Raw genomic sequence first — 213448 nt, forward strand, 5'->3', positions numbered from 1 at the left:
CCTGAGGATTATTCACAGCTAGTGTCTGGCAGTCATCATCTCCCTTGACAGAGGGCTCATCACTGCTGCCATGTTACTTTGGTTTGGATTATAGAGAAAGGAATGGCTTTTGGCAGATACACAGCTGCAATGAGCTTTCACTGGCAGCTGGAGCCTCTTTATTGCACCTCCCTTCTTGCTCCCTGAGCTGGTGAGGTTGCTGGTGAGGACATGGATCAGATGCCATGGCCCTCACCTCTTCCTTTCACAGTGCTCAGAGATGTGTGTGGTGTTTCTGTGCTGCTCTGACTCTGCAGGGGCTTTCTGAGAAACTTGGGCTTCTCCTGCACACCTTCTCTGGGAACTGAGATGTCCAAGTGTTTGCACATCCCTGTATTATAAGTATACATCGTGTTTGAATACTGTTGTCAAAAAAATCTTGAAATTAAAAGGGAGGGAAAGTAAAAAGTAAGTGCTGCTGAGCTGGAAATACAGTTATGCAGCTTTCCACTTTTTCATTTCCTGGCTGGTCAGGAAGTGTAGCTGTGGTCATCTCTCTCATCAGAACCCCACCATGGAGATCTGTATTGATGTGAGGGAGTGTTGGAAAGCTGTTGGCCAGATCTACCTTCATGGGACAAGGCTGAGAGAAGGGGAAGAGGTGGAACAAGGAGAGATTCTGCCTCGCTGTACATTGTGGGGCAACAGAACAACTCAGGGTGCCAATACTAGCCTAGCTACAAAATCTAGGCTTGCAGAAAAACTAGTTGGCTCAGTTCTGTGGGGTTTTGTTCACTTGTTGGTTAGTGGGGTTTTTTGGTGGCTTTTTTTCTTTGTATGTGTGTAATTATGTTCCCTTTGATATGTTCACAGCGTATGAAAAAGTAATCAGGAAAACTAAACAGAACATCTCAGTCTGTTTTGCTCCTAAGCAGTTTTTGCTGTGCCTTCTGCATGCAGTTTGATTCCCATCTCCCTCCTCTGTTGCTATAAGAACAGCTGAGAGCAAATCAGAACAAGAAATCCAGCTTGAAGCCGAAAGTATAATACACAAAATGCTGCCAAGGGCCAGATTTGGAATGCACTGAAGTAATAGCTATCACATGCTGTGAAATGAAACACACATCATGTTTTCAGGTGAGAAAAGGTCACTCTGAAGTCATTGGCGGACATGACCTAGTTGTGGAGGCTGGGGTGGATGCGCCTCCATGGCTGGGGGATGGCACAGCTGTTCCTGTGGTGTTCAGCTCACAGGACAGAGATCCCAGCGACCGCTCTGTCTTTTCCTGGGCTGCGGTTTCTCTTCTCACTCCCACAGAGCTCACAGCAGTGTGACAGGCATCTAGGGCAGGAGCCAGAGCAAGAGGAAAGTGTCTGATGCAGGAATCTTGGCTGCCATGAGAGAAGCTAGCCAAAGGAATTAACAGTTTCTGCTCCTTGTTGCAGCTGCCACTGTGTGACAATAGATAAGCAAGTCTGTGTTCCGTCCCTGTGGCATCTTCTCAGGACACTGGAGATCCATCCTGGTAACACACTTTTCCTTTGAATTTGGGACATGATTTTTACAGCTGAAGTACATGCTGCCCTGGCCCAGTCAACCCCAAATTCCATGGGAAAGCTTCCCTCACCTCTCCATGGTTTATGACACAGCAGAGCAGCAGCTTGGGGAAGGCTGGATGCCAGTCTTGTCCGGACTAGTCAGGTGCTCAGGGCCATCCCACCTTAAATCCTTCTGCCTACAAATTGGTCTCTGACCCACTCCTGTATGATGGGAAATACAGCCCAGCTCTTCAGGGCTTGGAAAAAAAAAAACAACAAAAAAACAAACCCTGCTGTCCTGCAGGCTTTCTGTATGCACAGGAAACCATGCCAAGCCCATCTCACAACTGGATTGAGGGGAGGGGTCTCAGAGATAAATAAGAAACACAAGCCATGAAACTTCACACTAAATCTCAGATTCATCAAAGGCAGAGGCTTTTCCAGTGAATTTTTTTCCAGGCCTTAGAGCTCAGTTCTGCTCCAGTTTGGCGGGGCTGGCTATGTCCTAACCTGCCTCTTGTTTACTGCATTTTCTGCTCTCGTTTTCCTCTGTGGCTGGCAGTTCACCTCAAATGTTTGGTGGGGAGAGGGGAGCAGCAGTGTCTCCCCTTCTCTCTGTAAAAGTGTAGCCAAGGGCTCTGATGGCTCTACCAAACCAGATACTACAAAGCTGGACTTCAGTGTTCTAGGCTCCTGAATAAACACCAGCAGCTCCCTATTGAACTGAAAAGCCAGTCACAATATAGTTAGTAATAAGTGCATTTTAATGTCCCAGTTCTGTGTGGTGTTCATGCAGGTGGAGCCATTGCCAGTGACCTTGCAGAAGTCACCACTGCTGCCCCAACTGCCCCAGCTCATGCCAGAGTTCACGTCTCTCTCAAAACTCAGCTGTAAATTGCATGGAGGCTGCAGCAACAGGAGCTGCTCAGCGGGGCCAACCACAGCCTGAAGATAAATGGGAGCTTTCATGGAAGTCATGGATTAATATAAAAATCACCCTCTTGGACATGAGACAGCATTCCTTTGTCCTGCCTCCTCAAAACTAGGTAAGCATCTACCTTTCATTTTAATGGTCTCGATTTTGGAATTGTTTATGCCCCCTTTAAGCAGATTTTGCCACCGTGGTGTGTCTATGATTGTGTATGAACATGTTTGTAACCAGGCTTAACACGGCAGCTGCTCCTCACTGTGGTCACTGCATTCTTAATGGGCACTGCTGGCAGCTGCCAGAATGGAAGGGAAATGTTGCTCTCATTGTTTTGTTATTGAGATAACTTGCACTGAAAGGCAGCCTGGAACGAGCTGTGGAAAATACACAGCCTAATAGCATCGAAGCTGCGAATGATCTTAACCAGTTTCTTCGGTCCAAATCAGAGAACTGCGCCCATCGCACGGGTCCTGGTGACTTGGAGACATCTGAGGCCATCCTGCCCCACGAGCTCCGTGCCCAGGCTGTCCCCGGTGCCCTGAGAGGCTGTGCCTGGAGCATCCCCGGTGCCCTGAGGGGCAGAGCCCGGCTCCATGCCCGGGCTGTCGCCGGTGCCCTGAGGGCGCTCTGCCCTGCCCAGCTCTGTGCCTGGACTGTCCCCGGTGCCCTGAGGGGCTCTGCCCTGCCCGGCTCCGTGCCCGGGCTTTTCCCGGTGCCCTGAGGGGCTCTGCCCTGCCCGGCTCCGTGCCCGGGCTGTCCCCGGTGCCCTGAGGGGGCTCTGCCCGACCCGGCGGGGCGGAGCGCGTTGCGGGAGCGGCGCATGCGCAGGAGCCGGGCCCGGGGCGGCGGAGCGGCGGCGCAGAGCCGGCCCATCCCCGCGCCTCCGCCCGGCCCGGCCGGCCGGGGCGGCTCCGACTGCGCTGGCCGGCGCTGCCGCCGACGCGCGGGAGGCGAGGTGAGGCGAACCGAGGTAAGGAAAGGGCGCCGGGACGTGCGGGGGTCGCGGCCGTCCGTGCTGTTGGCGGAGCCCGATCGAAACCGCCCCCGCGAAAGCGCCGCGAGAGCGGGAGGGCCGGGCCCAGCCGAGCGCCGGCAGCCGCGGGTGCCGCGGGGCAGCGTTGTCCTCGCCTTGCTCTCGCCAGGCTCTGCCCCTTTCCTAGCCAAGGGCGGCCGGGTCGGGCCGGTCCCGGGGCTGGGCACCTTGCTTGTGTCCGTCCCGCCGCCTCCCTGTCCCCTCGGGTGTCCCGGACTCGGTGCGGTGCGATCCCGCGGTGCGATCCCGCGGTGCGGTCCCGGCCCTGGCAGCGCCCGCCGTGGGCAGGAGTCCGGCCCCTGCTCCACGAGGAGTCCTCAGTGCGGGCATCTGAAACGTGGGCTCCTGAAACGCAGGAATGCGGCGTGTGTCTGGCTGCGTCCTCTTCTGAAGTGTTTCCTTGTAAATATTGCGTCAAAAGTTTGTTTTAGATCACGCAGGTGTGGTTTGGTAGATGCAGAAAAGCAGACGGTGTGTTATCCTCTGTGAGCTCTTCTCCCCATCTTTTCAGGCTGCTCTCTTCTCATTTGTTTTATTTGCTGATTTCCCGAAGTGTTAACTCTTCGTGGTATTTAATGAATGATTCCTATTAAATAAGGAAGGTCTTTATGTGCCTTTGCCAGCCCAGCTGAGTTGATGAGGAGCGAGCAGAGCAGAATTTCCACCAGGTATTTCCATGACGGCAGATGCCCCCGGGGATGAGCAGGACAGTGCTGGCCGGAGCCCTTTCTCTCTCCCTTTCTCAGAGGATAGCTTGGGGTTACAGGTGAGGAACTGGTTGGGTGAGTGGAGTTGTGGTACCTGAAGAGGTGTGTGCTTGCTGGGTGAGGGCTGGAGGGCTCATGGGGCAGTGCTTGGAGAGGCAAGGGTTCCACAGCCGTGACTCTGCTGCTCCACAGCAGCTCTGTGTTCAATTCAGCCGTGTCTGCACCGGTTCCATGAGTAATTCTGTGTTTTGTTGTGGTAAAAGTATGCCAGTATAGCCATGCAACCAAGCCCTTGGCTTTCCTCGGGCTAGATCTATATTAAGGTTCATTAGCTTCAGATCTGTTTAGCTCCAAAAATACCAGTTTATTCCTTGGGGCTTGACTATTTAATTGGATCAGCAAGAGGAAGTGGAATGAGGCTGTGCTGGCCAGGGGTCTGTTGGCTGCCCTTGCTGCTGGCGCAGCTGGATGCAGTGGCTTGGGGGGGTTCTTGTGAGTGAGCTGTGGTGGATCACTCTGTCACTCCCAGTGTCTCTCACTGCTCCTCTAGGAAGGTAGTTCTGGTGTCTGTCTGTGTGAAGCTCTGCTCCAGTGTCCCCTCCTCCTCCCAGCCTTGCTGAGGCATTTGGTGAGTGGGCAGCTGGACAGGTGCTCTGCTGTGTGGCTGACAGGACCAGGAGGGGTGGCTCCTCTTGCTCTTGCTGTAGAAGAGGACTGGCTCTTCTACTTAACCATTGGGGCATTTTTGAGGTGTTTTTAAAGTTAGTTCAAGCACTGGCTACTGAGAGACTGAATGATCAGTAGGGTGACTGAATTTTTTTCAGAAGGGAACCTGTTGCCTTGAAAAGAAAAGAACAGCCCTGTTACTATAGCAGTTAAAGAGCTGCTGTTATTTATTAGAATAACGTGGGGTAATTCATCTCCCATCAGTAGGGGATTGATGGAGTACTGTATCAAGTAGATATGGACTCAGGTCTTAACATCTCACTAAATCACAGCTACAGATTGTTTCTAGGATCACTAAGAGCCTCTGTATCAGGAGGAGAAAGGAGATAAACAGCAAAATCGTGCTCTTACCTTGCAGACATGGTGACTTCAAACATCGGTGGAGCAGCTCCCAGAAAACTGTTCTGTGGTCAAATGTATTGCAGGCTCTGTGGTTGTGTAGCTCCTGCCTGTGGCTGTAATAAATATTTGGCATACCATACAGATCTCAAGAGTAAGAGGTTTAAGAGTAAGGCAGTAAGAGGCTTTACCTATCTCTAATGTGCAATTGGAGATTTCTCAAGATGTGTATCAAAAAACCCTCTAACATTCCTCAGTGAGGAGTTGCTGTGGAGACAATGCTGGGCAGGGTCAAGCATGCCAGTTACCTTTTTTATGTTTGAGTCGCCATCCAGTCAGTAATGCCTGTCAGGAGAGGGGTTGGAAGTGTGGCTGAATATTCAGTACCTTGTGTTACACTGAGTCCCTGTGTAGCAAAACACAGAGCTGTTTTAGTATGAATTGGATGGATATGAGGCTCTAGTTTTTTAATACTTCAGAACACTGTAAATAAATTCCTCCTGGCGCATTAAAAGCTACATCAGTGCACTTAATGCAATGCAGTTATCCTGTGTCTTTTCATGGAGCAGCTTCAAAGGAGATCACGGACGCTTCTTGCCATTTATGGTGCTTGTGATGCAGAGAAGGACTACAGTGGACATTACTGGTACTGATACTCTACCACCTGCGGCCAGCCAGTGCTGAGGTGCTCTGGTTCACCTTACCATGAGTTTTCAGGAGTCCTGAGCACTTGAAGGTGGAGCAGGACAAGGAGGAAGAGCTGTCAGGGACATGGAATTTTCTTTGTCCCAGCTGCTGTGAGCCATGACATGGTTTGTTTGTGGAAGGGCAGCTGCTGCTGCTGCTCTGCATTCTTGGCTGTAGAGTCTGAAGTGTGTGCATTGGTCTGATCCTGCTTTTGGTCTGAGCCCTGTGTGATCCTTACCTGGCAGGTGCTGTAACCCAGCCTGTGTTAATTTGGCTTCAGGGACCTTTTTGTAGGTATACCAAGGCAAAGACATACAGAAGTTTCTCTGCCTCCTTGTTCTAGAAGGCTGCTGCAGAAATGGAAGGTGGTGAAGGACCTGTAGGCACACCACAGCTGTCCATGGCTGCCTCCACACTGGGCATTCTGCCCCAAAAAGCATCCCCTGATGATGTGACTGGTGAGACAGAGGCAGAGGTTTGTGGGGTGCAGCAGCACAGGTCCTTTTGTCATTTGGGTGTTGTGCTGCTGGGAGAAGTGTGGGTAAAGTGCACTCTGTGCTTTGTGCCCAAGAGTCTCTGCATGGAAGTGTTTGTAGCTGCCTCTTTCAGCTGCCTAAAGTTTTCAGGCAAAACAAAAAGCATGATAGTGTAGCTTAGCATTCCCAGGTTCTCTCAGGCTTGTGAAGTCCATTCTTTATGAGGATCATTCTTTAGTTAAAGGAGGGTTCTCCTCTGCTGACTGTGTGTTTTATCCTTTATTGACTTCAGGGGGATTGCTTCTGAATTTGTGCTGTTGTGAATGCTGAATGAACCCCAAGAGCTTGGCTTTATCCATGTAACTTTTACTTGCCTTATGTAGATTTTATAAGACTCCATACATAGAACACATTGTTTACTTTTTAAAGTAAAATTGAAAAATTTGCTGGGTGTCTAAAGCCATGTTTCTGCCTTGAGATGAGCAGAGAGAAGCTACACATAACAGAACAGAAATTGTGGAGCTGCAGTCTTGTTCTGTCATTAGGTTCATTCTGTTTTTTTGGAAATTTTGATCTAAACAATTAGCTCAGTTGAAAATTGTTGTGTGTTAATGCTGTACTGTTTCCTTTGGAGCTGGTGAGGATTCTGCCATCAGCATAAATATGGGAGAGGAGTGTGAAGATCTCACCATGATAGAGTGAAAATAACAAAAGGAAATTCCTGGAGTCCTACCAGTCCTCTGGCAGGAATAACAGTATTTTGTGGTATGTAATTGTCATTATACTGTTTGGAATCAGTGCAGCCATTTGTGTTGGGTGTTGTGTGAGAGTACAGGTAATGATGCTGCACCAGGGAGGGTTCTGGTCTGTGAACACTGTGTATAATGTGAGGGTAGGGTGAGAAAATGACATTTTTCCTCCTGATCTTGGAACAGGGTTTTCAAGACAGCCTTGTAAATGAATGTTCTTGGAAGATGTCTTATCTATAACTTGTCTTTGAAGAGTAAAAGCCCTGCTTTGCACATAAGCAGGTGTTGAGTCTTGAAGAGTCTGAAAGCACTGGATCGTTTTGTATGCTATTCAGAAACAAAAGGACAAATCTTTTGCTGCAAATTGCTGTTGCTCCTTTGCAACTGGCAGAGCACTGCAGACTGACTCTGGTGAGAGATGTTAAGTCACTTCCCCAAGCTCAGGTATGCATACTTAGATGCACACACAACTCTTTTCTGAGGGACTTTTCTCAAAAAAACTCCCCCAAAATTATTCTTTTTCCTCACTCCACCAGCTCCAGAATGTGAATGTCATCTGGCCAGATGCCCAGAACTAAATACAGTGCTCTAAACAAGGTCTCACAAGTGGTTTGCACAGGAAAAGAAAGAGACCACAATAGCCAGATACTTTTTTGACTTTTAAATTATTCTTTTGCCCTTTTTTTTAAATCAAAAATGATGGTTTTGGCTTCTATTTTGTATTTGCTAAATAGAAATCTGTGCTTTCCAGGAATTAACTCCAGAGCTCCTCAGTGCTGACTTTGTTGAAACATTCATGTTTGCAACATGAAAATAACCCAAAACCTTACTGGTTTTGCTTTCATGCTTGGTGTGTGTTGCATATGCTGACATTCCCTTCTTAACTTGACTGTGGATGTGTAGCGTTGTCTTCCTCTAAATCTAAATCTTTTGTTTAGTATTTTCTCCTAAAGGATGATGATTTTTGAGCACATACCAAAAATCATGGCATTTGAGTCTTTAGATGCATTTGAGAGTGAATGTGGCAAGGTGCTGCTGTGAACTCCAGCTTTGTGAGCCTTGTTTTAATTTTAACTCAGGAATTTAAAAAGGCCTGGGGATGCCTGCTGCCAGTTTTGGATCTGGCTTATGTGGGAATCTGCTCACTGTCTTTTGGAAAGAAGTTAAGTTTTTTAACTGATTTTTTTTTTAAATGCAGCCACAAACCAAAACCATAACCTTCAGAAAGATAAACATGCATCCTCGTGCCAGCTGGGGCCTTGGCAGGCTTTATGCTGCATAACTCGCTGAGACTGTAATTTTTTTTCAAAAAGCAGTTAGATATTGGCAGCTATGAAATGTCAGCCCCCAGTAAATGTTGTAATAAGCTATTTTAGCTACAGCTGGAGATTTAAAAAAAGAATGATTTACTCACAGCATTCTTGGTAGTTAATGCAAGAATAAAAATCAGACTTTGGACACACTGAATAGCTTAGGAGAAGGAAGTAAGGTTCTTGTGGTGTGTTTGCTAAGGGCCACAACTGTCTGGATGCATGACTAGGAACCTTTAGGGTGCTCTAGGTTATTTAACCTGTGCCACAGCATATCCCTAATTTTTTGCTTTGGTTTTACTAGATTTATGTAGATACAGCTGTTAAAATGATGGTTGTTTTGGAAGTTCATGAGAATTCAGTTTTGGGAGGTGGAAGTAGCAAATCTGCTAGGGACTTGAACTTGATTGACAAATAGTAGGTGCAGTAAAACTCATCCTGAAGTGTTTCTCTGAATGTGTGTTAGAGCTGGGAATTTCTGGTGAAGTCTTTGTAAGCTGCTTTTAAGTAACTGGAACTTTAGGAAATTATATTTGAGGAGTTAGGTAGACAGGCTCAGTTCTAACTTGTGTTGGTGCTTTTCATTTATGTGGTATATCCTCTACAAACTGTAGTGCTTGGAATTTTTAGCAGAGGGAAAAATGAGTTCACCATCAAGCCAGCAGCTGTCTTTCCTTTGGATAGTTCAAAGTTTCTGTTTAGTGGTTCCATAAAAATTCTTGGTTCATGTTTGTTACACTGATGGATGCATAGCTCCTCCACTTTGGCAGGAAGCCCTACACAGATATTTTCAGCATCTGTTTTGCAGTATGTCTCTTTAAATGTTCACCTTTATTGCAATTTTTTCCCTAGAATATAATAATGATCTGCCAAGGTAAATATTTGGTTTGTTATAGTGCAGGTTCATTTTTTGATGTTTATATGGAAAATATTTTTTCATCCTTTGGTATTTCATGAATGCTTGGGCATATGTTAGCTATCACTTATGGTGATACACTATGATGGCTGTGGTGTGTTTCCATGTGGTTTACAACAGCTCTGGAAGCCAGAGAAATGTTTTAGCTGGATCCTGTGGGATTTGATCCTTGCTGGAGTGGTGTGCTCTCTTGGCAAAGACACTGGGCACCTTCCTGGGCTGCTGGTGGCCTTCTGTGTGCCATGTCTCAGAGAACCATGGCTTCCACCACTCCACAGTGAGCCAGAGGAGGCAGCTGCTTTTTTACCCCTTTTTAGTATGGCACCCTGAGAGCTAAATTCAACCTTTTCATTAAGGTTTACTCAGGGCAAGGAGTGCCTAGTAGTGTGGCAGTTCCACTGATGCTCTGTGTGTTGCTTTTCATTGTTTTATATGTTCTAAGAACATACAGAGTTGTTTTTCAGTAGTTACTGTCAATATTCTGATGTGACTAGAAGAATGTTAGCTCATATAATCTCAATAATGTTCCTCCTGCATCACAGGAGTACAGAATGTAAAACTAAGAAAGTCTTGGGGTTAGCTGGATAGTGTGTTTAACTGAGGATTGCTGGATTGAGACCATAACTTGGAAGCAGTGAATTGAAGAAAGTAGTCTCAATATCAAGGTTGTTTCATTCCACCTTTTCCTTCACAAAGGCCTGTGTTCATCAGTTTGGTTAAAACTGCTGCTAGGAGGCAATGCACCAGTCATGATGAGAAGACTCTTGGGGGTTTTGTTTCTGGGCCTTCCAGTTCTCACATGCAGGTTGGTGTTGTCTCCTTGCACAGTTCTGTCCATGGGGATATTTCCTTTGCTGCATGGGATCAGATTGCAATGATACTTACAGGCACTTGCCCTGTATCAAATCAGGGCATGTCCTTGGGCCCTGCAGAATGGCAAGACAGCCATTATTTTGCTAGTGGAAACCTTCCTTTGGAACATTTTGCTGAAACTTGGTGCATTAGAAGGAAAAGAAATTTAAGGAGGGTAGATTGTAGGTTCAGCTCATTTGCCAGTAAGCTTTCAGCTCATTTGCCAGCAAAGTGTTTACACACTATATATCTAATTTTAGCTATGATGGTCCATCCATTTTTCTCTGTTCATGCTTTTCCTGGTTGATGCATTTTCTTAAAGTAGCACTAATTCAGGCCAACAGACCATGTTTAACTCTGAAAACTAGGGAGAGGTCTAGACAAAGATAAAACATCAGAATTTGTCACTCACAAGTTGGATACATGGTCTCTGACATTTTTATCTCTGACATCATGGTCTCTGACATCTATGTCTCTGACATAGTACACACTTTTTTAGTCTGAGGTTACAAACTCTGAAGAAGAGTAGCTCATCTAAAGTTTTGGCAAAGTTGATTGTGTATGACTCCTGCAGGGTGACTCTTCCAGCATTTTATGGAATCTTTCCCTTCTATTCATCCACTGTCTGGTGGCCAGCACAGACACCTGGTTGTCAGTGGAAAGGGTTTTGTCTCAAGCTGGCCAGCTTTTAACTGAAGGCAACATGGTTGTTTGCTTGGCCATTTAAACCAATTTCCAGTGTTTTCCCTGCCTTTTAAATAGTCATTCACCACAGCAAGGCTTAGGTGTTCCTCTTACAGATCCATTTCAGCAAAGCACCTGCCCCATTGAGTCTCTGAGCTTGTGGTGTGTAAGTGTAGGCTAACTCCAAACTGCACATAGGATGGTCATCACTTAAAGGTCAGATCTTCCAGGGCGGCCTGTAAATGTCTGGGGCAGTTGGCAAAATGATAATTTCTTAGGGACAGTTTCTTACATTACAGCCTTGGTGGTTGGAGAATGGTAAATGGAACTGTTACTTTTCCAGGCCTCAGTGTGATAGTGTAATTTGTGTGTAGGTGTGAAATGTGTTTGTGCAATGTTTCTGTGGGATTCACTGTGTGCTTTAGGACATTGGAGAGAGATGCTTTTGTGTGGCAAGGTGCCAAGAGACATGACAGTTGTTTGAAGGTGCTGCTGGGCTTGGAATCTATTTCTGATCAAGAGATTGTCAAGCAGAAACTGCCAGAAGTTCATTGAACATGCAAGTTTCAAACAAGTAGCTCCTGCTGCAGAATTCTGCAGTGCTGCTAGCACGGGGCAGCCAGTGTTTGCTGTGCACAGAAACAGTGGTGGGAAGCTTAGGCTGAGGCATCATTGGCAGGATGGACAGAGCAGAGGGGGAAGCTGCTGCCAGCTCCTTGCTGGGCATTGTTCGTGTTCACCCTCTCCTGTAGGCAGGAACAGAACTTTGCAAGCAGGAAGAGATGCAGCAGTCCTGGCCACTTGAGGTCATGGTCCACAAACTTGTTTTCTCCTTGATTTGCCCTTTGGTGCTGTGGTTTTGGAACAAAGGCAGACTGACTGGGAATAAAAAGATTAATTTTAGGGCTGGATTGAGTTCTCCTAGCTCAGTCACAGCAGGTCAAGTGACTCAAGAGATTTGTGACTCCCCAGGGACATGGGTTCGCGTTTGTGCAGGGAATATGTCATAGCTGAGGTATAGAGGACAGAAATGGACTTGTTGGTGTTTATTTTTAGAGTGGTTGATAGACCTGGAAGTTGTTGAATTTATACAAAGAAGCTCCATAAAAATAACTGGCACCAGATGTAGAAGCAATAAACAAATGGCGTGTTAAGTCTTGAAACTGTGCTATGTAACCCAAGAAGTATTTTCACCTATTGGCAGCTTCCTCTTTATTATCTGCAGAAAGAGAGTGATGGAATTTACTAGCTGTTAAACAATTTAATTCTTCATTTTTAAAAGGGCTCATTAAATGTGTATCTCACTACACTTAGCCTGAGCTGGTTGCCAATGTTTGTTGCTGGCAGTCATGGGAATCTTTTGGTACCAGTGTGTCAGCAAGAATTAAACCCTAGGAAGCAGCCTGTCACCTGACTGCTGCCTTACTTTCTGGGTTTGATTGCATTTGGTTCAGATCTGAAATGAAAAAAGTGACACCAACAGACTGTCTGATCTCTGTGCATAACATAACCCCCCTGTACAGTGAATATGGGAATCACCAGTGTGTTTGGAATGCTCTGCTTTTGGCAGTACTTGGACCCAGTTTCACCATTTCAGCAAATGAGGTTTATTGCCTTCTAAAAAGCCTATTTCAAAACACAGTGTCCCAGGAGAGAAAAAACAAATTGTTTACACAAGCAAGCTAAGAGAGAAGAGCTAAACACCCACGCTTCTTTCTTCAGGAGTTCCCCTGCTAAGAGTTTCTATGAACTCATTAATCCAGTGGGGAAGGAGAAACTTTTTAGTTCTAATCAAATGGGTCTTGATGTGACTGCTGATGCTGCTGAGGAAGGAAAGTTTGGGTTTGATTGCTGAGGAAGGAAAGTTTGGTTTTGATGATATCCACCATTCAAAAAGAAGGGGAATCAAAAAGAGGAGGGAAAAGTGCTCATCCCAAAACCTAGGGAGGACTTTAATTCCTGCTAGTCTGGAAGGGGACAGCCTGGGGGAGGCTTTAGGCTGCTCTCCTCATTGTTAGAGCCAGCTGGTGCTGTGGCATCAATTCCTCCCTCTCTGTCTGTGGGCTATATGTGTCCTGGCCTTTCAAGGGACTGGAGGAAAGAAGCAGATGGGGAATTACTAGGGTATGATGATCTTGGTCCACCTTTTAAAAACAAAAGTGATGGAAGAAGGGGAAGGGATGAGAAGGCTCCTCAGACCTGCACAAATGAAGGTGTTGTGGGACGTGCACGGTGTCCACCTTATAGTGGGAGGTGTCCCTGCCCATGGCTTGGGGGTGGAACTCTAGATGTCCTTTAGGACCCCTCCCAACCTAGACTGTTCTGTGATTCTATCAATATGAAATCCTGCCTGTCTGGCATCCTTATGCAAGTGGCTTGGAAGAAACAGGTAGAAAAGGAGAAGAGCTTTAGTAGGAAGTAGAAATCAGTGCAAACTGAGAAGCAGGAGGATTGGATTGGTGGATGGAGACCTTACAGGTTCAGGGAAGGAAGCTGGCAGAGCCATGAGGCTTCATCCCCAGGGGTTCAGCTGAAGAGTGAAGGCAAGCTGGGTGTAGGGGCTGTGGCAGGAGAGTCTGGGGCTGCTCAGGACCAGCAGAATGAGAGGATGCTGCTGGAGATGGGAAAGGGGAAGAGGGTTGGGAAAGCAGCAGTAACCTTTGCACTGCTGATGAATTTACAAATCAGCTGTTGACAGAAGGTGATGGGGTTATCAGGGGGAAGAGTTGCAGGGAGAAGTCTGAGGGAACAATTGTGCTTGGGAGGAGGATCAAGAGGAGCCCCACGAGGACAGGAAGGGTGACCTGTGCCTACGTGACTTGGGAGTTACACAGGTTGGGAGCAGAGCCAGGAAGTTTGGTTCAGGCTGACATTGCCATCCCATGGTGCACGCAAAGAAAACAGGAAGAGGAGTGGAATTAACTTGAGACAGATATTTCAACAGCCATCAGTTTCGAATTTCCTGGGTTTCATTGCTGTGTGTCATAACCTTGTTTTTACTATTTAAGATTTTTTTTTCCATAAAGAAATAGGATGGAAGGAGAAACATTTAAGACTATTTATCAGAGTCGTATGTTATGATTGACTTTTTTCTTTGGTGAACATACATTTGGAAATGTAGTTGTAAATTCTAAAAATATTTGAATATTTGGAACTCCCTTGTCCCTCATAAAGAAAACATCTCCAAGGTGAGTCCCTCCACCTCTCCAGTCCTGCAAATAAACAGAAGTTCAATAGTTGTATGAAAAAAAAAAAGAAAACTTAGTATTTCAGAGCATAGTTGGTCAAAGTTGTGCATGTATTTTATAGATCAGTCACTCTTTATAACCAGTCTTATAGACCTGGTTGTTATGATGAATATAGAAGTGTCTGAAATGATTTTGAGAATTTCAAATGACCTCCTGATTTTTCCAGATAGCACAATGCATGGTATTGCTTCTACCTGACATATCTGCAGACTTGGTTCTGAAGAACTGGTATATTTCCCTATTCATACCCCCCCTCTGACCCAACTAGATCCTCTAATAGGCAAGAAATAGACTGTGCAAATAGAATTTTTCTCTCCAGGATTTGATTTGTGGGTTTGTTTTAGTTTTTAACCTCCTAGTAACACAAAATAAGTGCAGGCATTTTGTGCAGGCATTCCATCTCCTCTGGTGTGTGTATGCACAGCTGACAGGAGAGTGACAACGTGTGCTTTGGGTGTATCCTGCTTGCTGTGTTGGCACACCCGTGCAGCAGTGAGCTGGCACACATTCATGGCTCAGTCTGCTTTTTCCAGTCTCTTATAGGAACAAATGACACATTCTGAGTTAGTGGTGGCTTTCCCTCTGTGTAGCACAGGTTAGCAGTGCTGGGCTGTGGTGCTGCAGAAGGTGTCAAGTCACCAGTGGGGCTAACCCAGTTCCCAAGCCTGTATCCATGCAAATTTTCTACAGTGAGCTCATTGCCAGTGGATCTGAGCTAGGTTAGGACAGTGCAAACTCTGCTGTAGGCAGAAGTGTTGTTAGATGGACCATCCTTGTGGGGAGAGCAGATGACCTTGGTTTAACTAATGCAAGATTTTCTTGGAGTCTCTTCCGTGCATAAACCAAAACAAACAGGTCAAGACATAAGCACTGTTCTTTTGAAGTTTTTCTAGTGAAAATATTTTCTTTTGTTCATTGAGAAATAAATCTGCTCCTTGGTACTCAGGCTCATGGTTTGCTGTGTTTGTGCCCCCTCGAGGGTGTGGAACCACATTAAAAGTGTGCTACAAAAAGTGCTTCTTAAATCTGCAGCATTCTTCAAAAATTAGTAGTGAGTGCTTAGTGAAAAAAGAAGCAAACTGTCCATCATGTCTGATGTCCAGCTGTTTAAAATAAACAGTGCAACCACAAAAACTCACATGTGATCTTCCTCATGCAGTCTGCTGGATTGCATTGACCTCTTGGTCGGAAAGCACTAGTGCAAATATAACTAACGACAAGCAAACAAAATTGTTATTGAACAGAAAGCAAATCCACCCCTGCAGCTGGAGTGCCCTCAGGTTAGTCACTTGATGTTGTTCAGGATGTGGGATGCTTTGCATGCCTAAACAGGCAGCTTGAAAATGGATCCTTGCAAGAATTTCACTGCCTTCACACCAGCTAACCTACAACACTTAGTATACTTCCTTTAGGAGGCAAAAAATCAGGATCCATCACTGCAATTTTTCCTCATTTTTTAAACTTGGATAAATATTTGCATATCTCTTACTAGGTGAGCTGCCCCAGGGTATTTTTAAACATTTTCCCAGTGGTAGATCAATAATAGTTGTGGTTTGTTTAGATTGTCCATGTAAAAAAACATACATCCAAATTTTTATCCTTCCTATTGATATGTAGTTCCAACAGTACATTAATTTGTTTGTTCCAAGTTCAGTTGTTTTTTTCCCACAGTTTTTTGTGCTTGGGGGTGTGTCGTTTGCTAATAAATACAAAGGTTAAAGTCTGAGTTATTAATTATTTAAGCTGATATTATGCTTTTTGACTTAAAGCTTCCTTTTGGCTTATGCAAATTTAGCAATTCCCTTGTGATGAAATGTAAAAATGGATTTTGGAGCAGTGGAAGTCTCCCCCCCGTGTGAAACGGAGTAAGAATAATTTATGCTTTTCCTCTGATATTTTGGTATTGCAAAAGAAGCAAACAAAGCAAACCAAAACCCCACCAAAAATAATACCCACCCTCCCCAGCACACACTTCCCCATTCCTTCCCCTTCCCACTCTGTGACATCTTTGCAAAAACCAGAGGTCAGAAGGGGCTTGCAGAATTCAGCTGGTCCAGCCCTCCCTGCAGGCTGATCAGGGGATGGGACCTTGTCCCACTCCTCTGGTCCCACCTTTCTTTCCTGTGCACGTGTCCTGGTGGCACTGAGGGGTTCCTGTAAGTCACCCCTGTTTCCAGTGTCTGGAATTGTCACTTCTGCGTGGTTCACTCAATGAGAAAACCCTCTGACGTAGGGCAGTGCTGTTCTCAGTTTTCATGGGGAACAAAAACTAATTACACATCAAAGTTCTCACCAAATGTGAGGCACGTTTCTTAAATCACAAGAGTGCATAAACTCTGGTACTTCTGGACTGTGCATAGACCAGAGAGGGCACATATGCTTCCTGGAATCCCAAAACATCTTTCTGTTTTAAATATAGTGCTACACTGTTTAGGTTTGTCTCCTTGGTGCTTGTGAACTTAGTGTTTGGTATAAAACCTGAGTTTCTGTGGTCCACAAAATTTACTATTTCATGTAATGTGCTGAAAGTGTGAATAAAGAAGAAAAGGTGAAATTATTCCTAACTAATGCTAAGGGCTAAACTGAGGAGTGTCCCAGATGATTACATCTTAACAGTTTTGATTAAGGAATTCAAAAATGAGCCTTTACCATGGACTCAGCTGAAATAAAGCAGTCTGTATTTAACTTAGTGTACTCAGCTCAGAGGAAGAGCAGCCTGTGTACTGGAAATGAGCAGTTTCTGTCACTGGGAGCTATCCAAAAAACAAGGTGCCAAGTGTGGTGCATTTCTGATCATCTGATTCCTTAGTTAATAGCTAAACCATTAGATTAGTGGTTTTGAATGTGTCACACAAAGATGAGCATAAGGTCAACACCAGAATAAAGAGAGGGGTGTTGGTTCCCTGGTTAATCATTGCCCTGTGCTGAACTGAGGTGCACAGCACAGGCTTTTAAATGGAGCTTGGAATTACAGCCTAAGGGGCTCCTGATCTTACAGATTCTTCTTGCACACCGTGTAATGCCCTGTGCTAACTCATTCCAGTAATTATGGCCATCCATGGAAATATTTCTGTTGATTCTATGAAATGCAGGATGTAGTTTCTTTGGCATTGGCTGCCTCCTGAGCAGCAGTTTACTTTGCAAAACATTTCATAGGGAATAATGAAACCATTGCTTGCTATTATAAGGAGTTATTTTCTTACAAAGAGATACCTGTTAAGCATATTGGTGATGCAACAAACACAACTAGAAAATGCTATTGCATTAGAATTAAAAGAAGATATATTTGTCATTGTTTGTGGTATACAAACTACTTCACATTTTTTTTAGTAATAAAGAGCCTAAAAGATATTTAGGGCTTTAAAAATCACAGGTTTTGCAGTTCCTTTCAGATCACTTTTCTGTCTTGCAATCCATGTCTCATATTTACTTTTTAGGTCAAACAACTTCTAGATCTGTCTGCCATTGTTTCCCATTTGTGCATTGCTTTGGGTGAACAAATGCAATCCTTCTCAGTGAATTATGTGAAGAAGAGTTTAACAAAAGAATTTGTGTTCCCCTAGCCCTGAATAGAGAATTGCTCTTACTGGAAATCAGCTGAAGCTTTTCTGGAAGCGTTGAGCAAAATGAGCACAAGCTTTGATGTACATGAGACTGTGCCACAAGGAAGAAATGTTTTAAGGTGGGACAAGGGGGAGTGACTTCAAAGTGACATGTCCATCTAGATGTAGGTGCTGAACCCCGTGTCCCTTTGCATTAAAGTGTCACTAGGAATTCTGGAGTTCCTCTAGACTGTGGAACAATTCAAGCAATTACTTTTTCTTGCTTCTCCCAGGAAGTGCAGCTCTACGTTAAACTTTTTAAAGATGTTTGAAAACACTTGTGAATGTTATTCTTTTTATTATTCAGTGGTTTTGGCAGGAATGGTAAGTGGAAATTACAGAAATACTGCAAGAAACATTAGTTTTTGTGAGGTATGTAGGCCAGGGAATTTGGGAAGAATAAAAACCTTCTGAAAGGTTATCCAAATCAAAGTCAATCTCTTCCTATATTTATTTCCCTGACATTTCCAGAGGCAAAACAAGACATGAATGTATCAACAAACAATCATTCTCTTATGAGAGGCTTGGTAGTATCCTCCATGACTGAATGCTGTGCCAGAGGAAATGACTTGGGGTTTTATTCCCTTTCAGTAATGTGGAAACTATGCCATGGGAGCAAGCAGGAAGAGGTTGTTTAGTGGAGGAGAGGAAGAAGAAACTTGGGAAGGGGTGCAGAGGGACAGTGCTAGCAGCAAACAGAGCTCTCCTGGTGGGGTGCTGTGCTTTTGCAACATGCCCTGCTCCTACAAAGCTCTTGTAGGAGGCTTTTTTTGACGATTGGCTTTTCTGAGGCAGTCAGTGTTTGCATAACTGTGTGCTTCTGCTGGAAAGAGTGATGCCATGTCTGCTCATGTTGATGGGAGCAGAGCCAGGATGAATCTTGTGCCCTTCAGATGGGATTTTCAGATGCTTTCATTTCTGAATTTATGGCTTTGTAGATAAAAGAGGTGGGTAGACAGCTGGGAGTGAGACAGTGGATCTGCCCAAAATCTGATGGGACTTAAAGCCTCTCCTGAGAGTGCTGTACTAAAACAAGTTCAAAGTAATAACTCCTCTTTATCCTTTAGTCTCATAAAAGGCTGCCAGCACATAGGATCTGGAACCAAGGGGAAAAAATAAGCCTGCTGGCAAAAGATTGGTTGAGGCAGGAGTGATGACAGGCTGAAAGCAGATGTAGAAAGACCAGTGGATAAATCTGGCAGTGATGTTCCCACTTTATGCCATGACTGATGCATAGACTGGATCACAGCCCCTGGAATTCGGTCTGTCCAGGTGGGTTTCTTGTCACAGCCCCTGGAGATCAGTCTGTGCTGGTGACAGCTTCTTAAACACTGGCTGGTACTTCATGGTGATGTGGAGTGTCCTTGGAGAGCTGGCTGTGATTTAGCATCATTGTTATGCTAAGCCAGATGAGCAGCACTGATACAATTTACCTGTGACGCCCCTCACTGCCTTTGGAAAGTTGCAAATTTCTGTTTCCTTTGCAGTTTATGAAGACAGCATTGTTTCCTGAAAAGGATTGCTAAGAGTTGCTCATGGCCCTTCTGCCTACATGTAGGGAATGTCTTTGTAAAATCATCTTTACACCCAGGGCAGAAATACTGACTGAAGTACTCACTGACCTCATACTGGTGGCTTTCTTGGAGGAGCAGCTCACACAAACACATTATTATGTTTAGGTAACAAAAAACAGTATAAAGAGTGCTTGAAGGAAAAGGAGAGTGAGGGAATTTTTGTTATTTGCAAGGTTTTAAAACTCTTTAAATAAAATGGCAAAATACAAACATTTTGTAAAACTCTTTGTGTATAAAGAGTGACTTTCCATTTTTGCTGTATGTCTTACTTGTTTTCTACAAGTAATGTGCCCTTGCATTACTTGAATTAAAAAAAAAAAAAAAAAAAAAAAAAGACTGTAAACCCTTTCTGCAGCTGGAAGAATGATGGAAATTAGGATTTCTTTTTACATAATTCCCTCACATTTTGCTTGTGGATACAGCTGTGTTAACACAATGCAACATTTGAGTTGAGAGATCTGCCAGATCCTGGCACCAGCGATAGTTTGCAGACTGAAGGTCTTATTTGATAGATTTTCAAAGTGATACTGTGCTCAGTTGTATCTGTGTTCCTGGAAGGAGGCTTGCAGTCAGCTTCTCAGAGGAAATACTTTCAAAAGGAAAAGTTTAATTTTGCCAAGATTCAGATAAGGTCAGAGTAATTGGACAAACCAGGGCTTTGTAGGTTAGAGATGAACACAGCCTGCTCCCTGGGACTGGCAAATGCACTGGGAGAACAGGGAAATGAACTGCATGAAGATGATTACATTTGCTGAAAATCTGAAGTACTGTGTATATCTCTTGGCACTCTTGTCAAGTGTAGAGTTGCATTTGAGCAGGGTGGTTTGTTTTTACTTTTTTTTATTATGTAAAATGTATTTATCCTTCCCATTTCTGGTTTCTACTTTAACCCACCAGAAAATGGGTTCACCAAATTAATTTTAGTTATTTTAATACTGTGTATTTATAAATTGCTGTAAAAATTGATTGTAATATGATGCTAGTAGGTTTTACAAGTACATCTGTAGTAGCTTATCTCTGTCTTCCATGCTTTACTGTTATGGGGCAGTAGGGATTGTATTCCAGCTGTATCCCATGCTGGCCAAGGGAATGCTCTGACAGGTAGCAGCCAGCATTAGTTCTGACATCAGTGACCTTTGCCAGCTTGTACTTCAGGTCTGGAGTGATATTTTCTCCTGTATTTTCTTGGCTGCAGAACAGTAAAACCATTTCTTCATTTGCCTGAGGTAGTTTCTGTGAGTCTGTGCTCAATGATTGCACAGCCTTTACAGGCAGAGAATGAAAGAGGGCAGACTGAGTTTCTTTAGTGGGGTAAATCACATTTAAAATGCAGGAAAAATAAAAAGGTGATAATTCTGTGGGTCAGCCAGCAAAAGGAAAGCTGCAGAGCTCTTCCTTCAGTGGTGGCATACATGGAGTTTCTTGTTGCTATCTTTTTGTCTTGTTAGGTTGGCCAAAACATCAAAAATCCTAGTTAGGAACTAAGGAACAGAAAGCTAGTGCAGTTTGACAGCCTTGATTCCTTAGGAAAGAGAAGAGTTGGGATTGTGGGAGGATTGTGGGCAGGGAGTTTGTACAGATTGCTGTGGCTGAGCTTGGGGGAGGCAGAGACAGACTGTTTTGTCTTTGGGCTAAAGAAAATGAGATGTTTTGCTTTGTAAAAGCAGGATTGGAATGAGAGGATTAAAGGGAAGGATCCTGAAAAGTCCAATGAGGTGATCTTGTCACAGACATCTTTTTATGAAAAATCCTTTTTTTCGGATTTTTCCTCCTGAGAAGCTGAGAGGCCTCAGGAACAAAATGTAAACATTGATTATCTGCTGCTGTGGAATGCAACAGGTAAATCTTTGATTGGCCCATCTTGGATGTTTCTAATTAATGGCAAATCACGAGCCACAAACCTTTGTTATCATTCTTTCTTTTTCTATTCTTAGCTAGCCTTCTGATGAAATCTTTTCTTCTATTCTTTTAGTATAGTTTTAATGTAATATATATCATAAAATAATAAATCAAGCCTTCTGAAACATAAAGTCAAATCCTCATCTTGTCCCTCATCCTAAGACCCCTGTGAACACGGTCACAGTGGTCTAATATAGTTAAGTATAAGAGCATACCAAAAAATCCAAATAAAATTGCAGTAGAGGGAGTAAAGCAGGAGCTGTTTTGATGAAGAGTCAGAAATCAGATTGCATACAAGCAAGTGGAAGGTGCTCTGGCATTCCTGTGTGAGTGAAAACCAGCAGGAGAAGGGAATGGAAGACAGATAAAAAGCACCTGTTTTTTGAAATATACAGTTTGCATGAGCATCATGCAGTAGCATTGGACTTGAGGGAGGTTTTCCAAGCAGACAGGTCATGCCTTGTCCCTGCCCTGTCCTGTTGGTCACACACAGGAGCTGCAGGAAGGCAGTGCTGTGGGTAGGGAGTGTCTGGGAGAGCTGGGACAAAGCCCTGGGACACAGAGGAGGCTTTTCCCTCCAGATGGCCAGGCAAAAGGAATGAATTACACAGTGAGCTGGCCCTGCAGCCTGGTGACATTTCCAGGTGGGTTTCTGGGCAGGCAGCACCTGGGCAGTGTCTGGGTGAATCTGTCTGAGTGAATCTGTCTCGGTGCCTGGAGCACAGGAGGAGGAGAAGAGGCTTCTCTGCAGTAGGTGCAGGAGATGACAAGCTTTGCTGACTTGCTCCACCCAGCTTCTCAGTCAGAGGATGGAGATTTTTTGTTTCTGACAGCCTCATGCCGTCCAAATTCAACGAGGACAGCTTCAGAGCAGTGGTTTCCCAGCCTGCCTTGGATCTGAGTGAGATCAGATGTGCACAGCTATGGAGAGAAATGGAGCCTCCTGACAGCAGGTTTTTTTTTCTGCAGTTTTTTCTGCATGATATGGAAATAACTCTCAGCTCCAAGGTAGGAGCCTGCCCCCAGGTTTTGGGGTGTTGCAACCAGCCTGGCTGTCCATTTTACCAGCAAGCCCTAATATCTTGTGTTATTGAAAAAGAAGTATCTGCACCAAAAGAACCCTTCCCAACAAACACAAAGAAGCCCAGCAGTGTTTCCCATTGTGCTGATTTTAGTCAGGAATACTAAAACCCACTCAGACATTAAATATTATTTAGGTTACCCTAAGTTAGTTTTAAATTACTTATAACCATGAAAAGTGGTGGGGATTGAGGCTGTGTGGAGCTGAGAAGAGCCCAGCTGAGGCTTAGAGTTAAGGTCCTACAGATAGCAGTAATGTTGCATAAATAGTGACAGTAATAGAAGTTTAGAGCTCCAGAACCTCTTACAAGTGAAATAAGCAGTGGTTTTGTTTGAGGCTTTCTTCTGACTGGAGTCATACCACTCTTTGAAGTACACAAACTGTGTGTGTGTTTTCCTTCCTCCGTACATTTGAGTGGAGAATGTAAAAATACCAGCATGGTCTTGTTTTGGTAATAGGATTGCATGCAGACATCCTTGTGGTTAAATTGAAAAAAAAAAAAAATTAAAACCCATGAGATTTATTGTGAAGGAGTTGTTGTTTGCAAATTGAGTGACTAATGACTGAGAATGGAGATGTACAGACAACAGCAGGATCTTGCTCATAACCCTCTAATGTAACTCCTTAACACTCTCAGGTGAAAATTTTCTTTCCCGAATTGATCTAAATAAGATTTTTTAAAAATATATAATTTCTTATGCTCCCCAGAGGGGACCAGCTGTTCTGTCCCCTTGTGTATGTGGCAAATGAGGAGACAGAGCTCAACTCATTTAATAGCACCTGTAAAACCACCCACTGAACATCATCTCTTATGGAATTAGTGCAGTCAAGTTATTTAAGCACACTTCTAGGTAAAGAAACACAGTTCACAATTCTTTAGAGCTTCACCAGGAGTGTATCCTTTAAATAAACTGATTTATTAAGAAAGTTGGAATTTTTTATTTTTAAATTTTTTTCTCAGCACTATTTTTTTATCTTCTCTTGCTCATTCCCCAGTGTTTGGTTTTCACAACAGTGCAGAATTCAAGATTTTACTTTCAGCATTCAAAGTCTGCAAACCCTGCCTGGAAAACTGGCATGTTGCTGAGCTTCCTGCCATGGCTGCTTTTGGAAAAATGTAACCAATTCTAGTGCTTTTGTGGTAGGACCTCTGGAAACAAGATGAACTATTTAAAGCCTCTTGCTACATATTAAAACTAAAATGTTTCTTTGCTCCTGCTTGTACCTCTCTGTTTCCTCAAGTACTTTTGTTTGACAGTGCTTTTCGTTTAACCCTTCTGCCTTGGTCTTCCTCACTCCTGTCAATTCTTTCTCATAAGGCATTAGAGGGAAGCAGAAGCATGCATGTATTTGGTGTGGGGTGTGTGTCAAATTTGGGGTTTTACCAGTCAGCATTCTCTGTCCCAGCTGCTTTGTTCTGCTCCATCTCCCTCTGCAGCCACACCACTAAACTTGGTGTTCACTGCTGCTGAAGCCTTTTATTTTTAATTTCTGCTTGTATCAAATCAAAAACTGTGTCTCTGTCTCTGCTCTGTAATGTTTTGCACTTGTATTATTTGCCCCTTTTGGTAGCTGAAACCTCCAACAAAACTCCCTGATATGTGGTTGGAAAATGTGTGTGCAAGGAGAAGAGTTGGGCTGTTTAAATACGGTCTCAGCTTACCTGTAAAAATCCTAAGATGACTTTTTAGCCATGGAAATGAATCCTGCTTGGTTCAGAAACTGGTTACAAATTACTGGTGTGAATTGGTTGTGGCTTTAGAGGAACTCTGCTACTCTACTTCAGATGGAGATCCCCCTCTTGATTTTCCTCACTGTATTGTCCTGGGTGTTGAACTGTTCCTTCAGTTTACCTGACAGCAGAAAATGCTGTTTCTTCCTAAATTCATCTTCAGTTCCTGACTTGAATATGACTCAGTTGCATTTTAGAAATCTGAAGCAGCATTTTTGAGGGGTGTTTGGGCTTTTTGTTGTTGTTGTTTGCTGGTTTTTACTTTAATGGTAGACTGTTTTCTCCCTTGTGGGTGATTTTAAACTGCTTTTTTTCTCTCCTGATAAGTCCTGCTAATACTGTAATATTTGAGACTGGATTGTAATGACATCTAACATTTTGTTCTGTTTGTACTGCAGACTGAGGTCAAGTAAACAAAGAAAGCAATCATTATGCTTTAGCATTCTTTTTTAATGAGCACATTAAAATCTAGTCACAGCTACAGGATCAGCTGTGAAAAGAAGGGAGAGATACAGAGCTCTGAGTAACACTGTATTTTTGAAGCAGTTTATGGAAAAATAATGGACTGAAGGGATATGGAAGGACTCTGGTAGGAAATAAATGGCATGATGTTGTTGACAGGAAGGGTTTGGCAGAAGGCTTGTTGTGACTGTTTCTGTGGCTTAGAATTGCAGAGGAATTTCCTACAGACTGGACTAACCATGACAAAAATGTGTCTGCTTTTAGGAGATCAAGGCATACAGTGGAGTCTTCTCAGGGAAGATGTCGTCTTTGACCATGAGAAGCCGTTGTGTGGACAAAAGAGGAAGTTTCTTTAAGGTAAATGGGATACTTAAACAGAACATAAAATACTTGGGTTATGTGAAATGAGCACAGCAGAATGTGCAGTGCTCTCTGTGATACATAGTGAGCCTTTTCTGTAAAAAGAGAAGTACTTATTGAGCATTTCTTTTTACAGGCAGATTTGTGGCTAAGATCACCCCCAAGTTATTTCACATGTATATTTTTTCTGTACATCGAGTAGAATATTTGGTGTAAAATAGGTCATGGTTTTTTTTGCTGCTAATGCTGAGAACATAAGCTTTATTATGCACAGGCATAAAATTATTGGAGCCTTCATAAACTAGATTTGTGTCACTTAAAGCTGTGGTACAGATTCATGATTTCCATTACTGGATTGAAAATTGGTTTCATTTCCTTGTCTATTTTGAGAACAACTGGCATCCCAAAAAGCCAGGCTGCAGTAGGAGTTACCAGTGCAGTTTTCAAAGTATGATGTGCCAGGGTCACAGTGGCTGCCTTGCTGGGCAGGGTTTTGCTTTAGGGAGCCATCAAAATTTACAAAATTTACATCCCTTAGACTATTCATCACTTACTGTAGCTTCTTCCAGTGAAAGATACTGATGCTGCCATCTTGGGGTGTTGCTGTTTCCATTCCTTCTCTTCCTCTGGGGCAGAAGTTTCCCTTGGGGAAATCTTTAGGAAATGAACAATCGTGTTTTCCTTTTGCCTTGCCCAGCAGTTACCAGGGTCGTCCAGTGACAGGAACCACCTCTGCAGCACACTTCAGCTACTTTAATAACTCAGGAGTACAAACATCAGCCTTGTTGATAGCCAAATAGGGAGAACAGCCCTATTTTCTAATATTGTGTCAGTTCCTAAAAATATCTCTAGGTTGTCTCTTGCATGTATGCTGAAGGACTCCTGGTGTCAGATGGGACTGTAGGCAAGTACCCAGTTTTTTTCTGCATCAATTTCTGCAGAACTTTGGGATCTCCTTGTGTAATTCTTATGTAGAAAATGGATGCTGGAACAGCTGTTTTGTTCATGATGATGATGGGGTTGCAGTTACTCTAAATGATTAGAAATGCAGTCTCTAGTCTGCCTGGGCAATTTCAAGGAACATTGTCAGTTGGAAAACTGGTCCTGCATTTTCTTAAAGACATCTGGCAGGGAATAAGATGCCTCCAAGCTCCTTTTCCAGCCCTTGGAAGTTGCACTGTTGGACCATGGTTCTGAGCACAGAGTGTGGGATTGGAAGCTGCACCCAGCCTGTGTGCAGTGCACCTGGTAGCTTGTGTGTGTACAGTGAAATTATCTTTTATTTCTTCCCTCTGCCATGTGACCAGAATTGTGACAACAGCTACATTTGTTTGCTACAGCTGAGCTGGTGAGCAAGCAAAATACTTGGCACATCAGATTTTTTGAGTTTGCATTATTTTAATTTGCTTTGTCTGACTGTGTTTAGGAGACCTAGTAATCATGATATGGCCTTTTATCCCTGCTGATCTGTTCTTCAGGATGCTCTCCCACAGGGGCAGACTGTCCCCTGTCCTTGCACATGGCTCTCACATTGTGCTTGTTAAGAAACCTTTACCATGTTGGTGTGCAGATTCTCAGGGCACTTAAATCTTCTTGAGGGAGTATCTTACCATTCTCAGCAACATTTGCCAGAAAAATTGCTGACAAATACCAGTGGGGAAATTCCAACTTTATCTTTTCTTTTCTGGTTCTTAAGTAGTTCTCATTGCTACAGCTTCTAACCATGTCTTAGTTTTTTTTCACAGCCATTGTTTTCACTGTTTTATCCCCATTTTAGACAGAGCAGAAGTCTGTAGTTTTAGAGGCTAAATCCTGTGGACTCTACACCTTGTGATTGGTGAATGCTCAGAGCCAGCAAGTAATAAGAATGAGGCAATGATGGGGTTTGTCTTGGACAATTCTGGGACTGAATAACTTGCCAGTGGTTACAGAGAGAGTCTGTGGGAAGGCAAGGGGCTGAGTATATGTCTCTGACAAATGTCCTCTTTACTGAATTATCCTCCTGCTCATCAAAATGTTCCAGTGTTTACTGAACTGGCATCAGAGGTTTTACACCAGCAAAGCTTTTCTGTTTTACACCAGCAAAGCTTTTCTGTTCTAAAACCAAGCATCAGGTAAAACTTTGTTTCTGATGAATAAGATACTGAGCAAGGTCAGCAGCCCTGAGAATTCACAGCTCACCAGAATCTGCAGACGTGTATCAAAATATTGGATTGCATTCAGAGCCTTGCACAAGTTGAGCAGCAGCGTTCTCAGACGGGCTCATCTCTGGCACTCGGCCACCTCCTCACACAGGGCTCTCTGTGAGGGTTGCTGCGTTCTGCTTATCAAAACAGGAAGGAAAAGATGGGATGCCAAGGAGGATGCAGGTCTCCAGAAAGAATGAAAAATGAGATGCTGGCAGGAAGGGGGAGTGGTAAGTGCTGAGGCTCATTTGTCTAGTCTGATTATAATCTTGCTGTCTTCAACCCATGTCCCCTTGCCCGATTAGAAGCACCCATCTTATCTTTTCCTCTTGAGTTCTTGTAAATCTCAATGCTTGGAAACATTCTGCACTGGTCATCTTGGCTCTTTTAGTGTCTTCTCAGAATGATGGCAATTTTGTTAATTCTCTGTACGAGCTTATTTACATTTCAGCACAAAGAGCAGGAATTCAGTTGTCACACAGTTTTTTTTCTAAAAATGTCTGGGAGCAGACATTAAATCAAAGCCACCTGTCTTTGGGAACAAGAAACTCTTCTAGTCCAGTGAGTAATAAGAGCTGTAGTTATGCTGGGTTTCTGGGAGAGGCACTGTCAATATCTGGTCCTGGGCATGTGCTTTCTTTCCCTGATGCATGGCAGTGATGTGAGTGTCAGTAGAGCAGCTTCACAAATGTGACTGGAACCCTTGAGAATGACTTGCTTCTGGTGAACACACATTTTTGCTGCTTGTAAAACATCCTGGATGGTGCAAAGCAAAAAATGGTGCAAAGCAAAAAATGGTGCAAAGCAAAAAATGTTGTGTTATGGTAAGAGAATGCTGAGGCGCCATGTTTGTGGACTGTGTGTAGGAGTTTCAGTGTCACCCTTGCCAGCTCCCAAAAGCTGAGCTCAGTCTTGCTGAGCTCTGAATCAATTGACAATAAGCAGAGTGTGGTGCTTTATGAAAGGAAATGCTGTGGTTTAAGATGTTTGCATTTCATAATTTCGTTCATGGATGTTAGGAATGTAAACAGTTAGTACATGGGTGTTTGGCAATCTGATGTTTAGGATAGATTTGGTTAGGCAGTACTGTACTGGGCTGCTGTGTGAATTCATGTTGCCTGAGTCATAATTATTATTTGGGTTTACAGTGGTTATACTGTAGTGTCTTTTGAATTTACAGAACAGTGCTTTATCAGAAATAAATTCCAAAGGAAAAATCATTGCACACAAAAATAGCTGTTTTATAATGTTATAGAAGATCTCATTTTAATTTTGTTTTTTATGAAATACTGATTAATTAACCACCTGAGAAGATGTCATATTTCCAAGTGCATTTTTCAGGTAAACCTCTTCTTTCTATAGTATAACAGGGTAATATCTATTTCACAAACCTAAACAGTCCACAACAGATTTCTTCTGATTACTATTTAAGTCATTGGTCTCATGTATGCTGTTTTACACTAGCAGGGGCCTCTGACAAATGTATACATCCACTTCTCTTGCATTTTCCTTTGGAAGTTGCCTCTTACTGTGTTGATTTCAAGTCTGTTGAAACAAAGGGATGAGTTTTCCCATTATTTCCAGCCAAAGAAGTATCATACTTGTTGCAAATAGAGCAGTCTCTTTGAAGAATTCTGATATTCTTAGCCTTGCAGTAAAAAGTCAGAGCCTTCTGCTGCTGCTTGTTTGCTTAGGGCTGGAGCTAATAATAGTACATAGGCAGGATCCTTCCTGTGTTTTGTAGAAACAGGTTATTATTAACAGCTCACCTTGTGTGATGCTGGTCACCTGTGCATCACGTGTGCTGTGTAATCACCAGAAGCTTCATTGGCCCTAAATACTGGGAAATGCTGTCATAAAATCTTGACTGCACCTTACATTTTTTGTAGAAAAATGCTGTTGTAACAGGATGGGTCAGATAATTGCAAGGATACACAAATGATGTGACTCCATAAGATTTTCATGAATCAAGGGAAGAGCAACTTTCTTGTCATTAAGGAAAATTAGTTGAAATTGCAGAAATATTTTTTGTTTATTCTAGAAAAAAATGAGGAGTTTCTTCCTAGAGGTCAGTGTTTTAGTTCAAGTGGAGTACAGGGTGGTAGGTGATTGGTCTTGGTTGGGCTGTGGTGTGTTCCATCCTGGAGAACTTCACAGGTCAGTCTGGGGTTTGATGCCACACTTTGACCTGGTTTCCTTGCCTGGAGTGTATTGACTTTTCAGAAACTCATTTGTCATGGAGGCTGTGTAGCACACCCAAGAAATATAGCCTAAAGAATAGAATGTGAGCATAAGGCTGCTTGAAATGTGCCATTTTGTGCAAGTCCTCTTTAGAAAGAGAAACAAAATTGCTAAAGATGGTAGAATTCCTCTCAGGAATAATTTCTGCAGAGTTCTCTTCAAGGCAGGCATACAAATTCAAAAGCATTAAGATTACTTGGCTGTTAGCACAGTTTGGATGAGAGTTCTTTGCTGAAATTTTGTTTTCTGGGAGGGAGATGGGTTTTGTCACAGCTCAGGTCAAAGCCTGCTAACAGAGTTAACTCAGTTGTATTTGGTTTCCTCTGGGTTATTGGTTTGCCTTTAATGTTGATTAGTTTCTCATTCTTCATTCTCTTATCTATCTCTTCCCAGACCAGGAGTCTTGGACCATGCCAGGGGTGATGTTTGGAGTTGACATTAATTAATGGTTGTTATCTTTTGTGTGTCTTCTTTTTTGTGTGCTGCTCCCAGTCTGACAAGATGTTAAGCTCATCAGACCTTGTGGTGGAACAGTCCTTTGAAGAGAAACTTCAATTCCTTTCTCCCTGACTAAAGTTACATTAAAAAATGCTAAACTTCATATAATTTCCAACACTTTGAACTCTGACTTGGACAGAAGAAAACCCTTAGGGTGTGGGTAATGTTAATTCATTCTTACATAAGGTTCAGTTATTTGAGTTGACCAGTTGTAAACAGAGACTAAAACTTCTTTTGAATTGATTGGAATAATGGTGCTCAGCAAAGGAGAGTGTGAAATCCTGAGGTGGAGGAAAAATTCCAGTGTAACAATTTAGGAAAATGATGCCTGCAATTCTTTGAAAATGCTGCTGTACTGAGTTGCCTGCCCTGAGTGGGACTCAGGCTCACACCTTCAGGGCAGCTGTGAAGACTGTTCTGACTTGGACCCAAAGCTGTTTCTGCTTCATATTCCAGGGTTTTTGTTTGTTCTGATGTGCAGGGGTGATGGTAGAGATTGCTACATCGCTGCACACCTTTTATTGGATTCCCTGCTGGCAGGAGAGAGGGAAATCTGCTAGGCTTTATAGGCTCTCATGGTATGGCATGACAAACAAAATTGATGCATTGGCTACAAAGAAGTGTTCAAGAGAGCAGGCTTTGCAAATTTCATGGTTGGTTTCTGCTCAACAAAGTGTTTCCCTAAAGTCTGGCTAGCAAATTCTGCATTTCTCAGAATACAACCTCAGTGCTAATCTTGCCTACCTTAAAATGAGTTTTTGCCCTCATACCCAGAATTAGGTTGGTGTTCTACCTGAGCTGAAGGGTTGCAAGGCAATTTCTTTTTTAATTGAATTGTTGTGTTCAAGTGGAGTCCAAAACCTAATGTGAAAAGCAGCCACCCACTCCCTTCTTGCTTCATTGCTTTTCATCCTCCACAATATTGTAATTCCGGATTAGTGTCCCTTCTGAAATAAAACTCTTGCATGTGGAATTCTTCTATTTTATTGTTTTTTTAGAAAAGGTAAATGGTACAAACAGCTAAATAATTTAGTTCTTGTAAGATGCTGTATAATGCACAACTGTAAATTCAGTTGTGTAGGCTGCAAATTCAATTCATTTAAATTAAAAGTCTAACCAAACTGGAAGGTTTTGTTCTGGCACAGAACAGGAATTACTCTTTCTCTCTGAGAACCTTTAAACGTGGCCCCAACCCTTACTGGTTCCTTTGCAAGGGGAAGTCCAAATAGGATACGATTTTACAAAAAAAGAAAAAGTTTGTAATCTCTGGTGACTAAACTTGCCCTGGCTTCTTTTCCACGCCTCTTCCACTCACTTGATGTCATACTATTTTTGTCCCTTTCTAGCTCATTGACACAATTGCCTCAGAAATCGGAGAACTGAAACAGGAGATGGTACAGACAGATCCCCCAGTGGAAGATGAATCTACTGATTGGCAAAGGTGATTAAAATGTTTATTTTCATGGTTCTGTTCTACCACAACAGGAATGTTTTCACTGTGCTTTCTTCTTGGGTGGCTTATGTCCTAGCACTTTTCTCCCTGGCAGCATAGGAGGTGTAGATAATTTTGCTCTTGATCCAAGGAATTTGCCTTTGTGCAGGAGATTCAGTTGTTTGGTGTACTTGCACTAATACCTTCTAATTGCAACTGAGCTTCACTTCCTTGTTAAAAACCTTGGATACTGATGAATGTGTAAAGCAGGAAACTACTGCTATTATTACCATTGCCTGTGGCACAGCTTTGCTTCATGCTGTAAAGACAAAATGTGCATTGCTTCAAGTGGCTTTTTGAAGATTCAAGATACAATAACATGAATTATTTATGCCCTCAGGTTAGGAAGTAAAATATTGACTGCTATGAGCTGATGCATGTGTGGGTTATGTGTTTAAGTTAATTTATATATGAGTAACTTGCACATAAAAAAATTAAATTTAAGTGGGCAGAATGGGACCCCAGCATTTTGGCTTTTCTTGAACAGTTACACCTGCTAAACATCTGGAGAATTAACAAGAGAACATTTTTGTACTTACCTGAAATATTTGCTGCAAGGGAAAGCAACCAGTGGTAGGTGTTGTGTTTTATCTGACTGCATGGTCCAGGCCAGCCCTGGAGCTCTGGTGGGCTTTGTTCTTCTAGCAGTGAGTTAATGAAGTGGAAAATTGTTTTTAGAATTACATCCAAGATTTTTAGCTCTTTTTCTTCCTGTGAATTCTGTTGAAATCTGCTAGAACTTACAACAAAGCATGTGTAGATTATTTTCAAAAACATTAAGCAGCAGCTTTGTTGGCCAAGTAGTAAAGAATGTCAGACAGTTGAACTAATTAAAGTTCTTGGCTATGGCCCTGGTTGAACATTACTCAAGTTTCAGAGCTTTTGAGAGTTCTTTTAGAGGGACAGAAAGGATACTTTCTTCATTTTTGTCAATTCAGCTAATTAACTTCAGAGATCATCAGCTACTTTTCAGTTAAGAAAAGGCTTCTTGTATCTTTGAATACATCATATGCATGAAAGGCTAAGGTCTACTGATTCTAAAATCTTGGTGGAAGCACTTAGCTGGAAACAGTCAACTCAACCTCCCCATTTTACAGATCATGAGTTTTCTTTTTATTGATTTTTTTAATGGATTTTTAATCTTAATTCGTTAATCTTGACTGCAAAACATATTTTGGTTTAAGATAAAGTAAACCTAATGTAAAAAAAGAATAATGCAATTTCCATGAAAAATAATAATAGCCATCAAAAAAAATATTTTCAAGATGATAATGTGAAATATGAAGGCTGAATAAATGAGCTAAAGTCAAACCTACTGTGATTTAAAAATTCTGAACTGCCTGCTTCTATGTGAGGAAGAAGTTGTGTCAAAGTTGGTAAGTTAAGTAACTTAGTTGTGCACTGACACCTTTTTTTAAATATAGTGCTACAGAGCAAGATTTTAGTAATTTCAACAAGAGTTTTCCAGAGTTGTTGTTTAAACATCTGTCTGATGTTAGACATCTCACAAGGCTGTATTTACTGTCATAACTTTATTTCTTTGGGGTTAATTTAAAACCTGGCAGTTAATGGAGTTTTCTTATTGCTTTCTGCTGTTCAGCAGTTGGTGTCTAGAAATGACCTTTGGATTTGGATCTAGGGATATTTGAGCTCAGTGGAATGTCCATTTTCCTCACTCTTTTTCCAACTTAGCAGGTACCACAGCCACCCAGAGCAGTTCTGGAAAGGCATTGCAGAGCTCTCAGCTGAATTCAGAAAGATAAGGACATGAAATTATGTGTCTGCAGCCTTAGTAGTGTGGTTTGGGCTTTTTTGTGGTTATGTGGTGACTTTCAGATTTATACTGCTCATCTTAAATGCTCCTTTATTTTGGGCTCATTTCTCCTTTTCATACAGTATGATTCCATACATACAAGATTGTGACAAGACTAGGACTCCATTTCATACAAGAATGATTCAAGGGCTCACTTTGGCTTCTAAATATGTAAAAGCCAGGCAAAAAAACAGGCTTGCAAAAAAGCATTTTAAGAGGGACTGTTTCAGTATCCCACTGTTTTGATGCCTCACATTTTTCCTCTGTTGAGACATTTGTCTCAGTAATTCAAATGAGCAGAGTTGTCAGAAAAGGGAATCAGTGGTACAGGTTTCTGTCCTGCCATTCCAGTGACCTTTGAAGGAGTAACAAGAGAGCTCCTGCGTGCAGTGGCAGCCCAGGAGCATGTGGGATGGGCCTGGTGCCACCTGGATGATCTTTTAGATCTTTTAGGTGACCCCAGGCCCTCTGCACATCTCTGTGAATGTCCATGAGGGGCCAGATTTTCCTGCTGTCCTGGAGGGAAGGCTGTAAAGCTCCAGAGCACTTCCCAGGGCACTGTGGAATAGTTCAGGGATGCTTTGCTGCTGGTGGCAGCTGCAGCAGCTCGTTCCCTTCCTGTTCTGTTCCTGTGGAAGGAGCAGGGCAGAGCTTTGCTCCCTGCCTTGTGTCCTGCCTGCAGAGCCCTCACACTGCTCTTTTCCACTTCAGCAGAGCCATCTTCTGTCCAGCACAGAGAATAATTTCTGCTATTGCTGACAGGCTGGCAAGTATCCAGAAACCTCCTTCCCAGCTGCCTTGTCTTGTCCTTTTGGCTGCAATGGGATGCAGGAGGAAGTTAGGGGTGGCTCTCTGCCCCTCCAGCTGATGCTCAGTATCACTGTAGAGACTGGGCTGGGTGATAAAGAGCTGTTGGATTTACAGAAATCCAGGAAAATAGTCAAACTGTGAGGTGGTTAACTGTTGTGGGACTGGAGCAAGGTTCACATCATGACCAAGGGATCATCCTGGTTAAAAGCTTGAGCCTGATCCTTGTAGTTTTTACTGTGGGCTGAGTCTAATCAGGATGCAGCACTGCATTGTTTATCTTGGCAGTGACCTCTCTGTACTTCCCACGTGTTTATGGGTTTTGTCAAATCTAAGGAAACTTGCATGAGTCATGTGTTTTCTTTAGTTCTTTGTGAGCAGTGTTTAAGCCTACCTTTCCCACTGAGGAGGAACTGTGTAGCAGCCCTGAATTAAAGCACACCATTCATTAAGGCTGATTTGTGTTTTGATTTTGAGTTTGCTGTGACCTGATCAGATTGTCTTTTATCAGGAATCTTTTTTTTCTTTTTCAAACTCCCAAACAAACAACACAAACCAACCAACCAAGCATCCTCCAACCCGAAAGTAAAACCAGGAGAGGAATTTAGTTGTTGCATAATATACATAATTTGTGAGCATATTTTCCTAGCATTTAGGTTACAGGAACTTCTTATTCTTGTTCAGTACATGAGTTAATCTGTTGCTCATAAATTCAAATGGTTATTCTTTCCATGCAATTGTTTCCAGAGTAGTTCCACACACATCCCAGTCCCAAATAATTTTAGTCTAACTATTTAACACGTAACGAGTTTTGAGAACTCCCATGTGTCAGGGTTTGACTGTATGTCTAATGCCCAGATCATTCATTAAAATTATTTTAAGAACAAAAAAGTAAACTGGAAATATGATGCTCAGTAGTGCTAGACCACTGCAAATAGACTGTCAAAACAGAGCAGTGGGGTTTTTTTACTGCATTTGCCCTCAGGCCTTGGGAAGTGACTTCTTGTAGATTAAATGTCATTTGCCAGATGTGTTTTATCCAAGGTGTGCTTTTCCCAGAGTTTACCAGGTTAGATGTTTCTCTCTGCCTCCTTCTTTATCATTTGGGAAAAGAAAAGAATTTTTAAAAAGTGTTTCATATTCCTGTTTACCTCACCACAGATTGCAATAACATTCTAGTGCTGGTTTATCCGAGTTGCATTGGTGCTGTTTGAACCGTTAGTGTTTAGGAGTGGCAGAAATCTGCTCTCCGAAGGCTAATTTATTATTTTATGATAATATATGATATTAAAGAATACTAAACTATAATATATTAAAGAATACAGAAAGGATACTTACAGAATGCTAAAAGATAATAATGAAAACTCGTGACTCTTTCCAGAGTCTCAACACAGCTTGGCCTTGATTGGCCAAAGAGTGAAAACAACTCACACCAGAAATCAATGAAACAATCTCCAAACACATTCCAAAGGAGCACAACACAGGAGAAGCAAATGACATAATTATTGTTTTCCTTTTTTCTCTGAGGCTTCTAAGCTTCCCAGGAGAAAGATCCTGGGCGAAGGGATTTTTCAGAAAACATGAATGCCACAGCTCCCCTTCAAGTTTATGGTGGTCTAGGGGGTGTGGGACAGCACAAAGCCAGTCATAGCAAAGAGGAACATTGTGACCCTAAGACCTCTAAGTGCAAACTCTTGACAGCTTTGGGTTGTTTTGTGGTATCAAGCAATGCTAGCATTCTAGCTCATCCCAGTCACACACCTCTTGAATGTGAGGTAGCTGTCTTTAGCAGGAAAAACACTTTCCCTCTTGGATATATTCCCCCTTGCAGCATATTTGGTTTTCACCTCCTGACCAAGGGGAGTGGAAATGATTTGTATCTGTCTAAGCTTGCAGCCAGCACTGGTGTATAACCTGTACTTTGCCACAGCTCCCTGTGGTTTGTAATGCAGCTCACTGGCACTGAGGGTGAGTGGGGAATTTCTGAGCAGTAGTTACTGGAGCTACAGCTCAGGAAAACACTTTTGTGGTTCATTATTTGATTGCTTGGAGATTCCTTCATTGCAACACTAGGCTCTGCTGGGACTGGTTGAAAAGGGAAGCCAGTATTCCTACTGAGGCAGTTTCAGACCCACTCATGACTGATGTAAAAAGCACTTCCCTCCTGCACCCAGTGTGTTTCTGTGTGTTTTGTATCCCTTCAAGGCATACTGGCTGTTAGTAAAAGCTTCTGATGTTTGTGGGCAGGGGAGGAAATCATCTGCATTTGAGATGCCTTGGAAATCTGAAAAGTATCACATCATAAATAAGCAAACAGAAAGAGGAAAAAATAAATAGGCAAACACTGCTAGTGGTAATTGATCCAGGTAATGAAATGTCGGATGATTTTGCCTGCTCTTATCAGATCATACAGTGAAAGTTCTCTTCCCCATTTACTTTCCTTGCTTGCCCTCTGCAGAGATTCTGCAAGTTGCTGAACAAAGCTAGAAGAAAGCAGTTTGGTAGTTTAGGTTTTTTTCTGTTGTTTGGTTGGTGGGTTTTAATTTGGTTCAGCTTATTTTCTTTGGTGTGATGTTTTTTGCAGAGGGGGCAGAGAAGCTTTTTGTTTGTTTTGAAAAGTATTCAGTGCTCCTGGGCATGTGAACTCTGTCCCTGCTTGCTGAGGGAACAGGAGCTGGCATAATGAGGGTGGTAAATGCTGTTAGTGATGCTTAGAGCCTGTCCAAAGCAGGGAATTCAGGAGAGCTGCACAGTGTGCAGTGGGGAGGTGGAGCTGTGTTGTCCTCTCCTGCTGCAGAAAAGGTCTGCAAGGGGAACACATCCTCTGCAGGGTGCTTCTTGTCTGTTCCTGCATTTTATCAACAGGAAGCTGTTACCAGAATAACTGCTTCATAGTGATTTCTAGCATGGGGAGAACCGCAGGATGTACTTCTAGCTCAAAAATGAGGAATTTGAGCCAGCAACACGTGCACTTGTACTGGGTGTTCTGTGCTATATGGGTGGTGGTGAAGCTCTGCATAACAAAAGGAGTTCTCCAAGTATTCTGTTTATTTGGATTTTTAATAACAAGAATCTGCAGCCTCCAAGAACTCTACTTCATTACTGAATGTAGCAGTAAGTTTAGATGCCCTGCTCCAAATAAATTTCAACCTTACATTATCTTGCCACATTCACACTTAGCTCAGCCTTTATTTTTATTTACGTAGCAGTCAATCCACAGCCAAAGGAATTTGGAACATAACTATACAATTCCTTACTTGTTTCTGATCCTGGAAAGAGTAGTATTAAAATGTGAGGTAAGAACCTTTCATGGCAAAAATGAAAAAAAGTAAATATTTACAGAACTTAGCAGGAGTGTGATAAGAAGTGACTGCCACTTATGACATATTTTTTATGCTGTGCCTTAGGGAGGATTATTTGGGGGTTTAACTTTTTTTCTTGTTTCTTTCTCATCTCTTTCTCACCTTCTCCCACTGTGACGTCTTAGCAGAGGGGAGCAAAGATGAATATGCAGCTGTGAAGGCAACAGAGCAGTAGTCTGGGCATAAGGTGAAGTGATGCTGGTTTGTGGACTTGTGTTGTGACAATAATCCCTCCAAACAGACAAAGTTCTTGTGTCTGCAGTGGTCACCAATAGGTAGTGGGCTGCTCCATTGTCAGAGTATTGAACAGATTTTTCTGGCAGGCATCAGATAGCAAGATTTCTGTGGGTTGCAGCATTAGCAAACAATCTTCCAATAAAAGTGTTTGAATTGCATAAATATCATTGAAGAGAAGTTTTTCCATATATTAGCACAGCAAAGAAGGCAAGTGAAATGTTCTCTCAATCACATCTGCACATACAAGTGTACCTGAAGTGATGGCTGAATTTCTCCAACCTCACAGAAGAATGCTAAGGGTTATCTTCAAGCTGGCTTTGAACTGAGAACCTTTAAATAGAATTTTTGTGTATGATAAATAAAAGAATTCTTACTAGGAGAAGTACCAGCCCAGAGTGTCAGCAGCACATGAGCTTTGTGGTAATTCTGTTCACTGACCCAAGTGATTGTTCATAAGAGGTTAACATGTCTAATTCTTTTTTCTAAATTTTCCACAGTCTAATCAAGGATATGGATAATATCTCTCCTGAAAAAAATGATGTCAAAAGCTGCCCCCGGGACTCTGGATACGACAGCCTATCCAACAAGCTGAGCATATTGGACAAGCTCCTCCATACCCACTCTGTGTGGCTGCAGCTTGGTCTGAACGATGCTGAAGCCTTGGAAATTTTGCAGACACAGCCTCCTGGGGTAAGAAGAATCTCAATTTCTTTAAGGACATGCTTTTCCCAAATGTTATGCTGCCATTTTATGTGACGGTGTTCACAGGGGCTCTTAGGATGAGGGAAGAGACAAAGATCTGACTCCATGTTTCAGAAGGCTTGATTTATTATTTTATGATATATATTACATTAAAACTATAGGCTAGCTAAGAATAGAAAAAGAAAGAATGATAACAAAGGTTTGTGGCTCAGCTCTCTGTCTGAGCCAGCTGACTGTGATTTGCCATTAATTACAAACATCTAAGATGGACTAATCACAGATGCACCTGTTGCATTCCACAGCAGCAGATAATCATTGTTTACATTTTGTTCCTGAGGCCTCTCAGCTTCTCAGGAGGAAAAATCCTAAGGAAGGGATTTTTCATAAAAGATGTCTGTGACAATTTTATACCCAGGTGTTGGACCCAATACAGTAATGACCAAGTAAAATTACAGCATGTTTTATAGCAGACATCATGGGATTGTTGTGGTTCTTTTTTGTGTATGATCTGTATTTATTCTGCCATCTGTGATGAAGCTAATACCATGTCCTTCTGCCTTCCCCACAACAGATATTTCTGGTTAGGAAGTCTGCAAGGCTGCAGAGGAAAGTCATCTCTCTGCGTGTGTCCAGTGACTGTGGGTCCTGCCTGAAAGAATTTGCCATAAAGGAAAGTACATACAGTAAGTTGTGAGTTAAACACTTTTCAGCTGTTCCTCAGGTACTTTTTCCCCATAGGATGCAGGAGCAATTGCAATGCTGAAACCCACAGTAGGGGATACCCAAAGTCATGCGAATAATGTCATGGGCTGCTCTCTGAGGTGGGCTCTGGGAGTGGGTCAAACTGCTTCAACTGGAATGTTTCCACTGTGTACCTTGATGAATCCAGTATTCATTTATTTTTATGGGTAGTTATATTCTTAGAAACTTCTAGTCTTTTGTAGAAACATGGTCTGTAATCCTGTCTGCTTTCAATGAAATGTTCTTGAATGCAGCTTTGTCATGAGCTCTCTGAACTGAGGTGTGGGATGGGTTGTTGGGTTTGTTTTTGTTGTTGGGGTTTTTTTTGGTTGTTTGATATTTATGTGTGTGATAGCTAAATGGATTTTAACCTGTTAGAACTGTTTCTGTTGCAATAGATCAATGATTTCTCTCTTTAATTCAAACTATATCTGTTCTTTCTTTTTTTAGTAGAAATGAGCAAATGTTAACACTCCAAATTGTTTTGAACCAATAATGCCCTCATATCTTTAGAAGGGAAAGTGTGAAAAATAAGTTTGAGATTTAGGAATGAAAAAAAGGAAGCTGCAGCTGGTGAGTGTATGTGGTGCTGAAACTGCAAGCGGAGCAAATATTTCATTTTAACAAGAACGAGAAAACTGAAGAAAATTAGCAAAAGTTGCAGTTAATCATTCCTGAAACAGAGAGTCTGTAGTTAACTTCTATTTCTATTTGTAACCTGACATAATTTTAGTTGAGGTTTTCCTTTTTTTATCTCTCCCCCCGCTGCACCCAGGAACAAAAAGTTAATTCTATGTGGTTTTAGTTCCAGTTACAAGTAAGGCAAGGCAAAGAGAAAGTTGTCAGTAATAGCTGATGTAAGTGTGGTCTAAGGCTGTGTTTATAGGCTTGAAATTACCATCTAGAAAAGAATTATGTACTGTCTTTTATGAACAAAATTCTTCCACAAGGGGGAGATATTTACTGACGGTTTTAGGCATTTGTCACAGCTGAGGTTTTGCACCAGAGGTAAAAGATCTGGATGGTTTCAGTCTAGGAGCTTCTTCTGCTTGATTTGTGAGCTTAGAGAGAGGCTGAGGTAATATCATTATTACTGAGAACAAGTATTTGTAACAATAAGAAACAATGGTATCAAGTGGGGAAAAATGAAAGGCACTGTTCCAGTCTTCCTCTTCCCTTTTGCAAGGCAGTGGCATGCAACAGCTGTCAGAGTTTTTAAGCATTTTCAGGTTAAAAGTGAATGAAAATTTATCTCCCTTTATGTTCTACCCTCCTAGGGTGAAGACAAGTGATAGAATAGAATTCAAGAGGTGGAAATAAGGCATTTAAAATTAGGTATATTAGTACACTGGGCGAACAAAGCATCAGTTATTGATTTGTTGTCTGTTAGCAAAACATTGTGGAGGCCTCATCACACTTAATCTGTTTTACAGGAATTAGACTATATCCTTGGAATACAAAAGCAGACCAGCCACCAAGATTATCAGTATATTCTTGAAAATGCCTTCAGCAGGAATATGTACTTCTCCACAGAGTTGTTTTCTCTTAATCAAATAGTAGCTAGTTTGATGGTTAAAACTTATTAACTTCATGCTATAATCTAAGATATATTTTATTAAATTGTTTTGAGAAACAATGTATTAATGTGTGATTGTTTCTTGTAACTTTCTTTGCAGCATTTTCCTTGGAAGGGTCTGCAATAAGTTTTGCTGATTTGTTCAGACTCATTGCTTTCTACTGTATTAGCAGGTAAGATGGTGCTGTGTTCCAAGCCACATCTGCTAGAAAGAAAATAATTTAAAAAAAAAGTTTTGAGAAGTTGTTTCAGCTGTTGATGCTATTTATGTTGCCAATCTGTGAATATTCCTGGATAGCCTTAGAAGGTAGTGGTAGAAATCAGAGATGAGTCTTGGAAGCAAGTGTCTCTGTCTTACTTCATATTGATTATTGGGAGGTTGATGTGATTTTACTCACCCAGCTGTGAGGTGCTGCCAAGCTGAACTTTACTTTAGCTGATATCTTGTGATGCTTTCTTAAGTGCTCTGTAGCTCATTTAAAAGCAATCATAAACTGGCTTGCAAAGTCCATTTCTTGGAATTGCTGGTGAGAAGAATTTTTGGGGCATAATGGAAAAATGCCAGATATATAGAATATGGAGAACTGGGAGATGTCAGTTTAAATGGTGAATGACAAAAACAGCCTTGTCAGCTTTGCAGTTTATGGTTACCAAACTTGTTTTCCAGGTATGCAGAAAAAAAGTAGCTGGTGTTTTTATCCTTTATTTTCAATTTGACTTCAGTTTAGTGTGAAAATTTCCAGACTGATGCTGGAGCCTTTTACATACACAGACAAGACACAATCGAACTGCCCCAGTGCACATTTTCTGAAGGAAAGAGGCAGCTGTGATAGTCTCTGTCCTTTTACTGCATCAAGGCTGGCAGTTCATGCTGACCATGTGATGATTTCTGGTGTGGGATGCTCTTGGGTGCTGTGCTTGCTGGTTTTGTTTGTGGAGGAGAAGCATCTTAGACCTCTTTCCTACAGCCTTTGTTTAGCTGAGCTGTATGTGCATGTAATAAAAGCAGCATTGATACCACATGGGTAATTGGTCAGAACTCAGAAGAGAAATGAGCTGAAAATGTGTTTAAATGTAGTTTAATTATGAGATATTTTTATCTTGTCATCCTTTCAGTCCTGCCCACTTGAGAGGCTCTGGTAAATCCTCTAAGTACGTACAGGATCATTCAGCAAACAGAGATTTCATGCATTAGTCTATCCATTTTCTTTCACTGAAGGTTCAATATTGCTTTGTATAGACTAAAGGAGGCAGATAGGTAGCTATTGTGAGAAAGAGACAGTACCATTTGGTACATCACAGAAAATCCAGGAGGATTTTCTAAAACCAGATGGAATTTCTTGCAGGAGGTAGCCAAGCAGTTTTTATGAGGGTTTACCTATTTTTGAATTGCAGCCATGTTGATGATCTGGACTCTGGATTTTCTGTGGTACCATGTAAAGTGCCTTTCAAATACTTTTTATCTAGTGTATCACTCTTGTGGCATATGCTTGGCTTGAGTGTGAGTGGAATTCTGAGATCCTGTTTTTTCAAGAAGCTAACCTGCAACATAGAGAGTATTTATGTGATAAAGACCCACTATCTATCTGTGCTATAGCAGATGGTTGGCTTGTTCACAACCTTAAAACCAAAATTCATGTTGTGTAGGATTCTCATTTAGTCTTAATTCTATGGGTACTTCTACTACAGATGTTGCTGTTTAGCAGCATTTAGTTAGAATAAAATTCTTATTCTGAAAACTGGAATAACAGTCAACAGTTTACTCAGAAAGTGAGAAGCTTTTTTGAAGTGTTAAGGGCATGTAACAAGTTTGCATCTCACTGATCTGCTTGTAGAAGATCAGGTGTAAAAGCTTCTGTTGGAAAGGCAGAAAATTCTGGATGGCTCTGTGGAAATGATCCTAGGGAAAGTCCTGGGTACTTGGCTGTCATTTGCCCTTCACACCCCTCTGCAATGTAAAGGAGCTTTGGGGTTGGTAATGTAATGTTTAACTGTGCTGTGTGTTTAAGAATCTTGCTACCTGACACAGCTCAAAAATAAGATAATCAGAAATCAGACACTGCCAGTGTTTAAAAAAAAGCTTTTCAAACTATGGATGATGCTGAAAACCATAATTTTTCTCTTTGGAAACAGGGATGTCCTTCCATTCACACTGAAGTTGCCTCATGCAATTTCTGCAGCAAAGACAGAAGCTGAACTTGAAGAGATTGCTCAGCTTGGACTGAGTAAGTAATTCCCTACACAGATGTCTTTCCCTGTAGCACACCTGTAACATTGAAGAAATAATCTGTATCGGTAAATAGTTCATATTGGTTAGTGATGATACAAATTTTGTTTAGAAAAGCAGTTTCTCTTATTTGGGAAGGCCAGACCTTCTTCTGGCCAAGGAGTGGTGCTCTTCCTTCCTTCTGTGCCTTCTGTGATATTTTGGTTAGTGCTGTTTCTTTCTTCCTTCTTCTCTTCCCTCTCTGGGCAGTCCTTGGGCAAAGCAAGGTACATTCCCCACACAGAGATTGATGTGGCTTCTGCTCCAAGACCCAACATTGTCTGCATGCTCACAAAGCACTGGCTGTGTGAGGCTATGTAAAGCACTGGCTTTATAATTTATTGTGAGGAGAGTGTAGGAACTGAGGTCCCCTGTTGATAAAACTTCTGTTCATATTGACATGAAAAGTTAAAATGGTGAATTTGGAGATCAGAGCCTCAGTGAAGTGGCATATTTAGAAAATGAGGAGTGTATATATGATGGTGTAGAATGTGTCCATGGGCAGAGGTTTGGTGAAATTTTTAAAATACCGGAAGACAATGCAAGAGTGTCCTTGCATCACTTGGTTGCTTCAGCCAAACACAGGCTCATTGTAAAGCATACCTTGAGCTCAGGGGAGATGGATGCAAAGGTAAAGCATACCTTGAGCTCAGAGGAGATGGATGCAAAGGTAAAGCATACCTTGAGCTCAGGGGAGATGGATGCAGAGCCATTGTAAAGCATACCTTGAGCTCAGAGGAGATGGATGCAAAGGTAAAGCATACCTAGAGCTCAGAGGAGATGGATGCAGAGCCATTGTAAAGCACACCTTGAGCTCAGAGGAGATGGATGCAAAGCCTCCTGGGATTTGAAACTTGGGCACCACCCAGATGAATCATTAAGCAGCTCTGCCTTGAGCAAAGTGCTGAGTGGCTTCATTTCCTTCTCCAGGAAGGGAAGGTTGACTCTCAGCAACCTTTTTTGCAGTAGATTTTTAAATAATCTTTGATTTTGAAAAGGATCCTCTCTAAATCAGTGAGCTGAGGATCTCTTGAAGTGTCTGGTGGGACTTTGCAGTACAGCCATACACAGGGATGTATTGCAGTGCTTTGCATTTTGGTTTGCTGCAGTAGCAATGCAATTAAAGGGTTTGTTTTAGACAGGAGAGAAATTACTTCTGCACTGCTCATCTGTAAGTTTAGGTAATCAGGCGAAACTTTGGGTTATCATGGGAATGGAAGCAAATATGGTACTATTGAGGGTCAATGTTTAGATGGGAAAAAGAAAGTAAAAGGTCTGACTGGGATACAGTGTAATGAAAACAGTCTCCCAGTGACACATGGAAGCCTTAAAGTAGCATGAGGTGAGTCTCTGCAGAGGGGATGATAATGGTAATGTTGATCAAGCTCTCCAGGCTAACCACACTTTGTCACCAGTACCCCAGAGCTCTGTGGCCTGCTTGCTGCAGAATTAGTCTTGCTCTTGAGCAGTCTCTGCATTTTTTCTGTAGCTACTAGATTTGAAAGCTGATGGATCGGTGTCTGTGTGGTTGCTGTATTTGGGATCAATTACCTGATACACACCAGATCACAGTTTCCATGAGTTAAAACCAGGCTAGAAAGTGGAGATTTTGATGGAGAGCACACCAGAAAAGTCAACCTTTTGATGCTGTGGACTCAAGAGAGGCCTAAATACTCCCAACAGCCCTTCCTGTTAAGTGTGAGTTTTCTTTGAGGAGCACCTAAGCACAAAACCCCGTGATGTGTGAACACAGGGCTGTATCCCCTGTCAGAGCTCTCTTGTGCAGTAGGTTCAGAGGGAGAGCTGCACAACACAAGTCAATAGCCCAGCAAACCACATCAGGAGGAACCTCTGGTAAAGATTTCAAGGCTGTTGCCAACCTGCAAGGTTTCATGTGCTGGACATATGATTCTCTCTCAGTCTCCCTCGTGTTTCACCTGCAGCAGTGCTTACATCACGTGTGTTTGCAGCAGCCACATGCCAGGCACAGGCACTGAGAGATCCACAGGCAGGATGTGAAGTCATGAAGCTGAGAACACCAGCAACATGGCATAACTATGCAGAGAAGCATGCCTGTGCCTGTAGACATTCTCTGGCTGTGGCCTGTCACCAGGGGCTGTTTTCTGTCCTCTGCCCCACAGGCAGGACATGGCTCTTGGGCATGGACCTGTTCTGGATGCTTGGCATTTGTGCCCTTGGGCTCAGATATTATTGCTCTGTTGCTTCCAGTGAGCCATCTTGACACGCTATGGGAAAAGGACAGTGTCAAGATTGGCAAATTTTAGCTAAATCTCCCTCCTCTGGTACTCTGCCCATATTTCAGCATGATTTCTGCCTTCCAGGGCACATCTGGTTTCAATCTTCATACCTTCAGGCACCGGTGCTCGTTAGCAGTGCCTTGGTTGCACAAACATGCTGACACTTGTCTGGGATAAGTGCAGAGGCTGCAGCTGCAATTTGCTGGTGTAGCATAGGTTTTCCATGCCACTGCTGTGGAACTGCACGTGGGTCTCTTTATGTGTCACTGCAGTCTGTTTTCTCAGGCAAACTGACCCCACAGCAAAGGCAGGGCAGCAGGCCAGGACCTTTATTAGACACTGGAATGCTTGGTCTGCCTTGCTGAAGGTGATGTGTGCATCCACCACAGCAAAATGGGAGCTGCCTTGTCACGTGTAGTTTCTGTGTTCACTGTGAAAAGAAACTGAAGCAAGGTACTTGTAGAGTTTCTGGAAGTGGCCTTTATCTGGTGTAAATCACCTTAATTATTGTCTTTAATGAAGTGAGCTTATTAATACTAGCTGAGAATCTTGCTTTATTTCTCCTGAGTGAGATGCTGGTGAGAAGTTTGTGTTCATTTCAGTCTCAAGCCAGTAAAAAGTATTCTGTTACAGTCTCCATTCCTTTCTTTGATTCTCAGTTTAATTTTAAGCTTAGTGGGCTGTTTGGGAGCTATGCATTGGTCATGGTATTTATAAATGAGTAAGAGCAGCCCCAGTAATGTAGCATACAGTTATGTCTGGTGGTACTTTAAGAAGTTCACTTGAATATTTTTCCCCTTTTAATTAATAAAATCTTGCCTAAATTTCTCGATATTTTAAACTGGTGTTGTTGAGTTGAATGTTCTGAAATCCATCTGCATGGTGTTTAGCATTCTTACGTTAATGCAATGATGATTTTCAGACTTTTGGAGCTCCCTGGCTAACAGCAAACCCCCGGATCCTTCACCTCCCTGTAGGCCTGTGCCTTTGGACAGTGCTCGCAAAGACTCGCGCCAGCTCTGCCTTATAAATGGAGTGCATTCTATACGAACCAGAACGCCCTCGGAGCTGGAGTGCAGCCAGACCAACGGAGCGCTGTGTTTCATTAATCCCCTCTTCTTAAAAGTGCACAGCCAGGATGTCAGTGGAAGTCTGAAAAGGCAGAGCCCCAGAACTCCAGACGTGAATGGCACAGCGAGGGCTCGCTCCCCCCCGCCCCGGCCGCCACCTCCTGCTATTAATAGCACCCTGACGAGCCCGCAGATTTCCAGGACTATAAAGCAGGCGAGCATGCCAGAAACACTCAGCCACAAGAAGGAGAGGGGCTCGGATTTGCTGCAGAACAAGCCCACCCCGATTCCGCCTCCTCGGCTGAAGAAGCAGGCGCTGTGCTCCGAGGCAGACGGGGCCTCCAGGAGCGCGGCCGCGCTCCGGCCCCGCGCCTCCGCGTGCCTGCCCGAGGCGGCCCCGGCTGCTCCTCCGCGTGAATCCCCGCCAGCCCTGCCCCAGCCGGCTCCAGCGGCTCCCAAAAAGACTCCGGCTGCCATCTCTGAGTCACACATCCCGTGGAATGGAGGCCGGCAGAGACTGAGCGACATGAGCATTTCCACCTCCTCGTCCGACTCGCTGGACTTCGATCGGAGCATGCCGCTTTTCGGCTATGAGGGGGACACCAACAGCAGCCTGGAGGACTTTGAGGGGGAGAGTGACCAGGAGAGCATGGCACCCCCTCTAAAGCCCAAGAAGAAAAGAAGCAGTTCGTTCGTTCTCCCCAAGATTGTGAAATCTCAGCTACGGAAAGTCAGTGGAGTTTTCAGTTCCTTCATGACCCCCGAGAAGAGGATGATTAAGAAAATTGCAGAGTTGTCCCGGGACAAACGTACCTATTTTGGATGCTTAGTGCAGGACTATGTCAGCTTTCTGCAAGAAAACAAGGAGTGCCATGTTTCCAGCACTGACATGCTGCAAACAATTCGTCAGTTCATGACCCAAGTCAAGAACTACTTGTCCCAAAGCTCTGAACTCGATCCCCCAATCGAATCACTGATTCCTGAAGACCAAATAGGTAAGAAACACTGTCCTGTGTTTTGGGGGGAAGGTGAAAATGTGGAATCTGTGTTTATAATAAGTGATAGTCTTTGTCCAGTTCAGAAAGGTGGGGCTAACTTGGCTAGTAGAGCTTGAACCACGGAGTATTTGAGTCTTAAAACAACCTTTCCCTCCATTCCCCACCCCAAATCACTCTGTCGGCTTGGAATGATTGCACTATGAAGTTGTTCATAAGAAGTTATCCTTAAAATAGGTACAATGTGGACTTTTTTATCTGTGATTATTACTTTTTTTACCTGCTTTACTGTTGACAATAGAGAACCCTTTATTTGCTGGCACACGTGTTTTTCTCTGAATTGGATTGACAGTTCTCAATGTTTGGTCTAAAACTGCCAAATCTGACCATATGGACTGTAGCTGTAGAACTAAAATTTATTCAAAACCAATGACATTTTATGACAACTTAGTTTTGAAATAAATCTGATTCCTCCAGACATTCTTAGTCACTTTTAACAAAGCTGTACTATCCCTGCACTTGAAACTAAATAAAAAGATATGTAAGAGTTTCAGAAAATAAACATGTGAAGGAGACAGAAGGGGCTGTTGTTTTCTGTAGTTTTCTGTACTTCTCTGTTAGATGTGTTTGTGAGTGGTTATGGATGAGCTATATGTTTTAAAAGGAGAGAGAGATTTGTGTATCCAAAAAAGTGAAATGGTTGTTGCTGCATAAATCTCGCTGCCTCTCTTGCAGAGTCTGAGCAGTATTTGTAAAAGAGCCTGTAAGCCACATTTAAGAGGTAAACACGCCTCAGGGCAGAATACTTTCCTTGTGAGCTCACTTCAGTCCTAATTTGTTTGTTTTTCTCCCTACCCCAGTGTCCCAACAGTTGGCTCAGTGCAAAATTGGCAGACACTTCCTTCCCTGGGACTTGAGGGTAATTTTATATTGACATTCTGTCTGTCCTTGACCAAGATGAAGTATTCTCATGTAACCTCAGCTTCATTTACACAAAGTCAAGCAAAAGTCACAAGGGCTGCTAAGGCAAATAGAGAAATGTGAAAAGTACCCCCAGTATTCAGACTCAAAGACATGTAATATTCTCACTGTAATAATATAGACTGTTAGGTGGGTGTTTCATGGAAGAAAAAGCACCAAATTAAGCAGGGGATGGAGGTGCATTTTTGCCTGCATTTCTGTAGAGTGCTGGATGTTTGACAAAGCAATACAGATGGAGTTTGGTTGTAATTTTGTGAAAGCCTAGTTTGTTATGTAGTTTTCAATTCACAAGGGTGTGGTTTAATGGGACTGTGGGTCTCCCAAGACTGGAAAAAATGTTGTCTGCTATTAACTGTTTCAGACTTCGGAGCAGCATAAGGTGTCAGGTATAACAACTAAAACTGCCCTGGTTTTCTTCAGCGACAGAAAGTCTGGTTTTGATCATGTGACTAAACACAATTAATTTATAAAGTGGGCTGGTTTAAACAAAAAAAGAACTTGCTTTTGAATCATCTACTGCCTTTGGCTTGAGCCAGCAAACAACTGCAGTGGATCAGGAGCATCAGATGTTGCTGATCTAAGGAGATAACTATGTGACAGCAAAATTCAGTCATCCCTATGGAGAGCTTTTTATGAAGTAGAGTCCTGCCTGTTGTCCACAGTTTTCCTTGACTATTTCAGTATGTAATTGCAGCCCAAATTGTAACTTTGTGAGTGGTTGTTAATCCTCTCTCATCTGTTCTCACTTCCATGGTGCAGTTTTTTCCTCCAGCGTGTCAGCCTGGTGCTGGATGTTTGCTTCTGGGATAATGCTCCTCCTTTCTGACTCATTCAGCCCTTGCTTTAATCCTCTTTTGTCTCCTGAACTTCAGTTGGTGCTGCAACAGCTCCCACAGGTTTGGTGAAACCCTCAGTGTTTGGAACTTCATTCAGTGTCTCCATAATGATCTTTTTGATCACGTGGCTTTTCTTCTAGAACTGCATCATGGACTCTAGCAAGCAAAAGACTTCTGCAGCAGATCTTTTAAGCTTCCCAGATAGGGAAAATTGTTAAGCTTCTGCAAAATCACTGGGAGAATATCCTTCAGGGTTTTTAGTCCTGACAGGTGCCTCCCAACCTTAGCACTGTAGGCTGTTAGCCCTCTCTGAAGCAATGGGACTCCCAGTGTTGGCACAGAATCAAGAGTAAGGCACATGGTTCTTTATTGTTTAAGAATTAATGTAATTAATTTTTTTAAAAGGCATCCACACCTCAATTTGTATCCACAGAATAAAGACTGGTCTGAGGAGACCCTGACAGTCCAGAGCTGCTTGATCAGCAAATGTTTGAGAGTTTTTGTCTTTTCATCTTTTCCTGGCTTTGAACAGAATGGAGTCAAGTTGAATGCTGTCACTTTGCCAAGTGGGATCTAACATCTGACATCTAAACAACTTCAGTCTCAGTGCCCAAATCTGGCCCTGAACCAAGAAATTACTGGTTTAAACCACTTGTCAGTAAGGTACTAACTGATCACGTGGGAATGTCCCTAAACACATCCTTCTATTACTTGTTTTGGTATTTCTAATATGGAAGGGATATTTAAATGCTGAGTGTTAAAGAAGCTTGGGGAGAATGTGCTGGTCTCTTACTGGCAGTCCATGCCTTATTTAAGGTCCTTGGGTCTGTACAGAGGAGTTTCAGGCAGACTGAGCTGGGCATACAAATTAACTGGAGCCCAGGACAGGCTCCCATGGTACCCCTTCTCCAATGTCTGTCTTGTTTGACACTCAGCCATGGATACTTGGGCTCTCAGTGCAGTGTTCTGTGCACCTGTTAGTGCATGCTGCTTATGGTTATTACAGCAAGACAGTATTTCCCTGGTTTGTTTATATGGAAGGTGCACAGAATTAAACCTAAATTAGGTCTTAAAAAGGTTAAGCAGCAGCCCACCCCAGATCCCCTCTTCTTTACTAATCCAGTTACCTCCTAAAGGAGCTGGAATGGTATGTCACTATTTCTGCTTGAGAAACTCATGCCAGCTGTTTTTTTCACTGTGTTACTTTTTTAGGTGCTTGTACATTTGTCCTGGTGTCCTGTCCTTCGTTGTTGCATCTTTTCATGTTGTGCTCAGTCTCACAAACACGTCCCTCAGTGCCCCTCCTTTCACCACAGCAGTGAAAGGACAGGGCAAGCAGGAAGCAGTGGCGAAAGCACTGAGCAGAGGCAGGGACCAGGTTCTGTTTCTGACCATCCCTTGGATTTCCTTTGTGACTTTTCCCCTGCTTCTTTTCTTTCCTGCTACTTCAGGAGAAGACATGTGCTTACCACACAGCTACAACATGAGTTTTAAGTAACTCAGAGCTCCTTAAAGCAGAGCACACCTAGCACAGATAACAGTGTGATTTTTTGTGTGTTTTTTCTGTAGTTCAGATGAGGGGAGGATTACCTTTCATCCCTAGTTGCTGGGTCTCTGCCACCACTGCCTGTAGATCAGCCACTTCTGTTTTCAGGGTTGTGTGATTATCAAAGAATATAATGTGAGTTGTGTGAGGTCTTGCTGTCAAGTCCTGGTCCTGTGGAGGAGATTACCATGTCTGCACCCACCAAGAAATGGATGCTTGGCCATCTCTCTGTGGTATTCCAAAGGAACTTTGTGCTTTCAGCTCCCAGGCAGTGTGACCTGTGCAGGACTGTGCCTTTTTGTGGTGGCTCTCAGGCTCACTCAGTCTGCTGCTGACTCTGATTGCCCTGGTCAGTGGTTTGGCCATGGTGAACAGGGCTTGAGTGTAAATTGGGGGACTGGAATGTGACAGTCATGTCAGCAATAGTTGGTAGGTAGGAGGAAAACAGAAAAGGTGAGAGCGTGCCTAGAGTTTGAGGAAGTGAGGGCTGTAAGGAGGCTGTGTAAGGACACTGGCAATGACTAATCTGTTGTCTTGTCTAGATGCAGACTTTGTGTGGTTGGCAGCAAAACAAAAATAGCATGTCAGCACAGGATACAGATGTGTTTCCACAAGTTACAACGAAACTAGCTGGCTGGCCTTTACAATTCATTTATCAAAGCACTTCCAGTTCCCATTTTGAGGCTACAGGCTAATTATAAGCATTTCAGGAACGATACACAGTGTTCAGCTGATATTATATTCAGTTAAAAACAAATTATCTGTTTTGGTTTTGGAGTTGTAAGCATCCTGGGAGGATATTTGAAAACATGCATCTGAAATAAACAAGTTTTTTTGCTGATTTGGATCTTAAAAATATACAGAGATGTTAAGGTAAAAAATAAGTCCTCAATTCACAACTTAGAAAATTATTTGCTTGGGAAACCTTCATATACTTTTTTGTGGCCATTAGAAGTTAAAGAATGAAAATTGTTGCTGGCTGAAAATTGGTTTGTGGGATCTAACCCCAAAACACCTTTCTGTGAAAGCAGCCAGAAGCAACAGTGCTGGAGAAAAGGAATGGATGGTGCTGGGTGGTCTGGCCCCAAAAATGCTCAGAGGTGCCATGACACTGAATATTGTTCTAATATTCAAATCACAAGAAGTGCTGTCCTACCAGACTTTAATAATAATATAATTTTTTTGCCAGCTTTGTATTTGTTAGGATACATATGGGTATTATTGTTGACCATTAAAAAAACAGCCCTTCTCAATCTTGTTGCTGTTAGCCTCACCAGCTTGTTTGATTTTGCCACTTTTTCATTTGAGGGCAGAACTCAGTGGTTCTCACATGTGTGCCAAGAATTTATAAAGGAGAAGAAAAGGTTGGGTGTTGTTTTGAGGGGTTTTTGTGTGTGGTTTGAAGGATTTTTGTTTGTTATGGCTTTTTCTTTGTTTTGTTGTGCCTGTGTGGAGCTTTGAGCACAGCCGTGAGTTACATGATCCCTTCCTCTGTGCTGCTTCAGAATTATTTCAAGTTTCCATGGAAGCTGTGGAAATGTGATGGAGTAAATTTCAAAGCAATTTCCAGGCACTGGAAATTGGATTACAGATTTTGGATCTTGTGACAAAATAGCAAATGTGAAAGAAACCTCCTTGCCATCTTGCACAGCTGTAAAAATCTGCATGGTTCATCTGTGGAAGTGGCACTGCCTTTGGAAGGGTTGAGGGCAGAAACCCTGAGCATCCAAGGAGCACAGCCAAGGACTGCAGCTCTGGGGAGGAATTTTGTCTCCCAGCAGCATCCAGTTCCTGTGGGATCTGGGCAAGCCCTGCTTCTGCCTCCTGTTCCTGTACAGCATCAGTCACATCCAGAAACACACTGAGTTTCCAGGGGCTCCTGTGAACAGATGTTGTGATGACCCCTCTTTACTGAGATGAAGGATGGTTTGTGCTCAATATTCACCACTCTTCCAGTGGAAGAGTTCAGCTTTCATGGGGACAGAGCTCTCTCACTTTGCATGATGTTTAGCAGCACCAAGTGCTTTAATAAACAATCCCAGGTGCTTGGAATGCACAGTGCAGAGGTGTTCCTCTTACAAGCAAAGCAGTTGTTTTTCCTATTTGAAAAAATCAGGTTGTAGAAATAAAGTAAGCTGAGTTGCCAAAAAAATAGTCATCAGTGAAGATAGCAAGGAATTATTAGTATACTCTAGAATAGAAATTTAGCTAGCCAATGTACCTGTGGGTGAGACTCATGGGTTTTTCTTGGTGGAAAATTGTTTCTGCAATTGTTTGTGCCCCGTGAGCCCTGAGGATTGTTTTGATGGCAGGGAGAGGCAGTTTCTGTCTCTGTGCAGAAGAATGATGCTTCTGTTTACCTGGCTGGTTTGGTGCTGATTGTGTGGCTCTACCAAGTACAATAGGTAAGGATCAGTCATTTGAAGTGTTGCCACTTGCTAAGGTTGCTAATTGATGGCTCTGGTCTGGTGGGAAGCTGGATCCAGCCCTGGCTGCTGTGTGAGAAGCCACCAAGAACCTGTCTCAGACTGATCATGCTTTTTCTAGTGCTTTTACTGACAAACGCAGAAAAAATGCTACATATGAAGTCAGGGCACCATAGGATGAGAAATGTGTGTGTGAAGGGTGTTTATATGGGAAAGAGAGGGATGGAGACCCAAAAGGAAAAAGGGCTGGACAGAAGAATATGATAAATGAAAGAAAAAAGCAAGAAAGCAGAATAATGCTTGTTGGAGGGCGTGTGTGTGTCTGTGTAAATACCAAGCCTTAGAAATAGTACGTGATTAAAAAAGCAACAAAACAAAAGGGAGGGAGAGTAGGGAGAAAAGAAAGAGACTGTAGTCTAAAAAAACCCACAGAAGTACAGGCAAAGAACCTGGGATGGGCATGAGGTTTAATGAAGCTGTAATGAGTCACTGTTACTCACAAGAATGTCCACTGCTAATTTGTGACCTGGCAGTGACAGAGCCTCTCCTCTGTGTGCTCTCTGTCCTTGTGCTCCTCTGGTCCATCTGCCTGCTCCAGGCTCTGGAACTGCCCCACTCTGATGGCACAGGAACATTCCCCACCATGGCACAAATAACTTAAGAACTAATGTCAGCTGTCTTGCCATAAGGATGCTGAGAAAGGAAATTAGCTTTTAAAGTAGAAGTGTTGAGCAAAGAGCTTTCTCTGTTGGCACAGTCCATACTATGAAAATGGAGAATGAGGGTTACAGAAAAACTGGAGTAGAACAAGAATTAAAAATAAGTCCTGAAGTTAGTAGTTACTGTGCTATGTGCATACAATTGCCAAAGAACTTCAAACTTGATGACAAAGCTGTATATAAGCTTGTGTGATGAAATCTGAAGCTGGAAAAATACAGCTTGGTTTTCATTTATAGTTTAAAGCCTGTATTCTGCCCAGCTTCATAAAGATCCTGACAAAGTTGTGCCAAGTTTTAGGAAATCTTTGTTGAGTTATAGTTTCCAATGGAAACTATGCAAAAAGAACAGGCTTTAATGCCAAAAGAGACAAAAATTATGATTTTGACTGTGTTTCACATTAAGTTTGTGAGTTAAAGTCTAAACGTAAAGTAAAATAAAACTTGCAGACTTCCAAGCCACAGAAGAAAAACTTTAATAGACCCACAGCTTGTTTTTGTTTTTAACTATCTGTATTCTGTCTGTGTGGGTGTGGGTTTTTTTATTTACCACATTGCCAGAAATGACAATTCAATACAGATTCTGCTCTGCCTCCTGTTTTCATGTTAACAAACATCTGGAAACTCAGCTTGTGTAATAAATGGGCCTTAGAAAGTAAGTTTTGCTCAACAGGGTCTCTTCAGGGAATGGTTGTGTTAATGCTGGCTCTGCTTTAGAGGGGGAAGTCAGCTGGATTTGTGTTTTCCTGTTGCAGATGTTGTGCTGGAGAAGGCCATGCATAAGTGCATTCTGAAGCCTCTGAAGGGTCACATTGAAGCGATGTTGAAAGAGTTTCATACCACAGATGGTTCCTGGAAACAACTGAAGGAAAACCTGCAGCTGGTGAGGCAGAGGAATCCTCAGGAACTGGGTGTGTTTGTCCCAACACCAGACTTTGTGGACGTTGAAAAGATTAAAGTCAAGTTCATGACTATGCAGAAGATGTATTCACCTGAGAAGAAAGTCATGCTGCTGCTGAGAGTTTGCAAATTGATTTACACTGTTATGGAGAATAACTCAGGTATGGTGCTTCTGGTGGCTCAGGTTCACTGATATCTCATACCTGATGTTGTCTTTCAGAGGAATCAGCCCAGCTCATTCTGCAGACAGCTCTGCTGCTGAAGCTCTTGCAGCTTCTCCTTGCCCTTTTGAGAGGAATTCTTGCTCTTTGCTTCTGACCTGCTGTCTCTGGACTATCTGTCTGCAGATCTTAAAAACTCAGTCTGAAGCAGAGTTGTTGTCATGGGTGGAGTGTGAGCTTCAGGCAAAGCTGATTAGAGAAGCCCTCCCATGGTGCAGGAGGGACCCTCATGATTTCTGAACTCCTCAGAGAGGAGCCTGGGTGCAGCTGGATTCAGTCCTAGCCCAGACTTTGTCAATGGTTTAAAATCCAAGGAATTACAGAGGTGGGATTGAACCTTTGTACAACTTGGTCCTAACAAGATTAAGGATGACAAACCACATATAGTCATATAAAAATGAATTCTTTATTATGATAAATTATTAGAACAAAAATATCTTCATCTAAATTATCTACTACACAGTGTAGAAATAAAAACTACACTGTTTTGATATAGTGCATTATACTATACTAGATTATACTAGAGTAGTATAATCTAGTATAGTATAATGCACTATATCAAAACAATTAGAATAAAGAAATTATATTAAAGCTACCAAAAAGACCCAAAACAATTACTGAGTAGAGATTGATGTTTCTTAACCAGGGGGGTCAAATCTCTTTTGTTCCTCCAGGAGTGGCTGTCAGGGGTGTTCCCACCCAAGGGAGGACTGTCCACACACACTCCCAGAAGGGAAATATTAGAAGATCCTGCTGTTTGAAAGCAGGACTGGACTTTCAGAGTACAAACTGATTGACTGTCAGCCAGATATCTCCATGGCAGCTGTGTCAGCCTCTGTGTTTTTAGATGAGGATACCTTACTCTATCTGCCACATCACTGTCAGGCTGTTTAACTTTGGGGTTGATGAGTCAGACTGGGTTTAGCATAATTCAACACCAAAAGCAGCAGGACACCACTTCTTAGTTCACCACTGATAACTTTGCAAAACAGGGCTTTGTTTTACCTCATTCCAGGCAGAGAGCCCTACAGATCCTACACATCCTACAGATGTGAAACAACTGAAAAAGAGCAGCTTTCCTTAAGTGTAGGCTTTTGAAGTTGTCTGGCAGAAAGGCTGTCCTGTGAGCCTTGAATTTAACATTGATTCTAAATGAGTATTTTTCTGCAAATTGTAATAGAGGTAACACTGTATATTTAGCTATTGTAATTCAATAGCATGTCTGCAATATGACAACTACAATGTTTTATCTTAATGGTTGGAGAAAAGCAGCCTCTAATCCAGTATTTTTGGCTTGCTGTGCCACTGACTGTTCTCATTTGGACACTTTCTGTCATGCTTTTGGAACAGAAATGACATCTATTTCTGCGCTGTAGTAAGAACCCAAAAGCACCTTTGAAACCTAAATACTGTAATGGCACTACAGTCCAGTCAAGACCTGCTGAGCAGTCAGTGCTCCAAGATGCTGTGCTGGATGGCATGAATTTATGGGTGCAACTGTGACATTCTCTCTTGCACACTGCTATGACAGGTCATGAGCTAAGGTGTAGCAAAGCAGTTTTCTTTCTAAGGAAGCACTGCATGTGCAGCTGGGTCTGGTGCAGATCAAGACACTTACTTTCTTTGGAGATTGGAGATTAATGATGAAAGCTCATGGCTGTTAAAGCCCCCCAGATGCTTTTACAAGATTTAGGACTGAGCTCCTGCCCAGTTTATTACTGCATTTCAAAATTCTGCATTTTAAAAGTGGATATAGGGATCTTGGCCTGAAGTTCTGTGAACTCATCTCTCCATACTGTGATGTGATTGCATTGAGTAAAGTATTTCCAACATGCACAAGGAAAATCCTGAGAGGCTGCTGCTGGTCAAGTGCTGCACTGGGAGACTTGGGCTGAGGTGTGGCAAGTGCTCATTGGGCTGTCTTATTTTGTCATGTGAAGTTTGTTAAACATGGCATTGAGCCAGCAGCTGTTTGGGTGTCTGTCCTTCCAGCCAGGTAAGTGTGCTAGCTGGAGCATGTGCCTCAGCTGGTGTCACTTGAGTTTCACCAGAGCTGTGAGCTGGCTCCTGCTCTGGGCAGTTCTGAATGACCCTCACATCCATTCTGCAGTGAGCACCATTCTGCCTGACCAAGAGATTTGGCCACATTGGGATTTTGAACAGAAAGTAAGAATGCAGGGAAAGTGCCAGGAGCACAGACAGGCTTAGGTACAGCACAGTCTGTGGATTACTGTCATTCCAGGCCCTTCAGTCACTACCCATCTTTCCTGTAGGCTCCCTTCAGGTGCAGCACCTGATGTTGGTAGAACACCTCTCTGGTGTTTTTGACAATTGTCTGTCAAGGAAATGAGTTGAGTTTTCTTGTCAAATCTATAGGCTTTTATATTCAGGCTTTTCTGCTGTGGGATTCATGCTCAGACTGGTGTTTGTGTCTGGATGCTTCCAGAAAGTGGATGCAATCCCTGGATGTATAAAGAAAATGCCTATTCATCACCTCTTAGGCAATGGTAGCAGGGCAGGTGAAGGTCAGGCCAGACTGGCATGGCAGCCTGTTCAGCACTTCACCAGCTGAGCTGCTGCCAGGGTGAGCCCAGTCTCTAAATCTCCCTTGCATGCCTCAAGGTGTGCATCATGAGCTTTGTGCTTGTTTGAAGGACAGGATTGAGCTTGTCTCCTGTTCAGTGAGTGCCAGGTGATGTTCTCTTTGCTGCACATTGGTGACTTTAGGAGGTTCTGGAGTAGAGAAGGCACAAAAGAGTGTTTTCCTTTCAGACATGGGAACTGGTAAAAAAATGTGGTTTGTCTCTCACTGCCTGTGTTCCCTTCCACCCAGGGAGGCTGTATGGAGCTGATGACTTCTTGCCTGTGTTGACATATGTGCTAGCCCAGTGTGATATGCTGGAGCTGGATACTGAAATCGAGTACATGATGGAGCTGTTGGATCCGTCCTTGCTGCATGGAGAAGGTAATAATTTATTTTTATAGAACTGCCTGAAAGACTAGTTGAGTTCTGTTTGAGCAGGAATCCTATTAAGGGGAGACCTAATGACAGTGTAACAAGAGAATGTCATCATCATTTCCATTGCTGGGCAGCTTGCAGAGTACAAGCTGGAGTGGCTGGAAAATCTGCTGCTGTGTGATGCTTTGTGAGCAAATACATTGTTTCCAATCAGTTTTGACTCAGCAGGCAAACACGTGTGCAGGTGCCCAAAGGCCTGAGCCTTTTGTGCCTGAAAATTTCCTGAGGGGATTTATGGGGCAGCAGCACTCAGCAAATTGTGAGGCACGTAATAAGACTTGGGTTATGTGCTTTGTGATGACCTCTGGGGGACTTCCTTGCACCTTTGCAGAAGTGCTTTTGAGGATATTGCCCCTTTTTAATGAACTTTGCTTATTCCCAGCATTTGCTTCTCACAAAGTGTTTTTATGAGCTCTAGCAGTATGTTTCTGAGGCATTTCTTGAATGAGGGCTAAAGTCTGCTGGAGGCAAGGAAATCTGGCTCTGCTGTTCCCATGGCAGTATTTTTAATAAAGAAGTTTTCTGCAAGGCCCTGGTAGGCCCCAGAATCTAAAAGGTTTATGAGGAGGTTTGAAGGCTTTTCCAGCTAATCTTAACTGCATATTTGGGTATATATGTGTGTTTTCTGTTCCTGCTGTATCCTGGCTTTCTGAAATTGCTTTTCATGTACCCTCTTGCATGCTGTTATGCCTGGGAGAATCATGCCATAATTCCCCCAATTTGGCACTAGTCTATTTCTTGCTTGGTGTACAGAACATCCTTGAGTGCAGTGCTAGGAGTCTTAGCATGGAAAATACTTGAGATGTGAAACTGGAGATCATTAACATGCTTGAAAAGCAGACAGGTTTACTGGACTATTAAGTGTTGTTGTTTTGAATGCAGCAAAGGAAGTCTAGCTGTTGGTTGGGCCTGTCATTGGCACTAGCTCAGCTCTGCTGTGCAGAGAAAATTGTGTAGGGCTTTGGGGTTGTGCATTTCTACTGAAATGTACTGTCCAGCTTGTCTAATGGGTCTTGCATGAATTTTATGTGTTCATCTTGCTACAAAGCTAAAGGCTGAGAGGGAATGCTGTCAGTAATACAGAAAATACTACTGAGGGCATCCCATGCATCTCTGAATGCCTCTGAATAGACTGAGCACTCCCACCCAAATAGTTGACTTTAGAAAGAAAAGACAGCTTGTCTTTTGTTTCTCCTGGTTGCTGCAGACTGTTGCCTCCTGTTGAGACTCTTTTACTTTGTGATCCACAGCTTCTTTTGTGCATTGGCAACTCTCTTGTGGCTTTAATTTGTTCTCTACTCATGTAATAAATGGGGAGTGTGCAGGACTGTACACACCATCTCCTGAATTAGCTGGACATTCTGGGGAAGGCTAGGAAGTTGTTGTTTTAAAAATAAAGGCAACTCTTTGGGATGGTTCCAGAGTACAAGTCTCACACTCAGTTGTTGCTTTATTGCCACTGAGAGTGGTTGCTTTGAAGTTGATGAACAGGGTTAGATTGTTTTTTACTTTGTTTCAACAGCCATGTTTATTTCATCCCCCTCTGAAGCCTGGGAAGAAACCAAAACACTGTTAGAAAATTGTTTAGAATAAAGCTGGTGTTCCAAGGTTGGAGGAGTAAATATTCAGGCGTAAAGGAGTTACAAGAGTTGTTGGTTTTCCTGGCTTTTACAGAGATGGGGCAACTGAGAGGAGTTTTAAAAGATTTTTTTCTCTTATCAGTCATGTAAGGAAATGGTTTTTCAGCAGGAGTGGACCCAAGGTTCCACTGTGCAATATGGAGCACATGCAACCCCTGCATGTCTCTGAGCAGCTGAGAACACACCCTCCCGTGCTGTGCAGGCCAGGGAGGGTTTTCCTTTTGTGTGTAAACATTGTGGCAACTTTCATGTCTACGTGTGTGAGTGGGTGCCTCTCTGTGTGTATGAATATATACCTCAAAGAAATATATATATCTCAAAGAAAACTGCCTGCACTTGTGACTGTGACCACTCTGAGAAGTTCTTCCCTTGCTGTCCTTCACAGGGGGCTATTACTTGACCAGTGCTTATGGAGCACTTTCACTGATCAAGAACTTCCAGGAGGAACAAGCTGCCCAGCTGCTCAGCTCAGAGGCCAGGGACACGCTCCGGCAGTGGCACAAGAGGAGGACAACAAACAGGACAATACCTTCAGTTGATGATTTTCAGGTAGAGCTTCGGGCTGAAATAGAAAATGGGATGATTGTGTTGCTGGAAATACCCATTTGAGAGGTATCATTTGTAGCAAATTTCCTTGGTGCCACAAGTGGAGTGAAACAGTGCTGAGATTACAGATGGCAAATTTGCCTCTTTGAAGTCTTGGCACTCACTTTTTATCAAATTGTTTCATTATGATGGTCTGAAGAAAACACTAAATAATAGAGTTTTCTTACCTTCCTTTTTAAGTCATGTGAAGCAAGGACAAACTGCATTGTATCTTAGATTCAGCTTTTTTGCACACTTTATTGTTCAGATCAAATCCAGATTTCCAGGGGTATAAATCAGCCCAGCTGCCCAGCAGCCAGTGGTGGCTAAAGCAGGTAGCAGAGAGGAGAGATGGGAGAAATGTTCCCCAGCAGTTTTGAAGTTTAAGCAGGCAGCAGAGTTCTGTGCTATGGATGTCCTCACATTTTTTCTTTTTTGTCTTTTTTTTTTTTTTTTTGTCCCCTGTATTTTGTACTGCTCTTCCAGAGCAGGGCAGTACCTTCACCTGGAGAATAACAAAGCAGTGGTTATCACTCCATCCTCTGAGCCCAGGCCTGCATCTCTTCCATCTGCTTTGGACTGACTGTTAAGGTGCAGCAGTTTGTGAGCTGAAGGAGGGGAGGGAGTTGGAATTGGGAAGAGAGGATTTGCTCCTGGGAGTTCAGCTGTCTGCAGTTTGGAAGAGGAGAAGCCATTACAAGCAATTCCAGTGCCCAGAGCCTGTCCATCTCCCTGGGATCCACGTTCTGTTCTCCTCACCTGTACTTAGGTGTCAGATTCCAGCAGCTGGAGTCTTTGTTCTTTCTGCCAAAACTCTGCACTTTCCATAGGACCATCCAGCACCTTTATTTCTGCTTGGTGAGGAAATGACAGAAGATTCTTTCTGCAGGATTTTGTAGGAAGTTCCATCTTCTCTTTCTCTGCAGATGAACTTGGTGCAGGCTCAGTGTTCACTTGGATGCAGGAAGATGCAGGGGCAGGGAGGAGCTGGCTCTGAGTGTGTCCAGTGCTTCTCCTGCTGTTGTCTCTTTCAAAAGAGAGCCTGGAATTAGTGGATCCCACCACCCTCAGGATGTGCTTGGCACAAATGCAAGTGTTTTGCTGTCTGCTCAGAATGGCAATTTTCTCTCTTCTCTCTCTGAGTCTTGCAGTCCTGAAATGGAGCACCTGGCCAACAACCAGCATGGAACATATCTGCAGCTCCAGTCATCCTCCTCCTGGGGAATCAGGGTGTGGTCATGGCATTTCTGTGCTGCAGTCTCACAGCCTTGCTGGCTCTTGGGCTCTGGAGGCTGTTTTTCCACCTTCCCTAAATGGAAAGAAAAGCAAAAATCCCAGTGCTTCGATGTTGATGAAATACAGCTTTCTGGGCATCTCTGAGAAAAACTTCAGCCTTTCCTTTTCTTTCCAGCAATCCTGTCCATCTAAAAACTCGTGCTTTTCAAAGCATGTGTGGTAGCTTAATTAAAAATTAAATCTGGTGTGTTTTGCCATATTTAGGGCTGGGTTTTTTCTACAAGTTCTTCAGGTAAAAAAAATGACATAGTTCTGTTCAGTCAGGTTCAGTCCCAATTTTTAAAATCTATTGCAGAGCTTTAGTGTTTAGTCTTTGTGGCATCAAAAAATACTTGATTAGACAAGAGTGCTCTTTGGAACTTAAGTCATTGGAAGATTCTTTTCAGTTTTACCTTTCAACAGCTTATTTCTGTGAGAAGTAAACCTCTACCAATGGGATTTTGCACACATAATTTATTCAGCATACAAACCATGGGCGCCAGCCCAGTCAATAAACAACTCTTTCTCCCTTTAATTTTTTCCACCTCCTTCAATTTTACTGCATTTTAGTCTTTAATTCCAGCTATTTTTTTTTCTTTTAAAACTGTCTCTGGTTTAGAGATAATTATAGGAGAAAACACTCTGGAATTAACATTTTCTCTAAAGAAAATGGGTTTCAGCACTCCCTTGCCGTCAATAGGAAAGGAATTTCTTGGATGAAAATGACAAAACCCATTTATTTCACAAACAAAGTGCCCACAGGGCAGGCAGGGAGAAAATTAATAACTGTCAGGTATTGAAGCTCCTCGCTGGGGGTGGATTTAGAGCTCCTTCTTTAGCTGGCCTGGCCTTCCCCAAGGTCCAGAGTGGGGATGCAGCATCCAGCTCTCACCAGTGGTCTGGTTATCAGACCAAAGCTGAGCCAAGCAGTTCCAGAGGAAGCCACAGAAGTCACTGGAGGATTGCTGTTGCAGTCCCAGGGAAACCTCTTGCCTCAGCTAATAAAACCAAGGTAGCCCAAAGCAGAAATGTGACTCCCTCCACACCACAAAGCCAAGCACATGGGGAACGAGTGCCTGAACACCCGTGCCAGAGCTCCCCCAGCTCACAGCCCTCCCCTGGCCCCAGCCTGAAGCTCCAGGACTCATTTCTGGGCATAAAGCAGACCATGGGGGAATACAGTATTACCATAAAATCACCCCAAGACGCAAACAAACAGGAAGCAGATGAAACTGCATTTCCCTGTGGGTCCTATTTAGAATGTATCTGTGGGCATGTGTCAGTTTCTACAGGAGGACATCCAGCTTTTGCCTCAAGATCAGGTGCATATACTTGAATGGTGCAGAGTAAATTTTCTTTCTGAATCCCTGTAAAGCTGTTCTGTGAAGCAGGGTTAGGCCAGGCTTGGACACCAGGCTGCAGCTCCCGGGATGGCCATAAGGAATCACCAGAGTGTGTTTCACAGCTGGAGCAGGGAGAGGCTTGCTTTTTGTTGCTGACTTTTCATTTTTCAGAGGCCAAGGACTTTTTTGACTTCTTGATGTCTGCTTTCTCGTTCACAGAACTACCTTCGTGTTGCATTCCAGGAGGTTACCAGCGGCTGTACAGGAAAGACTTTGCTAGTAAGGCCTTACATCACTACCGAAGATGTCTGTCAGCTTTGTGCTGAGAAGTTTAAAGTGGCAAATCCAGAAGAATACAGGCTGTTTCTTTTTATTGATGACACCTGGCAACAACTGACAGAGGATACCTACCCTCAGAAAATCAAGGCAGAGTTGCACAGCCGTCCTCTGCCCCAGGTTTTTCACTTTGTCTACAAGCGCCTTAACAGCGACCCATATGGGGCCATTCTTCAGAACAGCCACGACTCGGCTGCTTAGAACCAGCAACCTGCCATTTTTATATCTGTTCCTTGGTAATTGTTACAAACATCTTTGTTGGCTGCCTTCCTTAGGAGCTAAAACATGCCTTAAACCTAAAGTGCCTGGTGAAACACGTGCTGACAGTTGTGATGTCGCTTACAGGACCCAGGGGCACTGTGCACGTGGCCAGCTATGCAGAATATTCCACCAGCATGTCTTGAGGAGACAGCCCATGAGCCTGCATTTCCTGTACCATGGGCTCTTTTGCAGCATATTCTACTGTGGCCTTTCACAGGTCTTGGCTGTAGTGTGCAAAATATGATTTTCTTCCACTCCTTGTTTCCCCAGCTGTCACTTGCATTTGAATCCGAGTGCGTCCGTGGGCTGGGGTGAGCTCAGTTCTGCCAGCAGGAGTTTGACAAGACTGTCCGATGCAGGGCATCAGTTCACTCAGCATTACCTGGATGGTTGCATCCTTGTCTAATTTTTTTGATTACAGAAAATTTTCATGTTTATATATATATATATATATATATATATATAAAATAGATATTTTATAGCAGTTGCAGGTAAACTGTCAGGGTTGGTTTTTGAAATATTTTTTTAACTAAAATATTCTATAATTATGCATGTGATTTTTAACATTTAATACACAAGAATAAATCTCTTGCTGGTTTTAGAGTCTTGCATTGATAGTCTGTGTGGTTTCTCTTCTTCACCTGTTCCAGGAGAATTCTTAGGAAACCTCTGTACCCTTGAGGCAGTTTTGCTGTCTGTTCTCAGTTGTCTTCTGAAAATCAGACCATTTTATTCATTGTGCTGTGCAAAACATGTCTGAGCCTCTCATCACATTCATTCTGAGCACACTGTGTGTTTGACCCTCTGTCCTTCTCCATGCCTCACTCATGTTCCTCTTTTATTCTGTGTGGTGCTTTCCATGCCATTCTTTCCACTGGATACTTGTGAGCCATTCCCTGTCCCTGTTCTTTTTTAATCCCTCTCTGTAATGCTGCCCATCCCAGTCTGGTATTCTTTGGATGGTTGTTTTTTTATTTTGAGGGTTTTTTGTTGGGGTGTTCTTGATTTGGGTTTTGTTTCTTTGGGTTTTTGTTTTTTTGTTTTTTTTTTTTTTTTTTGTTTGGTTTTTTTTTGTTGTTTTTTTTTTCTTTTTTTGGTTTTTGTTTTTTGTTTTTATGCCTTACTTGTATTCCTTTTTTATTCTTGGTGGCTCTGTGGTGCTCCCATGTGCCATTATTTCTCTACTGGATCCTCGTATTCTGTTCCCTGTCCCTGTTCTTTTTTAATCCCTTTCTGTTATGCTGCTCATCCCAGGTTTTGTTGTTATTTTGGTTATTTTTTTCAATTTCATTCTGCACCTCATTCTTACTTTTCTTCCTGTGTTGTCTCTGCTTCCCCTCCCTCTTTCTGCTTCTCTCCTGTGACTGCAGGGCTGGGAGGAACTTCTGGGGATTCCCCCCATTCTTGTTGCAGCAGAATCCCTTTGGGGGAGATGTACTCATGGAAAGGCCTTGAATAAAGCACCACACTGCTGTCCAGGGCAGTTTGACTCATTCTGTGTCTTCTTTGAGGGTGAGGAAGGAAGGTTGAGGGGGAGGAGGTGGAGACTCTGATGTCATTTGGGGCACCCCAATGTCCCTAGGAGGGAGAGCCAGGCTGCAGCCGTGATATTTTCTGAAAAATCCTTTCCTTAGGATTTTTTTCTCCTGAGAAGCTGAGAGGCCTCAGGAACAAAATGTAAACAATGGTTATCTGCTGCTGTGGAATGCAACAGGTGCATCTGTAATTGGTCTCATGTGGTTGTTTCTAATTAATGGCCAATCACAGTCAGCTGGCTCAGACTCTCTTGTCAGAGACACAAGCCTTTGTTATCATTCCTTCTTTTTCTATTCTTAGTTAGCCTTCTGATGAAATCCTTTCTTCTATTCTTTTAGTATAGTTTTAATGTAATATATATCATAAAATAATAAATCAAGCCTTCTGAAACATGGAGTCAGATCCTCATCTCTTCCCTCATCCTCAGACCCCTGTGAACACCGTCACACCAGGCTGTGATGGAGGAGCAGGTGAATGGGGAATGAGGGGGATCGTACTGGCCAGAAAATTCACAGGGAGGGCTGGGTGTAGAATACCAAAACCTGTCAAGTTTTTTGTTCTTATAGGCATTGGCAAAAAATTGGAATTTATCTCTAAAACCATTTGGAAAGAATGGTTTGGAAAGAATCTATCCATTCTATTGTATACAGGAATGTAGGAGAAACTGACTAGAGATAGGTAGTAATTTTGAAACCAATGTTATAACGTTTTTACCTAGGAATGAACCAATCAAGTGCCCTGTGAAAAACACCAATCACTTGCTTTTAAAAATTTAAAAGTCTTATAGTAATAAAATGGTTATAAAAATAGTAATACAATTAGAGTATAAATGTTATAATAATAACTTGGACAATTTGAATTAGGACAATATAAGACAATAGAGACAAAGTTACGGATGTCCGGGTACCTTTTCTGGGCAGCACGAGCCCGAAATAGGACCCACGTTAACAGAGGATTAACCCTTAAAAGCAACAGCCTGTTGCATATTCATACACCTCATACATGATGCATAAATTCCATTCAAACACAGGATTCTGGTCAGTGTCAACTTCTTCCTCTGAATCCTAACAGCGCCTTTGAGGCGGGAAGAAGTTCATTTCTTCTGATAATGGAGCAATAAATTCTTTTTCTCTGAAAGATTTAGGTGTCCTATGGCTGCTATCTCAATGTGAGTCCTTTCTTTAAAAAACTATCCTACTTAGCATAGTTTCTATTTTAACATTTTTTATAACCTAAAACACAGTACTTAAGAGAGTTAATACAGCATTACTTTCTAACACAACACATATAATATTCATTTTAATATTTGCGAAAAGCCAATCATAAAATACATGCATTTTTCTCACCCTTAAACCGCAGGAACAGCTGCGGGGGCTGAAGGGAATGGAAAAGGAAACTTCGGCCTCCGTTCCCTGCCTGCCGCAAGGGCGCCCGGCGCGGCCCGGGGGCGGTGCTGCCGCCTTGTGGGCAGAGCGCGGCACTGCGGGCAGAGGGGAGCGGTGAGGCGGAGTCAGGAGTACAAAGGGGCGCGGCCGGGCTTGAGCGGCCGCCCTGCGAGGCGGTGGCCGGGAACAGTGACAGCGGCGGGGCCCGCGGAGGCGCGGTGGGGACAGAGCTGCCATTTAAAGATGGCGAAGCGCCCGCGTACCAGGACCCTGCATGAGCCGGGTCGGGCTCCAGCCACACTCAAAATGGCGGTCCCGGCAAGACCTCCCCCGGCAAAAGCGTCGCCGCCGCTCCCTGCCGCGGCTTGCGGGGCTCCGGTGGCGCTGACCCCGCCAAACATTTTGTCCTGTTGGGAAAGGCGGCGGAAAATCGCGCTGAGAGCCCGGCATCGGTGTCGAGGCCGGGTTGAGACAAACGACCCGAACTGGACAAACGCCTGTGTGAGGAGTGCGGGATGCTTAAGGCAACACAACAAAGATGGCGGCTCGGCCGGGAGTGACTTCTGCCAGTACCAAAGGGGAAATCCTGCAGAAATGGCTGCTGACTCCTGGCATCCTGGGCTTGCCAGGCAGGTTTTGTGCTTGATTGCAAGGCAGTTTTCCTGCCTCTGCAGGGGGTGAAAACTGGAAAGGGGAGAGGAAAAAAAGTCACTTTTACGCCACACCCAGTTGGTGTGAGCATGCGCAATCGGCGTAGCCCTGCTCAGTCGGTGTGAGTATGCGCAGTCGCCGTAGCCGTGCGCAATCGGCGTATCTCTGCGCATTCGGTGTGAGATACGTGAAATTAGTAAAAAACCGGAAAAACCCTTAAAGAAACGTAAATAAATTTTAAAAATAAAGTAAATAAATGAAAAAAAAATTTAAAGAAAACCAAAACAGCAGCAGGGACATGTGAGCCACCCAACAACCTCAGTTGTCCCTCCCTCCCCAGGGCCTGAGGGAAGGAGCAGCAAGGAGCCCACACAGCAGGAGTGGGGCAGGGAGAGCAGCACAGCCAAAGCTCGCAGTGCCGATGGGGGCAGCTGAGCCAATTGTCACTTTTTTGGACACCTTATTGTTACTTTGGACACCAATTGTTACTTTTTTGGACACCTTATCTGCCTACTCTGCCCAGGACATGGCCCAGCAACAGGCAAGCTGGCATCAACCCTGCTTGCTCTGGAGCTGAACCCATCTGAGTCATTCCCTGAGCTGCCCCAGGAGGAGCTCCAAAGCCAAACCTTACCTGTGCTGTCATCTCATTGCAGGGGTTCCACACTGCTGTCTCCTCTTCAAAAGAGTTTCAAACCTTCCTGGTGCTTCTTGTGGGCAGCTCCTCCAAGCACTGACTCTTTCTTCTCTTCACTAAGCAGCCACCCCACTCTTTTAGAAGAAGAGAAGCCCTCTTCTTCTCACTGGTCACAGCTGGGGCCTGGTAAAGTCAGGCCTGTTCCTAATCTTTGATAATTGGCCCAGCTGCAACTCCTTAGGTGTGAGAATACTTTCTACACTATCTTTATTTTCTTATATTCTATCCCCCTACATATCTAGAGGCAGGGTTTAAGGGTTTTTTCCTTCCTGAAAATTCTGAGATTTTTCCTGTGGGTGGTTACTGAACCTTGGCCATGCCCAACCCACCGTGCCCATGGACAGAGGAGCTGGCAGCATACAGCTCCCCTCAGCCCATGGGGATCTTCAGAAACACCTTTGTGCTGAGTGTGCCCAGGGGCTGAGCCCTGCCTGGGGCTCACCCAGGGACCTCTCTCTGCAGAGACTTCCAGCCCTGCAGCAGATCAACACTCGCACACAGCTTGGCATGTCTGTGAACTGCCTGAGGTGCCCTTGATCCTCCCCTGCACATCATTGACAAAGATGGGAATCACAGCTGAGCCCTGGGGAACACCACTTGTGCCCAGGTGCCAGCTGGATTTAATTCCACTGAATTCCACAACTCCCTGGGCCCAGCCATCCTGACAGGTTTTACCCAGAGAAGAGTACGTTCAGTTCTTCAGTCTTTTCCTCAACCTTTGTTCTGTGTCTGCCCCCATGTCCAGGAGAAGACAGAGGTTCTCCTTAGCCCTCCATTTGTTGCTGATGTATTTACAGAAATATTTTTACTCTCTTTGCAATTTTCCAGGAAGAAATTCTTTACTGTGAGGCTGGTGAGGCACTGGGAACAGGTTACCCAGGTGAGCCAGATCTGAGTGAGTTTGCAAAGGAGCAAAGCTTTGCCACTTGGGCACACTCCTCTTGGTTTCTTTGCTCAGGCCTTCGCTGAGCACAGAACTCATCTAGGTAGAAAACTTTTGACTAGACAGGATCTTTTGGATCCATTGTACCCCAAACATGTCAATGTGTGGCGCCATTGTAATGACAAACTAAAAACAGCAGCACAAATGACACAAAGAAAACATGGCAAAAGTGGATGAGGAGCAGCCCAGTGAGGAAAGGATGTGGTGAGACACCGGCACATTGAGTGAGCTGCACTTCCAAAATCTTTAGGCTAGCAAGTCCTGCTCTCACATTCTCCTTTTGGTTTATTTAAATTAAATTTATTTATTTAAGTTTATAAAATCATCAAAATAAAATATATACAATTAAAAATATGTTCTCAACCTCTAAAGATACAATCAAAACACACATATTCAAAATTACATCTAAATATCAGAACATACAGAACATATAGAATATCTGTTGACTATGAAACCTAACACATAAATCTTATTTTTTAAATACTCTTTGGACAGGTGGCAGCTTCTTCCTGAGATCAGAGGAAAGAGAGCTCTTGGGGATGGGAGGCAAGTACTTGGGGTAAGGTAAGGGTAAGGGAACATAGGAGGTGTCCAGGGAAAACTTCTTGGAAAAAGGGTAGCCAGTCAGGCCTGCAAAGTGAAGACACAAAATGGATCAGAGCCTGCAATGCAAACCTAAAGCATCTGAAGTTCCGTATTTCATGGGACAGATTCCTTGGAAACTTGTAAACAGCTGCACAGGAGGGAAACATGCTCCTGCTCCTTGCAGGGGGCACACGCAGGGCACAAATGATCCCTGGCAATGGGCACAGCCTCTCTGGGCTGCCACAAGAGCCTTCCTCCCACCCCAGCTCCCCCTCACCTCTGTGTGAGGCTGAGCCATGCTCAGCCTGCCCCTCCCTGCCAAGAGCTGGATGGTTTGCCTTGGGGATAGGGGGGATTACAGGCAGTCCCAGCGACCATTTCTTCATAACCCCAGCACTGGGACACACAGGCATCAAGGAAACCTGGAAAGAGCACAGCACTCTGCTCAGCTCAAGCATCCAGCCTCGCCCCATTTGATGCCTCAGGAAATTCAGCCTTGCTCTTAGCTGGGGCTTGGGCAGGAAAAGAAGAGTCAGACTGATGAAGCAGCTTGGCCTAGGATACGGAATAGAAAGAGAAATGGTGAGGGATAGACCGAGATACACTTGGCCAGGTTGGACAACTTGAGGTGCTCTGACTCCTTGTTGGTGCTTTCTCAGGCATGAGACAGAGGAGGAACCACCACAGAGCCCAGAAACCATTCAAAGACCTCTCCTGTTATTGTTACCTGCTGGGGACTGCACTACACACCCATTCTGCACTACAGACCCATTGCAAAGACAGCCTGAAGCACAGTGTCCAGCTGAGCTCTTCCTTGGCCCAGCTGCTCCCCTGGGCTCACAGCACAGGAAAAGGGCTCAGAACTTCCTACAGAACATAAACTGAAAATCTACCACACAGGATTTTGCTTTCTTTCCTGACCTTACATCCTTTTCCTGCTGAAATCAGCTCCTTATTCCGACAGCTGTCATCAGAGACAGTGAGATTTTCCCTACATTCCTTCTTCTTCTTCTTCTTCTTCTTCTTGCACATCTTACTGGGCTCAGAAGAAAGAGAACTCTTCTTCTTCTTGCACATCTTACTGGGCTCAGAAGAAAGAGAACTCTTCTGGATGGGAGGCAAGAGCTTGGCCCGTAAGGGCACATAGGGAATGTCCAGGAAAAATTTTTTGGGATCACCACGCTCAGTCAGGTCTGCAGAGTGAAGACACAAAATATAACAGAGGCCACAATGCAAACCTAAAGCATCTGAAGCTCCTTATTTCATGGGACAGATTCCTTGGAAACTTGTAAACAGCTGCACAGGAGGGAAACATGCTCCTGCTCCTTGCAGGGGGCACACACAGGGCACAAATGATCCCTGGCAATGGGCACAGCCTCTCTGGGCTGCCACAAGAGCCTTCCTCCCACCCCAGCTCCCCCTCACCTCTGTGTGAGGCTGAGCCGTGCTCAGCCTTCACCTTGTACTCACTGCCAAGGGCTGGACTGCCTGCCTTGCCTATAGGGGGGATCAAAGGTGGCAGCAGTGACCTCTTCTTCACAACCCCAACACTGGGACATGTGGGCGTCAGGAGAACCTGGAAACAGCAGAACAGAGTGCTCAGATAAAGGATCCAGCTTGCCCCCTTTGGTGCCTCAGGAAGTTTAGCCATGCTCTTAACTGGGACCTGACAGGAAAAGTCAAACTGATGCAGCAGCTTGGCTCAGGATGGGGAATGGAAAGGGAACTTGTGACAGTGTTCACAGGGGTTTTTGGATGAGGGAAGAGACAGAGATCTGGCTCCATGTTTCAGAAGGCTGATTTATTATTTTATGATATATATTACATTAAAACTATACTAAAAGAATAGAAGAAAAGGTTTCATCAGAAGGCTAGCTAAGCTAAGAATAGAAAGGAATGATAACAAAGGTTTGTGGCTCAGACAGAGAGCCTGGGCCAGCTGGGCTGTGATTGGCCATTAATTATAAACAACTCTATGACACCAATCACAGATGCCCCTGTTGCATTCCACAGCAGCAGATAATCAATGTTTACATTTCGTTCCTGAGGCCTCTAGCTTCTCAGGAGGAAAAATCCGAAAGAAAGGATTTTTCATAAAAGATCTCTGTGACAGGAACTGGTGAGGGAGAGACCACATCCCACATTTCTCAGCTCACTCATGGTGCTCACTAATCTGCAAGTGTGGCTGCATTCCCAGCTGGCATTGGCATCAAGGTGTTCTGGGGTGCCACAGCCTCCCCTGGCCTTTAGGATGGCATGGAGTGGGTTTAGATCCCTGTTCTCTCCCTGCCCCTGAGGTGCCTCACAGCCAATGCTGATCTCCATCTCTGAAGCCCCCACAAAGCCATCCTGCAGGATGTCCCTGGGCTCACAGCACAGGAAAAGGTCTCAGAGCTCTTCCTACTGCACATAAACTGAAAATTTACCACACTGGACTTAGCTTGCTCTCCTTACCTTGTGTCCTTTTCTCTCTGAACTCTGCTCCTGGGTTTTCCTACTGTCCTCATAATAACTGGTGACATTTTTGCCAATCTCCAGCTCTCTGCTCAATATCTTGCTTGGCTTGGTTGAAAGGGAGCTCTTCCGGATGGGAGGCAATGTCTTGGAGGGACTGGCCAGGAAAAACCTCTTGGCAAGAGGGGAGCCAGTCAGGCCTGCAAAGTGGAGACACAAAATGGATCAGAGCCTGCAATGCAAACCTAAAGCATCTGAAGCCCTGTATTTCATGGGACAGATTCCTTGGAAACTTTTAAACATCTGCACAGGGAAACATCTCCTGCTCCTTGCAGGGGGCACATGCAGGGCTCAGCTGTTCCCTGGCAATGGGCACAGCCTCTCTGGGCTGGCACAAGACCCTTCCTCCCAACAGAGAATGGCCCAGATCCAACCTCACCTCTGTGTGAGGCTCAGCCACACTCACAAGGCAAGAATTGAGTTAGGGGAACTCCCACCTTTTCATCAACACATCCAATGGCTGAGACACTGAAGGGTTTTTTAAATTTTTGAGACAATTTCTTTGGTTTTATTTTTCCTGGAACTAGGCTGTGTTTAATTCCTCTGAGCTGTATTGAGTTTGCAAGTCTGAAGGGAAAGATGGAAGGCTCCAATGGTAAGAGAGGAAAAAAGATCCCTTCTTGAGGCTGGCTTTGTGTGAATCTGCAGGAAATACCCACACAGCTGTGACTGCTAGCTCTGAAAACCACAGAGACCTCTCAGGCACCAGGCAGGCCTTATTGGTGTTTCTATAGCACCCTAATACCATCCTCAATGTTGGACCCCATCAGCAAGCAGAGGAAGAACAGGAAATTTATCTGTAGTGAGACTCAGCATTGAAGGCAGAGAAAGCAACGGGGTTTGCATCTCATGACCATGTCCAGTTTGGGGTCAGCTGTGGCCACAGTGCCTGTCCTGGCTGACAGAAGGAGTCATTGGCCACTGTCACAAAGGAGAAAGCAGCAAAAACTAATGAGACAGTGTTGTAATGCCATGGGTGTCCTTGCAGGATCATATGTAGCTGCCAGGCACCTGCTCTGACACAGAGCCACCACTGACCAACATGAACCAGTTTTCCCTGAAGTCTGGGGGGAATTTTTTCCATTTGGCTCCAGCATTTCCGCTTCTTTCTATGTTCACCTTTTCCTTCCATGGCCTTTCCTTCTCTGGTGAAATCCATGTTTGAACCCATGCTCCTGCCAGGCAGAAGTGTCAGGGTGTGGATCTGGGCTGGCTCTCAGGGTTGGCAGCGCTGGGAGCTTGGTCCCAGCCTCAGAACAAGGCCGGGTGACTCCAATCGCCGGCGCTCGGCACACAGAGGCAGAGCCAGACGCGGCTGCTGCCACTGGGGCCGTGTCAGGTACACCCTGCACCAGCCCAGCATTGGGCTGCCCCTTTGTGACACGCTCACCATGCTCCTCTCCTTTCCATGGCTGCAAAACCCCACCCCAGCTCCATCCCCTTCCATTCCCTTCCCAAGGGCAGCCAGCCCTAAGCCCAGCCAGGCCAGGCCTGAGGCTTTCACTCTGTCTGGGATGTAGATCCTTTCCAAATCTACTTTACAACTCCTATATTTCTGTTATTCCCACTCAGTTCTGGGTTGCAGCTTGTTGTGTGGGATTTTGTTTCATTCTCTTCACATCAAACAAAGAGCTGGGACACAAACAATGGCACCAGGAGTGGAAGTAAAAGCAGCTTTGCACTCCCCAGCAGATGACCCCAGAATTCAGTTGGCCAAGAGCTGTAGGAAACAAATTCACCATCCAAATGTTCCTCTTTTGCTGTATCTTATTGTTCCAGGGGTTTATTTCCTGCTTTCTTTATTGCAGAGACACCCAAACTCAACATAAGCATGATCAGTGTTCAGAGGGCCGATATGATCAGTGTATCTGTAAGGTGTAAATTTGCCATGGAAAGTTCTCCTTTGTTCTGCAAGGGGTTTGTTCCTGCTTTCTTTCCTGCAGACACACCCAAACTCAACATTACAACACCTGCCTCAAAACAATTCTCATTTTGACTGTCCCTGAGAATTTAAAACTATACTCAGAGCATTTCCCTGTCCCCAGGGACAGGCTCCAAGGCTGGGCTCTCACCTGCACAGAATGAAGAAGAGCTGCTGCACTTGCCAGTGGCTCTGGGCGATCAGAATCTCATGATCAGGGCTTGGAATGCAGCTTTTGTACACACTCTGCCTCTCTGAGCCCAGCAGCACTCCTGGGCATCAACTACCAGCTCCTCATGCTATGGAAATGGCACCACTCAGCCTGCCAGTGTGGGAGGGCTGGAGGGTGTTGGGTGCTCATTTGCTGTGAAAAATAGTTTCGTTGTTGTCATTATCATCATTGGAGCATTTCTTTCATCCTTTCATCCCTGGGCAGCAGGGGAGGCATGGCAGGGGGACCTTTTCTCTGTGCTCTGCTTGAGTTCAGGCAAAAGGCCCAGCAGCTGTAAATGAAGTTTGCAGCACTGATCCCTTAGGAACATCCACATTCCTGAACATCCACCTTCCAGCTCACCCCAGAACCTTGGGGCCTCTATTCCATGACCCCATCTAACTGTGCTGTGAGGCTGTCATTCCTGGGAATGCAGAAGACCAAGGCAGTGAAAAGTAAAATCACATCCCCAAAATTCAATCAGTATAAAAAGAAATATGAGTCTTCTGCATGGCAGGCACAGGATGAACACTAAAAAGCACTGGGTTCTACTCTCCCAGCCTCATCATACCGAAAATTCAAAGTAAGCTGTCAGCTCAGACATGAGGAGTCAAGGCAGATACACAAAAGCTACAGAGAAACAGAAGCAAGAGTAAGAATGATCTGCAACAGCAGATTTTATTGCCACTGTTTGTAGGCTGGTAATTTTTGCACAGCCATGATAGTTTCCACTGCAAAAGGTGGTTATGTCCCCAAATCCTTCTATCCCAGACAAAACAGGGCTGGGGTCACTGCCATGACAAACATGCTTCACCTCTAGAGTGAGCCACAAGGCAATTCCCTGTCCAGAACTGTCTGTTTTCAAGGTGGAAAAGGATCATCTGTTCCTGAGTAATTGAAAAACAGAAACCTGTTGCTGAAATCAATTTCTGTGGCCTTAATTGGTCACAGAGGCAGCCCTTGAACATAATTGTGTTAGACCAGAAAACAGTCTCCACTTTTACCAGTAAATTATCAGTAAATAGATCAGAGCAGCTGTAGCATTTAGAGACAAAGTGAGGAGACGGACACCTGCTTTTCTGTGTCCTTCTGTGACTTGCCAGAGGGCCACAAGCGGCACTGGAACCTTTCCAAAAGCAGCTGCTGGAGATGGAAGGCTGATGGTGTTCATCCCCTCATTGCACCTATTGTTTTATCCAGGGGGCAGGCAGAGGGTGAAACTCAGTCTTTCTCACTCCTTAAGGGACAGGACACCCTGCAGAGAATGTGTTTTGTGTCACTGACAAATGATCCAAGGCACCTGGGAAGAAATCCCTTCTCACCTGCTTGTCTCTGGAACAGCAATACACTTTGTACACAATGCTGTCTCTCACATTGCCCACACACACCCTGCTCTCACTCCTTCTGTTGTGCAAGGTGTGCACAAAGCAAGGAACAGAACTATCCATATCAACTAATGGTAATTAAATATTCCCACTCCTTATTCTCTGTTTGCTTCACACAGGAGAACGTGTAAAGCAGCAGGATCTCAGGATTTATAGCAGACATGCAGCTTATTGACATCCAAACGTTCTTCAACTTTGCTCTTTTTTGCAGTGGCACTTTTCTGACATTAACTCATTTCCTCTGAGCTACTGCTTAGGGAAAAGGAGCAAAGCAAAACAGCAATTTGGATCACAATTCATTCTGATCTCAAACTCCTTTTGCCTTCCTTTGAAAGTTCAGAGAACTGAAAAGTCCCAGACCCTTGACAGGACAGGTCTGACAGCTACAATGGAAAGTCAGCCCATCACACCTATTTCCTTTACTGAAAATATGAAATCAGAGATCAATGAAGACACTGGTTTTGGTAAAGGACAAGAAATGTGTTTAAAGCATGATTACAAGTAAACAAAATCCAATTAAAGGCTTAACATTAGACTGTACAAAACTTACTTCTAGACAGATGGAGCTTTCCCTTTATAGAATTGGAAAAATCATGGTCTGTGTCTCCACCTGGGGGCAAAAGCACCATGACCAGGTCTTGGCAAAGTGAGTGGGGGAAAAAAAGCATACTGGCTCTTTGCAAGAAATGGCAACAGGTAAAATTGACTGGATCTCTTTTAATGAGGATACAAAGGCAGTCTGACAAACAAAATGTACATCACTCATGAACACACAAAGGTTTAGAAAAATTCAACAACTCTGCTTTTCTAAATGAAGCAATTGCCCCCAAGTTTGTCCCGTGATCCCCCTGATATCTGACCATGATTGGGGAAGATCAGCTTGTCTTAAGAGCCTTGCAGGCCTGGGGTACTTCAGAAACCTCCTCCTTCCTGGCATTTCAGGCACTGAGGAAACCAGCACCAGTTCTGTGGGCCAGTCCCTCCCTGAGCCACAAGCTGCTGCCCATGAAGTGGAAAGCACTGTCACCACACACCAGGGCTGCTGCTGATGGAAATGCAAACTCAGCTCAGGCTTGCAGGGAAGAGGCAACTGCTGCAGCTGGCAGACACAGTGGGTAGAAAGAAAAAATGGGGACTGCTGTGGATGGAAACTTTAAACTCTGGAAGGAAAATGTAACATTTTGATTTCAATTTAAAGCTTTCTATGAGTAGCCTACTCAGTAAGGCACAGCATCCTGCTTTCCATAAGAAGTGCCCTTTCCAAGCCCTGCCTGGCTGTGTTTTTAGCAGACTCGGGGTGCCACAGCATGGGCTGGGCACAGCTGTCAGCTCCAAGAGCCAGGGCTGGGACACTGCAGGAGCTGCAGTTTCACCCAGAGACCGAGGCTGCCCAGCACCAGCTGTGTGTGTCCCCTGCAGGACACCATGAGGGCAGCACAGCAGCACCTCCTGCTCTCTTGGAGCACCCCAAGTGTTCTGAGCACCCCAAGCACGTCAGCTCAGCTGTGGAAATGAGCTTTGTATGGAAAGGACCTCAAGGACCATCTAGTTAAACCCCTTCATCTACTTAAACCCCCCTGCCATGGGCAGGGACAAATTCCACTAGACCAGGCTGCTCACAGCCCCATCCAAGCTGGCCTGCAACTTTTTCAGGGATGTGGCAGCCACAGCTTTCCATCTGCAGCACAGCTGTGCCAGCTGTGAATTCCTTGTGCTTCTGCAGCTTCCTGACCAGCCTGGACCCTCCCTGGCAGCCATGGTCCCTAAGCCCTTGCAAGCTGAGACAAAAGGGATGCAGGGGAGGGAGTGCACCCATCTCTCATTTTCCCTGAGCAGAGGAATTGGATGACAAATGTCCCAAGGCACCAAAGCACATTGCTCATTGCTCCTCACACAGACAGTGCTTGTGAAAGTTCAGATGGATTAAACCATGGGTCTGTGACCACTGAGACAACACACAGGGAAATTTCAGGTCAACAAGACAAGGAAATTCTATGTCCATAATATAAGAAATGCTTTCTTGATTAAAGGAAAAGTGTATAATCTTGTTCAAAAGTAATTTTTCTTCCTCCACATTGCTATTTCAGACTGTGTGGAGACAACTTGTTTAAACAAGTGAGAGCACTTTTTCTGTCAAAAACATTAACTCTTGTCTGCTTCCCACTTGAAAATTACTTAAGGAAGCAGGTTGGGTCTTTTCTTTTTTCCATTGCAATAGCAATAAAGTACTGTCTATCTCCTAAAATATTAACATCCTGTCAAACCTTCAAACCTTCTGATCTTCAACTTCCCAGCAAGTCCACAGGGTGTCTACTTACCTTATGTAAATGCATGTCAGTCAGAAGGATGGGATATTTAACCAAGCATGGTATTCCTTACTGTATTATTCAGTCCCTAGAGACATTTAAAATAATTTTTTTAAAAAAAAGCCAATGCAGCTGGTGGAACTCTGGGATCTAAGGCACCACACCTGTCTTTGAGAACATATCATACCTGCTTCCCCTTGTGGTACCAGAATCTTTGCTGGCCAAAAAACTCCCCACACCTTTCCCAGTCCTACAGATCGCCTTCCCATTTCCCTCCTGCCTTCCCTGCCTCCAGTTGGGTGCACAAATTGTCCCTCTGGTACACAATTCCCCTGGAAAAAGCAGTGTTGCTCCAATTAAATTCAGGAATAAATAACCCTACTAGCAAATTCCTCTGTACAGCCCAAATGTAAGGAACACTTCAACTGGAATGTGGTCATGATAAAATGAATCCAGAGATAAAACACTGACTACATTAATTGCAATCTTGAAAGCACAGGAATGACAAAGGCTGTTTTTCCCTGCTGTTCTGAGGTTGCTGGTCTGGAATGCTGCTTCACTTTCCAGAAGGCAAGAGGCACTTGTTTTAGAGGACTGTGCAGTTTGTGGCACTTAACTCTTTGGTAAATCAGCATGGCAGCAGTGCACTGAGGATATGGAGGAAATCCAGTCATTGGAGGGGATTTGTGGCTCCTTTTTGCAGCTGCAAGTGCTGGTGCTGGGTTACCAAGGTGGGACGTGAAGGGTCACAGGCTCACCATCTCTGGGAAGTCCCAGGACACATGGTGGCAGCAACAAATCCATATGAGGAAAGGAGATATTAGAATAATGAGTAAAGTCAAGGAAGAATTATCAGTGGCCATGGCCTTCTCGTGTCCCTAGTAAATAATGCACATGAAACACCTTCTGGAATAGCCAGAATTGCTGGAAAGGCACCAGAGTTGCAGTGAAATACAGCTGCTTACACTCAGATATCCAAGCTGAAGGGAAAACATTGAAGAAGTGTTTTCCAGGGCTTCTTTTAAAACAGCAAGAAGCATGGTGTAAAAAACATTTCTCTGTACAGTAACATTAAAAAGAGGAACATTAAAAAGAGCATCTGCATCTTGCTTTAGCTCGTGTTAAATTTCAGCACAGCTCATGGAAACCACCAACAGCTGCTCCACACAGCCCTGAGCACAAGGAAAAGGAGTTCACTGATGGTGGAAAACTGCAAGCTGCTCCTAGCCCTGTGCCACCCCAAAAAATGTTGTGGATTGGAAAATCTTGTTCCCCTAGAAGGAAACAGTTTTTTAAAAAACCACCAAGAGAGAGCTGTGCTGTTTTCCTGGTTATTTGAGACCTTCCGCATTTCCGAAGGAGAGAAATTCCAGAGCCGCCTGTTACGAGGAATTCTTCTCCTTGTACTTCTGGTATGCATCCAGTATCTCCTTGACAACACTTGGATCATCAAGAGTGGTGACATCTCCCATGTTGCTTGATTGCTCAGTCACTACTTTCCTCAGCAGCCTTCTCATGATCTTCCCAGATCGGGTTTTAGGGAGGCGCTTCACCACCTGCAAAGGAGGGAAGGATGCACCTTTAATGGAACTGGGGTCCTGCTGGAAACCACAAGGAAATCTGGCTGGACTATCCTAAGCCTGGCACATCCTATTTCATGGCCACAGCTCCTTTGAGGATCCTGGGAAATGGATCATTGTGAAAAATGCATGTATTTTATTATTGGCTTTTCGCAGATATTAAAATTAATATTATATGTGTTGTGTTAGAAAGTAATGCTGTATTAACTCTCTTAAGTAGTGTGTTAAATATAGTTTTAGGTTATAAAAATTGTTAAAATAGAAACGATTCTATGTAGGATACTTTTCTAAAAGAAAGGACTGGCAGTGAGATAGCAGCCACAGGACACCTAAATCTTTCAGAGAAAAAGAATTTATTGCCCTCTTAGCAGAAGAAACGAACTTCTTCCTGCCTTGAAGGCACTGTCAGGATTGAAAGGAAGAAGCTGACACTGACCAGACAGAATCCTGTGTTTGAATGGAATTTATGCATCATGTATGAGGTGTATGAATATGCAACAGGCTGTTGCTTTTAAGGGTTAATCCTCTGTTAACATGGGTCCTTTTTCGGGCTCGTGCTGCCCAGAAAGAGGTATCCGGAATGTTCCTAACTCTTTGTATTTATTGTCCCATATTGTCCTAATTCAATTTATCCAAATTATTATTACTCTAATTGTATTACTATTTTTATAACCATTTTATTACTATTAAACTTTTAAAATTTTAAAAACAAGTGATTGGCGTTTTTCACAATCGTGGAGCACACAAGATTGTGTCCAAGGAAAGGAGTCTCACTAGCCATACATTTTATTCTTCTTTTAAGTGGATTTTGTTCCCCATTTCCATGTCCAGACTGAGTACTGCAGGATGCACAGCTCCTTTAGGAATCAGGTCCTGAATATGCTGTTAACTATTAAAATCTAATTGCACGTGAAAACTTAGGCACAAATGGTGACACAAATCTCAACACATTACCAGAACAGACAGAAAAAAATAAATATATATATATATATTCAGCTTTACAGAGCAGGAATATAAAGCAACACAATTCTGCACATCAGCTGCAGGGTCTCCTGCTCCAGGGATATCTCCTGTCTGCTGATGTTTCTCTCTGCCTGGTTTCTGTCAGCCTACACAACTTCCTTCACATCAAGAACAATCTTAAATGCCTTGGCTATGCCTCCTGGAAGGACTTAGCAGCAAATTCAAAGCTTTAGCATCAATGTGAGCCTGATGAAGAGTTCTCAGACAGTGAGCAGAGACACCAACAGACCTCACATTTTGCTGCACAATCAGACCAAGCAGGCTACAAAATTCTGTAGCATTTACTGACATGCAAGGAAAGAGTTAGGGGACTTCTCTGTAGGACTACCCCAAACCACAGGGAAATGGAGGCATTCCCTTGCACACCTGCAAGCTCTGGAAGCTTCTCCCGTCCACTGAGGATATCTTGGGGTGTTCCAAGTTGAAGGAGCCACTCTTGGCTGCTCCTGTTGTGTTCTGTTGCCTGTGCCTTGGTGTCCACCTTGCATGTGGCTAACCATCACTGCAAGCCAGCTGGGCAGTGCCACTGCCTCTCAGTGCCCCTCTCACATGCAGACAGACCCCTGCACCTGCCCTCCTCCTCCCTGGATCCCTCCTGCCAGTGCTGTTTTCCTGCCTCTTTATCCTGCAGGCAGGACACTGAGGGCTGTGTGATGTGACCATTCCCTGCTGCTGGCACCAGTTTCAGTCTCCCACTTACCAGGATGTGGTCAGGCACTGCATACTTTGCTATCTTGGAAGCCACTATGGCTTTGAGCTCTTCTTTGATGTGGTCTACACGAGCTGTCTGCTCCTTTAGCACGATGAAAGCAAAGGCACCTGGAAGACAAATGAGCAGAAACCACAAACATCACATTAGATACTGTCTGGAAAGGCCAAGGATGCTCATTTGAATGCCAAAGAAGGTTCAAATCATTCCTGTGCAAAATCTAGGGACTGACAAGAAAACTATTGATCTTTTTTACAAAGGCAAGCCAGACTGCAGCCCTCAAATGATGGCCCAGCCTTTTCCTGGCATCTGTGACTGATGTCAGTGACAATGACAAGTCAACATAAATGACCAAAGCGTTATTGGGATCAGAGGTTGCCCAATGTAAATCAGCCATTCCCATTCTGTTCAGAGCACACTTCTAAGCACAATCCTATTAAAGAAGCTCTACCATATACACGAACACTAAGTATGAAAACAGTTTAGGGAGTAACACCCAGGTTAGGAACATGTAGCTATTTTCCTGGCTGTCTTTGTCTCTTGGGGCAGCAGTGCCAGTCAGCCTAAGGAAAACTGCCCTCCCATTCCCTCAGCAACTGCTAACAAGCAGGGTTAGAATTTAAGGGAAGTGCATGCAGATGTCATGTCAGGACACTGCTTTTCACATACCTTCTCCTTTGATCTTGTGTGGATACCCAACCACAGCTGTCTCAGGGACCTCAGGGTGATCAGCCTTCACGAAAAGTCAAGCAAAAATACACAAATCAGAGCTGCTGAAAGCCCTGCAGGAAAGCTGGATGCCAATGTCCTGCTGCAGGGTCAGCTGGTGGCCATGGCCACAGCCACGTCTCAGGGAGTAACTCTGCACTGGCCCTGCTTTTATAAACAAAAAATAACCACCCACTGCTGAGCCCACTGCACACCAAGCTGAATTTGCAACAGCTGGAAAGCCTCTTTCTCTTTCTTTGTGCATGGCTGTGGTCCCAGATGGCAACTGGCCACTGCCAAACCACAAGCAAAACCAGCCTTGCAGTGCTCAGTGCTGCAGAGAGCTGTGGCCAGCAGAGGTAAAAAGGGAAGCTGCCAACATCACAGCCCACACTGGACTTGTGTTTATAAGTGCCCAAAGCACACCAGAGAGTGGAAAGAATCAGATTTCTTCATTCCCTAACCCAAAATGCATTTTTGTTACTATGCTACACATCAGTGATTGCTTCTGTTGCACTGCAGAGTTTAATTCAACATTCTTCTGCAAAGACCAGAAGAAACCATGCATTTGCATCCCACACCCAAGAATGGATTATGTTATCTTAAATTACCTTAAAATATGAAAGTAAACATCATAGAGCAATCTAGGGACACAAATATATTTTCTTTTACACATGCATACACATACATAGATTGTGAGAGGAGCTGGAGCCTGTAGCTATGGTCAGAAACTTGCACAGACAAAAGAATTACTGTTATAAAGGATAAAGTAGGATCCTGTATTCCATGCAAACACAGCTCAGGTTCATCAGATGCTACATTTATAGTGCCATTTGCAAGCAAGGCACATAATATAGAAATAAATATACAGGTCAAGCTTTAAATATAAACCCTCTGAGGACTCTTTGTTTTCAATTTCCAGAGATAATATTATTTTCTCTCAAAAGGGCAGGCTAGTTTTGCAGCTGACATAAATCAGTGTTGCTTTGTGTTTAACATTGCCTAATTCTAAGGCATACCCAGCCAGTTCAGATAAGCAGGAACCACAGGTTTAGGGAGGAGAGGTCAGGTATTGTCACAGACATATTTTATTAAAAATCCTTTTGTTGGGATCTTTTCTCTTGAGAAGCTGAGAGGCCTCAGAAATTAAATGTAAACAATAATTATCTGCTGCTGTGGAATGCAACAGGTGCACCTGTGATTGGTCTCATGTGGTTGTTTTTAATTAATGGCCAATCACAGTCCAGCTGTCTCAGACTGTGTGGTCAGTCACAAGATTTTATTATCATTCCTTCCTTTCCTTTGCTAGCTTTCTGATGAAATATCTTCTTCTATTCTTTTAGCATAGTCTTAATATATAATTTTCTTTTAATATATATCATAAAATAATTAATCAGCCTTCTGAAACATGGAGTCAAGATTCTCATGTCTTCCCTCATCCTGGGACCCCTGCGAACACCAAATATATTTTCTTTCACACATGCAAGATATTAGCAGAGGGGAAGGAAGAAATAGGAGAGACATTTTTGAAGTGTCCACCATATAACTGCATCACTGAGAGGTAACACAGCTCTGAGAGCTCAGTTACAGGCACTGCCCACAGCGTGGCTCCCCTCACTTGCTCATTTGCTGTCTCCTCAGTAAGGGAGCTGCTTCCTCTTGCACCTTTGCTGTTCATTGTGCATCAAGCCGTGCCTATGCAGGGGCAGGGGTTTGAAAGCTGCTTTGAAAGGGTCACCCCACCCCACAGAATATGCCCTGCCAAGGGACCCCCACCTGCTTGGAACTTCTTACCATTGCATCTTCAATTTCTGCCGTGCCCAGCCTGTGCCCACTGATGTTAATGACATCGTCCATGCGCCCTGTGATCTGGTAGTAGCCTTGGTGGCTCCTGTAAGCACCATCCCCTGTGAAGTAGTAACCTGCAGAAAGACACAGGGCAGGTCAGCAAGTGTGCCAGTGTGCTGGAATCCAGGACATCCCCCTGGCTCCAGCCCCTGCCAGGGGGCTCAGAGACCTTGGCACAGAGCCCAAGACACCCCTGTGCCTTCGAGGGAAAAATGACCAACCTTATATGAGGAATTACAGGCCACGGAAGTTTAAGTAGAATGATAGTTTGTTACATGGCAAAAAGTAGAATTTTGGGGTTTTTAGAATGGGGCCTCCCAAAATGGAGGAATCTGGGGGTGCCCTGTCCTTTTTTTCTCCTTCTTCCTAGCCTCCATCTTCTGGGTGATGGTAGCACCTGAATAGCACCAAGATGGTGAAGCTCAGGTGTGGTGATGTTCAGAGGGGTCCCAGGATGAGGGGAGAGATGAGAGTCTTGACTCCATGTTTCAGAAGGCTGATTTATTATTGTATTGTATATATTATATATATTAAAACTATACTAAAAGAATAGAAGAAAGGATTTCGTCAGAAGGCTGGCAAGCAAAGGAGTGGAATGATAACAAAAGCTCATGACTCTCAGAGAGTCTGAGCCAGCTGGGCTGTGATTTGCCATTAATTAGAAACAACCAACATGGACTAATCAAAGATGCACCTGTTGCATTCCACAGCAGCAGATAATCATTGTTTACATTTAATTTCTGAGGCTTCTCAGCTTCTCAGGAGAAAAGATCCCAACAAAAGGACTTTTCATAAAATATGTCTGTGGCACTCAGGTCTCTGCCAAGATGGACAAATCACTGAGGCATCAGCAGCAACCAGGGGCTGATGTTCCTGATGTAAAACCAAGCCCAGCCACACAACCCACCATGCTCAGCTGGATTTACAGAACCAAGAGGGCTCTCTGATCTCTCTAAGAGATCATGCCAACATCTGCACAGCAGCTGTGTGCTCACACCTCTTGGTGCACACAGTGCTAAGGCAAAACCACTTCAGATGCCATTTGCCATCACGCCACAGGCAACTGGTCAAGTTCAGAAGTGCTGCTGGCAGCAGCCATGGAAAAGTCCAGCTGTTCAGCTGAAAGGGAGCAGCTCTATTACATTTGGTACATGGGAACACTGCCAGGTTTTTTTTAATCACTTACAGCAGGATGGATGAAAAGCCATTTTCCCTCCCGGCTAACAAAGATCCAGATCCCAGATAACAGTCACTCTCTAGCAGGTGAATGTGGGAGAAACATTGCTAATCAGATCAGCTAAAAACTCCAAACCAGCCCATGATAAGCATGGAGGGCCTAAACCATTTGATGGAAACTGGAAAAGGCCCAAGGTTTCCTGGAAACTCCAGTGTCACTGAGGAACATCCTGTGACACAGATTGTGTTGGCTCTTCACCAAGCCCATGTTGGATCTGGATTGTTCCAGTGGCACATCTGAGAAGCAGCAGGCAGCTACTGCTGTGAAATCCAAAGGTGGTTCTTGCCAGGACCCATTATTGCCCTGTTCATGGACTTTCAGTCATGTTTTCTGCCCTTCCAGATTAATTAAACTACCAACTAAACACCAACAAGACATAAATGCAAATGCAGAGAGTAATAAGAGACTATGGGGGTCATTCAATTTCTTGTACCAGTTTCCCATTCTTATTATCCAGCCCATTTTGTATTTTGTACAATTTTCAGGATTGCCTGTCTAATTTTTGCCACCCTGTAGCTTTCAAATCCCTTTGAATTTCTTCTCCTGAGTGAAGACAGTTGTCTTGTCCAATGTCCTACAAAAAATATTTCCCTGCCACTTCTAGTTATTTACCAGACAACTTGACCATATTTTAAAAAGGAAGGTTGCATCACAGGGTTAAGATTCAGTGATGCATGAGGTATTTTCCATCCAATATGCCTTTTTCCAAGTGAGATACAAAGCTCCAGAGAAAAGATACTTGGACTTTAAAGCTTGGGCATTAAAGTTTTCTAGAAAATACATCCATTTTGACAGCTATAAAGGTCAACACTACCTAAAACCATCAGGGCCTACTTGCAATCTGTGACACACACCCCAAGCCACCATGGCACAGAAATATTCAGTATTCATGCTGAATATTCAATATTCAATAATTTCATGCTGAAAATATTCAGGGGGCTTATTAGTGCAGTGAAACTGCCTTCCCTTGGCCCTTTCCTTACCTGGGTAGGCTTTGAAATAGGCATCAATGAAGCGCTGGTGATCTCCATGGATTGTTCTGGCCATGCCAGGCCATGGCTGGGCAATGCAGAGGGCACCAGACACATCATTGCCCTCTATCACCTCTCCCTGCAGGTTCAAGCACAGAAAGGATGACACAGGTGAGCAAAAGAGGAATAATAAAGAGCTTCTGTGTGTCATTGATCCAGCTAGAGTCACCCTGTTGCTCACTGCAGACTGCCAGGGGAGGGTCACAATAAATGAGAAAATAAATGCAAACTACTCTTGTAGACACCTGCAATGCCCTGTTGAGAAATCTGTATGGACAACTGAGATATGCTCTCTCTCTCTCTATCTACATATAAATATAAATATTTATAAATAGTTATTAAATATGTAAATATAAATACACATAAAATATATAACTATAAAATTATGCTATTATGTAAATATATAAAGATAAAATGTATGCATATGTAAATATAAAATTATATAAATATAGAAATGCAGAAATATAGAAATGTATAAATATATAAGGATATAGATATATAAAGTTATATAAATACATAAATATAAATTGATTATCTATTCCCCCACTTTTAAGGAGAAACAAGCCTCCTTCTGGATCCTGCTCCTTTGCCATCCAAAAGGTGATTAAAGCATAAAACACACACCAGCTCCTCACTTGGGGCACCCAGCACAGCTCCAACTCACATTCTCATCCATGAGCACAGGCACAATCCCAAAGAAAGGTCTCATAGCCATGGCTGGAACGATCTCAGCTTCCTCCTCTGAGGGACGTGGGGCAATGCAGATGCCACCAGTTTCTGGGAAAAAAATTAAAAACAAAATATATGTAGTCCATCCACTGCTGGGGGAAAGCAAATTCCAGCTCTTCTTAGGTCAAGAAGAAAACAGTGAAGGCACCTTGCAAGAAAGAGCCACTGGGAATGATTTCTGCAGGACCCAGAAGCACAGGCCTGGCATGGGCAGCACTCAGCAGCCCCAACTCCTACCCAGAAGTGATTTTACAGGGAAAGCATCAGCATTGTCAGGGGATTTATCTCCCTCTAGTGTTTCCACAGCTGTCTAAGGTTAGCAGGAAAAACACTTCAGGAGTGTGAATTACTGTTATTACAGAGCATGAGATTAACCCACCCCTTACAGGCAGGTTGAGCTTATTTTCTAGTCAAAATTGAACCGTTTAATCATCCTTTTTCATTCCTGCTGGGATGAGCATTAAATCAGACTCCAGCCTTAATGAGGTCTTTTCTATTCTAAATCTAATTCTGAAACACAAGAGAGAAACAAAAACAAAGGAGAGTAAGGATTTTAAAAATACAGCTCTATAAATAAAGGTGAGTTCTGCCACATGGAGAGTGCATTCCTCTACCAGCTTTGCTGAGCTTGTGAAAATTGAAACCAGGGGTTGGAATGGCTGATTTTGACCCTGAATTGGCCAGCTCTCAAGAAGGGTCTCTGATGTCCTTAAGCTTTAGATCTGCAGCAAATGTTTTCACATGTGGCTCACACATAGAAATATTCTCATTTCATTGATGGGCATGCATTTACTTCACGTTTTCTGTAACTTTTGAAGAGAGGAGCTTGGATTGTTCCAGGAGGAAGCACCTGCTGACCTCTGTTTGCACCAGAACAGGGTCCCTGAGTGAGCTGAGGCCTGCTCTTGCTCAGCCACTCCTCATCCTCCATGCAGCACTGAGAGCTGTGCTCCAGCATGGTGTTTGCCACATCCCAGCCACACACCAGCCAGCAAAGCCTCACTCCTGAGGGAGCTGCATGGTAGCAAGGCTGCCTTAAAAATTTTTTGCATGGTGAAGACCTGTTATAAATTGGTTTAGAAGTACCAGTTTTAGCCACTGACAGATGACATCAAGCCAAACTCCTAGGCTCTACCCTGCCCTTATGAAGCCTTTCTGTTCAGAGGCAGAGCTGGCAGGGAAAAGCTGTGTTTCCACACTGTCAGCAGGGTACAAACCCACCCAGGCTTTGGGCAAGGACAGCAGAGTGTGAGCTGGGGATGGGTGCTTGGAACCGGGCTCCCCTCTCACATGGAGAGATCCTGGCTGGCAGCAGAGCAGAGCTCTCTGCCACCACAGACAGATTGGAGTCACTGCTCTGGGGAAATCTGCTCCAGAAGCACCAGCCCAGTCTAAATCATTGTGAGACAATGCCAACAACAAAAGCTTCCATGGGGTATCCAGAGATGTCTTTCAAAACCAGCTTCTCTTCTGTCGGGACCCAGGAATTCCTCTGGGTGACTCAAGACCCTGGCAAGGGGCTCAGAGACCTTGGCACGGAGTGAAAAACACCTGTGCCTTCAATTTTAGCCCATGGAAACAATTAGCAACTTTGTGTGAAGAGTTAGAAGCCACAAGCGTTTGAGTAGAATGATAGTTAATTTGTCACAGGATGAAAAAGTAGAATTTTGGTGTTTTAGAATGGGGGTTCAAGAAGCAAGATGGAGGAATCTGGGCATGTCCTGTCCTTCTTCTTCTTCTTCTTGCCCTCCATCTTCTGCTGTGATGGTGGCACTTCTGGATTGGTTTAGAGTAGAGAAACTGTCTAACATAGGTGATAGGTATTGGAAAATTATTGTAAATAAAGTGCACTTAGTTCTTTGTATAAAAAGCTAACACCTCCTCAAGGGCAGTCAGTGTGTCACAACCCAACCTGCTGGACAGACCTCAGTGGGTCAGAGAAAGAATGGAATAGATAAGAAAAAATAAACAACCTTGAAAAGCAAAACCAACAAAACCAACAATTTTGACTTCTTTTTTGGTCACGGGGCTGGGGAAGAAAAGACTTTCTAAAACCTCAGGAGTCACCTCAACCACAGAAACCTGAGACTCCTCATGGCTGCTTTTTTTTGGTGAAATCCGTGGCAAAAGTGGAAATACCTAGTGACTCTTCTGCATCATGAAGAACTACACCTAAAACTCAAACACAGCTTTGGTCCTACTCCTGTAAATCACAACCTGGTATCTGAACAGCAAGATCCATAGGAATTTTTCATCTGCACTCACCCCACTATTAAAATTGCTTCTCATGATTGCTCTCTCACTCATTTGCCTCATCCAAAGGCTTTAAAGTGGATTCTTCAATCACCATTTTCTGATGCCTGCCAGGCTTTATTAGTTGGCAACAGGTTGGTGCTTTGGAGAGCAGTGTCCCGTGGAGGACACAGCGGCACAATTAACCAGCAATTCTGGAGCTGCATGGGAAAGGTGACACTGCAGGACCACAGCCAGCATCCATCATATTGCTCCTTCCCACGCTCCTTTTATGTTCAAATGGCATATATAATCTTTCCAGGATTAAATTGGCTTCCTCTTCATTAAAGCATCAACTGTAGAAAAAGCTTGATTCCACTTTCTAATAAAATCAATGTCATAAATATTTATCATTAGTTATGCTTCCAGGAGCTGTTTACCTACAAAACTGTGCCTGGCTCAAGGCAAGACCAAGTACTCTGCACTAACAGACTGTCCAGTGGGTGTTTTTTAACCCCTCACCTGACAAAATCCCAGAAGAAATACAGTTTAATACAAGATATAACGCTGTACTTTGGAGGAAATAGATAACACAGCATGAACACTGCATGCACCAGTTAAACAAACCAAAAAGTGTTAGGGCAAAACTGGATTCTTCTCAATTCCATCAGTGTGCAGTAACCAACTGCTTCTCCATGGTGTTTTCTTTCAGAGCAGTGAGGAAGAAAGCAAATGATGAGAAAAGACCCAGCCAGTCATCTTCCCTTCTGCTCAGCATGTAGGAACCCAAAAGATTTAAGAAATCAGTAGGTGAGGTAGATAGCAGTTAACATTGCTGCTCTGAATTCTGAGGTGGTTTTATTTCAAATCTGAAAATTAAAAAAAAAAAAAAAAAAAGAGCCTGCAAGTCTGGTCTGGATTAAATGGAACTTGGTTGTGTGCCAGAAGAAAATTTATCACACTGAGATAGAGAGCCTGCTAGCAGGAATAAGGACAAAATCAGGAGCAGCTTGACTGGAAAGGGAATGAATATGCTGCTCAATGGTAGTTCAAGACTATTTCTCAGCAGAGGCAGAATGCCAGCAGCTGTGCTCCTGTCTCCATGGCAAACTGGATCTCATGACTTGAGAAGGACATGTTGCAAGACACCTCTAGCAACTCCTGAGTGCTGGTGCCCAGAAAAGAGAGGACTGGGTGCTGAGAAGGAGCCAGGAAGGAGCTGCAGGATTTCTTCAAGCAGAGGGCCCCACAGGCAGTGCAGCCCCACTCTGGGTACAGCACATGGCCAGGGGGGCCAGGAGGGAGCTGGACTGGAGACAGCACCCACTGTGTCCAGCAGCTTGCTCACAGCAAAAAATCCTCAGCTGCTGCACTCAGCTGGGCCAAGCCTGCTGCCAATACACAGGTGCATCCTTTCTGAGGCATCAGAGCCCCAGGGCCAATGCAGCTACAGAACATTAATTCAATCATGGGACAAGGTGCTCTTCAGCAGCCCTGCTGGGGGATGGCACTGTCCTCCTGGTGGGCAGCCAGCAAGTCTCCACTCACTCCTTTCCAATCTGCACCAGCAGTTGCACCAGATCCCTTTGACCACACAACTGTTTTCCATCCTGCCCTGATCATTCCCAGAAAGGAGAAGAAAGCACACCTAAGTATAGATTGTGGCCATGTGGTGCTTTCAGTGTTTTTGCATGATAACACCATAACAAGGTTAGTACAGCTAATAAACTGAACATGAGTTTTGCAATTCAAGTTAACTATTGCCAGCTTTGCCCAGAAATTCAATTTCTGCCTCATCATTCTAGCAGCAATTGGCATTTTCCAACACTCAAAATATCAAAGAACATTTAGAGGAAAACAAAAAACCCAACACTGCTATTGCTTTTGTAAAACACATTCTGCACATAAATTGCTGTTACTCCCCAGTGACTCTCCAAAGCTTACCCAAATGCCAGGAGGGATTTTTTGACAGACTTGTTGGATCAAACTGAAATGTGTTGATCCCTCTCTCCCCACCAGCAGCCTGTCACTGGTCAGGGTGCCCTGTGCTGCCTCTTACCTGTCTGCCACCACGTGTCCACGAGGGTACAGCGCCCTTCTCCCACCACCTGGTAGAACCACTGCCAAGCTTCCTTGTTGATGGGCTCTCCCACTACACCAAAACAAGAAAGAAAACAGCCTGAGACCCAGGAGACTGCAGGCAGTTCATTCTCCCTCTCGGTGCACCACAAGCTGAACACAAGATCTCCAAGCAGAACGCTCGCCACACTTTTCCTGGGATGCACCAAGGACTGCGATGCACTCCTGTAAATGAGGATTGACTTTTTCCAGAAGGACCAAAAGGCAAGAAATTAACATCACTGAAAGTAACTAATCAATGCAGGTCATGTAATAAGAACCTTCAGAATAGAAAATAATGCAGAAAAATGCTGGTTGGGTCACCTATGCCAGTAAAATTCAAAGTGATGCTCTTTAACATTAGATAAATATTTTTAGTCAAGAATGTGATCCTGCAAAATAATCCAGGAAACAGGCAATCATACAAAAGTTCAGTGGACCCAAAATGTGATTTTGCTGCTTCTTCTGCTGAGAAAATATTTGAAAAGCCAGACACAGAGCCAGCTTTATCATCTTTTTTCTAACCACATTCCACATGATCAGCTGAGCTCCTCTGGCATCTTCATTTCACCAGCTAGAGCCCTTTGTGTTTTTCAGATGAAGATTTCATGTCCCTTACCTGAACCCAAAACCCTCAGGGAAGATCTGTCATATTTCTTCACCCACTCTTCTCCATAATTCAGCAGCAGGCGTATCGCCGTAGGTGCGCCGTAGAACTGATTAATCTTCAACCTTTGCACCACTTCCCAGTAACGACCTGCAAATCACAAAGTGCCTTTTTCCCTTTCCAGCACTGATATACTGCTGCAAACACTCAGCTGAAAGGTTAACAGCCTTGGAGCTGTTGCTACTGTGAGTACACAGCAAAAGCAATGACAGCTTCTTTTCCCTACCCTGGATTCACAGATGTTCCTGACTGTTGTACACACATGATCCAAAGCAATGGAGCTTACCTCTCCTGAGCAGGAAGGTCACTCTGGACAGGTCTCTAAACCTCTTTTACCACATCCAGCCAAACCTTTTCCCACCACTTCCTCACCTGGGTCAGGGTACACGGGAGTGCTTTCAAACAGGACAGAGGTGGCTCCATTGCAGAGTGGTCCATACACAACATAGCTGTGTCCTGTGATCCAGCCAATGTCGGCCACACAGCCAAAAACATCGCCTTGCTGGTAGTCAAACACATACTGCAAAGATAAATGTAAGGCCAGCTGATTGCCTGGTGCAGATGCTGGGCTGGGCATCCAGCTGGGAGCAGGAGAGTGCACGGGGCAAGTGGAGCCGTGGCCACACAAAGAGCAGCCTGAGGTGAGGAAGGGAATCAGAGGGACCAGCACCAGGGCTCCCAGGCTCCTGGCACGTTTGCAAACACACAGGAAGCACAGCTGTACCAGCAGCTGCTCAACAGAGCTCCAACCAAAGCTCAGAGCCTTGGATACCTAAGGATGCCTGCTCCAGGTGCTCCACACAGTACAGCTGATTCTGAGTCGCAGGGAAACTGCAGACCACAGAGTCTCAGATCCTTCACCAATATCAACAGATTTCCATCTGGAGAGATCTGGATCACCTACCTGGAGATAGGTGCCCATAAGACATTTACTGAGAAATATTCTTAACTGCTCAGCTTCTCTATATGACTGCATCACTTTCCAGATGCTACCCTCTCCTTGCTCATCAAACTCAAGATAAAGATCTTGGGGAACTCATTATCTTCTCTTGGATATGGCAAATGCTTCCCACTGTAAATCTAACTCCTCTACCATATGGTGAAGAGGTCCTGACTCATAAGGAGTCAGGTTTATGGATCAGAACTAAAAAAAACCCACGAGTGTGTGACAAGAGTGTCACATGTGAGTGCAAAGACCACAGAGATCACATAGGTCAGCTGATCTCTCTATCTAGAAAAGACAATTCTCACCTCACTTTTCCATGTGCCTTTCCCTCTCATGCACTCTGCAGGTGGAGAAAATGCAACAGTGTGCAGATCTACCTTCTGGACTAAGGAAGAGATGCTTTGGTGTTTATGCTGTCACTTAGGAAAGCTGATATAAAAAAAATGTCCTTCATGACACTTGAACATTCAAATCTTCTTAAAATTCAGCCATGTCAGCCTAAAGAAGGAAAACCTTCACATGAATTGTGTGTGATTACAAACAGGTGATACCACTAAAACCAGATGGGAATCTTTTACCACAGTCCTCTCCTCATCTCACTGTTACCTTTTAATATGCAGACCTCAGACCAGAAGCTTCAAGAAGCAGTGCCTTGACTCTCTCCATTTTCATGAGAAAGGAGGTTAAAACATTTTCCCTAGATCACCCAGAAAAGCAGAACAGAAGTGCAACCACAAGAGGAGAAATACAACTTTTGTTCTTCATACAACAAGTACTATGTGAAGAGGCTGGTTTAAGAGTCCAGATCCTCTCTGAAATAAAAAAGTGCAGCTTCCCAATGCAAAATGCTATAATAATATCCACATTACCACTGCCAGTAAGATTCTTTCCAGAATCTCCTCAGCTGCAAATTTTGGCCAGCCAACATTGGCACGTTTTAAATGCAAGAGCAGCACTGCCATTTCCTTGCTTTCATAATTCTTTGTTCAGGTTTGCATAGTATCATATTGCTCAGAACAAATCCTGAAGATTAATTACACAGCTCAGATGCTTTCCAGCTTGTTTACAACCAATAAACCAACAGGGCAGCAAGCAGAGAATGCAGCACTCCTCCCTTGTCAGCACTGATAAAAGGCAAGTGAACCTTTCTCAGAGGGGGCAGCTGAGTTACCTTGTGTGTGAGAGCCGCATAGAGCAGGTACCCAGCCTGGGTGTGAACAATTCCTTTGGGTTTCCCAGTGCTGCCTGAGGTGTACAGCATGAAGAGCACATCTTCACTGTCCATGCTCTCTGGAGGGCAGACGGAATCTGCCTTGCTCATCTCCTGAGAAAGAAAACGTGGTTATGACAGAAAGACTGGTTGTATGGAGCCAAGCATCACTCCCTCTGTAAGCAAGGCCACAGCATCCAGGGACAAGAGCCACCCCTGCTGCTGCCTCTCACAAATGTCCATGGATATATCACAGCTCAAATGGGCTCACCTGGTGGAAAGGTTCCTAGCACAGCATCTAATATTTCCACCAGTACCTCTGCTGGGCAGAGAAGTCAAGGAGAACTGGCCAGATAAAATAACATTTCTGGGGAAAAAATGGTAAGTCATAGCTGCTTACATTTCAAGCCTTTGCAAGCTGCTGGTAGAAATCCAAAATGTGACTGCAAACACTTGACAGCAGCAGCAAGGCTGGCTGGGCATTGTCAGTACTTTCCTTTTCCTGTAAAATCTGTAAAGTGCTGCAGTTAAACTGTGTGTTCACCTTCCTTCCCTGGCCCCAGCAGTGGATGACTGTCCTGTCTATCCTCAAATTCTAATTTTTCTTCCCAGCAGAAGAGCGCTTTACTCTCCTGCCTCTGTCACTCTCTTTACATTCCCCTGTTTGGCCAGCTGGGTGAGATGCTCTCCTCACCCCCACAGGAGGGAAGGATGCAAAGCCCTGCTGGGCCAGAGCCTCTCTTGAGCTCTGTCCTGTCCTGATGAATAATTCCTGCCAGAATTATTAGGTGGCCCTTCGGAGGAATTTCTTGGAGCTGCCTTTTTTTGAGAATACACTGTAAACACACTGTACTTACAAGTGAACATTACCATCAGCAGGTCCAGTTGTTTAAAATTGTCTGACAAACAAAGCTTAATAAAATAGGAAGAGTTCACAAAATGTAATTCTTAGCCTCTGAGTTACAACATTGCTGCTCATCTCAGGTATTTCTCATGACATTTCAGCACTGCCAATTCAGGTTGACAGTTTTTGAAACAAAGATGAAATCCTCATATGCTCCATTACAACATGAGCTTAAATTTTGCAGTAAGCCATTGCACAAGAGCTGGAAAGTACAGCTGCTGTAAAGATCAGCAAGGACAGTTAACACCAATAACTGTTTCATTTTTGTTTTGTTTCAGATCCCAAAACTGACAATGGGATGAGCTCAGCTCTTGGATCACTAAAATACCTCAGGCTGTTAGCAGACCAAGGAAAACAATCAGAAGGTCCTTTGTGGAGTAAGGAGCAAGACAATTTCTGAGTAAAGGTTGTCTTCTCTGTTTAACTTACTCTACTGCTTCTTCCTATCTCATGTGACCAGCACAGAGACTCTTGAGCAATTATCTTGCCAGCAGATTAGCTTTTTCCAGGCATTATTAGCATGAGTAGTTCCTGTTTACTGCTGCCAGCAAACTGATAAAGCTACTTCTGCATTAGGCTGGGATCCCTTGTGTGCCAGCTAAACACATAAAAACAACTGCTGTTCTCTTCCCCAGGAAGCACAGGCTCTAAATATTTCCAAGCCGTCACTGTTCTACCACCATGGGACAGCCACAACACTGCTCATGCCTGGATGAAGCCTCTCCAGGAACTTCATTATTTCTGCACTGCCTTTCAGCAGTGTCCACTCTGAGTGCACATGCAATCCATAACAGAGTGTCTGAACACGGTAAAATAACAACAGCCACGATGGTCTCCATGGCCTCTGGGTCTCAGGAAACACTCCCTAAATCTCAGCACTGTTTGCAGGACTTGTGAAATGGAGCAGCACAGCCCCTGCCCATGCTGAGATAAATCAGACATAGATTGAGCTGCTTGGACTCACAATCCTAGCAGGCTGTAAATACAGGCAGTCCATTTGAGGATGAAGATGCTGTAAGGAGCAGAACTGAGGTCCCAAAAGCACTTATGGAGGGAAAGATTATCCTGGCCAACACTCAGACCTGAAAGGAGTTATCCAACAAGAACATACCTCCTCAAGGGGAATATCACGGTCACCCATGTGGACTTTGTTATCAGTCCTCTGAGCCACAAACACATGTTTGATGCTTGGACAGTTCTTCACAGCTTCATCCACAGTTGCCTTCAGCTCTATGGTCCGGCCTCCCCTGACTCCTTGGTTGTATGTGATAACTGCTTTGCATCCAGCTAAAAAGAGAAAGAGTTAGCAGACATGCCAGCCTGTCCTCCAGGCTAGTACCCAACTTTCAATACTTTGGGGGTGATGTACAGAACAACATGTGTGACAAACACTCAGAACTGCTGTCAGTCAAAAACCAGTCAGTGTCACTGATGAAAGCACTTTAACACCTGAGACACACAGAGATTAAGGGTAGCTGGGACCTCCATAGGTTATCCAGTCCAAGGCAGGGACTGCTTCAGCTGAACCACTCCTGACAGCTATCCCTTCCATCTTCCTAAAACATTCCAGTGGCATCTACCCTACCGTCTCCCCAGCAGTCCACTCCAAAGCCTATCATGAATGAGAGGAAAATGCCCACTCCAAAGCCTATCATGAATGTGAGGAAAATGCCCACTCCAAAGCCTATCATGAATGTGAGGAAGTCTTTCCCAACACCCAGGCTCAGTGCCACTCACTGCAGTTTAAACCATCCATCCCTGCCTGGCAAAGCTGGCATGCAGAGCAGCTTCTTCCCAGCTCCCTGTGTGAGGGGTAACTAAAACATGCACTTGTTCTCTGCAGATCAACTCCACTGGAAAGAAGAAAAGAACATGACAATTTCTGTAAAACTTGTTCCCTCACATTAGCCACAAAGAAACTGGTGTGACTGCTAGGACATGAGCCACTGGCTATTTCCCTCTTCTGTTGCTACTTTTAGCATCACTTTTTACCTAATCACAATGTACAAGTACTTTGGGGCTGAGAACAGCTCATTCTGCTGGTAGAAGGGCTCACAGAGCCGGGGCAGGCTGCCAACACTTCCAGTACTGTACATAAATCACAGGATCCCAGCTGAGAATGCAGAATTAGTTCTGTCCAAGAGTACCAAAGAAACTCTGCAATTATACTGCAAAACAACAAATCAGGCACTATCCCTAAGCTCTGGTTTTCCTTCCAGTTTCACTGCTGTCAAGCAATAACCCAGTGCACACTGAATGTTAAGCAATTTGTTAATATTCCAAGGCCAGAGGACACTGCATGTGTCACTCAGGACAAGGCTCCTCACTGCACTCTGCAGGGGAGGGTGAACTGCCCTGCCAGGCGAGAATGAACCAAGAAAACTCTTCCTGCCAAGAAAACACAGGGCTGGGACATGCCTGGAGCTCTGAAACAGAGGTGTTTGTTCCCCAGGCTGCATCTACTCACAGTCCATGATCCTGCCAGCCAAGGACTCGGCGCTGAATCCAGCGAAGACCACGGTGTGAACGGCACCGATCCTGGCACAGGCCAGCATGGCAGCCACCGACAGCGGGGACACAGACATGTAGATGGCCACCCTGTCCCCTTTCTGGATCCCATACTTCTTCAGGGTGTTGGCAAGCCGGCAAGTCAGATCCTGAAGTTCCCTGTGGCACAGAAGGAACGCTGTCATGTGGCTGCACAACCTGACTGACACGGGGCTGAGCAAAGAAAAGAGGAACTTGGGCAGAGTGAGGCTCCATGGTCACCTCTGCACTTCATCTCAGCAGTACAGGGCATCTTAAAGAAAGGGCAGAGTGGTGCTTGCTGCAGAAGGACAGGAGTGAGAGCTGCAGGCACTGTCCAGAGCTGCCAGGCTGTAATGGGACCACAGCAGGCAGCAAGCCAGGTGCTGTCATGCTGCCACCATGTGAAAAATGCATGTATGTTCTGTATTTTATGATCGGCTTTTTGCAAATATTAAAATGAATATTATATGTGTTGTGCTAGAAAGTAATGCTGTATTAATTCTCTTAAGTACTGTGTTAAATATAGTTTTAGGTAATAAAAAATGTTAAAATAGAAACTATGCTATGTAGGATACTTTTTTTTAAAGAAAGGACTCGCAGTGAGATAGCAGCCACAGGACACCTGAATCTTTCAGAGAAAAAGAATTTATTGCTCCATTATCAGGAGAAATTAACTTCTTCCCACCTCGAAGGCGCTGTCAGGATTCAGAGGAAGAAGCTGACACTGACCAGACAGAATACTGTGCTTGAATGGAATTTATGCATCATGGATGAGGTGTATGAATATGCAACAGGCTGTTGCTTTTAAGGGTTAATCCTCTGTTAACGTGGGTCCTTTTTCGGGCTCGTGCTGCCCAGAAAGAGGTACCTGGACGTCTGTAACTCTTTGTATTTATTATCTCATATTGTCCTAATTCAATTTGTCCAAATCGTTATTACTTTAATTGCATTACTATTTTTTATAACCATTTTATTACGAATAAACTTTTAAAATTTTAAAAACAAGTGATTGGCATTTTTCACACTCCAGAAATCAGGGCTCATTTCAGTCACTCCTGATGCCTTTTTTACCCAGTCAGAAGCCACTGGGAACACAAGTGGGATAAACACAAGATGAAATGGAAGTGTTGTCCAAAGATTTGCCACACTGTTGAAGTGGGGCAACAGCTGGGAGGGCTCCTGTAGCAGAAGCTGCTCTTTAAATTGCAAGGGTAAGCAACACGTTTGCATGCACGAGGAAAGACAGGAGGACTCTGGAGGGACTTGTATGAGGGGCAGATTGTACAAGATTCTCATCCAAGCTGGATCACCTGCAGCCCAAGAGCCTTTCAGAACACAGGTACTGCTGCCACCCTTGCACAGAGAAACTCAGGAACACCAAGAACGGGAACAAAGTCTCTTTTCATGGGACTCTGCTATGACACGGTGACAATAGCAAAAATGTTCCTCTGAGGAATGAAAAAGCACTTTGTGGGCAAGGGCTTGCACATTCCCTTATTCTGATGCCTGCACAGGAGATAAATAAAATAAACCTGGGACCAGATGCTGCCATGGACTGAACAGCTCTGTATGCCTGCAGTGGAAGGGCTTTGGGAACAAGGGATACTGTGCCAGGTGAGGAGAGGTCTCATGCCAAGGGAGGAGGTGCTGACAAGGGGCAGCAGAGCTCTCCTTCTGGTGCCAGTCATCAGCTCTGAGGAGCAGACTGGCAGGGTCTGCCAGGAATTGTCCTTTGCGCTCAGGAACTCTCTGAGTACCAAGGCCCAGAGAAGAGAAACATCTTTACCCTGCAGGGTGTTCATCAACCTGCCACCTGTGAACCTTAGGGGTTCTAAGCTACACCACCAGGGATCTCATAACTTTTAACAAAGAAATTAATTTGGAGGAGGTTACATTCCCTAATAAGCTGTAAAGCATGAATCCTTATCTTAAGTATCCTCTTCTTCCATAACTGGCAATAGCAGCAAAAAACCCCCAATTTTCACCTGGTGGCTAAGCTGCAAATAAAATGAGAAGTTGTTTCTGGTCCATCAAAAATATTTTCTTCCTTTTTTTAAACCTTTGCAAGTTGGAAATAAAAGCTGAAGTGCTCTGCTTTGGAAATATCAAAACTATAAGCTGAGAATAAGTAATTTTTGGAGTGTCCACCCCTTAACTTATCTTACACCAAGAGAGAAGACAAGGAAAATGAGACAAATCCAAGGCACAGCACTTCATATTTTTTATTCTATTTATTCTATATTATTTATATTTATTCTATATTATTTATTCTATTTATTCTAAGACTATTCCTGTATCATCAAGTAAAGAGTCCATTTCTGAACTCAGAGAGGCGGCCAGACGTGTTCAGTGCCAGTTCTCTGGTAACAGCTGCCCCTGCAGGGTGATCACAAGCCTGCAGAAAGCAGGGATGGAGCAGCTGCACCCCAGACTGAATTCTCCCCAATCCCTTATAGTGGAAGATCAGCCTAAACTCAAAGGCACAACATTGAACCCCTCTTGCCAAGCCCCTCATGACCATGGAGGTGCACAGTCAGATTTATTATTTTGCTTTTACTGAGCTCATGAACTGAGCAACTCTGCAATAATGAATTCCCCTCCAACCATTGGTTTGTCCTAAAAGGCCACATTTTCTGGTCTGGAATTTATCTGATGCTGCATTAAAGAAAAATTTCAGTGTGGATAAATAGCAAAGAGGCAAAACAAAAGGTGCTCAACTACAAAGCACATGAAGGGAAACCAGCCCCAGAGAGACAGCTGTGAGAAAGTAAAAGGAAAACTTCTTATCTTCAATGGAAAATACTCAAGTGCTTTCTGAGTTGCAGCCTCTTTCTCCTATACAGAAATACCAGAGTATCTCTGGCTAAGGTTTGTTTTCTGACCAACTCCATGTTTCCTCATGTTCCTTTTGCTTACTCAGGATTTGGTGACCACAATGGCAGAAGCTCTCATTGTTTTTTATGATTAACCCCAACTTGATATTGGCTTAATGAGCCTGTGTAAGTAAGGTGATAGACAACATGGATCACTCTTTACCCATGGATCTATCTGCCTCTTCTTTGTAATGCTGGGATAGAAAGGCCCCGGAGGTCCCTCAGAGCTGCAGCACATGGAGGAATGGACACAAAGGTGAGGAAAAGGTGAAGCCAAGAACTCCAACAAAGACATCCACAAACCCCTGAGCATCAGGGATGTCTTTTGGCTCCTGTGGCAGCAAGTCAGGCTTGCTCTCCAGTTCAAGCCAAGAGTAACTGAAACCCTCAAACCCACCCCTGACACAGAGGCAGTGCCATGGAATGCTGGCCAGGATGGTGTTGGCAGCATGGCACATCCACCTGCTGCCTGCATTCCCTGGGAGAATTCCCAGTGCAGCCACTCAAAGCAGGGCACTGCACCCAGCAGAGGGAGGCAGGAACAAGCAGCAGAGAGGAACAAAGCCCACAGAAGGTGCTGGAGGCTCTGTGCAAGCAGGGCAGACAGCAGGAGGATCTCAGCAGAGCCACTGCAGGAGAAGGAAATGTGCTGCAAGCCAAGGGAAGTGCTCAGCCCCTCCTGACACAGAAACCACAGGGTCAGTTCATAGCAACAACAATCTGAGGATCCTCTGCAAAAGCAAATTGTAAGAGCTGAGAGCAAATAAGAGAACAAATTGGACAGGAAAACACTGCTCCAGTGGGTCAAGTGTCAGAGCAGAGAGGAGAAAGGGAGAAGCAGCAAGCAGAAGGGGAGATCATTTGCTAAGGAGAAAGAGCAAGAGATCCAGTCTGTGCATTTAGAACAAAGCAAGCCAGGACAGTGGCAGAGGCATTAATGAACACAGACAAAGGACCAGAAAGAGACATGTGGACCTGCTGCTGGACAAATGTGGGGATCAGTGGTGACCAACAGGACCTATTTCTTTCTGTATGATTTAGGATTTGAGTGTTAAGGGCTAAAACTAATAATTAACTTTTGTTTCCCTCTCTATAAGGCGTGCTTCCATTTTGTTCATAGATAAGACTTTGAGCCTGTTGTGTTCCAGACCCATCACTCACACTGCAGGCATCTCCTCAGCTACCACAGCACAAGACCTACAAGGCTGGCCCTCCAACAGAGCCAGCACATCATTGCTCAGCCAGCCCTTCTGTTTAATCCAACAGACAGCACTCCTCTCCCTGTCCTCACATCTCTGTTCAGGAACCGACAGACCACATTTCTCCAGATCACTCCCCAGGCACAGCTCCCAGAGCCCACTGCTCAGTGCAGTGTCTGGAACAAGTTCTGTAAAAGCCATCAGCACCACGTGGCCCTTCTCTGACGCATTTCAGGGATGCTTTGCACAAACAGCACTCCAGTAAGAAGTCTGACTTTACCTTTTGCCACAGCAAGACAGCATACAGCTTTCTAAACAAAGGAAGTCAGGTCCTTTTACATAAAAACAAAAAATTGCAGCAAGACCTTCTTTGGGAAGCAGCCTCTTGCAAAATGATTCTAGACTTTTTGTTAATGCATTCAGTGCCATATACAGGCTTTGACAGTACCTGGTTTAGAACCTCAGCCCAAGCCATGTTCTCTGCTGTCATGGCACAAAAGCTGGGTTGACCATTTCTTGCAGCAATCAAGTTTATTTCCTGGAACCATAGTTTGGATTAGGCTGAAACTGTTTGAAAATTCAGGCCAAGTGTCCAAAGTGGGCATCAGAGCACAACTGCCCAGCCTTCCTGCAGATATCCTAAACCCAAGGCAGAGGAAACTCCTTGTAACCTTTTTCAGGTGAGAAAGTGAAAAATCCATGAGCTGTCTTGGATGGGGAAAGCTGCAAGCCTGGGCAAAATTTACTTGCAACCTCAACTTACAAAGGCAGCTCTGGAAAAGAGTTTTGCTGCCAATGGCAAGCACCACCATGGCTTCCAGCTACAGTCTTCACTGTGATCTCTAATACAATTCCATCTATTTTAGCTCAGGCTGAGGAATCCATTTTTAAAGGCATAGCTGTCATGTTGCTCATGAAGATGTCCAACCACTTCCCTCCCACCTACCTAGGACCCTGATTTCTGTTCCTTTAGCTTTCCTCACTCCCCACTTTGTATTTTGCATTTTGAATTCTCCCTCTGGCAGCAACATTTTCTGCACCAAAGTGATCACCCTTCTTTTGAAAAAGTGGACAAGTAAATATTTCCCAGGCTTGCAGCTTTCCCCATCCAAGACAGATCATGGATTTTTCACGTTCTCACCTGAAAAAGGTAACAAGGGGTTTCCCTTGCCTTGGGTTCAGGATATCTGCAGGAAGGCTGGGCAGTTGTGCTCTGATGCCCACTCTGGACACTTGAATTTTCAAACAGTTTCAGCCTAATCCAAACTATGGTTCTAGGAAATAAACTGATTGCTGCAACCCTTTGGAAAAACAGGTTAGCTAATGCGTTCTGGTGCCCACTTCCCACAGCTCCCACTGACAACAGCCATGGGATTCTGCAGATCCACTGGGTCCCAGGTGGATAAACTGCAGAGACCATGGTAATCCAGGGAGCACCAGAGAGAATAAATAGCCCCATGTCAGACAGGGGGAGGGCTGGCATAACTTCAGCTGCTGTCTTCAACACATCCTGTCATTGAATTTACAGAGGCTGCAACCCAACAGCTCTGGCCACCAACACCACCTGCTTCTGGAAGGCACAGAACCTTTAAAAACCCAGCTCAGCAATGCACTGGGGAATTCCTCTGCAAGGTTTCAAAAGCCCTGACAACATCCACAGAGCAGGACAAAACACTCCTGGTCTGGCTGGACCCTTCTGACAATAAATTCAGCTGCCAGCTCACAGCACCACAGTGCTGCTAAGCCACTGTCCCAGCAATGAGCTTTTGGTGGCTCAGCCTCTGGAGAGCCAGAGAGCCTCTCAAAAACTGATTTGCATGATCTGTCCCCACTTTGCTGACTGCAGCCACCAAAGCCCAAGAGGGTTGTATTCCCTGTTGTTACAAAGCAGTAAAAAATAAGTCTCCTGGCTACTCATTCAAAACCAGAGATGATTTGAAACTCAGCTAAATTTCTACTTGACAGAAATGAAACCCACAGGGAAGAAAAAGCAAAAACGGCCAGTGAACATTTTTTTTTTTTTCCTGAAAGGCTGAGCTGCATCAGCTAGAGAAACAGGACAAAATCACAACTGGACTTGTAAGGGCAGCCACCATCTCCTGGTGCAAAAGTGAAATGTTTCACCCATGGCTTTGGGTATCTTTGCCCACCAGCAGATGTTTGGATTCCTTCCCTAGCACACAGCGCTTGGACTCTGCTGCACAAACACAACCCACCTTGCTGACAGGGATGTGGGCTGACTGACAGCACAGCCCACCAGCTCCTTGCCCACAGTGGAGGCAAACTGAGGCTTTATTTCTGCCAAGGATGAGCCAGCTGGGACAGCACTTTCAGGGCAGCTGTGTTTCCAGCCAGCATGGAGGACTGTCCCACACATCTTTTATGAAAAATCCTTTCCTTAGGATTTTTTCCTCCTGAGAAGCTAAGAGGCCTCAGGAACAAAATGTAAACAATGATTATCTGCTGCTGTGGAATGCAACAGGTGGATCTTTGATTGGCCCATCTTAGATGTTTATAATTAATGGCCAATCACAGCCCAGCTGGCTCTGCTCTCTGTCCAAGCCACAAACCTTTATTATTCATTCCTTTCTATTCTTAACTTAGCTAGCCTTCTGAAGAGAACCTTTTCTTCTATTCTTTTAGTATAGTTTTAATGTAATATATATAATAAAATAATAAATCAAGCCTTCTAAAATACAGAGTCAGATCCTTATCTCTTCCCTCAACATAAGACCTCTGTGAACACTGTCACAGAGCACAACCCACTGGTGAAGGTTTTTCCCTTCCTCAGGGAGGAGAAAGCCTGTTCCAGCCCTTTTTCTGCACATCCACCTTCTTCCTTTGCAGGCTGTGATGGGAACAAGGCCAGCACTCAGCTGTTTTCTTGTCCCTGACAACTCCCCTGAGGAGAAGGCAGAGAACCAGGCCAGCAGCTGCATCTTTCCTTGTGTTGCCCAGGGCTTATCTCTGAGGAGAAGCAGCTCACAGCAGCAAGCTTTGCAAAGCATAAAATGCAGAAAACTGGTGCCTTGCAGTATGTTGCACATAGGCCCTGGACAGCTCTCTCCCAGCTGAATCCACGACCTTACTCAAAGCTGGTCCATGAGAGAGTGCCCAAATTAAAGTCTTTGTTTTCCTAGAGTGCTAAGCCCTTACTCTTGTGAAAAATGCATGTATTTTATGATTGGCTTTTCACAAATATTAAAGTGAATATTATATGTGTTGTGTTAGAAAGTAATGCTGTATTAATTATTTTAAGTAGTGTGTTAAATATAGTTTTAGGTTATAAAAATGTTAAAATAGAAACTATGCTATGTAGGATACTTTTTTTAAAAAAAGGACTCGCAGTGAGATAGCAGCCACAGGACACCTAAATCTTTCAGAGAAAAAGAATTTATCGCCCTCTTATCAGAAGAAACGAACTTCTTCCCACCTCGAAGGCACTATCAGGATTCAGAGGAAGAAGCTGACACTGACCAGACAGAATCCTGTGTTTGAATGGAATTTATGCATCATGGATGAGGTGTATGAATATGCAACAGGCTGTTGCTTTTAAGGGTTAATCCTCTGTTAATGTGGGTCCTTTTTTGGGCTCATGCTGCCCTGAAAAATGTACCCAGATGTCTGTAACTCTTTGTAGTTATTGTCTCATATTGCCCTAATTCAATTTGTCCAAATTATTATTACTTTAATTGTATTACTATTTTTATAACCATTTTATTACGATTAAACTTTTAAAATTTTAACAAACAAGTGATTGGCGTTTTTCGCGCTCTGAGGCTGCTGTGCCATTAACAGAGCATCCAGATCCTAAGGAAAGGGGCATCTCTCTTCTGCCAAGACATGTCCAGCATCCCTCTCATTCCCCCTTTCCACTGAGGCTGATGTGCTGCAGAAGGCTCACCAAGGACCACCAGCACCCCAGCTCCTGGGCCACCTCCTTCCCTGATGGGCTTTCCCTCACAAAATTTCCAGCTCAAATAAGGCACTAATGCAAAAGGCTTTCAACTGAGCCTTCCTGACCCATTTAAAACCTGTAAAAATGCAGCCCAAAGACCACAGAAAAGGCAAAATACTCATAGGGTATTGCTGTTTTCAACAAAGCTATTCCTGCCTTAATGAGATAAGAGAGAACTGAGTGACCTGTCTTACCACGAGGTAGGACCAAAGTCTCTTGAGAAACTCAAATGCAGTCACACCTGACCCAGAGTATCAGGCAGAAACAGAAAAATGGCTCTCAAATACAGGCAGAAGTTTGAAAACAGAGATTGCCAATACATCTTTCTCCTTTCTGGTACCAGTTACTGTGTCTGTGTAAGGCTGCACAAAGAAGGGTTCAGTTTTTAGATATGGGTTACTTGTCTTCATGTCACAGCAATCACAATTCCACAGGTTGAAAAAATACTTCATTCCAAATGCCCAGCTTGGGCATGGCCAGGGAAAAAAACCAGTCCTGTTGCAGTTCAAAAAAGCTGTCCCTTATCTCCAGAGATTGCAGATAAGATGTTTGAGTGTCTGCAGCAGCACAGTACATTTCAAGTATCAGACTGAGGGGAAGGTTAGAGTCGCCTTGGATGAGGCTGTGCTGTCTGTTGGGCTGCTTCTCTTATCAGGTTGATCTGAGCACAATTGTCACCTCTTGCCTACCCCTAGTGCTCATGCCTGAGGCATAGAGAGAGAGGTAAAAGTGCACAAACCTGGGAGAAAAACATACATAAACTCAAGGAAAAACCTCAGGTTCCATCTCCACGTTTACCACCAGAATGGCAAAATGCAAAAGCACTTAGCCAAGCTGCCCAGCTCATTATCACATATTTATGTCATAACAGGCCTAAACACCCTGCCAAACAACAATACCGTGATTAAAACCAATGCACTCCTCTCACAGATTTAGATCAGACAGTGTTTATTTCTGTTGCATGAAGCACTAACCTCTCAAAGTTATTTTCACTCCCACTCCTCCCTGCTGACCACTTTCCTCACTCGAATGAATAATGTTTCCAGGAGCTTTCATAAATTTTGGAGATGAATCAGACCACTAGAACCTATTCAGACCCAAGGAGCTCTAGGAATTCCAACAAGCTCCAGCAAACATTCTGTAAAGGTCTGATGCCAGGGACATTCTTCATCTCCTCTGCTTTCTGATCCAACAGAACAAACATCTGGCTCCCTGAGATTCAAAAACATGCACTGAGGAACGCACAAGTCTGGGAAACATTTAAATCTCACTTGAAACAGAGATGATGTAAAAAAAGGCAGGACTGTCTCCTAAATGAGGGCACATAGCAAGAAGAAATATGCTTAAACCTGCCATGTTCTAACAAACCCTGCAATCTGTAGCATCAATCACAAGTCAGTGCCACTCAGAGCAGCCCCAAGGTTGCTCCAAACTGCACTGAGGATGGGAAAGAGAAACGTGAAGAGCTTAAAATCCCCTCCAGTCAGGGCTCAGCATCAAGCTGTTGACCATCAACTCAAGATGTTTGCACCAAGACGTTTTCTACTCTGCTGAAACCAGAAGTTAATCACAGAAATTTTACCATGTGTATCTCCAGCAAGCAAAAAGGAAACTAACAGGTGAAAAAAATCCCATTTTCTGTGTTCCCCACACTGCCAGGCATAGTGAGAAGGTGCCATACCTGTATGTGACATGCACTGCAGTGCCAGGTTCATCTCTCTCCCAAATCAAAGCCACTCTGTTTGGAGACTTTTCGACGTGCTGATCCAAGCAATTTACTGTAAAAAAACCCAAAGGTTTAAACAAAGCCTGAACAGAGGAAAGGTGCTTTGTAAACCTAGCTTGGTCAAGTGCAACAGCAAGAAAATAGAAGATGAAACATCAGTTTTTGGGTTGCTAGACACACACTAATGTGTAACAGAGGAACTGGGAGCATTTGCAGCTCCAGTAAAGCTATACAACAAATTCTACATTTAATTGGCACAGTGGCCTTAGAGATGGATACCCATGAGAGGCCATGGCAAATCCAGACATGGGCTGAATTCATGGCTCAATTCAGCCAGCCCAAATCCTTCCCCTGCTCCCAGCAGCACAAAGGCAAGACACCCTTTTGATGTTTTTGCTCCCCAGAGCAGCATTTCACTACAGAACTCGGACAGTCTCCCCCAGCTGGCATATTTAGCATTGCACCATTTGCATTTTCTAATTAAAGCTCATGTGAAACATTTTTGTCCCAGGGTATAACAAAGAGCTGAACCTCAGCTAACTGAAAATGTCTAAAACTGTGGGATCTGGGGTAAACTCAGAGTTCAGACATCTACAAATTTTCAGACCCATGGGAAAGATTAATGTGTCTCAGGCTATGTATTCCACCTCCTAAAACTTAAAGGTACAAAATTCCCTTTTAAAGGTGCATCTCTCCCCCTCAGCAACTTGAAATGGAGGACTTAGGGAGGGCACCCAACCTGAAGAAATCTATAGTATCCAAAGAAAAGAAACCTGCCTGCATGTCCACTAGCAAATTGCCTGATATTTAGAGAAGATCCTTGTTAAATATTAATTCCAAGCCTATATGACACTTATTGCATTGCAATATTTCAAAGGCAGTTACTTTATTTCAATATGCAACTAGTCAGGGACACTGCTGTATAACACAGAGAAAACCCCTTTTGAAAACTGCTGGATTTCAGATCATATTTCCTGGAAATATGAATGCTAATGGGAAAGGATTTCATTTTCCCAGATAAATTTTAAAAAGCTGTGTGCTGTGGTAGCTTTGGCTGCTCTGTGATCACGCCATCACACGGGGTGGGAATGAGCCCCTAAAGGTGCACAGAGAAAGAAATTCCTCAGAATTTAACACATTTCACTGCAAGACCAAGTATTGGTATCAAAAAATTTTAAAACCATTTTTCAGCTGTTTAAAGTCTTTTATTTTTAATGCAAAACCCTGCAGCAGTACTATAAAAATAAGACAAAGCCATTTCTTAAGCCATCCTAATAAGATACAAGAGGACAAGTGTCGCAGACATCTTTTTCACTAAAAATCCTTTCTTTGGGATTTTCCCTTCTTGGAAGCTGAGGCCCCAGAAAAAGAATGTAAACAATGGTTATCTGCTGCTGTGGAATGCAACAGGTGGATTCTTGATTGGGCCATCTTGAATGTTTATAATTAATGGCCAATCAAGGACTGAGCTATCTCAGACAGAGTCAGAGAGAGCTGCCTTTGTTATCATTCTTTCTATTTTATTCTTAGCTTAGCTAGCTTCTGAGGAAACCTTTTACTTTCTATTTCTTTTTAGTATAGTTATAATGTTTTATATATATATAATAAAAAAATAAATCAAGCCTTCTGAACATGGAGCCAACATTCTCATCTCTTCCCTCACTCAAGAGCCCCTGTGACCATGGTCACAGACAAGAGCTCTGGTGGGGAATTTTTTAAGCAGTTGTACACTGGTTTCCTCTGCCTGTGTCCATTGCTGTGGGCTGGGTCCACAACAGGCAGCAGCTCCCACCTCCAAGCTCCTCACAGCTTCACCCTACACTGAAGCACAAAATGGAATTCATTGCCCAAACAACTTTGCTTCCTCAGACTGGCCTTCAGAGGGAATTTCTTGGCTGAGCCAAGTGGGAGATTTAGCCCTGTGCTCAGTGAGAACGAACAGGTGAACCAGAGCCAAGTGCTATTATTTCCTTCCTGATCTTAGGCTTACATGAGCCTTTTGCTCATTTTACAAAATAGAATTTAGTGACCTTCCCCTTACTACTACACCCTAGTGGTTTCTCCATACATTTTCTTGCTTCCTTGACTGCTCAGAAACAATTAAATCTCAGTAAGACAAGCTCCTGAGAATGTGTCCTGGTGGGAAATGCAGTAGTTTGCCAGGTTATTCTCCTGGCCATGAGTCACAGTGCAAGAAACCCAGAAGCTCTGAAGCTCAGAGTTCCCCAAAATCCTTCTGCAAGGGCCCCCAAGCAAAGAGCATCAGATGACTCAGTTGCTCATGGTTCAGCTGTGCTGGGAGACGTGCACACAGGATGTTCTGGATCAGGGACCTGAATTGCTCCCATGTTTCTGCACAGGCAGTGTTCAAATCAAGAGGTGAAAGGACAAAACCAGAGTCTCCTAACAGAAAAACTTGGCTGTGGCAAAGTACTGAAAAAAACCCACTTCCTGTGCTCCCCACACTGCCTTCATCACGCTTGAAAACAAAACCAGCAACAGCAAACCTGTTTCATTCTGTGCATCTGTTTCAAAAGTCTATTTTCTTTTGCGTATGCAAAAAACCCAAAACCTGAGTGGCATTTTCTGCCTGCTGAGGAACCAGACCCAAGGCCAAGCAATATCTGGATATCAAAGATCTGACACAGGATCCAGAAGAAAGTGTTGATCCCACTCTAGAGAGGAAAGAAACAGATCCCTGATAGGCTGTGCTCAGACAAGATCTTCCTTTCAACAGGAATTAATGCCAACAAAACTCTGGCTAAAATCCTCTGATTGCTGGGTGCTGGGCACAGGGCTGCACACACATCTCCAAAAGCTTGGGATCCACTGCTGGGCATCATTCCCTGGGAGGAAACACTCTCTTATGCTCTCTGAAAGACCTGAGGAGGGTTTTCTCTTTTGGTTGTAAAAAAAAGTGGCCAGAGATGTTACAGTTACCGCACTACTGAACGAGATACGGGAAATGAAGGTCAGAAATGTTCATCCCTATTAAAAGCCATCACCACTGCGTGGTACCCTGGATAGAGATGGAGCTCGCTCCCAGCGGATGAAGCACAGCCAGAGGACACAAGAGCCTTCAGGGCAAGACATGGCATGGATAAAACTCAAAGGCAGGCAGGGAAATTTTACTCTTGTTTCATGTTGAGTGGTGACATTGGAGGAAAATACCGAGATCCTTGTTTAAAAACAACAACAACAACAAAAAAAAAACCAAAAAAACAACAACAACAAAAAACCAAACAAACAAAAAACATCCCTGCAGCTTCTGCCATAAAAGCCCGGGACCGTTCCCCACCTGTGGATCATGCTGAGCCACCACGGGGCCGGGCAGAGCCCAGACTGGGCATCCCGCAGGTCGAAGGGCGAGGCAGCACCCGGCCAAGAGGCTTAGCCAGGGTTATCCCGGCTTCGGATTTTCTCCCCGCTAACAGCATTTCGCAATTCCTGGCTTGTTTCCCCTCAGCGCCGCCCAACCGAAATCCTCATTTTCACCCCCAAAGACGGGCGCTGGCGAAACTTCTCCCCGCAGGGAGGGGACGCCTCCCGTCCAGCGCGGCGGGGGCTGCGCGGCCGGGACCCCTTACCCGAGACGTTGAGGCGGCCGCCGAGGAACCAGCGGGCGGAGCCGGCGGTGTCGCCGGGCTGCCAGGCCGTGTGGAAGGGACTGTCCCAGCGCAGCCAGCCCCGCGCCACGTCCGCCCAGAACCCGGCGGGGTCGCGGGCCGCCCGCTCCCGCCAGGCCCGGTACCCGCCGGGCGGCAGCGCCCCGGGAGCCCCCGCCGGGCTGCAGCGGCTCCGGGACGGCACCGGCACCGGCACCGGGGGGCGCGGGCGGCTGAGGGCGCGCAGAGTCCGCGCTCGGGCGGCCGCCAGCGCCATGGGGACACAGCGCTGTCCCCGCCGCGCCCGCCCGGACCGGGAGAGCGAGGGGAACGACCGAACGGGCGAGAGATAAATACAGAGAGAGAGAGAGAGAGAGAGAGAGAGAGAGACCGCCTGCGGGGAGGGGCTGCCCCGGCGGGGCGGCAACGGGAGCGCCGCACCCCGCACACACCCCCGGGAGCGCCCCGCAACCAGGGACACCCGGCACTCAGGGACACCCCACACACACCCCTGGGAGCACCCTGCAAACAGGGACACCCGGCACTCAGGGACACCCCACACACACCCCCGGGAGCGCCCCGCAACCAGGGACACCCGGCACTCAGGGACACCCCACACACACCCCCGGGAGCACCCTGCAAACAGGGACACCCGGCACTCAGGGACACCCCACACACACCCCTGGGAGCACCCCACAACCAGGGACACCCGGCACTCAGGGACACCCCAGACACACCCCTGGGAGCACCCTGCAAACAGGGACACCCAGCACTCAGGGACACCCCAGACACACCCCCGGGAGCACCCTGCAAACAGGGACACCCGGCACTCAGGGACACCCCACACACACCCCCGGGAGCACCCTGAAAACAGGGACACCCGGCACTCAGGGACACCCCACACACACCCCCGGGAGCACCCTGCAAACAGGGACACCCAGCAGCCTCGGGAGCGCCCGGCACCTGGGGACACCCCGCACCCTCGGGACATCCCGCAGCCTCGGGGACACCCCGCGCCCGGGAGCACCCCGAGAGATACACCTACACCCAGAGGGAGAGAGCCAGCCCTTTGCCCTGTGGGGATATCATCTGCAAGGATGTGCGGGCAGGGCTGCGCCCCTGTTCACATCCTCACCGCCACAGCAGGGGTGAGGATACAGCCAGGTACAGCCAGGCACTTTGACATAAAAAGCAGCTCTCAGCACACACATGCGCTGTCCTATCTACAGCTGGTGTCCAGCACCACGGGCGCGGACACTGAGCACACACTCCTCGTGCACACACAGTACTTGTGCTCCTGGGTAGGTGGCAAACACATTGTGCCCTCCTACACCACCCTACACACAGTGGTCAAAACCCTGTTCCCCTCTGCTCAAAATGAGGTGGTGTCTCTAAGCAGGGCACACATCCATTTTTTAGTTGGCAGCCCTGCCAGCACTATCCTTAACGTGGAATTCCTGGCTTTGGTATCACAACACTTCTTCTTGCATATTAATCTAAGATTTCACCCCAACTTCATGGTGCCAACCCTCAAAAACGAGTAGCAAGGTTTTACAGCAGGTAGCACAGAGCTTAGTCCTTGTCTGTAGCAGAAACACGCTCTTTTCTGGCACAAATTATTTTAGATAGCTTGCTCCAGCCTCCCAGCACAGAGTCTGAAAGCTCAGAGTGGTCTGGGCATCCTTAAGAAGTGCCAAACTACCTGAACGTCAACTCAACTCACCCCCAGGGTTTGGGCAGGCAAAACACATTTCACGTTCAAGATTTAAAAACTTAACTCTATATGCTATGAAGCTTCTTCTGGCAGTGGTAGAAACAAATGGTGGTTTTCTGTCCTAAATATATCACCAGGCACTTTTTTGTGATTTTTGTGTGAGACTTTCGGACACTGCTGAACTTTTCTACTGTGTTTTATAGGCAAAAAGCAAGAATAAATACAATTTGAATTTCCTTGTAAGGTTGGCCTTAGTACACGCCTGCTGTAGTTCGATGTTGCTTGTGTTTTGCCTGTCACTTTCGGTTTGCCAAGCCCCAAATTGCAAGCAGCAGCACGTGTGCCACCTGGTGCCAGACAGGGGCACGGAGAGCACTTCAGCCTTCGCTTGGTTTGCCCAAGGATTGCTCAAAAGTTTCCTAGCAAAGATGACTCATACGCAAATCCTACCCCTTTCAGGATTTCAGAGGAATGCTATTTCACAAAACAAACAAACGAGTTGCCAAAAAAAAAAAAAAAAAAAAAAAAAAACCAAAACCAAAAAAACCACAAAAACAAAACAAAAAAAACCCCCAAGTATGAATTTGAATAAATGGTGTTAAAGCTTACCTGCTTCATTTGCAGCCTTTGAAATCTGGGAACCCTTCTCTGGTTTTCTTCCACCAAGGCTGATTTCCCTCTTCTACCAGCAAGTTCTGTTTTGCTCATGATTCACCATAACATCCCCTGCTCTCCAATTTTGGCTGCCTTTTTCCTCAGAGAAAACCATGGCCAGCAGCAACACAACCCAAAGCCTGATCACCCCAGGGAGATGGGTTGCTGAACCCAAGCACAAGCCCAAAACTCCTTTCTTGCCTCAAAAAGAGACGAGGAGAGAGGAAAAGAGTCCCTGAGATTTTGCAATGCCTACTTGTTCTACCCACGACTTTCTGAACGAGGGAGTGAAGGCTGGCACATCAGGCTGGTGACTTTTTGAGAACCAAGGGGTGTCACAGCAATTCTCATTTTTAAGTATTTTGAGTGTGCCAGGAAAGGCTGGTGCTGGAACTGTAAGGAAAAAAAGCCTTAAAAAACCCAAACCCCCCCAAATTTCCACATCTCTCTACTCCTATTCCTAATTGCTACCAGCAGTTACTTATTGGCCTTATCTCTGATTCCTGTCAGTGTCACAGTCATATTTTCTGAAAAAATCCCCTTGCCCAGGATTCTTCTCCTGGGAAGCTGAGAAGCCTCAGAGAAAAAGGAAAACAATAATTATCTGATTTGCTTCTCCTGTGTTTTGCTGCTTTGGAATGTGTTTGGACATTGTTTACCAACAGGTTGTTGGTAAATTGTTTCATTGGTTTCATGTGAATTGTTTTGACTCATTGACCAATCAAGGCAAGCTGCGTCGAAACTCTGGAGGGAGTAATGAGTTTTCATTATTATCTTTTAGCCTTCTGTAAGGATCCTTTCTGTAGTCTTTAGTATAGTTTAGTTTGGTATCCTTTTATATAATATAGTATCATAAAATAATAAATTAGCTTTCTAAGAACATGGAGTCAGATTCATCATTCCTTACTGCCACAGGGCACCCTGCAAATACAATACAATACTGTCAGTACGTAAAAGACTTACTCAATGAGGTGCTATGTTTCTCAATTGCTCATCTCTCTGTTTTTCCTATTTTTAATGACCTAAAAAGAAGAACAGTAAAGTTGTGGAATCCAGACCTGTCACCTGGTTATCACAGATCTGCTCCTCGCTGTCCTTTCCAATGGTCTTCTCACATGGTGTGCACACAGCTAACATCTGGCTCCACAAAGAAAGTCAGGGCCAGGCAAAAACACCACCACAGAGCAAAAGTACATGCTGGTCTGTGTTAGAAATTCTCCCAAGCCACAATTAACCCAGATTTTAATAAAATCTTTTGATCATTTCCAGCTGCATTTCTGCCTGCAGATTAAATTGGACATGTTCCCAGGTGGCTGTTCTAGCAGGTTTCTAAGCCCATTCAGCTCCATCTGCAGAAGGGAGGTTTAGACCAAGGATGAAATAAAGCTAAAATGCAGTGGCTCAAGTTCCACTTTAACAGATGAGCACAGACCTTGCATCCAAAGCAATGGGAAATGCAGCAGGTTTGAAGGAGCTGAGTACCTGAACTAATCTGGAATGTGAATCTTTGTCAGAGCTGGTCACACCCGGAACAAAGGTCAAAACTGTGTGAAAAATGTAGATTTGCTGCACTTCCATTTATGAATGTGTAATAAATGCCCAATGAGTGATAGGGGAGAAAAACAATACTTAAAATATCCAGATAATTAGATATTGATTATATATATATATATCTTGTCACCACAAATACCCTTTATTACCACCCTGGCCCCAAGGGACTGCTCTGGTGCAAGGAAAAGTCCTGGCTGGGAGGTGTGCCCCACAAGGGATGGGGGAGCACAGCAGCCCTGTGGAAGCTGGTGTGACATCCCACTCACAGGACAGATGGGAACCTCCCTCTGTGGATGAACACCAGGCTGGGTCTGATGGGGACACTGGTGGGGACAGGGAGAGGCACCAGAGTGTGGCAGGGAGGGTCTGGCAGCGGTGTTTTGTGAAGGTGAATGAGGCACAGAACAGTGCCCATCCACAGTCTGGGACAGAGGCATGAATATGGATGGTTTGCAGTGGAAAGGGAACAAGAAGGCACGGCCATGAGCGTTGCACAGCACATCTGGAGGAGCCACGTGCTTATCTGTGCTTCAAGTACAACGTGAGCTGGAGCAGGGAGAATGGCACCTCTCTGGAGCTGTGCCCGTCAGGGTAGGGGAACTGCCCAGGGGCAGGCACACTGCCCAGCTGCATGCAGGGACAGGCTCACCTGTCTGAGCCTTTTTTGGGTGCTGCACCCAGCTGTGAGCTGCTGGCATTGTTCCCAGCCCTGGCAGGGCAAGATCTGGCCCAGTGTGGATGGGGAATGTTCTGATCCCAGCGGTGCAGTGCCCAGGCCAGTGCCAGCGGTGCTGGTCCTGGTCCCAGTGCAGTTCCTGGCCAGACTTACAGCGCAGTGTAGCGCACCAGTCCCTTCTTGGCCCTGGCCCCAGAGGACTGGAGTAAAAAGCTGCAGGTCAGCACTGCTGGGCTGACTGCGCTGCCAGCACAGGGCTCACAGTGGTGTCGCTGCCGGTCCCTGTGCAATGCACAGCCCAGCCTCAGGCAGATGTGCCGGCTCTGGCCTGGGTCCCAGCAGTGCAGTCACCCGGCCCTGCGCAGACCGTGCCAGCGCTGGCCGCGCTCCCAGGGCAGCGCAGTGCCCGGGGCCATGCTGGCCATGCCAGCGCTGATGCCACCAGCGCAGAGACAGGCACCGCTCCCGTCCTGGCAGGGCCCGCGATCACGCTGGCACTGCCGCTGCCGGCCCCGTTCCCGGTCCCAGGGCGGGGCAGCGCCGTGCCGTTCCCGTTCCCTGTCCCGGGCCGAGTCCCACGCCGGTGCGCTGCTCCCCGGCGCGCTGCGGTGCCCGGCCGCGTGTGCCGCCCGCCGCTGCCCGGTGCCGCCTGACGGCGGAGGCGGGCCCGGGGCGGGCCCGGCCGGGCGGGGACGGCCCGCGGGTGATGTCAGGCTGATGCTGTCGGTGCGGCGCGCGGTGCATTGTGGGCGAATCCCGCCGCCCGCCGCGGCTCCGAGGGGGAGGATGCGCTCGGGGCCGGCCCGTCCCACAGCCGCAGCCGCAGCGCGCCGGGCCGGCGGCACCGCGCCCGACGAGCCGCACTGAAGGGCGTGGGGCATGCGCTGCCTGCGCCGGCCGCAGCGGGAGGCGCCGGCGGCGGCGGGGCCAGGTGAGGCGGGCCGGGCCGCGCCGCGGCGGGCACGGGAGGGGAAGGGAGGGACGGAGGGAGCGTCCCGCTGGCGGCCTGCGAGATGCGGGACCGGGGACCGCACCGGGCCGGGCCGTGCCGAGGCTGCGCGCGGGGCACTGCGGGAGATGTAGTTTGCCGCCCCACCCGGCGCCTCCAGCCGAAGGGAGAGAGTCCCGCGCGCGGGACTCGGGTTCCCAGCGTGCCCGCGGGGCTGGGCGGGCCAGCGGCGGAGTGACGGCCCGGTGCCGCCAATGGGAAGGTGGGCCGGGTGGGGCGAACCAACTGCCGAGAGGGGCGGCGGGGATGGGGGGGCGGCGTGCCGGCAGCTGCAGTGCAGGGGCGGACGCGGCCACCTCCTCGGCGGGGGGAGGCGGGACGGCCCGAGGTGAGGGCAGGGCAGGGCGGGGGCCCGGGCGGCGGCCGCCCCTCGGCACCGCTCCTGCCCGGCACGGGGGTCGCGGCGATGCCCGGGGCTGCCGCCGCGGGAGGGGCGGGCAGCGGCCTCGCTGCGCTCTGCACGGCAGGGGCGGGGGCGCCCCGAGCGCTGAGAGGCTCCGCCGGAGGGAGCGGCCCCGCCGGGCGGTACCGGGGACCGGCGGTGCCGGTGCCGGTGTCGGTGTCGGGCGGGGGCCGAGGTGCGAAGGCAGCCACGGCCTTGCGGCGGGCCGGGCTCCGGGGAAAGCACGAAGGGTGTCGGCCGCCTCGGGAGTCCGGTGCCGCCCGGGGCTGGGCACGGCATCCTGCCCGGGGCCAGCGGTGCCTGTCCGGCCGCACGGGATAAGCCAGCCCGGTCCCTGGAGGGTTCCATGGAGGGAGCGAGCGCTTCCTTCCGCCGCGGTACCCTGGGATAACTCCGTGCTGTGCGGGTTGCAGGCGGGAGATTGAGAGTTTCTCCTTTTGGCGGGGTGCAAATGGTGCTCCCGTGTGCGTGGCCGTGTCTCCTGACGCTTTGGGGCTCACAGTGTCCCGCTATGGGCTCGGTATTGCTGGCGGCGCCCAAGCTGACATTGCTGGATGTGCCCGTGGTCATTGTGCTGCTTTCCCTGCATTCCGAGAGAGGAGGGATCCGCTAACCTGGGTCTGACCCGCTGAGGACTCTCCAGATGAGCACCGTGACCTTGACGTGCATCGGGGATTTTACAGGGAGCCAGAATGCTGCACGGAGCGCTGAAATCACACTGGCACACTGACAGCTCGAGTTCAAGCCCCACTGTGTGTTTTGAGGGGTGGGGACATCAATACCTGTTGGTATCAGCAGTTCAAACCAAACCTGTTCTGAATTTTCTTAGGCTTGATTGATAGAAGGAAAGGTCTCCTAATTCTGCCATTTCACATGTATTTCTTTAGTCTCACTGAAAATGTTGCCTTTTAGCAATAAACTTCTCAGTGAGTCACAACAGAGATTTTCAGCCTGGGGACTTCCTACGAGTGGAATTTAGCTTCGTGTTGTGTTGTGGCACAGGGTGTGCTAATGCTGCCTCAGCTCTTAGGTGCTGTGCCTGTGCAGGTGCTCTGAGTAAAGAGCAGCAGCTCTGTCTCACGAGTGTCAGTGTGTCACCACGTTTCAGTGTGCTGCCTTCTTTTGAGAAGATAAAGAGGGGCAGAATAGGAATGATGGGTTAATGTTCTGGCTTTCTTCCTTTTCGTGCCAATGATCATCCAGCTCACAAGGAGCATCCTCCTCTTGGTGATATATAGGTGAAATCAGAAACTTTTGAGATGTGGTACTCATGAATGGTGTATGTGGTATTTACTGCTGTTAGAAATAAAACACTGGAATCTCTTGTAGAACACTTTTATCACACCTTGGGGACATCTGCCTAACCTTTCTTTTTTTTTTTTTTTTTTTTTTTTTTTTTTTTTTTTTTGGAATAGTCCTCAAGGGAGAATCAGATCCCTATCAGTGCTCTTGGTCCTCCAGAAAGGAGTGTCTCTAGTGCAGTGCTAGGAAATCTATTCCTTCAGCTCTCAGTGTTGGTGCTGATCAAGTGATGCTCATGGCCCATGTGTGGATTTCCTTCCCTCTCCATCCCCAGTGTTTGTTGGTGAGGGCAGCAGGCAGCCTGCAGCTCTCCTTCACTGGAAGCAGTTGGCACTTGTTTTCCAAAGCAGGAATGATCAGCCAGATCCAGGAAGAGCCAAATCCATCTTTCTTCTCTATCTCTAGTGTGGGAATCCCTTCTTGCTGTTTCTTGCTCTCTCTTATTGAGAGATCGACTCATTGACTCATTACTTGATGGTTTGTACTCCTCTCACATGGGTCCTGCTGTGGGCTCATCTCTTCAGTTGTGTCCTTTCAGTTTTTTGCCTTAGTCTTATCTGTGTGTGTATCAATGTGCAGCATCCAGAAAACACCTCAGGAGCAGTTCCTCATCCTGGGAAGCTCCTGGGTTAGATTTGTTTGCCAAACTCCATAGTGACCTTCCAGTAACATTGATTCACTTTGAAAACAGAGCAGAGGACAGAAAATAGGTCCTTATGGAGGAGTAGGTGTTTATAAAGCCTTCAAGGACTTCATAAACTTCCTTAATGTTTTAGGATGTGTGGGCTTTGTTGGTATCTTCCACTTTGAGTATTGCAAGGCACACTCTGAATATTTGCTGGAGCCATTGTGGAAGCATTTGCTAAAAAACTCTTTTAGCTCTGCTGGTTTACTGAGCAAGAAGCAAAGTGGACACAACCAGTGCTTCCCTCCCCTTCTTCCATCAAAGATAACAAAAAAAATGGGTATTCCTTTGAAACATCATGAAATTCCCTTAAATGCCATTGTGGGACCCAGTCCCTTTGGAATAAATGTTGAGATTGCTTGGAGAGGGAGGAATAAGGAAGGCCAGCTGTGAGACCTCCCTCCCTAGTCCAGAGGAGGAGTGGGAGAATCTTCTGGGTGTTTGTTGAAACTTTAGGAATGAGAGGTGAGAGAGATGATGTGGCTTTTACATGGTGCATCCGAAAATTGAGACTCCCTTGCATGTGAGAGTTTGCCCAGCTCTGAAGTGGACAGTGGCAATCCTTGTTGGTCAGGCCGGTCCATGGTCTTCTCCACAGCAGAGATCCACTGTGGATCACAGTGTTGAGAGCCACAGCAGTTATCCCCAAATAATCCAGCAGCAGTTATTCCCAAAAATATGGAAAATAATCTAGCAATGGCAATGTGTCTTGGACATTAATGTATCGAGTGGTTTTTCACATGAACTTTTCTGCTTTTTTGGACACTGGTGGATACATCAATATATTGAAAGACTCAATGGAGAAAATGTAAAACTGCCACAGTAGGTTTCTCATGGGATTCACAATCCCAATTCACAAAAAAATCCCTTGGTCCCTTTTGGTCTTACCCAGTCCCACAGTGTTTTCTGTTGGGCCTTTTCCTCTGCTCAAGAGCTGCACACATGGGAAAGGATATTTTTTTGTACTTGAGAAGGAAGATGTTGACAGTGTGATGGACTGTAGAGCTAATCAAACAAGATGCGTTTGGAAACCCCTTCCTTTTGGTGTCAGGCTGTGTCATCTTTAATTTGGTGAGCAATATGAAAGGAACAAACTGGATCCTCCTGGGCTGGCTCCAGCCAGATAGGTGCCATGGAGAACAGAGAATGCCTGTGGGCACACGTTTCCTCTTAGGAGAACTGAGGCATCCCAGCCTTCAGAAAGAGATCTGGTGTCAGCTGTGGCAGATGGAAGTGGATTCCTCTCTGTCTGTGCAGCAGGAGATGCTGTCAGGCCCTCTGTCAGCCCAGGAGCTGCCTGGGTACAAAGCTTTGGTGGCCTCCCAGTCAGACAGGAAACACAAAGGGAGCCATTGATGTTTGGTGAAAAGGTTTTGATTTCAGGGTCACTCAGCTGCTCAGGCCAAACCCCTGGATTGCTCCAGGCCTTTCTCTGCCAGTGACCAAGAGATGATGCTCAAGGAAAGGCTGAGAAGATGGGCACACTGTGCTTGCCCTGGTCACACCCCTGATCCCCTTAGGGGTGCAGGGTGCAGCTTTTCAGCCTTTTTATTTGGTGGCCTGAGTCATTTTCCATGCACACAAGGTGTCACCTGTGTGCTAAGAGCACTCTGTCGTGAGACCTACTCTGCATTCCTATGTGTTTTCCTCTCTTTTAGCCAGTTATTAGTTTTAGAGAAACTTTAGTTTTATCCTGGAACATCCTCATTTCCCAGGCCTTTGGCCTGATACCACACATGTGCTTGTTGAGTCTTCCTAAAAGCACCTCACCTATCCTAACAGATCTATAAATCAGGGCTTCTCCCTCCTGGCTGCCACTTAGTTTAATTTTTAATCTTCAGTTTTCTAAACATGTCTGTTGTGGAAGACTGATTTTCCGGATCCTCTGCAGAGCTCTTCAAAACAAACAGCAGCCACAAATCCTAGGTATCTTCTTTCTGATCTTTCCTTAAGTCTTTCTGTTTCTTATCTGTCCATCATTTAACAGACTGGCTGGGTGGCCTCTCACCACATATGGGTAGAAAATATGTAGATTTTATCCAGAAGAATTTACTTAACCTCTTCTAATCATCAGGAAAAAATATCATCACTTGGAATCATTTGTGCTGTTTTCTTCTTTTGCACACATCTTCTATTCTAAAAACCTTCTGTTGGCCCAGTAGGTCAGAATTAAAACAAAGTAGAAGTTGCACTGGCCAAAGATTTTCTTTCTTTTTTTTTTTTTTTTAAGGTGATGCATTTCTATTCAACAAAGTGGAATTGTTTGTAAGTTATATTTAAAATTTCATCTTTGTAATATAGTCTGATCTGCATGAGGAAACTGAAGTTCTCCATTGCCTCCTGTTTCCTAAAGGCACAGGCCATCTGTTCTCACATGGCAAATCACTGTTGCTGCTTTATTCTGGTCTGATGGGGCAGCTTTATTATTACATTTTTTCCCTTTAGCCTTGATACAAAATTATTTCTTTATCTCCTGTGAGACTGTCTGTTTATTTTGTAGTGTGTAGTGCTCTTTCTCCCCTGGAATGACCTGGCCTTTTTTCTGTGTACCTTTTCCATGGAGCCCTGGAGAATGTGCCTGGGTAGCAAGAATGAATCCATTCATCCTTGTTCCCTACCACACCTCTGAAACCTGTTGCATCTCTTTGGTTTTTTGGGTTCTATTTAAATACCTTGTAATCCTGAAACTTCTCTTTCTCTGTGTGTGTGTGATGTTTCTTCTAAAATTCAGCCCATTTTTTCCCTGAACTTGTAGCTCTTTGTGAGAACCTTCCTCCCAGACAGAGGGACAATCTGCCACTCCTATCCCAGACTGATCTGTAGCTTCTTAACATGCAGCTTGAATTCTTGTTACTGTTGGTATTTGTTCTCTTGGTACCTGTTCTGCTCACTGAAACAAGGGCATGGTGTAGCTGTCCAACACTTTCACCTTCACAGAGGCATCAGCACAGTGCTTCTCTTGATTGGCCACTCTAATAAATTGTCTGGCTTGTTTCCCTCATTTCATGAAAGTTGCTTGTTTGCTTCCTGTAGCACCTCAGCCAGAGAATAGAAGTCACCTTTGTGGTGACATTGTGTTAGGAAGCTTAGACTTTGTGGTCTGGTTATGTCTTGAATTATTCAAACAGAATCAAGCTGCATCAGACTTCTAAAATTTACTAGTTTAGGAGTTGTGCAAGTAATTTGTTGAAACTGATTTCTTCAAATTTTGTTATCCTTGGGGAAAAAGAAAGGTTAGCCTCAGGCAGAGTTACTCCAGTAACTCCAAAGTTGCTGTTTTTAAGCAGAAGGGACTGAATCTTGTCATTTCACAGAAGGCCAAGAGCTTCCTGCTGTGGAGACAAGCACAGAGCCCAGCTTGACTGGAGCTGAAATGGATCTGAGGTCTGCTCCTCTTGCATTTGACTGACCCTACAGTGAACCAATTCAGGAAGCTCTAAGCCAAGGAAATGCTCTTATTTATTAGGAAGAGGCAGAATTTTTCTGCTAGTACAGGTCACTGACCCCATGGTGGCCCGTGGTGGAATCCTACATACAAGAGTTCAGAGCTGGAAGGAGACAGGGGAACTGTTTCTCTTCATTTCAGGCAGATTTTTAGGTTGGCTAATTAGGAACTTGAAACTGTGGATCCAGCACTGGGGTCTGTAGGATTTATGGGGTAGTGTAGGTAATATGGTGTAATACATGCTCCCATTAATTCTCACCTTTCATTCATTAGCATCTAAGCACCCAAAATTTGATTTTTGGGTGGGTGTTGGGTTTTTTGGTTTTTTGGTTTTGGTTTTTTTTCTGTTTCTGCTTTTAGGAAAATTGCTAGTTAAAGCATGCCTTCTTAGAGGTGCCCAGCCTTGGTCTGAAAAGAGAATCCACCCTCTTTCTTGTTCCAGATCCTGTCCTTAAGGAAAACCCCCATGAAAAACTAATTTGCAGTTGTCGTGTTTCAGCTTCTAGCAGAAGGTGGGCTCGAATGTCAGAGCCCTTCAATTCTTAAATTTTCATAGTAGAGAAGTACTTCTCCACTACATTCCCTTGCTTTTGGGAGTTTCTTTGGGCTAAGTTCCCTGCATTTTAGAGAGTTTAGTTTTCAGGTGGAAGGCACTTTCCAGCCTTTTTTTTTTTGATTCAGGATTTTTAGTAGCCATGTGGCATGGATTACTGTACTCTACCAGTCTCTGCTGTCTCTCTCAGTAAGCAAGGGCAGAATTGCCTCCCTTTTTAAATTTTTTTTTGTGCTTTTCTCTGTAGCAGTGCTCTGCTCTGTGTGCATGACCTCTATGGCTTGTTCATAGATGTCTAAGCATGAGTTTGGTTGTATTAAGAAGCATTTTGTTGAAGATGCCCTTTTTTCTTTCTGCTCTTCCCCATTTCTATGAAGAAATAAGGAGTGGTTGCTTCTCAAGCAGAGACAAAGTTTATGGGGCTTTGTCCATTGAACACGACAAAAAAGAAAATGTAAAAGGTGGCAATGCAAAGGGCAGGTAGGCAAGTAGTTTGTCACTCTTGTGACAGTTTTCTGGAGGAAATGATAGGAACCATTTGGTTTCCAGGGCTCAGAGCTATCTGATTGCATAGATCCTGCAGCCTCTTTTCAAGTCTGGTGGCAGCTCAGAAGCTGGTATTTCTGGTGTGCTTGTTGCTTCTTCTGCAAAACACATTTTCTTTAACCTTGCTGCCTGTGTTTCTGATTGGGATGAGATTATATACATTTTTTCCCCTTCCAAACATCCCAGGCTGGACTTGAACCAGTAATTGTTCTGTCTGTGGAGTATTTATTATTAGAAGTATTTACCAGGAGCCAGCTTACTCTGGCAAGCTGAACACGGAATGCACAATTACTCATTTCAGGTTGAGATAGGTTTGAAGAATTGCTATGAGTCTTGACCAAGTCACGTACAAAATTTACTTTTCCTGTACTTTATTACAGCTATGAGTAGAAAATCCCTTTTACATTAAAAGATGGTGTAAGGTTTATGATGCTTTTTCATAGAAACAAGTTCTGACCCTATTAGTTCTGTAACAGGAAATTCTCATAATCCAGTTACTTGGCATAGCGCTGGAAAATTAAGGATCAAAGAATAAATGTGGTTTGTGTCAATGAATTGGTCCAGAAGAACACATATTAAAGTTTGTTGGGGGTTTTGCTGGTGTGTTTTTTGTATTGGGATTTTGTTGGTTTTTAGGTTGTTTTTTTTTCCCTGACACAAGAAGCTGGTGTAAAATCTGATAGCAGAAGGAGAAGGCATAGAGCTCAGTGATAGAGCTGCTTAACTGCACAGATAGGAAAACTCCTGGATGGGAAGCAATTGTTTGCATGTTCTGGGAGGGCAGGTACTGACAGCTGAGAACTAGATGGCATTCTCAGCACATGTGGAAATGACTTTTACAGAGGCAGTCCTGACCAGCTTGTACAGCTCTCCATAATCCTGGTATCCATTGTTCCTTGGAAACTGACTCACACAGCAGTGCAGAAGGGAATGAAACAGACCATGCTTGCATGTACAAGAATTTTTGTGGGTTTTACTAGGATGTTCTTGCATAGAAATAACAACCAAGACAGACTGTGAGGGTGCAGTATCCCTGGGATTCCTTTGTTGGAGACTCTTCTCAGAGGCAACAGCCTGAGCTGTTACATCGTTGCTGCACTGTCGGGACCCAGAACATTCCTCTGCCTGCCCTGGGTGATTTGGGACCCTGACAGGGAGTCAAAGACACCTGTGCCTTCGATTTTAGCCCATGGAAAAAATTACCAACTTTGTGGGAAGATTTACAAGCCACAAAAGTTTAAGTAGAATGATAGTTAATTTGTCACAAAGTGAAAAAGTAGAATTTTAGGGGTTTAAAATGGGGGTTCAAGAGGCAAAATAGAAGAATCTAGGCATATCCTGTCCTTTTCCTTCTCCTCCATTTTCTGCTGGGATGGTGGCACTTTTTGATTGGTTTAGAGTAGAGACAGAGTGCCTAACATAGGTGATAAATATTAGAAAATTATTGTAAATAAAATACTCATAATTCATAATATATAAAAATTAACGCCACCCCAAAGGCAAAAAAAGGCAAACACTGTGCCACAACCCAACCTGCCAGACAAATCTCAGCAAGTCAGAAAAAGACTATAATAAATAAGAAAAAATAAACAACTTTGAAAAGCAGAACTTTGACAAATCTTGACTTCTTCTTTGGTTGCAGGGCTGGGAAAAAAAACAACTTTCTAATACCTGGGGGTCATCTCAACCACAAAAACCCAAAACTGCACCAACTATTTGCAAAGGAAAATTACATCTGTGTGGAGTCTTGTGTGCTTTTGGGTTGGGCCATGCAGCAAGAGTCTCATGGAAAGAGTGGAGGTTTCCATATCAGCAGGGAAGGGTGTGTAGTGGAGGGGAGATACACAATTTGCTAGAATCAGTACAGTTACCTGCAGAAATTGCTGTGATGCATTCCCACCCCACAGGAGAGGCACTGTGGGAATCTGTAGGAATTACCCAGCCCAGGGCAGCTGTAAAGGCTGTGGCCAGGCAGCCTCTGGGACAAGGTGCTGTTGTGGCACTGACCAGAGGCAAAGGCCAAATCTGATAAACTCCAGGACTATGTATAAGAAGGATTGCTCAAGGGAAGAAGAGAGACAGTGGGAAAAGTGGGAAGTAACCCAAAATGGTGATGGACTAGGGACAATTGAGGTAAAACTGATTCTGCCAAAGAAATATTTAATCACTCTGGCTGGATGGTTTCATGAAAAAGCCCCAGGGGGAACAGAGGCTAACAAGATACAAGAGGCATGGATGGCTCCAGAGAATCACAACTCTCTTTGAAGGTTTTTAGCTAACAGGAACTTAAATCCCAGTGGTGTCCAGGATGTCCTGGATGCATGTGAACACTTGATCCAGTATGTTTTCTATATGCACAGAGTTCAAAGAGCAAAGTGTGCTCAGTAATATCCATCACTCCCCCTGAAATGCTGGTACATCATATACAGCCTGGAAGTGAAGTGTTAATTAAGGCATTCCTTAGGAAATCCAAATTAGAACCTGTGCAGGAAGGCCCATGTACTGTTTTATTGTGTGCTTAGTTTACTTTTAAAGATTTAGGTAAGGAAAATTGAATATGCCATTCTCACATCAAACAAGTAGTGATGATCAACCAGTTGATAAATGTCTGGCTTCTGAGAATCCTTCATGATTTTGTATTGGGAATCACTTAAGTATTTGTGCACAGGAATCTATAACCTTGGACTCTACCCTGTGGCAATCCTGTTAGTTTCAATTCTGTTAAGTTTGTTATTTGTAGTAATGTTGTAGGACATTACTACAAATAAGGACACTTATTCAACACCTCAAAATTGTTTTATTTTTCCTTTTACTACATTAGCAGGTGAGTTTAATTAAGGTAAAGGTAGAACTGTTGAGGAACACACCTGGTGCAGGTAGCTGGGTGTGCAGCTGCAGGTTGTGCCCTAGGTGGCAGGAAATGTCTGTAGGCCCAGGTAAGGAGCCATGGTGCCACCCCTTTGCCAAAGGAAGGGAATAGGGACATGTAGAGCTGGCTGGTTCATCTAGAGACTGTGGAGCTCAAATAAAATAGGAGAAGACCCCAGACCAAATATCCCCATTTACCAAGCAGGGTGTGCAAGGGACACCAAAAGCAAAAGAGGAACACAGCCTGTGAGGGCACAAAAGTCCAGTGGTGCCAGTGTGACTCCCAGAGTGGTTCCTGAATGCTCAAATATTAAAATTCCCTTAGCCAGCTGTCTGCAAACTAAAAAGGGATGAGACAGAAGACCAGAGAATGAAACTGGAGATTTGCAGGCAGCAGAGGAGGGATGAACCTGCTTCCCTGAGCATGCTCCAGCTAGGGGGAAGAGTTCCTTACAAAAATGGGAAAATGGGCTGTAGAAGGATGATTTAAGTGACTAACAGTTGGCACGATTTGTCATGGTTTTGTCAGTCCCAGGAAACCTCTTCTGTGTAATAACAAATAGAATATCTGTTGTGATCAGCATTGGGCTAGAAGACTGAAAAAAATTTGTCCCATTTAGTGTCACTTAGTCTGATATGACTTCAGTGCAGCAAGTGGCAGTTGCCCCACTTATGCTAATTTTTATGATGAAACTGCTTGGTAATATGAAGTCTACATGGCAAATCTATAAATACATTAACTTTCCTAGGAAAATACCCTGTCTCCCAGAAATTGAATCAAATGATGACATCTTTCATCAGGAACTCAGTGTTATGTTCCTAACCTCTAAAGAACTTTTTGGCAAGTTTATTTAATAATTGATGGTTATGGTGACTGCATCTATCATAAAAATTTTTGAATGGGTAAGTAAGATGAGCACAGCTTTTTCTGGAATGGAGGTTTAAAATGTTTGATCTTAGGCAGTGGGCCCTTTAATAACCTGATATAATAGGTTATAATAAGACCATTGAGCAGCACATGTTATCAGTTTGCTGTGTGCCTGAGTGGTTTTTTCAAGATAAAAATCTGTTCTTCAAGAATAAGGGCTCAAGGAAGGTCCACTCTGAAAACTGACTTGGAATGGCCACATTTGATAGAAGGTGAATAACAGGCTCTGCACAAAAGCAGAGAGAAGGGACAGGACATGCCCGATGGGACATTCTGCATGACCTGAGGGTCTGGTCACACTCTGGTCCAGGATCAGGGGATGACAACATACCCTTGTGGGTCAGGTGTAGGTTGAGTCTGATATCATAAGTACAACCTATGTTTAGTTCTTGCTTTTATTCAGATATATTTGTTTTGGCTGCCAGCAGACTACTCAAGCTTTTCAGTAGTGATTTATATTGGTTTTGCAGGTACAGATACTTAAGCTGCAGTTAGATGTTCATTGTAGGCAAACCATAATGCTTGCCTGTTAAATTAGTGGAGGTTGAGCTGGTTATGATATCAGAGGGATTTCCTGGAGCTGGATTTAATATTCTGCTTGTTTCAAATTTGGAGAAACTCTGTCAAGGAGATTGGTGGACAATAATAACAGACTTTCCTTTCAAATTGTCCTGCTCCCCATTGTTTTGCTTTTACTGCTGAGATGTATTTGGGGAGGATTAGGATCACATAAACCCCTGGCAGTGTGGGCGTGCTTATCTGCCGTGTGTTCCTAATGATTTGTTGTCATAATTACCTGTGCTGATTCTCCTGCAGATATAGGTGGGTTTGGCACAGAAATTACTGGTGTGTCTGACTGCTCTGTAATGTGTGTGAGTGCAGTCTCTGGCAGTGTGGTGGTGTTTGTTTGGGGGTTTTGTTTGATTTCCTCTGGTCCTGTGCTGTTGCTTTCGCTGTGCAGGCAGTGATAATTCAGTTGGCTGTGCAACTGGGTAGCCATAATAATGCTGCCAAGGTGCATCTGTTACTGTGTTTAATATGTATGTTCTGCTCAGTGCAGCCTCGTGTTAGCAGAGAATCTGGACCTTGATTGATTGCAGTCTGTCTTGATTGCAGCTTTTTTTGTTTGTTTGTTTTTCCCAGTTACTCCTTAATGGCCATAAACCGTTCAAAGATGAAAAACAGCCCCAGCATCTTGCAACCTCACCTTTAGATGTTTTGATTGTTACAGAAGTGAAATGCTGTGAACATCAAGTCCAGAATTTCTCAGGTTAGTGCCATTCCCTGCCTATGAGTAGAATATGTCCCAGAGGAGGCTTTGGGCTGCAGCTGACAGGAGCTGAGCCTGCTCTCTGAGCAGGGTTTGCTGCAGCAGGGGCAGGCAGTGAGGGGAGATCTCTTCAAGGAATAACTCAGAACCTTATGAGCTCCTGCTGTCACACCTACCCTAGCAGTGAATGGCTTGTTTTTCATTGCTGTTTCAAGTTCAGCAGGGAGTATGGTGCATTCCAGGGCTGAGGGGCTGTTAGTCCTGTGCACTGTATTTTTTTAAAATCAACTTATTTTCCTGCACTGTTACACACATTCCTACCCTGATAATAGAATGCTAGTGCATGGTCCAAAGGTATAGGGGCTTTTTGTTTGTTTCAATGTGAGTGATTTCATTTTTATGGTTGGTATTGGAAGGAGATGATGTTGGAAAACAGTGAGGGACACTGAGCCCATGCAGCTACTGCTGCCATTAACTGAGCCCTAGTGCTGCTGAGCAGTGGCACTTGGAAACTCCACTGGTTTTTGTTTTCTTACATCCAAGCATTCTCAGTCTTACTTGTTATATTCTCATCTTATTCCCCAGCCCATCTGTTTCATTCGTGTTCATATTGGGAACAGCTAAATTATGTTTAAATTCTACTTACAACTGTTTTTTGGTTGTTCCTCTCATGCAGGTATTGAACAGGGAGGTTGACCTGATTTCTAGACTGCAGTTTATTTGGCTGCTTTTGCAGTTATCCAACTTTGTCTAAAAACCCTGTAGTTTACATCAACTTTCCACAACACCTCTGGGATCCACTCTTAGTGGGGATCATGCTCCTGATCTGGTTCATGATGGGGAATTTGATCAAGTAAAGAGGGCCATGGGTTACAGCAGTCTAAATTGTTCTAACTTGTAGACTTCCAGAGGTAAGGATGTGTCCTGAAATGAAGTGGGATATTGCAATTCCTCCACAGTGAGATGAGGACCCTTAGTAAGGTGGTGAGAGACAGAATTCCATGGCTTTGTTCTGCTCTTTAATACCCACCTCATGTCTGATGAGTTTTGAGCTTGATGTGAGTGGGTTGTGTTTTGAGCACTCCAACTGTGATATACTGGGACTGAAGCAAGCCAACATAGCAAAGATCTCATATATTCATTAGGAGTTCCTACAGGGTGTGCTTGGTATTTATAGGTTTAATTTTAAGAACGCTATAATCCTGTAAAATTAGGAAATATTTTTATTCCAATAAAGCTGTTTAAAATTTTGCTGGTATAAAAGACAACCTTGTAAAGATGTATAGGTTGTGTATATGAGACTTCTTCCCATTGGCTCTTTATTTTTTTGTTCTCTGGCCAACTTGAAGAGCTAAAGAAGACATATATATTATATATACACTCCTTCTGCTGAAAATACACTCCTCACCAAAACACAAGTCAGGCCATAGTGAGTCCTACCACAGGTCCATCTAGGCCAGTATCCTGATCTGAGTTAGCTAGGAATGGGTATCTAGGATAGAGAATAAAAGCTGGAAAGGCATATAAAATGACTCCTCAGACTGCTCTTGCCACTTTCAGTATACTGGTGAACATGGGGCTTTTGCATTTCTTTTATTATAAATGCCAAGACTAAATTTATAAAGCAATAAAGTTTGTATGTTTGTAAAGTTTATGTAGTTGGCTGAAGGAGATATCAGTGAGGAAGAGCTGATTTCACACTTCTTCATGCTGAGGTTGGCCAAGAGATGGAATTTGGTCCTGCTGTTGTCCCTGTTTATTTCTCAGCTGCTTTCCTTTGTGCTTCACTAGCTGTTTCTAGGAAGGCAGATTTAGAGCTTGCTCAACTCCCTGGCATGACTTCATGGGACAGGGATACAAGAATCTCTTGACATCTTGTATTTGTACTACCTCAGGAATAAAGTTCGGATTTGTGCTGCTACTGTGATCTAAACCAGCTTGGGATTCATTTCAGCCTATAATTAAATTGGCATTTGCTTTGGCTGCATTACTCTGGTGATACCAGAGCATGTCTGTAAACTTAGTTCTGTAAGTCCACATTGCCAAATATCTGCTATTCATGGCATTGCCCAGGAGGATTTTATTCTATTTCAAAGCCAGATTCCTTTAAATAACAGACATGATATCTTTGTACACATGTATTAAAATTTTGATAAAGGAAAGTGGAATAGTGCACCAGGGAAGGCGATTGTACCTTGCCTGGCTTTGAGTGCTCGTGGACTTCCATGTTCAGTCTCTCCTCCAAAATTATTCCTTGGGATGACTTTCCACCATAGTGACCAGACTGAAATCTTCACTAAAGTGATGTGAGGAGACCTTCAAGAGTAGGGAGAGGATACCTATTTCTGTGTCTTGTTATTGTTTGTAATGTTAAAAGTTTGAGGCAGTCTATATTTAACTAAATTTTCTCTAAATACCAGAAGAAAAGCCACCATTAAGGGAGGTTTTTGCAGGGTTTCTGTGTCCTGTGCCTCCTGAGGTGATGTGCAGGGAGGTTGTGTGCGTGCTCAGTGCTCACTGGTAGCTTGGGGATGGCTGGTTCAGGTGTTCTGGTGAGCATAAAGGAGCTTGGGAATGGCATTCCACTTGCTCATTAGAAGAAGAAGAAGAAGCACAAATGTTGTGCTGCCAAACACAGCAGGTACTTTTTCTTTCCAGTTTCTTACTTCTGTACCCAGTGATTGAAAGCACAGCTACCCCATACAGATGCAGGACTCTTTCAGTGAGAATTTGGAACATTTTGCAGCACCTTTCTTCTGAATCTCTTTAATACCCAGTTTTTTTTTTCTTATTTCTCTTCTATTATTTTGATTATCCTTTAGCAGATGTTGAATTGAACATTTCTCAGCAGCCCTCTTGCTGAGTTGGTCTGCTGCTCTTTTTTTTCATGTAGTTATCTTCTATATCTGGAATGAAATCTTCTTTTGTGAAGATTTTTATAAGATCTCTGAGATCTTTTGTTCATGTTTTATTTGATCATCCTTTGTCTTGCACTTTTGACACACTTCTGTCTGCTTCTTCCTTGTGCACATTACATACTGGCCCCTTCACAGCCTTCCCTCTCAGTCCTTTTATTGCTAGGGAATGAGTTATTTTCTCTACTTGAGCTCATAATTAACTGGTAACTTTTTTTGCCTTTTTTTTGAACCTGAAGAAATGTGACCATTGAGTGACCAGCTCTAGTATTTTTTTTTTAAATTTGGTATTTATGTTGTTAATTTAAGTTTGCAACCAGAGTGCTACAGTAACACTCATTTTTAGAAAGGAAGATATTCATATTTTGGGGGAATGACAATAGAATTGCCAAGATCCATGCTTAGTAAAAGATACAGCCTAATTCTAAAGCCACTATCTGAGGAAGATCTTTTATTAGGCCTGTTTCATTCATTTTCTTCTAGGAAAGCCAAGTTAATGTGTTTCTGAAAGTCATTTTTGCTGAAGATTTATAACAAAAACCCCTTAAAATTAATATCAACATAGGCTATCTTGAGCTCCATATAAAAGCAGGAAAAAGAGGCAAGATGAACATCACAGGCACAAGTTATCACTGTGTGTTTTAATTTGATCAGCTTTACACTGTGTGTAGGGTCCGAGGAGGGCTAACTTGCACCTGGCTGGAGCCTTTTCTGACATTCCCCATCTGCTCTGCTTGGCTGTTCATTACAGTGATGTGTCTGTAACCCTGGCCCTGTACAGTCCTTCTGTACCCTACTCACACTTTTCAGGCTTATTGAATGCAATACCTGGCAAACCTTTCTGGTTTGTGTTGGATGCCATCCAGCGCAAGCCATGAAAGCTGCTGAGGTAGCAGCTGCTCTGCTAAGGCAAGACTTCTTCACCTGGTAACAATGAGAGCCCTTGCAACGTTTTGGTGTTGGATTCTCCTTGCATTGTCAAGCCCAAGAGCTCTGGACTCCTGCATGGTGTAGCTGCTGGTTGTTGTCACCCTTTAGTTTGTGCTGCTGACTGGGAGCAGGGTTGTGTCTGTCAGGTCATGCATGGAGTGAGCTCAGGTGTTTGCAGGGTGAGTTTGCCTTCTTTCCCAAAAGTCTGGCTCTGATTTAGTCGCAAGCAAAACCTGTGAGAATGCAGCATGTACTTGTACTGTGACCTGTAAAAATTCTGTCATTCATTCCCCCTGCTCCTTTTTTGTTCCCCCCAGATAAATGGCTCATTTAAACTGGGAGCTACTGAAATACTCTCTGGCTGGCAAATGCAGTGCCTAGCAGCAGTCATCAAGGACGAACCAAACATGAGTGGTGGAGGGGAGCAGGTCGACATTCTCCCGACCAACTACGTGGTCAAAGATCGCTGGAAAGTGGTGAGTACCTCTGGATTTAATGGCCCAAACAAACCTCCTCCTCCTCCTCCTGCAGTGGCACAGCAAATTCCCTGCTTAATCCTGGCCTCTGGCAAGCAACACTCGAGTGGTGGGGTTTGACATGTCAGCAAGATGCTGCAGGGAGAAGGGTTTTGGAGTGGTATTTTCAGAAGGCTAAATCTGCCAAGGATTTTTATGTAGGATTGAACTGTTGCAGCAGGCTGAATAGTGTTCTAGTAGAAAATTAGATTTCAAATTACTGTGGCAAAGAATACTACAGACATGACTATAAATAAATTGTATTGCAATAAAGTGATGTAAAACCAAATGTTTTGGGTTGGAATGTCAGCTACTTCAAGAGTCAGAAAGTCCGTGATTAACTAGCTGGTTCAACTTCTGTGTAAATTTATTGAGATATTTCTTAAAATTATATCATCATATATTAAGAGTTTTAGTTCTTATCTCACCTGTTGTGCAAGCTGGACAGGTTTTGCTTTTAAAATGCTGAAAAAACATTTGAATCCCATGTATAGCATTATCTAAATTTTTAACTGGGATTACCAGCATTCTGAATTGTTGAACTCCCAGCAGAAGCCTCAATAGTTTGAACTACAAGTAATTTGCAGTAATAGCACTGAGTTGTTCTTTATGCTGACTGGCTGTGGTACAGTGGTCCTGGGAGTTTTGCAGTGGAGTGTGGAGAGCAGAGGACTAAAGAAGCTTGGGACTCTGAATTCACTTCAGTTCCAGGCTGTGGATAGGTTATTTTTCAATAGCCCACTTCAGACAAAATATTATCCTTTAATTAGACCCAGCCCTGCTCTTATTGCTCCCCGTTGCCTCCCTTCACTTTGTTCCAGCATTCTCCTCAGCCTTCACTTTTCTGTCTGGCCAATTGCTGAGCAGCCTATTTCTATTTAAGCAATTCAAACTGTTCTTCATTCTCCTGGCTTCTTGAGAGCAGATGGAGGAGCTCAGTTTTTTGAGCTGTGATTAGACACCAAAATGGAGACAACCCCTTTGCCCCTCCCAAAGCTTTCTGTCACAGCTGAAGGAAAGCTTTGCTGAGCTCCTGCAGCTCTGGACTGGAGCTGTACTTGTTTTGGAGGGACTATCCATGGTTAACTGACATAGGGGACTTGAATCATGCCCTGTGCTTACCAGTGTCTCAGAAAATAATGATTGCAGCTTTTATCTGTCTCTCCCTGCACAAACAGAAATTTCCCCAGAGCCTGAATTTGGTCAGATTGGTGCATGTTCTTTGCCAAGCTGAATTCCAGCGCTCTCCTGATGCCTTTGCTTCAGGTGCACGATTGCTAAAACTCATTCCTCCTTAACATGAGGAAGAACTTGTTCACAATGCGGGTGGCAGAGGGTTGGAACAGCTGCCCAGGGAGACTGTGGAGTCTCCATCTCTGGAGACATTCCAAACCCACCTGGATGGGTTCTTGTGTCACCAGCTCCAGGTGACCCTGTCGAGGCAGAGGGCTTGGGCTGGCTGATCTGCAGAGGTCTCTTCCAGCCTGAACAGTTCTGTGATCCTGGGATTCTCTGTTCTCCTGTACCTTGGCAATCTTTAGCTTGTACCATTCCCTATTTATCAACCCTGGAGTTGCTCCTTCCTAGAGAGGAGTGCTAAAAACTTCTGTAAATGATGGGAGTATTTTTGTAACAGAGTCTAAACAAAGTAACTTCGTTCTTGGCAACAGCAGAACTCTTACAAGCACCAAAACCTCCAAATAAAGTCTAAAATAAGCTCTGTGATGCTTACAGGGAACATTTCAAACCAATTTTTAAGTTGGTAGAGGCGCTAAGTGTGGGATTTGGTGCTTCATTGTTCCATGAATCTGTGACTGGGGCCCACTAGAAGCTCTGCCCACTAACTCTGCCTTAGAAAAGATAGAAATGTGCAGCTGTATTGTCAACAACAACAACCTCTAATTAGAGGAATAACCTTTTATGTTTTATAATGTCTCAGAGTAGCCTTAAATACTGCAGTGAGGTCATTGTCCCACTTGAAGGCTCTGAGAAATGACATGACTTGCTAAAGGCTGTAAATAGCAATGAGAAATCCTTTTTTCCCAGCTCTGAGTAGAGCTGGGAATTTGACCATGTGCTAGCTGACTTATGCATTGTGAGCCTTGATTGAGCAGTCATTCCTCCCACCCCAAAAACAAGCGTGAAGTGCAGACCCTTTCCTTTTAGGCAGCCCTTCTGTGCCTTTCCCTTTCTTTAAGCTGATGTGGGACCAGTCGGAACCACAAGCTATGGAGGGCTTGGAATAATCTGGAAAAACTCTGAAAATACTTCTGGTGGCCCAAGGAAATGGACAGCATAGGATCAAGTGACCAAGGAAAAAAAGGACTGTACCTTAAAGTGAGCATACAGCTGTAGTATCAGGAGTAGCATTTTTCCCTTTTGTCACAGATCTTCCTGAATCTAGCCCAGAATGTGCCAGCTGTATGGTCCAGTCTTTGCTGTGGGTGATGGATCCTGCTCGAGCAGGTGTGTGGCATATTTATGTGATGCTGGGGTGCAACTGCCAGAAGGTCTTTTGTGTAATTTGTCCTCCCAGTGTCTCTGGCTGGGCATCTGCTTGAACCTTGTAGCTCTTAGTGCTGGCATACTTCCATTATTGAGCCGATTTCTAATTTTAGATTGGTGTAATGTATTCCTTGAATTCCTTTCCTTCTTTCCTCCTTTCTGCTGGCTGACAAAGCTTTGACAAATGGAGATGCTGGTTCTCTGCAGTGAGCCTGTTGGTCGTTCATTTTCCTGTCACTTGAAGTCAGTAAAGTTTGGCTGTCTGACAGCAGTAACATTTTTGTTCTCATTTATGAAAAAAAGACATGGACAGGATGTGCTTATGGTTTTTATCAAAACTTGTAGGTTTAGAAGTATTCTTTATAGTCATCATTCTTTACTTGCAGATACTTTTGATGAAGTTTAGGCAGTACTGGAACCACGTTTTGCTGAGTCCCCAGAGGGTCTTGATCCACGTGTGCTCTGAATGATGTGAACAGTTTTGTTCAGGGGAGGGAACAAAGTGAAATGTAACTTGTACTTGCTTTGAACTAGGTATGGATGTTAAAGCTGAATTTTGATGTATCTCTTTATTTCACATAAATGCCTTTTACTGGGGATTCACAACTGACACTTATTAGCAAGAGAGAGTTGGCAGCTCCTGCACTGAGCTTTGAACACAAGTGATGACTCCTGTACATGTGTATGTTCTTTTCTTAGGTGCAATCCATGTTTTGTTTGCCTTCAGGTTTCTGAGCTTCTTGATCTGAAGCTCTCCAGTTTATTTTGGAAACCTTGCCAGAAACCTCACAAAACTTTAGTGGATTCTTTACCTTGCCTTGTTTAGAAAGGCAATTTATTGTTCCAAGAGGGAACTTGGGACAAGGAAGGTTCTTTGTGAGACTTAGGGCCTGCTTTGGTCTGACTCTGAATTGCTTTAAGTGGGCTTTGACAGGTCTTCAGATGATTTAGAATGTGGCTGGCTGAGTTCTTGATTGGCTTCTCAGTTCATACCTGCTGCACATGAGTTCACTTCCCTTGAGATCAGATCCAGTCCTCTTAAGCAAGTAGAGTGGGCTCTGGAGAGTTTGATGAATAAAGGTCAGCTTTTCCTCAGCTCTTAAGTCAGATGAGACCTTCTGGCCTTTTCTGGATCAGGTAGCCCATTTGGCTGGGCTGCAGGATTTGCAGGCTTGGCTGTACCAGTGTTCCCAGGAGACAGCCACAGTGGTCATTGTTTGACATTGTCGAGTCTTTGAAGGCTGTGGATGACAGCCTAGACCCTGGCTGAGTTCACTGAAGGTTGCTGGCTTTCCATTTGGTCCTTTGCTCTGGATTTAGAGCGCTGCACATTTCTTTACATTGCCACCAATCCTGACACCAAACCATTCCTGCACTGGTCCTGGAATGTTACCCTGGGAAGGTCTGGTCTTTATATGATATCCTTGGAAGGCAGACTTTGTTCAGAGCAGTGGTGTTGTATATGCTTCTGGAATAAAAGATGAAATTTGTATTCAAGCTTATTTTTGGCTGGGGTTGTGTGTTGCCTTGGTTTTTTGAACTGTGTCTGAAAATACTGATTTTTGCTTAGTGAGAAGGCTGCGTGTTGCTGTTGTTGTTTTGGGGTTTTTTTTAGTAATCTCTGGAAGACTGTGCTACAAGAGCCTTTTTCAGGATGAATCAAAAATATTTCAGAATATTTAAAGGAGACTTCAAAGGGAGCCATTTGTGTGCTGTGTAACTCCTGATTGTCTGTGTCCAAGTCCAAATACCTACCTGTTTGATCAGATGAGCTATTCACTTGATTCCACAGCCTGGAATAAACACCCAGCTCACACAGGGGCTCGTGCATTAGGTGGGATGAATCCTGCTGGTGTTGGCAGCCTGTATCCCAGTCAGAACAGTGAGTGAGTAGATGAGAATATCCCCAAGGCAGTGAGGCTTAACATGGGTAATGACTCTTGATTTGATTACTGCTTAGGTGATTCTAGTTAGATGCTTCATTCTCTTCCTTGACTTTGTGTTTGCAGTTTCATTCCTGGTTTGGGGTTTTTTGGGTGGCATGTGCCCATCTCTCCTTTGTGTCCAACAGAAGGCTATCCCAAGTTTACCTAAGAAAGTGAACTCCCATGGAGCACCCAGACAATGAGGCAATGGATGTGACATAAGGCCCTGACCTCAGCCAAGACCTTGACTTACAGCAGCTTGCTCTGGACCAAAGCAAAGGAAATGGCTGCTGACAGCCTCATTGTTGCTGAAAAATCAAGAAGTGTGGCAGTGCTAGTGGTGATGTTGAATGGGTGGTACCATCTGGTGTGCTGGGAAAAGTATGCCAGAGAATAATTTCCATAAGAGTGTGAGCAAGGATGCAAGGAAACAAAGGCAGCTTTGACAGCCTTTTATTGGCTGGAATGTGTGTATAAAATCAGTTTTCTCATTCAGCAGAAGCTTTGATCTAGATCTCGTGTGATCTCCCCTTTGTTTCTCTGTAGACCTTTATGTATCCTCCAGTTTGGCTGTTTTCCAGGTGTGCAGACTCAATATTGTCCCTCCAGTTCTCAGTTTACCTTTTTGCCTTCTTTAGCTTCTTTCCCTTTCTCATTTATATATCAGACAACAGAAGATCTTGTGTACTGAATCCTGAGGTATTAGCTGACGTGTTGTTGCTGTGCTGAATCTAGCACTGTTTTGCAAGAAAGATTTTTAATAGCCAGCTCACTTAGTGTGAATTTCCAAGTGGAAGTAGGGCTGCATTGTAATAATTTATGAATAATCTGTGGTGACCTAGTTATTGGCTGTTTACTGCATAAATGTGCCTGTTTAGCCCCGTGGAAGGTCATGAGGAAAAATGACAAGAAGTTGCTCTGGACAGCAGCTTTCAAAGGGTTATCAAGTTATAGTTCAGAAACAAGGCTGGCTGTCAAGCTAGAAACACTAGTTTCTAGTGGAAAACACTTATTTCTTCAAATGGAACTGTTTTTCTTGATGTGGGAGCCAGAAAAGCAAATTATTTTGGTCACCTTGGAGAGGAAAGAACCCTGCTCTTGGTAGGCTGGGCCCTTTGTTCAACAAACTGGACAGATGCACAGGACAGGTCTTTGGTGGTACAGAAGACACTAAAATATCATCTAAACATTGTGTAAGATCCATGTTTGACTATCTATCTGACTGAAACTTCTTTTCCTCTCTTAAGTGTTAAGTGTTATTCAGTGTAAACCTGAATTTCCTCCTGGGCAGCACAGTAGGCTTTAAATATATCTAAGAGAAACAAATATAAAATTATTTTCCTGGCATAGACATTGACTCTTGCAGCACAAGAGGAGTCTTTATTGTACATGATTATATATAACTATGTGCACATATGCTGTCAAGTCTCAGCAGAAGGAGGATCAAGGAATCACCTTCCAGGAAAGGCAGAGGATCCTGACTTGCTCTCTGAATGGGAGGCTACTCTACAACAAGCAGACAATCTGTCTCTAGAAGGTGCATATCAAATATGCTGAATCTTATGATATCTTTAGCTTTGAGTTCATGTCAACTGAAGTAATGGATTCCTATTGTGGAGCAGTCTTTAATTTTGCCCAGAGACACAAAAAGCATAATTTGGTTGGGTTTCGAACTGAAGAGAAAAAGAGGCTGAGAAAGAATGGAGTTGTACTGGTGGCTTGTACACAACTGTTTTGAGGTCATGCTGTTAGCAGTTCTTTGAAATGTGACACTGAGATAATTTCACTACCAAAACAGATAAAGAATCTTGTAAAAGATTCCAGTGGATGTTTTGTTCTGTTTTTAAAGTCTTTGAATGAGATGCAAACTTCATTTAACTTATTTCTTGAAAGATTTGTTCCAACTACCATGGTTATGTTTTACCACAGAGATGTTTTTGTTGATGGGGAATGACAGTGGTTCTGCTGTCTCCTTGAAGGGTCTTTCCTTGAATTTTGGCAAGAACATCATGGAGGCAATAGGCATCATCATTTGCTTTTAAAAAAATATCACCTGTCATTGCTTGCTAGGCTTGTTCTCTGCTGTTAGAGCAAAGAATTTATACATAGCACTGTCAAGTGGGTAGCTGGACTTTTGCCAAGCTGTGCAGGGATTCAGGCACAGCACAGACTGGGAGCTGAGCTTGCTCTCCCTGCACAGCAGAGGAGCAGGCTCTGTGAGAGGCAGCTTGCTGATCCCTCTCGTGTACAGATTGTAGCAAACCCCTTTGTACTTTTGCAGCTGAAGAAGATTGGTGGAGGTGGCTTTGGGGAGATCTACGAGGCAATGGATTTGCTGACCCGTGAGAATGTGGCCTTGAAGGTGGAATCAGCTCAGCAGCCCAAGCAAGTCCTCAAGATGGAAGTGGCTGTCCTGAAAAAGCTGCAAGGTAAGGCAAAAAGCCATTTGGAAGTACTAAAAGTGCATGTTAACTATTAGAATCAAAAGTTGCAAATGGTTTTTATAGTTTTCTCCTCAGTTTCCATCTATATCTGATGTCATGTTAAGTCATCCAGCTCAGAAAGTTGTTACATTCTGCAACTCAAGTGAGATCCAACAACAGGGACTATTTTTTCTGCCAGGATATAAGGACAATGGGGAGACTTGGACTGAACTATTGGTCCAGTGGTCTGTGCAATCTAGTGATGCTGATTAGAAAATAAGGAATAGAGGGAGCAGCACCTGACTAGAAAATGAGGTTGCCTCCCAAAGGACATGGAGCCCTGAAGCATGACAGAGTCTCCAAATAAAATGATTGACTAGTAGAGAAATACAAAAAGTGGACAACAGGAGGTATGGGGAAACTGACTATTAACTAATTTTTTATGTACCTCACTGTCCTGAAGGCAAAGAGTGATGTGCCTGTTCTGAATGAGGGTGGAAAGGAGCTGTCTTGATGCAGTTGCTCCTGGCTGAAGGAGGGGGGCTTCTACTAAAAAGATTGCTATGGAGGGATGTAAACAAGGAATTTCTAAATCTGCCTTTGAGGAACTGAGAACTGCTGTTGGCTGAAGGGCATTGTGCATGGATTTCCTTTTTAAGGCAAAGCCAGCTATTGCCAGGTACAGTTTATGTGTTTTACTATAAAATAAATTTTTAGGGATGTTCCTTTCTGCAGGATTCCCACTTGGGCTGAAGAAACACCTGCTGAAGCAGTGAGTAGGATCCTTATCACCAGGGCTCATGCTTCAGAGATAATGTTGTGGCCCTATGAGTCTGTACCTTTACCTTTGTACAAAATCTCCAGAGATTTAATTGAATTCGAGGGCGAGGCTGTTGCAGGCCTTGTGAAATGAGTTACTCAATGTTTGTGACAGATTGCCTCTAGGTAAAAGCCAGTGAATTATTTTTGAAGGTCACATAGTTTTCCACATTTCAGCTCTCCCAAGAGGAGGACTGATAAGGCCTCTTTTGAATACTCTGGATTGTAAAAAATGAAGCTGAGCTGTGTAAAGGAGAAATCAGCCCAGGTCATTTCGAGGACTTGTTGATCTGTGAAAGGCCTGGATGCACAAGCTCCCAGAGAGGAGCAGAGTGGGTGTCTGAGGTCTGGACACACTGCCACGAGGGCAAGTAAGGCTGTGATTGAGATTTTTTTTTGTTTGGTTGTATACTTGAAACTGCTCTGAATTGAGTGAGGGTAGGACTGTGTGGAATGATGGATTTTAGAGTACCACAAACAGTGCTGTCATGCTGGCCACTGCCAATAGGTGCTGCATCCAGGGCAGGGAATGCTTGAAAAGCATGAGCTGAAATCACTAAAGCAGATCAGAAGATGTGCGAGGTGTTGACTAATATACTTGTGTTTATTTCTGGAAGATTGTTGAGAATACCAAATGCTTGAATAAACACCCACATTTGTGTACAGGATGATGCTGGTAACTGGGGAGAGGGAGTGGTGGTGTATGGAACTAGAAAAAGCCCCTTGGCAAAGCAGTTAGTAAATATTCAAGAAAAGGACAGAAAAGACAGAAGAAGCAGAATTGGCTGTGCATCAGCTATCCTGTGTAAGAATGACACATTACTGCAGCCATGTTCTTTACAAATCAAGCTGTTCTGTGAGGAATTTAGCTTTTTTTGGTTGAAGGTTAATCCCCAAATGCTTTACTGAAATAAATGATAAAGTTAAAATAAGAAATTGGGTTGAGAGCATGGGGAATCACGTATTGTGTATGTTTTCACTGTGAGTGTTGCAATGAGGTGAGAAACATTTCAGGAAGGGAGATACTGCCTTTTCCCAACAGTTGGTGGGTAGAGTAAGTTTTTGGTATTGCCATAGGTGATACAGTCAGTTCATGGATTTCCAGATGAAAAGCAAGGGAACAATATTGTCTAAAATTCCTCTGTACTTTTCTGGTAGAATTGAAAATTACAGTCCCTCTTAAACAGTGCAACTTTATTGTTTCCTATTTAGGTGTCACACCAACCTTAAGGGACTAATGAATGAGCTGCTGCTCTTTCCAGAACTTGTGATCAGAATCTTACACGTTGCTGGAGTTCAGCAGAGTTTGGGATAGAGAAGGTTGGCCATTGGGCCATACTGCAGACCTGGTTTGGGCACAGCCTGACCCCTGAGAGCAGCAGCTCCTGATTGGTGTGGACTGCAGGCTGCTGCCAACAGTGAGGATTTCTGGGACAGTTTGTGGAATAGCCACATTTATACCAAATACCCAGATTTAATCAGGGAGCTCAGCTCCAGGTATGTCCCTCACAATGTCCTTCCTGCACCAGTCAGGTAATGAATCTTCTAGAAGAGTCCCTGAACCTTCTGATAAACACCATGTGTAGTTTTCTGCTCTGAGGGTGGCCATGTGCTGGAGCAGGTTACCCAGAGAGATGGTTGGAGATACTGAAAACCCAGCTGGATGTGAGCATGGACAACCTGCTCTAGCTGTCTCTGCTTGAGCAGGGGCATGGACTGGATGATCTCAACAGGTCCCTTCCACCACAAGTGGCTCTGAGATACTCAAGCTTGGCTGTGTGAGATCACTGCCAATCACTGCCATGTCAGCATCTCTCACCTGCTCTGTGGATTCATTTTGTTCTGCTCATACTTGATTTGAATTTTCTGGATGTACAGTGAGTTTTCTGCATCTGTTTAGATATATTAATATGTTTCCCAAAGGCAAAATTCTTTCTAACTTGCATTGTTACTTGCAAGGATCATAAGTTGTCTTCTGACCAAACTTCCAAATCTGTTCACTGTCTTGGGTCTGTGAGACACCATCAATGGTGCCCTTTTGTGCTTTGGGTGAAACACAATTGAGAAGTGAGCTTATGGAGTTTCTTGTTCCAGCAGGTGATAAGCTGAAGCTCTCAGTTTCCTGCTGTTGCACCTTTACCCAAGAAGTTTTTAGCAGCATTTGTGTTTTTTTCTTGCCTTCCATAGACTTTAGTAGTCAAAATCAAAACCTGGTCCCGCAGAGTTGCTGTAGAATATTTCCTTGTCCAGGCTGGACTTGCAGCGCTCACGACATTCTGTCTGGTGCTACTCTATCTCATTTCTAATCAATTCCAATTTCTAATCAATTCAGAGCCAATTTTAATCAGAGCACCACAAGATAGCTTTTTATTTTAATCCTTGTGGAGCAGTATTTGCCTTACATTGTCTTGTTGCTCCTAGAGAAGCTAGTAGAGAATTACACTGCTAGGGTTGAAAATCTTACCAATAACAAATTCTGAAACTGTTTCAGGGACAGTTAAGGCACATCTGCACAGTGAATTTGGGCATGGATACAGCTTCTCTGTCAGAATACCATTTGTGTGCCAAGCCCTCATTTTATTCCCTTAACCACTACTGTAAATCTATCTTTAAGTGAGGTGTGTGTGTGATTGTACCATTTGCACACAATTTTTACATAATGGGATTTTCTACTTTGCAGTCAAGCACTTTGAAACCAAGCCTAAGCTGCAGTGACAAAACTCCTCCTGCAGATTGTCTCCAGCAGAGGAACTTGCTGGTGCAGTTGGACTGCCAGTGTTTTGCTCTGTAGAGAAGCCTTTGGATCACTTTAATTTAAAAGTAAATGGAAATAAGATCTGTATGGCTAAGTGAAGGAGTAACTTGCATATCCAGAGAGCAAGGACAGCTTTGGCTGGATTTTCTGTGTTTCAGCCTCTGAAGCAATGTCTCCATTAGTGAGCAGTGGGGAGCAGCAGTTGCTCATGCCTCTACATCTCCAGCAGATATGGCTTGGGGTTTACACTATAAACTTCATGGATTTATTGGGGTTGTGCTTTGGGTTAGTTCTGATCTGCCCTCCTGTCTGAGGGTGCATTTGTTGGTTTGGCCTCTCATGTAGGATTTGGGGACTACTTGGTATGCTCCTGAAATAGAAATTCATGGTCTGTTTGCTCAGAGAAAACCTTATATGACCCAAAGCCACTCTGGGAGCACTGACACGTGGTGGCTGGGATGATTTAAGGTAGTATGGGGGCTTTCTTTAAAACCTCATTGCTTCTGTAAACCAGGACACTGAGGCTCCTGGTTTTTTGAATCATGAGGAGAAAAAAAAAAAAGTGAAAAAAGTGATGGTTTCCTATCATTGAACATATGGAAGGGAGAGTACTATCACATCTGGATGAGCAGATGTTTTTCCATCTCCTCAATGATTTTCTAATCCTTTAAAATACAAATGGACAGTGATCTGCCTGCTCTCTCTGTGATTTTTTCCCAGTGCTGTATTTGCTGTGGAGCAATATTCAGGTGGCAAAGGAGCATCAGTACTACCCAGACTCAGTTTCCTGCTGCACAAGGATCTGTCTCAAGGAGTGCAGTTTGTATATCATCTGGTCCACAGGCTCTCTAAATATGGCCACAACATTCAGTTCCCTATGCTGAGATTCTCTTTGGAGCAGCCTAGCAGGCTGTAATTTAAAATGGCCAGATTATTTTTGTGCTGAGCAATGTTTTCTGTTCATCTGCAGTGGCAATGTTGCCCTGGTGTGAGGTTACAAGGCCCTGAGTATTTGCTTTTGATCTCTCTTGGCTGCCAGATATTGCTAAGCTCCCTTCAGTGTGTTGTTTTCTTTGTAAATGCCTTCTTTTCAGTGAAACCAGTTCCATTGTGTAGGACTCTGATTAATATTATTCTGCAGTGCAGAGATCTTCTGCATATTGAGTAGTTGTGCAAGATGCAGCCTGGTCACAGGCAGTGTAGTTTTTGAATACCTGAATTTGTTACAGCAGATCCTGTACTGCTTGTTCCTTCTTTATTGCTGGGGTTGGACAGATAAGGGTTTCCTAGCACAATAATGGAAGAAGAGGAACCTTGCTTTTCTTACTTGCTGTTCCTAGGGGGTTTTGTTCTTATTACATGTGAGTTTTTTGTGTTAAAGTGCTGCCTTAATGCTCTGTGATTCAGTTTCTTTTACTTTTGCAGACACAGTTTATATGTTTCTACAATATTTTTCTAGGTGGATTTAAGCAAGCTCTCTGCAAAAACTAGAAAGCAGAGTGAATTGCCCTTGTCAGACTTGCTGTAACTTCAGCCTTTTTTCCCATCACTGCATTTTTCCACGTGGAAATGTTTTAATGAACTGGCATTTGTTGCACATGATTTTTATGCTATGGTGCCATTGGGTGGGGGAAGGTCATGGCATGGCTGAAAAAGGATTTAAACCACATTTTTTTGAGATGTTGTTGAATTTTTGCTCCAGTAGTATTGTGCCCTGATCTGTGTGGGATCTATTATCAGTACTCCTCTTCAAGTACTGATAATTTGGTTTAGGGAAACAACTGGAGGAAATTAGTTTCCTCTAGTTGGTAAATGTGCAAGGTCAGGTAGTTTTACCTTTAATTCCTCTAGTTGGTAATTTTGCAAGGTCAGGTAGTTTTACCTTTAATTGATTAGGGGACAACGACCAACCTTTTGGGTTTGTGCCCATTAGTTCATTGACTTCTTGCAGAAGCACTAGCAAGCTTAATCCAGTTGGTTAAATCCTAGCTGATTACTGTTGAGTAATGTAGTTATTTAAGCCTTACTTCCAGCAGAGAATTTGTCTCCTTTCATGTTCAAAACTCCTTTGTCCAGCTGAGCTGACAAGTCCCTGAAGTCTGGCTGGTTTGTCTGGCCAGAGATGAAATTGGTAACTGCAGAGGAAAGAAGTCAATGTGAGCCAGCTCTGCCAAGCTTAAGGCAGCATTTCCAAGTAAAATTAGATGATGAAAATAGCTCTCATTTCATTTTCTAGTCCTGATGAATCCTTCATTTCTTTACAATATTTGCACAGAAGTGAATTCAATATCCCCACAATACAAAACCTGTGATAAGCTGATAAACCAGACAGTGACAGGCAAATGAAGAAGAGGATGGTTGTAAAATGTACACTATAATATAGAGAATTGAGAAACAACTGCAGCTTTCCAAATACCAGTGAGAGCAGTTGTACAACTGCATATCCATTGCTGTGCATATCACAGAGACCCCAGCAGGGCCAAGTGCTCAAACAAGTTATGTCCTGGTTAGTGACCTAAGCACTTGGGCTTTTCCCAGTATGTGACACAGATCCAGAAGAAAATTTAGGCTCTCAGGCAGAAAAGAAATTTATCTGGTTGCTCTGGCCTTTTGTCACTGAAGTTTTGAATCCCACAGCCTCTCTGGGCCCTTGTTCCAGGGTTTCACCATCCTCATGGAGGAATAAAGAAATAGCATTTAATAGTAACTTCCCATATTGCAGCTCATGCCCAGTAGTGCCTCTCTGTGTGTCTCTCTCATGGATTAACTCTGGCTGGCACTAAGTGCCACCCAGCTGCTGACTCAGTGCCCCCATGGGATGGGGAAGAGGGCAAAAATATCAAACCCATGGGCTGAGATAAGAACAGTTTATTAATTGAAATGAGAACAATAACAGTAGCGATGAAAAGGGAGATAAGAAAATGAAAGGGAGGAATAAAACCCAAGAAGTACAAGTGATGCACCACCCTCTGAGCAATGCCCAGCACATTCCCAAGCAGTGGCTCCTGGTGAATCAGCCCCAGTTTTTATACCCAGGATGACATCCCATAGTAAGCAGGATCCCTTTGGCCCATTCAGGTCAGCTGCTCCAGCTGTGCTCGTGCAAGGCCCCAAAAAACTCTCTCAATGAAGCTTTTAACAGGGCTTATGGTTGTTCATTTAGACACACAGGAGAAACACCAACAAGATCTTCTCAAGAGGTCCAAACAACAAAATAGCTTCTCTGGTAGCTTTAGAAAATCAGAGAACTTTGGCAAAAGGCTGGGAGCAGCATTCAATCAACACAAAACACTTCTCAAAGCATTGACTTAGCCCACTCAGCTTCACAAACTTGAAGCCCATTTGATTTTAAGTTACTGAAAAGGAAGGAATTAGAAGAAGGAGAAGGACAGAAATGGTACAGAGAAGGACACATACAGCTGCCAACTCCTGGGTTCCACCAATATTCAGCTGATAGAAACACCAAGAGGAGGTCAGGACATGTTCTTGCCACATATTTGGCCTTAAATAGCTCTTGGCCTTCCTGGGCCCTTCTCCCAGGTGTGACTTCTGGTCACTTGGCCACTCAGGAGCTGGGTCAGGGGCTCCAGGGGTGGGATGTGGGGCATTTTCTCCAGTGTGACAATTGGCAGCTCTGTCAGGCTGGGGTGCTGGCTCTAGGGGTGCACTGCCAAGCCAGGGCCCAACCTGCCCTGCCTCACACACGTGCACCCTAAAATATCTTGAGACATCAACCTTTGCAGTGTCTCACAGCTCCCTCCTGGCTTCTTGTGCACCTCCTGACTGGCAGAGCAGGGGAACAATGAAAAGTCCTTGACTTAGGGTAGGAGCTAAGCAACAGCCTAAATTAAACACTCATGTGTTACCAACACTGTTCTCATCCTAAATACAACACACAGCACTGTAACAGCTACCAGGAGTAAAATGAACTCCAGCCCACACAAAACCAGGACAAGCTCTGAGGAAAGTCAGGCTCCATCTTCTTGGCACTCTTGTGTTGGACCAGCAGAGTTTCCCTTCTAGTGCCTTCCTAAAGGCTGAACAAACCCAGTTCTCTGGCACTTTCTGTTAATTTAATCTGTTACATTTTCCTTTCCTTGCCACCATCCTGGTGGCCCTGCTGAACTCGTGATGTTGGCATTGTGCAGGAGAAAATGCAAGAATTGGTGAGGTAACAGTAATAAGAGTAACAATTGCTATGAGATTTATGATAATTCATGCAGCAGAAGTTACTTCAATGTTTTGGGTGAACTGATAGGAATGAGACAGCTACTCCATGGAGGTGAATCACAGAATTTTAGCATAAAATTAAAAGATTACATTTTTTAACTTCTTTGTGGAGAAGACTGGTTACTGGTTTTCTGGTGAAAACACAGGAAATATGGAGTCTCTTATAAAAAAACCAACTTCAAGTTGCAACAATAATGTCATATATTTCTTTCTTAGTATTTATTTGATTCGTTTCATTGCTGCATTGAAAATACATTAGGGATATTTAAGAACTTAAATGAGTAGAAGATTGGAATGAATATTGGTGCCCTCCAGTTTGAAATTGATCCTTGTGAAAAAATAGACTCAAAAAAGGATCATAATTTAGGTTCTTTTAGGGGCTGTGTAATGAAAGCTTTTCATGTAATGAAAATTTTAAAGTATTCAAATGGGGACTTTAATCATATCTCTACAAGGTGATGAATATCTCTCCAAGGGTTATACATGAGAACATAATTATTGACTGTCATTTTTAAGTTTCTTCAGAAAAAGGATGGTGAAGACCATTTCAGTGACTGAAATCTTTCTTACCCCATATTATATGGGACATTATTATGTTCATTGTAGTTAAAAGACTGCAGTAGAAAGTATATTTTTGTGTGGCTGAACATTAAAATTTTGCCTTAACTAAATGCTTGTGAACAAAATAAAACACTCTGAAACTTTTCTCAAGTCAGTGCTTATGAACATTGGGCTGATGTTAGTAATTAACTGGCCAAAACTCTTCATAATCTATTGCCCTGTTTTTTGCTTTGTTTTAGTAACAAACAAAAGCAGATACAGAGCATATTTTCTATGGTATAACTTGTGACCCTCTGGAATATCTGGGTGATTGTTGAGCAGAGCAGTCTAGCAGTAAAATGGTTGTGATGCTTCCCATACCAAGTATACCTTGGGAAAAAAAAATACATTGCTCCCCTCGCTTCTTTCTTTTCCGGGTTCAAATATGCTTTGCTGCTCTCTTCTATGATCTCCATGCTCGAGGAGGGCATGTGTGAGAAGAGAGGCTATTTCCTGCTGCCTTAAAGGGAATTTATGGATGGAATGACAATTCCAGCATCCTGTCTGCACAGGAGGCAATTACACATGATTGTTCTTGTGTGCTTCACAATTCTGCTCAGCCTCAGGACTGAGCAGCAGGAATCCCAAAATCACACCTGACTGTCAGCCTCCATCTGCTGCTTCAGCATGGCATGAGCTGCTCCAGGAGAGCAAACAGTTGTAATCTGGTGCCTCCTTTAGATGAAAAATGAGTGAAAGGCTCTGGAACCCAGAGGGTTTGGTGCTGCAGGCATTCATCCCACCTGTAGGACTGGCTGGCCGTACATGCAGCGCTTCTAAATGTGGCCTGCCTTTCCTACACTCTGTTATATTCTTTTTGTTTCATGCAGAAATGGGCACAGTTTTCCTTCACCTCCTTTCTTCTGTTTTCCTGGTGTTGCTTGTGTTGCAAGGCAGTGCATGGCAGAGCTGTTCCAGGCAGAGCCTAAATTCCCAAGACCAACTGGCCGGGTTTTAAAGCCTGTTTTAGATTGGAAAGGAGGATTCAGTATAAAATCATGTCAGTTTGGGGATGCAGGTAATCAAGAACTGTCAGTCCATTGTTTTCAAAAGTTGTAGTAAGCAGAAACACGTTGTCATCCTAAACAAGCACAAGATTCTCAAAAAGAATAAAAACTAAAATGCTTTTTCTTTCTGTAAAATGTTGTGATCCAGAAAATAGTGGTGTTATGGAGGAAACAGATTTAAAAGAATTTTTAGAAATTAGCAAGGATGTGTCTTAAATCATACCACTGGACACTACCCCTCTGGTTTCACTGAAATTAGTGATTTAGATGGGCAGGTTCTCCCTTGCTTTTTAATGCTTATCTGTAGTTTTGCAGCAACAAAAAGCATGTGGTGTCCGTGCTTTGCAATTATTTAAAAAAATAAAAGCAAGTTAAAAAAAAAAATGAGTAATTTACCCTTTTCACCACACAATAGCTCTCATTGTCACTAGAAACAGTCACTGTGTTTTGGCTTTTGCCTCAATATCCATCCCCTGGTGCTCTGAAAGGCGAACAAAGGAAAGTGGGACTCTGTAAATCTGTGAATCATGGCTGGGATGAGTGTGGGCTTGCTCCTGTCCATCCTCTCTGCCCCCTGTGTGGGTGGCCAGCTTGCTGAAGCACAGGAGTGTCATGAGATCCTAGAGAAACAGAACTGATGCTTTCTGAGGTTGCCCAGATGTGTTGACTTTGTAGTGACAACTCTGGCTCTCAGGGTCCCTTCACACTAGCAGACAGTTGATGTTATTTCTACACTGCCTATTTCCATTAAGATATTTGAAAAAACTCCTTTTCATTGTCCCCTGCAGGATGGGGATGGTCACCTCACAGAGACAGGGACAAGGCAGAGGTGTTTAACACATTCTTTGCCTCTGTCTTCAACACGGCTGATGGACCAAGGGGGTCTCAGTGCCCTGAGCCTGGAGGATCTTGGCTGTGAGAATGATCAATTCCCCGTTGAGCCTGAAATTGTGCAGAGTCTGCTGCTCCAGCTGGGTCCCTACAAATCTGTGAGGCTTAAAGGAATTCAGCCAAGAATCCTCAAAGAGCTGGCTGATGTCATTGAAAAGCCTCTCTCCATGATTTTTGAGTGGTCTTGGTAATCCAGAGAGGTCCTAGCTGACTGGAAGCTGGTGAGTGTTGTCCTGATTTTCAGGAAGGGAAAGAAGGAGGACCCCAGAAACTACAGGTCTGTCAGTGTCACTTCAGTGCCTGGTGAAGTTGCTGAGCAGATGGTTCCAGGAGGCATTGAAAACCAGCTGGGGCAACCCTGGATGTACAGACTGGGGAATGAAAGCTGGAAAGCAGTGCCATGGAAAGGGGCCTGGGGATCCTGGTCCATGGCACGTTGAACATGGGTCAGCAGTGCCCTGGCAGCCAGGAGGGACAACCCTGTCCTGAGGGCATCAGGCACAGCATGGTGTCTTAGTTTGGAAAGACAGGTGTCTGCTAAGGAAGGCAGGAGCCTCCCCTGAAATGGAGAATGTAAACCCCCTCCCTCCAAATTGCTATAAATTTGAAATTAAGGGGCTCTCGGGCAAAAATATGGGAGCAGGAATAACTGTTCTTTATTAGGGATGAAAATAAAAAGATAAAATAAACAATGCAGTAAACCAACACTGACAGAGTCAGAATATGACCTGACACCCTGTGGGTCAGGGTGTTGGGAGCAATCCAATTGGAATTGTGCCTGCAGCCCTCGTGGAGTGTCAGATGTGGTTCTGTTGGAGCAGTGATCCTGTAGAAAAGGGTGTATTCTTCCTCTGAAGATCCAGTGGAAGAAGAGGCAGCTGCTGTTCCTCTGGGAAATCCAGTGGAGAAGCTGTGCTGGTGTTCCAGAATCTCCAGAATCCCCAGATTATATCTGGGTAGGAACACTTGGCTCTTCCCTCTGGGCATTTTAAAATGAAATTGCTTTTATGTTTCAGTGGAGTATTTCCATAAACATCTTTGTTTTTCAGTTGTCTCTGACTATAAAAATCAGGGTTTGCTCATGTTGAGGTAGCATTACATTAACTGTTTTAGGGTAAGCAGTGCTAGTAGGTAAGTGTGGTGGTGGTGTGTACAAGTCAGCTTGAACTGAGTAAAGTTAGTGTAATGAGCTGAGCTCAGTTTTTTATGCATAACTCCTTACCTGATACCATTTTATGGGTACCAGCCCTGAATCAGAAACCATTTCTCTAAACATGATGATCACAGGGTTGTTATCTTGTGTTCATTTCTGTTTCTTTTCAGGGAAGGATCATGTTTGCAGATTTATTGGCTGTGGAAGAAATGAAAAGTTCAATTATGTGGTCATGCAGCTTCAGGTGAGTTCTGTCCTTTGCCTCTCCTGTCTGTCCCATAGAGATGGCATCACTGGGAAGGATTTACACTGAGAGAATAAGGCCAAGCACTGGTGTAAAGACTTAGTTGTACACAGAAAGAGGGTGGAATGAAAAAGAGTGAGAAGGGCTGGTGCTGCTCTTGATATCCCTTGGGATGGCTCCAGTCGTCAAGATGTGCTAAAATATTTCATAGCTCTGCTTCTCTGTTCAAGATGGCTTTCTGTCAATTTTCTGGGGAAAGCACTTCAATTCAGAATGCTCACAGGAGCAGCCCACAGCATTGTGCAGCAGTGGCAGCTCTTTGGAACACCTCCTGCTGATCTGTGATGCAGCATTCAAAATATGCCTTGTGTCAGAGCTCAGAGTGAGCCATGGTGTCACAGCAGCAGCCCAGTTTCTCTGTGAAAGGCCGTGATCTCTGGCTCCCCTGTCTCTCCCAAGCTCAGCATTCTGCTCTGGAAGTGTTTCCTCCTGTATGAACACTGCTGATATCAAGTCAATAAGGGCAAGTACTTGGGTAGCTACCACATGGTGACTGCACTGCTGGGCAGTAGGTGAAGCAAAACAGGTACCAGCAAATCCCAGTATTTCTTTAAAATAAACTTCTGATTCTTTTGTAGTTCTGCTTTGCAAGACAGTTGTATAAAACCAGTAAACTCCTGGTGCTTGATTTTGCCTTTTATGCACCATTGGCATCCCAACTGCTGTTATGGATAAAAAAAAATCCTTTCCTTTCTAAACAACCCTGGCTACTGCTGCTGCTGCAGTGTGGGCATGAATATGATTCATGAAAGGGCTAGTCTGGAGCTCAGGGAAGAACAAGGCTTCTACCCTCCCAATCCTGTCCTTACCAAGCCTGATCAAAGAGACTTTATCTTGGAAAGAAATTTCTCTGCATGGGTTCTCTTACTTTCTAGTTTGTTCTTGACTGTGTAACCAAGCTCATAGAGTAGGCAGAGCTAAAAATAATTTCATTATTTGCAGATGAAGATGTTGATGCATGAGGCATTAGCTAGTTCTGCACCATCACTGTTCAGGCTAAAATTCTCCTTCAACTTCAAGACATGCTGAGACATGTCTTATCACGTGTTTATCACGTGTCACTCTGAATGTTTTGTACTGCAATTCTCCTTTTCAGTCACCAGGACTGAGGCTTCCACTCTCAAGCTTTGCAACTCATTGCATCTTCACTGTTCCATAATCAGCCTGACAGTGTTTATTTGGAAAATAATGCTCATTTTGTGTCTTTTCCTGGTAGCAATAGCAGCTGAGGAAACTTGTAGCGCATTTCAGCGTGCAACCTTAAAAAATGAGCCTTGCTTACCATATTATTATTGGATAAGAGAGCTGGTGTTCAAGGAGCAGCTTTACAGTGGAAAGCAAGATCTGCTGTCAGTTCAGTAACTTGGATATTTCAGAACAGCAATAACAAAGCTGTGCTGCCTCTAGTAAAGTGTCACAGAAATTCAAGAAGATAAGCACTAGAGAGGTGGTTTAGTTTGATTGTGTTCATGTTAAGGAGCAAACCTGGGTGGACTGCTGTGGCTTGGCTGTATCTATGAGCTGGCCTGTGTCAGGTGTTATTCTTCAAGGGTCCAGAGCCTTAAGTGAATCATGGCTCAAAACAATTTGGGAGACTTGTCATATGCTACATGAGCCAGCTGGCACCTTGATGTCTGTACCTAACTTGAGAACTGGAAACAAGTGGATGAAGAGATGGCATTTGGAGAGCAATCTCTGTTTTCTTCTCAGCTGTTTGGATTTTTTAATATATTTGCTGTTGGGAATTTTGCTTGAATTCATGTGGACTTGTATTACAAGCATATGTCTTCTCTAGATGCTAGATGTGTTCTGTATATGTTTTACAGAAGCAGAATCAAGAGATTCTAAAGCATAGCAATGAGCAGCATGTCCCTTAGCTTTTATTCCTTGTGAATGTTCTCTGAAACAGCAGGTTCTTGTCCCTAGTGTTTTTAATGAGTTGGTAAATGCATTAGTTCTGTGGGTTACAAGAGCACTCTGCCATGGAATACAATCATTTTAGTAGCTTCTCTTTACAAAGCTAAAGAGGTACAGACAAAACTGAGATGACAGACATCAAATAATACTGGGATTTTTTATTGCATTTACTCTGTCATTTTTCCCTTTTCTTTCCTATATTGTCTTGATTTTCATGCATAGCTGGTAGCCCTTTTGTTTTTCCTCAGAAATTTAATTAACTGGAGGTAAATTAGCAATTTGTTTTGATAGATATTAAGTCAGTGGGAAAATCCTCCTCTTCTGATTTTGGGTATGATTTTACTGATAGACAACTTTCCCCATTGTGGTGTTGCCACAACAATGCTGGCTTGAGCTTGAACCAGACCATGTGTGCTAGGAAGTTTCTGATGAAACTGCAGCACCACGACCTGCTGGAATTTGTACTGCTTAAATCTTTAGAAGGCTCAGAGAGCAGTTAGAGGTTGTGCTGAAATCAGCTTCTGTATGGTCTGGGTTTAACAGTGAGGAAATGCTGGTCTTTCCAGTCTGAGGCACTGCTGTCCATGATGTTTCTATTTACAAATAGTGACCATCACTTAAAAACTAAAATGAACTACTGGAAGATCTTACAAGAAATAAAGCAGACATGGCATGAGCTCCTCTCTGAGTAGCATGTCTGGTTTTTTGGTGTTGCATGTTAGAGCTCACAGCTGTGAAAGGCTCTGCTTTCCTGTGGTGGTTTAAGTGTTCCATTGACCATTTCAGGGCAGAAATCTTGCAGATCTCAGAAGGAGTCAGCCTCGGGGGACTTTCACACTGAGCACAACGCTGCGACTGGGCAAACAGATTCTGGAGTCAATAGAAGCCATTCACTCTGTGGGGTTCCTGCATCGAGACATCAAGCCTGTATGTTGTTTTGGAAATTTTCCTTTGGTTTTATGTCTGTCTGTTCTGCTTGAGTCAATAAAGACAGTGTGAGTATGGGCAGGTCTCAACAGATACATTTAGGCTTCCTTGCACACTTCCACTGTCTGACATGTTTGATATTTTCTATAGGTACAGAATAGTAATATTGTATTGTCCTTCCTTTAGGTGCATAGAAAACCAGCTTTTATTGGCAGAGGCTGCTCCATGGTGGGTTGGTAGCTGTCAGTCCTACTTGCACCAGTCAGGATCCCATGATGAACAACTTTTACAGAGAATGGCCCTTTGGAGCCCAGCCAATTATCTCTGTAAAAGTTGTTCAGAAAGGAAGTCTTGTTCTGTGACGCATCACTCGAATAAATGTTAATTCATGTATTTGACTTAGCTAAACCATGCTCTTAATCCTACATGAGTGATTGCCAGAAGAATTGGAGCACAGTTTCCAGTGTCAGAAACACAGTCACATTGTTGGTCATCTGCCTAGGCAAAGCACAGTAATTCCAGGTCTCATTGTAGAAGCCAGTCTTTTTCCTACAGCTCTTCACTACTTGACCTGAATGCTTGTTGCTGTGCCATACCTGTGACCAATTTCTTTCTAGCAAAGTCATTTGCTCCTTTTAAAATCAGCTGCTTTTGGCTGACTGGATTCAGCTGAAAACCAGTCACTGATGTTGGCTACAATTCCTTTAGCAGCCACCCATTATGGTAAAGGATAGAACTTTAGGATTGAGGTTAAAAAAAGGAAAAGCTCTGTTTGCTTGTTATTGGTTTATTTACTAAGAACCAAGCCTGGTGTTTTCTATATGCCTCAATGTTCAGATAGATCTTGGCAGTGCAGTAAATGGAGATCCTGGGACTTAGGGCAGAATAATTCATGCTAGCAGCTGAACTATGAACAGAAGCATTTGCCTACAAGAACTCCAGCCTGTTATGCAAATCATGGAGTTCTCACTGCAGAACTAGTGGTGTTAAATGTAGCTCTTTGTCAGAGCAGCAGAAATTTAGCTAACCTAGTGTGAATTTTAGCAATTTTGAGACTCCTCATCTGCAAAGCGAACTTCTTATCAAGGCAGTGATTCTCCAATCATGATGTTTAAGGTGCATCTTAAAATGAATCTCTATGACTCGTTTCCACCATAGGCATGTGGAGCTGCATGATGGAATTTTGCTAACAAATGGCCACTCCTACCCAAGCAGCTGGCTTCAGTTTGACTTTTCTTTCCTTCTTTGTCCAGTCCAACTTTGCCATGGGCCGGTTACCTTCGACGTACAGGAAGTGCTACATGTTAGACTTTGGGCTGGCCCGCCAGTACACCAACACTACTGGGGAAGTTCGACCAGTAAGTACATTTCAGGCAGTGTTTTTCCATTTCTGCCACTGATTAGGAATGGAAAGGTTTTGTGGTTCTGTTTGTTTTGTTGCTGTTGTGTGTGGTCGTTATATTGCGCTGCATTTTCTGCAAGGTGAGAAGCAGCAAGTGACTTCAGCTGAGTTGGGGATCTGAGAAGGGTGATAGATCTTGTCTTAAAGGTTGTGTGGCTTTTTCTTTTTTTTTTTTTTTCTGTTTTGTTTTATTTCCTTTAGGATAATCATGTTTTCCACAGGCTTGCAATACTTGCTGAGTACAATATGGACTAACAAAGAGGGTAAGCCCAGTGCTGGCCATGTAACTTTTGTAGCCCCAGGGGACTGGTCTGGTTCAGTTCTCTGTGGTCTGGTGAAACAGGTTGGTGTGTTCTTAAAGCTTTTGATGAAAAAGTATGCTAGAAGTTAAAAGCTCACCTGATCTCTGGGGCTGAGCTTACTGTGATGCTGTTCTCACCCTTCCTGGCTTTGGTTTTATGTCTACTGCCCCTATCCAGATTTCCTAGCAGGGATATTTCAGTGTGCCTGCCTGGAGGGGAGGTAAGGGCAGGGGGCTTGTGCTGTGTAATATGGGTTTTATCTTCAGTTCTTTTACCAGCATGGTGTTATCTGGGGTCACTCATAAGGATGTGTAAAGCTTCAGATATTCTAGGATCTGTCAGAGAATTCCTGTATTTATTTCAGAACACAGTGCAAGCAGAGAGTGCTGATACAATATCTCTGTTTATCATCCTAAGCTTGCAGCTTTGGATCTGCACACTTTTTCCACGTGCAAAATAATTGTTGTTCTGGAAAGTGTTGATAATGTGCTAGCTAAACACAGACACTCTGTAGTGCAGGGTATGTTTGGGGAGTGGGAAGAAAGCAAAGGCCAGTGAGCAAATTTTGTGTCTTTAGCAGATGAATATAGCTGGGGAGGTTTTTTCTTTTTTTTTTCTTCTTTCGTAAGTCTTTTCAGTTTTCTTTTTCTCTGTAGTTGGGAGCAGCTCCAAAGGTTGTGCCTGCCTCTTATTCTTAGAAAGACACATGTTATGTACTACTGGGCTTCTTTGTCAGTGCTTTTTAGTTTGAGGATAACCCTTCTCCATAATGCCCTTCAAAAAATATAGTCCCATTCCTTTCCTCTTTCTGCAGTCAGAATTGAAGTCCATTACAGCTTGAAACTGGTATTTGATTTTCTGCAAAATTCCTTCATTTCTTAATGAAATAATTCTTTGCATCTGTATTTCAAGTCCCATTATTTAAACACTGTTCTTTCTTTACAATTAAAGAAATTAATTTTTCCACATGTCTCTTCTTTTGAATCCTCTATTTTGTTCCTTTCTCACTGTAATTTAAAATTATTTCACTTTTAGTTTGCTCCTAGGCCCTGTGAAAAGTCTCCATTCATTTGGGATGTAGGAGGATCACACAGGTTGTAGTCTCATATACCTGATGTACCTGTTCTCCCACACCACACTTCAGGGAGTCAGGCTTTTTGACAGAAATGATACAGCAAAAAACCACATAAATATTCACTTCAGTGCCTTTTAACATTATGCAATAGTCACTGGGCTCTTTGGTCCTTTTGCTGCCTGATACCACTTTGAGTCCCACTTACCAGAGCAAGGCATTTGTCTGGAGAAGCACAGAGTGATTGCTGCCCAAGTAATGCACTGAGGATTAGGAAGGAGATGGATGGTATGAAGGCAAGAGAGATGAAACATTTTGTGGTGTTTTTGCATTGGGTTTTTTTTAATAAGAACTTTATCACTCGTTTCACTGAAGAGATATTATTTCAACCCAGTAAGGTAATTATTTTTTCTCCATTCTCTTTCCGTTCATTTATCCATGGAGAAGACATTTTCTGAAAAATCCTGAGCCTAGTATTTCTGTGGTTTGGTTCTGAGGTACAATACACAAGATAGGTGAGGGAAGGGGCTCACTCCCTCTTTTTGGAAGCATGTCTGGATTTTGTTTTCAGTCATATTAAATTTTTTAACAGAATTTTTCTGCTCACATAGGTTCTCTGCAGTTTCCTACAGTTTCAGAAGCATTGTCATACTTTATGAATAATACCATAAAAGTATCGCCTGTTTTCATATCCTCTGAAATTCAGAGCCACAATCTTATTATCACCTTTTCAAAAAAACCCTGAATGACTTTCTAGTAATACAGATAATGAGCCAGGTCTTTAGGATGCTGTGGGTTTGTTAGGTTTTGGGGTTTTTTTTAACTTACCTCTTGCCTCTTACTTTCTAGAGACTGATTAAAGCTTTGAAGTGGGATCATTTCAAGGGCTGTCCCAGCAGTTTTTATAAAGGGAGCTGTTACTCTGCTGAGCCTTTGATGAGTGTTATGGATTTGATCTCTTTATCTCTACAGAGGATGGATACTTGACACTTGAGCTTGATAGATCAGCATTTGTGAAGTTATGGCCCACTTGACGTAACTAAATCCAGATTTATTCTGAATCTGAATTTGTCCTGTGCTTCTAGGAAAACAAAACTGATCTCCCTTGTGTGGCATGCTAATATTAGCACAAATGCCAGTCCTTGGAGAGGAGCTGTTGTGGCACAGATTTGCTTTCACAGGAATGGTCTCACCCCTCTGCTGCTTGCCCATTGCCACATGTTACAAAGTCTGCTGGGCAACAGTCTGCAGGAACTTGAATTGCTCCATGAAGCAGAAGATGGTCGAGACCAGAAGGTGTGTAAGGAAGCATCCTGGGCTCTCTCACACCCTTGCTTTAAGTGTTGCCACAGCTGCTGCAGCTCTGTTAGTTATCAGTTTACTGTGCTGCTTATAAATGCCATAGAGGGAAAATTAAATCAAAATTTTCATGCCAAAGTTTTTGTTAAACATTAAGAACCAGCCTCACAGTTAAACTTTGATATAAAGGAAATCATGTTCTGAATTTGGCTGGTTTCAAAACTCCTTGTTTATTGCCTTTTTAGAGGACAGCTATAGTTGACACCATCAAATGAGAGAGAAACGTGTTTTGCAGTGCAACTTCTTGTAGTGTGGACCTTTTGAGAGGCTGATGTTTTTGAAAACTCAGCTGTACTGTATGGACAAGCTTGCCCTTGCCTATATGCACAAATGCTGCAGAGAAAACTGTTGGTGATGTGCTGATTTCTCTAAGAAAAGCTGTGTAGACTTTTCCTAATTAGAAAGGTAGCTATCCCAGCTAGTTACATTTCTGCTGTTTCTGTTCTTTAGGAGAGTGTCAAATTTTCATTCTGAACCATCATTATGCTTTTTAAAAATTAGTATTTTACATGTCAGATGAAACAGAATACATCTACCCAGCTCCCTGTGACCTTACCTGTAGGATATCCAGAAACATCTCCCTTAGGGCTGGAGACAGGTTACCTGAGTGCTGCAATTGTTATGGTCCATATGGAACGGGCTGATGAAAACTACAGCACCTTTTTAGTGCCTTTGTACAAATCTGGATGAGGTAACAGCTGCTGATGCATGGGATACCACCTGTCCAGTTTCAAAGAAGGTGTTGCAGATCTAAGCAGTGTTCAGAAGACAGCAATGACAAACTTGCATGAAGTGGGATTGAAAAGATTGTGATTATAACATGCACAAGAAAATAAATGAAAGGAATTTTATTAAAGTCGGTAAAATACTAGATAGTAAGTGCTTGCAGTTGCTGAGGATACCCTTCTGAGAAACAAGTCCAGTTTTTTCTTCCTGATTTTCTCCCCTTTCTTTATCCCCTCCCACCTAAAAAGTCTATTTTGTAGTGAATCCCAAGACCTTTCATAACAAATTTGATATTGCAGGATGCAGTGATCTAGTTTAAGGATTTAACTGTTATTTCCCCTAGATGCAGCCTTCTGCTGTGGTTCAGATACAGACAGGAGCAATTTTATTCACCATGGTTGTACAACTCAGCTTTGCCATGCAGCAGTATCAGTAGTCAGTGCTAAGACAACAGAACTGACTGTTGTCTGTCAGCAACTGGAGAATGAACTGAGAAAATTTTGTGTTCTTTAAATATGAAGAATGTGCACAAGTCAAATTTTTCATCTTGCATTAATTTTTATAGCAGAGAGCTGGACTAGCAGAATCTGTTTGATACGGAGAGCTGAGGCGGAGAAGAAAATGTGAACTTGAAGGGGGAAATGAACACAAACATTGTTATGCAGATGATGAACAACATATGCTTATGTAATGGAGGTGTTCTGAGTCATGAAGGTCTTCTGTGCTAATGTAGGTCAGGTTTTGGACAAGAACTCCTTGATCCTTGCTTGGCTCTGCCTGTTTTGTCACGTGCAGCACAGAAGGCATTGTGCCTGTGATACCCTGACTTCAGAAACACATTCCCTGTGCCTCCACAAATATTAATTGCAACCATTAAATGCTTTAGCAGCTTGCCCTTAATTATTTATTTGAAAATAAAGGCTATGTTTTTTTTTCCTGAAGCCTCTCTCCCGTTGCGGGATATGACAGGGGACTGTTGTGCTCAGCCAGCATTTCATTTTAGCTTAGTCAGCTGCAGCCCATTGATCAGATCCCCATCTCCTTGTGGCTCAGACTGCACTGCAGCAGTTTGCAGTGCCTTGCTGGAGAGGAGGCTGCACATGCACGAGGCACTCAGTGGGCACAGGGATGGCTGATGGTGTAGGCAGGACAGAGCGCACAGCCTGTGCAGAAGAGCCTGAGCAAGGCTGAAGAAATGTGTCAGCTAATTGAGAAAAAGGTATTTGTTTTCCAAATGTCTGGGCATGGTGTTAAAAATAAACTTTGCTGCAGTGAGTAAGGTATTAAAAGAGGAGATGATGGCATGTTTTTCTACTAAGTAGTTCCCCCCCCCCCGCTGGAAAATGAGCTATAAAGTAACACAGAGGACAGGAACTTCTACATCCCAATACCCCAGATACTCAGACAGAGAAGCCCAGTAGCTTTATACCTGCTTTGTACTTGAAATACATGTAAATCTGTAGTATTACATAAGAAATGAACATTTTGGAGTAGAATAACATTTGTGGAGCTGTATTACTATATTAGCTTGGGTAGGAACATAATTTTTGTCTCAAATTTCGTATTGTAGAAAAGTAATCACACAAGAGGCTGAAAACACAGCACAGTCACATTTGTTCAGAGATGAGGAAAAGGAGAAAGAATGGACCTAAGTCTTAGAAACACTGCACATTTAATATATAGTAGAAATGCAATTTCAATGGGAACAGGTTAGTTATAAAACAAATTATCACAAAAATTATGGTTCTCATTGTTACTTTAATTGCTGGGGTAGCAAGTTTGCACTTGAGAAGTGAGATTATGTTCTGATTTAAAATGCCACAGTTACAGAAATCCAATGCTGTTGAAATTACATGTATGGAAAGCAGACTAGGTGATGGATTTGAAACTCTCTTAGCAAGCAGGGAATCTGGTATTTTGCTACATGTGGCTGTTTCTCTGCTCTCCTCATTGTAAAGCCCAGGGTCAGCCAGGGTGACCTCAGATCATCTACATCAGGTTGGTGCTGGTTTTATTTTACACAGCAGCTGCTGAGGGGGTGAGGGAAAAGGAAGGACAACTCAGGCTCAGATTTTATGTGTACCTGCAGGGGACTGAGATCCCATTTTCCATCTCTGAGTGCTTTTACTACCAAGCTGCAGGGGGGTATACATTACATCTGAATGTGTCATTTCCTTCTGGCTGATGCTATTCCACTTGAAGCTCTGATTATTCTTCCCACTGGAAAATGGAGGGAGGAATATAAAACTCTTACTGTGGCCAGTGATGAGGGAGCAGAAGCTTTGCTCCCTAGGCGAGTGAATATTGGATTTGAGTTGGGTTGCAGGTCAGATTTCCCCTCAGTCAGGTAAGTGCTTTTGCTGCCAGGTCATACTCTTCCTCCCTCTTGGTAATAATTATTCATGTATTCCATGCCAAAGGTATCATTTCCAACCTGTGTGTTTTTAACTTGCATCTCAAGGCACCCTTAGGGATGAGAGTGTACTCTGGAAGGAGGGAGATGGGGTTTACATGTGGGCAGGTTTGAACTTCAGTGTGCTGCATCTCAGTGGTTGCCACAGCTCCCTTTTGTCTTCTTCCTTTTGATAGAAGGGAATCATCATCTCCATCTGGTTCCAGGAAAGCGTTTTGAGCTCTAAATCCCAAAGGAGATGTGACTCCAAAACATTTCCATTTCAGTAGCTCCCTTGGTCTGTTTCAGTGGATGAAAATCTTCTCTTTCTTACTTAGCACTCTGTTCTTTCTGTGGGGATATTCTGTGCTGCTTTTTGCCTTATGGGGCCTTGCATGTAAGAAACAAGTGCAGCTCTGAGGCCAAAGCTCTCTTGTTAAAAATCATGATAACTGAATAATAGGATTACAACTGAAATAAGCTTTTGACTAAAAAAAATACTCGTTTTTTGTTTTTACTGTGAGAAAGGCATTCTCATCTTCAGCACAAGTTCAAGTGCTGTAATCATGTGATGCATGCTATTTAAAAAGACAAAATACCTTGTTCTTTAATGATGTTGAATTCATTGGAAGTTTTGAACTCTCCTAAAGTAAAGTAGGATTGATGGCATTTTAACTCAACTGCTTTGTGTCTTTTGATTTGGAAAGAATAGCAGGAGACTTAAATAGCTTTCTCAAAACTAAATTTCATGCAAAATGTATGGAATTCTTAGGATTTGCACATTTTTAGGAAAAGGGAATAGTAGGACTTGAATAAGAAAGTCCATAGTGTGGATTGCTTTTGATTCCTTGATTTCTATTGGAATAAGTGTCTGTCAGTCAAGGTCTTTCCTCAGGTCACTGAATTAAGTTTTAAGGTTATATAATATATTATAATATTAATTTTTGCCTCTGATGAGGATGTCCCTCAGATTTCTCTGCTGTGCCATTCACAGATGCAATGACTGCTCATGTGACCTAAAAGCAGCCCTCCTGATTTTTCATCCTGCTCTCTCCCAAACCACCATTCTGCATCTCCCCACGGACAGTGGAGCACGGCAGCAGTCACCAGGGAAAGGGAACATGCCTCAAGTTGGCAGCTGAGAAACCTGTAAAGTTGGCAAGCCACTGTTTGTATGGAGATTGATTGTGACACAGCAAGGTAGTGGTTGCAGAAAAAAACCAAATATCTTGGGTGAGAACCCGTAACAATTCAAATAGGAAAGGAGACGTTGCTGTTGATTTTTAGAAACTTGTGTGCTAATGTTAGAACTTGCTGTGGATGAAAAGGGCAAGAGATGAGGGAGCAAATCCCCTTGAGGGCTATTAGATCAGTTTGGTTAGGGGAGGAAGGGAGGAGCACACACCAGATAATTGTAGGAAGGAAAAGCACAGTAGAAGTGTACAAGTGACCTCTGTGGTAAGGCTGTCTGCATGGCTGCTCGCAGCTTTGTTTTTCCAGTTATTAGGTGTGATGTGCAGGCAGGGGAAGGTTTTCCCTAGAGGGCCCCCTCTCACCACTTACAGAGCACTCACAAATCACACAGGCTCACCAAAGGCTTGGTGTGTTTCCTGGCTAAATGAAACTCAGCACAGGATAGGCCAACAGCCCTGGGAAGGGTGATGGGAGATGGCAACAGCTAAACAACACACAGGTTTCTGTTGGGATACAATATTGAATGTTTTTTAATTTATTTCTGTTTAATTTTTTCTCATTTTGTTGGTTTTTTTTATCATGTTTTTCTTTGGGTTTCTCTCTGTTTTACAGTTCTTTTGGGCTCTTCTTTTGAGGCTGTGTTTGATGCGTTGGCTTCCCATCCGCTGCTCGTAACCATCTCTGCTATGAGTTGTGAGTGAGCCATCACCATGCTTCTGGGTTTTCATTTTGGTTTGTGCTTTTGTTATATATGGAAGTCCAAATTACACCTGGTTTTCTTTTTTCCGTCATGATCTGTTTGTTTTTCAGCAGGATTGTGACAGCTACCTAAATGTGATGCAAAGGCCTAGAGCACTTGGGATTCTCTCTGAGGAGCTGGCAGATATTTGGGTGGTGCCAGACTGATTTTGTCAATTCTCTGGTTTCAGAGACAAAGGGAGGGGAGTTTTCTCATCTTACTTTTCTGTCTCCAGCTTCCACTAGTCATTTCTGACTCCCTGTGGACATAAAATATAATGCAGTCATTAATGATTCCACAAAATGCTGCTGTTTAAGTTAAGAAGTCAAAATGCATATAAAAGGTGTGGATTTTCTCCCCACCAGAAGAGGTGGAGAGGCATCTCCTTCATGAACCTGTCTGAAAAAGCAGAAGGTTCCTAGAGGTCACAGGAATGCTTCCTTTAGTTCAGCTAAGCTTTCTTTCACTTTTCCTTCTTACCACAACCTTTCAACACAAGTCATTTCTACCCAAGATATATCTCCAAATGCTTTCCATGATCTGTGGCATCTCCTCTCCCATTACCACCTTCTCTTCAAACTGTGCTAACTTTTTTTTTCCATGTTCTTACTGCTGAAAATCTTTTCCTGATTCCAGGAGGAATGGGTTAATATCCTAGAGCACAGCAGGCCTGCCATGGGCAAAGGTTGTGCATCTCATGAGGTTCCAGAAAGCTGGGGAGGAACCAATGGTCATGGTCATGAGAGCACCACAGTCACAAGAAACAGCAGGAGAGGAAAGTACTGGCAACCAAATACAAGCTTTTAGCAAAGCACATTCAAAATATCCAGTTTCCTTTTGCTGGTGAGGCAGAAAAGGAATAATTTTAATCTCTACGAATGAACATGGTGTGAGGAGCAGGGATTCACATTAATGAGAAAATATGGGCACTCCTCACATAAAAGGGGAGTGTGCAGGAAAGACAGACTTCATGTGAATCATGAGGGGGACACTGTTGGCACTTGAAATACGAATGATCCTGAGTGTTTAACCTGGAGAATGATGGGTGTATAACAGCACAGTTTGGAAAACACTTCCACTTCATACAGGATTTTGTTACCTACTTCTGTCTCTGTCTGTGAGGTGGTCTGCATTGCTAATGCAGTGAAAGGATCACACAGAGTGTAGGTTTTGCTCTGTGGTGGTGATCTAACACATTGTCCCAAGCTGAAACTCATTTTAAACCAAGTTTCTTACACAGTGCAGCCCTGTGTAGTAAAGTACTTTAGCTTTGTGGTACACACAATCTCAGTGAGAGAAGAGATTTGCTTTATAACATTTTTATAGTAACACTGATGTGTAAAAAAAGAATCACTTATGGTTTAAAATTGTATTTCAACTTGCTAGCTTATTATATATTCATACTTTTGGGGATTCAAATCACTTGGATTATATATGACTCCATAGTCTGAAGCTCCTGAGTGTTGCAATTTCAATTCTGTCTCAACTGTGGACTGGTCTGGACAAAAAGGATGCTGTATCCAGGCTCTTTCCCACTGCTGACCAGTGCAGTGGTGGGATGAAGTTTATTAACTGGAAGAAATGAAGTGTGTAAAGAAATCATCTGGAAAATCAATGTTTATGAATTCAGAAGAAAAGTCAATAATAGTTGGGTCTGCAGCATGTGCCACAACAAATGCTCAGGGAAGAGTTGTTTGTTTGAATGGAAAACAAGGAATCTCTACAGCCTGGGAAATGCTGGATTGCAGTGACAATTCCTTGTGACTGGCAGGACAGGCAGACATGGTTAAAAGAGGTGCAACCTTTATGAGCAAAAGATACTGTTACACAGTTAGCATCTGCCTGCTTTGTTCAAAGGACTCCAAAGGTCCTGTCAAAGCAACTGCAAAGTTTTGCCAATTGCAGTGCTCTCCCTTCCCTGAGGTTCCACGAGAGAGAGGAGAGGAGGAAAAACCCTCTGGGTTCAGGTGTGGGACTGCTGGGGAGCAGCAGGGTCATGTTGGGACACATGCAAGGTTAAAGACCTGCACCAAAAGCTGGGATTTGCTTTGCTTTGCTTCTGAGAGGTTTGCTACCAATGCTTGCAAACTGCCTGGCATTGGTTTCAGAACAGATCTAAATAAAGACTGCACAGATAGCCTGTCTGCCAGGAATAGTAAGTATTGATCTAAAACAATTTTTAGAGGCATTGCTGACATACTGAAGCCAGAACACGTGGTACTTGGTTCAGCACTTGCATGGACTGCAAAAATTGAATAATTTTTGTTCTGAAAACATTACAGGTTACATGTTAGAATTGGTCACAATATACCCTTATGGCTCATGAAAGGTACCCAAACACACAATCTTCCATTCATAATGGAAAAGAGGAATATTTTCTTTCTTTTGAAAGTGTAGAGCAAATTTATGGTGATGGCTATATTCCAGTGGCCAATATTCTGCTTTTCAGGAACTCACATCAGTGAATCCTGTGGAATTCTATTTTACAGTTGTTTGTCCTGAATTGCATAGTTCTGAGAGCAATGAGGTACATGATCACAAATATAATATCTCTACTATTACCTGCTGCTAAATAAGTGTCTTATAGCTCAAGATGCTGTAGTGCTAGATTAAATGCTGGATTAAGTGCATGGGATATGCAGATGGGGTCTCTTTGGGGAGTATTTGATTAGCACAAAAGTTGTAAGATAGAGCTTTTTTTTGCTTACAGTCATTATAACTTAAGAGCTGTACAGGTGTGGGTATGTTACATGGTGTTGGTGAACTTGTTAAAAAAGCATTTGAAATTTTATTCTTTCTGAGAATATTGAAATTCAGAGCAACTTCATGTACCCCGAAGGAAGCAACTGAATTGTACATATTTAAAGTGACAGAAGGGTGCCCTAGAATAAAAGTACAGAGTTTTAGGCCTGGTTTTGGAAGTACAGGCACAGCTGAAAGAACAAACCTGAATCCACTGACCTCTGTGGGACAAGTTACTCAATTAACTTGTTATTAATATGTTCAATTTGGAGTAGGAAATTCATTTTGAATATGTTCACCTCTTTGCTCAAGCCTTATGATGGAGAAGTCTGAACCTGGTTTACTGCAAGAATTTTGAAACCACTGCTGTTAAGTCTCGTTAACTCTGGTGCTTCTAGTTCAACTAAGAGAATTTGGTGGATGTCATTATTTAAATGCAAGTTTTTTCAGAATGACATCTGCATAAGTGAACTCACATGGTCTAATGTTCTTGTGGAGGCAGCAGTAGAAAGAGTTGGAACAGTTGCTCAGCCCCCAAAGCAGAGAAAGCCTCCAGATGGGACAAATAAGTCACAGGAGGACTGCCTTTCCACACCCACTGTATCAAGACTTTAGTTCCCAAGGACATGAAATAGAGAATCAGGGAAAGAGAAAATAAAGATAGGATACACTGGGAAGAATCTGGAAAAAAGCAAGAACTCTGAAAGTCAGAGAATTTGTTGAAGTCTTCCAGAAGATGCTTACAGCAGTGGTCATCTGTCAGAGTAGGTGATTCTCATTTCCATCCTGACCAGGCCATCCTCAGGCTCTGCTTAGCTCATGTTACTCATGACTCAGTTTTGCACTTCTTTACTAGCTTTTCCCTTGACCTGCAGTTTAAAAAGGAAAATCTGACCTTGGTTTATGTTCTTCTCTCTATGCCTGGACTGTTACTGTTCTAACACAGCACTGTAACCACCTTGCCTTCTCTGTAGGGCAAGCTTTCCTCGATACGCAGAATCGGAGAGAGCGCTCTCTGTGTAGCTGCTAGAGCACAAGAAGGCACTAAGAGCCTCCTATTCCTTGGGTGCATCCCAAATAGCAATTTAGACAAGGAGTTCTCAGCAGTTGGCTGCACAGGGGATGCAGTCATCCACTCTGTTCCTGAGACATTTCTCTTGCCTCCCTCCAGCCTCGCAACGTTGCCGGTTTCCGAGGAACCGTCCGCTATGCCTCCGTGAATGCACACAAAAACAGGGTGAGTGTTTTGGAGCTATAAGGAGTTACCAGTAAGATAATTCCCCCTCTGAGACCTGTTTTCAGAAGTAAAAGGAGCAAGAGGGTGAGAGTTCTGGTTTGTTATCTGTGAAAGTTAGTATTTCAGGAGATTTCCATTGGGTAGATAAGGGTGTTGACTGTAAAATCAAAATTATGCTTCCTTTAGTGGGTCCTCTATAGTTGGCAGACTTTAAAATTGTAATTATTGCATTACTAGACACTTTTTGAGGGCAAGAGTAAGCCACACTGAAGGGGAAATCTGGTTAAGTTCCAGGCTGCTTGCTGCTAGTTTCTAGCAGAACTTGGCCAGGAATTACCAAGTGCCCGGTCCCCAAATCCATTCTTGATCTGTAATTTTAAATATTCCCATCATACCATTGGGAGAAGAACTACCTGGTGAAGGCTAGTGTTTTTTTTCCTGAAAAGAACCATTATTTAGATAGTGTCTGGCCTGTTTCATTATAAATGCTTCTAGAGGCTCATCTAACATTCTTCTCAAAATATTCCTCTCTCCTATTTCACTAGGGTTCATTTGCAGACAATAAACAGTAATTTTGGACAATACTCTCAGGCACAGGGTGTGATTCTTGAGGTGTCCTGCACAGCCAGGAATTGGACTGATGGTCCTGATGGATCAATTCCAAGTCAGCATCTTCTGTGGTTCTAAGTTCTGCATTGTAGGATGATCTGTGACATACAAAGAAATGTCAGGGTTTTTTAGGGAAGGAGCAAGTTATTGTGTTCAAATGTGGGAACTGAGATGTGTGGAGGGCAGCTGAATGCCATCATGGATTCTTTCTGTTTCTTGAGAGACACTGAGAAACCTGAGGTATAATTTTTGCAAGAGCTGAGTAGGCCCAGCTGTAGCTGGCATCAGCTGAATGTATATTTAGACGCAAAAATTGCTGTATAATGCAGGCTATTTTGAGAAATCATATCCTAGACATTGGAAGTTGAGCACCAAAAATGAGTTCATGTGCTTTGACAATTTCAGCCTTTATCCCCATGTTTCCATTTCCCATTCACTAACCCAGGAGGAGAGTTGTATGTGGAAATGTTATAAATCTGTAAATTGTTGTGGTGCATGATGGTGGGTCTTCTGCAAAAAACTCTTGAGAGGATTTGGATTATATTTAGGCTTAAAAATAATAATAAAAATGTGTTGTATGTACAGTTTGGGGTTTTTTCTTAATCTAGGTTATTGCATTAGTAAATATGTATCTTTAGCCTTTAATTTGGCTTTTTTAATCATTGACTGTGAAGTATGACTTCTCTTCCTGCCCTTTAAAATGAGGTGGCTCATCTGGAGAGTACACCTGGAGCCCTCAGCCATGGGGAACTTTGCTCCTCAGTTTTGGTCTCTCTTTTCTGCAGGAGATGGGCAGACACGATGATCTGTGGTCCCTCTTTTACATGTTGGTGGAGTTTGCTGTTGGTCAGCTTCCATGGAGAAAGATTAAAGATAAGGTAGGAAAACTGGTGTCTGTGCTTAAAAGAGGGTGCTACATTTTCATTATTATGACTCTTTATTATTCCTCCTGCAGCTCAGTGCAGCTTTTTTTCTGGAGTCAAGCCAGAATCTCCTTCTCATCAGGTCTTGCTGTAAGCTGCTAACCTGCTTTTGTGTGTTCTGATACACAGGGTGGGCTTCTCTTATTTTGAGCAATCAGACTTTTTTTATGAGTATTGTTAATCATATTTGGTCACATGGTTTTTACTTTTTTCTTGCAAAGTAAACAATACAAGTGCAAAGACTGAGCTGTCCTTTTGACAAATAAAAAGAGCCTTTAGAAAGACAGGAGGGAAATGCCTTTTTGTGCCAAACAAGCCAAATGGGATTTGAAATTAGAAAGTTGAACAGAATAAAGCTAAGTGTTCATGTTGTCTTGGAAATACTTTGTGCTAAAGAATAAAATTCCTGGAAAGAAATAGGTCACCTGTGCAGCAAGCTTCTGACTCAGGATTCCCCTTTGACCTCTGCCTGCAGTGCTCAAGCTCCTTGTGCCTTGAACAGCAAACAGGAGGAGTGCGTAGACACTGTGCTGGGTCTAGGAAGAGTCTGTGTTCCAGGAATGATAAATGTGAAGCAATGGAGGAGATTCTTGGCTCTGAAATGTTTTTGTTTGTTTGTTTGTATTGGTTTTTTTCCAGGAGCAGGTTGGCATGATAAAAGAAAAGTACGAACACCGAATGCTGCTAAAACACATGCCTTCAGAGTTCCACCTTTTCCTGGATCACATTGCAAGCCTAGACTACTTCACCAAGCCAGACTATCAGGTGGGAGCCTGTCTTTGTTACTTTGTGATGCATGGCACTATGGATTGGCATTTAGATTTTTTAACATTTCCATGAATGTGTTTATATCTGTCTGAGTATACAGATGTTTATATACTGTTTTAGGAAGGCTGGTAATTTTTTACTACAATGATTGGGTTAATCATCACAGAACAAACTTATACATTTTGCAACATCTCTTGCTTGTAGAAGTTGATTCAATCTCCTTTCCTGTCAGCCAGTCTTGATTCAATCTTCAAAGCTCTGTTCTTGACAAGGCATCCTGATTATCAGATCTCTTGTGTTAATCAGGTCTAAAGTACTCTCTGTCCTGTGTGCCCAATACCTTTCCTAGAACCAGGAAAAAGAGGCTGGACTGTACAGTTCTTCAAAACCACAAGAGTTCCTTCATCTCCTTCCACCACCCTGTCTAAAATAATCCTGAACTCCACACCAGATAGTTCCTCCCAAACAACACAGTACCTTTGGCTTTCATTAAGACACAGAAATTTTGAGGTACTCCAAATATGGCAGAATTTTGGCACAGCATGCCAAGGTCTAAGAGCCTACACTGACAGCTCAATGGTGTACACCAACCCCTTTGATTTCTTGAAGACTTACATAGGTCTTGGCCATTATTATCTCTTTCTTTAATATTCTAACATAGGGTTTTTTCTCCCATTCAGTGTTTGCTGTCAGCCTATATGTGAGTAACTCAGACTAACACAACACAACTGAAGCAACTTGATTCTGTGTTGCTTTTTTTTTTAATCACAGTGGTTTTCTCTGCACATTAAAGATAGTGATGGAAACGACGTTTTATAAGCAGATCTGTGCAGTCTTATCTGAGTGCCTGGTCCTGTTGATAGTGCATCAAATGAGTGGGAAAGTGGTAGGAGGGTGTTCCAACAAACCCTCTCCAACAGTGCCTTTGTGGTTTAGCCATGTACATGTTGTAACATAGCAACCACACATTTTTTAAAAATTAAAAGGAGAAGGCAAATGCTTTCTACATAGTGCAGTGGGAAAATAACATTTGCCACTAAGAGGGAGAGCTGCAGAGGGATGGAAGTGGATTGATGAGATGCAGAGGGAGCTGGATTTGTTTGTCCTGGAGTAGAGAAGTCAAAGAGGGGATCTGATTGCTCTTTCACTGCCTCAAGGGACAGTTGTGGGGAGAATAGAGGCAGCAAGGGAAATTGTGACTGAATCCAGCAGGGGGTGGCAAATGCAGAGTGTGGGTTCTTATATACAAAACAGGTACTTAGAAAAGCTGTGGAATTTCCATCCTTGGGAATTTCCAAAGATTGGCTGAATGACAAATATGATCTGCCTTTTAATTAGCTCTGCTTCGAGCAGATGGTTGGATTAGAGATTTCCAAAGCTGCCTTTGAACCTACATACTCCTATATTCTATTCCAGTTTCAAATAATTGTGTCCTAATGGTACCAAAAAGCCATCCTTGAGACTGAAATGGAAGGAGATGTTTCCAGACAGAATTCAGTGTGTACTAAACACAAACAGCTCTTTCACAGTAGGGCATTTGACTGAAGCTGTGAATTGCCTTTTTGCCTTCAGTTTCTTGCAGGTGCAGCTTGGGCAAGAAGCCTCCAAAAGGGAACTCCCCACAAAAGTCTGGCATCTAAGCTTGCCACTTCTAGCTTGACTTGGAGACCTATTCCAGACAGCAAATGCTCCAAGCATCTCAGCTTTTGAGATGTCTATGTGTTGATTTATCTGGATGTATCACTCTGAAATATTAAGAACTATACCAAAGGCCATTTGAATTTGTCACCAGTATCAGACCGACAGAGAAATGAAGGAAATTGGGAAAGTGTGTTTACAAATATATAAAGTCATGGCTTATTTAAAAATCTGAATTGAATTTGAAGTTTTAGATTCTCCTAAGCACATGTCATGCTGAGTGGCAATTTAATTACAGCTTTGAGTCTGTGAGATGATGTCTCCAAGAGACACATACCAGGCTGTAACAGGACACTAAGTGTGACCAGAGATCACTACTCTCTGATGGATAGATGACACAAGTTTGCCTAAGCAGGGGAAAGGAAAATGATGGTAGAATAAAACAGACTTGAGCTGTCAGGTGATGGATCTTATAGCCTGTGTTTTTGTACTTCTTGGGCTTATGTCCTCAGATGTCAGGTCTGTCCCTTTAATGGATTGCTGTCAGCGTTGGTTCATGGTTAGGATCAAACTTTCAGCACTTTCACAGCAGGAGAATGTGGGTGTTAGAGCAGCATTTTGGGGTTTTATGACTCATTTGACAGCAAGAGGCATGCCTCTTCCCTGGAAAAGTGCAGATAGGATGTAGTAGAAAATATTTTGTACTACACTTGCATAGAGTCCAGCTGGTAGAAGAGCAGTTTCAGGTGTGGCTGGCTTTTCTCTCCAAAGATATTTTTGCAATGAGTATCAGAAAAGTAATAGTGACCTTTTCTCCTGGAAGATTACAGAACTTTAAAGAGCAAAGACAAGTGCCTTTGCCTGGGAATCCATCCTATTCCCTCAGCTAGGGCATTGTGAATTGCATTTCAGTCGAGGAGAAATGATCACATCAGCTGTTGTTGTCTGAGAGAATGGCCGTCCTGTACACATCCTGAGCAGGTGTGGAAAGGTGAGTTTCCTATATGGACATCTTCCTTTAGATTCAGTCAGTACCAAATATTGTCAGAGCAATTGCGAGAGACTCCCTGTGAACAACCAGTGCTGGTTTGAGTTCTCTCATGCTGACCAAGTGTGGTGGTTCAGCTCCAGCTGGCAGCTGTGTACCCTGCACAGTGGGATGGGGAGGAGAATCAGAAAAAAAAAGAAAAAAAAAAGAAAAAAAAGAGAAAAGAAAAAAAAAGAAAAAAAAAGAAAAAAAAAGAAAAAAACACAGGTTCAGACAAGGACCATGCAATAGTTGAAACAAATAGAATATAATAATCAAAATTGTAATTAAGAAAAAAGAAAAATATAAGAATAATAGAAAATCAAGTAATGCAAAATACAATTGCCTGATGCCCAGCCAGTGCCCAGGCAGCAACTGGTCCCTTCCAGCCCACTTCCCCAGTTTATATACTGGGCATGACACTCTGTGGTATGGAATATCCCTTTGGCCAGTTTGGGTCACAGCTGTCCCAGCTGTGCTCCCTCTCAGCTCCTTGTGCAGCTCTCCACCAGCAGAGGATGGGACACTGAAAACTCCTTGAATGAGGGTAGGCACAACTGAGCAACAGCCAAAACATCAGTGTGTTATCAACACTGCTCTCATCCTAAATGCAAAGCACAGCACTGCACCAGCTATTGGGAATAAAATGAACTCCGTTCCAAGTTACTAGATATCTTCCATCATAGTCCTAATGTTTTCCCCCTAGAAATTCTTGTAGGGCTTACAAACACAAATCAGGAGCATTCCCTTATCAAAAGGGGACCTCTGCCACTAAAGAGGTGTGCCTTATATTTATTCTTAAATAGTGTGTTGCAGATCAGTGCAGATTAGAAACTTGATCAAGAGCAATTTGTTGTGCCCAAAGTTTCTGCTGAAAGATTGCATCTTCTTAGATAAACACCAAAGAATTCAAGGCTTGAGTGCCTGGACAATCCATAACTGGTTTGGTACATTTTGTATGTGATATTTCAGGATTGATTGTGATTCCTTTCCTGAGCCTTGGCCAGGAGAAGCCATTTAGACAAGATATATCATGACAGCTTAGTGGGTAATTTGTGCCCCATTGGCTGCTTCCCTCTCATTCTCTGGGCCATCAGCCCAAAACATGGCATGCTGCTACATAATGTGCAATTAAGCTTTATGTCCTCATGGACAGTTGCATCTTTAATAGAGAAACATACTGGACCTCTTCTTTATCAAAAGAAGCCTTTATCAAAACTAGTGGGTTTGATACTCAGAGTTGGAATTGCACATTGTCTTGTCCAGCAGAAGGAAATTCAACATGACTATGGAAACTTTTCTGATTCTTAGTATTCTGTCTGTAGGCAGAGGATCCCTGGACAGGATCCAGTGACCTTTTTGCATGGCTTTCCAGGAGCAGTGGCTGTTGCTGGGACTGTTCTGTGCAGTTTTCTACTCCACTTCTCTCCTTGTAAAGCTTTGACCTTTCATCAGAAGTATAAAGGTTTCAGAGAAAGCTGAGAAGACTCGTAAGTCCATTAAATACCTTTAGAATAATGGCAGGTGAAAATACCTGTACCCTTCAGCCGTGGAAAAGAATCCTACAGGGAGTACAGTAAAGGGCTGTAAAATCCCTAATGGCCTGCAAAGTCAAGTGCAAGAGTTACAGAATAAGTTATAGCAGAAAGTAACAAAAGTTGTTTCAACTGAGTGAGTCCTTAAAGGGATGCTAAGAATAAGGCAGCTGAACATCTAATTTTATCATGTGGTTTCTTACTTCAGACTGCTTCAGTGTCAAAGGAATGGAAGGTGGCAGAAGCAGTACCAATTTTTAAATAGCTTCACAAGATACCACTCCCTGACACTGACATGTCCATCACAAAGAATCCAAAGCTGTGGTAAGACTGGCATTAGTGGACAGATGGGTGAGGGTGATCTAATGAACAGAAGCCAGTATGGCTTTTATAGAGGCATCTGTCTACAAATGTGGGGAGCTCTTGCAAGGCATCTTTGAGTTTGTGAGGATAATAATTACTAAAAGATACTCGACAGTAATCATTTCCAAAGTAGCAGTCAGAAAACAAATACAATCCTAAGAATTTCCTGTGCCTTGGTCTGATTGACACTCAACTCTGGAAATTCTGTTAATCAAATGTAGTATTACCACAGGAGTGTGCACCTGATTCTAAGGTTTTGGGTCACAGAAAGGAGGAAAAAGTTGGCTCATCTGAAAGCTGCAAATAGGCATTTTTCTGCAGTTTGGTGGAAAGTAGTGGGAAATGGGAGGCTTTCCTGTCCTTCTGATCATGCTGATAAACAGAACTGGAATATAGTTGCAAATAGGATGTTTGCTCATGCTAAATTTTATTCATAACTTAGTGTTGATTCTACACCATAAGCTGAATGCTTTTGCCATCACATTGTCTCTCCCTGTAGAGGGAAACTGTCAGGCTGAATCCTGTCAGTTCTGCATTATTTAGCTAAATAATTTTATTAGAAATGTAGGACCTCACAGCTCTGTTAGCCTACAGCATCCAGTCTCCTTTTGACAGCACAACATCAGATTTCTCTGCTAATGCATTGGTGCATTGAGAACTACTGACAGTAATTTCATTCTCTCCTAGAGGATACCAGTTCTTAGAAAAGGAACAAGCATGGAGCGCATCAGCCATGAGCATTTATACCTGCCATCTTATAAAGAAAATTGTATCATCCTTTTTAGATCTTTATTTTCTTAGGCAGCCAAGTGTGTCAGGCCGCATTGTGCACGTTAAACACAACGTAGGGCTCCTGACTAAGCCATATTTCAGCCAGACACTGCAATGAGTCTGCATCCTAGGGCTGCCTTTTCCTGTTCTCTTTACGTCTTCTGGCAGCCCTTGAACTCTGCATATCAAATGTACTGTTCTGCATAATGTACTGTCTAACCTAGAGGAAAGCTGAATTGAAGTTATGGATTTAGAGTTGGAGTAACAAGCTAACTGCAAGGTTTCATTGAATCAGTGTCAAAATGCTGCATGCTTTTCTTTTGTAGGTTTGAAGAAATCTTACTTATGAAGCCAAAACCAACTGTTGCAATTTCATAAGTTTTCCTTTCATTTTTAGCACTTTTCATAGGCAAACTGGATGCACTTGGTCCTCATGCACATACTTCACATTTTTGGTGAGACCCACTCTCACACCTACTTACCAGAAATTGTTCTTGCAAATCTATTGCAGCTAATCATGTCGGTTTTCGAGAACAGCATGAAGGAAAGGGGCATCACTGAGAATGAAGCCTTTGACTGGGAGAAGGCTGGTACAGACATCTTGTTGTCCACTAGCACCTCAACTCCACCACAGCAGAACACCAGGCAAACAGCAGCCATGTTTGGGTGAGTGTTGTAGTTGTACCAGTCAGGCAGTGGACAGCAAGCTCAGTTCTTTTTTTAAAGATTTCAAGGCCATTATGATTCTGGGAAGTTGGAACAGCATAGAGGGCACCACTTGATCTATCTGTTTTGATACTAATTTATGTCTGTGGTGGTGGATGGTGAGCTGAGTACTGAGCACAGCTGAGTGCATGCTCTGCTCACCCCTCCAACACAGCTCCTCAGCCTGTTCACAGTGTGCTTCATGTGAACGAAGGTACACAGAGACTGATGCTCAGAGGTACAGAGGAGTCCAAATAGAAAAGACTGGATTAGAACTGGTTCACTGGTCTGTCTCGGTGCTTTTTTGTGGCTGACATTAGGGGATAACAGTAATCCCTAGTAATGTTATGGAAGATAAAATCTATAGGGCCTAGTAAGCATCATTTGTTCATGCAAAAGGAGAGGTTTCTTCACAGCTCAATATGGTGTGATGGGCACTTGTGAAGAAGTTTTCAGTTTTATCAAGGGTCCCAAGATGCTTTCACTGATCCATCCTACTGTCTTTGTAATTTTCATTACACAGAATCCTCCTGTTCTGATTCAGGATGTCACCTCTGGGACTGCCTGCTTTACCCCAAAATCTGCTGAGGAATTCCTATGGGGTGATGCAATAGCTACCTTCTGTATATACTGATAATTTTACCTTTTTTTTTTGTCTCTTTTACAGGGTGGTTAATGTCACTCCGGTGCCCGGGGACCTGCTCCGTGAGAACACCGAGGATGTCCTGCAGGGGGAACATTTGAGTGACCAAGAGAACGCTCCTCCCATCCTGTCAGGCCGGCCCGTGGAAGGCCTTGGGCAGGCTCCGAACACGGCTTTCAACGAGGGGGAAGTTTGGGAAGAGACAGATGTGAATCGCAACAAACTCAGGATCAGCATCAGCAAAGTAAAGAACTTTTCCTTGTCTCCTTGACTCTTGGATGTAGGGCAATGGTTTCATACACTGCCAGAGGCCACTCAGATCCACTGATGTAGCATCCTATGTAGTAGGCACAAAAAGCATTGAAGAATTCTCCTGTGGCAAGGGGAATTTTTTCACAGAGTAAAAGCCATTGGGATTAATTTAGGTCTTTATGCAAGTGAGATTTTGGGGGCCAGTAATGCTAAAGTGAATCTTTTTTACCATCATGTCATTATCTAGGATTTTGATACTTCAAGCAAGGAAATTCTAGTCCTTGCATAGCTGATATAATATCAGAAATGTCTCAGGCATGGAAATTAAAAACCAAAATTTTATTTTGTCCCAAGCTCTTGTGTTACTATAGGACACGAAACAACACAATGCACACACGCTGATTAAGGTTCTTGAGGTGAAAAAAGGAAGTTTATTTTCTGACTCTAACATTTATAGATTTTTAAAAGTGACAGTGGATTGGAGGGTGAAAGTGCTAGTTTTCTAATAACACTGGACAAACCAACAGTCTATCAAATTTTGCTTCTTCTATAAAAGAATGCAAAACAGTAAATTATTTACAGAAAGTGTGTGAGAAAGTTTTTTACAAGAATGTAAACACCAGAAGGCTTAAAAAATCAAGGTGACACTCTTGGGTAAATAAATGTAATCAGAGATGTCTTCATAAGCTGTATTTTTCTGTACCTTGAATGATCACTCATTTTTCTCTTCCTTTTTTTAACTTTCTTTTTTAAGGGTAGGAAAATCTATAGGGAGCATCTAACAATGGTTTCCCCCCTATGAAGAGTGAGAGGAACCATTACTTAATATTCTTATATTTCTGCATTCCAAGATCATATTAAGCTTTTTTAGCTTACATAAAATGTATACTTCAATTGATTTTCCTCGTAATCTCTAAGGTGTTTCTGCATTCCAAGATCATACTAAACTTTTTAGCTCACATATAATGTATACTTCAATTAATTTTCCTCATAATCTCTAAGGTGTTTCTCAGTCCTTTCTTGTAAATCTTACCTAATTTCTTGGAGGCATCCCCAGTGAAGGTTGATTCCATGATAAATGTCAAGTATTAGAATCTGACAGTTAGTTTATTAATAAGGTAAATTTACATACTGCAAGTAAATTAGTATTAGTGGCAGGTCATCAGATACATACAGTCTGTTAGCAGAGAAATGTTCATCAGACTTAAAATGTTGTCAGGGCCTATCAGATTCACATCACAAACCTGTTTTTAATGGACATTTGTAGACTGGCATGTTAAGTGTGTTAGTCTTCTGAGGCTGACCAGAATTCTCTTCAGTCTCTACTAGTACAAAGTTAGTCCTTATTTCAGCAATATGGGTATCTCCACTCTTCTTAGTCTTCTTAGAAATGCATGGACAAGAAATAATCTAATTTGCTTAAAATTATCCAGTGCAAATAATGCAGATCAATGTGTTATCTGTATGAAACATTAGCAGGGACGTTCCCCAACACTGAGAAATTATGAATGAAGTTCAAATTACTTCTTTATCTCTCACTGGTAACTCTGCATTCCCAGAAGTTTTCATTTGAAGGTATATGAAATGAGAAAAGCCTGATGGAGAGGGACAGTTCTGTTCACACAAGATATATTAAAAAAAAAAAAAAAAAAAAAAAAAAAAAAAAAAAAAAAAAAAGAGAATATTACAGAAAAATCCTAGCAACTTCTGTGTGTTTTTCTTTGCATTTCTACCACCAGGTGCTTTGATGCTCTTCAGTCAGACTTTGCACAGGGGAGTCCTTTCTGCATGCTAGCTGTGTGTTCTCTCTTAGGTACCTCATTCACAAGTCCTGTCATAGCAGCAGCTCAAGGCAGGGGAGGTTTCTAAAAGCTCCACAGCACAGCCAGGCTTGTGCCAGGCTATTTGTTGTCAAGCTGCTGCCAGAGGAGCTTTGGGAGTTTCTCAGCATGGCAGGGAGCACTTCAGCTCTGACAGGTTCTGTAGCTACACAGCAGGCTGTGCAGCACAGCCCAGGGCAGCAAGCTCTCCAGAGCTGAAGTCCTTTCTTTGAGGGTTGTTATCTTTAGTTTGACTCTTGCCTGTCCTTTTGCTTTGCTTCAGTCTGACTGTTCTCTGAGAGAGGATTGGTTTTTATTTAAGTAGCAGTCACTATGTGGAGAAAAAAATGATGCTTCCAATTTGATACCTAAGGACACAGCTCTACCTCTGCTTGTAATCTGAGGCACCAGAACCACAAGGGCACTGGTGTGTTTAAACGCCCTTCTATTTCACAGCATCCTTCATCTTCTACTCTTGTAGCACTAGAATTAACTGGCTCTCCCTGTCTTGCTCTTTGTATTTAGGACATGAGTGGAGCTTGCCATGTTTTTTCTCCCTAATAACAGATCTCCTCCTGTCCCACTTCTCCCATTTCTGTGTTAAGGACAGAACTACTGTTGCTGTTCTCCCACATCATCCCCCAGTTCTCTGCTCGTGAATCTTACCAAGCTGGTGCTACCCAACAGTTACATCAGCACTTTGCTCCCTTCACAAACACACTTGACCTTTGTTTGTTGCTAACCTTCTCCTGGCCATGACTGTATTACAGATTAAATCATTACCATCTATTCTGCTTTTCCTCTAATGCTTGAAAGTTCTCCTCCACTCTCCTTAGCTGCAAAAGCTCTTTAGTTATGCATTCCAACTCCAGCTTGGGTGGTTTAGGTCTGCTAATTTATGGGCACTGGCTGACTTGCCATGTACACATTGCATGCGCAAGGCAGCTGTCTGGATCAGCAGCGCTTTCCTGAGATGCTGTTGTGTTCAGACCCTCTGGCATTAATGGGGGACAAGGGGAAGAAGGGCAGGAAAGGGTGAGCATTCTCCATACAGATCCCCACACACAGGCAGTGTGCAGCAGCTGATGCTGCATGACAGCAGTGTTGAATGCAAATCCTGTGCTGCTGCTGTGCTTTTTGCCCCTCTTTTCCAAGGAAAATCAGCACTGTGGAAGGCAGAGGGCAGCTGTGTTGGTCACCTACTTTTGCTCCTCTATTTGCTGCTAAATTTAAAACAAATAAAATTTAATAAGGCAATATGAAAGAGGAAATATGGAATGATAGAATATCCATAAATGTGTTCAGCTCCCTGCATGACCTTGGTTCTGTGGAGAGCTCTTACTGATGTTGTGGTTGAATGGATATCATGGAAGACTTTGTTTAAAGGACCAAGCTTAAACAAACAAACAAAAAACCACAAACAAAAAACCCAAACCACCCTGGTAATTAGGAGATGCCTTAGTCAGACCAGATGTAAAAGTGTGTACATTGCAATGTAATGCATGGCCCCTGATAAAATGAATGTTGACAAACAAGGCTCTTAGGCATCTTGGATAAGCAGTTAGGGTTTGTGTATGCAGTAGGTTTACCCATGAGAACTCCTTTGGATCAACACTCAGAGTAATTGAAATGCACAGACCACCTTGTAAAGATGTTTAAATATTTGAATTTATTTTAAATCCATACCTTATTTTAATAGCAGCTGATTGCCAGGGCAGAGGGACCCTGCCTCTCTTCAGACATTGCTTGTGTAGATTGTGAGATTGTATCCTGGGAGAAAGTCCAGAGCAACAGTGAAGGATGGAAATCAACGTCTTTGGCCAGATCTTGAAGTTCTTTGTGTTTCCCCCCTCCAGACTCAGTGCATGGTGGAAGAGGAGCAGAGAAACGGGGTGTGCCCCAGTTCCCCTGTCCGAGTGCCTCCGGAGTCGCCGACCGCACAAGTGCGCTCCCTCCGCTACCGCCGCGTCAACAGCCCCGAGTCAGAGCGGCTCTCCACAGCTGATGGAAAAGCAGATCCACATGAAAGAAGGTTTGTTCGCCCTCTGTAGCCTTCAGCAAGTCCTGAGGATTCACTCTTGAGACCAACCTAATCATTAGACCAGCAGCTAATGCTTGCAACTTTATCTACATTGACTTTCGGTTCACCTCCTTCTCTACTTCCCCTTTCTTTGTCAAAAATGTTGACGTCTCACACATGGAAGGCTTTCCCCAGAAGAGTCTGCAAGGCTTCTGGATGATGCTTGTTGAAAACACACTGCAGTTGTCCTAAAATCTGGGCAGCAGATGCTCTGGCTTTGTGCAAAGCAAGCAGCAGATGCAGGCCAAATGAGAAACATTGATCAGAACATGGTTTGAAGGTTTTTTTCACAAGCCAGTCGAATTTAACAAAGGGGAAAGGTGTTGTTGGGTGGAAATGGTTATCATCCTGTCTACAGGGCAAAGAGATGCTGAATTGGCTGTCATACTGAAGCACTTCTTCACACCATTGTAGGTTCTAAAGAAATATTTTTGTTTAAGCCTGTCTTCCTGAAGTGTACCAAGAACTGAGTGAGAAGGGCCTATACAGGCTTTCTCTTATGGTCACTGTCGTTGCCTGTAGCCATGATATTTTCTGAAAAATCCTTTCCTTAGGATTTTTTCTCCTGAGAAGTCGAGAGGCCTCAAGAACAAAATGTAAACAATGATTATCTGCTGCTGTGGAATGCAACAGGTTCATCTGTGATTGGTCTCATATGGTTGTTTCTAATTAATGGCCAGTCACAGCCCAGCTGGCTCAGACTCTCTGTCTCAGACACAAGCTTTTGTTATTCATTCTATTGTTTTTCTATTTTTAGCTAGCATTCTGATGAAATCCTTTCTTCTATTCTTTTAGTATAGTTTTAATATAATATATATCATAAAATAATAAATCAAGCCTTCTGAAACATAGAGTCAACATTCTCATCCCTCCCCTCATGCTGGGACCCCTGCGAACACCGTCACAGTTGCCCACAACCCCGATGTGTTTTGAATGGCTTCTTGTTGTGTCCCCAGGTCTCGAATGGACATCCCTGGCTCTCCGTCCCGGCTCGTGTGCTCCTCGCAGCCGGCCCAGATGCTGTCCATCGACACGGGCCAGGCTGACCGGCAGGCCAGCGGCAGGATGGATGTGTCGGCCTCCGTGGAGCACGAGGCCCTCAGCAACGCCTTCCGCTCGGTGCCGCTGGCGGAGGAAGAGGACTTTGACAGCAAGGAGTGGGTTATCATTGATAAGGAGACAGAGCTGAAGGACTTCCACCCCGGTGCTGAGCCGAGCACCTCTGGAACCACGGATGAGGAGCCCGAGGAACTGAGGCCTATTGAAGATGGGGAAGAGAGAAGGCGCCTGGGGGCAGATGCTGCAGTGAGGCCGAAGACTCACGATGGGCGAAGTCGGGGTATGCTGCCTGTGACTGAGGAGGACAGTTCCCATAGACATGAAGGACCTTCTCAAACAGTGTCTGACAGTAGACATGAACAGCAGACAGGAAGTCCAGCCCACTCCCCCTTACATTCAGCACCAGCCCTCCGACAAAGGAGACGAGAATCTGAACCTACTGGTCCTCAGAGACAGGTAAGATCCCTGGGTCTGTACCTTGTTGCCTATCATAGCATCATCTTAGGAAACCTCAACTGTGCTGGAGAAGTCTTTGATTCCAAGCATGGATGCTCTTGTAAAACTCTTCTGACAGTGCTGGCAAATGTTGTGAACACCTTAGAAGTGCTCCCAAAAGCCAGTGATGTCCTTCTGAGGACACACTGTTATAAAGATCTTTCAGCCATTTCGGTTCAGGGACAAGAGGAGAGCACAGTTGTGATTTGGGTATCTCTACTCTCTCCTTTTATGCTCTCCCACAGACGTTTTTTAGTAACTGCTTAGCTGTATGGAGGTATTGCTAGCAAATCTTCTCCACATAGTTTCTCAGCAACAATAGGAGTGTATTGCAAGAGAATGACCTCTAATCTAATAACACATCAGCACTGCACACTCCCATAATGATGCAAATCATACAATAACTCCCTAAAATTAATCTTTCTTCTAAATACTTAACAAAAAGCTCAGAGTAGCCAGCACATACATCTCATCAACCTTACTTCAGTGAGGAGCATTGCTGTTACCATGTATTTACTCACAGAAATGTTCTTTACCTATTGTGTTTTTTCCATATAGTTGTAGAGGGCTTTTTTCCTTTCAGTTTTGCTTTTTTCCTGTGGTCTTCTGATGCTATAAAGTAGTTCAGTTTTTAGTAGGATGTTATTTATTAGATTAGCTGAAAAAAATATGATACACTAGGCACAGAGTTCCTGTCATACCTAATCTTGTTTAAGAAGAAGGCTGTCCCAGAGTGTTCAGTGCAAGAGGCAATCAAATTGTTCCCCTAAGAGCTTTTTGCTTTTTGTATTTATATGTTGATGAAGATCTCTCATGCACATGGGATCCATAAGCAAAGCAAAGAGCAGGCAAATTTTGAGTCATGTACACAGGGATACCCTCCCATGACAGTGCAGTCTGCCTGTTCCTGTCTGGAAGATGATAATTTCATTTCTGCTTCCCTCTTGAGCTTATTCTCCAAGGAAGTGTTCACTGGACTGGAGCATGTTAAAAGAACATCCTTCTATTCAGGTCTTGCCCAGAATCTTCTCTTCTCTGGATCCCCAAGAGATGCAAGAAGAAAACCGTGAACGAGACAAGAATTTATGTAAAAGGAATCAAAGCAAATCTTTGCAAATCACCAGGCAAGGTGTTCCCTGTTAAGGTGCATGAGCATGTACAGGAAGGATAGAAATGCTGACAGTAGGCACAAGGGCTGTCCTGCTGAGCGTGGAACAGAAGCAGCACATGCTTCTCATAGAGACTGCATTCCAGTTGCAGGGCTCCTAGGTGGAGGTGTTTGCTGTAGAAAGCCAATATGTGGAATGCCCCTGGTATCTAGAAATTGCATAAGGCAATCTTGGCAGAGTTGGAAGGGTCTGTGTCTGAATTTGCTGTGGTCTGTACACTTTGGGGGTTGGTCAGTGCAAGATCTGCAAGGTGCAATGAACATGGTAAGAGCCAGCTGATAAGAACCAGCTGTAAACAACAGCAGGGACATTTCACTGACATATTTAGTGTGGCTAAAGGAGCCTGGAGAGGCCTTCTTGGCCACAGCACATGCACCCCTATGTGAAATGACTGGGGGAGTTGGATATGATGCAGCACAGACTTCTTATCACTGCACAGGGATATTTAAAGAGCAGGCAAAAAAGGTAAAATAATGGGATTGGGGGTGATTACTGCTAATATATCAGGCAGCCTTTGTTCTCCAGCAAACTGCATTTTTTTTGTTCCTATGTCCTCAAATACCCTCTATTAACTCTGTGGCCTTGCTTTGTACACACAGACTAACACTGAACTTCTTTAGCTGACTGGGAATTAGTGGTTCTTCCTTTGATGTCTGAATCCTTCAGTTACCACTGCAGCTGTGCAGTGATACTCATATTTTCCCACTTGCTGTCACAAAACCAGCTATTAACTCTCAAAGGGACTTGGTGCCTAAAGGGAAGTAGAAACCTCTTTTCCTTGGGTGCAGCAAATATGAAGGGATGGATGGCTGGGACACTGATAAGAAGTTGACCAAGGACTTAACTAGTGAAAATACTGGAGGCTTCATTAGCAGTGACAGATGTTTCCTGTAGCTCATGCTTTTGCTTCTCTGGGTTTGATTAGAACTGTGGTTGTGTGTGTGTGTGTGTGTGTGTGTGTGTGTGTGTGTGTGTAGGTGAGTAAATCTTCCTTATCTTTAAATATGTATTGAGCCTGTAAGATAGGTAAAAATGTCACTAAATGCTGAAATACCACGACTGAAGTCATAGGCTTTGTTGTACCCATCTGTGACCTCATTCTGGTGTCCCAAAAGCTGGTGATCATCCCTTGGTGTCAGTAGCATGCTCACTGAAAGCAAATGGGGAATCCCTGCTCTAAGTGCTTCCTTCTGTTTCTCCATTCTCTGGCTCCATTCTGTGAGCCATCACTTGTAATGGGCAGAAAGACAGTGACTTCTGGATTGTCACAGAATCACAGCATGTCTGAGCTTGGAAGGGACCTCTAGAGATCATCTAGGTCTACCCTCTGCTCCAAGATGGATCATCTAGAGCAGGTTGCTAAGGACAGTGTCCAGTCAAAGTAGCTCTGAGGATGGAGACTCCACAACCTCTTTGGGCAGCCTGTTCCAGTGTACAATCACTGTTATGGTAAAACAACTTATAAAAATGTTTAAATGGAATTTCCTGTATTTCAGTTTCTGTTCCTTTCTTCTTTTACTTTCACTGGACATCACTAAGAAGAGTCTGGATCCATCTTACCATCAGGTATTTATAAATATTGTTAAGGATCCCTCTGAGCCTTCTCTTCTCCAGTCTAAGCAGTCCCAGCTCTCTCAGCCTCTCCTCAAATGAAAGGTCTTCCAGTCCCTTCATCATTTTTGTGACCCTTCTCTGGACTACCTCCAGCATGTCCACGTGTCTCTTGTACTGGAGCACAGAACTGGAGCACAGCCCTGCAGGTGTGACTCACAGTGCTGAGCAGAGGGCAAGGAGCATTTCCCTCAGCCTGCTGGCTGCACTCCTGACACATCCCGAGGGGCTCTTGGCCCTTTTTGCCACAAAGGCACCTTACTGGCTTGTGTTCAGCTTAGAGTCCACCAGGACCTCCAGGTGCTTTTGTGTCAAACTGCTTCCAAAACAGGTGGCCCACAGTGCGTTCTGTTCCTCCACACTTCCCTTTGCTGAACTTCGTGAAATTCTTTTTGCCATTTCACCAGCCTATCCAGGCATCTCTGAATGTGAGCAAAACCTTCTGGTGTGTCAGCTGCTCCTCCCAGTATTATGTCATCTGTGACTCTGCAGAAGGTACACTCTGTCCCATCATCCAGGTCAGTGATTAAGTTGTTAAATAGTAGTGGCTGCATTATCAGCCTCTGGTTGCACCATTAATGACTGGACATTTTTTCTCCAAACATGGTATTTTATGACCAGGAGCCCACAGTTTTCAGTCTAATTCACTATCTATTTATCTAGCCCGTATTTAATTGTTTTGTCTATGAAGATTTTATGGAGACAGTGTCAGAAACCTTACTAAAGTAAAGATCAAGAACCTCCCACCCTCTCAGCACAGAAAGCTCTTGGGTTCATCAGACATGACTTCCCCTTCATATATCCATGTTGACTGCACCTTCTTATGTTTGGAAATGCCTTCTTCCAGGAGGATTTGCTCCATGTCCTTTCAAGCCTGACCAGCCTTCAATTCCCTGAGTTATCCTCATTTAGAACTCAGATGTTTCTTCAAATATGTCAGTCTTTTGGAAGACAGATGCTGTAGCTCAAATGTGAGAGATGATGGTGCTGTCCTCGTTAAAACTCTGTGGGTGTGAGAGGGAGCACAGAATGATCAGATGCTGCTGTGAGCAAAGTCGAGTACAGAGGAAGCTCTGAACAGCCTGGGGGAGTTTTTGACCCAAATATTCTCACATATTAGGAATCTCCCAGTTTCAGATGACAAGAAAATGGCTGCAGTGGAGCACAGATCTCATGGGAAGACCTGGTATAAAGGGGGAACAGAAGCTGTGTCATGTTCAAGCCCTTCTCTCTGTGCACCACTCAATACATCTGTTTAACAGAGCTCTAAGGGTTTACTTTAATGTATGCATTTCAGGGATGACCTAATAAGACTCAGGGTTTTTTTTAGGCACTAGTGTGCAGATAAAGCTGTAGAAATAGATAAAGAATGACTGGAAGAAAAGATTGAAGCTGCACTTCTGTTTACCTATTAATCCTGACACAGGGTTGCTGTTACTGCTGGAAATAATTTAAACCCGTACCTCGCAATGTAATTTAAAAATCTGTCAAGCTCTTAAGTGTGCTGAATAAATTCACTGATATTTGACAGGCATGGCAACTTACTGCTGCCTTCTGCAGTGAAAAGACTTACAAGCGTTCATGCATGCATGAATTTTAGAAACTATTTCTGACTATGCTCAGGTCTGTGCTCATAGGTATATCTTGACTCAGTCTCCCCTGTTGCTAGTGCAATTGGCATTTTACAAAATGTTTGGGGATTCACCTGCCTAAAACATGCCTGTCCAAATGATGTCACATCTAAAAAACCACAAGAGAAGTGAAAAATTAAAGTGGGAGATGATACTTACTCTGCTTTACCTATCCTTGAATTTATTCTGCAGGGTTCAGAGAGCATTTTGCTTAGGCTGATTCTTACAGGCCTAGAGTTCATCTGTTAGAAAAGGTCCCAGTGTGAAGAGGCACTACTGTGGTTTTCCTTACCAACTCAGCTGTGTAGTTAAAATCACTCTTTGAAATCATCTTGATGCTGTCTTCAGCCTCTTTTCTCACATAGCCAGGAGAGTGCTACAAGTGGACTTGCTTAAAATTGTTTGTGTCTCGAGCAAGGGCAGCAGGGGAAAAGGAGCTGTGTCTCTTGGTTTCCTTTGCCTTCTACAGCATCCTCTGTGGGCTGCTCTGAGGCAACCTGAGGGACCATTTCTCAGTGGTGAGAGATGGGCGTTGGCAGAGGGGAACACTCATTGCTCCTCCCCCAGTGTAGTTCCCACTGGTCTGTGTTTGATGCCTGTTGTGGATGATGGGATTCTTTGGCATTCAGCTCCTCTGTCTTCCCTCCCCATGAGGAGAGAAGCTTGTCAGCTGATGGAGAAGGATGAGTGTACAGTTGGCCTCTTACACTCTTTAGATTCAGGGTCCCTGTCCATCCATGTGTTAGAAATAAAGGATCAGAAAAAGGGTGGTAGTGGAAGTAATATTCACATATGTTCTTTAAATATAAATGTATATATCTATCAGGTAATAGCAATCAAAACCTTAAGCTCAGTAGACATTCCTAATTACATTTTATATCTGTAACGTATATTGAGTTCTATCAACATCACATTCTCCTGGGACTTCACATACAAAGTGTCCCACTGACCCTGTCCAAACAGAGCAGGATAGGCCTGATGGAAGGTGGTCCAGCCTGATTGCTGCAAAGGGATAAAGGGGGCAGCACCTTCAGCATTGACTGAGTAATTTAAGCATTAGAGCATCAGTGAGAAAAGGTGGCATGTCTGTAAGCTCTCAGCTTCATCCTACAGGCAGCAATACCAAAATGCACTTGCTGATGGGGTGTTGTAATTGCTTCTTCATGGCCTGGGCAAGTTCCTTGCTCCTGTGCTGTAGGGGAGGTTTCTCTGGGTAGCTGGAATGATCCTTTGAGATCTGAGAAGTCTTTACCATATTGAGATGATATATACCTTGGAAGTCATATATGCTGAACCCAAACATGGAACAAAAATTAGGAATAAAAATTCCGGTAATGCTTAGTTGTGCAGCTTGCAAATAGCACACCCAGGGCTGAATTTCTACCCTGTCTATGCAAAGAGAAGATGGTTGTCTTTTTGAGAAATTAGAGCTGCTGTCTAGATTTTATTTGTCTCTCTTGAGTACTCTGTATGACAGCATTACATTATTATTATCTGAGACTCTGATCTATGCAGTGACATGCAGTACATTTAGGACTGTGAATAATTGCTTTTCACATTCAATGCCAACCACGAACTGAGTAGCTCTGAGGCTCTTCTGAAGATAAGATATCTGCCTCAAAGCACTGCAGAGATATTGAAGGTGACAGGAAAGAGATGACACTGAATGACATTGAGCTCTTTTTCTAGTGCAAGGGCAACATCTCCAGTAAGGTAAGGAGAGCAGTTTAAAGAAAATCCAATATTGCCTTTCTGCATTTCACCTGCAGAGACTTCCTGAGAAGAAATGCAGAGTAAGGAAGGGAATGCATTTCCCATTTTCCCTTCCTTCCCTTGAAGGGAAAAAAGTGATTCCAGGAAAAAAGGTCTGGTTCTGGAGATTGAGGCTGCTGACCCTTGTGAAAGTGCTAGTTTCATAAAAGAGGTAGAAAGGAGAGGAAGGGCTTAGCACTTCCAGGGTGAAGGATCTGAAGTCATCCCCTTAATGCCTCTCTCTTCCATGCAGAGCATAAAGGGAAGGTAGGGACTGCAATCTCATCCTGGCACAAACTGTCCTCAGTGGGTGCACTTTCTCCCTCTCCTGGCTCTCCCAGGATCACAGAAGCAGAAAAGGAACCTAAGAGTGCATCTTCTCCTCATGTCCTCCTGTGGTTCTGTGTTTTGAATTTCTCACTGAAGGGAGAATTATACTCTGCCTGCCTGTCCAACTGCTGTCTGTCCACTGCTTACCAGAACTGGAAGCATTAACACTCCCCCTGCAGGTACTCAATATAAAAATGTATCAGGAGGCCAGCAATGTAAGTGTGAGAAAAGAAAAGTCTACTAACAGCCCCCAAACTTGCTTTTTCAAATCCTTGGAGTGAGTTTTAATAAGATTCATTGAAAGAACCCCTGAGAATCCTTCACTTTCAAATACACATAATCATTTTAGCACTGTTTCACCTTCTGTCATCCATGTGGTTCCCAAATGTGTTCAGAGTTGGACTCTTACCCATATGCAAGATGTATGAATAGCTTAGTGGCATGCCAAGATGAGCACTGCCAGTGAACAGAGAGGTGTGAGGCGTGTGGCCTGAAGAGCCAGAGGAGGGGACAGAGCAGCAGAGCCTGGCACCACTGGTGTCACTCTGCTCTGTCTATGGCTGGGGAGAGCGTGGCAGGCCTCCATGGTGCCCATAGCATCCCTGGGAGCTGATAGCCATAGAGAGCAGTAGGTAAGGCCCTGTGTAGAGCAAAAGCATTTTTCATCCGCCAGCGAAGATGTCCGCAGCATGCGCATCACAAACCAGGGGCGAGTCAACTCTTTTGCCTGACACCTTTTCCTCCACTCTTCTTGGTCTTTTTCAGTTGGAGGAGGACAGGCCTTCTCAGCACTCCCTCCCGAGGTACAGCCCCCTGAGAAGACTGGCGTCCTCCGTTTTCTCCTCCTCAACCCTGGAGACAGAACACTACCCTCACGTTGGTGGCACTTTCATACAGCGCAGCCGTTCGGCGGAGAGCAGCCCCGTGCGCATGCCCCACCGCAGGCACATGCCCCTCACGGCAGGAAACCACAGACTCATGCCTTCCGTCCTCCGCATTTCCAGGTCCCAGCTCCAGCAGGTGTGGGCCCGCTTCACACACAAAACATAGCCTGTTCAGGGAAGCAGCAGCCTCCATAATGCAATAATAGATTCCCACCCACCCACAATGTGTCACCACTTATAATGCAATATTGAATCCCAGACAACACTGGCCTAAGGTACTGTAACTTCCAAAGCCCCCCGCGAGCAGACCCCACAGAGACTGGAATCTAAACCTGCCGGCAGCCCGAGCGAGGGGCGGCGGCGAGGCCGAAGATGAGAACGCAGATGGTGAAGGTGGTGCTGTGTGAAAGAGGCCAGGGCTCCTCTGGAAATCCCGCTCGGGCCTCGGGGTAGGAAGTGCAGGGCTGCCTCACTCAACAGGAGCAATCGAGCGACAAAACGTTGTCAAGTTCTGACTGGGATGGAGAGACTGTGGAGGTATCAGCAAGCGTTGCCTTCCTCAGCACATGGGTTTGAGCATCTCTGCTGGTGTCTTACACTGGGCCCAGTCTGTAGGCGGTTTTACTCCATCTAGATCTAGGCAGACTCCCACTCAAAGCTCACCTGAGGCAGGACCTCAGGTTTGTCCCTCTTGTGGAGTTACAATCATGTATCTCTTTGTTGCTTTGGCTTTGGAAATCCCCTCGCTTTTGTTGCAGTTTGGTTTCCATACGGTGACCACACTTTTCTGTCTCTCTGGCTGTGCCTCTGTTACATGACAGTGGGACTGTTTGTCTGCTCTCCACTCCTAAGCTGCTCCAAATTTTCCTACCTGCCCCCCAGAGGCACTGACTGTCAAGTTGGATAGCAAAAATTTTCTTACTGATCCAGCTGTAAATTATGCTGGTTTTAAATTCCTGAAATTTTAGGCAACTGCAGCTTTTCAATGGCAGAGCAGTCCTGCTTCTTGGCCTTGCTTGGAAATGCCTGTGATAACAGATCTCATTTGAGAAATAAAGTGGCCTCAGCTCCTGGTATACAGAGCCCATGAAGCCCTTTGCTAAAACTGTGAATCTCAAAAGAAAAGGGAGATCAAAGTTAATTTAAATTGTCATAAGTATCCTTATTTCCTGTGTTTGCACAAATATATTGCCCTTCTCAGCAGAGTTGCACTGTAAAACACCAGACTGTATGAAGACTTTCTGTAGTCAAGTGAATGTGGTAACTGTCTTCTATTGCCATGAGCCTTTGGTCTCATCTTCTGGGAGAACAGGCAGTGTGGATGTTAAGGTGAAGGAAGAAGGGGTCATTGCTGGTGCTCAGGGCTTTAGGGAAGTGCAAGTCCAAAGTAAAATACTGTGCAGAAAATATACAAGCCTAGGATACAGGCAAGAAAACATGCAGAAAGCTCAGACAGATGTGAAGAAGGGTTGGAGCAAGTGTGGGTGTTGGAAGGAGGTTGTGGCATGGAGGTATCACTGCATGGGTAGGGTGTTTCCAGTGGGCTTTCAAGGAACAATTCCTACCAGGCAGTGCTTTCTGTAGGTACATCTGCCCCACCTGAAGCTCCCTTAATATTAGATTCACCCTCCCATAAGCAGGAGCAGACAGTGCAGCCCCAGACAGGGTGGGTGATGCTTTCTGAAGTTCCTAGCACCTGGCCCAGTGTGTCTGCATGCTGCAGGACATGGTCTGACAGGCTGACATGCTGACAGAGCATCCTGGGGGTGCAGGGATGGAGATGGGGGGGCAACACACCCTCCTTGAGAAGATTCAGCACAGGTATGAGCAGCCTCTTCCCACAGTCATTCTTGAATCAGTGGCATCAATTTCTTTTGATTTGCCCCAAGAACATGTGTGAACAGGACAGTTTACTGATCAGAAAAAATTTTTATCTGCAATTTTTTCATGAGCTTTATTTTTTAAAAAGGTACTGGCATTGCCAAAAATACTTGGGTTGACTTAACCACTAGCCTAATCCTATTTGGCAGTTCCTTTGTCAAGGACAGATACCAGAAAGAGCAAGGATTTGCTCTTCTCAAAGTGACATGAGAAGGGATGATTTCCTTAAGTAGACTCTGCTCTGATGTTATTTTTTTTCCATCTTCACTAGAGACTTTGAAGAACAGATTCCAGAAAAAATAGAATTTGTGAAAGCACTAGGCTTAAATCAGTAACTCTTAATAATTTTTGTTCATAGCGTCCAAAACACTGATGTTCGCTTTTCAAGGTCAATTTTAGGAATTGAAGTTACTCTTGTTCTATTTTTGAAGAAAAATCAAACAGTTTTTAGTTTTGCCAGTCAGGAAAGGGAACAAACTGGATAACTGGGTATTTATAAACTCTAAGCCTTTTGTTCAGGCAAAAACAATGACAAGCCAATAAGTGGCTCCATACATAAATTTCAAAGATCAGTAATCTGTCTAATGCTGCTTATCATAATGATACTTACATAAACTTGATGCTGCTTTTTTAAGTTCAAAAATCTGATTTATAAAGTGGTTGATTTATACAGACTTCAGTAAGACTTTCTTCCAGTTAAAATTATTAATAAATTGAAAGCCAACTAGACAAACAAAATATGTTTATATGTTGCTATCTCTTACAAGAGGGGCTGTTTCTCATTAGGACTCCTGACCTCCTACCCTTAACTCAGCACTATTCCATGCCTTTAGTGGCTGTCAAGAAGAACAAAGAAATCACTGAGGAGAAGGTTTGCAGTGACAGAAGGTGGGTGGTTTGATAAAACACTACTGACAGATCAGCTCTGCAGAAAGATCTGAATTGCCTGATAAATTGCTTGTGTTCAAAGTGATGATTGCATCCACACAGGGACAAGGTCATGTTTGGAGTATGAAAGATGTAAGTCACATGTACAGAATGAGAGAAACTGTGCCCTGGGAGGTGCTGTCTCCCAAAATGAGGTGCCAGTTGGGTGAAGTAATTAGCTGCGTCTAAGTTCTCACTATGCTGCTGCAGCAAAAAAAAAAAAAAAAAAAAAAAAAAACCAAAACAAAAAGAATAAATAAATTCTTCTTCGGTGTATCAGCAGGAAAATAGAAAAAAATAGAAGAACAGAAGGAGATCTTTTGTGGTGGTGAGATCACTACCAGACATATCCAAGTCTTGTATGGAAATTTCTGTAAAAGATTTTCAAAACCTAAAAGAGAAGAAGTCATACAAGAATGCTTCTGTAAAAGCTGCCTTGTAGAATAAGCTGGAAGAAATGCAGTCTGTCATTAAATACAAAACTAAAAAGTGACGATTGCTGTTAGGTGTCTCTGCCTGAACAGAGCAAGAGGGGTTGTAACCTGCCAGGCAAAGATATGAGTCTAAGTGCTGGAAGATAAAATAGCAAAGGTAAACCTAGAAGCAAGATGCTCATTTTAAAGACATAGGTATGTGGTAAACCACTGAAATACATTATTTAAAGACACTGAATTCTTTGCTGTTCAGTCTCTGTAATTGGTTTCTAAATATTGGTTTCCAAACCAGTCCTGTTAAACCAACAAATTTGGGCTCTATACCAGAATAATTGGACATGTTGCTGTCACCTGGGCTTTATGGGAAGTCTTCTTTCATGATCAATATGTCTTTTACAATTTAATTCTGAACAAATTAATTGGTGCTAATGGCTGGAATCCTGATGTTAAAGTATTATGCAAAAAGTATTAAAAATAGTCAATTTAAAGGGGTTTTTTAACATCTTCATCTAATGCTGTATTAATTACTATGGAATCTACATATTGTTGAGGAACAGTTGGCAAATTAAAGAAATGTGAAAAGAGGTCTTTTTTATATATATGGAAATGTAATAAATTAATATTGAAACTAGTTGCAGTGCAATTCTAAAAAAAATCTTATGTAGATTACATTTATATTGCATTTATTTATTGTGTTTAATTTATAATGACTGCAATTATAAATGTAAATATGTCCAAAATCAGTTGGCAAAAAACCCAGCTGATGGAAGGCTTTTGACATGAAAATTGATCATGGGGCTGTGGGCTGAAAAGTTAGTTGCCCTACTTATTTGTCCTTTTATGTTTGGTAGGGGTTTTTTAGTTCTTCAGATGAAAAAAGCCAGTGGGAATCAACACTAGTGAAATAAAATTCCCTTTCAGCATCAGACTCTTAGGCAAATTGGGTTCATCAGAAGGGTCCAAGAATGGGGTTTGCATCCTGAGGGAGATACTCTTCTTTTCCTTCCCATTGTACATAGCACTTGTTCTGCTCAGAATCCAAATTGGAAATGAGCATTTGCCACTCCCTCACAGAGATCATTGGCATCAGGACAGGAAGCTGTCGCTGGGATCTCATGATCTACTTCAAGTGAGCAAATGTTCATCACTTGTATATACATATAAAAGCCATCTTTTTATATCTTGGCCTCTTGGCTCCTTTCACTTTCTTTCTATGCAGAACGGGAGATGTTTCCAATTTATCGCTCTCTCCTCAGTCTCCTTCCCTCAGGAAGGAGCTAATGAGATATGATTTCTGTGAAAATGTTACTGTAAAAGCTTGGGTGAAGCTAGCACTGGGTAAATGTGGTTATGCCAGCACGCATTCACTTTCAGGGGAGGCAGTTCTGGTGGGAGGGGGTTGGCTGAAAATAAATTGCACTGGCACAGGTGCAGTTCTGCAGGTGCCAGTTTTCATTAGGAGTATCCTCTTGATACCCCCTTGATGATGAAGTCCCTGGTGTGAGCCTGACCTTTTCCTACCATTCCCATTATTTTTTACTACTGTTGGGGCGCAGGCATGTGAAAGAGTTACAGTGCATCACCTCTCTCACTGTTTAAAGTCTTTTGTTGTAGTAATGACAGAAAGTAAGATAGAAATGCCCTGTAAAACAGCCATATGGGTGGTATAACCCCATCCTTACACTACCTCTTCATGATGTGGTCACTCCTGTCCTACCACTCCTTCTCTTTGTAGTGTGTCTGGACCTGGGCATTGTGGAGGTCAAGGCTGCTGCTGGACTGTTGTTCTTGAAAGGACAAGTTTGTTCAGAAGTTGTGTTTGTTGGGCTGAATGGTAGCTGACACCCCTTCTACCCAGGATGGAGAAGCTGTCCTTGGACAGTGGCCTCCAGGCTGGATTGGGATAAGGCAGCTGATGTTCTCCTCTGGGATCTTCTCCTTGCTCTGTAAGCAGAGACACTGCTCAGCAGCTGCCACCCAGCTTCTGCTCAATCTGAATCTGGATGCAAGGACAGCAGCAGTTGGCTATAGCCCCAAGCTGCTGGTAGGCTTCACATGCAGATCCACCTCACTGAGAAGTTCTCTGAGATGTGCTTGCCTCTTTGTTCCAGTTTGCCTCTCCCATCTCTTCCCCATATGACAGAGTCTTTTTGCTCTGCCTTGGTTTCCTGCGTGTCCCACTCCATGCATTGGTAAACCCCTGGTTTACCTCCATTCCATTCATGGAACCTCATCCTTATTGCATCCCTGGATACCTGCACTCCCTTCTGCCTTTGCCATTCCCAAGAACCCGCAGAGCATGTCTCCTGCACCCATTTCTTATGCATTGCATAGCTCATGGTGCCCCACACAATCCCTGTAGCACTTTGAGCAGCCAAGAGACCTTCCCTCCCTCTGACTTCCTTGGAGGAAACTGCAAAAAATGGCACATTTTGGCAACTGGAGCAGTCTCAGCTCTACATGGAATCTATGTGAAGATCAAACTGTTTAAAGGCAGCTTGATTTCAAAAATGAGTATGGAGGATAGAGGATACCTTCCATTTTCAGGGCAGTTGCATGAGTTTCAAGCCCTGGAATCCTTAGGACTTAGCAGGCTCCCCCCAGTTACTGTCTGCCTCAGCAGCTAAATTTAGACAGCTGGCAATGGTCTTTCCCTTAAGACATGGGTACCATCTGCATTTTCAAACCATGTAAATAGCTGGCTGAACACCCCTTCTGGTGTTGTGAGCATGTCTCCAAGTTCCACTTAAATCAGTGCCTGGTGTCTGTGAGTGAGAAAATGTCGCAGCTCCAGTTGCAAACTCTTCAAGTTCTTCCAAATGGACGCTTTTCTGGACTGGCAAATTGACTGTCCCCATTCTCCAACCTAGGAGCTGGGAGTGTCAGGAGGTTTTAAATCAAATTGGGTGTTTCAAGCATCCAGGAGAGGGCAATTATAAGTGCAACAGAGCTGACACTCTTCATTAAATGTAAACTTTAACACACCAGTGTTTCCTCCTGCTCCTGTCTTAAACTGGAGGTATCACAGACTGGTGGATTCTTTCTTGGGGATTGGTGTTCTTTACTTTGCCACATATAATGACTGTTCTTCCCTTATGAAGCCTGTGCCACTGCCATTAGGTCACCAAAGTATCTTGTTGTTTGAAACAAGCTCTTTGTTTCTTCTGCCATTCTATTTGATGCCCAGCTCTTCCCAGATGTGTAACACCAGATCCAGGTGTTACACAAGAAGGCAGCATGCCTTTGAGAACCAGTCAACAATATTTTTTCCTTTTTGCTATATTTTTTAGCTACAGAACCTCTGGAAAGGGGCCTGTTGCTTGAAGTGATCAACCATAATAAGCAAATGTGTTTTCAGCACCTTCCCCAGGCACAGAGGTTGAGTGGCTCTTCGGGAGCTGGGCTGTTTCTTTTCCAAAAGTGGCTCTAAAGCCAGTGAACACACACACTGTTCTTCTAATTGGCCTAGGGTGTGAGCACTCGAGACTGGAAACAAAACAAGTGTCATTTGGGGCACTTCTCTGCTCTGTGCTTCAAACATTTCTTCCAAAGATTTCACTTTGGAGTGGTTATCTACCTCATTTGTCTTTTATTTCAGTAGCATTGCCAGGCTTTGATACCATCTTTGCCTCTGACCACTTTGTCCCAACGTGTGCAGCCTCTTTTGAGAGTCTTGGTGATTTGATTGGTAGTAGAAGCCTTCTGCAGTCAGAAAGACCCTTCTGCAGTCTGGGAAACCAGAGCAAACACCTCAGTTTAGCCTTTTCCGAGTTTATTCCGAAACAACACTTGTGGTATTCATACCTTCCTATGGGCTCTTAAACTCTAAAGATCTCCAAGTGCTTTATTTTTCAAAAAGCCTTTTCAGAACATAAAGCCAGATGTTTGGTTGCACAAAGGGAATTTCAGGAGGCTGAATATTTTTTCATAATCTGCAAATTGTCAGCACAGTGGGTGGGACGGACCTATATACCAAATACAATAAATATCACTGAGGCATTTCTTTGACTGCAAATCACCAGGAACTTCCCTTGCTCTCTCGTGGAAAAAAAATGCACTATTTGAATCTGGTGCTGTGATCCTTTGTAAATAAATCAAGGCAAGAAAATACAACCATTGCTAGTTCACTCCTCTCTTGTAAAATAGCTCAACAATAGGATGCATTGTGAGACTGAAGGTCAGAAAGCATGGAAAGATGTGTTCAGTCCTTTTCCTGTTTTCTAGCATCCTTCCCTCTCACACCACCATCAATCTTTCATGATATGTATATGTGGAGCTTTTAAGAGCTTGACAGCAGCACAAGATTATTCTTGAAAAGAGATTTTCTACTGCTTATCTGGGGGGATTGGTGGCAGATACCAACCATGTTTGTCCAGTGGGTCTGGCATCTCTTCCTTAGGCTTCATGGAGTCTCTGTGGTATCCAGTTACATTTGTATTACAGGCACACAGTAACTGACGCAGTTCTGCGTCAATAGCTGAATTTATTTCTATTGTCAACTGCTGGGTTGTATGAATGACATTTTATTAATGGTTGTCATTAAAGATTTATTCTTGACACTTTCAGAACTTTACCTGAAGCTGAGACCATTTTGCTACTTTCACATTGCATAAGAAAGGGCTCTTTTATCCCAATCTATTCAAAAGAGAAGCTTTTATTTTTATTTTTGCCTTTCTTGTTTCCCTTTGGTAAAAATGGGAAAGAACAATTCGGAGATAGCTATCGTATATTTGTCTAGCTCTGCTTGGCAGTAACAGATGGGCTGCAAGAGGCTGGCTGAAAAAAAACAAAATTGCATTTCCTAGCACACAAGGTCTGAAGCCTTTAAAATCATGGATAATTTGCAAACCCCTAAAATCCTGTTAGTGTTTATTGTGAAAAAATTGCCTCAGCTATTTCTCAGCTGGAGAACGTGGAGTACCTTTTTCTTGACCTGCTTCCCTGTTGAGACTTGTCAGCTCTCCCCAGAGTGACTGGAAGAGAACAAATAATTTCTGGAGAGGCTGACCAAAGCAAGCCAGATGTGCTTCCTGATGTCAGTGTTGTCCCCAAGATGGTGTTGGGATGCTTTGTGCTGGAGCTTCCATTTCTGCTTGTCTGTGTGTTTGTGTGTGTGTGCGTGACCCACGCGTGGCGTGCAAACTGTCACACGTGCTCCTGCCTTACAGAAGAGTTTCTGTGCCAGCAGTGGGCCACTTTGCACACCCCCAAATGCTGAAAAGGATGTTGCAAAGAACAAATCTCAGCCACTTACAGAAAGTACCTTTATGGCATCTGGCTCAGGAGGTGCACCCGGCCTCCTCTGCGTGCTGCAGGTCTGATTTCAGCAACCTGGCCCAGCCCAGGTCTCTTCATTCAGTGTGTTGTGCATAAATACACAACACAAAAATCTCTCCTTTTGCTGTCAGCCAGTGGCAGAGTGTTCTGGTGATGGGAACAGTGCTGGCACTTGGGACATAATTTATAGTATGCAAACACCTACTTTGGGTAATGTTAAAAGATGAAATAAAACACACAAAGGCTGATCATTGTGGCACTACCTTGCTTTTTGTTGCGTTTTTATGCCACGTGTTTTGTGTTTGGGTCACTATAACACAAACCTGCATTGGCAGTTCCAGGGGACAGCGCAAAGATTAATTTCTGGGAAATGTTTCTAAGTGTTATTTGCTGTATTGCAACTTCTTTATATCACACCTGCCATTGAAAAAAAATGATGTTACGATGAATGTACATTTTGAACAAGCTGCTAACCATGTAACCTGGGGGTTGGAAGCAATCCCCATTTTACATTCACTTGCATGTCTTCTAGGGTTCAAAAAGAAAACTGCTTTATGTTTGGAGGTTTTATTTTTCATATGCAAAGTGGTTCAATGAGTTACCTCATCTAGTGCACTTGCCTCGTAAAAATCCCCAGGGTGTCCTCCAACAACTCCAACAAGTTTCTCAGTTTAATTATGAGTGCAATTAATTATCTGGCAACATGAAACACAGTAATGGCAAATTTCCTCTGAACAATTCAGATAAGGAGGATTTCCGTGGGACTCTTGCCCCTTCAGCTTGGTCCTTCCTAGAAAACCCCTACCAGATCAGGTTCTTACTCAGCACTGCTGACTTCTGGTTATTTTTATGACGTAGGAAGATGTTTAGCTTTCAGAATATTCTTCTTCTTCTTTCTTGCTGCTATTAAGTTGCCTTTACAGTTAGGGACTAGAGGAATTTTTGGGTTATCATTTCCTTCCACTTTGCTCACTATTTCCCGAGTCTCCAGTGAGTGATACAAACGAAGTGTTCCCCGTGTCTGCTCAGACAGGGAGCTCTGCTTTGGCTCTCCCTGGAGACACTGGTGGGTACAGAGTTGGGAAGCTGAGTGGCAGGCATCCCACCCTTACAGAGCTTTTGCTTCCATCCAAGACGCTAGGAAAACTGGCACAAACCCAACCCGTGAAAGCACAAACAGGGAGGAGCAGAGCACTTATCCAGCACAGGACTGGATTGTCCTATTCACCTTGGTAAAAAGAATGAAGAAAAAGGCTGTGGAGCGTTGATGGTAAGGTGCTGGATAGAAGAACATCTCTAACATTTATGGTGCTGATTCTTGGAACGTGGAGATCCTGCAAGTAAGCATGGCAGCTCTAAGACCCCTGCTACTTTTACCTCATCTGATGCTGGTTTGAAGAAAGAGCTGCTGCTTCAGAAACTCAGATTCTAGGTTTTTTCCACACACTATTGTCAATCTTACCAGATCTCCCAGTCCCGATCAAGCTTAGTCTATGTTGGCAGAGGATAATGTCACTTCCAGGATATGCTAGGGTCCTGATAGTATCCAAATAAAAGCTGTTACAGGGAAGACTGGACTACAGCTCTTGCTGTCTGTGTGCCATCTGCATCTCTCAGGACTAAGGCCTCTTCCCATTCCGAGTGGAACAATTAACGTCGTGTTGAGAACTTGATTTCTGCTTCTCAGACCTTTCAGCTCCCATAAAGAATCTCAGGGACCAGCATATCCTTCCTTTGCATTACCTTGTGTCACCTGTTAGACTTCTGTTGCTGCTAAGCAGGAGAGTTTATTTATGGTTAAATAAACCATATTTAACCAACTGCTATTTGAGTAGGAGGTGAATGTGGGTTTCTGTGGTCGTTGCTACTGAGAGGAGACAAAAGCTGTAGAGGGAACCTGTTGTGCTTCCTGGCTTGCTTGAGAAGCTCCATCTGCTGGGACTTGAGTTTGCTTGAAGCAGTGGATCTCGGTGCAGTCCCCTTCAGGCAGGTCTCCAGGATTGAGAGGTCCCGCAGGAGGGATTCCTCAGGCTGCCAGGAGTCCTCATGGACTGCTGGGGACAGAAGGTTTGCAGAAGCTGTGGAAGTTTGTCTCAGGGGGAAGGCAGCAGGGAGAGGGAGGGGACGCGGCCTGCTGTAGCTTTAAAGGCAGTACTGTGTAGGGATCCATTTGGAAGGACGTAGTTGACTAAAGGGATCCAAAGCTTGTTTTCCTCGAGTCTTTTTATTCTTCCTTATCTAATCCCTTTAGAGCCTAAGGTCAACCCCTTTTTGTACTGCAATAACACTGTAATATATGCTTGCACTAATTCTTCTGGTATACCAAGCATGCAAGACCAATTTAAAGCTTTTTTTTTCAGAAGAAAAACACTGTATTATTGTGTATATAGAAATACTGAGAGAGAATTTGAATTCTGTCTCCTGTATAAAAGCATGCATTGATTACCTGTATGTAGATCATGCTGTAAATGCTGCAGAGTACTGTAAAATCCTACACTTGAAACCACAATGAACAGGCAATGTCATCAAAAACAAATGAAACAGAAGCTGTGCAATGGATTTTGTGCCTTTTTTAAATCCATGTATGTTAATCCAGACAATCGGGAAAAAAAAAGAAAAAAAAAAAAAAGAAAAAATTAACAAACATAAAAAAAAGCTTGTATACTACCAAAACCTTATTAAAGAATCAAAGGCAGCATCTTGTTGATGGCTGGGTTTTTTATTTGCTTTCTTTCTTTGTTTTTCTTCTTCATTTGCTCTGGGAAGGTGTCTCCTGCTCATCCTTGGGTAGGTGGGAGCCCTGCACAGGGAGTTGAAGGAGATCTGGTAGAACAGTGAGAGTTCCATTATTGCTTACATGTGTGATCACTAAAAACTTGCAGTTAAGACACATCTGGGAACAGAAACAAAGCTATGTGACTGTTAGAGATGTGGTTTGTGTGCTTGGGGAAGGCCACAATGTGGTTTCAATTCAAGGCACGTGAAGGCTCTGGTACCTGTGGAAAGTGTGGTGGAAATTTCCCTCATGCAGAAGAATCCCAAGACTCCAGCTGCTCAAAGGCAGAGAGCAGTTTGTGCAGGCAGGTGATGGTCTGGAAGAAAGAGCCTGGGTAAGGCTGTGGTCTCAGAGGGTTGTACAGTGTGTGAGTCCCCTTTCCTCCTGGGAATTCTGTGGAGGGTCAGGCAGGATTCAGAAATTAGTCTGCCTTTGGCAAGGTCCAAAGTTTATCTTCTCCATGCTTCACAGTCTGTTTTAGTTTGCCCCTGAGAGGCTGCTGGTGTGTGGCAGATGTGTGTGTCTGTCAGGCTCTGCAGAAGGATCCAGTGGTGCCATGGTTTATAGCATGGTCTGAAATAGAACAGTGGGTAGAAGAAGTGCATAATTTCCTGAATTTATGTGAGATAAACATTGTGAGGGGTTTTGGGTTTTTTTCCTGTTCCTGGTTAATTTTTGCTTACAAGAGATGGGAGAGAAAAAAATCCCAAATTTTAAAGTAAAAGGGAACATTTATTAGGCTTATATGGGAAACTGTTCCCTTTGCCCACATCAGTGCAGAGCTGCTTGGGAGAGCAGGCTTTTCTGGAGGACACTGAGCCCACTCTGTACCATGTGCTGCATTAAGGGTGTAGAAATTCTGACAGAAAATAAACCCACTTGTTCTTGTCACAGACATGTTTTATGAAAAATCCTTTCCTTTAGGATTTTTTCTCCTGAGAAGCTGAGAGGCCTCAAGAACAAAATGTAAACATTGATTATCTGCTGCTGTGGAATGCAACAGGTGCATCTGTGATTGGTCTCATGTGGTTGTTTCCAATTAATGGCCAATCACAGTCAGCTGGTTCGGACAGAGAATCTGAGCCACAAGCCTTTGTTACCATTTCTTCTTTTTCTATTCTTAGCCACCTTCCGATGAAATCCTTTCTTATATTCTTTTAGTATAGCTTTAATATAATATATATCATAAAATAATAAATCAAGCCTTCTGAAACATGGAGTCAGATCCTCGTCTCTTCCCTCATCCTAAGACCCCTGTGAACACGGTCACAACTCTCTAGGGTGATTCCTTTTCCTCCTCTTCCACCTCTTTCATTTCCATCCATACAGATCTTATGCATATTTGACAGATCATTACCTGGCTTATCATTCGTAATAATCCACAAAATCTAATAATTACAATAAAAACTAATACCAAAGATTGTGATAACCAGCAAGTGAAAAACCTAACCTATGCAGGAGCTTGTTTAATGTCCATTTTCCATACTATATCCAAGATCTCTATTTGCTCTTGCTATATACTTCATATGATCCAGTTGTTCATAAAGATCCTTAGTTACATTTGATATGTGAATGGAGCAGGTATCATCAGACAGGCTCACACATCCACACATTGCATTTTCAGGCCACAGTAAAAGTCTAATTTTAGTCTGTTTTGCAAAGCCATTTTTGATGTTGCCTGCAATTGTACCTTTCCTTCCTCCAGTGCCACGTGAGCTGCATTAGTCAATGCTTTGATTTGTTCAGCAAGGTTATATAAGATCATTTGATCTGAAATGCCATCAGCTGGGGTGTGAAAATAGCTTCCAGAGCCCATCCCACCACAAGTCCACTTGTCACAAATGTCTTGTTGGTAAAGACAAGCTGGTGGAGAAGCCCCTTGTGCTGCTCACATGGCCAAGAGAGAGGACAAAGAAAAGCAAAAACACAACACAACAACTGAGCCTTCGCGATTACAGACCTCCCTCTCCCCCTAAAAAGCAACCAGTGAGGAACAGGGACAAAACGAAAAAACAGGAAAGTACCATTTCTGATTGTCCAAAACCAAAAGTCAATGCTGCTGGGTTGTCTGCTCTACACCACCCAACAGAGGCTCTCCATCAGCAGTGGTGGCTGGAACTAGGGCAGTGGCTGGAGCTTGTGGAGAGAGAAGGGGCTCTGGATTTCTGGGCAGCAGCAGTGAAAAGATCCAAGGAAAACGTCCTCCCCAGCTCCAGAAATAGGGATTGCTTCCAGCAAGAGCAGCCAGAATGGTGTCAGGAAATTCTCTAAAGCCCAGAGAGAAAGAGACAGTGATAATCTTGGGAAGGTTGGCATAGGAAAGATACAGAGTGCAAAGCACTTTTTTTTTGATTACCCAGGACACACGTATTGCCATTGGTCTTTTGACTCCCTTTTGATTCATCCACACACACAGCTGTTGTAAGAGGCTGCTTCCTCCAAAGGTGACAAAGTGTCAATAATCCTAGTGTGTGTTGGCATCACCATCCCTCTGCAGACCATATTCCATCACTGCTGAGCCACTTGGTGTGCCCCAGAAGTGTGTGCGAGCTCTGAACAAATAATGTCAGGCCTGGTGTCACTGTTAGTCAAAAAAGACAATGCAAGACTGCATTATGACACTCCCCACACCCTTGGAATATGCATTCCTCATGGTAAATTGGTACACATGTCCTGTGGATGATGATAAATCATAGAAATCATTTCCCTATTAGTCACAAATATTAACAGTGGCTCAGGGATGTTGCAGTTCCATGTGGTTGTATTGTTCTTGTGCCACCTCAAACCACATTTTCCTTAGTCAAATTTGTGTGGTTTTTTCACATGATCTCCCAAGTTTTGGTCAAATCCATAGTTAATATTTCCCTAGAACTGGTGAGCTGGGAGACTGAGGGAGATGAACACACAGGGCTTTGAGGAATATTGTGTGTCCATCCAAAAGCTTGGATTAACTGCAGCGTAAGATTTGAAGCGAGACCTGAACTTCCATCTAGTAACTCAACCTCTTGAAGCAATTGACAGGACCATTAGCTCGGGGATATTATGGAATGTGAAATATCCGTCAGATTTCTTCCTCTTTGGACCAGTCTTGAACCATCATGGCTGTGAAACATGAGCCATTGCCACTCTCAGTTTCCAATGGGAAGGGGAATGTGCTGAACTGTTCTTTCATAATTCCACTGATACCTCCCAGATGGACACACCACTATAGGTTCCTGAGCAGTGCCTGCAGGTGACACTGTGCCCTCATGAACTACATCTGGGAGGTGGGAAGGTCCCCTCATGATCACACTGTGTCCTCTCTTTATCTGTTCTGCCTGTTTCACGGGGAGACCAGCCCTTTTCAAGATCAGAGCACCTCATTTTGGTGGCACTGAAAGAATGGGAGCCCAACTCCAGTGGTGTCTCCACCCCTCCTGGCCCCTTTTGCCATAGATTACAATGAGGCCCATGCCCACTGAGTCCCCATTCCACGTGAATAAGGTCAGTTGGGTGTATGGAGGTGTTGGAACAATCTCAGTTCACTTCCTAACAATTCTAATACATTCACGTGCACTTACATCATTCCCATGATTTTCCTTTCCTCGGTAGTTCATAAAGAGATCAAGCACTAATGAAAAGAAAACATGGTCAAGGAGGGGAGTTATGAAAAGCATGTCCTTCACATCTAGGGCAGTCAGCCAGGTATGAGCAGACCCCGTGGCAGTGTCACCATCTCAACAATGTTTGGAACTGCAGCAGTGGAAGTTGCAGTGTTAGCAAAAAAATGTTGACAATCCATGATGAAATACCACTGTTGGTTTGTTTACTGGCCATAAGGCAAGTGGTGCCTCTTTTTTCCAAATCTGTCACCACCCAGTCCTCATTGAGTGCTACTGTTGGTAGGGGGCATTCCTTTACATGCATGAACTTGGGAGAGGGCAGTGGTATTGATGTTTTTAATAGATTGGTAAGTTTTGCAGACCCTGAACTCTCCCACATTCTTTCAGATTTTATTTCTATCTCTGGCAACTCAGTTGCCTTCTGTTAAGAAACTCTGCAGGGTTCTACCTGGCAGTTTCTAGGTTTGACCAGAAAGTAGGTAGAGTCCTAAAATATTTGTTTGGGCAACACTCACAAGCACTTCAACCTTAGTGAATAATCTAAGACAAGTTTTATTTAGGGACAGAGTGTTAAAGAGGTGAAACGTGCAGACTTTGTGGTAAACACATGCTCAGACCCATGTAATGCCACAGGGTTACATGGTCAAGTGACCAACAAGTCAAGAGGAGTCAGGAGTGGAAATCTGAGGTCATACAGGCAGGAAAATGTGGCTGCCTTAGCTCATGGCATAGTTCCTGCTCACAGGAGAGTGAACCTGACAGAGGGCTGCCAGGATGACCAGGAACTAGAAACATCTGACATGAGGAGAGGCTGAGAGATCTGGGTCTGTTCTTCCTTAAAACCAGGATTGGTTGTGGCATCCTTTTTCTTCTTTGAATTGCCTGATGGAGGGAGATTCCATACTCTTCTCAGAGGTGCACAATGGAAGGATGAGATGTCATGGACGAAAGTTTCATGAAAGGAAGGCTAGATATAGGAATTAGATCCTAAACCTCCCAACTTTTTCACCATGAAGAGCCTCAAACTCTAGGAGAGGGTCCCAAAGAGGTTGTGAGATTTCCATCCTTGAAGTACTAAAAACTCAGCTGGATAAGGCCCAGCAAAGGGCAGTAAGTGCCTCTTACCAATCCAAGTTCCACGTCTGCCGTCCTGATACAAAAGGTAGAGTGGGTCAGTGAAGGCCAAAACCAGGCTAATACAGGCCCATCTTCAGGGCCAGGCTTCAGCTTCAATGAAAGAAGAGGAGCAGCTTTGGATTCCAGTGGTATTGCCAAAACCAGCCTGTGTTTTAAATTATAAGATATAAAAATAAATATTAACTGAATAACAACTTACCACCACTCAGAACAGCTTGGTGCTGCCCACCAACCTATTTGAAATGTCTCTGTTGTACAGGAGCATAAAAATAGTACACTTTTCAGCACCATTTTTAATTGTGCCATTGGACTGAAAAGCCAAGGGCTTTTTCTGAGGGCTTTTTCTCCCCAGCAGAGACAAAAGGATCCATTCCCATGGCCATGTGAATGTGGTAGCTGTGAGCAGCTCTGGAGCTCACATGGTTAAGTGGGTGCATGTTTAGTTGTGTAGCCTAAATATCCTCTGGCAGTGTCAAATGCCACTGGAAAACGCAGATGTTTGGAGCCCTGCTGTTCATGGTCAGGACTTTTCAAGGGTAACATGTGATGCATTATTGACCAGTTGATTTTATGGAGAGGTCACAGTTTGCAAGCCCTAACAGAATTGTGCTGTAGATGATTTGGTTTAAAATCCACTCTGCAGAGCAGTGCTGATGGGATTTTCATTTGCAACTGATTGTTAATTAGGCCATGCTTGACAGGCATTTCCTATTTATTTTGGCCTTGTTTGGTCAAGTGTGTGTATGTGTGTGTGAGCTCCTGTTTTTCTGTAGGATCATTTGCAATCCTTTCACAGCCTGCTACTGCCACAGGCTGGAGGAACAGTGTCCCCACCACCACCTGTCCTTTGTGCCCTTCACTTCTCCTGCTTGGACACCCCAGGGCCTGATGATGACACTTTGTGTGCCAGCTTTCATGACTGGCTGATGATTTCAGTGGAAGCAGAATCCTGCAGGAGACAGAATGAGGAGTTGCTACAGGGATGTGGGAGCAGAAGGGGGAGTGGATGGTGCACCAGGGGAACACAGTAGCACTACAAGTGTTACTGCCCCAGGGGCAATGGTGGATGCTAATGGAAAGTGATCAGGAAATTTATCTAGCCCAGAGGTGCCCCTTCAGTTCACTGGGCATAAAAGCGAGTTGCTAAGTGGTTCCAGTAAGGAAGGAGTGACTATGTAAATATATAAATACTGAAATAAATACATAAACACTGAAGGAGATTGGGAAATGTGAAAAAATCCTGAGGAATTGCCTGAAAATGGTTCTTTTAGGTCTGGGATAAAGACTGCTGACAAAGGAACTTCTTAGACATGTTTTGTTTCCTTCATTGATAAGTACCTGTGAATCTCTCTAAGGTTTGTATGAATCAAATGATGGAGTGATGACTGCTCAGGCATGTATTTTGGAACCATGAGATGGATTAGATGCTTTCCATGGATTCTTCCTGCTGCTGTTGGTCCTGATGTGTTCTGTGTCAATGCTGCTGTTTGAATGCTAACTCACCCTCTCCTTTTGTCACACTTGTCTTCCTGCAGGCATACATGCTGAAGTCATTTGAAATAAATGGCCTGCCCAAGGCGGTCCCTTTAAGTTTGCCTTACCAAGACTTCAGAAAAGATATGTGCAACTACTGGGAAAAGCCTAAGTTATCCCAGCGGATAAAGAAAGTTGATTTTTCAAATATTGTCTTGACTGCTCCTTGCAAACCTCTGGAACCTTATCTGGAAATGAATGGAAAAGAGGAGGAGGAGGAGGAGGAAGAAGAGGAGGAAGACTATGAGGAGGAGGAAGATGAGCAGGATGAGGGGGAGGAGGAGGAGGAGGGCAATGAGATTGACATGCACAGTGATTCCAGTAGCGACCTGAGTCAGAAGAGCACGGAGCGCAGCCAGGAGTGCGCACCATCCACGCTCCTGGCTGATGACCAGAAGGGCTCCAAGGGTCGAGCATCCACCGCTGATGGGGACCTGGAGCTGGAGGAAGGCTCAAAAACATTAGTGCTGTTTTCACCAGGTGATCTGAAGAAGTCTCCAGTGGCTGCAGAGTTACCTCCAGAAGTCGATCTGGGCACTCTTGCTGCACTGACACCTCAGAGCGAGCGGCCACAGCCCATGGGGAGCCAGCTGGATGTGTCTGAGCCAGGCACCCTGTCCTCAGTCCTCAAATCAGAACCAAAGCCCCCTGTGGCAGTGGCTACAGCCTCCTCCCCGTTCACCAAAGTGGAGCGCACGTTTGTTCACATCGCTGAGAAGACCCACCTGAACGTGATGTCCTCCAGCGGGCAGCTGATGCGGCACGAGGAGCACGGCCCCCCGGGGCAGTTCGAGGAGGTCATCGTCGAGGAGGAGCTGGAGGACAACCTGGTGCTGGTGGAGAATGGCAGCATTCACTCTGGGCTGGAAGGGGCAGAGACGGAGAGCTGCGTGCTGTCGGCCAACCATGTGGAAACCACCTCAGAGACCGTGGGGGAGCAGCCGGCCCTTCCCAACGGCGTGCCAAAGCTTCCCGAGGAAAAGCCAGAGCCCTCTGGCAAAGCGGTGCTCTCACTGGACTTGGAAGAGCCTGCCAAGGTGGCTACAAGGGAGCCTGGCCTGGAAAAGGCAGCACCAGTGACAGAGCACCTGAAGCAAGCAGAGACCATCCTGGAGACGCCGCAGCCAGGCCCCAGGAGGCCGCTGGGCTCGCGGTACAGGAGCCGGATACCCATTTTGTTCTCTGAGGAGGACACTGGCTCAGACCTTTCAACTTCACTTTCAGCCAAAGAAAGGCTTTATAAGAGGGCAAAGCAACCTGACCTGGCTCGCCTGGTGATGGAGAAGAGGCAGAGCCGCCTCCTGTGGCTGGCCTCAGGGGCCTCCTCCTCGGCCTCCTCCAGCGACGAGCGGCGCCGGGCCTCCGAAACCCTGTCAGCCACCGGCTCCGAGGAGGACACCCACGACTCCGATGACTCCATCCCACGGAAGGGAGAGAGGAAGGCTGCGCTGCTGGGGAGGGAAGAGAGAGCCATAAGCACAAGGAGCAGAATTCCTCGGCCCATCGTGCCGGTGAAAACACCGCTGGAGGTGGCGAGGCCGGAGAGCTCCGTGGCTGCTACAGTGGCAGGGCTGGGCAGCTCCCCACAGGATGCAGCCGCTGCCTGCAGGTAAGGCCAAAATGGTGAGAAATGCAAAGAGCTGGGCTTGTTGAGGAGACACAGCCAGGGCTTTGCTCACCTCCCATGACTTCATCCTTTACTCAGCTTGAATGCATAGTCCATCCTTGTTTCCTACAGTCATTTCAGCCCACATTTCAGCCCTCATCTATGTGAAATACTCACCTCTCTGTCTTCTTTTTTTGAAGCCTCTCTTTGCTTGCCCTGGCTTTGAGACCTTTCCTTTTACAAGCCCTTTCACTTGGTCTGGTAATAGCAGATGCCCCTGGTGTTGAGCTCTCCATTTGGCAGCACGGCCATGACTCTGCAGGGAGACCTGGCCTCCTGGCCTGACTATTGTGATTAGAGCTGCACGGGCAGCGAGGCTGCCAGCTGGGATTGCCTCAGTTGGTTTATCTTCCATCACAGTTACCATCAGAGGCCAACTGGTGCAATCTAACTCATGCCCACATTCCCAAATTGTATGTCCTGCCTTGGAAGAGGTTGCTGCATCCATTCTGCATGTTAAGAGAAGTCCCACATACCATGCCTGCATGTTGACTCAGAGAATGCTGGAGCATCAAGGCAACCACTTAGCAGTTAACTACACTGAGTTACAGGATGGTGTTCAAACTGGTGCCCCATCTTGTTCACAGCATAGGTTCTCCCATCCTGGTGCTGGAGACTCCTTGTAATTGCCTGGCAACATTCATGCCAATCTTGCCAGGAGCCCAAGAGTCCCTTGCAAAATTCCCCTTCATCCTCCCTCTTCTCGCTCTTTTCTTCTCTGCAGGCTTCAGACACAGAGACCAGCTGGAAGCGTCCCATCCGAGGGCCGAACAACCCAGGTACAAAGTCGGCTTCCTTCGTCACCGAGCTCCAGTTCCCTTCCTGCACGGAGCAGCTCGCAGAGGCCCAGTGGTGCATCCCCCCGGAGCCCCGTCCTTCCTTCCAGGAACCCCAGTACATCCCCCAGAAGCCAGCTGCTGCCTCGGAGGGAAAGTCCTTCTCCCTGCCGGCAGCACAAACCAGGGACTGCTCCTCAGCGCGTTCCTCCTTCCCCCCGACCTCAGCCCTCAGCTCAGGCCCCGGGGCCTACAGGAGATTCCCTGCCATCTCCTGGCGTGGCCAAAAAACGACAAAGAGGAAAAACCCAGACTCAAAGTCCAGCAACCAAAGGAAAGCAGGTGTCCCTGGAAAGTAAGGCAGCTGCCAGATAATGACCTTCCTCTGCGAGCCCAGCAGACTGGGTAACTTCTGCATATAGTATACACTTGAGATGCTGCAGCACAGCCTTCCATGCTGGACCCACGAGTGTATAGCAGTAGCTGTACTTGAATGCTTCACTCACTCTCACCCCACACTGCAATCAGCTCCCAGGGGCCTGGCAGCCTCTGAGCCATGGAGCCTTTCCAAGGGAGACCCTCCAGCCCGCAGCTCACGCTTGCTAACGCACAGCACCCAGCCTGCCCAGTGCCTGACCTGCCTCCCTGCCCAGGGATCCTCCCCCCAGTTAGCAATACCAGTCCTCAACACCGACTCCAGCTGTGGAAGGAGGAGCAGAGGTGACAAGAGCAAGGCCTGCTAAAGAGGAAGGCTCCTGTCCTTCAGGCAGCTCCTTCCTTTCTCCTTGCTGGGGAAACACCAGCCTTGGTCTCTGCCATCTCCCTGAGTGCTGGCTTGCCTCCCACCACCTGTGTTAGCAAGGGATTGCCACTAGCTTATTCAAGAAGGATGGATGCATCCTTGTGTGCTGAGATAAGAGGAGGGTTAAGGAGGGGAGGGCTCTACTCTCCTTTCCAGAGGTGTCTCTACAGTTGGGAATTGGGAGACAGGCAGGTCTTGCTGGATGCTCCCGCCTGCTCCAGTGTGTCCCACAGAGGAGGCTGTCTGGCGTTGCTTCTCAGACACTGCTGCTGTTTCAGCACATGCCTGTGTGGTGGGTGCTTAGGTGGAAGTAGGGATGTGTTGGCAGCTTGCTGGGAAATCAGGAGCTCTTGCTAATTAATGTAGAAGGGAGCACACTGCATCCACATCTGTCACAAATACGAAACTGTGATCTGTGGACATCACACCCCCCAGCAAGGATGGTTCCTCTCAGCCTGGGTGTGCTTGGTGCCACAGACCTGCAGTGCACCAAACACAGCTCCATTGTGAGGATGTGGATAGTCACTGGATGCCTTTAGCCTGGGTGCCCCCTGCACCTGAATTCCTTGTGTTTTATTGTCACGCTCTTGGTGTTTGTGAATTTTGGCACTGTGGTTGAAAGTTCCCCTACACGGCAGGGTGGGAAATTATTATCCTGTAGTGTACCCAAAGCTGCTGCTTTGCAATGAGAGGTTTGCTGGCATGCCATGGCCATGTGCATTTCCATCTGAGGGGACAGTGGGTTGAGGGGCAGAGGTGGGGTTTGTATCTTTTCCATGGTGCTCACCTCTGCCATGCATTGAGGATGAACAGTGTAAAAGCAAGGGCTGTGCTCTTCAAGTAATATTATCTGAGCATAAGCTAACACTCAGCTAGAGCTAAATCAAGCAACTGTTTAGCCCCCAGACTAATTAGGAAGGCTTGAAAGTGAAAGCAAGGAGGACTGGTACCTGTCTGATCTTGATGAGATCTTGAAGTAGACAAAATTCTCCCCACACCTCACAGAAGAAAACACTCCAGACCCAAATACTTTGTGCTTCACACCATTGTCATGCCTAAAAGAGGCACTGCATGAGACAGAACAAAAATACAGCTGCTCTGTACACCTATTCCTGCAGTTACAACTACCTGCAAATTTACTGTTTGCAGACAACAAAGCTTGACAGAGGAATCTGAACAGTAATGACCTTGATTCATTTGAACATGAATGCAAACAGTCACACACTGATGGCCATCAAGTTACGGAATCCTGAAGCTGCTCATATCTCCTGGAAAGGAGTATGAGAGCTGTGACAGCGTGTCAGGGAGAAACTCCTTGCACACCTGAAGAGGGAAATGTGTAGAAGCAGGAGACAGGAACTACCCCTTCATTTAACAGTCTCAGTGTTGCCAGCACTAAGAATTCATTTCACCCTGCTCAAAGTGTTTTCCATTGATTTCCAAACATGCCCTCATCTTTGCAGAGCAGCACTGGAAGCTCAGAGGAGCTCAGGCTCTGGTCTGATGGACTGAGCTGATGTTGCCATCAAAAGCAACGTCCCTCCAAGTTCCAGCTGTTTTGTTGCACAGTTCCACCACATTTACAATGCAGCAGCTATTTGATAAATGGCTGGAAATGCTGGTCCAGCATAACACAAACTGCTCTGATTCATCACCTTATTCTTCATCTGGTTCATTTCATCACTCTGGTTCACCATTTGGTCCCACAACATAAGAAGGACACACAGAGATTGTGACCACTTCTTCTGGTGGCACTAAAACTTTCTCTGAGTTTGAAGTGTGGGTCAGACTAGAACCTAAGTATGCACTGCAGGTTTAGAAACTAGAAAACAGAATAAACTCAAAGACTGATTCTTTCCAGAAATATAAATCATAATGGGACTCCTATTAATTTATTGAAGGTCTATTAATTTTAGAGTGCTCAGATGGTAAGACTTGGTTGTGAAGCTTTTACCAGTTGATCCATCCATGTCTTAATGCACATGCCAAAAATGACATTGAAAGAGCTTTGAAAGAGGACTACAGGATTATTAACAGGGCTAGCAAACCTGCCTCATCATGGGAAGCCAATAAAGCACAATCAGTGTATCTGTTCAGGAGAAAGTTTAAGGGACAATTTTTGTGGCCCAATGTCAGAAAGGAAGCTCCAGGGCAGACACAAGGCTGGGTTGGACAGGGCATCCTGGTCTAGTGGAAGGTGTCCTTTCTCATAGCAGGGGGCTGAAACTGGATGATCTTTAAGGTCCCTTCCAACCCAAACCATTCTATGGTTCTGTGGTTCTGTGGTCTTCCTCTGGCACATGAACGCAGGGAAGTCAGAACAGCCAAGAACAGCAGATTAGGAAATTGGGCAGGCTTTTAATTGTGAAGCAACCATCCAGTGAAGTCTTTCACAGGACTATGGGGACTTTCTTATTAAAAGTTTCTGTGAAACTGAGCTGTCTTCTAAGAGGTCTATCTACCATGACCCCACCACAAGAAGCAGGCAGGATTCTGGTGGCACCAAGGTATCATCATCTCCCTCTGTGGTGCAGCAGATTCCTGGTCCCACCAGGATACATGCCAAAGCTGGGATATACTGGAGAGCCACCTGGCAGGTCCCACAGGTTTCAGAAAGCACAGCTGGACATCAGGCACAGGTCTATGCTGAACTGAGCAGGAGTAATAGATCTGAATAGCTCCAAACCCACTGGTTTATTATGCTTTTTTGCCCCTGAAATTTTTGCCTCAGACAATTTTTTTTATAATATTTTTTCTTTGGTTCTAATCTGGTTGCAAGGAAATTAAAAATATAAGTAAATAGATAAACCATGTTACAGAAATTAAAGAAAAGTTTACATTGAAAGGAACCCTTGGAAATCACCTTGTCCAATTTTGTATTGAAAATGAGACCCTGGATTAGATTATGTAGGGCTGTGTCAAGATGAGCCTTCAGTGTCTCCAGCAAGGAAGATTCCACCACTTCCATGATTTAGTGAATCAAAGAATGGTTAAGGCAAGATGGGACTTCTGGAGGTCATCCACAAAGCTGTTCACAGAGTTGTCTGACAGGGCTGGGCTGAAGGTGCAGCTGGGTCTGTAGAGATCTGAGACCAGCGTGGGCCATCTCTCCTCGTGGTTGTGCTGCCAGACTCCTGCACAGTCCTGCTTCCCAGCTGTCCCTGGCATGAAGGGCAGCAGGAAAGTGCATGGTGTGCCCCAGGCCATGTCCTCCTGGATGGGGGTGCTCCCATCTGGGGGAGCAGCACACACAGAATTTCCTCTGGGTCCTCTCTTCTCCTGCTGCCCTGTGGGAAAGTTGGAAGGGCACCCACCAAAGCTGGAGCAAACAGAGGAGAACTGGGGACAAGCAAACAGAGTCTGGGGACAAGAAGGGATGAGGCCTGTGATGTTAGGGAGAGGTCAGGTGGCTGAGGAATGCCAGAGGATCTATTGTGGCCTCACAGGCCATGGTGGGCTGTCCCATCCCGGACAGGTGGGAGAGGCAAGGCCCTGTTGCTCTCTGCTGTGAGTCTGGTGCAAGCTCTGCCAAGCTCGAGGGCACAGGGGGCTGCTCCAGCACTGCTGGGCTGTGTGGTTGTGTCCTTGCAGGTGATTTTGCCCATGTGTGTGTTTTGGGGGAGCTCCTGGGACAGGCCAACGCTGTTCCTTCATCAGTGTGAGTAGGGAGAGACACGTCTTGCTTATCTGTGTTGGGACCACAAGAGCCTTTGGGGCTGCCCTGAGTCCTCACTTGCAGGCCTTGCCCACAGCTGAGATCCTCCCTGGCTGCTGAGAAGGAGCCAGTGGCTGCTGCCTGGCCAGGAGCT

At 44.1% G+C, this 213448-nt stretch overlaps 3 protein-coding genes across 8 annotated transcripts; 2 read left to right on the plus strand and 1 right to left on the minus strand.

The window, feature by feature from the left end:
* Window positions 1-2541: 2541 nt before the first annotated feature.
* Window positions 2542-64248, plus strand: RIN2 (Ras and Rab interactor 2). 4 transcript variants are annotated; one of them, XM_058021513.1, is made up of 13 exons: window positions 3341-3416; window positions 4103-4245; window positions 24788-24880; window positions 31155-31249; window positions 38017-38209; window positions 38793-38904; window positions 40639-40711; window positions 42672-42763; window positions 45985-47127; window positions 54388-54693; window positions 57587-57718; window positions 59798-59961; window positions 62835-64248. In XM_058021513.1, the coding sequence occupies exons 2-13, from the start codon at window positions 4156-4158 to the stop codon at window positions 63150-63152; spliced, it is 2811 nt and encodes a 936-aa protein (XP_057877496.1). In that variant the 5' UTR covers window positions 3341-3416; window positions 4103-4155; the 3' UTR covers window positions 63153-64248. The 4 variants fall into 4 exon arrangements, with proteins under 4 accessions (XP_057877498.1, XP_057877496.1, XP_057877497.1 ...); XM_058021515.1 differs by lacking the exons at window positions 3341-3416; window positions 4103-4245 and adding an exon at window positions 2542-2564; XM_058021514.1 differs by lacking the exon at window positions 4103-4245 and having other exon boundaries at window positions 3347-3416.
* A 12704-nt stretch (window positions 64249-76952) lies between these two features.
* ACSS1 (acyl-CoA synthetase short chain family member 1) lies at window positions 76953-110455 on the minus strand. The gene is made up of 14 exons (XM_058019459.1): window positions 110161-110455; window positions 106529-106625; window positions 96756-96955; window positions 95400-95575; window positions 93346-93498; window positions 91601-91748; window positions 91181-91318; window positions 90503-90595; window positions 86147-86259; window positions 85435-85561; window positions 83161-83288; window positions 81328-81391; window positions 80650-80768; window positions 76953-78902 (listed from the first exon to the last, which is right to left on the minus strand). The coding sequence occupies exons 1-14, from the start codon at window positions 110453-110455 to the stop codon at window positions 78729-78731; spliced, it is 2025 nt and encodes a 674-aa protein (XP_057875442.1). The 3' UTR covers window positions 76953-78728.
* Window positions 110456-115623: 5168 nt separating this feature from the next.
* On the plus strand, window positions 115624-212973 carry TTBK1 (tau tubulin kinase 1). 3 transcript variants are annotated; one of them, XM_058021313.1, is made up of 16 exons: window positions 115640-115704; window positions 127656-127782; window positions 131945-132103; window positions 138854-139001; window positions 150621-150694; window positions 153458-153598; window positions 154852-154956; window positions 166698-166763; window positions 168158-168250; window positions 168935-169060; window positions 174909-175063; window positions 175770-175989; window positions 179674-179849; window positions 180854-181412; window positions 206398-208004; window positions 208786-212973. In XM_058021313.1, the coding sequence occupies exons 3-16, from the start codon at window positions 131996-131998 to the stop codon at window positions 209210-209212; spliced, it is 4005 nt and encodes a 1334-aa protein (XP_057877296.1). In that variant the 5' UTR covers window positions 115640-115704; window positions 127656-127782; window positions 131945-131995; the 3' UTR covers window positions 209213-212973. The 3 variants fall into 3 exon arrangements, with proteins under 3 accessions (XP_057877297.1, XP_057877296.1, XP_057877298.1); XM_058021314.1 differs by lacking the exon at window positions 127656-127782 and having other exon boundaries at window positions 115624-115704; XM_058021315.1 differs by lacking the exons at window positions 115640-115704; window positions 127656-127782 and adding an exon at window positions 116061-116110.
* The last annotated feature ends 475 nt before the right edge of the window (window positions 212974-213448 follow it).

Source organism: Melospiza georgiana, chromosome 3 (genome assembly GCF_028018845.1).
Source record: "Melospiza georgiana isolate bMelGeo1 chromosome 3, bMelGeo1.pri, whole genome shotgun sequence".
NCBI lineage: Eukaryota > Metazoa > Chordata > Aves > Passeriformes > Passerellidae > Melospiza > Melospiza georgiana.

Excerpts from the sequence above, each read along its gene's own strand:
- RIN2 (XM_058021513.1), top strand. The coding sequence starts at position 4,156 with ATGACGGCAGATGCCCCCGGGGATGAGCAGGACAGTGCTGGCCGGAGC. Across the intron at positions 24,881-31,154 it reads AAAGAGGAAGTTTCTTTAAG|CTCATTGACACAATTGCCTC; the intron begins GTAAATGGGATA and ends GTCCCTTTCTAG. Across the intron at positions 57,719-59,797 it reads GTCCTTGCTGCATGGAGAAG|GGGGCTATTACTTGACCAGT; the intron begins GTAATAATTTAT and ends TGTCCTTCACAG.
- ACSS1 (XM_058019459.1), bottom strand. The coding sequence starts at position 110,455 with ATGGCGCTGGCGGCCGCCCGAGCGCGGACTCTGCGCGCCCTCAGCCGC. Across the intron at positions 81,392-83,160 it reads CAGAAATTGAAGATGCAATG|GCTGATCACCCTGAGGTCCC; the intron begins GTAAGAAGTTCC and ends CTTTTCGTGAAG. Across the intron at positions 78,903-80,649 it reads CAGTGCCTGACCACATCCTG|GTGGTGAAGCGCCTCCCTAA; the intron begins GTAAGTGGGAGA and ends CCTCCTTTGCAG.
- TTBK1 (XM_058021314.1), top strand. The coding sequence starts at position 131,996 with ATGCAGTGCCTAGCAGCAGTCATCAAGGACGAACCAAACATGAGTGGT. Across the intron at positions 154,957-166,697 it reads CTACTGGGGAAGTTCGACCA|CCTCGCAACGTTGCCGGTTT; the intron begins GTAAGTACATTT and ends GCCTCCCTCCAG. Across the intron at positions 175,990-179,673 it reads TCAGGATCAGCATCAGCAAA|ACTCAGTGCATGGTGGAAGA; the intron begins GTAAAGAACTTT and ends TCCCCCCTCCAG.